The 288,358-nt window shown below is 41.2% G+C and overlaps 10 protein-coding genes and 4 long non-coding RNA genes across 27 annotated transcripts; 6 read left to right on the top strand and 8 right to left on the bottom strand.

The window, feature by feature from the left end:
* Positions 1–53,554: 53,554 nt before the first annotated feature.
* pid1 (phosphotyrosine interaction domain containing 1) lies at positions 53,555–85,998 on the bottom strand. 3 transcript variants are annotated; one of them, XM_025898148.1, is made up of 4 exons: positions 85,826–85,998; positions 81,297–81,360; positions 71,856–72,002; positions 53,555–56,110 (listed from the first exon to the last, which is right to left on the bottom strand). In XM_025898148.1, exons 2-4 carry the CDS (start codon positions 81,345–81,347, stop codon positions 55,610–55,612), a joined length of 699 nt encoding a protein of 232 aa, XP_025753933.1. In that variant the 5' UTR covers positions 81,348–81,360; positions 85,826–85,998; the 3' UTR covers positions 53,555–55,609. The 3 variants fall into 3 exon arrangements, with proteins under 3 accessions (XP_025753933.1, XP_003441670.1, XP_005474532.1); XM_003441622.5 differs by lacking the exon at positions 85,826–85,998 and adding an exon at positions 81,550–81,701; XM_005474475.4 differs by lacking the exon at positions 81,297–81,360 and having other exon boundaries at positions 85,826–85,997.
* A 3,517-nt stretch (positions 85,999–89,515) lies between these two features.
* dner (delta/notch-like EGF repeat containing) lies at positions 89,516–157,422 on the bottom strand. The gene is made up of 13 exons (XM_005474472.4): positions 156,808–157,422; positions 121,302–121,646; positions 121,105–121,202; positions 114,703–114,866; positions 111,652–111,800; positions 110,714–110,867; positions 108,325–108,438; positions 99,483–99,716; positions 95,173–95,295; positions 94,965–95,078; positions 94,664–94,795; positions 91,534–91,780; positions 89,516–90,829 (listed from the first exon to the last, which is right to left on the bottom strand). Exons 1-13 carry the CDS (start codon positions 157,150–157,152, stop codon positions 90,718–90,720), a joined length of 2,331 nt encoding a protein of 776 aa, XP_005474529.1. The 5' UTR covers positions 157,153–157,422; the 3' UTR covers positions 89,516–90,717.
* On the bottom strand, positions 107,672–108,316 carry LOC112842131 (uncharacterized). Its single transcript, XR_003213792.1, has 2 exons — positions 107,934–108,316; positions 107,672–107,841 (listed from the first exon to the last, which is right to left on the bottom strand). It is a non-coding gene; the product is annotated as an uncharacterized LOC112842131 (long non-coding RNA).
* Positions 157,423–160,682: 3,260 nt separating the features above from the next.
* Positions 160,683–186,915, bottom strand: trip12 (thyroid hormone receptor interactor 12). Of its 6 annotated transcripts, none has more exons than XM_005474463.4 (42): positions 186,767–186,915; positions 183,525–183,671; positions 182,983–183,108; positions 182,003–182,787; positions 178,458–178,563; positions 176,257–176,393; positions 175,748–175,831; positions 175,568–175,663; positions 175,324–175,475; positions 175,075–175,110; positions 174,854–174,949; positions 174,667–174,759; positions 174,409–174,570; positions 174,193–174,261; positions 173,903–174,068; positions 173,256–173,373; positions 172,792–172,948; positions 172,400–172,553; positions 171,450–171,678; positions 171,176–171,294; positions 170,534–170,741; positions 170,103–170,203; positions 168,007–168,181; positions 167,744–167,885; positions 167,352–167,543; positions 167,000–167,151; positions 166,744–166,901; positions 166,513–166,586; positions 166,205–166,404; positions 165,736–165,863; positions 165,329–165,480; positions 165,010–165,152; positions 164,744–164,900; positions 164,526–164,624; positions 164,325–164,439; positions 163,871–164,025; positions 163,597–163,761; positions 163,278–163,442; positions 163,085–163,198; positions 162,753–162,847; positions 162,359–162,462; positions 162,038–162,234 (listed from the first exon to the last, which is right to left on the bottom strand). In XM_005474463.4, the coding sequence occupies exons 2-42, from the start codon at positions 183,620–183,622 to the stop codon at positions 162,038–162,040; spliced, it is 6,174 nt and encodes a 2,057-aa protein (XP_005474520.1). In that variant the 5' UTR covers positions 183,623–183,671; positions 186,767–186,915. The 6 variants fall into 6 exon arrangements, with proteins under 6 accessions (XP_025753930.1, XP_005474520.1, XP_005474521.1 ...); XM_005474464.4 differs by having other exon boundaries at positions 186,746–186,872; XM_005474465.4 differs by lacking the exon at positions 186,767–186,915 and adding an exon at positions 185,724–185,857.
* Positions 185,901–189,168, top strand: fbxo36a (F-box protein 36a). Of its 2 annotated transcripts, none has more exons than XM_025898149.1 (4): positions 185,901–186,028; positions 187,727–187,835; positions 187,995–188,167; positions 188,304–189,168. In XM_025898149.1, exons 1-4 carry the CDS (start codon positions 186,008–186,010, stop codon positions 188,448–188,450), a joined length of 450 nt encoding a protein of 149 aa, XP_025753934.1. In that variant the 5' UTR covers positions 185,901–186,007; the 3' UTR covers positions 188,451–189,168. The 2 variants fall into 2 exon arrangements, with proteins under 2 accessions (XP_025753934.1, XP_003441672.1); XM_003441624.5 differs by lacking the exon at positions 185,901–186,028 and adding an exon at positions 187,235–187,392.
* Positions 189,169–189,869: 701 nt separating this feature from the next.
* zbtb38 (zinc finger and BTB domain containing 38) lies at positions 189,870–200,290 on the top strand. 2 transcript variants are annotated; one of them, XM_025898146.1, is made up of 2 exons: positions 189,870–190,008; positions 196,283–200,290. In XM_025898146.1, exon 2 carries the CDS (start codon positions 196,283–196,285, stop codon positions 199,937–199,939), a length of 3,657 nt encoding a protein of 1,218 aa, XP_025753931.1. In that variant the 5' UTR covers positions 189,870–190,008; the 3' UTR covers positions 199,940–200,290. The 2 variants fall into 2 exon arrangements, with proteins under 2 accessions (XP_025753931.1, XP_005474528.1); XM_005474471.4 differs by lacking the exon at positions 189,870–190,008 and adding an exon at positions 190,022–193,590.
* A 122-nt stretch (positions 200,291–200,412) lies between these two features.
* Positions 200,413–205,655, bottom strand: LOC112842130 (uncharacterized). 2 transcript variants are annotated; one of them, XR_003213791.1, is made up of 3 exons: positions 203,767–205,655; positions 201,966–202,033; positions 200,413–201,523 (listed from the first exon to the last, which is right to left on the bottom strand). It is a non-coding gene; the product is annotated as an uncharacterized LOC112842130 (long non-coding RNA). The 2 variants fall into 2 exon arrangements; XR_003213790.1 differs by having other exon boundaries at positions 200,413–201,518.
* Positions 202,313–234,717, top strand: rasa2 (RAS p21 protein activator 2). Of its 2 annotated transcripts, XM_003441730.5 has the most exons (24): positions 202,318–202,890; positions 205,802–205,925; positions 212,914–213,017; positions 213,119–213,213; positions 215,081–215,157; positions 216,980–217,063; positions 219,050–219,122; positions 219,222–219,292; positions 219,871–219,972; positions 223,896–224,049; positions 224,160–224,308; positions 224,608–224,722; positions 225,321–225,395; positions 225,562–225,685; positions 226,069–226,175; positions 226,282–226,365; positions 226,505–226,582; positions 226,666–226,739; positions 227,031–227,137; positions 227,833–227,915; positions 228,228–228,436; positions 228,968–229,071; positions 230,394–230,571; positions 231,211–234,717. In XM_003441730.5, the coding sequence occupies exons 1-24, from the start codon at positions 202,833–202,835 to the stop codon at positions 231,239–231,241; spliced, it is 2,460 nt and encodes an 819-aa protein (XP_003441778.2). In that variant the 5' UTR covers positions 202,318–202,832; the 3' UTR covers positions 231,242–234,717. The 2 variants fall into 2 exon arrangements, with proteins under 2 accessions (XP_025753932.1, XP_003441778.2); XM_025898147.1 differs by lacking the exons at positions 230,394–230,571; positions 231,211–234,717 and adding an exon at positions 229,294–230,386 and having other exon boundaries at positions 202,313–202,890.
* Positions 234,718–236,286: 1,569 nt separating this feature from the next.
* Positions 236,287–253,011, bottom strand: LOC100701807 (transmembrane protein 255B). 2 transcript variants are annotated; one of them, XM_019345374.2, is made up of 11 exons: positions 252,401–253,011; positions 249,692–249,861; positions 248,441–248,680; positions 247,472–247,611; positions 247,021–247,083; positions 244,758–244,847; positions 244,135–244,215; positions 243,904–243,989; positions 243,047–243,206; positions 239,552–239,662; positions 236,287–236,718 (listed from the first exon to the last, which is right to left on the bottom strand). In XM_019345374.2, exons 3-11 carry the CDS (start codon positions 248,502–248,504, stop codon positions 236,617–236,619), a joined length of 897 nt encoding a protein of 298 aa, XP_019200919.1. In that variant the 5' UTR covers positions 248,505–248,680; positions 249,692–249,861; positions 252,401–253,011; the 3' UTR covers positions 236,287–236,616. The 2 variants fall into 2 exon arrangements, with proteins under 2 accessions (XP_019200919.1, XP_025753916.1); XM_025898131.1 differs by having other exon boundaries at positions 248,441–248,512.
* rnf7 (ring finger protein 7) lies at positions 253,001–254,084 on the top strand. The gene is made up of 3 exons (XM_003441625.5): positions 253,001–253,222; positions 253,324–253,371; positions 253,768–254,084. The coding sequence occupies exons 1-3, from the start codon at positions 253,057–253,059 to the stop codon at positions 253,884–253,886; spliced, it is 333 nt and encodes a 110-aa protein (XP_003441673.1). The 5' UTR covers positions 253,001–253,056; the 3' UTR covers positions 253,887–254,084.
* A 918-nt stretch (positions 254,085–255,002) lies between these two features.
* On the top strand, positions 255,003–263,971 carry grk7b (G protein-coupled receptor kinase 7b). Of its 2 annotated transcripts, none has more exons than XM_003441732.4 (4): positions 255,003–256,033; positions 256,499–256,936; positions 259,416–259,687; positions 261,213–263,971. In XM_003441732.4, exons 1-4 carry the CDS (start codon positions 255,434–255,436, stop codon positions 261,538–261,540), a joined length of 1,638 nt encoding a protein of 545 aa, XP_003441780.1. In that variant the 5' UTR covers positions 255,003–255,433; the 3' UTR covers positions 261,541–263,971. The 2 variants fall into 2 exon arrangements, with proteins under 2 accessions (XP_003441780.1, XP_005474515.1); XM_005474458.3 differs by having other exon boundaries at positions 259,416–259,568; positions 261,213–261,490.
* LOC109204925 (uncharacterized) lies at positions 262,776–264,234 on the bottom strand. The gene is made up of 2 exons (XR_002064430.2): positions 263,981–264,234; positions 262,776–263,784 (listed from the first exon to the last, which is right to left on the bottom strand). It is a non-coding gene; the product is annotated as an uncharacterized LOC109204925 (long non-coding RNA).
* A 3,945-nt stretch (positions 264,235–268,179) lies between these two features.
* Positions 268,180–283,341, top strand: LOC109204988 (conserved oligomeric Golgi complex subunit 3-like). Its single transcript, XM_019367274.2, has 8 exons — positions 268,180–268,259; positions 280,419–280,480; positions 280,778–280,866; positions 280,992–281,126; positions 281,565–281,640; positions 281,751–281,878; positions 282,362–282,460; positions 282,627–283,341. Exons 1-8 carry the CDS (start codon positions 268,180–268,182, stop codon positions 282,654–282,656), a joined length of 699 nt encoding a protein of 232 aa, XP_019222819.1. The 3' UTR covers positions 282,657–283,341.
* A 531-nt stretch (positions 283,342–283,872) lies between these two features.
* Positions 283,873–285,917, bottom strand: LOC109205032 (uncharacterized). The gene is made up of 3 exons (XR_002064498.2): positions 285,798–285,917; positions 285,140–285,249; positions 283,873–284,010 (listed from the first exon to the last, which is right to left on the bottom strand). It is a non-coding gene; the product is annotated as an uncharacterized LOC109205032 (long non-coding RNA).
* Positions 285,918–288,358: the final 2,441 nt, after the last annotated feature.

Below are 288,358 nucleotides of genomic sequence, written 5' to 3'. Positions count from 1 at the left end.
TACTGTATTGAAGATGGATTTGAAAAATAAGTGCTTGAAGTTAAAGTTTTAAAAACAAGTTTAGCGCCATCTTTCTGTCAGTGCGGACCGCTACGTCATGTTGGTTGGTAAGTTGCAGCTAATAGACCCACATTAGCTTATGTTAGCTAACGAGTGACAGAATCGATAACTCGGAGGAAAATAACGATACTAAAACTAAAAATCACTTTAAGGTGATCACATCTGGCCCTGGCTGCAACAATGAGTAAGAAACTGAGGATATACTGTCCACTTTCACTGTCTGTCTCTTTAGCAGTAATAAGCTGTTCGCTGTTTAGCTAGCTGCTCTCAAACAGCCGTTAGCTGTATAAGAAAGAGGGGAAACTTTAATAAAACTATAACTTCATATTCAGCCATGCTTTTCAAAATTTACTGCAAATTTTAATGCTCATTACATTAAATAATATAGCATTTTGAAATTGGATGATTCTTTTTGATACACCCTGTATTCTACTGAGAATAAAATGAGGATGCCAATGCCTGGTTTGCTACTGAATCCTTTGATACTATTTAGCAAAAATTGAAAACAGGGAAACAACGTAACTTTGTAAGTTTGTTAGTACTTTTTTTCATAAATTATGAAAAAATAAACTGTAACTTAATCCAGTATTGACACTTTAATACTTTCATATCTGGGCTGTTAATATGAAGACATGACCGCTAACATGCTGACTTTACAATAACACATCACATGTCATTTGACAACAGAAGTAGGTGCTTTTAAAATGGGTTATGCTTTCGGCCAGGACTGGATTCCATTGTCCATCCCTCAGTTAGGTTGTGGTGCAGCGGATTATCACCGTTGCCAGACCAAAACTAGTATACAGCACACAAGCACAACAGAAGTGGAGACTTCAAATAGGAATCTTTGACTGGCTAGCCGTTTTCCTCAAAATTTATGCTAGGCTAAACTCCAACGTGCCTGTTTAGTTTATGCTAAGCTAAACAGGCTGAATATACAGAAATGAAAAATTAGAACAAGAATTTTTCTTTTCTTTTTTTTTTTGACACAGCATCCACTGAAATGAAATCCAGATTAATCCTCACAGACAGCTCATTCTGAGGTTTGCCACGAGACAATCTGTCTCAGCTGCTCCTCAAAGGAAAACCACAAACTTAATTTCATTTCATCAGTCTACATCAGCAACAGCATTCAATAACCGTGTGAGTGGCATGTCTGATTAGTGAAAATGCAACAAGTGGAGCCAATGCTGTGAAGCACTTGTTCCTAGCTCCTCTGACTGGTGCCAGAGGCAAGGCAATCTCCTCCATCGCAGGGAAAGATTGAGCCATGGCTTTCAGAGATTGAGAACACACTACAGAGGGAATCATGTATTCATGAAATTTTATATATCGGTGTCGTTGTGTCATTTCTGCCTTTTAACTGGTGGCCAGTCGAAAAAGTTTTTTTTTTTTGTCCTCCACCCCTCAATCACACAGCGTTTCCTCTCTCCAAATGCAATTTAGACGGAGCTGTGGTTGGAGGGCATTAGAAATGAACTCCTCAGAGGCCTTGCTTAGGAAATGAAATTGCCTCGACTATGGCCTTTTGTCACGTAGCGCCACAGTGCATATTAATGATAGGTGGCAAGTGGTGTGGCACCGTGCTACAGAATTCACACGGCAACAAAAGTCTAATCAGCCTTTCCACACATCCACTGTCATTGTTTGTTGTGTTCTCCATCTCTTCCCTGACTGTTTTCTTATTAGCTCTTTATTGACGTTTACTGTAAGGGTCTACAAGAGCCAGCAGATATTTTAGTTTTTCAAGAGAACCCTATTTGCATTTTTTAAAATAAGTACATTTTTCAGGAAAAAATGTTAACTTCAACTTCAATCCCGGCCCTTATACAAAACCAGTGGATATTCGAGGATCTGCTTGTGTCTGTAACCCTTTTGTATATTCCCCACTCTGTCATATCCAAGTCAACAGTATCCTTGGCCTCCATTGGTATTTGCTCCTAAAAGTTTAAGATTAGCCTATTTCTGTGTCCCAGCTTCACTAATAGTTGGTTCCCACGTCATCGCTACCAGTGACAGAACTTTATTGGCATTATACGCCTTCTCTTTCTGGTCTTTTTTTATGCCCTGCGTACACGTTTAGTCATTACCTCCTTAATGACTTTTTAACTTAGGCTTGCTGAGAAAATAATGACCAAAAAGCTACAAGCTATTTACAAAATTGAATGAAAAATCAGTGCCATATATCACTGGTGGCAAACTGTAATTCATAAACAACAAAAGTGGGGAGACAAAAAAAACCTAAATCCTCCACTTGCTTCGGAGGATGTGGTTGTTAATTCACTACCAACATGGTTTGAATCAGTCAGGTTTCCAGCAACAATCAACGCAAGTAACAGCGCTGGGGTTTTTGCTCATATTGCACCACGTCACGACTGAGCACACCAGCAACTAAAGTAATTTGTCAGCAGTGGATGTACACTGCGGGAAGCTAATGCAAACCAAGCTAGCTGATGTGTAACATTAAATAACATACATGAGTTCACAAATAGTGAAAGAAAATTATCTTTGTAGATTCCAAACAAAATGATTTCTGCAGACTTTCCAGGAGGGGAGTGCCTCTCTGAATGTGTCAGTATTATGTATGCTGGCGCAGGAAACATCATTAATATACATCTAATTACTTCCATTTAATGAATGATATGTAGGTCACCGTTTAAAATGAAATGTCATAAAATCGCAAATCGCACTGATTGATTTCCGAGTCAGGAGTGAAAAACTCCAAAATGTTCCATTTACCATGTGACTTAATAGAAAACAGTAACAAACAGCGAATCCACATATTTACACGTTGCACGTTTTTCATTAAACTGACTGGATTTCTGTCAATTGTTTGTTTATTAGTTAACTGTTCGTTTCCACTCACCTGCCACTTCATTAGGTACACCTGTTCAACTGCTTGTATTTCAGAAACTGCTGGGATTTCTTCTCACAGTCATCACCAGTGTTTACAGAGAATACTCCAAAAAGGAAATTATATAGAGAGAGCGGCAGTTCTCTGGGTGAAAACACCTTTTTGTGGTAATAGGAGAATGTTCAGATTGCCTTGAACTGATAGGAAGGCAACAGACACTTAAATAACCCCTCATTACAAACAAGACATGTAGAAGTGCATCTATGAATGCTTAACAGGTTGAACCTTTAAAGAGAAGGGCTACAGCAGTAGAAGACCAAACTGGGTGTCACTCCCATCAGGAAACTACTGCTAGTGTTGACGTGGGCTCACTAAAACTGGACAACAGAAGACTGGGAAAATGTTGCCTGGTCTGACGAATCTCAATATCTTCTGCAACATTGGGATGGTAGGGTCAGAATTGGTGTAAACAACATAAAAGCATGGATCCATCCTGCCTTGTATCAATGCTTCAGGCTTCAGGTGGTGGTGTAATGGTGTGGGGGATATTTTATTGGCACAACGTTTCCCTCTTTAGTGCCCAAAGTAGGAATGTTTCCAGCACTTCTTAATTCTTCATCTATGCCATGAAGAATTAAGGCAGTTCTGAATTCAAAAGGGTGTTCAACGAAGAGCTACATATTATTAAGGTGTACCCAGTAAAGTCCTTCATAAATATATATGTTTAGCCACCCTGTGTCATACACGTGACTCACTCTCATCACCTCATATACCAAACATCTTGAGTCTACGTTAAGCACAGTTTCCTGTCGTTTTGTCTGATATGTCAGTATTACTCCTGTCACGTATCACTAGCTGCTGTTTGAACTCCTACATAACCTCAGAGTCCCCCCGCAGGCTGCAGGGGCAAGTTCACTCATCACCCCAACTTCTTTAAATGCATCATATTTGTGGGGAATGATGAGCTCGGAGCCTTGATGCCAAACTTAACTGTATTCTGCTGTTGTAGCAAATCAGTCATTTAAAACATGAGTTGTCTGACTGAACTTGATTTCAGTCCACAGAACAAAGCCAAGCTATAGTGAGGTTTTTCCACCAGTTTTCATCAAATGACACAACACAATATAAGGCTCTTAAATGTCAATACTGATACTGGATTCAACAAAAGAAAGAAAAATATGTCTTTCAAAAGCTCAGTCAAAGGGTCTAAAATATCATTTGTTCAAGTTTTTTATTATAGAACTAATCATTAATGAAAGAATAAGAAAATAATGTAACTCAGGTGAAACAAATCTTCACTGTGAGCCAGGTTCCTGTCTACAGGTTGCATGGATGGAAGGACAGATGAATTTTTATTATCTCACAGTGCAGTCTGTCTCTATTTCCCTCTGCTACATTACACAGAGACAAAACTGAGAAGAAGAAGAAAAAACACAGCGACGGGAGAAAAATAAAAGATAAATGACTGTGACCCTCAGTGTGAAATATGAAAAGTATATCATTTCTGCCTCTTTCACCTGCTCTGTGCAGGGAAATGCTGCAGAGAATGGAAACTCATCCACAAACTACACTTCCCTCATTCGAGTCCTCTCGAGTCTCGTGAAAGAAATGAGAAGAATACTATATAAGTACATCTCCTTTAACACTTTTAGGGATTTTTTTTCTTAGATTAAATTTATGATCACACAGATCCCCATGAGAACCATGGAAAAACCGAGAGCACACATTCACACTAATGCTGCATTCTGATCCATATTCTTTCAAGAGTCAACTTTTCTTAAACTAAATACGCTTCCTTCTTTTAGTTTCTTCTAGCCTCCTCTTCTGTTTTGCTGTCAGGTTTGGTGAGTCCTTATATCCTGTGCCTAATTCTTACCTCTATGTCTCACTACCCCACATCCCTGAAATCAAGGCAGTTTTATATTTCTTTTGTCTTTTTGCTTTTAGATCCATTTCCTGGAAAACAAAAATACCTTGATCGCAAAACGGATCCATTACGCTCGACAACCACAGATTATGAGTTGGAGGATATCATAACAATTATTATGGTGGACTGAGGTCTCTGTGGAATATGTGGAAGGTTTTCTGACCAACACTCACAGATTTGCCTCCCTACGCTGTTTAGTTATTTCCCGGCTTCAGGATTGTGTTAATGCCACACCACCTCCTTTCACCTGCCCAGGTCCCATCTCCCCCGTCACCTGCTGCTTAACTCTCCTCTGTCTGAGGCACCATTCCCACCACTCCATACCACAGCAGTCATTTTCTTCTTTCTTGCCTTTCAGCTTCATCATTGCTGTATTGTCCAATGTTGCCAGATCCAAAGCTCAAGTACCAGAGTCCTCTTGTGTTTCGTGGCTGCTTTGACAGCTACTACATTTAGGTAAAAGTGTCCCTTTGGACTTTATTTTCCAGTGCTACTATTTGTTTTACTGTTTATCTACGATGCTGAAAGAAAGGTGAGTGTTCCTTGGTAGATGCTATAGTGGTGTTAACATACTGATGCTGAAAAATGAAAATCCCTCTGTCAAATACAAACACATGCAGACAGGAGTGGATGATGTGTGCATTATTTGCTTGTGTAATGTGTCCCAGAGTGTTAACACTGCCAGGTTGTGAGATGCAGAGGAAGAAGACAATCATGTGACAAAACAATAGCTGGAGATTCACATTTAGCAGCAGTCTTAGTCTTTAGCTGAGGACACATGGTGGGTTTCGTGTTGGAGCAACAGCTCGTCACAATGCTGTGTCCAGTTTCCTTTGCTTTCCTGGGATCACAGTGTTGTGCACTTTGACTTTTAGGCCCTGAACTTTGACAGTTCCATAAACACAAAATGACAAATCATTTTCTGGATGCCAGAAGCTGAGTGTGCAGCAGCAAGGAATGAATGGAACAAGAATGCTGGAGAGTCAGTGCCAGTGGTTGTTATTGAAGATCATTAGTGTCCTTTTCAGGTTGTGTGTGTGTGTTGGAAAGATCAAACATAAAGAAACTAATTTTAAATGTATTTATTGGAATAAATACATTTATATTAATAAAAAAATCATCTTTTTTTACACTAAATAAACTGTCAAATCATAAACAAAGTGATCAGCACATACAGTTATTATAAATAAAATTACATATTAGTTCTATCACTGCCTACTTGAAGTTTAGGAGCGCCTTAAAGATTGAGATGGCTGATTAGATTAACACTTAACCAAAGGCAAACGTCGCAGGTGTAAAGCTGTGTCAGTAAGAATTAGATATGATTTTCTACAGCGGTGGTCTCTGAGGTTTAAGGAAGGAAAGGAAAAAGGGACCTAAAGGTGATCACTTGAGTGCTTTTGAGAGTCCAGTGGTGACACAGAATAAAGTGAGAGTAGCTGAGAGCCGTGACATGAGTCACCTCAACCAACTACAATATGGTTTCAGTGCCGGGGCCATGACCTTTCCTAATGCAATGTATGAAAGTAGCCGTCATGAGTTGGCAGACTAAGATTAAAAATCCAATTTTGTACAGTTGAAAATGTGTAAGGCAGAGAGGTAACGACGGTGTGTGAGGGAGGGAGGGAGGGAGGGAGAGAGGGAGACAGTAGTAGAATAAGAGAATAAAAGAATAACGTGTTTAATTTATCACCAAGTGAGAAAAAAGCCCATTCATCTATAATCCATTAATCTGGAACACTTGTGAGAGCCCGATTCGAGTCTCTTTCTCACTGACTTATGACAAACTGAGCAAATCACTGGGAGCAGAAAAGAGAAGCACCGAACAGGCGGCTCAGCCCACACTGTAAAAAGTACGGCCCTGCTCTCTGCTCACACATGCAGAGGTGCATTTGCTCTTGGAAAATGCAAAATGGCACTTCTTTTCCAGGATCGAGTGGACGACACCAAGCAGCTCTGATTTGCAGTGTTAAAAAAATTAAGTCTCAGTAGGAAGAATGTAAGTTTTTCTTGTACAATTTCTCAAACAGCCATATGAGTTTGGAGGGTGCTAACTGTGATAAATTAGAAAACACTTTGAAGGAAATTACAAAAAAACAAACAATGGTGACAAACAGCTACACAGTTACTGAAAATACTCAGTGCAAATCTATTTTATTCATGCAAAGGATGCTGAGAAGCTTGTTGAATATTGTCACACTTCTACAGTACAGTGGGAATTTTGTATCAGCTTTTAGGCACAGTCTTTCCTACATGGGTTATACCCCATAGTATGTGAGAATAGCGAGAACGTTTTTAAAGTGAGCTTTAAATTTCCATCACTTTTATCAGTGCTGGCTGCTCAGTGTAATAGAAAACAATAGAAAGATTCAGGGAGAAGGTAATCGGCTGCAGCATGATGAGCCAAGGGATCCAGGGGCTCCTTGACTAGCTAAGATAAGGCCGACTCATCCCACAACACCCACTGCCAGAGTTCAGGCTCATGGATTTTTCCACACTGAAGGGCACTGCCAACTCACCGAGTTATCAAAAATTCCTTTCAGTAGAAAACTATGCACACACCCCTAAACACAGAAAGAAAAACAGAAGGAGGACAATAAGAAGACTTTACGTGAGACCAAACCACCGCAAGTCTTAAATGACTGATTTTTCTTCAGTCACTTAGAGTAAAGAACACTAAAAACACGTTGCTAACACATTCATATTTAATGTCTCTCTTGAGTTGTGGGTTCACTTAATGGCCTGATCATTTGATATCGTCTCTCACTACCAGCTATCAGAGCCAGACATGGCTAAGCTGCAAATTTAAATTAGGTCTCTTTGGTTTATATAAGAGTTTCATGTGTTTTTGTACTGCCTTTGCCATAGTTTGGGGTAAACAATATGTAGGCATGGATCCATCGTGCAGAGACTGGTGGCTATGGTGGACCCCTTTGTATTAACCGAGCATCATTTAAGCACCAAAGTCTACCTGAGTATTGTTGCTGTCCCTGTTCATCCCGTTATGACCACAGCGTACTGGTCTCTGATGGCTGCTTCCAGTAAGATAATGTGCCATGTCACAAACTTCAATTCATCTAAAGCTGGTTTCTTGAATAAGACAATGAGTTCACTGTGCTCAAGTACATTTGGGAATGGGAAATTCAGGAATGCTTCCAGCACCTTGTTACAATGTTACAAAATATTAAGGCACTTCTGAGTGTGAGACTGGGTCCAACCAGGCAGAATTGACTGGCTCTGAGGATTTTAATTCAGTGACCTGTGAAATTTTCGAATGATCGTAACAACACAATCCCTCCCACCTTCCTGGCATCATTTAGGGGATGTGTGACTTTCTGAAAACAACAACTCAGCATTTCCACGTCCATATGTCCAGCTCTATATAGAGAGCAGCTGCTCATACAGAACAGGCCAACAGCAAATGGAATCAATTAAAGGAATTATGTGGCAAGCTGAAAATGTTTTAAACAGCGAAGAAGAAAATCTCTTCAGAGTGACAGCAACAAACTGCCAACCCGATCTCTCTCTCTCTCTAACAGGATTACGACAGACAGCTCTCCTCCTCCACCTGATCTCTGCTCCTGTTTCTTTATGCATCTCTCTGCTGCTTCCTCTGACACTTTCAGACTTCATTTCTCCTTCTTATTCACCGCTTTTATCGCCTTCTCCCCCCAACATCCTCTTTCCTTTTCCCCTCCCCTCTACCCCAGCTCCCTCAATTTCTGCTACTTTCTATTCCTCCATCCTTTTCTCCCCCTTTCTCTGACACACTTTCAAACTTGTCAACATGCTTTCTGTCACCTCCTTAGACCTGATATAAAGTCAGAGGGGAACAAAGGGACGGAGCGATGACCCACGTGAATCACCACTGCTTATGCACGAGCACAAACAGCAGCTATATACTGACTACATTTCTAAGATGTACTGTGTTGTCGGACCTCTTCAAAATCTGCATTGCCAGTAATTCTGAAAATACAGATTTGTCCTTGACTTACACAACATAAGCATACAGTGCATCATTATAACATGAGAAAGTCCTCTGAATACTGCCCACAGCTTTTATGCACTTTTAGCTTTCCAGTCACTACTGGTACATCCTTTGAACTTCAAAGGAGTCATATGAATTTGCAATGATAATGCAGTTGTATCAAAATTATTAGTAATCCTTGATATCAGGCAAATGGACAAAAGCAGGCTTCCTATGTGACTGAACTGATTTCTCAGTGTCAAATGATAACTGTTCCTAAGGCTTCAGTTCCACAGGCCTAGAGCCCATTTTCATATTCATGTTCATATAAACAATTTTTATACAATTATACAAGCTTTATACAAGCTTTTATGCTCACTATGAACAGTTTTACTGTTACAAGAGGCTTTAAGTATGTGTCATTGTCTTAGACTATCATCCTGGCATGAAAGCTTCCCCATTAAACAGCTGTCTGTAACTGCTCGCATTACCATGAGCTCTAAAAATATCCAAAATCAGTCTCTGTCCAGGTGTGAAATCCTAATGCAAATGAAGGGAGCATTTTATCCTTGATCTGCAGCAAATACAAAAGCATTATGGGCTAGTAATGAGCTTGTTAGCATGCCAAGCTAAATAGCTAAAACTATCTTACACATACAATTTAATCATTACACTCCAGTATGCCCACCAAAAGTTGCCACCCTTCAAAGAAAGAACCCTGGTCTGTAGATCCCTGGGTGCACTGCCTTGTGACGAAATTCAAACCCTGATGCTACTGTAGCACATGATTGCCAAAATTAAAAATAATCTAGCACATAACATCAGGGTGCAAGATGCTAGCAGGCAGGGCATACATGGAACACCGTAACTAAGTGGCCGGCATAGTATACAGAAATATCTGTGCCGAATACGGCCTGGAAGTCCCGAAGTCAAAATGGAAGATGCCCCCAAGGGTGGTGGAGAGTGACCGAGCTAAGATCCTGTGGGACTTGCAGATACAGACGGGCGAAATGATGGTGGCTAACCAACTGGACATAGTGGTGGTAGACAAACAGAAGATGACGGCCGTAGTGATCGATGTAGCGGTTCCGAATGACAGCAATATCAGGAAGAAGGAACACAAGAAGCTTGAGAAGTACCAAGGGCTCAGAGAAGAGCTGGAGGATGAAGATAACAGTGGTCCCAGTGGTAATCGGAGCACTAGGTGCGATGACTCCCAAGCTAGGCGAGTGGCTCCAGCAGATCCTGGGAACAACATCGGGCATCTCTGTCCAGAAGAGCGCAGTCCTGGGAACAGCTAAGATACTGTGCAGGACCCTCAAGCTACCAGACCTCTGGTAGAGGACCCGAGCTTGAAGGATTGACCGCCCACAGGGGCGAGAGTGGAATTTTATATATATTTCCTGCTATGATTCACAATAAAAGTGTGAATGACAGGGCCTATTGTTAATATGCCATTACCACTAAAGGATATTTTAAATAATTTCCTAATGAAATATTCATACATCATTTAATGAAGACCTGATATAACTAAATGTGCCCTGCCACAGGAGGTCTGACAGGATGTATCTCACACATCCAGCTTCCATGTCGTACTGTGTAGATCTAAACACAATTAGCACTCATCTCTCATTAACATGCCCAGGCTGGTATTTTGTTTATTCCTGCCTGTTCAGTCAGCTACACCCTGGAGAATGTCAGCTGTCTAACTAATGCTCATACTGGAAGATCCTCAATCCTGCCTTGACAGCATCCTGCACAGTCCCCTCTGTACACTGACCCTCCAGGAGGTTGAAATATTCACACACTGAAAATCCACAGCAGCTACAAACATGGATGGCTTTGTGACGAACCATTTCACCTTTGAATGCACCCTGTTCTTTTCCTCATACTGTCCCAGGATACTGCATTCACCTTCAGATGATCCACTGGGTTAAGTTCCAAATCCAAAGGAAAAATAACTGCAGTGAGGTTAAGAGCAACTTCAAGTCGGAGGAAAGTTTTCAAGTTTTAGGTTTTCGTGGGTTTTATCATCCATTTCGACAGATTCTCTCATCAGGGACTCTTCGTGATCGTCTTTTTCTCTAGCTAATCCCGTGCACCTGTGCTATATTTAATTTTTACACCAAGAAATGTTCTTTCAGGGAAATCAAAAAGGCACTCAATAACTGGATATAACAAGGAGATGCTGGAATCAATCGAAAACGTTATTTAAAGAAAACAGAAAAATTGATTCGCTGTCAGATATTGTTCTGAAACATATGTGGAGTGTGTGGGTGTTCATCTCGTGGTGGCAAAAGTCCCTTCAGGCATAAATTTTTTAGTATTTGGTATGTTGTTTATCTCAGCTGCTTTGGCATTTTTCTATCACTGAACACAAACAGATAATAACAGATGGAAGGGGCACAGTAAAGTTGCAGAGTAAAGTCGATTTACTCACAATTAGCCCGAGGGAATCAGATGATGAAATTAAGGTGCCCTCCTGAATCAGAGTAAGGTTGTTGTGTTTGGTAATTTAATGAACTCCTTTAGATGTCACCCCCCCCCCAACGCTGCGTATAAATAATTCTTCATTGAATTAATCAATGGCGGCCTGCAAGGAATCATCAGAGAATTTTCGCGTAGAGCTTAATGCTGTCTGATAAGCTAGTGGCTGGAATAAGGTTGGATCCAGGAAAGGTGATCCAAATGTTTCTGGAGGGTAAAGCTTAAGTTCACTTCAAACAATGACACTTTGAAAAGGAAAGCATGAAAGAAGAAATCGCACCCCTTCCAAAAAATGACCTTAGGATACTCAGAAGTCCTCCCAAGTTTGTCCTGACCAATAAAACTGCTCACATTGTTTCATTCGCAGCGTGAGGACAGGCAGGAAATGATCAGAGCTGTGGCTTTTCTTCTCGTTCCGTCCATAAATAAACACTTCTGAACCGAGACTCATTCGAGTTCACCGACAGTGATACTTTCTGCCAGGACTTTGAATAATTTATTAGCCTGCATTCCTCTCCTGACCAGACGTGTTTGTGAGGGAGAGAAAGGAACGGATACATGTAACCAGAAGGAGGAATCAAACGAGAGCATCAGCGAGTGATACAAAAACAGTGAGACAAAGTGGGACAGAGATAAAGAGTCCTCTGTTGTTGTGCTCGGTTTTCATTATCCTTCATTGTCGAGAACAATATGAGAGTGCTGCAGCGGGGAGCAGAAATTGGCCGGAGAGGGTGGACTGGTGATGCGTTTGCCATTGTTTCCTAACTATTATTAACTCATTGTTTCACAGATCTGCAAGGGACATTATATTACCCTGCACAGTAGCACAATGTTGGTCTACTCAGTAATTTCCCAACCCTATAATTGGGTGTTCATTAAGCTACTTGCACATTAGTCCTTCCTGAGAAGACTACAAAAACAATTCATCTCCGAAAGGAAGAAAAGGGAGAGCAATCAGATAGCGAAGCAGGGATCTGTGAAACACTGGGAACAATTAAATAGATTACACATTTTCCTCCATTGCTGTTCCAGATCAATCAAATGTGCTGTGGTTGGATCATTTATTAGTCATCAGTATATAATATCAGCCACCCTGTTAACTGCTCTGTTTCTGTCTGGCCATATGTGACGCAGCGCGCAAAAAGCTGGCCAGAGATGCAGACTGAGAATTTCTGCTGGACACAGAAAGATGCAATCAAGAAGCGGAAAAACTTTTCAGTGTTTCCAGTATTTGTTATCCCAACTTCCCTGTCTGCAAACAGCTCAAAACTATCATGTTTTTCTTCATCAGTTTCAGATGCCAAAACTGCAAATAAACAAGGCAACAGTTTGCTCCAAATCCTCGTCCAGAAAACCTCTCGGCTATGACGGGAAACGCCAGCACTCAACAGCTGCTCGGGCCGGTCAGCCATTGAAATTTGCTCCCCCAGTGATGCTGCGACTTCTCGTCTTTAGCATGTGGACATGGATTGTGATCACTTGATGGTTTCATTTTCATCAGAGGTTTAGTCATTTATGACATCCCACAACTTGATCCATTTGCAGATTTACTAAACTACAATCAGTCAAATAAAAAACACAACAAATTAAATTTGCTATTTGCACAAGTTTTGAAATTTGAAAAATAGTAAATAGAAAAAAATGAATTGAATTAACTAACTGAATTATTGCAACTATAAGACTAGTCTTGCAGTATCTGCTGCACGAGAGTGCTGGAGCGGTTAGTGCAGATCCATTTGCATATTCATAGACCCACGCATACTAGCAAAAACAAAGATGGAGAATTCAGTCCAACCATCTAAATCACTTAGCTATCTTAGGGTTGCAGCTGGGCTCGAGCCAATCCCAGCTGTCATAGGGTGAAAGGTGGAGCACAATCTGGATAGGTTGCCAGTATTAGAATTATGAGTCATGGAGAGAGATTTCATGGAAATGAAAAAGCCTTCGAAATATTTGCTTTTGATGATCACTGATGAGTTTTTCTTGGGGTTCAGTCAGTGAGTAAAGGTCTTTTTTTCTCCCCCCTCAAATCAGATCAGTTTTGCCTTTCAGTGGAAATAAGCAGTCCACTCTCTCTTCAGCTTTTTGGCAGCCAGAGATGAAGAAACAGACAGATACAGTGTGACAGCGCAAACTGTAGATTTATAGACATGCCGTGACAGTGACAGCTTCACCGACAGACACATTAACTCGCTCGAGCCCCGAGGGAAAGCTCCTCATGTCGTCTGAAAAACATCCCGCATTCAACACCACACGGTAGCACTTTAATAATACAGCAACACGTACTCAGCTGAAATCATTGCAATGGCAACTTTATAGATTTGAGATCAATAAAAATTTCTATAATTCATGTGCGATCTTTGTGAAAGCCTGTGTCCTAAAAGAAAGAATTGCAAAGCAAATGGAGGAGTAACTTTTCAGACTAATATTATGTGGGTAGATTTTATTTAATTTTTTTACATGAGTGTGTTTATGTGTGACTGTGCACATTTAAGAGTCAGCCTGAGCTTTGATATTCCTCTGCCGTGTCAGATTTCAAGTGCGTCTGTGTTTGTGTGCTCACTCAAGTTTTGCTATAGCAGCACTGAGGCAGCAAATTAAGCAGCTCCCGCTTGGGTAAAGATCACAGGGACAATATTGGCAATCTGAAGTGAACAAGTGGCACCTTTGGCCTTTCGAAGTCACAATTAAAGAAAACTCTTTCCCACTTTATTTTGCCGTGGCCTTGATGTGTTATGGGGAGCAGAGGCCGTTGATTAAAGGTCACAATTATTTCCTTCTTTTTCCTTGGAATTTCTTTTCCTTTCCTTCCATATTTATATTATGTGCAAAACTCTTCAGCGACCCCTCATTTCTATTTTGCTTCCAAGAAGCCGGCAATACAGTAATTCTCCAGGCTTTCTGGAGGTCTTTCACCTTTTTCTTTGGACAATGGCTGCTTTTCATAGATTTTCAGTCCAGTTCTAGTACCTCCATTTTTGAAGTTATCTCCTCCTACTTGGGGACCTATCTTGACATAAATACCATATTTTTCGGATTATAAACTGCACTGTCGATGTATGGGTCTGTTTTCATACATAAGGCACACCAGATTATAAGGCGTATTAAGAAACAAAACAGTCAGAAAAGTCAAACTTTACTCGACTCATTCTTCTTGCTTCCTCCACTTCTGTACCATTGACTCATTAATGTTGAATTATCTCGCAGCTGCTCTATTTCCACGTTATTGCAGTATATTAATGACTAACCTCGTATTGTGGATGGATTATCTCAGTCATTCTCCTGGCTGAAGTTTGGTCTGTTTACAGCATCTTGCAATGCGATTGTATTTGTCCCTAACCATCAGGAGCTCTCGTGTTAACTTTTATCGAGTGAAAAAAAGTTAGCATTCATCCTCCAGCTTCACTGTGTTTATGTTATCATAACATAGCTGTGTCGCTAGCGATCACGTAGCACATCATTATATACCAGCTAGCCCAACTTCAGTAACTCTACAAAAGTCACAGCTGTTTAGTTTTCTGCCTTCATTTATGTTGGAAATGACAGCATAGCTGTGTTTTAATTTTTTCAGAAATCTCTCAATCAGAACATGCTATATCATGTTTAGGTGGAAACTAGCGAGCTAACATCCTGCTAACTTCTAACTCTGTTAAATTTAATAAATTCTGTTTTCATGGATGCCTGGATGTTAAACTTAATTGTTACACCTGGTAAAGCAGCAACGCTGATCATCTTATTAAAGATAAAAGAATTTAGGCAGTTTTTAACTCTCAGTGATGCCGCAGTGTTCGTTTGACTTTGGGACCTGAAGCAGAGTTTGGACCCGGATTACTCCATGAGGCTCCTGACTACAGTAGCCGTAATGCTCCGACAATCCATCAATCAGTGCGGCTTCGTAGCTTACCAAAGTCATACTAAAACATTTTTTGACAGATTTTTTAATGCCGTGTATCACATAAAATCAGTTCGAGGTCAGTAAGCACAACCAGAATTCATACATAAGGTGCACTGTTGATTTTAGAGAGAATTAAAGGATTTTAAGTGCGCCTTATAGTCCAAAAAATACGGTAGTCCCTAAGGCACTATGCGTGCCAACATCTATTTGGCAAATAAAATACTTTATACAAATCACACAATCATATATTTGTACATCGGACAGTTCAATTTATCACCAAAAGGTGACTTACCAAACAAAGGAGTTTGCTAGTGGATGGAATTACGAACACAGATATGAACACCAATACAAATTATGAACATCGGATTTTCAGCCACCAAACAATAATATCTGGAAAGTATCTGATTGACAACAGCTTCATTTTCAGCACAACAATGCACAGCACAACTCTGCCAATGCAGTAAAAATATACATAAATAGAAAACCACAAAGTGGAACACTATCATGGATTAGTATAATAGTACTAATGCTGTCATGGATTGGCCTCCCCAGAGCCCAGACCTCAACATTATTGAAGTGTGGGATCATGTTGACAGAAAACACAACAAAAGGCAGAAACATCCAAAGAAGAGATTTGAATGTCCTTCAAGAAGCCTGGAGAACTATTCCTGAAGACTACTTAAAGAAATTACATGAAAGCTTGACTAAGAGAGCTTAGACTGTGTTGAAGAACAAAGATTGTCATACCAAATATTGACTTTCAAGCTCAATAGAATTGTACAAACTCTGTTTATGCCTTACATATTTCAATAAATCACTCCACCAGTTTCTTTTTTCCATAGAAATGTATAAAGAGATGAAGTCGCGGCTCAAGACTTTTGCACATTACTATAATTCATCCCTTCCATGCATTGTTTCCCCAACAAGAACAGTAAAAATATTCAGATTTTTAAAATACTGCAAAATGTTGTAACCTTTAAAGTCATTGTCTTGTTTTGAAATAGACTTGTTCTTTGAAGCTACATTCACTGGATCATATACACTGATGCCAGAGATGAAAGAGAGCAGCTTCTTTGAATAAAAAAAAGCCCCCCAGAAGATCATCTTTTTTTCCACAACTCATAAAATATTTTCGTAAGTAAAAAAGGAAATAGAAGAGACCGTATCTGCAGTGCTACCTTTGAAGCTGCAGGAAGCCAGCTAAACCGCCTTACACTAATCCAGGTAGATCCTTCATAATTCCTCTTTGTGCTAAACAGTTACCGCAGTCATCAGCCATACAAACACTCAATCCAGCCTCCTTACAGGTCACACGTGTATGCTGTGAAGGTCCCTGAAAAGAGCATAATCCATCCTGTGTTCAAAAGACTGCAGTACTTACTGTTTGTCTGGTATATGATTCTTACATTTATTAAACATGAAATCTTTGCAGTTTCTAACACTATTTGAATTACAGTGTGGTTCATAATGTGAGCTCAATATTTCTTTATTACCACAAACTAATTTTCTTCTGAGACTAAATGCGGAAAAGTTTCAAAAACTGCTTCTAATTTTCTATTATATATGTTGCTTGAAATTGGGGCACATTTATTATGTAATCAAATTTTTGACACTCATAGCCTGCAGGGAGCTGCGAAGGGCACCACAACAACATGTCATGTGACAAACACCAAATGTGAAAGATGGAAAAAAAAAGAAAACATTCCCCAAAGTCTGCACTTGGCCTCAATCTGTTTGTTTCCCTGTGTAAATCCAAGCAGACTCTAACACTGCAAACAGTGCGATGTCTGCGCTGTGTAGATGTACAGCCTGACACTTAGGCTCAAACACAGAAAGTAAAAGCTAATGACCAACAATCTGCACTGTAACCAGTATCCCAGTGAAAACTTTAGGCTTGTGACCGCACTGAGAAAAGGTCTGCTGTGTAAAAAATTAATATAAGCATGTAATTGTGAGCTAAAGAGACAGGTATTTCAGTCTTTAATGTGCCGAACGTCTTCTTTAAAAAATGCATATACTTCCTGTGCAGTCAGTAGAAGCACTAATCCATCTTTTGATTTCTGCCACACAAGTTGCAACATGCCCACATTTATCACGGAGACGTGAGGTGAGAAGGAGAGTGAATCTTCAGCATGAGTGACTGCTCGCCTGCACAGCAAGCTCAGAGTCAGCATTTACTTAACATGGCACTCTGCTCTGCATAACAGCGTCTCTACTGTTAACACTGGGGGGCGGTCACATTGGGTGCAATCGCCTGGACAGGCTCCAGAAGCAGGAACGCGCTTTTATCATTTGTTTCAGACACACAATCTAGCTTCAAAAGTGCATCACAAAACAAATGACAGACTACACTGTTGTGTAGGAATCAAAGGTTGCTTGTGGGGATGTCACCAGACAGATTCGACACCAAAATACTGGGTACTTGTTTTTCTTTGGTCCATAGCATAGCTAATGATGTGGCAATTCTTCAGACAAAAAACAACAAGAAGAGCAAAAAGGTTGAGAAGAAGAAGATGAGGAAGAGGAAAAGCCACAAGATGAAGAACAAGAACATGAAAAAGAGCAAGAAAAAAACGATCAGAACAACAAGAACAATAATCAGAGGAAAAACTACAGGTGGAAGATGCGATTAGTGCAGGTGCTGTGAAAACGCTGCTTTGACTCACTGAGGCTGTGTCTGCTATGGAAATATCCTGCATATCGAATCAATTTGGGTATCAAGAATCACGTAACTCCACTGGTACCAACTACTACATTTCTGGTATTGTGACACCCCCACCCAGGAAAGGACAGGGATTCAGTACACGTCACCGAATAACCTTGTCACAAAGCCTTAAGACTAAAAAGTGTGTAACTGTCAAAAACATGTAAGGCCTGCACTGTAACAGTGACTTTAGTACTTTATGTAAAACTGACAGCTAATGGCAAAACACACAGCAGAGCCGAATAAATTTAAATATGAATACGAATGCCATGAGGGTTGGGTTTCTCCCCTACACCACCGGGCGCTGTTCTCTAACATTAAAAAGCCCGAAATACAAATAACTGCTGAGTCAGTGAGATACACAGTAGCAGGTTAAGTGTGCAGTGTTAAACCTCTGTTATGTTTCGCATGCTGCACACTGAGCAATGCATGTGACCATCAATGACCATGAGGTTCAGTGTAACATATGTCAGTCTACACAGGGATGTGAATAAAAACCAAGCTGAATGTAACCATGTTTGCCTGAACGTTTCCAATTTAACCGGTGAGGCACGGGGAGTCACTACTGCAAGGAAAAAACAAATGATTGCTGCATTGTTCACAAAGCTCTTTGATATACACACAAACAAAATACACACAAAAATACAAACAGGCACATACACCCACAGCACAGCCGCACAAATGCTGGAATCCTCAGTGGAGGAACATCAAACAACAACAGGTACTGTTAGAATATGGCCAAATGCACTCACCACACTCATGAGGGTCGATCAGATCTCCTTTGTACAGAGAGGTTAGACTGCTCTCTCTCTCTTCCTTTGTGTTACATTTTTTTTTAAAAAAGGTCCCCACGCTCATGATGTGTGTATCGCTACAACCTCTTGTTGAGGCTCAGGTAGAGGGTATTTCGTTAGTGTAGTATGTTTGTGTGTATGTGAGCTCAAGTGTGTCTTAGTGTGCCTAATCCCTGCTGAGTAGAGTGGGTGCTAGGCAGCAAATGCTCGCTGGAGAGTTGGAAGCACAAACCAGGGGTTCAAATGAGATTTGCATGTGTCGATGGGCTGTTTTCTTATGGTTTTGTTGAGGGTCTTTGTAAACTGCACAGTCTGGCACTGTGAAACTGTTAAGTTACAGTGATACAGATTAAGCCACAGTGGTAGTCTACAGCCCCAGATTCCCTAAAGTTTCATCACCACGTCATCTGCATGCAAGTGCTCACTTATTAATAATCATACTATTACGCTTTTTCAAGCAGCAACTGCATGCCCACTCATGTCCACATGTATTGATCACTTCACTCTCTCCTGTGACTGAACAGTGTGGGAGGCGAGGGCTGATGATTATTTCACGTTAAATTAGATGAACAGTTACAGAATCACAGCATGCAAGGCTGAGCAAACTGCAGTGCTGCAAACGGCCACTTGAGGCTGGGTCCAAAAGTCATTCTCTATTAGACTCATATTGTAAACGTCTGATTTTGTTTATTGATATAAGCCTATATAATTACTTGTAGTGTCCAGTAGAGGGCTCTGGCGTCAACAAGCCGCACTTCCAGCTCAGACCGGAAAATCGAGGACTTGTAGCGCACGTGTGCCAGAATGCAGCTCTTAATGAAGAGTAAAGAGGTGTGATACCGGACTCTGACTGAATTAACACATTGCAGCCCTTGGAAGGTGGCACGAGGTACATGTTTTAATTGCTAAGTTGATATTTCGTTGATTTATATTTGTGTTTATATTAATAATAAGCATCTAGGAAGATGTATTTTGTGTTTTCTGTTTAGTTTTTATGGTGCACCTCAGCACTGTGAGACTCTGAATGGAAGTAAAAACACTGCACCCGTCGAGACTCTCTCTATTCCTTCCTTGGTCTGGGGGACTGCTACACATACGTTAAAAAGCCCAAAATGACACCATTTGCAGCATGACTAATTCTTTAATAATTCAAACTGTATTAGACCTAAAAGTGGTGTATGTGAAGTCAGTTTGCATCACAGGTGGGTTTTGAATAGGCTGTTAGCTGTTTGCTAACCTTCAGCTAAACTAAGTCAACTTTGCCTGTGGCTTTGGTTCCCTTTGCAGACTCTGTAATGCAAATAACATGTCTTGCTGTGTGATTAATGTAAGTGGATGTTCCAGTTTTCATGGTTAATATTCTAGTATCTAGTCTATTACAGTCACATTGGCTGCATCCATCTTTTATATACAGTCGATCATAGCCGGCAGAAAGTTCTGAAATAAAGCTTGAAAGTCTGCCCTTACCTTGTAATTATTTAGCTTCTCCTAATGTGCTGGGGCTGAGCACATAATCGTGCCGCAGTGTTTGAGGACACAAATGTATTTGTGCAACATTTGTGTGTGATGCACAACTGTTGTTGTTTCTCTAGAAACATATTTTATATCTTCACTTTAATTTAAACATCTGAATTGTTCCAAAGCTTCAGATTTGGAAAAATACTGCTGCATGCTTTTAGTCAGCCTTCATTCAGTGACACAGAAAGTTTTGGCAAAGTGTTGTGTTACTTAACACGTGGCCGGGTAAATGAGTCAGCCACCATGAGATCAGACGCATTATGAAAGTAAGCCAGTGGTAATGGATCTCTTAGACTACCCTGACTAATGTCCGACTTTACCTGCTACAGTGCTTTTACAATGGCTTCATTATTACAAGATATAAACAAGTGTTTACATTATGTTCCTTGTTCAGCTCTTTAGGTCAAAACATTCCTAATGAACTCACTGAGATACTCCAGGACATGAACACAAACACACACACACACACACACATGCACCATGAAGGTTTAAGTAGATTAGTGGGTTGCACGATGAGCCCTTAACAGGACTAGTCCTAGACAGAGAGGCCAGCTACACAGAAGAGCAAGCCCCGACTCTGAAGCGATGCCAAATAGTACTAATGCTGTTAGGGATGGCAATAACCTAAAGGGGGCAGAGACAACCTTGTGAACAGACGGTTAGCTTGCTGAAAAAAACAGATTTGCTCTCTGAGCTCTCACAAAATCAGCCTGTGTCTTTTAAAATGGGCATTTATTCATTGGTTTAGAAAAAGAAAGCATGCACATTAACAATCCTTAATGTTAACATAAACATAACATAAAACCTGATTAGTTTTCTTTTCCTTAATTTGAAGCTTTTGTTTAAATTTTCTATGTAGTTGCAAGTTATCTGAGTGATGCTGTGATGTTTACCATTTTCATTTCCCAAGAAAATGAAGCCCAGAACTTCCAGCCCAGTGAGGTCTGTTAGCTAATGGTGCATTCGCACAAACAGCCAAAGGACTGTGAGAGCAGCTACAGTGAGTGAAGGTTAAACACAAAGACAAAAATACCCAGGGGCTACCCACCACTACCATATGCTTGGCCCAAGAGCAGCTGGGTTTCTTGAGTATCACACAAATTCAGCTGCTGCCCTAGAGCGTGCCTTAATTTGCTAGATTTTACCAATGTATTTAAAAGCACTTTTTTTTTGTATTTCCAAGTTTTAAACATTTTATTCAAGAGGTGCAAAATAATTGATTGCACAAAGGAGAGTCAGCAGCTGCTACAACGCATGCTTATTACAGGCTCAATCAGCCTGAATTTGTTCTGCAACTGCAAGATGACCAAAAGTTCAAAATCAGAATTTAAATAGTTATTCATTCTGCATGCCCCGCTCTGAGTCTAGTCTTCATTATCAGTTAAGTATGCACATATTAATCCCTCATAAAGATATATTCAAAGACACTCTCTCCCCCTCTCACACACACACACACACACACACACACACAGCACCACTAGATAATAGCCAGTGGCTAGGGACAAGATAAATTAAGTTCCTCTTGCTTCTTTAACAGCGAGCAAAGGGACAAGAATAAATTTAGGAGGGGAATTCTGTAAACACTCTGTCTGTGTATTGGAGAAAACCACAGATAAGCTGCCAGTTGTTTTTGATGTCAACACGCTTACAAGAAAAAAAAAGAAAAACTCTCCTGTCATGGTTGAGTCGAATGTTGTTCTGTGGCTTCTTTGCCACAGAGGATACACAACATGGTTTCCGTGGCTCAGTTCAGAGGCTAAATTCCCCTGCACTCGCTAAAATACACACAGATGTGCAGAAATTAATTGGGCGTAAGTAACCCTTGTTGACCCTTCACTTTGGTCGTGTTTGACCACTGGGACTGCGCTGTCCACCTTTCGAAAAAAGCAACCCCTTTCCTGACTCAAAATGTGGCCGAAAAACTATGAAAAGGATGAAATTATGAAGGCTTTTCATGCCCCTGTATTCAGTGATTAAAATTCAGTTACCATATTGTAGTTACTGGGGTTTGTTGACACGCTGCAGCATATTCATCGTTCATTTGTGCACCACTTCTCTTCAGCAGCTTCAAAATGATATTTTACAACCACAGTCGGTCCAAAATCGGGCTTCAGAGTTCGCCACGCTTCTGAAAGGTAAACTTATCTCTGGGCCACTCTTATCTGACAATCCAAATGGGAGCATGTGTCAACAAAAGGACATGTTGTTCTGCCATTTCTCTGTTATTCAGCCTTTATCTAACCAGACGGGTCCATTAAGATTGTTTTGATATGTGATTGATCCGTTCACAACACAGATTCAAGTTTGGCTTTTCTTTCCTGTGAAATAAATGGGATTTGGGAAGAAGGAACCAGACCCCATCATCCGCTTCATCTGCAGCAGCCATCGCCCACAGTCTTTTTCTGCTAAGAAAACCTATCAGACATCTGTCTTCGGCCGCCTGGAGGGCCGGCACACGGAGACGGCAAGAAAGTTAGAGGAGTGATAATGAAGAAACAAGGAGTGGAGCTAAGAGAGAGTGAGAGAGACAATTGAATATCTGGGGAAGAGGTTGAAAGGGAGAAGGGACTGTAGTGTTTGGGGCTTTCCATTGCATTTCCCATCTGCTAATCAGCATTTTAACTCTGATTTTTTACTTTATGAAGCCTAATAACGACCCATAAAATGCACCTCTCTGTCACTTCCTTTGCAGTAAATGTTTGGAAAACTGATAGCTGAAAGCTTGGTCGTATAGTGCTGTGGAAAAAGCCTTAATTTTTCACTTGGGAAAGTAGGTGCAGAAATTCACTGAAACGTGTGCAAACATACATGGGAATACAGTATATATGAGGCAAGTGTGTTGAAGCAGAGTGTGTTTCTAATGAGCCTTAAAATCTATATTTGGTGTGACCACCTGTATTCTTAAACACAGCCTAAATTCTCTTCTTGTCATTTCTTTAAGTACTCTTCAGAAATAGTTGTCCAGGCTTCCTGAAGGACATTCAGAGCTCTTCTATGGATGTTGGCTGACTTTTGTTCTGTTCTCAGTCAAGACGATCCACACTGCTTCAGTGATGTTGAGGTCTGGGCTCTGAAGAGGTCAGTCCATGACTGATAATGTTCCACTTTGTGTGTGTTTAACTATCCACGTAAATATTTGTGGATAGCTCCAGTAGATTTTCTTTGTGTTCAGGCTGTGATCAGCTGACCTGTGCTGCTGCTCTGATATGAACTGCTTTTTGTGGATTTAGCGAGCGGAACTCAGAAATATAAAAACAAATGTTTCACGAGCGAGTACAAAAAGTCAAATTGTGAGTGAATCAGCATTTTCGTTACCTGTGATCTAACACTCTGGTCCAATACAAAAGCCTAAACTGCCTATTACAGGATTTTCATGCAACCACCGAATAACACAAAATTAGTACTCACAAGCTGGGCCCACGTCCTTATTTTAAGTTTCACAGCATTTTAGTAGGTAAACGAGATTGAACAGCTTGTAGAACTGGGGGAACCTATATAGATGAGAACTGGAAGGAGTGTGTTTGGAGGCGTGGTCCCGCTCCTGAAATTCCAATACTTAATCTCCAATACAAAATTCAGCAATTTATCATGTATAGATGCAATATGTCTGTAAACTATGATGGATGTTACGTGCAAGATTTAAATGTCGAGTTCACCAAATTTCACTTACCGAGCAGTGTGTCCTTACCTTACTAATCTCTCACCTTCATCTCGTCTCCTCTCTTCTGCAATATTTTGAGGCATAGAAAAACAGTTTGAGACTTTGATGAAATTTGTTGAGTCTTTTTTAAAAATTTGCATTTGAAATGATCTGCCACATAAAAAAAAGACGAGGAAAAAGAAGAAAACACATCCTTCATTTGTCTTCGCTTCAGTTCCCTCCAGAACTTTATTTATATCTGTACCCTGAACACATCACAGTGAAGAGAGGAAAGTGGGATGTGTTGAGGATGGAAGCAGACTGTTGGATGGCATTATGTTGTGTCTGCAGAACAAATACAGTATCTCCATGCTGTCATTGGATGCAGTGCAATGCAAAAGAATTAACTTATGTTAATGCTACATAAGGGAGTTTATTCATTGCTATAGGTTAACTCTCATTTACTGTCTTGATTTGTCGTTATTGAGACATTAAAAACAGGAATTTAGACAAATGTATGATTTTTCATAAGGAAAATATCTGCTGCTATACTTTTAAACCTTTTCAAGGTTTCAAGGTTCTTTTCAAGAAACAGGTGAACTACAACTAACCTGGAAAACTGCAGTATACAGTGTGCACTTTTTACTCCTTCATTCATGGGGGTTGTGTTCGGTCTGTTTTCTTCCCTCAACTGGAAACCAGAAAATCTGAGCCCGAGCTCCAATGACCTCTGGCCTGCAGCATGTTTCTTGTCACCGCCTTTGATACTCACAGCACTTTTTTCTAATTTACAAAATGTTTTGGCTCTCAGAGTGCTCGTCAGCTCGTCAGTGTGCACTTTCTGCTGTCGCATGCTGTCACTCAGCTCTCGCACTATGAAAAGCTATCGCTGCCAAGTGGCCAATTTGGTTCCACAACTGCCTCTGCCCCCAAACGACACTGAGCATTATCATTTAGGAAATGAAAGAGGTGTGTTACAGGTGAAGCTAATTGGATAGATAAATGGTCTGTTGGCTGGTGAACGGTACCTCTGAGGGTAAACGGGGGAAAAAATTGCCTTTAGGCTTAATTGTTTGGATGCAGTGAACCAGGAAGGAGTCACTTATCAGATCACAAACTTCCAGGCAAACTTGGTGATTTATAAAGTGAAACAAGCACATAGGTGAGCAGATGACTGTAATTTTTTTGTAGATGTATTTAGGCAGTTAGGGAGCCACTATGAATCCACCCAGCCAAGCAAAAAGCACCACAGCAAGAGGCTGAAAGTGAGGTTGAAGAAATAGATAAAAATACAAAGTTGACATCTCAAACATTCAGATCTCTAAAAAACCTTGAGAAAAGTAACTGAAGCTTTTGTGAAAAAGGAAAACCGCATAAGTTGAATTGTTTGCCATTTAACCCAAAAACTGAGAGCTGCTTGCCTTTGGCCTGAAATTCCTGAGCGAATGCAACCCCTTACCTCTTACAGCCTATTGTTCCCTTTTCCTTCTTTGCTAACCCACTCAAAGTTTAGAATTCAGAAAATCTATGTGTCTAAAGTATTGGATGTTGCACAAAATACTACTACAGGGTAACTCTTTGCTATTTACATTTTTGGTCAAAAGTCTTGAGACACCTCTTCTTTTCTTTACACCTTTTTTCCAATAACCTCCTGAGACCCAGTAATTCATTTTTGTGCACTGTAGTACACATTTAGTTTTTGCTTGTATCACTCACACTCTACATGCCACTCTGCTGAGTTCTGATGTTTCTTAGAGAGGACAACAGTACCTTTAAAATGATGTCACATGTGTGGGGGTGTGGCCTTCCCAACTCTCTTTTTCCTACCTTTCAAAATGGCTGTCATGCCCACAAGCACATTTTATGGAAGAAAGAAATGCAAGCATGATATCTACATTTAAAATATTTTTTAAACTCAGATTTGGATTAATTTTCAAAAATAAACATCTAGTAAGTAATTTGAGGTGGTTTTCAGATCTAAGCTTATTTAGGTTCACAGAGGAAATGACTAATTTATTGATGTGTACTCTAGTGCACGTCAGGACTTTGTACTTAAATTTGCTTCACTTTTTTCTAGTAGACAACTCTTTGACAGAGGCAGAAAGAATTCTTAACACAATCATTGAGGGAGATTCAGACATAGATCTTTCAGAAGATGAGAGTCATATGAGCCAGATAGGAAAGGGTGAGAACCCAGGAGGAGCCCGACAAAGATTATCAAGATGCAGGGGCAGATGTAATGGAGAACGACACAGGGTCAGCTGAAATCTGCCGTCATCCTATCTAGTCCAAAACCAGCATGTAGGACAATCAGGAATTTTTGATTTTGACAGAAAAAAGTATGGGTAACATGCAGAAATGTTTCCAGTAAATCGATTTAACTTATACTTCACTTACAACACATTTACACTATGATTATATCGGATATTGGAGTATCTAAATTTTATTTTGCTAAATAATTTTCCATTATCTTAGGTTTATGCCTTTGTTGGAAGAATGCAGAATTGGAGATGATGGTACCGTAATGACACTTAATGATTGGAGCCCACAGCAGTATTTCCAGCAGTACATTGACAAAAAACTCAATCTGCCCAGGCCAACAAAGGTCTTTATGATGAACGTTCCATTCACTGGCCGTCCCAATTCACAAGTCCCAAGACCTGCAGTGGTTGCAGAATATAATATCGACATGGGAGGGGTTGACCTATCTGATCGCATGCTCAGCTTCTACAGAATATCTAGTCGGACCAAAAAGTGGACTGTTCGCACCACACTTTATTTCATTGATTTGGCCATCACCAACTCCTGGCTTCAGTACCAACATAATAGCGAGGACATGCAACGACCTCAAAAGAACTCCCAGTACCTGGAGTTCAAGTGCCTCTTGGCTGATGAAATGATAAACAAGGGACAAACATGTGAACAAGACCTGAATAATACCAGTGATGTAGAGTTTTCTCTAGAAATCAAGAAAAGGATTGAATTTTGTTAGTTTCACATTCGCGATCAATGAACTCCCCTTGTGCACTGTAGTGCACATGTTGTAAAATTTAAGTAAAATTAGTTAAAAACAAAATTGTTTTTGCAATGTGTTTTTTACCAACCCAACACTCGATTTATATGGAAAAAATCAAAATCAAAATACTTTTTTTCCCCTGGGTCTCAGGAGGATATTCCAGACTTTGGGAACTGGCTGAAAGTCTTTAGGACATTGGCTGCTTTTTCACTCATTTTCAGTCCAGTTTTTGCACCTGACATTTTCAAAGCTATGTTAATATGTGTTAAGTCACTTAACACTGACCTATAAAATATTCAAGCATAAAAAGGTACCAAAGTCAAGGGATGAATACGTAACAAACAACTTAGCAACAAACCAATTTAACCCGAACTCTTTCATGGCATGCAATTTTAATTTCTCTTTGCTATTTGGCTTCATAGTGTTCAATAGAACACTATAAAGTCACAATTGAGTAATGATGTGCAAACTCTTTATTTGGTGTCTGAACACAGCCGCATTTTTCCCAAGTACAAAAACAAAATGAGAAACAGCAGTTGTGACCCTTTGAGCAAAATTTAGTGTTGCAGTCTAGACAACCCAAACTGTGATGTCCCCATATGTGGACGCCGGGTCCTAGGAGGTTGAATTGTATCTTTAGACACTATGAAAAATGAAGAGAACAAACTTTGTTAGAAATAAAATAGTATTTTTGCACAGGACCAAGGAGATGCATCTGACCCTTCAGTTGATCCAGCTACTGTTCACTGAAGCTTCATCAGACATGATCTCAGTGGGAGGGTGGCTGTCAAGACGCCATTCTTACGGAAGGGAAACAAGAAGAAAGGACAAATGTAAAATTTTTGGTTCAAATTGTAGTCAACATGTATGGACAAGGTCAGGAGGGAGATACAATAGTGAGTATCTGATGTGCAAATCATAGGAGAGGTTCTGTCATGGTTTGGGGCTGAATTTCAGTCAGTGGTGTTAGAGATCTTGTAAAAATTGATGGATCCAGTTAGATTTTGATCTACCATGCAAAACCATGTGGAAAGCAATCTGACTGACAACAGCTTCATTTTTTACTATGGCAACAATTTCAAACACAGCCAACACAGTAAAAGCATACCTGGATAGAAAAACACACAATGTAACACTATCAGTTATGGACTGGCCTCCCCAGAGCCCAGACCTCAACATTATTGCAGCAGTGTGGCATCATGTTGACAGAGAACAGAAAAAAAGGCAGAAACATCCAAAGAAGAGCTTTGAATGTCCTTCAAGAAGCCTGGAGAACTAAAATGAAAAGAAACCTTCCCTAGAAGACTTCATACTGTGTTAAAGAACAAAGGTGATCATACCAAATATTGACTTTCAAGCTCGTTAGATTTGAACAAACTCAGGGTGCGTTGAGCAGGTGACCACATGCTGTATGGCTGAGAGCGGCCGACCCAGGCTCGAGTTCGACCCGTGGCCCTTTGCGGCATATTTTCCTCTCTCTCTCTCTCACTCTGCTTTCCTGTCATCTCTTCACTGTCTCTGTCAATAAAGCCGATAAAAGCACAAAAATAAATAAAAAGAATTCCACAAACTCTTTGTACCTTATATATGTCATGGCCCATGTGGGCAGCTGGGTGTGGCCTGTGTGGATCCTTGTTTCCTGTGTCCACCTCTGCGCAGGCCTGGCCATCCTCTCACCTGGGCAGCTCACCTGGAATTTATTCATGTCAATCAATGGAGGGTATTTTTGGCCACCCTCACTGTCATCTCACTGCCAGTTTCCTCTACACACCCGAGTCGGTAACAGGCTCAAAGTCCTTGCTCGCATTCTAAATTCTTGTCTACTTACCTAGTCTTCCATGTCCTCTAGCTCCGTTGACTCACCACAACAGCACATCGACAACTGACTCACCTCTTAGACACTGGGCACCATTTCCACAGGATCTCTGCCACTCTCCAGGACACTTATCACTCAACTGCTTGCCCTCCTGTCACTAGTGCACTCGTGAATTCTTTAAAACACAGGTCAGCCCATCTCAGTAATCCCCTGCCAGCTACCTGGACCTTTGGCTCCCCCTCCAAGCATAGCCTTCACTCAGCAAATGTGACCCCCGCGACCATCACGCTACCAATCTCCCCTTCACGTTAAGGTTCACGCCAAGTGTTGTATGTTTAGCCATGCCAAGTTTCTAACTTTGTCCCCCACAGTATATTGTATTTCCATGTATGTTTGCACACATTTCAATAAATCGTTGCACCTATTTCTCATTTTCCCAGCAAAATATAAAGAAATTAGGAGTGGATCAAGACTTCTGCACCATACTGTAATATTTTTTAACTATCTAAAGATCAACCTGCTCCAGTGTGGGTTTTAATATACAGAACATTACTTTTTACTTGTGTCTTAACAACATAACAGTAGTCAAAGCCTTGTACTTGTTAATCTGAAAAAAAGACACTCAGACATCAGAGTTTATAGTTTAAGTCTGGATAACTGTCTTTACCAAGAAAACAAAGGTAATATCATATGATTTTTATGCACAGTAAGTCTGATCGAACAGCCACAATTTCCGCTGGATTTTAAGAGGCACTAGGCAAGCGGCATGATTGATTGCTGTTATTTCAAATGAATCATGTGAAGTGCAAAATCACTCTCGATTGAAGGAAAATTGTGGAAAATTGAAGTAGAACTTATACTCTGATTCTGGCAAAACAAGGCTCATAGGGGTTTGAGCACACTGAGAAAGACAGGGTGAAAGAAAGAAAGAAAGAAAAGAAGAAATACCCACGTGAAGAAAGAGAAAAAGTGCAACGGAGAAAGAAAGCAAAGATTTTACAGAAAGTGGGAGGGTGAAAGAGACTGAGAGGTAAACAGCAACGGAAAATCTTTGAAAGGAATTGGAAAGAGAGAGTGAATAACAAAGAGAGAAAGGTCATGGCAATAATTGGGACCATTCATCATGGGACAGTTTTAGGAGTAGGTGTTGTGTGCCATCCATCCATCCATGGAGCCACCGGCTCTCTGAGTGGCTGTTGATAAGACTGTCTGGAGGGAGGCCAGTCACCAAACAGCTTCTGTCCATTTCTGCTGCATAAAACTTCAAAACCACATTCTCACAGTATGCACGTCTTATTAACATTATGAAAAGTATGAAAATCACATTATGAAAGCTGGTGGTCTGCAGTTTGAGTTCAGCAGATAGAAATGTTTCAATCGGGGTGCGATCCAGTCATTTTTTAAAAAGGAAAAATTAATTAAGCATCGACTTTTATTGTTGACCTTTATCAGCAGGAAGGCTGTAAAGAAGAAAGGAAAAAGATGAAAAACAAACAGGTTTTGTGAACTAACATTAAATCATACGTGTGATCTCTCTTTCCTTTTCTTGTACAACTTCAAGGCACCAGGAGTTTTGCTTTGAAGATGGAAAGAGTGAAGAGGAAACAGAACAGGGAAAAAACGCACAAGGTGACAGAAAAAATACCAAAAAGTAATTTCTGTAGGCAGCACATGATGGTCTGTTTTAATCTCTGTTTTAATCTGCTCTTCCAATTTCACTTGTTAAACATTGGAAGGAGTGTGGCTGTGCTTGCCTTTCTGTAAACGTCACAGAAGGCCAATAAGTCATAAATTTATGGCTTAAATCATAAAACAAGGTTATTTTTAAAGTGCATTGTCATATCATCTTAGTAAAGACTTACTTATTGCTACACATAACAAGATTTCCCGATCCTGATCATTTCAAGACATTTCTGCATATAATTGCCTTTTGCCAGTTATTGCAAATGCTTGACTGCAATTGTTTGCAAGGGTAGCCCAACCAGTTATTGGATTTAGGGGCTAATTACTTTTTCACATGAGGCCACGAACACTGGCACAGTAAATACTTTTCCAAACCTCTGTGGATACAGAAGGCATTATTAGCGGGGTAGCATTTAAGTAGCCTGACAATTTCCCTCAGAGTGAGAGAACAGCAACAGGTGATTTACTGCAAGCTGCTAGGATAAAAAAGGTCATGTAAAAGCTGCTGATGATATCACAATAGGTGTTACAACCCACTGTACACTTAACAAAAACATACTTAGGGTGTTGTATTAGGTAAAATATGCAAATGTTGAAAGTATCTTGCAGAAATGTACTGAAATTATAACATAGCGTAGCATTACTATTACTATTTCTGTATTAAGTAAACAGAACAGTACAGACACACAAATCCTCACTCATACACTAACAGTCGGTGCCAGTTCAGCATACGGTGGTGTTTGACCTTGGCGATGGCCCTGAGTGAGTTCGTGCATGTCTATTTGAGGTCTCCAGCATGCAATGATGTGCAACAGCCCTGAGGAAACTGAGGTAGTTAACATGGTAATGGGATCATGGTGGATATCGTATTAGAAAAGTATATATAGTCGATCTTCAAAGACAAACATAGCCAGTGGACCTACATCTCCTTCAAAAAAACCACATGAGAAATATTTAGGAGGATTTTACACAACAATATATATCGATTTATTTTTTTCCAGTATTCTGTAAAAAATGTGAGCTGTCCTTGGACCTCGTGGGGGTCCTCTTAACCTTGCTGTCAGCGCTCCCTGTGGGTCTTCAGTTCGCAGGCTTTTTCACAGCAAGCCCTCACTGGTCTCAGCGTAGAGCCCAACCAATAAAGTTTTATATCATCAGCTTAGACAAACCACTGATGTGCACGGCAGGGCAGGCGGGACAGGTCCTGCTGTTTTTGTCCTTTTAGCGTCTTTTTATACTCGAACGTGGAGTGGCATCGCTGCAAGTGACAAACAGATGCGCTCACTCAGATTATTGCTTTTTAAAGTTTGCACAGACAGAAATGCAGTCTTATTTTCAAGAACTTAAAGGAAATAACTCAAACTAATCAAACTTTTAAAGCAAAGCTGAGATGATGCTTATGAATCAAACCAGAAAGACTCAACGACACAGTGTGCTCGGTGTTTAAACTCAGTTTTACTAAGAGCCATACGAGGAAATGGAAACTACATTATATATATATATATATATATATATATTTATATATATATATATATATATATATATCTGTATAAGCTATTTAGTGCACAGTTTGGTCCACATAAACCTTTTTAGCTGTCAGTGAAAAACCCGCTCAGTCTTTATGTCAAGGGAAATATTAAATTTTGATTATCCGGTTGTTAAGTGATAACATATTGTGGTACAGGCAGGCCCAATCACAGTGAGCCAAGGCTTAATCTGACATCATCTGGCAGGATGGGACATCTCTTAAAACCAAATAATCCTGAGGTAAAAGTCATTAATTTTTATTCTTCTTCTTGGACATGTTTCAACAGGTCTTATCTGCTCTGTTTCACAGGCTTAAACATGACAACTCACTCGATTTATAGGAAGCTTGATTAAAAGAAAAGATCTTTGATCATGTAGTTCACTCGTACCTTACAGGCTACATAAAAAAGCCTAATACAGAATCAGTAAAATTGCCATTAGAGATCCATCACTTTGAGATTCGCCACAGAGAAACAGTTTGCCGGGGTTGCTAACCTCTTTTTCACTTTATCAGCTTTTCAAATATGGATCCAAACATCAAACTGCCAATTTTGTTTTCTGAAAAATAAATCACTGCAAACAGATACACAGGCCTCCCTTTCAGTTCGGTAAAGACATGGGTTCCCCCAGGCTCCTCTATGAGGAGATCATCTGCCTTCAACATCAGTTTTCCTTTCTTGTTACATTGCTAGCTTGCAGGTGCTAAGTATGTGTGCTCCTCTGTTTAGCTTGCAGATCGCAGCTACAGCTGGGCAGCCAAAGTTTATTAAGAACCTAAAGGTGGCAGACTTTAGGCCTTTCGGGTGCTCTCCAATTTTTCATGTAGCAAACTCCACCCCTTTGGCATGGATTAACATTTTAGCTGGATGAACTTAATGAGTTGACATTATCAGATTTTTCAGTTCTTTAGAACAGTTGTTTGGATTTGTTGTCACAGAAATGTATCCTTAGTAATGACGAAAAAACATATTTTATTTTATTCACTGTAAATAAGAATAAGTAACAGATTTTATGATCACTGCCCAAACACGCTGCTCTGATTTTGTAAGAGAAACCTGCTGAGATGTGTATATTCATAAGAGCCTTTTATCTGGAGAGATTAATGAATGATCATCTGCAGCAAACCCTTTAGAGGGATTTGCTCAAGCTTAGTACACATAGTGGGAGATGATGTGGCATTTCTTGCTATAAACAATTTTGAACTAAACCAAAAAATGACACCACATGGCCTGCGATATGACACAGATAGAAGGAATGTCCAATGCGCTTATACTTTATATGAAATGCAGCGCATCTGTATCACTGCAGAAGCAGTTTACGTGCAATCAACTGTCTGGCTGACAACCTGCCCCTCAGCTCAGTTTAGTGACAAAAACAAGTGTTGACAATATGTTGCTAAAATTATAATCATTCTAACTTGTTTAAAATGAAAGACAGATTTCTCTATGCAGATTATTTGCCACCAGCAACCACTACAACAAACATTATAGAGAAATCTGACAAATACATTCTTTACTGTTCATGCGCTAAACATACGATAGCAATTAACAAGGTGTTCTGATTGTATTTATGTTCAATGCCTTCATGTGTAACAGATCTGAAGAAAAAGCATAAGGGTCTGCACAGTGCAAACCATGTTTCATTAGAAATACTTTTTCAACTGCTCACTAAGGCAAATACCTAATCTGCCAGTCACATGCCAGCAACTCAGTGCATTTAGCATGTAGGCACGCAAAAGATGACCTGCTAAAGTTCAAACGGAGCATCAGAGGAGGGAAGAAAGGTGGTTTAAGTGAGCGTGGCACGGTTGTTGGCACCAGATTGGCTGGTCTGAGTATTTCAGCAGCTGCTGATCTACTGGGATTTTCCCTCACAACCGTTTCTAGGCTTCCTGAATGAAAATGATTTGCTGATATGGAAGGTCTGAGACTGCTTTAAGCTGAGAAGAAGGCATCAGTAACTCATCTGCAATGTTAGTTCAATAAAATATTCATAATGTTTTTCTTGTGTGTATCATTTCTGCTTGTGTCACATCAAGAGTAAAGTTACTAAAAACTTCATGTATGATACAGTTTGGCATGGGAAGGTGCACACACAACTTTATTCTGGTTCTCCCTCAGTTACCAAGTCAATGTATTAAAAAAGCCCAATTTGGCTAGAACAATATTATGTACATTTTTAAGTAACAATACATATCTAATATGAAATCACTCTTTAAAAAGTAACTTTACCAGATTTGTTGAAGGAGAAAAAAACATCTCAAGAGGAGATTAGAAAGTTTTCCACCTCCTTAAAAGTTAAGTTAAAGCTCTGTTATACTTAAAGGAAGTTTGACCTTATTTAACTCCCTTAATTCAAGCTTTTCTGCACATTCTCGCCTCATGGTTTAGAGTTTTTGCTGAATCCTCACCGGCGGTGTGACTCTGCAGACTTTTCTTATGCATGTGGAGTTTGACAAAATGCAGAAAGACTGAGTACCTGGGGCTGTGAACTCACAAACAGTAATCAGTTGTGATTGTTGGTAGCGAGTCAACAGGAGGGGTTGGTGGTGGCGATGGAGGGGTGATGAGGGTGACGGAGCAAGCTTGTTAAAAAGTGAATAATCTGCCCTCGAGAACTGCTTCATTCAGAATTGGACTTCATTAACTCTTCACTTGCCTTCTCCTTGTGGTTTTTTTGTGGTTTTTCTCCTTCTGGCCCTGCACCTCGCTGTGCCCACTGAACTCTCACCCTCTCCCGAACCCTTGTGGATGGCTTCCCTGTTGGAAGGCTAACCAGAGCACTCAGCTGGAAAATTAATGGCTTTTCATGTGGTGTATTCACCATGGTCGGCATCCTTATGCTTGGACCATATCACCATGTATAATGTTTATATTTTACGACTTTATGAGGGAAAAAATCATTGTTCATGAGACATTTATCTGGAATGACTTTGCCTGCATTTCTTTTTCTTCTCTATATACCCCAGGCACGAAATCAACCAGCTTTATCTTCACATGAAAATATCCTTATTAATTATGTTCTGCGAATACTTACTCATGCTCTTACCTAAAGTAGCTTCATGCTCTTTTGATCTTTCAGCATATCGCCACCTTTTCGCTAAGCCTACCAATCTCGTGATTATAAGCCTGTGGCTATGCATGACTTCTCTCTGGTATATTATAGAGAATGAGTGAGTGACCCCTAACACCAAGACACCGAAGAATGGAGGCAAATCAGACAATTCAGAGTCTGACTTTCTCAAGATAGCACATCTTCGCTCAAGTATGCATTTGAATTTGTGCAAGTGAAGGACAGAGATGAAGAGCAGAAGGGGTTTTATTGTTTTTTTGGTTGTTTTTTTTTAGCTCAAGAACTCAGACATGCCTCACATCCCCATCCATTCTTCTGTTTCTTACTCTTATCAGGGCTGCATAGGGCACAGACTATAAGCCTGGCTTCTGGTGCAGTAGCTTTAGTAAGAAGTCAATGCACCAAACCACTAAGTATTAGAAACAAACAGAGGGCTGTTTCTTCATCCATGAATAAAAGTGCATGTGAGGACGGCGACAGCCTGAGGAACCATTAAATAAAATACTCGCCTCCCTATTTCCATTTGCAGTGGTGCATTTAAGTGCAATCATCGGTGCATTCCTTTGCATGCATAAACTGATTTTAAACTTCCGTTATGTTAACAAGTGTTATTTCTGATTTCTTCCACATAAATTCACCTTTATCCAGATACCTAATCCGTTCAGCAGCTGCCTCACGCTCTGAAGTGTTTCACTGATCTCTAGATCGCAGGTACTTTTTACTAATCTGATCAAATGACACCATGTGGTTATCATTAATTCATTAAAGTTATGAAAGTTCAGATCAACACTAAGGTTACATTCTTACTTCAGGTCCAGGTTTATAGGTAATGTACACTGTTATTTGGGGCTCAAAGGTCATATGCACATGCACGAAGAAGTCTAAATGTAAAAGAGATCAAATCAAATGTACATCAAAATGATTAAAAAATATCACAGATCACAAAAGACATCAGTATTAATGATCATACATGGGCAATGTTGTAAATGCATGTGCATCTTAGTGTGTCCGCTTCCCATTGCTTTGAACTCATTCAGTAAGATTAGGACCCTAAGATTCAAATCACTTTGTGATTCACTCCAGGTAAAGTGAAAAGCATAGTTCAGTGATCTTTTATCCAGTAAGGATCTGCAGGAGAGACGTGCAGGATAAGGACACGTGCGGATTAAACAACAAGAAGAACCCAAAAATTGTGATTGATGATGAAACACAGGTGAAGACAATCAACACAAGTGAGACTAATAAGGGTGGGTTGGACAGTCAAAAAGGAGTGAAATGAAAGAAAACTAACCTTCAAAGTAAACTATGAAGTAATCAAAAGACAAATGATTAAAGCTGAAAAAAAAAATAACCCTAAACGTTATGACAGACTCATACATGCCTTAAGAACAGACTGCATTTATGTTTTTAAAGATCATTACATTACATTATTGTGTAATGACAATAAATCTTTTGATATATTAATAATTAATTTTTTGTGTGAATTTCTTTGATGTGAGTGATCAAAATGAGCAAAGGGAAAAAATAATTTCAAAAGATGAGCATGTAATGAAAAATATATTTGCATTTCAGCCCTCTTGTATCAAAAAAACTCATCAAACAGTGAACATTCACATGTGATGTTTCAGTGCGTTAGAGCTGAATTTGGAAGACGAGGAAGAAGAAGAGGTCGACCGTAAAAGCTCTGAGAGAGAGAGAAACAGCACAGCCAGCACGGTCATTCCCACGTGTGGAACAAAATAGATTCATATTAGCAGACAATGCCAACTGAATGTCACACTGACACAGAGGTCGAGTTGTAGACTTAGACTGTTTCCCTCTCTGTTTCACTTTAGATGACCATCATAAAGCCATTAGTTACACTAGAACATTATGAGTAGTCAGACAATGACTAGAATATTTCCGAGGGAGATCAGAGATGTAGATAAGCATACAGAGGCTTACATGTGAATCAAAATTAAAGAGTAGCTTTGTAGAAATCACTTGGCAGACTGTACATAGACAAAAATGATGTCTGATTTGCACTGAAGAGTGCAAGTTCACAAAGGGACCCACAGAAATCTTTCTGCTCGTGTTTATGCTGGTCAACAAGCATTTTGTTACTGGGATTCTTTCACCTGTACTATACTACTAACTTCAAATCTAAAAAAACCCAAACATTTTCATCTATGCCCATTTTTAAATATGATGTCTCAAGTATTGGACAACTAGGATGTCTGGATAGGAACAGCAATGCTTTTCAACATTTAAGAAATAAGTTTGGTCTCCAGAAAAGTGAAGCCAAAATAAAGGAAGGCGTTTTTGTTGCCGTGAACTGATGCTTGACCATGAGTTCAACAGGAAACTGAAGCCGACCGAATCAGCAGCAATGGGAACCATTCATGCAGGTTGTCCAGAATATTCTTGGCAATCACAAAGGTTGTGGGTAACCTGCTGGAAGCATATCAGCTAATGAGTGCCAGAATTTTACTGAAGATGCACTTTTTGCATTCTTATATTGATTTTTTTTCTGGGTGAGGAATTTAGGAAACGTTTCATCAAGATATAAATATGTTGCAAATGAAAAAAAATTCATTTGAGCATTATGGGTGTTTACCTTTGGTTCTTGCAAAAAGAGATGGATGTGTGGAACAATTGCAAAAGCAAATGCCTTGACGATTTTTGAGCACACTGACCTTGTTTTATTTTTAGCTAAATTAACAGAAATATACTTTAACATGTTTCTGGTATCACCTTATGGTTTGCTAAAAGAATAAACACATTAAAACAATTTCGGTGGGAACCAGTTGAAATTCCAGACATTGTGTTGATAGAATGATATTCTACAGTGTCAAAACATCGCTGATGTTTACCTCGAAATCCTGATGTGCAAGTTTAAATCTGTTTGCATCCGTGTAGAAAACTAGATAAATGGCTGGTCTGAAGTTCCCAGGGGAAAACAAAAAATATTTTTCTTGACCACTCATATTACTATTACATGTAGGAATCAATGACAGCAGAAAACATTATAGTCATATTGAATCAGGGTATTGAGAAGCCTAAACAGTTTGAGCAATTCTGTTTGATTAGATCTGTGTCCTATGTTAAGCTATGTTAAGCTATGTTAAGCTGCGGCTAAAAGAAAAAAGAGTATTAATATGAATGAATTCAGATGCATGGACTCATCTTTATTAGGCTGGTTATGCTGAAGGGCTACTAATTTACATTGTACAGTGGTTACAGATACAGTAACTGGCTTGCAATATCCACTGATTTGATACTTTGCTAAAGATATGCTAACTAGCTGAGCAGTTTAGCCTGAATTTGACATTGTTTGCTAACCTAAGCAAATAGTTAGCTTTCTTCAATAGATGCATGGCTTGCACCACTTAGTGAAAAATCAACATGTTACATATATGTTTCTTTTCTGCTTCTCTCCATAACATTCACCCCTGATATATGTGTGCCTGAATGACAAAAAGACGAGTAAAAGTGTTTTATATACGGTATTTATTCAAAACTGGTGAAGGTAAAAACATACTTCACTTGGAAACCGATGGACTGTGAGCATCCCCTGATGACTTTGAAGATCGCTGGCCTGATTTAAACCCGTGTTGTTAGTATATCCACCTGTGTGCAGCATAGTTTTAAGCCGTAATTTACCCTGCTAATGAAAAGGATTGGTTTGCTACGGCTCGTTAGGTTTACACTGTCCTTTTTGACAAAGCAAATGCAGAGCCTGCGCACAAGAAGAAACTCATTTCACACCGTGTTTCCATTTTCACGCATGAACATAGACCAGCGGGTCAGTAGTGACACTGCTTCCTTTGGACCTCACAGCTCACTGAGAGTAATCTTCATTCTGTAAACAGACCGTTTGTACTGTACGGTATTGTGGACTGAATCATTCTGACAGCAAAACATCAGATAAACTTTTTTTCTGTGCAGGCTGTTGTCCTTCAGTCACTAAGAATACCAATATCAGAGAGTTTCTTCGACACAGGCAGCTAAACAATTGCATCTCCATCTTTCTGTAAAACAGTACCGTCACCATTCAAACACTAAAAAAATCCCGCTTTGGGGTCTGAACCACCTGGCCTTGTTGTTTGTTATCCCAAGGCTCGTAGTGAACGTTGAGGATCACCAAGGAAATGTCAGAGCACTAACAGAGAATTGTGATGTATTCAGAGAAAGGTCAGGAGTAGGGTTGGAAGGAAACCGGGATTATCAAACAAGCACAGAGACTGAAGGATGGAGATTGCCTGTCAACCAAAGCAAATTGAAGTGGGAAAATCACAGATTTTCTAGTTAAAGGTTATGTGACTATATTTACAGCCTGTCCATATTTCAACCTGTGAAACCACACATCCGTTGTACAAACAACACATATTGGCATGTGTACATTTGGACTGACATGGTTAGACCCTAAATATTCTTTCATTTTGATTATTTGCTAAGATTGATTGTTTTTATGACAAATTAAAGGAATAGTCAAGAAAAATTGATCCGTTTTAAGTACTTGTACGACTAAGGTTGCAGAGGGTGCTGGAGGCTGTTTCAGCTGACATCAGTGGGGTACACCCAGGACAGGTTGCCAGTCTATCACAGCCCAACAAAGAGAGACAGATAACTATTCACATCAAGTCTTTGAACCGAGGAAACCGAGCACCACACAGACTCTGCACAGAAGGAGCCCAGGCGGGATTGGACAACAAACCTTTTTGCTCAAACTGTTGAGGCCTCTCATTACCCTGAGATGTGATGCTTGTATACCCTCAGTTATTCACAAAAGATATATTATTATTCATAGAAAAAGTCCAATCATATCAAGTGCTGAAGTCTATATATTTCCTGTTATTGTCTGCTCGCCTAAAGCAGCTTCCGTGCTTATTTTTTCATGAACCGAGCCAGCTGTGACACCAGGAGACAAGCCCAAAGACAACATCTCATTAAACAGTCATTTGTATGTAACCTTAAGAGGACATGTCACATCTTTTAAAGGACACTCACTTTCAGGTCATGAGTCTAATACGTCAATACAAATATGTGTTGGTCCGTGGAACGTGAGTAGAAAGTGTGAAATTGTGTGTTTTGGGATCTGTGTTAGTGTTTATACATGCAGTTAACACAGAGTGCTGACCTAGTTTGAGGTATGTGGTGGTCTCAAAGCGGGTCAAGGAACAGCATCTAGCATTACCGCCTTAACCAGCATCACCATGTTGTTGTGGCTAAGGCACTCATTTAAGTGAAATTTAGTGTGGGGGACTGGCAAAATGACGTAGTGGCTGGAAATGAATGATCTGCAATTTTATTGTTTGGGGAGAAACTGGCAAATTTCTATAATGCAATGAGTATCTATTGATTCCAATATTATTCCCAGTTTTAGAAAATCTGATTCTTTGCAGCTTAACTCAGCAGTCATCAGTCCTGGATCTGGAGCCCTGTGAAGCGATGTGACACATTGACAGGCAGGTCTAGATAATGTAGAGGGAGGCCGTCTAGAAACTCCAGAACACAAGAGAAGGGACAATAGAAATGCACACATGCACACACACACACTTTATGTATATATGAAAAAAAGGAATAAAGACAACTGTTAAGATGTTTGTTCACAACAGAAAAAGAAGCTCCCCTCACCCCCTCAGTGACATGGGGTTAAAACCTCTTGAACATTTGAGAGCGACCTGTTAAAGTTCTTTAAAAAAAAAAAAAAAAAATCAGGGGCATTTGGGAATTTAAATTCTCAGGCAAATAATCTTTGTTTCTGTTAAGTGCAGCAGAGATGGGCAGTAATGTGTTACAAGTAATGCGTTACTGAAATCTGATTACTTTTTTCAAGTAACAAGTAATGTAAGGGATTACTATTGCAACAAAAGTAATTAGATTGCTGTTACTTTCCTGTAAGCACTGTCATGACAATGACCTAAGTGCGTGTGACGTTCGTGGTAACAGACGTGTGCAGATCATCAATGGATAATATATAGAGTGCAGGAGAGAGTACGACCATGCAGCGTTTAAAGCGTGGAAGTACTGACCTTACTTTGAGTTTGATTCCGTAAACAGTGACAAAAACATTAGCATTGGCTGCTCACTGCGTGGGAAGAAAACTTCTTTTTACAGCAAAAAAAACGCCCCCTAAACTTCTGAGCAAGTACTGAGCACGCTGCCACAGGTGTGTGAAATTCACAGAGATCCCCCCACTGACATCACCGCTGAGGTACCGGGCAAACCTCCAGTGGCAGCACTCCTGCTAAACAGGGGAAAACAGATTTAAGAGCGACAGGACTTAGTGCCGCTGAGTCTTTGATTTTATTTATTTTCTGCTGTGTTTTACTTGCATCGATTTGAAAGAGTGAGTGTAAACACAAAAAATATTCTATATGCTGGAATATGCAGAAAATTGGTTTAAATGTTAAACAAATTTCTTCAAGTCAAAGACTGTTGCATATAATTTAATTTTTGCTTGATGCAATGTGCATAAAGTTAAAAGATTAACAAAACAAGCTTTGAGACTTTGAGACATTTTATTACATTTTATATGATAGATTATGCAGAAAAGTAGAATTGGGCTAAAAGCTCTATTGCTTTATTACCTATTCAGGTTGTGTATCATGTTTTTTGAAAAAGTAACTAAGTAACTAATTACTTTTCAAAATAAGTAATCAGTTAAATAACTGGATTACTTTTTTGGAGAAGTAATCAGTAATTAGTTACTAATTACTTTTTTCAAGTAACTTGATCGACACTGCTGTGCAGTGATGTAATGCAGATTTTAGCCCTGTGACTGTGGAGGAACCCTCCTAAGCAAACATTGCTGAGCATGTTTTTAATCTTAGTGTCAGAGCAAGTCTATACCAGAGAGTCTGAAGGTGATGAGCACCACAGTCTGGGGCTTTATGGCTGTAAGGCTTATCGATCTGCTCAAGTAGGCAAAGGTGGACCAGAGAAATGTGGGAAGATGTATGCTCAGAAGAAGAGACGTTGTTACATGGTGGGTCTCACGAACAGAAGGTCAACTGAATGTGAGTTGGTGTAGAAGTCAATACCCAGAAAAAGACGTGTGATTCATTATATGTTGCTTCAGGAAGAAAAAATAAGTGCCAGTATAGCCTTAACCTGATCGATGAGAGGTTAAAACTCATCCATGCAATTTTAAGGCTATACAATCATAATAGATATTTTTCTATTCTATTGAACACATCTATCCAGAGGTGATGTTTAATAGGATGACTGTTTCTATGCAGGAAATTGGTACATAGCTGAAAGTCTCACATTTTCAAAATCTCCAGTTCAGTTGGTTGAAAGGACTTTTGCGGCACTGTCTCATCAGCAGAGGTGCGGAGTAACAAAGTACAAACACTTAGTTACTGTAGTTAAGTAGAATTTTCTGGTATCTCTACTTTACTTGAGTATTTCTTTTTATTTCTGTAGTTCACAGGAAGAGAAAAGAAAGAGAGCCATCTTCACTCAGAGATGGAGAAAGATGTTGGAAGACAGGTAAGATTTAAGGATAAGGAGTGCTCAGTGACGCTTGATAAACTGCAAGTTTAAATTTTACATATTGGATTTGTATGAGATGTGTTTTGATAAATTATGTATTTTCATTTTGTGAAATGTCCTGCAAAAATACTAAGATACACAAACTTGTGTTATTCAAATGTTGCATGAAAATACTAGGTAGTTTTGTCCAGGATAAACAGGTTAGTTTGCATTAATGGGGTGAATTCATAGTAAAGCGTTGTGTCGGACTAGTGCACAGCAGCTGCAGTGTTCATGGTCAGATTTAGGTTGCATCAAGTGTAGCAGAGATGAATTTGCATTTAAGATGATGATGCTTAGATTCATTCACTGAATTCCAACTTACTGTCTAGTGTAAAGACAGTTTAAACAGCATAGTGTCAGTGTAGGGGATGGACATTAGTCAGGACAGCTGTGAAACATCTGCTGACATCTTATTGAATTCAGGTCATTAAATCTACAAAGAGCAACCTAAATCAGCTGATCACATCATGTACAGTAAGAAAATCTACTGAAGCTCACATTAGAAATGATCTTGAGTTGTGATTCTCATGATCATTTCTAATGTGTGTGTTTTCAAACACGGGAAAGGTTATTTACTGATAGTGTACATCTATTGTTCTGTTTAAAGCAATCCAAACCTACGGATACTGTGAGCCAGATGGATTGCAGTAACGTGAGCCTGCAACCAACACCCTTACCTCTTTAAACTGTATTTATTATAACATTATTTAGTATAGTTCCAACAGCACCCCCCCCCCCCCCCCCCCCTCCCCCACTCACACACACACACACTCAATGTGCAATATCACTGATCACACTGCACCTCTCAATGCACCTGCTAGTTAGATGGCATGTATGTGCATGTATATAGATGTAAGCGTGTATGTGGAAATATGTGTGTGTATTTATGTACGGATGCAAATATGTATATATACATATATGTATGTATGTGCGTGTATGTTTGCAGGTGTATGTATAACTTGTACATATCTTTCTTGTGTAAATGTAAATTTGTCTGTTTTGTGTAAATACTTACGCTATTGTGTACTCCACACATGGAGAGATGCCAAACTGCCTTTTACTGTTCTTGTAACAGTGACAATAAAAAGCTATTCTATTCTATTCTATTCACCTCCTGGGGTTTTTTTAGGCTTTTCAAACTGAAGCTTTTCAGTTTACACACAGCATCTGTCTGCGAGTAGATCCTGTGTGTGTTTTTTCTTCTTCTTTTTACCTTGTTTTTTTTAGTCATTTAAATGTGGATCTTCAAAATGTCGCCTTTTAAACAAGATCACCTGTGAAGAACTTTTGCCACCTGGGGATCTGATGCAAAATTAAAGTTAATATTTTTAGGCTACATAATAGCTCACTAATACAGTGCCAAACAGCTTAATTTCTCTATTTCTAAAGATAATTGATTGACTGGCAATAACAAAAAACAGAATTCAGCATTGTACTTCAATGCACTTATACAAGATTTAAACAACTTCACATTTAAATAAAAGGTTTAAATGGAGTTTAGTACTAAATAAAAATTTGCATGCCTCAGATTGAAACCTTATGGTGCATCATCTACAGCAAAGAGCAGGGACCAGACTGTGAATGACCAGAGGGAGGATCCCAAGGTTTAAAATTCAGGCTGCGTCTTATTTCAGCAGCACAGCCCGAGCCTCTCCACTCATCTAGATAGGCTGACCTGCGACCTTTTCAGTCCCCGTGCAGTAAGGAGAGGAGGTGGGGTGATTATCTTCAATGAAGTGTGCTGACAAGATGATGAGCAACATTATTACATCTGACATTGCTCGGATGCTCGGCAGCATGTTCTGACAGCAGACGTCCTGCACCTCATTAACAGAGGCGTTGGTACACGGTTTGTTGTCCTCAAGCATATTCGGGACACCCTCTGAGGAGCCAACATTCCCACAGAGGATCTTGTGTGGGCACGATCGCATGTTCACAATTTGAAGATGAAGTAAAGCTCTGAAGATAGTCCAACAAATAACAGCTATAGTGAATGAGAACGGTAAAAGCTGCTCATCGGTGTTGTGGTTGCCATCAGCTCTGAATCTGTGCAGCACCTTGTATTCTCACTGCTCCTGAGACCTCTGAGCTGACATCCTAATTGAAAATGACAAGTTAGTCACTCAGATAATTAGATTTCAGCCGCAACACTGACAATGAGAAACATGAAGGAGAACCCTCTAGTATTGGTAATCAGTTATTTTCTCAAGTGTCCAATTACAGAATCATAACTTCACCAAAAACTAATGTCTATGAAGATAACCAGTGTTTCCTGACAATAAAAGCAACTCCTAAGGGAAAACATCATCAAGTCCTTTAGTGATTATAATCAGTCTCATTCGTCTTCTTCTTTCAGGTGCTCTTTTTGTGTGTCACTCCAGTGGATCATCATACCTCTGCATGTCCTCCTGCACTACATCCATGAATCTTCTCTTTGGTTTTCCTCCTTTCCTCCTGCCTGACAACTTCGTCTTTGCCCAGTATATCCAAAACTTCCACTGTACATGTCCAAATCATCTCAGTCTTCCATCTGAAACTGATCAACCTGAGCTGTCCCTCTAATGAATTCATTTCTAATCCTGTCCATTGTGGTCACTCCCAATGACTAATAATGACATCTGCAACTCTGCCACCTCCTTTTGTGTCATTGCCACTGTCCCCTAATCATACATCGTAGCAGGTCTCACTACCATGTAAACCTTTCCATTCAAGCTTGCTGCTATCCTTCTGTCACTCATCTCCACCCACTTGCTTGGGACGTTTGACCCTCTGTTCTTATCTGCCTAAACACTGATCTCAGTACAAATCAGTGTCATCATCCGCAAACATCATTGTCCACATAGACTCCTGCCTGGCTTCATTTGTCAGCCTGTTTATCACCATCGTAAACAAGAAGGGGCTCAGAGCTCATCCCTGATGTAATCCCCCTCCCACCTTGAATCCATCTATCACTTCTGTCGCTGTCCTCATTCGTGTCCTGCACCATCTTCACTGACACTCCTGACTTCTTCATGCACTATCACAGTTCCATGGCATGCTATCATATACTTTCTCTCAATCCATGAAGACACAGTGCAACTGCTTCTGATCTTCTCTATTCTTCTCCATCAACACTGTCAATGCAAACATCACATCTCTAGTACTCTTTTTCAGCATGAAGCCACACTGATGCTCACTGATCATCACCTAGCTTCTTTTTTTTCTGTAGATCTATGTTATGGCTCATGGGCTTTATGCCTGTGACCATCACCTTTCCACTCTTCATCCTCTTCATAGCTGCCCTCTCTTCCTCCTGAATAATCCCTTTACTTCCTAATTCACTAACTGTCTCACTGGGAAATAATAATAATGATGATAATAATAATAAAAATAATGATGATTTTGCTTTTTAGCTGCTTTTAAGCTTTTCAGCTTTCTGGTATGGTGCATGTCTTGCAGGGGCACACATATAGAACAGAACAGTTTCTTTGTTTTTTACTGCCATTGACCACTTTAGATGCCTGCTGTGAAAAATGGCTATTCTTGGCTAGTCCTTTTTGTCCTCCGTGGAAATATTTGCATTCTTTATGTTTTCTTGTTTGTATTCTTTCCTTTAATTTGTCAACTGTCACAATGCTCTGCTACAGGAAAACATATTCTCAGGGGGTTAGATGAAATAGTCTAGTGGCAGAGCTAATGATATGATCTTGTTAGTAGCTGAGAATAGACATAGACGCAGCATTATCTTACATTAAGTGGTTATAAATAAATGTGATTGGTAGGGGAAGAAAGCTGCTGGGAGCTTACTTCCTGGAAACTGAGGTTACAATTCACAGATGAGAACTGGAGATTGAAAAATGTTCCCTGGTTTGATGAGTCTTGATTTCTACATTCAGATGGTAGGATCAGAACTTGGAGTGAACAACTTGGATACATCGTGTCTTTTATCAACGGTTCATGTTGGTGGTGATGGTAGTGTAATGGCGCGGGGATGCTTTCTTGGCACACTTTCGGACCCTTAGTATCAACTCGTTTAAACACCACAGCCAGAGTATTGTTGCTGGCCATGTCCATCCCTTTGTGATCTGTGTCCATCTACTGATGGCTGCTTCATCTCAAACTGGTTTCTTGAACGTGACACTGAGTTCACCGTACTCAAATGAATTTAGCTCGACCGTCACCAGATCTCAATCCAACAGAGCACCTTTGGGATGTGGTGCAACGGAAAATTCACACCATGGATGTGCAGCCGACAAATCTGTGTGTGTTTGACACTGTCATGTCAATATGGACTGAAAGGAGGAATGTTTCCAGCACCTTGTTGAATCTATGCCTTGAAGAATTAAGGCAGTTCTGAAGGCAGAAAAAGAGGGTCCAACCCAGTACTAATGGGGTGTACCTAATGTAGTGGTAGGTGTGTGTACTTTAATGCAGTCATCAGTTATTTCTAATAAGATATGTCTAGTCTTGTGAACTCAATGCAGACAAGCATAGTCAGATTTAACGGATAAAAAGATGCAAAATAAAACTTCTTTGACATTTTTTGCATTTTTTACCAGCACATATCAAAGAGCTTTTAATTTATGACACAGGAGCAGCCCACCCTAATAAAAAATACAGTGCCTAATAAAGTGGCCTGTGAGTGTATTTTTTTTTTTTAAAAAAAAGGCTTATATCACACAAAAGGAGTACCATTTAAAAAAAAAAGTTCTATGCAAAGTTTGCTGTCTTCTGCTATTTTGGTCCCAATCTGTGTCACATTCATCATATTCCAAGGTTAACTCTTTTAATCCAGTTAACTTTAATCCAGATGAAAATATTTTGTTAGCATCCAACAGCTAAAAGAAACTGAAACATTCTGTGTAATAACAGCTTTGACATACGAAATGTAATCACAGCAATTTCAAACAGTTGGCAGCTGAGGCAGAACCAGACTGGCAGGAATTTGTAAACCCATTTTCCCTCTGTACCGATAAAGAGAACCTGACAGTTTGCAAAGAGTATTTTGTTTGCTTCTATCAGATTTCCATGATTTCTGTTGCACATATGGTGAGGTTATATTTTCATTTTCAGTTATTGTGATAGTAGCCAACTCTAAGACATCAGCTAGGACATACAAGCATATAATACAAGAGAAAATCCGTGTTCCTCATTGTGACATTAGTTATTTTCTTTAATTTGTTAATTGCCTGAGCAATGCAAAGCATTTTAAAGATGTTCTTCAGGAAGAGAAAATCTCTTTTTGGGGGGATTTTCTTTGCCTTTTCCCTCGGCTCATTTGGGTGAAGGTTGGCATCAAAGTTAGAATCTTCTTGATTATTTGCTTTATAAATAATAACGATACATAAAGGATATCATAAAGCTTTGTTATCTGAGGACAGCTCTCCTCTAAGCTTGCCTGTCTTTGTCACACACTGTTTAGAAGTCTTGGCTTAAGGGGACAAATCCTTTCCACACAAACACAACATCAGATGAAATGATAAGGCGGCGCTGTGAGATCTATCCTGTGTTCTGAAAATGATCTCTAAGGTCCATCTTCTCTCTTCACAACACCCTGCAGGTCTTCTGGCTTCAGGATTAGCCGAGACACACATTTAGGTGCTGTTAAGGGGTTGGCGGAGGCTGGTTTTGAATCCTAAGGCACAATGCTAGGACAGAAATTCTCTGCAAGTGAGTGGTTGTTGGTCAGATGTGGTTGTTTGCTGAATTCTGGACTGAATACGGGATCATCTGTGGCCACATGACCTGCCACCATGATATGTCTTCAATGCTCAGTGATCTCGTCTTGACGCTCATCTCAAAGGTTCTGACGTGCGGGGAGGGCAGCAAAGGTGAAAGGCTATTCAAGCAGAAGACATCGTGACATTTTCAATAAAGAGACCCTGCAGTGACTGAGAAGAGGGAGAATAGCTCACATATCCTTTTGGCACCTCTAACATTTAGATTAATTTGAGGAGGCTGCTGTTGAAATGGACGGTGTTTGTCTTGCTTCGGTCATTTCCAGATATTTGCTAATGCCATTTTTAATGCTACGGTTCACACCATTTCCCGTCTTACGGCCTCAGCAAGTTACAGTTATGTTGGGAAATGTTTGGACATTGTTGTACTCGATAAAAAGGTTAGGGTTACACATTATAAATCATTTTATTTCAATAGTGTGAGTGTGTGTTATCTTTTATGTCTGGAACATGTGAACATCACCAAATAACACCTTTCTTTGCCAGGTCTCCAGTGCAGCTGTTCTCAGGTATTCCTTCCTCCAGTTAGTTTTTTCCTGTATGCTCCTTTGGGTTGGAGAGAGAGAGCCTTTTGCTGAATATTCCACCTCTACCTTCAAAGAGTCCTGCACTGCTTTCAAGGTGTCCTGCAGTTCTTTGTCCAGCTGTACTGAAGAGCACTCCCATTAAACTTTCCTGCATTTGGCTGAATCTCAGCATAAAGTTGAGCCCTCAGAATTCGTCCTGCTGCTTCTGGCTCCAACATGTCTTGCAAATTATGTTATGTGCTTCAGAGCTTTTTCCTTACTTCAAGTAATACTCAAACAGATTTATGTTTGTGTCATTCATCTGGAGGGGGGGGGGGGTTGTGACCGCTTCAATTTTTTATAGACTCGGAGAGTTGGCAGGATGTTCTGAAGAGGTCCTTGAGATCTTTCATGTTGTTGTGCATTTTGTTTTTTTGTTTAGAATGTACCAAACTGTTGATTTAGACCAATATTGCAATATAGTTTTAAGAGAATTTGTTTGGTTTTTGGAGCCTGACCCACAGTTAGAGCACTTTTGTTAGCATGTTGTGGGTTCAGAGCAAGAGCTTCCAAATTCAAATGCCAGGAATATCTGCCTAAGCAAATAAAATTTGCTTTGTTATAAGCAAATAACAAAGAACTGGCCCACACATTTTCATAAAATAGCTGTTGAGTCATCGATCCAATCACCTTTCACTCTGTTTAAAAATAAAAGAGCGAGAGGTGTGGAAGGACTTTGTGGTGTACCTTTAGTGCTCCTGCTTCAAACAAGCTGCAAGTCTGTGACTTGCTTTCAAAGGCTGAGCTATGATGACACCAAGTGGACAAAGTTGTTAACACCAGCTGGATACAGTATTTGTGGTTTGGTATAGGCTCAGTTAACATAGCTGCAAAGAGGGAAGTTTTTCTCTTCCTTTTAAAGCATTGATATATTTGCGTCATTGGCCTCACTTACAAGACTGATGCATATGTTGTTTATTTGGCAAGCTGTTTGGTTCAGACAGAGTTGGATTGCCCAAACTCCTCCCACAACATCTGGGTGCAACATGCCTAACCAGATGAGCCATCTCGACTCCTGTCACCTATTCATCGTTTTTCTTCCCCCCCCTTCCCCCTACTGTCCTCACGCATTCTTTTCCACTTTCTACGCTCTCATCTGTGTCTTACCCCTTCTTTCCTTTTACTACCTCTGGCTTAGAGCAGTCCAAATCTGTTTTTGTCTGAAGTCATTTAAAAAAAAGAAATCATAAAGCAGAAGCATGTTTTCTGAACATGGGCTAAATTACATATTTATATAAAAACTAGTGTTGAAACTGTTTGGGGAATGAAAAGAAAGAAAAGAGTGTGAGATAACTTCACTCAGAGATGGACAACGATAAGAGAAAGACAGGAGAAGATAATTAGACGAGAGGTTGTTTTCAAAGGTAAGGGCTGCTCATGGCATTTGATAAACTGGAACTTTATATTATATGTGTTATTCAAAGGTTGCATGAAAACACCCGGCAGTTTAGCGCTTGATTAACAGGTTAGCTTGCAGTAATGTGGTTAATTTAAGTAAAGAACAGTGTTTTGGACTGCTGCAGAGCAGCTGTGGCGTTCATGGTCAGTTATGATGTTTAGATCTATTCAACCTTTATACCAAAGGTATAACCGTCCAGTGTAGAGACAGTATAAACAGTATACTGTCAGTGAAGGGAATAGAATTTAGCCATAGTATTTTTAACACAAGTATTTCTACTTCTACTTAAGTAAAGAATGTCTGTACTTTTGTCATCTGTGCTGGTAGACCAACCTTTGGTCTCTGCTTTAAACGACAGTATAGCAGAGACCAACCTTTGGTCTCTGCTTTAAACGACAGTATAGCTTTCTCTTATTTCCAACTGTGTGTGCTGAGCTACATTAAGGCTGCTTACACTGCCAATCTTACTCCAAAAATCAAGCAAGCACAACACCTACCATTAAATCACAGCCACATCTTGCCAGACTCGTGGTTGCTGTCCAATCACAGTGCTCTGCTGTGTCAGAGGTCTGAACGCTGGAATATCTTACATGTTACCTAAAACAGGCCGCTTGTCCTGTTCAGAAAACTATAAATCTCGGGCAAATGCCTTTGCAAGCGTACTTCTATGAAACCTCTATATAACAGTAGGTATGTAACGGCCTACAATAATAAGAAAAACAGTACACGGTGGGATTTTACAGACAGAGCCACTGACATTCCTTCGGGATCTGTTTTAGCTTATTGTTCTTTCAGAGCTTTATCCCTTGTTCCTGAGAAACCAGCTACTCCAGGATCTTAGTCCAGACATTTCCCCGAGGGATTCAGGGCAGCGTCTTATTTGTATGTGACTTAAGTGTATTACAGCAGCAATAGCAATAGCAATGTGTGCTAAATCCTCTGGGTTTAGGTTAAGAGAGAGTTTGGAGTCTTAGCTTGCGACAGGCAGGCAAAGGCACCCCCTCTTCATTCCAGTCCACATTTCATTATGACAGGAATCTTAAATCACATGAAGACTTCAGGGACTATCCAACAGGAGGGATGAGTGGTGGTGGTGGGGGGATCTGGATATGATCAGAGGAAATGCTTTGTATGTCTGAAAGAAATAATTCACGCTCAGGTCTGGAGGATACATTACTCAGTACTTTCGTTTTTTTGTTTTTTTTAAACTAGTCTTGCGATTTGTAGCATTGTCATGGTTTCTTTTCCAGATCTAATATTTTCCTGATAATTTCCCAGTACTTTGCACTGAAGTTTCCTGGAACAGCTATGTGTTTTTTAAATTTATTGGCGCTACAGTAAAACAGAGACACACCAATTCAGTTAAGACCACTATAGTCCAAAAGAAGATCCTCATTTCCATGCACTAATTAGTTTTTTCTGGGACTTCCATGACCTTCCACGTGGGAGAGCACCTGCAGGACAGCATGCAAGGGAGCAGCACGGCTTGAGACGGGTTGCAAAGCAGCCTGCAGATGTGTGGCAATTGTAGAAACTAAAGCAAAGCATGAAGGTGGTAGTGGTGCATGATTAGGAAAACACAGCTTTAGTTCTGCTCGTGTGAAAATTGAACCTATACATGTCAGCGTTTTTCTTTTGGCTCCTACATGAAATGTATTCCTACTCTCACCACAGATGTTTTTTAAATTCTAAAAAGGTTTTAAAATTCTTTCACCGTATTTAACCACTCAAGGTTTTGCATCTCATGCAATGAAAAGTGTGCCTTATAAAATGGAGCCAGAGGCCGAAAGAATGTGCACAGTTCCACTTCACACACACGTTACACACATATGTTTACTGTACTGCACCACACAATCTCTCTCTCTCTCTCTAAGAGGCCCAGGCCCCCTGCTTGGGCGGCAGCAGCCGAGAGAATAAGCAAAGTAAGGCGGAGATAGAGGAATCTGATCAGAAGCCAGATTGGCTCCCTTCCCCAGCCGGACCTCAAGCGTGTAGGACCTTGGCGGGTGGATAGACAGGCGGTTCTGGGACTCGGAGAAGGAAGAGCGGCCAGCTGGAGTGGTAACAGTGTGGTATTGTGAGCTGACTGACTGACTGACGCCTGAGAGGAGCAGAAAAGCAAGCTGCCGGGGTGGCCTCTTTCTGAGCCTCGCAGGGCCCCAGCGCACTGATGCACTGCTCGAAGTGGGCCAGTCAGACACAAGAGCACAGTCAAGAGCAATTGGGTGGGTGTGTGCTCAGCACAGATCGAAGACAAAGAAGCATCCAAACAGGGACGCTTGTGTACAGTGAGCTGGAAGAGAAGAGGGGCAGAAGGCTTTGTTGACACTGTTCTAAAACTTCCATTAAAGCGATGATTATCAGCATTGTGGGCAAATTATTGCGCGATTGCAGCTGATGCTGCAAAACTCAGTTTATTACCAGAGGAAAACACCAACAAAACCATAGCTTAGATTTGGAGATAAAGACTGTGCATTTATTTCCCCTTAAAACGCACCACTGTTTTGTTTTTAAATGACGCAGTGATTTTCATGGCAAGAACAATCAGTTTCTCTGTAACCAAATTGAAAGAAACGATTATCATCACGGGGAGTTTATCAGAACAGCAAAAGGCCTCTTTGAACAAAAAACGTTCAGAGCAGAAGCAATCGCTCTGCCTGCCAGAGGGAGGCAGTGTTCACATTGCGGGTGCTTTAACATTCTTCACAGCATCCATTTTCCATCCAATTCTTTGCAGCTTTTAAGCTGCAAAATGATCGCCTGCCATGGAAGCTGAGAGCAAGCAGTTATCTTGTTATTGATGTGGGCACTTTGTAGAGAAAAGGGGGCTGCCACATTCTGGCAGAGAAGACAGCAAGACAACACAATAAAAGGGAAGATCTGAGGAAGTCTGAGGAATGTGAAGAATGGGGAGAGTAAAAAAACCTCCTCAGAGGATGGACAAGGCTGTGGCTGTGTCACACTTAAACCTGAAACACGCCATAAAGCTATGTTTAGGAGTATGTTTAGAGCATTGTGGGAGATGCTGGAATTACTCAGCACATTATACACCACAAAAGAGATTTTTATACCTTTTAGGTTTCAGGAAAAATCCCAATCAAGCGTGGAAACATTGCACATATGGAGGGTAAGCAGACACTTGAGGTTATGGTGTACATCTGTCCTGGCACCTCGTCAGAACATCATCTGGTTACCCATTCTGTTTGCTCTGAAACTGAGCATGCCTTGTATTTATCCTCCCACATGCGGCCTCAGCGGGGAATCCATCAGGTTAAAATACAGCAGAGTCTGGAGAACAAAAAAATGTCTTTTAGCTGAGATCTCGGGCGACCGTGGGGAACACAGGAGACAGAAGTGAAAACTGAGAGAAAACAGACCACACTGTCGTACGCTCGGTCTTGGTAAATACTTTATATGCAATTGTTTTTGATTTTTGCAAACACTGTATAGAAAACACTTATGGTAACATTTTTTTAAACATTTAAAGCGCGTCTGAGTTTCCAGACAGACATGGCACAGTATAATCTACAGCTTTATAAACGCTCTCCCCTGTTCTCGTCCTCTGGCCTGTCCATACTCAGCACTCCCCCAAACACATAAAATCTCTTCCTCACACACACACACACACACACACACACACTCACACTCACAGCCATCACTATCAGGCTCTCCACTTATTATTCACAGTAAGCTTTATAATACTGTTTCTGTATTGTATGATGGTTCTCAACATTTTTTCCTTATTACTTAAAATAGCTATCGACATTTATACTGTAATATTTGGGAAGTGATACATTTGTATTTACATAAGCTTATCAGGCAAGAATCAAATACAACATGTGTGTAACATTTGTATAGCAAGTTTGAATATTCTGCTGGAGTCGCTGACTGAAGACCATTTCCAACCGATGGTTTCCAGTCTGTTCAGGACAGTTCAGTTAGAAAAGAAGAAAGAGTTTGGGTTTTTTTTTTTTCCTCCACAACGGCGCCTCAGTCACTCGGAGATGACACAGAGCAGCGGAGACAGCTGGTCACTGGCCGACTGCCTGCGGGGCCAGAGCAGCACACCCCTTAGAACTGTCTGAGAGCACGAGGAGATTACGGGAGACTGGACGTGACTGGAGATGCTGTGAGGTGCTCACAGTATGTCGGACTCATACATTCAGCAGAGGCCAGGAGGTGTAAGTTGTTATATCTCGAATGGCTGTGATTTAGGGGGTCTTACAACCTCAGTGTGACTGGCACATTCAATCACTCGCTCTTATCTTTTCGATTGGTACAAGACGGAGTTGAGTAAACTTGGCAAATGGTCGTAGTACCACGTCTGATTTTAAAAGCAGATGCTCTCTTCACTTCCAGCTAATCGTGCAATACGAATTGTACTTCATCGTCTCTTACCTTTTCTTTTTCACGCACACACACAGATGCAAGCACTCGCATGTACACCCCATATACACAAAGTACAGAATTGAGAATTACACCGACAAAGAGTAGGATAAAACCTTGTGAGCAGACACGCGGCCACGCATACACACTGGGACCTGGGTAAGAGATCAAACTTATGTGAGAGGAAAGTGAGGCACATAATGTGACAGGCAAAAGAGAGCCTGAAATTTGGTATACTTAAAACAGAAGTCGGATGTGGATGATTAAGGTGTCTCGGATGGGGCCGGGCTTTCACCCCAGTGAGAACTTCTAAAAGATATTTAGCACCTACGTTCTCCCAGGTGCCGTACGTGTACTCTGAATCTTTTTTAAGAGACAGAGGCAGTAGCTCTATCGTCTAAATGAATCAACAGCTATGCTCGGTGAATAATATTCAGGGTTCGGACTAAGGTACGATAACAAAGATATGAGCAGTGCTTAAAGGCCTAGCTTTACGTTCACGTTCTCGTTTGCTGTTGCCAAGGCTGAAGGCATTACGCTCCACATAATCAAACATTTCAAGAATGTATGTGCTCCAACAGTCTCATATAAACTCTGTGTTGGGACCAGACATCTTTGTGCTGAGTCCCTACATGGCAAGAGTGGCAGTAGATTATTCTGACCTGGTGCTAGGAGAACATGGACTTAACTTTGTTTTCTTTGTTTCCTTGATCTAAAGGTTAAGGAACGATAGGTACTGACAGGGGTTGCAAACGTAAACGTTGAGAGATTCTACTGAGAACGCCTACAAAGGTGCCTTTTTGCTGAGTATTTACTCAAAATGGGGCAGCACTTTGCTGTTCCTCTATGTAAATATTGTTTCGTAACTTCCTTTACGATAGTTAAAAGCTACTTCACTGTCTTGGGTGCATTGGTTCATATGGTCAGTTCATTTTATTTCATATAGATAACAGAAAAATAGTAAGGGAGAATGAGAGAGAGCAGGTAATCTGTCCATCCTTCCAGTCACCCTTCACTTTGTTAGGATGGGGATCTTGTGTTTATTGTATTGTGTTTTAGTTCAACCGTCGTCTGGAGTAGAGTCTTCGGGGGTGGACGAGTCCTCCGCAAAGTCGTCCGTTGACCCGCTCTTGTGGATGCGGCCGTCGCTGCGCATGCTGTGGAAAGTCTTGCGGAAAGCCTCCATCATCGAGTGCGCCAGCTTCTTGGCCTCCAGCTTGCTCTCGCACTCCACAGCGTGGCAGTCCATCTGGAAGGACAGGTCGTCGTTGATCTCCCGGTAGATCCAGGCAAATATGTTGGGTTTGATGCTGTGGTCAGCTGTGCAGTAGGCGATGCGCGCCACCTGGTAGGTGTCCATGGTTACTGATGCCTCTCCGCGCTCGTCCATGTGGTGAAGACGCACCTGAAAGGGCCGGATCTCCAGCAGAGAGCTGCTAGCCGGACAAGTGCCCTGCTGCTGAGCCAGGGCCCGACGCTCCACCAGACCAACCACCGCCGACTCTGTGCAGCCAGACAGGAACTGCGTCCCAGAGATTGTCACCTTGCCCAGATAGGTCACCTGCAGCAAACAAGATACATAAATCTACAGTGAGACTCTTTTTTCAATTTACAATGCAATGCTTAACAAATCTAAATATAAAATTGGTTACTAATGAACCGCTGTGCTTTAATCTTTAGTTAAACATAAAAGGTGTAAACTAAGTAACAGTGGGATAAGGTTGGATCCTTGAGGTACACCACAAATAAGTGGGCATAGGATAATGTTTTTTCATGTTATAATTACATCATATTTCAGTATCTATAAAAGAGCATCCACCCATTCAACTCATGTAAACATCTGCAAGTCACTGCTGAGTCACTCTGTAACTGAATGTGATCTGAATGATCACAGCAAAACGAGCCTTCATCGTCGTCAAAATAATCACTGTGAAAAGCTCCAGTTCGTTTTGATTTGTTAGTCACCTCACACAATTTCAATACTATCATTGCTGAAAGGGAGCTAACGTAGAAGAAAATATGCCTTTACATTTTAAGGATTGATTTGCTTCAAAACCAGGGTGCTTCATGTCTTTCTGTGCCGAGAATGACGCTCTTTACGATCAGATCAAAGTTATACGATTTTTTTATGGCAAAAAACACTACGTTTAACTGTGGCTGCAACATGTGTTATGGAATACCATAGTAATGACACTGCATACCGGGAGAGTGATAGACTGAGGAGATGGAGAGAGATAAGGTGGGAGAGTTAAGAAGCGAACAAAGCTGGAGTTTTTTGAGGGGAGTGTGACCAGTTCAAGAGCAGCGCAGAAATAATGGCTGACTTGTGCACTTCTCTACATGCTGTTCTTTATGGCTTTACAAAAATACACAGAGGAGATGCCTGCTATGAGTCAAACACTCAAAGAGTTTTCCCCCCTGCCTGTTTATTCGGGGGCAGGGGAATACTCTGAACCCTTCAAGAGTTCGCTGAGGCTGGCTTACATGCAGTGCATATTTAAAATATAGCTCCAGATAGCATGAGAGCAACAATAAAAGCAAATTCTAAAGGAAAGGAAAGTGTATCAATCATATCAACATTTATGAATTTATGAATTGTAATGTGTGTTGAATGTGAAAATGTCTGGCACAATGCACAACACTCGAATGTCAAACCAGACTGTGATCTTGATAACACTATTCCCAGAGAAATTCCAGTCAAATATCCATCCTCACATCTACTCTGATAACAAAAAAGTCATCCAACAGATATCCATGCCAGACGGACAAAAAACACAGAAAATGACACAAAGCAGAGGCCCAGGCCATGGTTTATTTAATCATATAATTTAACTGCTTCCATTTTATTTAGTCTGGACCAGTGGACTCTACCTGCACTGGTTCACTGCTACATTTTTGACTGAATGGGACTCTTCAGCGTAAGCGTTGAGGACAGACAGGCCAAGCTTAGGACAATTACCATAAAGCTGGAAAACTGAAAAGCTGGACCTGGACCAAAAAGCTTGGGGGACACAATTATGAAATTCATGTATTATTAATTGAGCCCAAACGATCCGGGAGTTTTCGACTGATAACGATATCTTGTCATCAAAAAGTCAGATATGGATATATATTCGACGCAAAACACATTTTATGTGCCGTTGTTTATTTTTTTAGCGTCTGTTCAACTCCACTCAGATCAGCTGGTTGTGTTTGTTGCATTCCAAACACGTGTTGCCAACGAGGAAGTTGCAGAGTGCCCTCTGGTGGACCAACTATGCAACTTCGACAATGATAACATGGTTGAAGGGTGTTTCTCCCATCTCCTCTTTACTTTTTAATTTTATATTTACTGGATTTTACAAAGGCCAATGCCACGAGACCCTTTTGTTTTCTTTAATTCATGTATAAACAGAAATGTAGTAATTAAAACAGGGAGTTGTAGTTGATGTGTTTACAGTAGCCTTAGATCCGTACTGAAAATGCTTAAGAAATTTGTTAGACCACCACCAAATCTACATTTTTGTCAAGGCTGCCTTAAATTAACAGTATTTGTAAATACCAAAATTTTTTGAATGTTTTTTTAATCATTTAAACACGAGTATGTGCAAGCTCTTTAACCCAATGGATGTTTTTAACATAATAAAATATAATTGTTGTTTGTTCAACATTCAGACTCATTTCCTGACTTTGAATCACTGCCATATGAAACATTCCTGACCAGAAAAATTAAGTTTCAGTGGTTGAATGTTGTGCTTGATGTGAAATTTAAATTATTATTTGCTTTAGTAGTCCAAAAAATGTGTACATATAGACGTAGGAGTACAGTAGTACCATTCTTTTAATCTTGTAAATAGTTTAAAACGGTAAAGTAAAGGTGTATGAGTGTACAGAAAAGGCATCTCAGATTTTTTTAAAGACAAAATTCAACATGACGCTGCAAACTGGACCGACAGTGTTTAGAATATTTTGCCAGCATAAGGTGGACTGATGAATAAATAAACATAAAAGTAGGTCAAAGAAGCCTCTGGAAAGCTTGTTTAAAAGTAGCATCTGTATTTGTTCCATATGTATAAACAAACCCCAGCCTCCCTCTATGGTGTATGAGCCCCCATAATATCATGATACCATGATTACAGTACAACAAAATGTGGATTCCCAATTTAAAACACGGGAAAAGATCCAGGCAGCGAACGCAGCTGCCACCTCATGCCTGGTTTTCATTAGTGGTGGGCACGGGGTGAGACATGCAGGCTTCACACTGGATCCATCATTCAGCTGAGCACCACAGGTCTGCAGGAGCAGCCTGGAGGCTGGGTGGTTTTGATAGCCAACCACCCCAACACCCTCTCGCAGCCAAACGGCGGTCACTCAGTCAGCCAACAGATCCAAAGACTACGCCAAGATACATCAACCATCCACAATGTGCCTTTTGTACGTCAAATAGAAATAAAGAGTCATTATGGTTACTTTTCACTGCGTCTCCCATTTTGATATTGAGTTACTTGTTTAATCTATCGTTGTTTTTACTGATTGCTTGCTTCCTAGTTAAATGAAGGCTGGCTGCTTCGCCAGGTTGTATTCAAGGCCAAAAAAAAGACAGTTAAATGTTTTCTCTTACATCCACATGTCTGCTCCGCTAGCTCTGTTCTGCTGCTGTGTTTGAAAATCAGGATATAATCTAGTTGATCTGCCTTGTTCAAAAAGAGCCGCAGCAGCCTGCTATTCAAACCAAATAAATCCATTCTCGGGATGCTTTCAGAGGGGACCAGCCAGAAGACTGAGACAGAGGTTAACAGAGAGAGGTCAAGAGGATACAAACATGTTTGATTTTCAAAGCAAAACTTTGCTATTTAATTTTGGCAAGTCCGAGCCAGTCCTGGTAAATTTCTTAACTTTGTAGGAAAGCAGAGACTAATACTAGTGCTATACAGGTTCATGCATGTGTGTGCAGCGCACACAGAAAGATAAGTGAGGAATGTGTGAAGTGAGGAGGTCAGCAGACTGAGCAAACATTAGTTTATTTCTTTAAAGTCTAAACCAAACATGCAGCTGAAGAGGAAACTGTTAGATTGCTCAAGAAGAAAGATGAGAGACAGCTAGAAATAGAGAAAAATATTGCTCAATGAGGCAGTGTTCATGTGAAGAAAAAGAGGAAAATAGACGAGTAAAACTCTGGAAATGCATGATTTTCTGGTTTGCGGTGCATGAATCACCCATTTCATCTGCACTGGTATTTTTTTTCCTGAGACAACACAGGGCCCATTTACACCTGGTTTTAAAAATGTGCTCTCCAGGTGAATTTGGCATCAGTGTATAGAAAGATGAATGTGCATCTACTGTATGAACTCCAGACAAACTAAATGTGAGACTAAATCTGGGGATTATTATTAGGCTTGGCTGCTGATTAAAGGCAACACAGATCCAGCTTTTATATTATTAGGTTATATTTTAATATGTGAACAAAGAACTGTACCATCGTTTCTTCAGTGTCAAAGCTACCCAGCGATACGTGTGAGTGCATCCAGTGGTACACAGGAAACATGAACTGTTAATAATACATTTAGGGAACTTAATTTTCCAAAATGCATATCTGGTATAAAATAACATCCACACTGTTGCTAGGATATAACTATGAAAGCGACCAATCGAAAGAGGACCAGTTCCTCTTCTGGTTTCTTCCCCATTAAAGTGTAGATTTTAACTTTGAAAGCAGAGTTATTCCGCAAGTGTCAGCAATCACTGCAGGTGAAATGATTTCAGGTCAAGTGTCTTCAGGAGAGAAAATGGAAATAAAAACAGCACAGACATATGCACTTACTGACATGCACACTTTTTTGTGTGCACCTTGCTAGTACCTGGTTGGACCAATTTTGCCTTCAGAGCTGCCTCAATTCTTCGTGGCGCAGATTCAAAACGTGGGTAGAAAAATTTCTCCGAGATTTTGGACCATATTGATATGATACAAAATCACACAATTGCTGCAGATTTCATGATGTAAACCTCTCATTGGACCACGTCCCAAAAGTGCTCTGCTCAGATCTGGTGTCCGTGGAGGCCAAGTGAGTACAGTGAACTCACAGTCATGTTCAAGAAACCTGTTTTAGATGATTTAGATGAACTTTGTGGCGTTTTACCCCGCTGGAAGCAAAACATGGGCACACTGTGGTTTAAAAGATGCACATTTAGCACTAAGTGGGGCACAAAGTGTGTCAAGATCATCACACCACCATCCTGAAACCCAGAGAACAGTAGTGCACTGGATGTTTTCTGTTTTTCAGACCATTCTCTGTAAACCCTATAGATTGCTGTGTGGGAAAATCCCAGTAGATGAGCAGTTTGCAAAATACTCCGACCAGTCCAGGGCATCAACAACCGTGCTTTTATCCTCATTCTGATGCTCAGTTTGAGCTTCAATGTCGTCTTGACCATACCTACATGTGCACTGTGATAGTGCCATGTGATTCGATGATTAGACGACAACCAACTGATGATGTATATCTCTAAAAAATGTTTGATGAGTGTATACAGCATCTTATAAACGATGTGATAGTGTGAGTTCTGTTCATTTTGTGGTAATGATTCACTCAGAGTCCAATGTATCCAAATGTCATGAAACTGGGTCAATTTAATTGCTCTTTAGGATACAACCAGAGAGCTGTTGAGAGCTCTGCCTACTATATTTTTTAATATAAACTAGAAAAACAAAACAACATGGATATGAGGAATCAAGATTTTTGATAGAGAAGCTGTTGCAGTTCCTTCTCGAATCTCTTCCTCTTTTTTAGAAATATTGTTAAAGTATTAAACCAAACACCCTGATGCTTAAAAAAACATTTGCTTTGCTCTTTAAATGAGTTTTTAAAAAAATTAAAGAGAAAAGGGCAGAAAAAGATGTGATTGATCACATTAAAATTGAAAGCATGCATTCTTTCCCAACATCTGACACCAGCTAAATGACTGACGCTTTAAAGCAGCAGTGTTTAGATGGCTCTGCACACAATCTGTGTCTGGAATCCAGCTGAAGAGGCGCGAGAAGTTAGTGGTTGACTTTTTACAGCCATAGTGTGTGTGTGTGTGTGTGCGTGCGTGCGTGCGTGCGTGCGAGTGAGTACATTGGGACAGTTTCACAACGACCAGACGGACCCAGATCATAATCAGTTCTGCAGACAGGAGAGATGTGATTCAGGTTGGACTCGGTCTCAGAACAGGTTATAAGAACCTTCTAGATCTCCAAGCCAAAGCGTGGATGCTCGCCACAGGGCTCTGTCAGTGTTTGTGCAGTGAATGAAGCAAACCATTCAGGCTGTAGCTATCTCCACATCAGGTTCTTGATAAAACTGATACATCAATCCATAAATCCCAGACAGCAACACGTGTGTTGTGCTCCACTCTGGCAGTCTGGCTATGTCCTGGCAACCTTGTTTCAACTTTCCATGAGTTTCTCCTTCACTCCTCCACTCATTGTATCTTTTCCCCTGCACTCTGTCCTCTCTCTTTCACCTGTTTCTTCAGTGAACTCCTTTACCCGCTTCACCTCCCCTCTACTATTCTGCACTTCTTCAAGGCCTCGCCGTTATTTCTATCCTGCCAGAGTGGAAATGCTGATTGCATGTGAAGCAGTATGGAGACAGAAATGAGGATCAGTTACAGGAACAAAGGCCTTGGGGGCTACAAAAAGGATGTTGTAAAGATAAATAAAGCAAATGTGGACAGAAAAAACAGACAGAGTGAGGGGAAAGGCGAGGTTTAGAAAACAAGCTTATGTGAAACTGAAATTTAAACTATCTGCTGGAATTCTGGTGTAGACAAAAGCATACCTGCTTTGTCAACGAGACACAAAAACAAAGAGAAGCAGTGGGAATGTTTGAGATTGTGACAGAGAGGGGAGGGAGCGTGGTTAAACATTTGCATGTGTGCTGACATGTGGCTGCTATTACCAACTCTGGTTTAACCCATTGTCCTTTTCTATTCTCTCACTCTCCATTTCTCTTACTGTACACTGCGAGAAGCTCAAATGCCTTCTGCCACCTGCAAGACTGCAAGAGCCTGAGTCGTTGCTTTGCACAGTTTCATACCATTTATGTTAGCGCAGAGGGTTCGAGTTCCTGTTGCGGTATTCTCCTGAACCATAGGTGGCGCCACTGAGACAGAAATCTCCACATCAGTGCAAAAGCAAAAACAAAAAATCGCAGTTTTTTCCCCCCAGAAAGTCTCCCTCTGCAAATAGCTGAATCTCAGTGCTTCTGTTGTTATCATTCAAGGTGCAACGTGCAAGGTTATAAAAATCAAAATCGAGATGTGCACAGCAACAACTTGCACCAGCAGATATGATGTCACTTTGTTGTCCAGCTTTGTTCGAAGAACGGTGAGGATAATGGCAGCACTGATGGGCCTCGTGATCATCTGAGGCAGCTGGAGTGTTTGTTGGCTAGTTTCTGGTAGCACTGCTAGCTTGGCTGCTTCTAGTGTAAAAAAAACTCGAAGGTAGAATCCACATTAGGTCAGAGAGTTAAATCAGACTGACACCACTCAGACGTCTGTACTTTATGCTTGAAGCTCGTGCCGCCAGATGGATAACTTTGAATGACTCAAACACTGAAAACAGGGGAACAGCTAGCTTTGCTCAAATGCAGACATGGGGGTGTCCAAATTCATGGGCTGCATCCTCCTGAGGACCCGGCCTTCGTGGTCTACTTGGGCCGGGTCCTCCGAAGGCCGGGTAGGCCAGAAGTGAGCAGCTGTGAAATTGGACAGTCTAGCCTTCAGATTTACCTCACCAGCTGTCTCGGTGGAGTTTAATGCTCCTTGCTATGTAAAATATAACAGGACACTGGCGTAAATTCTCGATCACCTCACAACCGATTTACTCACATACAAATAAAACAATGAAAAACGCCAAACAATAACATTTTTAAGTCATCTAAGTGACTTATATATGTTTAACCTGAGTAGCGAAAGACCGCGGGGGGTTTGAAAACGATATGCCTGGAGTTTGCTGTTCTCGCCCCGGCTAGCTATCGAGCTGGTGGGTAACAGACGTCTCCAAAAACGTCAGAACAGTTTTGCAAATATGTGATATCTTGATAAACTGAGCAGATATTTGAAGTTTACACAGCTATATTCTCACCTGAAAATATCTTAAAAGTTTATTTTGCGGCCCGGAAAGAGTAATAAGAGTAATAAGTAGCTGCCGCCATTGTTGGAAACTGGAAATGGTTGGGCCATGCTATGAATTCTGGGATATGGTGGGCCACGAAGGATACACCCAACCCATCCTTCAAATCTAGGGAAAAGGAGCACATTTGTCGGCAGCCTCAGGAGGATGCAGCCTATGAATTTGGACAACCCCATTTAGCTTGTAAGCTAGGTATTAAACTGACAAAAGAAAAAGAGCTAAAATGCTACAGCAAAACAATTCTAGTAAGAAAAATAAAGTCAGTCCTAACTAATACTGCATTTCATTTGCCTTGGAAGTCAGAGCTAGCACGCTGAGCACATTCCAGTAAAGTCAGACTTGTTTTGATCGATAGCAAATTTGACCCATTCATGGATCTCTACCAAACTAGCACAACAGCTGTTTTTTCGGTTTTCAGTTGAGCTGATTCGAGATAACAATCGACCGATGTTATCTCAGAATGGTGACGAATGAGATGACCCCTCGTCTTCAGAGTATTTGAATTTATTTAATATCAAAATTTGGTACTCCTGTATTCATAAAGCATCATCACACAAAACAATTTGCAGTGGTTATTTGCTGTATTGATACAGTATATTGTTACAATTTTTGCTGTTATACTACTGCTTATGTCCACTATTGCCAGCCTGGACTGTTACACAGAAGTTGATGGGGCTTTGCTAGCTGGATGTCTGACTTGAGGGAACATTCCAGTTGAAAAATTCCGACAGGAAACTCGGAAGTTCTGACTTGAAATGGAAGACATCATAATAAGCCAATCGCTGTTCTTTCCAGAACTTTCAAAAAAACTTCTGAAACTCTGCTTCTAGTTTTGACTTCTTCTCCTCCCATACCAGCGCCGACGTGGAGGTTTTGTCCAAGTGGTGCCACCCATCACTCACTCACGCCCTCAGAGTTCACAGGAGAGATGTCCTCCACAGTCACCAGATATCAGTCCCACGGAGCACCTTTGGGATGTGGTGGAACGGGTGATTCTCATCAATGGAGCGAAATTTCTGAGGACTGGTTGAGGTAGACTTAATAAATCGGCCAATGAGCATAAAAACTGTACGTGATACCCTATTGTGTTTACAACACTACAAAGGACTCAGCATCTCTTACTAATTAAAATCATAGAGCACTGCGGAGAACATCATGCAAACACGTTAAATCGTGTAGCACGGCACCGCAAACTGTTTCTGACATTTCCCATTTTGAACGAATCAGTGGATGCAAGCACAACAATGCAATGAAAGCCACAACTGTGGTAGGGTAAAGAACAAACAGACATGCAAAGACAGAAAAGAGAAGTTTATTAATAACAGCTGAGTGAATGCAAAAAAGGGTAGAAGAAAGCAGGGGACACGCAGAGGGGGACTGAAAAAACATCCGCAGCCCAGCAAGTGAGCCGGTGGGAAGAGACGGGAACATCCTGGCCAATTCACATGCAACACACACTGTCTGTGCCTGTCTATCTCAGTGTGAGTCATTATTCGTGTGTAAGCACACACGCATGTCTGTGTGGATGAAAGGTGTAGAGCTAGTGCCGCTGGAGCCACAGCTGGTTCAGCCATCACTAAAGAAAGGATCTAAAGGGATGAAAAGAAAAGAGTGGGTGGTATGAGAGAAAGATGAGGGAGGACTCGATAAAGAGATACCTGTCCCTATAGACGGTCCATTTGGGACCATGGAGGAAGAAAGAGGAAGGAGCTGAGAGGACAAGGAAGCGGGTCTGAGACCAGAACACAGACGCAGTTATTGAGAGTAGCTGTTTGGTCTTGATGGATCAGCTTTGGGAACAGACTGTGATGTGAAGGCAGGTCAGGAGCACTTCTGGAGCTTGTCATTTCTGCATTTAAGCCACCTTCTCAGAAACCAGTCCAAGGGCAAACAGGTGGTGCAGACTAAACACACAGTCCCCCCACCAACCCACCTGGTTGTAGTTTGCTCCATCCAAATGTTACAATCTTTTCCAAATGGTAAAAGATAAAATATCGGCATGAAAACGCAATTGTTTTTGTTCACGCCACAATCACCGGCTATCTGGAAACATTTCAGATTTGTTTCTGGCAGTGGTGTTTGAATGTTGGCTGCCAAGAGTTAGCAAAATACCTGCTATTATCTGTGGATGAAACAAAACTAGCAGGTAATTTGAAAAAGAACTGCAGAAAAAACAACACTTGTGAAGGACTGTGACAGGGAAAATGTCCCGAACCAACATAAAGTGTAAGTATATTTTAATCTTTACTTGAGAGATGGAATGCCATTGTTCCCAAAAGCATTCCTTCTTTCAAAGGTTCAGGTTTGTCCTTTCATGTCTTTTCATCAGCAGTCATACATTGATTTGCATTTACGGGAAATAATATCAGTTACACACTGTTGTCAAATATTCAGTACTGTACTGGCCCAAAATATTTACATCAGTATGATAAAGACATTAACTGACACCAAAGTCATACTGTATATCCTTTAGCTTTGCACAACTATGCAACTGTTGAAGGTGTCTCCCTCTGTAAAGCCTCTGTGTCTCCAACAAGACTGGGAATCCACTGCTTGGGAATTCAGCATTCCTGAAGTGGTTGTTAAAATTCCTCTAAACGTATTGAATCAGCACAGTACAGCTGGCTGTGTGAGTCACGGCACGCAAAGATGGAGCAGCTTTTTTTTCATCCTGATTCAAAGCGCTGTGTGTTTTTGCTTGTTTGTGTTGGGAGATGATGTGGTATGTATGTATCAGCCAAAAAAAAGGAAAAAAAAGAAATTACTCTGACTGGTTCAGTGCCAAGACAGAAGCCCTCTGGTGTAAATGAAAGGAGCTTTTTCATTCACTCTCACTTACATACAGCCTACTGCAGCACAAGACTCTTGATAGTCCAAAGATGGAGCAAGATGGAACTTTTCTAAGCTGAGGTATGCATATACTTCTCACCATTCAACTATGTACAACTACACTGACAATGGTACTCGCAAGAAATTCATTACCTGACACATGAATAGAGCGTCTCCTCCTCAAATAATGAATGATGACGATGAAGCTTTAACACTGGTATTGGATCAGTACTCAGTAGCTGCATGCATTGAAAACCAAGGGTGTAGTATTGTATCCAAATGACAAAAGTTCCCTCCCTGCTTTCATTAAATGACTATCGAGTGGGTGACACACAGAAACAAATAAATAAAGCATGACCAGAGACAGTATTTGGTCGCGATGCTAGCAGACGTAACACGCCTGAATAACTTAAATCCTCCGTCCCAATAAGCATAATAGTTGTTTATTAAAAATAAAGAAATATACAGGGTGTATCAAAAAGCACAATCTGATTTCAAAGCACTTTCACTGGTAACGATTGAAACATGTACAGTTAAAAAGAGGCGATTCATGAGTTTAATGTATTTGCTAGTAGGTAGCATAACAACAGCTGTAACTCCAGACGTGCATGATTAGTTATGACTGTAGTTATAACTGTGGACATGTACCATGCGTCATGACAATTTTAACTTTAACTTCCTGGATCTGGCTGTGACGTCTGTGATGCAGGTAACTGATCCATTATTGGCTGGGGTTGAAATGAGACAAACGGGCAGGTGTTCCAGTGGGTTATTGTCCAAATCACTACTGGATTTTTTTCCCTTTCTCACAGACAAGAACCTTCCACAGATGGCATCTTCTGAGCAGGCATGCTCAGAAGATATTGATTGACGTTGATGTCATACCTTCATGTGTGAACAAACACTCCAAACCAGTATCACGGCAAAACGTGCAACAGATATGCCGTTCCACAAAGTCCATTCCACGGTTTGCCTTTCCAAAACGTGAAGTGGGCACGCATGCAGAAATTGCAGTACCAGCAGGGGGAGATAATATATTCTACTCTGCGTTTCCACCTCGGAGACTGAACCAGACTTTAATGCACTGGTTAGCCCAAATACAGACTAGCTTTCTCTCACTGAACAACAATAAAGAACTTAAAAGTAATTAAACTAGTAGCAAAACAGCACTTTCTCTAAATTTAAAGGTCTTTGAAACTTGGCAAACACATACACACACATTTAGTTAATAGTTGTTTTAGGCAATGTTGATTAAATGGTGATAAAATGTTGGCAACTTCTCATTTCGTTGCCAAATTATACCATCTACTCTCACCAGTAGCAGTTTATAAAGACATGGACTTGAGTGAATTCAGCTTATTCTCTACAACAGTTCCAGTTTCTCGGTGGTCAGAGTAAAGCCCAATTTTAAACAGAAGAATGAATACTGCTCTCATCAACATCTGGTGTCCTTACAGTGAGGTCTGAAAACCAATCGCTGAATTTTCAAACGAGGACGAAACAACCCGGGAATGTTTGCACATCGGCGATTCTGATGCTTCGAGCTACGAACACACACATAAATGCCAGAAACGCTGATACAAATCCGCTTGCACATTCCACAGCGCAGGCAGCTGGAAGCACCAGTCGTCTCAACTGCGTGGTAAAAATGATTTAAATGTCATCACTGCATGTTCTGTTCTGGGAGGAGGAGTGACAGCATATCCAGCGCACAATCTGACATCAGAATATCAAGTACGGAGACAGACAAAAAGGCTCTCTGCCTAACAGATTAGATAAAGGCATGGTAGGACCAGCCTGCCCTGCACGGGCTGCTGACGTGAATGACGTCAGTGACAGAGGGAAATTATGACTAGCAGAAGCAGCAAAGCCGGGGATCTTTGCTGATAACATAGCATAGTGATGTCAATGTGTCTGGTGTAATACAGAACAGTGTTACGGTGTTACAGCGAGCCTGAATGCCCCGTGCCTTTTGGTGCACTACAGAAGCAAATCCAAAACTACTCATTTCTGCACTTTTTCCCCAACAAATGAAATATAATATGGTAAGTTGCAAACCTTAGATATATTGTTAGCAGGATTTTGTTGCCTTTGGACAGACAGGCTAACATAAGCTGAATGAATTTGCTGGTTGATATAGTGTTATATTTCCCAGAGGTTCCCAGATTCATTTTTTTCCTGCTCTGCTCTTCTTGTCTTCAGGACAAATATAATTTAAAGCAGTGAATGATGGGTAATTAGCCTTCATCTGACATTCATGTTAACACTTGTACAGACTGCACAGTGTCTGTCTCACTGCTGGGCTGTTAAATACGTCAGGTGGGTCTGAATTGGACACTTGTGCGCTCGTGCCGCATAGCCACATCCAAAATCCCACTTTTTATAAAAGCCAGTTTGACTCCTCGGGGTCCCGGCCAGGCAACTCTCAAAAGCCACTTTCTACTCTTAGGAGAAGAGAACAAATTAAGTTCAAACATAACAAAATTATATTGTTTTTTTAAGCCGACTCCAGAGTAATTTCACAATTGCCATGAAGTGTGGTGATGAAGCTGGCATGGCTGCAAAGTACATTGCACATGTTGTCAGTGGATGTGAAGTGGAGCGCTTTGACAGCGGCGGGGAAAGCGGGGCAATGAGAGGTGGCCTTTCATGCTCGCTAGCTGCTAGCTTTGGCAGAGGAACAGCAGTCCTCAGCCAGCCTTCCTGCCTGTCTGCCTGTAAATAGTGTGCACGACCGGAGAATGTGAGAGGAGAGAGTGAAGGAGAAATAAGAAGTGAACGGAAGGCAACGTAAAACACTCCGTGGGGATAATAAATGCTATAATATTCTGCAGGAGGGATGGCAAGGAATCCAAAAAGCAGAGGTGGGCAGACAGATATGCAGACAGGCAGGTAGTGACTCAGACAGGAAGTTACGGAAGCCAACAGATGCAGGCAGCGAGGCAGACTCACATCCGAAGAAGTCTCAGATAGACAGATGAAGGAAATTATTTGTGTGTGTGTGTGTGCTGGTAATTACAAACAATAAGTGAGTGGAAATTAACTGTAACACGCGAAACACCAGTATCCTGATGACTCAGTAACTTGTGACACTGCATTTGTCACAACAACCCTGTGCATGTCTTCTTCATTACATCCATGAATCTTTTCTGAGGTCTTCCTCTTTTCCTCCTGCCTTTATCCAACATATCCACTGTCCTTCCTCTGCACATGTCCCAGCAATCTCAGCCGTGGTTCTCGATCTGTCCCTCTGATGTACTCTTTGTACACTTTGTAATCCCATCCATCGCGTTCACTCCCAATGAAGATCTGCATCTTCAATTCTGCCATCTCCAGCTCTGCCTCCTGCCTTTTGTGAAGCACCACCGCTGTTGCAAAGATGGTGCCACACTCAAAACCTCCTTATGATTGGTTTGGTCTCTAGCAATTTGCCATGTTCACCTGTAGTTTGCACTGAAGTTGCCAATTTGTTTGCAAACACTTGCTAACTAGCCACTAAGCAGTAACTTGAAACTTGAAAAGTTGAATGCAATCTAGACCAACATGTTCAAAAGGAGTTTGCAGACACAACAGCATGTTTTTAATTCAAAATGCAGCTAATTGCAGCAAGCTGTAGGCAAACAAAGTAATTGCAACAAGGGTTTTGGTCCAGCCCCTTCTTTTTGCTGCCAATTTCATCTAGCAACAGCTAGCAACCTCCAGCAACCACTTGGCAACCAGCTGGATAATATACTTTTACCTAGCAACCGGTGGTTACCAGGGAACCACTGTCTAGTCATGCATGACTGGGGCTTTAGCAAAGCACTTCACAGGGATACTCACTTTTGCCAAGTGACCGGCACCTTACACTACACACACATCTGCATTTCATAGGGATAGTCACCACATCAGCTACCCACTGCACTCACGGTGTCACAGCTTTGCAAATCTACCATGAAGATAAATGACAGGTGATTTTGCTACCGCAAACCTCAGACTTTCCCAACACAGCCTCTGCACTTTGTGTTATAATTGATCCTTGATTAATGACAAAGACTTTCCTTTAGAAACAGCTGGATGAAACTGTTTGTTTACTACACTTGTGGCCACTATCCTGGCTTTTAAGTGGCCACAAATATTAAAGTTAAGGAAACACAGCGAGAGGTAAAACACATTTCACTGGACCTCATCGTGAAAAACAACTCTGTCTATATTATTTTATTCTCATTATCATTTACTGGATAAAAGTTACGTAAATTCCACAGCATTAGGTTTTATTTTATTAACTTTCTAGCATATGATATTGTGTCACATAAGAGGCCTTCTCCCACCTGTACCTGAATATGAGCCAGTGGAAACGCTGCTGGTTAACTTGTGTCTCATGTGTCTCTTCTAGCTAGACCAAACTGCTCTGCTCTGCCAGCAAAGGTCCTCTTACTGACTTTCACTTCAACTTCTGGAGCTTTTAGGAAGTGCCAAAGAGGACTCAGCACTTTTGGCCCTCGTAGCTGCTTTTGGGATGTTTTTCCCCCCGCAGACGTATATGCATTTAGTACGAGTGCATCTGCATGAGTCTGCGTGTGTTCATGTTCGCTGTTCTGTACGCTGATCCAACAAATACAAATATCAACAAGAGCTGGGACTGTGTGTTCCACACCGGTGTTTTTTGGCAGGATTGTTCTTTAATGTCAGCTGCCAGATACGAAAGGTTTATTTTAGTTTAGCGAAGTTAGAAAAGCCTCCGTTTCCAACATGCTTGTTAATGACACAGCATTAGAGACCAAAAAACAACATCAGACATGCAAAATAAAACCCTAATGCCCCCCCCACCACCACTTGAAGTTGCCTTCCGCGATGATTTCAGTTTATTTGTTAGGCTTACAGTGCTGTGGCACAAGGGAGGCAAATACACAAAGACACAGTTAGTGGGTTAGAAGTGTTGTGTGTAATAACAGACACTGGCTGCTATTTTAATCTGTAGCCCTGTTTGCTTTCTGTTTTCAGGACAGAGAAAAGAGAATATGGGCTGTGAGTTGGATCACAGTTAGAAACCCTACATCTAACACTTAGTAGAGCCAGGGAGGGGGGGAACAAACACATTCATGCCAGGACGCACGTATGTGTGTGCCCACACAGACATTCAATATTTCTCAAGTATGTGGCTCAGACAGGAAAGTTAAAACTTTAAAAACTCTGTGCTGGGAAATCCACGGTGCAAGTTAATTAAACTTGTGACCAAAAAGAAAAGGAAAAACATTTGGATTAAGGCTCTAATAATGCTATTACAGATATAGTGTTCAGGACTGGATTTGAGGATTATTAGGTTCATGTGACCCCCTACCTTGTATCCAGCGTGGGTCCTGCTCTTTGCATGCGGTGTGGTAGAGCAGAGCTCAATGGCCTCAGGCTCGTGGAAGATCACCGTGGGCAGCGGCTCCTTTCTCAGAGTCAGCACATTCAGCTTGGTCTTCAGCATGGTCTGAAAGTGCTGATGGAGAAAGACAGATATATACACACTGTGCTTTAGGCAAATATGCAATCTGTACCAAACAGCAAAAAGCTAATTATGGCTGTGGTTCAGCATTAAGTTTCCTTGTCAACACTGCTGTATGAAGAAAAAACAACCCCCAGAAACTTCAGCATTTTGTGTGCAGAGGTGTACCTCATGTCCTGCAAAGGAAAGTATGGAACAGGCTCAAGGGGTCAAAGGACTTTCAAGGCTTTTATATTTACACAGGAGCCCACTCCAACTGATAGAAAACACATCTCGTGGTGAAAAGGGAAGATGAAGGCTCGAAGTGAGATGGCTGTGAGAGATTTACTCTGCACCGAGAGGAATGTGAGGAGCAGACGAAGGAAGCCCTGCCCTCTCTGTCCCCGTCAAAACAAGAGGGGCCGCCTGCTCTCCTACTACAGTGCATGGCAAGTGTTTCCTGAAGCCGAGCAGAACCACACGGTCCGTCTGGCCATGTGCAGCGTGCCTGATAGAATTTCTGGTATTTTTAGACACCATGAAAACAAAACTGAGCAGCTAATTAAATCACGATTTTCTGAACTAAGGGGAAAACGGCACACCTGCTGGGCAACGGTCTCTGCAGCCTGACCTCAATTATTTTTCTGGCTCCATCAATCGGTGACTTAAGGCCTGAAAATATACTTTCTTGCCAAATCCATATTAACAGGCTTCATATAAATCGATCTTGTCAGGGACTAACAAGGTAGCTTTTTGCAATAAACAGTTATACACAACTTAAACGAAACCGCTAGCTACAACACGAAGCTGGGCGCTTAGCATGTTCATCCACTGCATTGTAACATTTTACCTTCACGATCTGTAAAGAAAACAGCTAAAGCATTGGTAAAATGAGTAAAACCTCTTTAATCTTTAATGCTAATTTTGTTGAATCTCATTGAATTGGGAGAATTAGTGGAAAAGTTCACTTTTTCGAGACACGACTTTGCTATTACTTCGGTCGTTGGAGGATGATATCGAAAATGTCATTAAGTGTTTTCCTGCGTATGGGTGTTGAGGTTGAAATTGTGATATCCCTGCTAAGGACTGCTAACTACACGCGAGAAGGGCTCATTAGCTAATTAGCTAATAGGGCTAATTAGCTTAGATTAGCTAGTTAGTTTGTTTCATAATTAAAATTTACTTCTGTTCTAAGTTTCCATAACTTGCCATCGACCGCTGTAGAGAAGGACCAATTGGTGCACTGCCATACTCTACGCTTGCTAACAGTTTTGAACAAACTAAGTGGCTTCTTAGTGGATCCTATTAGAAAAACTATCCATTACTTTGCAAAAACTATGTATATAGAAGATTGACTGTGATTCCAGACACAGATCCTGCATTTCCTACACTAGAAATCCCAACCACCATGGCAGCAGTTGATGAAAATCACAATCAACAGGTCGGACACTGGAATTCAGTATGTGGGGACCCTGAATGTCTGCACTTGATTTACAGCAATACGTCCATGAATAAAACATTTCTCAGAATCGTGACTGTTTGGTCACAGTCGAGCGGTGCTTCAGAATTTCATTTAACCGACCTCTCAAATCCTCTACGTTACACAATACATCGACAATCGATGCTATTGTGAGCGCACCACCAAAAACAAACTGGAGTTTCTTGTTAAGTACAGATCACTTTAACAAATGCTCTCCAATACTTTGTCTTGCATTCAGTGGCGCTGAAAGCTGTTTTCCATGTTGGACTGTGTGAAAGCCATTTTCTCCTGCAACAGATGGTCAACATTTTCAAGCGATGAAAACAGCTGATGCTGCCAATACGATCTATCATCAATCTTCACTGTTGCCTTTATAAGGCCAAGTAGAGCATCCTGAATCAACGTTTGAATTTAAACACTGCTTCGCTATCTGATTGTTAGTGTTTTATTAACACTTTCCCGCCTGAGTGGGTCTTCTGCTGCCATCGTTTTAAGGGTTTCAAAATATATCACTGTCTGTGACTTGTTATAGCGTTCTGTTATGAAAAGCCTAATCCTGTGCTGACGCCCTACAGTGTAACCCCCAACCTCTAACTCACCGTAGTGGACCTTCATGCTGAGAAAAGGAATAATAAAGAGAAGGAAGCGGCAGGCGGGACGGGGGTAAGGAGAAAGATAAGGTGTGGAGATGAAGGAGAAGAAGAATGGTGGAGTTGTGAAAGTAAAGCCACATGTGTGTAAACGCTCGCTGACCTCCGCGTCAGCACTTTACAGCTTCCTGACGGTGACTTGCATTCCTGTGGTTGGCCTCCGTACGGAGTGAGACAAGGGGGTGCCATGACTCCTACACCCCCCACCAAGTGCACAAGGCTTAAGCAGGTATATAAAAGAAGCAAAAAAAAAACAAAAAACTTTGCTTTATACATGTAAGTACATGTTTTATACTTATAAGTTCACAGCGAGGTGCTTCGTACTACTGGAGGAAATGGGAAAGCTTTTTTTCCTCCATTACTTTTCCACATGCGGCGGGCTGCTTGTGGAGCAATGCTGGAATTCTATTCACAATATTTTCACAGTATCTTAATGTTTTTGTTATTTCTCAAGTCCCAACTGTCTCCTCATCAAGTTATTGATTCTATTTCTGACTTTAACTTGGAGCCACAAAAGTGTTCGGCCTCCAGCGCCAGACGAGTGTGGGCACGGTCAGTTGTGACTTGGGATAAGGCGAGGATCCTGTAAACACTTGAGCAATCACCAAAGTGCCTGACCTCCATACTTAGTGTTTAAATGTTTGGCTTCAGCGAAAGCCTCCGCATGCTGAATATCGATCTGGTTTTTTTCCACCCTAAATGAATTTTAGCAGGCTCCTAATATGCTCGCAATGCTCTGCCATCAGGATAGTTCTAATTCAAGCATTTAGTGATAATCAGTATATTGCTGCAAGTCGCCAAAGACCCCAAAAGAATCTAACAGTTGGACAGTTACGATACCCTGTGCCATCACTCAAGACACTTGGATAAATGTCCGGCTTGAGTCTGCCTTGTTTCTGACATTCACTCCAAAGGTTTGTTCTGGAGTACACAGGGGCCATAACTTCTAAAACTTCAAAAATACTAGTTAATGCAACTGACAGCAACTTTACCGCTTCTTATTTCGCCGTTTTGGGAGAAGAAACACATTTGTACTTGTCACTGTACTAAGATGTACCATATGATGAAGATGGCGTGACAGCCCGGTATGAAACTTGTTAGCCGGGTGCATCCCCGGAGCACCAGATTTAAAGCATTAATGTAAAATGAAAGCGTGCACATAAATTTATAAAGGATTTGGAAGAAATCCCTAAAGCACAAGATTTATCATATGATGGATAACTTCAGGTTTTCAGTTGGCATTTCTAGTTCATGACTTATTAAACTCTTGTTCTAATCATTAATCTTGTGAAATTATTTGGTCTTTTGCACGCGAGTTGTGATATTTGCCTTCATGGCTGGAAATGTTCACGTTTAGCGTTATTACTTTAATGCTAAAAGCTACAATAAGTAGTTGATGGCGAGCAATGCATCTGCTCATTTACACTCACAATAAGAGAGTGTTAGTTTTTATACTATCAGAGTGTGAGCAACATACTCACCAGGCACTTTGTTAGATACACCTGTTCAACTAATATCTAATTTCCATGTGGCGGCAACTCAATGTGTTTAGGCCCGTAGACATAATCAAGATGACCTGCTAAAGTTCAAAATGAGCATCAGAATGTGAAAGAAAGGTGATTTAAGTGACTTGAACGTGGCGTGGTTGTTGGTACCAAACTGGCTGATGATCTACTGAGATTTCCCCACACAAGCATCTTTAGGGTTGACGGAGAATAGTCCAGAAAAGCGAAAACATCGGAAGAGCAGCAGGTCTCTGGGTGAAAATGCCTCGTTGATGCCAGAGGTCAGAGCAGAATGGCCAATTAGTAACTCTAATAACAACTCACTACAGTAAAGATGTGCAGAAAAGTATCCCTGAAGACACAGCACATCCAACTTTGACGCAGATGAGCTATAGCAGCAGAGGACCATACTGGGTGCCACTGCTGTCGGGTAAGAACAGGAAACTGACGCGACAATCTTGGTGAGTCAGTGTGAACTGCCTACAATTCACATAGGCTCAACTATGAGAACTGAGAAGATTGGAAAACTGTTGTCTAGTCTGATGAGTCTCGATTTATGCTGTGACATTCGGATGGTAGGGTCAGAATTTGGCATAAACATAATGAAAGCATGGGCGAATCCTGCCCTGTGTGGGGGATATTTTCTTGGCACACTGTGGGCCCCTTAGTGCCAGCTGAGCACTATTTCACACTGTACTCAGATGGCCTCCACATTCACCAGTCTCCATCCAATAGAGCACCTTTGGGATGTGTGAGCAGGAGATTCACATCATGGATGTGTCGCCAACAAAACTGCACAACTGTGTGATGCTCTGATGTCAATATGGACCAAAATCTCTAAGGAATGTCTCCAGCACCTTTTTGAAACAATGGCACTAAGCATGAAGGCAGTACTGAAGGTAAAAGTGGGTGCTAGCTGGTACTAGAGTTGACTGGCTCTGAGGATCTTGCCCTCCTTTCTTTCAGTGATCTAAACAGATTGTGGAATAGTCGAATGGTCAAAACAACAGAATCCATCCCATCAAATTAGATTACATGTGACTTTCTGAAAACAACAATTTAACATTCGTACAGTTCACCTAGAAATTGTTCTGAAGGCAAAAGGAGGTCCAACCCAGTACTAGCAAGGTGTACCTAATAAAGTGTCTTGTGAGAATGTATTCATGGTCATTTACAGACTGTTTACATAATTATTAATATGTCAGTTTGTGAGTTTTTGCAGTATTTTCCCCTATTACAAAATCACGCTGTTCTGCTGTGGACCTCTCCTGTGAATAGTTTTGAATGACACTAAAATTAATCTTGAATATTAAGATCTGGATCTTAGTCAAACTGACCCAGTGCAGCCAAGAAATTCTGAATGACTGCTCTCCAACAACGACTCTGATTACTGCTGGAAATCACAAGTGCTATCAAGACGAGTGCACATGCTAATTTCTTAAAGAGCCTCTAATATTAAATGATTTGGAAATGTGCATTTAAAATATGCAAATTCAAGACATCACTTGAACAATCACAACCACAAGACATTAAGTCCCAGGGAGTTTTGGGGAGTGCAGTTAGCCTCCTACAGTGATGAGTTTAACAGATCACAGATGGTAAGTTCAACTTTTGGTTCTCTGAGGGAGCATTCTTAGAGAAAAGAGGCTCTCAGGTCAATATCATGGTGAGTCACTGCATAACAGGGTGAAAACAGGCACTCGGGCACACCCACTGAGACGCATAAAGTCAGGGTTATGGGGATGGGATTATGACAAAAGTTTACAAAACAGCTGGAAATAATGTTAAGCCCTGCAGACAGATGTCCTTGTCCAAAAAGGACAGATAACCCCCCCCCAGATACACAAATGGCTACTGGCTCATCCCAAGAAATCAACCGAGACTGGTTAGTTATGTTAAGTATGGTTAGAAGTCTTGTAACACAAGACCTCAAGATAATATGAGTCAACAACATCAGTCTGTGTCATACGCATCGGCATCCACAAACACAGACACACATGTGGAGAGCCTGAAGAAAAAAAGGAGCGCAGACAGCAGTGCGCCAGCTGCTCAACATGTGTGTGGCGCTGATAAAGAACAAGAGAGGCGGCCATCATTGTTTGTTAAACTGTTCTGTCGCACAACTTTTATTTTTAAAGCGAATACACAGCTCCGCATGTGATCATTAAGCCTGACACGATCCAGAATTAGAAACACTTCTGGCCATGAACCAATTAGGAAAGCACCATCAAACTGTAGGAAACTGGAAAGATAAGCAGCGGTCGCACTGATGTCTGGTCCTCGTATACTAGGTGACAAAGCTTGTTGTACAAATAGATAGTATTTAGTATAACCTAAAAAAAGGTTACAAGTATGTTATATGCAGGGCACGAGCTTTTTTCCACCACAAAATCTTTGAAAATCCCATTTATGATGTTTATTTATTTCTTATCTTTGATAATTTACATCTACGATTGCTTGCTGTCACATCATTTTTGACCAGTGCACAGTATGAAACACTGGCAGGAACATGTATTTTGTCTGCCAGTTATTGTTGCCTAAGTCGACCTTAATTTATTCCTAACCGTAAGGGATTTTTTCAAACTGTACCTGTTGTACTTGTAAACAGACAAAAACATCACTGTTGCTTTTTAAGGAGGCTAAAGTTAAGTTTGTGGCCTCCAGGAGCACAGCGCAGTATTTTAAGGGAGAACCTGTATTAACTGTGCATCTTTCCTACAGTCCTAATGTAACTGTGAGGTAACTATTAATAATCCAAACATTCAAAATTATAGCACACAATTTATGAAATTTAAAAAATTACGACATAGGAAAGGCATGCTAGGTAATGCTAGCTAGGCACTTAGCATTAACAGCTAAGCTGTTAGCTATGCTTCTTACTGGTCTGGTGAATGCTCAAATATACAAAATAAAATATAATGCATTAATATTTATTAAATCATCCAATATGAATGAAATCCATATGTATCCAGCGTGTAAGAACTAAAACCTTCACCTTGAACAGATGTTAAGGACCTTTTCTGACAACATTTACTGTGTCATATCCTCAGTTTCACTGCAATGAGTGATCTCAAACTGGAATTGGGAAATTTAAACCATCTCAGACTGAATACACTCACCTGTAACCCCTAACCCCACAATAATACAAGCTAGATTTCTTGTTTTCCACCTTTACAAGCAAAAGACTTGTTGCATTTGTGGCAATGAGCACTGTCAGCACAGACTCACCACACTTCGGAGCATTTAATTCTCGATACCAGCTTCACAAAGCCCAGAGAGAACTTTATTTTGGATAAGGAATAGCAAAAAATGATCAACTCTGGTCAGATAAAATGTGGAAAATGACCTTAAGTACCAATAATAAATCGTATTTCTTAATTTTACCAATTTTACTGGGTTTCAGTTCCTAGCCCTACTTTACATATAGCGACCGGGCGCCAGGTGAGGCAAAAACAGCCTGTTCTCAAGACTAACAGGTGCTTTGAATCATTTATGACACAAAGTTTGAAAGAAAACATCCAAACAGAGATTCACAACACCTCTACAACTTTTCCAGCAGGAACTATCCTCTATGCTATCCCTGATTTGGCTCTTGGCACTTTCTTGTCTCTCTCTCATTCTTTCTTTTCATCACAGAAGACATAGAAAGACCTTCACCTACACAGTAACAGTAACACAGTAACTTCAACTACCACAGTAACATGAAACCCCCAAAAAACTATATTCCATACAGAAATATTTTGTCAGTTTGAGACAAAAAACTATATAAATGTCTTTCTCTTGTGAGCAGACTGGAAATGAGCTAAAGTTGCACATTAAATGAATTTGCTCCCAAAACAGTCTCAGCCAATTAAGTGAGTCTTTCACAAACACTTAAACCTTGCGGCTTATACCTTATGCAACTCTTGAGTTGGAAACCACCTCCATCCTGCCCTTGTTTGTCCCTCAGACACCTTTTATACACACAAACACATCCTTCCCAGTAAACCTATTAAAGGACGATGCTGTGGTCTACAGGTAGGCCAGCATGTGGCGGTTACTTCCTAAAGCCAAACGTAGGATGCGTCTCTCCAGTTCCTGCATGGTAAGAATTCAAAAAGTGTCTCTCTGTGTGTTTACAGCCTCCTCCTCTGATCCTGGGGCAGTTTATGAGAGGAAATTTGCCCGAATGAGCTCAACCTCGAGTAGACTGTGGGAGGTCTGCACATGGACGAAAACCTGTTTTTCTCAATCGCGATTGGAGCGCCGAGGCGTGTAGGAGGGAGAAAGTCAATGATCAGAAGGTTGTGATTGGTCTGTTACTTCTGTAGGAGGAAGTGGGCATTATAGCACTCTAACCTCAAGGCCTGAAGGAGACTCTCTGGCTGGCAGTAAAAACATCAACGACTGTTTGACATAAACAGCGAACCCACTGCGACGTCTTAAAGAGTCTACGCAGAGCCAGAGGACATAAACGGGACGTGCTAATGATGAAAAACACTCCTCGCTGCCAAGAATACGGCCGATTATATCTGCATGGTGCGTTGTTCGGCTACAGGTCAACCATCACGGGCACTAACTGCCTTTTGATAAGTCACAATAGCCGTTAGAGAGCTGTATATTACATGTATGCACTACATCTTTGGTTCATGCAAGCTAAAACTAATAGGCAGACTCAGACACTGCTGACCCAATGCTTTTTTTTATTTATTTAAAGCAATACGTAGGGTTGCACTTGATTATCATCAGTTCACTTTCTCATTATTTGTTTTAATAAAATTCTAAAACATAGCAACAGATACATGTAACAGTAATTTAGCAGATCATTAACAATGAGATTTTTTCAAAAATACTTGCTTACTTGACGATTTTAAGGACATCAAGAAATTCATCCAAAAAATTTTCACCTCTATCGCTGTGTGTTTATATAAAATACATATTTATTGTCTGGGTTTAACATAATTTCAAGGCATAATAATCCTATGGAGATCTACTTCCAGGTAGAAACGAGACATAAAAAGTAAAAGAAAGGCCAGAAATGACAACTTGGCAGGGGAGCACTTCTACAGTAGCCAGGGGGTAGAGAGGGAGCCGGGGAGAGAAAAGCAATAGCTCACATTCACACCCACAGCCAAGTGAGAATCACCAGAACACCCCAACAGAGGTTTTATTCCACTGTGATAAATCCACAACACAGGCACACTGTAACAGCATAGCCTTCTGACTCCCTCCACCGTAACCTGCCATGCACCCCCCTGGAAATGTAGCTACACACCGCCATCGACACAGCCCGCACAGGCATAAATTCCCGCAATGGCCACTTGTATAAACTACAACTTAGGCTCTACCTAAATTCATTGCCAAAGTATAAATTACCGTTAATATGTCTGTCTTTGGACTGTGGGACGAAGCCAAATTACACAGAGAGAACCCACACAGGCTCAGGGAGAACATACACAGAACTCTACGCAGAAAATACTGCAGACCACCAGAGCTACCCCTCAGCCTCCCAGCAGAGACACCCATGGTATAAATTTCAAAATCCTTTGTCGCCTTGCTCTCGAGTTCTCGTATTCACAAGATTTTCAGAAAACTTACTCTGATACTAAAGTAGATTTTTAGCAGATACACCTGTGGTATTAATTTGAAGCTCCTACGTCACCTCATTCTTGAGCTATTGCATTCATAAACTTACGTGTCCACGTCGTCCGCCCTCCTGCCCAGCAGAGTGATGACAATACCCCATCGGTCTTTTATGGCTGAGGAGTAAAAACAAAACTGCTAAACTGACTCCTAAAGATAACGGATAAACACTTTATTTACATTTTTTTTTTAATTAATTAAAAGGTGAAACCTATAAGCTAACAGTATGGCTAGCTAGCTTACAGTATTGATTAATAGAGAAAATGGCTAGGTAAAATTTAGCTAATCTCTATGAGGCTTCTCACATGATGTCAGGTCTGTATGCCTGTGTAACTGGGTGCTTTAGCAATAATTTTCCCTGGTTCTGCCATCAACCTCCAGCAACCAGTCGCAACCGGCCACAGACTGGTCTCTAGGCCTGTGTGACTAGGTTGATTGGGCCCTACACTGTCACCATGACGGTCACATATCTAAAATGGTAGACAAGTTAATGTCAGGTGGTTAAAGTGATCCTGTATGTGTAAAACCTCAATAAACAGCTAAACGTGGCTAATAAAGCTAATGACGTTTGTTAACGGGAGCAACGGCAAAATATAGCAGGTGAATGAAATGGTAAGCTAGCATTTATGGTTGTTTTAAACAGTTAGCCAAACATGGCTAACAACTGCTAAGCTAAAAGTAAATTACTCTTAAAAACAGCCCAGATTCCATTAAAACAACTTCAAATTAATATATTTGAACCTTATTTTGTCCTGATTAAGATGTTCACGTGAGAGGTCTAAAAACAGGCACGCCAACTGAAAAACGTTGGGAACTACTGATCTAGTCTGTTAGCATTCAAACAGACAAAAATATAAGTAAAACTAAAGAAACATTAAACACACAAATGCACTTTGACCAGTACAAAGTAGTCAACTCTATTGGATTTAAAAAATTGTATAAAATTATAATGCTCAATCGGCGATACCTCAGCTTCCGTGTTATCAAGGTAAATAAAGAATGTTTAAAAAAATCACAAATAGGCGAAATGTGCACACTGAGGAAATGTCTGCTGGATAACAAAATAGTTTCGGGGATTATGGGGAATTTTTGGGCAGTCTCCTTGTGCCACCAACTATAACTTAACTGTGGCTACAAAGCAACCTCAGACAAAGAGACAGACATGCAGAGGATGACTCTGACTCGTTTTGACCTCAGTCTGCTGCACTGTCAGGTCAACATCTTTGCATCTGCTCAGCCCTGTTTGTCAGAGTCGCACACGCTGAAGTTTGAAAGCGTCAAAAGTTGAAACCGTGGCTAAAGAAAGAGCTGCTGACAGCGGAAAACAGCGTGTCTGGAAGGCTTAGGGATTTTCACAAAGGAAGCATGCTGCTGTGCATGTGTACAGGCTTGTAACCTGCCTCCTAAGCTGCATGTGAGCGTACATCCACACGCATAGCTGTTCCCAGCCCACTGCATATTGTGCAATCTGTCGGTGAACCAACATGGCCTCTGGCTGGGGAGGAAGGGCCCGTCGAAAATGACCGAAGGATGTGGTCAGCGAGGGGTAGAAAGGGCAAACAGAGAGAAAAACAGGGAGGCATGATGCAGCATCAGCACACAGCGTGGCAACACGACCCCGTGTCTCTTCAACCTCACGCATAAACGCATCTCTTTTTCTCCCTTTTCCTCTTCTCGACTGGGCGCAAGACGAAAAAAAAAATGCAGCAAGACATCAGACGTTGCTATGGCAACAGAGGACGGCACAAGTGCAAATAATATGGACAGATGTGAATAACAAAAACAACAAAACAGGACGTAATAAGCGACGGTAAATCAGCTAAGAGAGACGTTAAACTCTACAAACCCCACCATGCCCGACTCAAAGCGGTGAAGGATACCAGCCTACAGGATGGTGTTGCTATGGTAACAAAGCAGGCAATGGGTGGGTATTTGCTATCGTTCAATAACCACTTTTTGGTGTATGGGTCATTCATTATTTTTTTATACTCTTTTTTTAAATTAATATACACAGCAAGGTTTCTGCTATTTAGCATAAGGAGAGAACAGCCTGGCTGCTGTGCTCAACATTCTCCTCATAAAGTCGTCAACTGAAACGTGGAGTGTTTGATAGTTTTCAGACATGCCTTACTCTTTTATCAGCATCCAGCCACAGCTGGTTTCCAGGCGGTAAGCTGATGTGGACTAAGCTCAGGTTATCAAAGTTAAGATTTCCTTAATTACACCTGTTCCCTGAAGCAGTTCAGTATTACATCCCTGGATTCTACATTTCCCAGAAAACAAGGCTCAGTTAGCTGGCATGAGGCCTCTGTACTTGCCTACAGCACAGCCACTTTCACATTAAGAGGCTCCAAGTTGGATTTATCTGATTTTCCATTTCCCATTTGTAATTACAGTTCCTACATAGGAACTACATAACCCTGGGGGCCTGGCTCAGTAACATCAGCTCAAAAACTGTGCAGTGGGAGCTTCATGGCATGGGTTTCAATGGCCAAGCAGTTTCTGTAGGTGTAACCTGTTGGTGAAACAGTACTTTTGACCATATAGTAGACATGGAGAGCTCTAAAAGTTTTCCAGTTGTCACAATCCAAACAGTTCTGTTAAAAGATGACGATGTGGATTCACTACATCTTGATCTTTTTGTTTGTCTTTTCATGCGAGCAAACTCCACAAAAGAGAGGCGCACGTCAACGCATGTGAATGTAACTCAAGCAACACTTTGAGGAATGTTTCCACTTCTGCGATGAAATGATTCCGTTTTTTTCAGTCAGTTTTATTTATCTACCATCAACTCACACCAAAAGTCACCTAAACACGCTTTAAATTATGATGTAACAGCCCGACAGTGTTAGCCCTAGAACACTTTATAACGCTATCACTAACATCGGGTATATTTTACCTGATATAATATAACCGATAAAACACACTTCCCAACACAACAACAATACACTGCAAATTGAAGCGCTCTTCTTTTTATTTCCCCCTATACAACATCTCATAAAATGACTGGGGTTCTTGTGTGCTTCACCAATCCCCCCCACCCCCATGAGCAAGCACTTGGAGACAGTGGGAGAAAAGAACTCCCTTTTAACAGGAAGAAACCTCCAGCAGAACCAGGCTCAGGGAGGAGTGGCCATCTGCTGGGGGTGAGGGGAAAGAGGAGTGAGCAGAGAGAGGAAGACTGGACAAAAGACACACTACAGGAGAGCGAACTAGAGTTTAATGATCGCTAATGATTAAATGCAGAGTGGTGTATAAACAAACATGGACTGAAAAGAGACAAGAGAAGAAGAAATGCATAACTACGGGAGGATTCATGGTCAAAAGGGAGAGCTTTAAGCCTAAAGTTAAAAGTAACGAGGGTGTCTGTCCCATGAATCCAAACTGAGGAGGGGCCCACTCTAGTCTATAAACCAGGAGTAGGCCAGCAGTTTGAGAAATTAATGAACAAAATAACTTGACCTAACAGGATTACAACCTGCTGGTTGTAATCCGGGCTGTTGATGTGGCCGTTTTTTTGTTTTTTTCCCTCTTTTCAGTGCGTTTGGCAGGACCCTGAATGATGATTCACTCGCTGCAACACTACCAAAACGTACTGGAGCAACCAGCCATGGAAAGTATGAGATTGACTTTACGACACTTGTTGAGCATGACCACATCTGAGTTTATCCGAAAGCCACAGCGCAGTGTGCTCAGCGAGCCCGGATCAATAGCAGTTTATAAACCGCGTCCTGCTGCAGCCTGGTTGGACCACCTAGAGGGCAGATGTGTGTTAAGGGGATAATTTACAGCGCCCACATCTGACTCCCTACAAACACCGGAACTCTCGGTTTTAATAATTCGTGATTCCATCTTCTTGACGCCTGGGCAGGAGAGGGGATTGTGCAAGTTCACTTGGCAGGCAGTCCACAGGCCCACATCTGGAGAACATTACGTCTGCAGGAGACGTGAAACCAGGGTCGGTGCACGGCTTACCCGTGGATATCACACTACGTGTCATTAACCACGTCGCTTTTTTTTTTACACCCTAACAGATCACGGGATGCTTTCAGACAGAGGGTAAGCATCCTGATGTGGCAGCATGAGGGGCAAAAAGTGACAACAGCAGGAGGATGAGGAGGCCTGCGCTCAGTGAAGGTGGATTTCGGATGGCCTCTGGGCCAACGTGTGGATATTTCAAACACAGCTGCAAAGTGCGTGTCTGTGACTTTATACGGAGGGGGTAGAAAAAGGCTCTCCAGCGGTGGGTTTGCACAGGAATGCAGTGGAGACACAAATTGTTGCGCGCTGCTCCCCCCCTCTTCCCAGCCACCCCACTGGCTTGCGTAACGTGAAACGTAGCAGCAAAAGGTAACCACACAGAGACAGGAGCAGAAAAAATGCTCGCTTTAACGCTCGTCTCTGTCATTTTCTGAAGTCTGCTGGCTCCCCGGTGAAGCGTCACGGCGCACAGGGAACATCTGTAACGGAGCGTTTCTGCCTGGGCTGCAGACACACACGCACACGGCACCAGCACGGCGTAGCTGCTGCGAACCGTTTATTTCTGCCACCCCACCGACCATAACCCCCTCACATCCTTACCTGCAGTCGCTCCGACGCGGGTTGCCACATGTTCGCAGAATCAGAGGTTCTCCGTCCCTTACTACAGCTTGTTCTCCTCCCGTAGTCCGGCTCACATCTGTTCGCCTTCACTGCTCGCCTCTCCGTCCTCCTTCTCTCTGGACTGGTCGATAATGAAGAATAGGTTGCTCCGCCTGGCTGTAGTTAACGCAGTGGCCACCAGGTGGAGGTACCTGCTATCCACGATGGGGCGCTTCGTGCTGCTTTCAGGTGCGGTGGGAAATCGAGGATCGATACGGTTATGTTGATGCTTTAAATCTGCAGCCTGATGCTTAGGAGGACTTTATGTTGGTTTCATCTGAGAGTATAAATGCTGCTTTAGCTTGTTGTTTGTTTCTTTCTTTCTTTCTTTTATAGACATTTTAACACTTCTCACTTTGTAGTTTCCTTTGAAAAATCCATCACCTTAAATATTAATATTGCACATATCATATGTAATATTACCAGGATTATACAGTATTCATCCCTGAACTCTCCTCTTCCATTTGGAGTATCTTCCAGTTTATTAATCTGGTTTCATGCAAGGTTATTGTAGTTAACTAAAATGAAACTATAAACTAAAACTAGATCAACTAAAATAAATAAAATAAAAATAACATAAAAACTAGACTTTTGTGAAGAAAAGATGACTGAATAGATTTTGTGAACTTGGAAAACTAAAATAAAAATATAGAAGAAACGCCCTTTAGCACCTGTTAGTCTATTTACATTTACATAACATTTATTACAGCTTACCTGACGAGGCATTGATGGATGTGTTTATTGAGACAAGACTGTGACTTAACTGCTTTCAAAAAGATGTATGTTTTATTGTAATACTTGTATTATCCTAAATCTCGCTTCTGAAAATAAAAATTCAATCAAAACTAAACATTTTTAGGCAACAAAAGCTAAACTGACTAAACTGACTCTGGAACTATAGTCACTCTGGTTTCCTGATCTCCAGGTCCATTTTCTTTGGTTCATTGTCCAACATCAAGGTTCTTCTTGGAGATCCCGTCACTGCAGGCCTCAGTGAAGTAAATTCTATACTCCCAAATTCCTACATACATCCGTTTCCACATACATCCTTTTTCCAAGGCCCTATTTTTTTCCACCCAGCTCTGTGAAGCAACACGAACATCAAAAGGCGCCCATAATGAAATTTAGCCTCATTACAAAAATGAATTAAAGGCCCCCGAAGATTAGTCATCTGGACCGAAACAGCCAGAAGTGGAAGAATGCAGTTAAATCAAAAGAAACGTTATGTAAACCCAACAAAAACGGCATTATTTCAGCGGCTAGCGGCAATGAAAACGTGGTTAGTTTAAGTCTTCCGGTCTCATAAATCCCAAGTTGAACAAAGGCAGCTAAGGACAAAGAATGTTATGCTGCCCACACATTTTGATCTCCTTAAGCTCCTAAAAAACAAAGGCTGACTGTATCGGCTCGGAATGACCTTGTTACTCTGCGAGCTCAGTCTGGAAGAGATATTCACGAAAAACATCATCTGTTATTTTCTCGAAAATTGATCAATTCATTTTACTGCTGCCAAAAGTTGGACAATTTTTAATCTGCTGTCGTGTTAAAATGAAACCTTGAAAACAGTAGAAAGATTTTAGCAGTAGACGACGCCATGTGAAACAGCCTGACCCTCCAAACCGCTCAAAGGGCAGAGGTCAACCTCACAAAGTCTCGGAAACAGACTGCAGGAAAAGACAAGAGCCAGCAATCGCATCTGGTCCTCCTGCGATGTGTGTGTGTATGTGGGTCGACACACACAATCTACGTAGGTGTGAGGAACGACATGACTCCGCAGTCGCAGTCTGTATTTAGAGCTGTTTACATGGGGAAACATCTGGATAAAGCCTGAGGTCACTGAGGGTGTTCGCATTACCAACACTCCATAAAAGGCCTGTCGCACGGCTGACGGTTCAGTCTGGTGGGTATGACCTTGGGAACAGAAAAACAGACGCTGTAAATAGCTAGAATCCATGTTTTCAGAAAACATTTTAATCGTTGTAGCTCCATGTGTCCGCCCGTCATAGCTGGATTATTAGCAGAACAGCAGCAGCATCGCTCGCTCAGTAATCACTCTTCAAAATTCTGATGCTGCCACCTCTTTTTATGTTGTGTTTGGGCAAACTGATGAGCTGGAGGTGCTCTGTTAAAAAACATAAAAGAAGTCCTTTTTGTATGTATAGAACACTATTTGGTAGAAAACCATGTTCGTGTTTCTCAGTATTGTTTTGGTATGAGTTCTAAAGCGCCTCAGGTATAGCACTGGTACTAGTAGCACAACACTTTTTCAATCTGATAATAAGTCTTTACACTGCCTGTAGAAAAGGGCACAGTACCATTACTGCTGCTACAGCTGTGACAAATGAGCTCATAGGTTCATAGGTGCTCTGGACAGAAGACAGCATTACACTGCCTCGTCGGTGGATCTGTTTAAGGCGTTTTGATTCACTTGATCATGACTTGCAGGTGAGCAAACTTATTATCGCTGGCTTTGATCCTAAGGCTGACTGGTTTCAAAATCAAACTCAGGCTGTTTGTGTAGCGGGCCAAAAATCTCTCTCCCTTAATGAGAGGTTCCCTTTTCGAAACCTATGGTACTGTGCAAAAATCTTGAGCCAGTGCTTATTTCTTCATATTTTGCTTCCAAGGATCCAGACTTTCTATTAATGTTTCAAAGTGGTCTTGAACAAGAGTTCTCCAGGCTTTCTGAAGGTCTTTGAGGTTGGATGTTTTTTTAAAACAATTTTAACTGTTTGTTTGGTGTACTTGATCTAAACTGTGACCTATTATTTAAAAAAGGCACCTAGGTCAAGTGATCAACCAGCATTGTGTTTACACATAACAAAAAACCTTGTTACTAGTACCCTGTTTCTTACCCCATCATTTAACTGAATCTATTTTTAAAAATGCCAGAAATATTACAGTTTGACATTCGTTAAATTGTATTTTTGCACCAACGAGGTGGTTCCTGATGAGTTATGAGGTAAAAACTTGGTATATCTCAGCATGGTGTGCAGTGTATGCACAAAAAGAGTGAAGGACAAAAGTAGAAGCGGCAGGCCTAAAATTTTTACATTTGATGGAATTACGAATGCAGACAAGTGCCATCCGATTTTGAGCCACCATGCAATGCCATCTGGGAAGCATTTGATTGGCAACATCTTCATTTTTCAGTATGACAGTGATTGTAAAACACACTGCAAATGCAGTAAAAGCATATCTGGGTAGAAAAACCACACAGCAGAACCCTATCAGTCATGGACTGGCCTCCCCTCAATTCACCTCAACATTACTGACGCAGTGTGAGATCCTGTTGACTGAGAACAGAACAAAAGACAGTCGACATCCAAAGAAGAGCTTTGAATGTCCGTCAAGAAGCCTGGAGATCTATTCCTGAAGACTGCTTACTGAGAAAGTTCAGGCTTGCACGTTTTAATAAATCACTGCACATAATCCCATTATTTTGTTATATTTCTTTCATTTTCAGTATTGCTTGAGTTTTGATGGCCAGGCCTCCTTTAGAGAGAAGAGACTTGACCTCAGTGGGACTTCCTGGTTAAATAAAGGTCAATAAATCAAAAGCTTTCAAACAAGCATCCTGCCCCAATATGACGCAAGTGGTACAGTACACATGAGACACACATAAAGAAGTCACTTATGTTCACTTGAATCTTTATTGTTTACATAATTCAACAGAGATAATAGTTTATCATGTTGCTGCGGTTTAAAACGAGAGAAAAAAATGGTAGGATTAGCTGAGCCTATTGGTAAAACATTGCTTGACCTCGAGCGGAACAACAGAGCTGCACAGACAGAAAGTTTTCCACTGGCAGAACACAGAAGCACATATATTCTGGACTAGATAACATCTCCTCCAAACTAAAGCCAACAAGAGGCCACTCTAGCAAAGAAACACATCCAGAAACTAATCGATGCTGCCAACACTAGAGGTGAATTTGTACACTGGGAGGAACAGGTACACTGAGTAGAACCAACTATTTTTCTGTGCAGTGAGAAGTATACCTACCTATTATCCTAAATATCACTTAAAAACATACAGTAGGATGGTAGGGTCACAGTACTCCAGCAAACCGACTTTCTTTACTATTCAAACACCACTTAGAAACTTGCATGTAAAGAACGGGACAATATAATATAAAGGGGGGAAAAGGCTGTGACTAGTATTTTATACATTTACGTATTTTATCTACTAACCACAAAATTCCCTAAAGAAAACATTTGGCACAATCTTGACAGAGAGAAATACAAGTGCAATGGGAAGAAAAGAACAACCAACAACTGAGTACAAAGGTTGTAAAATATTTGCAGAGAGAACATCAAATCTAACCATGCACAAAGTAAGGCAACCTACTGCAGATTCTTTCATGTTTTTAATATAGAAAAAGATACAGTGACAAGTGCACCTATTTCTACAACACCTGTAAGGACTGTTGTCAGCGCTGTCTGCGAAGTTTACACTTAGGAATGTGGGCTCCCGGGATGCTGGCCCCACCTGCAGACAGACAGTCTGGTGCAGACTAAAGTCATCACTCTATTGTACAGCAGAGATTACTGGTAGTGTTGCCTGTCATCATTAATAACTTAAGTGATGCAAAGAATGCTCTTACGCTACAATAAAGCCTTATCGTGAACTTGGACAGGAAAATAGATGTATCAAATTCCAGATTTGCTCTTTTTAATCTACAGTCTATGTTTTGCATTATTTTCTTTTTTCCACTTTACATTCAGTTTTCTTTTGCTCTTATTTTAGATTTGTACTGGCATTATGTATATGTGCGTGCGTGTGTGTGTGTGTGTGTGTACAGCTTGTAATGGTGAAACGCAGTCGTGTTTTACAAATCCTTTGTCTTGATGAGGGTAACCAGTGGCTTGTCATCAGGACTGTAGTCTTCATAGGCGATGGGGGTGGCGTCATACATCGCAGGTCTGGACTTCTTCCCAAATCTAATTTAAAAAAGCCGAATGTTTATCAAATATTGCAGCGTAAGAAGGTTTTGAGAGAATGAGAAGTGCTTTTAAAGCTGGAGGAGGCAATAACCCAGAAAAAGTAACAAAAAAAAGTACAAAACATCCTGACTACCCACCCTACTTTAAAGAGTTAGTTAATTATTGTTCAAGAAAGACAAACAAAAGACAGATAATACTGAAAAATGTTTTTTAAAAAGCACAAGTGGAAGAATCCAAGATGTTCTAGCTTTAATAAAAAATCCCAAAAGTCAACTCGGTGCTGTCTTCAGTTAGACTCTGCCTGCCTGTTAAATGTCACTGTGTCTTAAACTGAACATGCACAGTGTGCAGAGCAGAATTCCAGATTAAGTGCTGTCACAGAGTTGCTGGTGACCGGTAAAATGGCTTTGACAGATCACTCCTGACCTTGGCAGCAGCAATTGAGAAAAACTGTTATGGCTGAAGGTTACCTTGCCCGTTTCTTCTGGATTTTGAGATATACAAACACAGAGGCAACGCATCAAAAAGTTGTGTTGCCACCAATTAAAAAGAATATTTCTGAGTTAAGTTGGTAAATTTTGGATTTCTAAAAAAAGGGGGCAGCGTGGGTGGATGGTAAAACTGACATCCAAGAAATGCAAAATGCAAAGCACTCATAAAAACAGCTCATTAATCACTGACACACAAGTCCTGTCACTGACCTGGCATGGCGGATGGAGGCGATGGCGTTGCTGAACTCGCTGTCAATGCTGCGGCAGTTGTAAAACTCCTGGTAGGCGTGGCGGGAGGAACCCTGATACTCGATGCGGCTGATGCGGCAGATGCCCACAATGAGGATGATGAGCATGAGCACGAAGGCCACGCACAGAGCTCCAATTATGATATAGAGGGAGTGGCGGGGCATGTTGGTCAAGGTGTCCTCAGTGTGTGCAGGCTTCCACTGCAGGTCTAACACACCCACACACACACACACACACACACACACACACACACACACACACACACACACACAGAGGGATAGATCTTTGTGTTTTATTATTCATGCATAAGATTCAACCTCTCAAACAATTTTTTCTATTCAGAATTGCAGGTAAAGCTGTAATAGTGCGTCTTAATCTCAGAATAATGTGATTTACTATTTCTTTCAGGGTTGTTATAAACATGAAAGTTGTAAGTTGAAAGATAACAGCAACAATTATATATTTTAGCATTAAAAACTTGGTTTAACGATTACAGAAACACACAAAAAAAATGGCAAAAAAATATATATAAATCTGTTTCTGTAAATTTGTGTGTGTATAAGTTAATAAAGATCAGTTCCAAATTTAATTTTTTTAACTGTTTAACCTTCACTGAATCAGAAAAATACGACTCTTGAGATAAAATCTCTTTTGCAAGCGTGTCTTAACAACCATGTTCTGCTCATGTGCGATTCACCTACCAGGAAAAACACTGAAATATCAAAAGGTTTTTTGATATGATTGCTCGCATAGATATGTACCTGCATGAGCAGGGAAATGCTTTTTCATTTGTAGTAAACATGGGGAGGAAATGTGGGAGGAAATGGAGCTCAAACCAGTGAAGAAAACATGTTTCTGCTCGTCAGAGGTGAGTGAGTGGAGTCATATGAGGTCCCTATAGAGAGGTCGGGTTTAGCATACTGTCACTGCAGACTCTGCACATTACCACTGCTGGAGTCTCAAGTTTGTCAGCCCTGAGGGGGACCCTCACTTGCCTGGAGCCCCAAGAGTTGGCTGTCTTGCCTGACAGAGTAAGCCTCTTCTGGAGCTCAACACTGAATGAAGCCCAGCTGTGAAGTTACAGCAGTGCAAACTGTGCATCGTGTTGTCGGTAGAATTTGTGTGTAGTCAGAAGTTTGTGTTGCATCCAAATCTGCTGGCAGCCTTCTTTTTAATTCTGCCAAACATGTTTCATGTAAACTGTCTGCAATGATTTCTATGTTTCTATGAACTTCATGTCTTCAATTATATTAATATTTATTAGCAAAAATGTGTCTGTTATAACAACTCATATTTCAGTGATGAAATGATGATAACCATGTGAAGTTTGCCTTTTCTTCCACGTTTCTGTAAAATGTTTCGCTCTACGTCAGAGACGTGCTAAAGTGTGCTGACCTGCATTGTGTTTTTGGCTGCATTTTAAGGCCAAAACGCTGATTAATCATTTGAAATCAAAGTTTAGGCGCTCCCATCCAGTTTGCAAATATGCTCTGCTATAAATCCTGCACTGAAATATGAGGATTGTTTTTTTTTATTAAACCTAAAAATGAGCATGTAGTCACTGACAGAAGCGCGTCAACATACAGCCTTATAAATTAGATTTTGATATATTTATTTCAGAAATGATTCCTAACAAACACTGAGAATATAAAAACACAATCAAAGCAGCAAAGTCCATATCATGAAGTGTTTGCTGCATCAGACAATAACACAGGTCCGCAACCAAAAAACTGCAGAGGACTTTTTGACTGTTTCTTATTTTTCCTCACTGAAACTGGGAAAAATATTTTTAAAATTCCATCACGTCAGGTTTTCTTCAAAGCTCATGTTTTTGGTTTAATTAAGTGTACAATTTGCCTTTTTATACAGAAATCTGGTATCCTATACTTGAGTCAAAAAAACATATCCAATAATGATTTCTTACATTAATTTAATCTTTCTTACAGTGAGACTCAAGAGAAATACAAATAGAAAATGCGAGGAATTGAGGGGGGTCAGTAGGAGGGGGAAGGTAAGGTGGGTGTGAGGAGCTCAGATGATCATGTCCCAACAGCTTTAATTTGTTCATCGTGAAAAGTAAGGAATCTCAGAAAAATGATGCATAGTTAATTGTAATAAAACATGGATTTTTTTCATCGCTGTTTCTGTTCCAGGGGTCAGAGATGTTCTACAGGACAAGAGTATCTTCAACAAGTTTGGAGGTTCTGCAGGAGCTCCAAGCTTGAATTCAAAAGAGCCTACTTCTTCTTGTGATGATAAATTCTTCTGTGTGAATGTTGCTGGTGAGAGTGAACAGCAGGGAGAAGCAGAGCTGTGTGACTGCAGCCTTTCTGCTCAGAGGTCTCCTCGTGAGTGTCGTACAAACACAGATGCTGCCTGTGAGCTTCCTGTTTGTGGTTGGAGGAGGAAGGTCACTTCTTTATCACGTCATCAGGGAAAACGTTGAAGCATTTGGCTCAGTATCAAGCGGTATATCTGCTTCTACACAGGTTAAAGAGCGGACACATACTGATTTAAGAGTTTGCTGCATTGGTCCAGGGGTGTCAAACATGTGGTCTGTGTCCATGCACTCTGGCACAATAGATGGCTTTGCAAGGCAGATTGTATCTATGGTTTTTCAGCAGAATTTTCTGCTATTCTGACAGAGGTGATGCCAGCATTACCACAGAGATGTGAAAATATACGGACACCGAAGAGTATCATTAGTTTCTCAAATCTTTACAATGGTTTTTTGTTTCTTTTTTGAAGTTTTAAAAAAGATTAAAATCTCTTGTTTCATTCTCAGCCTGCCCACGTCCTGCATTTAGGTGTCAAAATCACATCACAGACGATGGTGCCCACTGAAAAGTCAATGGGTCAAAGGGTTAGTCATCAGGAACCAGGAACTAAATTCAGATTTCAACCTCACAGTGACACAAGAGGGAAAAGTCAGAGGAACACTAAAGACAGTAAGACTCCGCCTCTGGAACTTGTGTGTGTGTGTGTGTGTGTGTGTGTGTGTGTGTGTGTGTGTGCGCACTAGATGCGGCCCGATCATCTTTTATTATTTAGAATAATATCTGATGAGATATTTTCTGACAGGGTGACTTACGGATCTCGCAGCTAGGTCCCACCCACCCAGGTGGACAGTGACAGGTGAAGCCATTTGATTGGTCGATGCAGGTGCCTCCGTGGTGACAAGGGTTGCTCTCGCACTCATTGATGTCGACCTCGCATTTTTCCCCTGAGCAGACAGGTAAGGTGGCATTAAATGACTTTTACAGCAATAACGTCAACAGCTCAAAGTGAGGCTGATGGATCACAGCCTGACTTCATTTTCCACGCAGCTACATTCATCTTCATCACCAGCCATAATCACAGAAACACGCAGCTGCTCGTCAGGCTGTGCTCACCCAGGTATCCAGGCGGGCAGGAACAGGAAGCATTAAGTCCCGCACTTTCACAGCGGCCTCCGTTCTGGCAGCGCATCTTCAGACATGGGTCCTTGTAGATTTCACAGTGCCTGCCTGCATGCACACACACAAAAAGAGCTTTAAATAATTCACCGGGCAGCACTTTTAGCACTCTAAAACATATTCGGATACACTCACACACACATACCTTCAAACTGGGGTGTGCAGACACACTCATAGGCATTGATGAGATCCCTACAGGTGGCGTAGTTTTGGCAAGGGGCAGACAGACACTCATTGTACTCCTCCTCACAGTACAAGCCATGGTAGCCTTAACAGGACACAGATTCATACAGTTCAGACTAAAATCACAGTCTTTATGATTTGAATGATTATGTCATAACAAAAGGTTTTGTTGAAAGGTGAGTGTTTATGTGAGACAAAAAGACAGAAAGTGTGTCTCCTTCTGCAGTGAAACACAGGAATGGTAAAACATGATCATTATTGCAGGAGGTGGAAGCAGGAGACTCGATGAAGATCATTATAACCAGAGCTGGCTGTAAAGCAGTAAGTTAAGTAATTACATTATAGTTACTACATTACTACAGTTACATCGAAAAGGTTCTTCAAATATATACAAATTGATTTTCCTGATTTTCATCGGATCACAGTGAACATGCATGAAAATATTTTTTTTTAGTTTTCAGGCTTTAAGACCACACATGTACATTTGGGTAGCTTCGTGCTGTTCTTTCTAAAGGCCTTCAAATATGGTATTGTGGGTCACACTACAAAATTTTCCAAGCTCTCAAAGTTTTATTTTGAACTTGAGCAACACTTTACAAATTGCATAGTAGCAGATGTTTGGATTAGAAATATTGAATGACATCTTAAGTAGATCACGGCTATTTCAATTCCACAGGAAACTGATCGCAAAAGGCTCGAATCCCCCACACTTCACAAAAATATGGAAATTAATAGTGGTAGAAAGCTCAAATTAGCCCATTTTTTCACTCTCCTGGAATTTTTTCCATCATAGATGTTTCGTGTGCCTAAAACTTAAAAAAAAAAAAATTGGCTGACGTATTGGATTTAAAATCACTGAATATTGGCTTATTGGCCTTATAAATCCCACATCAGTCGGGCTCTATTGTAACAAATTAATTTCTTCAGGGAGTAATTATGTCAAGTGATGCATTACATTTCATTATAGTAGCACGTAATATGTAACACGTGATTTCCTTTCAGTAACGACCCCAGCACTAGTTAAAGCTGAGCAGAGGGTCCTTGTAATAGCGCCTCAAAAACAGTTCACACAGCGACAGCCAATCAAACGACCCGTAACATTCATCTTGTGGCACTATGAAGCAATTTCCTCACGCGCCCTTCCTCGGTCACTGTTCTTGCTCTCAGTGCTCTGGGCAGATTAAAAGATTTTAATCTGTGACCTTTTAAGTCGCACTTGACACCAGCATTGAAACCTACTGCCATCAATAGAAGCTCAACATTTTACGTGTTTACCTGACTGAACCTCTTACTACAGCACATACAGTAACAACTGGACCACCGTATGTGCCTCTGTATTTCTTTACAGAGATTTATAAATTAGCCAACAGGGGTATGAGTGCATATTAAACGTAGTATTTTGCCTCCGAGCTGATCGGCCATAAGGTCAAATGACATGCAGTGCACCGTGTTTTCCATAGGATGGCAGCTGTGTACTGAGACCAGCATTAACATGGTCAGCGCATCAGAGCATCAGTGCCTCTTCAGCTGTGTGTTTTGCGCTTTCCATATAGGACAGCATGCCGTTATTGATCGTGTGTAACTTGCACTTCGATTTTGTGGCTACAACAGATGCAGATCGAGTGTTTTCATTATCTCGTCTCCAACTTTGACTGCATCTCTCGGCTGGGTCCAAGTACTGAGTGAAGCATCAACAAGCCCTCCTCGGGCTACAGCTAACGTGTGTTTGGGGAAAAGAGAGAAGAGCAATTAATGAGGAGCCCAGTTAGAACCTCCAGGGCCCTCTCTGTGAAATGTCAGTGAAATGTCAAGTGCCTTTCCAAGACTCTGCCTGCTTTCTGTGGGCTGGCAGCCTCTCATGTGAGCAGGATTACAGGAAACAGGAGGACAGATCCTTCAACATATTAGCTCCCCAGAAGCTTTCTTTCAAACAGCCAGCAGGCATTTACACAACCCCACACATCCGCACACCGACACCATGGAGATGGTCACACTTCTGCATTTGTGGGCTCACACACAAAGACACGCACACTGAAATTAAAACTTTAATGCAGACACATAAACATGCCACAAGCAACTGACATTCTGATGAGGGGGAGAAAAGATCGTTTTTGTCCAAAAGCATTGTGTGTGTGTGTGTGTGTGTGTGTGTGTGTGTGATGCTTGGGATGCTAATTACAAATTACCAATTTCACCAGTCCCATTATAGAGGGAGCAGAGGCATTTGATTGGATGGCAGCATCTGTTCAGCTACAAAACACAAACACAGACGACAGACTGGGAGCCACACACACACACACACACACACACACGCGCACACACACACACACGCAGCTTCTCCATGGCAACCAGACAACAGAGGATAAGAGGGAAATGAGGTGCGGTAAATGTTACAGGATGAAGATGAGAAAGGACAAAAGGACAAGCAGAAGAAAAGAACACGTGAAAATAACGCAACGTTATAAAAAATAGAAAAATATGCAGGTAGTGTCGCAATAATTGAAAAGAAGCGGGCGCCCGCTCTGCCTCAGAACACAATAAGAGCCGTTTGAATAAAAAGGAAAAAGATGAAATAAGAAGGCAGTATTATAAATCCAAGTCTTGCTGCTCAAATACGACACTGCTTTGTTTCAGGAGTTTAAAAAAAGACACCAAAATATACATTTTAAAACTCTTTGTACTGAAACGTCAGGCACAACGAAAAATGGCATTAACATAAGAAAACAAACATAACCTTAGCCCCTAACGCCTAATGTATCATATTTGATGCACGCATACAGTTTCTGTGAGTTTTCCAGACTTCTACATTATCAGTGTGATTTATATGTATTTATTAAAATAAATTAATTCCACAATACATTTTTAAGCAATAAATATGCTGCAAAAATGAATGTGGCAAATATAATAGGAATTAAAAGTCATATATTCAAATTCATGTTAAATTAATGAAAAAAAATGTCAAGTTTCATTGTCACAAAATACAATTTTCTGGCGATTATTTCAGTGTTCAGGCTTTAAAGGGTCAAAGTGGACCATTTGTTCTTCCTTATTTTGTTACAGCAATGGATTCTAATACTAAATAGGGCTAAAATCTCAAATATTGAGGTCAGCGTATGTACAGGCAGAAATCTCCAGACTACCTAAACTCTTCTTTTCAACCGTTTTATTTTTCTACTCTTGAATCAGTGTGAATCAAACAGAGGTGATATAGTTAAAATGGTCGTCTCAGATACAGAAGCCCCACCTACCTGCTGTTTAAACCTTTTATTTGTGAGGGGCAGCCAATCAGAATAAAGTAAACTTAAAGGAAGAAGAGCTAAAACAGCGTGTTTCAGACAGAGTGACGTGCTGCTCCTAGTCACAGTGTAGGTCAGTGAATCACATATACGGAGCAGGAAATCAGCAAATAGATCCACTTTAAGCTCTAATTGCTTTCTGCCATTCTTCCAAAGAGACAGGAAGTAGATTAGCCGTGTGAAAGGAGCGTGACTGGGAGCATAAAATATGACACTGAGATGGTTACTCCTCTGTACATTTGACTGACAGTGTGTATAAACAGTGAGAAGCAGGGGCAAAGTGTCAAATTATGTTGATGGGCCATTGGGAAAGTCATCATTTTCTCCATCCTAGCAAGGTAATTGCAAGACAATAGATAATGACAAGTCATCACTCCACTCAATTGATTTAATCACTGAGGCCTCAGCACCAGCAGCGCCGTGCTGTCGTCTAAAAAAACACTCATCGTTGGGCCAGATGACATTTAAACGCACCTGAGTCTAAGCCAGGACTACAAGTCACCATCCTTTTACTTATTACAAAGTTTAATAAGTAAACTGGTGGTAAATCCAGATACAGAGCGGAGATTGATCAAAGTAAGGATTCAAGAGGTTTCATAAAGGCTGTTAAAATGTGAATTTCTCAGTGACATCAGTCAAAATCTCATCGGTCCAGGAACTCGATGGACATATAGTTTTATTTAAAAATACAAAATCCAGCGTCACTCTACTCCCCACTCTCCACTCTCAGAGGTTTCAGGCTTTTAAGTAAACAGAGTTTCAACTTTTCAACTTGCATGAATCAGCCTATTATATTTCTGGTGCAGTTTAATTCAGCCTTTGTAGCTGATTTGATTTAATTTTTAATCAGATCATTTAAAAGAATTACCTCCACTCCTCACATAACGAGTAAAACTATCTGAGGATTCGTAGATGTCATTTCCAAACTCTTTTAGTTTAAGTAGACCGAGCCCTTTTACGTTAACTATAAGCTCACCTGGCACGCAAAGACACCTGTAGCTGTTTCCCACGCTGCGGCAGACCCCATGAGCGCAGGGGTTCAGGGCACAGAAGTCCACCAGCTGGGCGCAGGTGGGCCCTGTGAAGCCTGCTGTGCAGCTACATCCAAACCCCAGGGGGCCGGGGCCCTGGGCGTAGCATGTCCCGTTATTGTGACAGGGGCTGGAGGCACACGGGTCCACCTTCTGCTCACATGTAGCACCCTGGTAACCTGTTAGAGGGCAGAGAGGAAGCAAATATCCTTAATTTGCTGGAAGGAGAGGCTTAAAGCATACAGCTGAGCTTTTACTGGTAAATTGTTAGTTTTGAAAGGAAAGCTTTGGGATTCAGATGAACCTGCTTTCAGAAGGGAGTGACACAGCAGGGGTTGTGTTTATGCAAAGCAGGTGGTGCAATCCAATATGTGGCATCTACTTTGGCATAAAATTGCACCCACTCAACTGCCCACTGAAGCCGCTTCTTAATGCAAATGGAACCTTGCAGAAAAATGTTAATGGGATAAAAGAAAGTCCTCTAGAGTTAAAGGGGATCATAAGTTTTGTTTTTATTTTCTTTGAGTGAACTTTATTGCATTTATAACCACTAACTAAAGGGATGTGCTTCAATTATTCATGCTGCATGCGGTGTATTAAATATGATGACAAAGCACCAGCAACCAAAAATATGTACAGAGCAGGACAATAGGATGAAGTCAAATGCTTTCCCTAAAGCAATAAATAAATAAATAAAGACATTTATCATGCAAGAAAACCACAGTAAGTAATGCAGGAGTGCATTAAACAGCCCTGGTTATATTATACTCCTGTAATGTTTTAGACTTAAAAGCATTTTTCTGACGCAGTTATTTCCACTTCTTAAATTGTGCATTTAGTACGTATGGTTATATAATTTAAGTGCACACACAGTTTAAGATTACATGCTATTATTTACTCAAAAGAAAAGTTTAGTATGTAAGGAAACACACTGGATTACTTTTTTGACAATGGAGGGAGTGAAGCTAAAGTCAGTAAACAGTCAATTTACCTTTAAAACTACACACGGAGGAAACAAAAAGCCAGGTCCTGTTTATTTACTTCACTCATAAATTAAGAACACATTAAACATTAGATATGTAGAAAAACTAGTTTGAATTCTATATGTGCTTTTAATGTTTTAAAGTCTAATTCTTTTGTAACGCAACTCTGTCAGTGTAAAACTATGTTTTTAATATTTCAGTAAAAAAGATCAAACTTTTTTTAATGGCAGTGTGTCGCAGTGGTTGGAGGGATTTACGCTAGCCGTTTTCCAGTGCTAGCTTTCTGCTAAGCTAAGCTAACACTCTTCAAACAGAACAAACAAAGGGCAGTATTTGTATGATATGTGGTAAGTCTAATAGAGAAAATGCTAAGGAGAAAGTTAAATTAATTCAGACTTTATATACTCTCTATATACTCACTGGCCACTTTGTTAGGTACGCTTTGCTAGTACCTGACAAGAGCCCATTGTGCCTTCAGTGTATTTTATATTGACATGACAGCATCACACACTTGATGCTGATTTTTCGGTTGCATATCCATGATGCTAATCTCCCATTCCACCACACCCCATGGGTGCTCTATTGGATTGAGATCTGGTGACTGTAGAGACCATCTAAGTACAGTAAACTCATTGTCATGTTCAAGAAACCAGACTGAGATTATTTGAGCTATTTGACATGGTGAGTTATGGTGAGCTGGAAGCAGCCATCAGTAGATGGGTATACTGTCGTTATAAAGGAATGGACATGGTCAGCAACAAAACTCAGGTAGGCTGTGATATTTAAACCATGGTCAGTCGGAACGAAGGGGTCCAAACTGTGCCAAGAAAGTATCCAGCACACTATTACACCTGAACCTTTGATACAAGGCAGGATCTATGCGTTCATGTTGTGTATGCTAAATTCTGACCCTGCACTTTGAGGGTTAAAGCAGAAATTAAGACTCATTACGCCAACATTTTTCCAATGTTCTCAGCCTGTGTGAATTGTAGCCTCGGTTTCCTGTTGTTAGCTGTTAGCTGGTGTGGTCTTCTGTTGGTGCAGGCCAACCGCCTCAAGGTTTGACATGATGCACATTCAAAGACGCTCTTCTGCATACGCTGGTTGTAATGATTGGTTTTTTGAGTTAATGTTGCCTTCCTATCAACTTATAGCAGTATGGGTATTCTCCTGGCCTCTGACATTTTCTCACAGAGAGCCGCTGCTAAATAGATATTTTCTCTTTTATATCTCTTATTTTCTCTCATTGTAAATTACAAATGGTTGCGTGTAAAAATCCCAGTAGATCAGCAGTTTGAACTCCAGCAGGTCGTCTCGACCATGTCTAAATGCCCAAACACATTGAGCTGGTGCAATGTGATTTTATGATTAGATATTTGCATTAATGACCACCTGAAAATGTGCACCTAATAAAGTGACCAGTGAGTGTAAATTAGAATGCAATAATTCAACTGTATCTACTCAATGTGACTGAAGAAAGAAACAGCACTTGTATGCACTGATCAATAAAAAAAACCAAACAGTTTTGATGCTGCAGAATCAGTCCTCAAAGAAGCAATTCAGCATATTCAGAAAAATGTTAAATTACACCTTGAAGCCTGATTAATGGCTTGTTTTCTATAATATCCTCAGAAAGAAAGAGAGAGCAAATGGTTTGACTCAAAATGTTCTTTTATCAGTTCCTCTTCCTTAGTCAGGTCACCAAAAAACAGAGTGACAGCACCTTAACACACACCGAAATATTGTGTTGACAGGGACATCTATAATGCTACACCAGCATCTCTGGAGGGGGCTGTTTCCGTCATGCTCCTCCATGTTTGTGCGGGGGCTCTGTCCTGTGCACATCCATGATCTCATTTGCTGATGTGCCTCGCGTGTTTCTTCTTCACCTCCTCTCATTATCTTGTGAGCCTCTGCCTCTTTCACCTATCTTCCGATTCTAAAAATAACCTCCTCCCATCACCCCTTCTCCTCCTCCTCCTCCTCTGTGTTCACCTCCCATGAGAACCACCATTGTGCTGCAGAGAGCAGAAAGACACTGTCTCCACGCACATACCTTTTCTCTATATGTCTTGGTCCTCTGATTCACAGCGTAGTAACTCCCTGTGCTGACTGCACCAGAGTGCACACTCAATTGAACTAATGAAGAGATCTCTCTGAAGCATCCATTGATCTGCAAGACTTTATTTCACCGTGTGAGCAGGACATTTATCATTCAGCAGAGAGGACAGGAGCAATCGGGAGCAGGCAGGAGAAAATATCACCACAGCTCTTCTTCCCTTTGCTGCCTCCTTCTCTTTCTGCTTCATCCCTTCCTTTCTTTGGTCCTCTGACTTCTTCCAAGCCCCCTCATCTCATCTTCCTTTCCCCGTTTCTCTCATACAGTTCCAAAAGCGCTGCTGATACCGAACACACACATAAATTTAATTTCCTGATTTGCATTTGTTCCGCTGTGGTTTAATCCCCCGCTTTCCTTCGTATTTAACATATTAGCTCCGTTTAAGAACTTGAGCTTCATTTCTCTCTTTGTCTGGTTCAGCCTTTATTTTTTCGGTAACACATACATTTATCTAAAGAGGCACAACTACACTGTGACATAGGTCCCAGCTGACAGAGAGGAGTCTGTTCGTTCCTGCTGCCAGCATTCAAACTGCCAGGAGTTAACGGTATAAATTTAGCTAGCCTGCTCACTCCTCCACCCTTCTACTTTTGGCTGGAGGCAGCCACAGTGCTGGCGTTCACACTTCACACTTTTCTGTCGGTGTGTGTAAGTGAGAAGAAGTTAATATGACGGTGGTTGTCTCTGTTGAGGATTCAGAGAGCAAAACATGGCCTACTTACACATATCCGTGAAATTCAGATTAAACCTGAGACCTACAGGTTTGACTTTTCCAGCACTTTGGATCAAAGTTAAATTTCCTGCATTCTTCTCAAAGTCTGTCTTAAAACAAGGCTACGTCCAAACAATTAGGTTTTCATTTCAAAACATTTTAAAAATCCAGATAATAAATCTCCAACTGTTACTAACATGCATAAAAAACAACTTAAGACATTCCCTGTAAATTAGGCATGATTGCTGTCACGATCCACAGTCTACAGTTTGTTATCCACCAGTCAGGATTGAAGATTTGTTTTTTCCTTACACTCATGTGACAGGGACATAATGAAGCAGGTAGGTAAGGACACTTAGTAAGACCCAGTCAGGCTGCAAACCTGGACACCTGGTTCATCATTTCTCTGCTTCTGACCACACAAATTTAAACACACTAAAATATAACAATAAAATAGGGACGGTAGATTTTTTTGAAAGTCTCTGTTATCAGGAGAAATTATGGTTCAGCAGCGGCAGCGTGTTGGCAGTCTGTCGGCAGATACAGACCGTCTACCTGCAGAGAGTGTGTGTTGTCAGATGGGGGCAGCGTCAAAATTATGTGGTACATATATGGTCTGTTTTTTGTTCCAGCCCAGGCTCCAAACTAAACTAACTTGGTATCTAATGAAGTTCACGGCTGTTTAGTGCAAATTTCCCCTTTTTTGTTTCTTTGGCTTCTAGATTAATCTCTCTAAGGCGGCTCCAGAAGCAGACATCCTAATAGTCACTGATGGATTTTGTTGTTAACAGGTCTTTACTCGTTGGGTTTTAAGTACACTCACTCCCCTCTTTTTACTCTCCGTGTGTTTATACACAACTCTGCACTTAATCATTGGTTATTACTAATCTCTTGCTCTCAGTCGCGCCACATGGCTGCCGCTCCCTGAACCTGGTCCTGATGAAGGCTTCTTCCTGTTAGAGGGGAGTTTTTCGTCCCCACTTTTGTCAAATGCTTGTTGATTGTTGGGGGGTTTTCTGTATTATTGTAGAGTCTTTACCTGACAATATAAGGTACCTTGAGGCCAGGGGCAGATCTTATTGTGGCATGGAAATCAAAGCCATTTCTTTACACATATGCTTTGATCTTAAGAAAACATTCATAAAAGCAGCAGATTATGAAATCCTTTCCTCACTGGAGACCTTGCTCCTTAGGCAGCTGTAGACTGATAATGTGTTTGAGGCCACCTTCAGACTGTATATGTACATATGGTTAAAATACATCAAATGCAGCATGTATGCATATGTTTCATATAAACATAGTCTGAAACTTTCTTATTGATTTTAACCCAAATAATTAAACATTTCAGTTACATGAATAATGTGATTTTTGATTTTATGTACTGTCCTAGCCTGTATAATAAATAAGCGCGTAGCCCGATAAGTTTAAAATCCAGAAAGCTACACAACGTGTGTTACAACTCGTGTTAGAAACACAAGTCTAACTTAAGTTTCACACTCTTTTTATTAGAAATAATTAAAATGTTACATGCTTAAATTTACACAAAATGTCAGAAACCTGAACTATCATGAAAACATTTGTAAACATCATTTTCCATGAGTTATTGGGTTATTACACACACGTTCATTCATTTCCAGACTGTAACAATCAACCGCCTGTGTTGATCTGAAATGCCCATGGTGTTGATTTAAAATGTACTCTGGCACAATCAAGGGTCAGTTACTACTTAAAACAAAAAATAAATCTATTTCAACCTGTGGGCGATGTTTTCATGTATTCAGTGTTAATTGCAGCGAGGCTCAAACTCTTAATGCTGGGTTATTTTTAATAAACAATATTGTCATATGCAAAACTATGGTGGCACTAAGGGTGGCAACAGATTATTTTAGGGTGGGACATGCCACCCCATGCCATCACAGTAGATCCGCCCCTGCTTGCGGCAAGTATTATTGTGATTTGGTGCTATACTTAAAACTGAAAATTGCAAGTGAACCCCTATGACTTCTACATCAGAGAATGTGCTGCAGCTGGAACTAAGTACATACTTTGTGTTATTGTGAGTCGAAAACCAGGTATAGATTGGAAAAATTGAGCAATATTGATAACATGATGCTGATTGCAGTATAAACTGTGGGTTAAAACCAAAAGAAACCAGTGGATAGAGATCTCAAACACCAGTCTGGCTGTTTCTTGGCTCAAATTCTCTCTGAAAATGTGTTTTTGTCAAATGCTGCCGGTAGGAAAAACAAACAGGGATGAGAATATCTTGTTTCCCTGTGAGGCGAATCGAGCAAATCAAAATGCAGCTCATGTTGTCGTAGTTGCCCTATTGATCCCAAAGCTGATGCATCTCTGATGACAGCTGCTGGAGTTGTCATGCCTCCCATCCTTTTACTTACTGCTTGTGTCTGTGCAGACACTAAAAGAAAACTTATATGGGAAGAGATCCTATCTGTGCTCTAAGCAGCATTTAAAAACATGAACACCCATCCTCTGCATGTGCTAATTTGGCTGTTTAATTTTGCTTGTATTTCTTTGCCAGCGGAGAAAAATAATAAATACAGAGTGTCTCGTTTATCATGGATTGCAGAGCGTTTCTGCTCCACTGGCTCCCAAAAAGAGAGAGAGAAGAAAAGCTGGAAAGCCAGTGTTGTCGGCCCATTAAATGGTTGTTATCAGCTGTTATCACTCCCATTGATATTACCAGTAGGCAAACTTTTCCCCCAGCTAGAAGGCTCAGTAGGCTGTTGTCAATTCATTTAACTGTGCAGCGTTACTGCAAAGACATAGGTGGAGTGTTTCCAGTTTGAAAGAGCAACTAAAATCTGTGTAAGAATGGTGGAGTTGGCAGGAATCAGATAACTTTCACCAAGGAAATGTAGGTTTGTATGGACTCTTTGCATGTAGTGCCATTCTGGCCTGCTCTGTTTTTCATCTTAGGGCTGCCTGCTAGTAGGTGCAAGAAGGCGCCAGCTGGCTATGTCATGGGAAGCCACTAACAGCTGTTTGTTGGGTTCATAACCATTTGAAACAGGTGGAATGCATGCTTTTTTCCACCTCCATGAGTTGTGAATAAAAGCCTTTGATGATTTCTTACTCAGAGGTTTTACACATGAAAATGTCAAACTCACTCACATCGTGGTCCACATACAGCCCACTTTGATCTTAAGTGAGCCAGACCAGTGAATCCCCCCGGTCTATCGGTATGAAGAAGTTTAACTGCACGCTTAATCCCTGAGATATGTTGGTATTAGAAAATGACGTGCAATTTTAGCAGTATAGTTTCTGCATAACAAAGAAATGCTGTGATAGTAAATGAATGAAGTCTTTCCCAATGTCTCTTTGGGCATTAACTGTAAAAAATAAATGTGTAAAATTTTGGAACAAGTTCTGGTAACTCATTGCCCAGAATGTCATTTAACTATAAAACATATCGTTTTTGGTAATTTACCGAAATTTTTATTTCAAATACCCATAAAACAGGAAGGTAATAATATTGAATAAAATGTAATAAATATAGTTAAATATTAAAAATTCATGCCGTCTTTCACTTGTTGCAAAGCTGTTGAGTGGGCTGGATTATAGTCTCTGCTGGGCCGATTTTGGCCCCTGGGCCTTATGTTTGACATCGCTGTTTAACACTGTTATTAAGGATCTCCTTCCTTAAGCCTTGAGGCAACTGTTGTTGTAATTTGTTGCTGTATAAATACAATTGAATTGAATTCTTTGAATTGAAGTCAAACGTAACAGTTTCTGACATACAGATAATAAGACATCGTGGGGTCATCTTTGAGCCCTGCAAGCACTTCTCAATTTGACCCCCACCTGCTACCTTATGAAAAGCAGAATATTTGTTCATGCAGTGTGTGAGCGGGTGTTGTAGTTCTGAATGATTACTGAGATATTGATTAACCCCTTGTTAGACATCATGGCCTGTAAGGAAACACCCTTTTCTATGGATTTGTCATTTTGAGTTTGTGTGGGTGGAACATTTTTTTTCCAGGCTGTTACTGATTTTCTCGGCTATGATTTTTGCGTTTGTTCCAACAACCAGGTGCTGCTGCAGTGTGAAATGTATCACCTTTCTTGAACTGAGATTTGTGTGTAAAATGTGCACTGTTTTTCCTTTGTCGCTATTTTGAATTAGTTTCTAAGGCCTGACTTTTCATATTGGAATTCAGATGATAGCATCAGTTACACAACATGCATGTATTCAATTAAACAAACTTGTCTATAAGTCAAAATTCAGACGCAGCATCAAGTTTTTTCAAACCTCTCCCTTCACAAAATCTCAGCACAGTGACTGTTTTGGCACAGTTCTTGACTGAGCTTTCACCAATATTGCTTTAATCTTAAGAAAACATTCATAAAAGCTGTGGATTATGAATTCCTTTCCTCACTGGAGACCTTGCTCCTTAGGCAGCTGTAGACTGATAATGTGTGCGAGGCCTCCTCCAGACTGAGAATGAACTGACTGCTGGGATTTATCCCTGGAACAACAAAACAATTTTCACTCAAGGCTCTCTTTATTCACATGTTGATGTCCACGGTCGGCTAATATTTTCACGGTCTGTGTACATACCGAAAACCGCAGTGTTGAGAAATGCTGTTTTGACAACTGCTTTGTGGCCACAGGTTTTAGGTCACTCGGGCTATGAAGACTAATTAAAATGGAGAAGGAGGGCTCAAATTAAGCATGTCAGTGGCACAGATACTCTCACACATGCACACGTGCACACACACAGCGTCTATGATAACAGCTAAAAGCTGCACACACTACTGCGGCAAACGTATTTCTACAGATTTCTCTTTGTTTTTCCTTGTTTTTCACAACTGCACACAAACACCATAAGCTGCGAGGTTTCTTGGCAATCTCAAGCACACAGACCACACATTTCTGGCAGCTTCACTCATTCCTTCTGATTCACTTACAGCGCACGATTGGTTCTAGCATGCGATAACGGGCTTCCTACCTTCGGGACAGTAACACCTGGGCCCGGCCAGGCTGCTGAAACAAGTGGCTCCATTCTTGCAGGGCTGGGAGACGCAGTGGTCGACCAACAACTGGCAGCGCTCTCCTTCATAACCTGAGAGACACAAGGTTTATGATCACACTGCTTTTGCTGGAGTTAACATACTGTGCATTGTTATCATACAAGGATGTGATATATTAATATTTATACATCTGCAGAAAACTAAAGTGATGGAATACATGCAAAAGCTAGAAATGATTTGCTTTCAACATTGGATTGCTAATTAAGTACTGTGTTATTACATTTGTGTTATTACTCTTGACCTGTTAGCTGTTTTATTCCAATACATGAAATCTCTGTTTGCCTGCAAATTGCTCCCACACAATCAGTTCAGCAGCCAAAAATGGCACACAGGTACATCTTACACCCCTGAGAGTCTTTATCTACATTATGTTACCCGCCTAGCAACCACCTAACAACAGGCTGTAATGCCATCTAAAACATTTAATATCCATAGTATGATTTTCACTTTAGGGCAATAACTAAATAATGAATATCCACGTAACTTGAGGGATGCATGATAAATTAAGATGTCATCATGTTGCCTAGCAACATGACTACCAGTCGGCTAAGTTGACACATTTGTAGCCCTTGTGCACTTACAGCACCTTATTAAAAAAGCGTGATATTAATTTTACTGTAATGACACCTAATGTAAACGCGATTTAGGCATGTTATATTATGATGTTATCATGTTGTCTAGCAACCACGTAACAACACCTAACTACAGCATGATCGTAGTAATATTTAATATTATTAAGAGCGGCTGCTCACAGTTGCATCTAATCTGGTTTCTAATTAAAAAATAATGTCAGCAAGACCAGCTGAGCCACCTAGTAAAGACGTTGGTGTTTGCTGTCTGTTTCCGCTTTTTAAATTTTCTTCCAAACAGACGCTCACAGAGGGCTCGTTAGCACAACATGCTAATGAGAAATGACTGGCAATCAGTAGTCACCTGTGACATTTACCTTCCTACCACAGGGTCTTTTTTCCAGTTCCCGTCTCAAAATAAATCTGACAAGATCAAAAGTTCAGGCTACTCTCTGCTGCTCTTTTTATTCAGACATTTTCTTAATGAAAGAGGCTCTCACCTCCCAGCCAAGACAACACAGTCAGGTTCCAAAATATGTAAATACAAAAGCATACTGGGACCAATACTTTTTACATTTCTACTTTTTATACATTACTAGAAAACATTGCATACATTTTCATTGCTATGCAGATGACACCCAGCTATATTCATCCATCAAGCCAGATGTCCTAAATGTATAAAGGCCTGGATGAAATTTTCTGTTTCTAAATTCAAATAAAACTGAGGTTATTGTACTCGGCCCAAAAACTCTTAGAAACATGGTGTCTAGCTGATACTTACTTTGGATTGCATTACCTTGGCCTCCAGTAACACTGTGAGGAATGTATGTCATTTAATTAGCATTTTAAAGAAATATGTGGGTCTGCTTTTCTTTTTCCATCTCTAAAATTAGAAACATCCTGTCTCCAGGTGCTGCTGAAAAGCTACTTCATGCATTTATCACTCACTGGCTGGACAACTGTAATTCATTACAGCCTTCAGTTAATCCAAAATGCTGCAGCGAGAGTCCTGACAGGGTCTAAAAAGAGAGAGCACAGGTCTCCATGCTGGCTTCTCTGCTAAATCCAGAATTGAATTTAAAATCCTTCTCCTCACATACAAGATCTTGAATAATCTGGCCCTATTATATCTTCATAGTACCATATTGTCCAAATGCGCTCTCAGACTGCAGACTTACTTGTGTAGAGTTTCTATAAGTAGAATGGGAGACAGATATTTTGTAGCACCAGTTCCCACTTTGGATTCGGGAGACAGACACCCTCTCTTATGCTTAAAACCTTCCTGTTTGATAAAGCTTATAGTTAGCGCTGGATCAGGTGACCCTGAACCCTCTTAGTATGCTGCTATAGGCTCAGACTGATGCAGGACTTCATGTGATGCACTGAGCACTTCTTCTCGATTTACCACCTTTATATACCATTTGAAAAGATCATTAATTTTTACCTTCTAATGCTGTGAGCATGTTTTAACCCAAAACACAATCTTTTCTTAACCTTACAAAGTCAGTTTTGGTGAAAAAAGTGAATGAAAACAAAACAACTCAGTGAGTGAAAATCACGAGCACAAGCATCCGCCTCCAAGCTGGTAAAAGTGTGATGTAATCCACTGCCACCCCTCCTAACTCAGGCTTTTTCACTCTTCTTAAAAGGACTCTGTAACTAATAATACCACAGCAGGCACTACAGGAGCAGCAACATCTGACGCTCTGGAACGAGAACAAGTTCAACACACACACACCTGGTTGACAGGTGCACGTGAAGTTGCGTCCTTCACCCCCCTGCCTGATGTCAGTGCAGGTGCCGTTGTTGCGACAAGGTCGGTGGTGGCAGGCGTCATATTCCTCACAAAAAATCCCGGTGTAGCCGTCTTCGCACTCGCAGAAGAAGGTGCTCTGCAAAACGCGACAGCACACAGATTTCACGTGTCAAATCAGGGAGCCCTAACGGCGAAACGGCGGGAAGGAGAGAAACTTGTGAAACAGTAATAATGAGATCGCAGATTGCGAAATAATTCAGCGACACAACAATGCAATTATGAGCAGCGGTGACACAGTTTGGTTTTCTCAGCTAACGAGGGAAAACAGAAGAAACGGCACAAAAACAGGCACGGTGAGATGACCTCTGCAACACCTCCCTCTCTACACTTTCATTCACGCTTAAGAGGCACAACCAACCGCTACATCTTTTTTTTGGTTCGGTACGTGAAAGTTGGGCCTCAGTGGATCCATTTTTAACTATGAGCAACAGACAATTAAAACAGGCCAGCATAAATTAAAAATAGCACCGCAGTGTTTGTTCTTCCAGCTATTAAATTTGTGATCAGTGATCAAAACAGAGCAACTCTGATGATGATGATGGGAATTCTGCTTTTTTTGAAGTTGCATGTTTTAGATTAGAAAGCTATAAAGAGATGAGTGTACCCATTCAGCGGAGCTACCTTTATTTATTACCCTAATATATGCTAGTTTGTCCCATTAATTTTGAACCTATAGGAGGGCTGTGCATAAAAATGGCTTTAATTTGCAAAACCCTTTGAATTAAAGCAAGGACTCTTCATTTTAGTCACATACTGACTGCTGAAAGTAGCTTCTTGTATCAGCGAGCACTGAAACGTGTTCTCGGGTCAAGAAAAGAAACGTTTCTATGTTTTCAGCTTTTATTTCCCGGAGTTCTCACCTCAGAGGGTTGGGTGATGCATTTGCCTTTTCCGGAGCACTGAGGGTCACTGAAGCTGCTGCCGGGCTCCACACAGCTGCTGGCCTTCACCGTCAGGTTGAGACGGAGCGTGACCTCCGGGGCCGTGGGAGCGCCAACGCGAATCACACCTGCCACAAGAGAGTGTGTAATCTGCTCATTTATACAACAAGTACAGTAATATGTGAAATGTACAGACGCAGTCTCTTTGGATGGATAATTTGACTCAGTGGTGGAGTTTTTAACCATACAGCAGTCTGAAGATGTACTTTCTTTTCTATTTTCAGACACGGCTCAGCATTTATAAATATCTCAACACCTTTTGGAGAGTTTTTAAAAGGATTCCTGGTCCCCAGAGGATGAATTCTTGGCAAGCCTTTCTCTTTTCTCGCCTAGCGCTCAGCTGTACTTTTAGCCTTTTAGCATGTTGAGTGAATCATCAAGCATCGGCCTGCAGCAGCCACACACAGCTTTCATTTAACAATGCTTTAGGAAAAGTACACACCGCTGCCCCAAAACTGCATAAAACTTAAGTGGTAATAAAAGAACTGATGGAGGCAGTTCATTACAGTGACCAAAATAGAGACTGTGCCTCTCTGTCTTTGTCTCTCCCCATCTCTGCATCTATAAATGTAGAACATCTCCTATTATAGGTTCAATCAAAGCTGACAGCTTCGCGGGCACTCGGATAAAAATAGCTTCGTAGTGGATATCACCTGCCATTCTTTTGGAGCAACACCACCGGTGACAACAGCGATGATGCAAGCTCCTCGGCCAATCGGAGCCCTGATAGAACGACGCGTGTTCCTCCGTCATCCCCGACCGAATCGTCGTCAGCACAATGACACTGAAAGTCGGACCTGCACAGTCATTGCGCTTTTAAACTGCAAGGAAAGCACGTGGCCACAAGCATCATGGCGTTTCCATACCATGTGTAGATGGGTGCCTGTGTCTTTCCTCCTTTCCCCTGCATGTTGCTGGGAAACATGCAGCACGCTTAAAATCATGCGTAGATGTGAGTTTGGTTTTGTTGCAAGCATTTTTATTCAATAAAAGCGATACCGCCTGCGTCTTCATCCTTCTCCCACAAATTGTCCTTCATTCACGCCTCCTTCACGCCCCTTTATCCTTTCCTCTAATCCCTTTCTTTGTTGTCTCCTTTCCTCCCTTGCTCCCTCCTTATCTAACTCTTCTTTCTCCCTCTTCCATCCTTCCTCATCCTCTCTTCTCTCTGATTTAACTCCCCAGTGTCATTGCCGCCACCCCACCCCCGTGTCCTTCTCTTTCTCCCTCCCTCCGTCTCTCTCTGGTGAAGCTGCCACCGAGTTACCAGACGTGTCAAGGTCAGCAGCCGGGAAGAGTAGCGAAACAGCATCAGGTATGTAGAGCACACACAGGGGTCAGCCAGCCCTTCAGTCAAAGGAGCGAGGCTCCAATTAACCCCCGGCGGCACCCGCTGCAGCTCACACCATCGTTTTTTGGCACCACTCTGTGAATACTCAAAAACTGTCCGTGTGAAGCTCGGTATTAAAACACAGATGGAATATCAGCATAAATGTCTGTTCGGTATGCAAATAAAACATTCTGACTCACATATGCAAATGTTATGTTATTTTCCCCCGATGACACTGAAGAATAAACGCCGCAATTACAACTTATTTAAATTCATTAATCCTCTGATGTTTTTGGCTCGGCTGTAAATGATCTATTTGGAGCTTCTTGACAATGTTTCAAATTCAGCTTTTCTGTGGTTGTTGGATGAACTGCCATACACATTAAATGATAGAAAAAAACACTATTCTCTGTTAATATGTATCTAGTTTTAATAAAATTATGGCTGGTTTGGAGTCATCGAGGGAGTATCTATTTATATTTCTCACAATCTTTTTTATAGATCATCCTCAAACTTCACAACCATACACCAAGCCTTGGGGGACATGAGTACCTAGGTGGGCTAAGCATTTGACCTTGACCTTCATTCTTAGGCAGCAAGGTCAAAGTTGACCTTGAAAACAAAATTCCAGAAACCATATCAAGTAATGTATCCTATGACAGGGCACGGAGACCGCTGTACAACACGCTTAAATCTTAAAATCTTTACAGCCTATAGAAGCTAAAGGTTTCAACTAATTCTGCTCCAATCATATCGGCAAAGTTAATAAAATAGGCAATTTTAGTATGTAGTGCTTCAAGGTTATGGGTCAAGGGTCAGAGTCACACGAATTAGGAAAAAACTTTAGTTTCTATTGGATCATCTCCAAACTTTGAACCAATATATTAGTCACTAGGGGGCCATTGAGCTCTTTAACTTTATATTTTGACATTAATTAAATCACTACACTAGATTTTATATTACCAATGCTGACATCACAGATTTGATATAGGCCCTGTCCTTCAGGGGGAGTTGAGCTCTTGTTTGTTATGTTTCTGTCCTGGTTAATCCACCAATAAGCACAAGCTCTTTAATCTATAATATCTATAATCTTTGTGGTTATAAATGTTCAAATTAAATGTTTTTATCAAAAAAAGCAGAAAAATAGTACAAGTGCGTTATTATTTTTGATTAAGATGCCAAACTGCATCCATTTACTTGCGTTCCTGAACATTTATTTTTAGTGGTCGAGTGTTACGCCTAATTCATTTGCAGTGTTTCTGCTCAAATTTGGATATGAAAACATGAATTCAGTTTAATATTTGCTTAAAAAATAACATAATTTTCAGTTTTTAAAAAGTGTTTTCTTGATTTTATGGCAGCTGGTCGAATAAATTTGTTAAGCGCTGTATGCCCATATTTTCTATACAATTTCTATACAATCTATGAGCCAAACATCCTGATTTACCAGCTTTTGTAAAGACAAATCCAGATTCTTGGCTTCTGTGTCCAGAAATACAGCTCAAGCCTAAATGCTAACACAGAGCTAAATGCTAACATGCTGATGTTTGGCACATGTCCACTACTGTAGTTTCCTGTGTTTGCATACTAATATTTGCCAAAAGGCATTATTAAAAAGTACCAGGACACTGGAGGCTTACTCAGGAAGTAGTTCTGTCCCAGGGGAAGCAAGTGGTCTGGCACCACCAGTCCATCCGGGGCCTGCAGGAACCACATGGTGGTGCCGTTCAAAATGGACGAACGGAGGAAACCCTCTTCGTTCACTCGCCACAGCACGGGAGCTCCACTGGCATTCACCACGACCCTGTTTGGAGCAGAGACAGGAAGGGAGTCAAGTATGAGGAGGCTGCTTTCCCAGCTCGTGACGAACGCTTACAGCCTTCAGTGTGTAAATCATAGATTGCACAAGAAAATTCAAGACTCAGTGCTCAAACACAATCCACGTAGTGCACGCTTTTGCTACTGTATACCTAGTGAGGGCTTAATCCATCTTGCCAGCCATGAACCTTTTTAAAATGTCAGCATGTCAGCTTGAAATATTAGACACATGAATGAATCCTCTATGTGAAGCTGCCTGCTTCTGCTAATGGTTGTTTTATTCAAAAGAAGAAGTTTGGTGAAATATCATCCCGTGTGCACACGTCATGGTCGACAGCAGCTCAACAGTCAGTCAGCTTTTGTACCGAAGGACATTTTGTGCGGCGTACCCAGGACCGATGATTAAAGTACTGTCCTCCTGCTGGTGAGTCCAAGCTGGGCTTATAGTCAGGTCTGTGAGTAATGACTGCCAGAGAGGTTGATGCTTCTTGTGGAAACACTGTGAATCTTGTGAATAGAGTTGTGAAATACAGCCAGTGTTGCTGGCATCCATCATTCACACTGAGCCATTAAATAGACCCCTGGGGACACGGAGGTCTCTGCAGACCACATAATTCAAACATGAGTCACATAAAAATACCAGTGACACCAAAATCATCGCTTTTGTCTCTTATTTAGACAAACTTGTTATTGAGCAATTCCAAATTAATGTCTATGCAGAGGCCAAGATCAGCAACCCAAATGATACTGATGAGACAAAGTATTTACAGAGCTCAGTCCATATCTCACTGCTACCAAAGCCACAGCCAACACGGACCATGAGGGTAAATCCCGTATCTGGAGGCCTACTGTTCTGGGGATCATGCTGCCAGTAGGATGATCTAATCCCTCTGGGCAGAGCGAGAAGAACAATGCGCGGCATGTTTTCTGCCAGAGACGCCGAGCTCCACCAGCTGCTTGCTGAAGAGACAGTAAAGAGCAGAGCCAAGCCGAGCTGAGCCGAGCTGGATCGCCACGCAGAGCAGAGTGAAATCTGTCACTGGGGGTTGTGAGAGGGAGCAGCTTCAATGAGCCTCCTCTTGTTTAAATGCAATTGAGAAGCCCTCTAACCCCACTCCCACACCTAATCCATCCAATATTAACAAAAACAAAAATCAATCTGATTATGCTCTCAGCTCCCGCCGTCACGTATCTGTTCTAATGAACGCTTGTTGCTTATAAGAGCAGTAATTATTATTATTACCTCTATGTGCTTTTCATACACTCAGCCACAGATGAAACAGATTTACAGAGAAATTAGGATAAAAAAATGACAGATACGGGATGTGCCTGGCTTGACAAATAAGCGCACACGAGTGTTTGTAACAAGCTGTTTGATTCATTATTAAAATATAAAATATCAGAGTCAACTTTGCCGGCATGAAAAAATATAAAATGGTAATAAATTATTCAGAATTAAAGGCTGATATATTTGCAGTGCTGTGTAAACGTACTGAGCCAACCAGTCATGGGAAATAGGTGCAGGGACTTATTATAACATGTGTAAGTGTACTTGGCAATACAGTATATGAGGCATAAACAGAGTTTATACAATTCTAATAAGCTCAATATTTAATAACCAGTCTGAACTCTCTTAGTCCAACTTCCTTATAATGTCTTTAAGTAGTCTTCAGGAATAGTTCTCCAGGCTTCTTGAAGGACATTCAAAGCTCTTCTTTGGATGTTTCTGCCTTTTGTTCTGTTCTCTGTCATGATGATCCCACACTGCTTCACTAATGTTGTGGTCCGGGCTCTGGGGAGGCCAATCCATGACACGCAGTGTTTCATTCAGTGTTTTTCTATCCAGGTATGCTTTGGCAGCATGTTTGGGAACACTGTTATGAAGAAAAAGCAAGTTGTTGCAAGTGATGCTACTTTTCTGTGTTCATTCTGTATTTCCATCATTTTGACAAGATCCACAACACCACAGGCTGAAACGCAGCCCCAAACCATGACAGATGGTTGCAGACACTCACTGCTGTACCTGTCTCCTGATCTCCTCCATACATACTTATGATTGCTCATTTGGATCCGTCGCTCCATCAGACTTCTTGTCACTGATTTTCAGTCCAGTTCTTGTGTAATTTGGCATACATCAGTCTTTTCTCCATGTTTCCCTTCCTTAAGAATAACTTCTTGACAGCCAACTTTCCACTGAGACCATTTCTGATGAGGCTTCAGTGAACAGTAGATGATCAACTGAAGGCTCAGATGCATCTCTCGGGTCTTGTTGGACTCTTTGCTGAATCTTTTCCTGTGTCTTAAGGACATGACTTTCAGATTCTACTGTATCTGCTGTAGATACTTCTTCTTTTGTCTTCCACTCTCCAGTTTCCTCAGATTTCTTAAGGATACACCCCATACTATGCCAGGTATCCAGCTAACAACTCTCACCTTATCGGTGCAAATATTTTATCTTACTATGATGTATTTGGCATTTTTTTGCTACGTTTTGTGACAGGCTGCGAGTAACAAAGCACTTAAAGACACAATTATAAACTGGTTCTTTGTAGACACAACACTGGTTCATACCTCGAATTAGATGCCTTTTTGGGCTTGAATGATTCATAAGTGAGTTTTAAGTGGCTTAACACTCCTCTGAAAATGGTCAGGTACATGAAGTGGACTGAAATCTAGTAAAAAAGCAGCCAATGCTACGGTGGCCCTGAGAGGACAAATGGACTGCAACTTAAGAAAACACCAGCAATAAGAAAAACGCTGCAAAAGCACACAAAACACAACGGAAATAGGAAAAAACGAAAACAGAACTAGGTAAAAAAAAAAAAAGGGGGGGAAGTGTTTCTGGGGAGACAATAACCCGACGGACCAGTTGCAGGAACCCAAAACATGGTATGTGTGTTTTATCATGATTCATATAATACTGATGACTAATAGTTAGGCTAACACACGTACCTCTCATCTTTTCTTTCCTCACAAAACCGATAGATCCTCCACTTCTTTTAAGTGTCTCCCAGCGCAATTCTTAGCACATTTTGGTTCCTGCAACTGGTCCGTCGGGTTATTGTCTCCCCAGAAACACTTGTGCTTTTGGAAATCTGTTTTTTTCCTATTTCCGTTTTCTTTTTTCCATTTCCGTTGTCGTTTTTCCTATTTCCGTTGTGTTTTGTGTGCTTTTGCAGCATTTTTCTCATTGCTGGTGTTTTCTTAAGTTGCTGTCCGTTTGGTCTCTCAGGGCCACCGTACAATGCCCAAAGAAAGACCTTCAGAAAACCTGGAAAACTATTTTTAAACATCACTAAAGACTAAGACTTTTACACAGCACTAAATTTATTATTTAAAAGAGGACAGAACTGCTTAAGTGAGCCAATTTTGTTTTTAAAAAGAAGTCTGCCAGGCACACTTTGTGGTCCATAAGGATATATTGTAGGGTTGAGCTGAGGAGCGAGGGCAGGTTGGATGAATCAATACGATGGCTGTCCCACAGCGCTGCGGCAAAGAGGCGGGCTGAGCCTGGAGGTGAAGCTACAAGCAGTGACTGCAGTAATAAGATGGTGGACGGGCTGCTTGTAGCTGAAATGAGTTTTCCTTCGCTTCAGCTTGAGGCGCAACATGAGGAGCCGAGATATCCGGGGATCTTCAAATGAAAATGTGCCGTGTGATATCTGACAGCTAGTCCTGCATTTGAATGTTCTACACTCATGCGTGTCGGGAGTGTGTAAGGCTGTGTTCGACTTCATGTTGGCATTTGGCTGATTTTTCGTGGCCAGTGAATAATTGTGACTTAGAGTGATTATTATTATTTCAAAGCACTTATATTAAAAGAGTTCATAGTCTTGCGAGTGATACTCAGGTTCAGCGTACGCACGTCTGTTTAGAGACATGACAACTACTCTCTCCGGCCTCTCTGGGATGTGCAGCTTCATCATCATACTATCAGCATCTCTAAATCGATGCCACTTTTGGATTGCTGCTTCATTCCTAAGTGCGGTGCGTCGGGTTTGTAAGAGTGCCCTTCACTGCCTGCATCTGGGCGTGCGTTCAGGTGTCATGTGCAATTATACAGTATGAAAACAAAGCAGCAGCAGTTGATTAACTCGCAGCTCTCGGTCTGCGGTCGTGATGAGGGGCCCGAGTCGTGCCTGCAATATGTAACGAGGTTCTACATCAAGGACGCCCAGCATTCACCTTGACCAATCCTTCAGCATAATTCACTGACCCTTATTTACTGAGCAAGAGGAAGAAAGTTTGCGAGCAAACAAGCTCCGAAAAGACAGAACGCACTTTCAGTCACGTAACGCCAGAGTCTTACGTGCAAGAGCCGAGTCATGAGGGGATTCAAGTGGGAGGCAATTAGCTTAAAAATCTTTGAGCTGTGTTCTGTTTCCAAGGAAAGTTTCTGCATGCAAGTATGCAGATGAAAGGCTGCACAAAGCAGAATCTATTTTAATGTATCTTGATGATAATTATGCGCCCGATATACTGGACAGCGTGCTTTGTTGTTCCTCTTGCTGATTAGGAGCCAAAGAGCCGAGCTAATTTTGCTGAGATGTTTTTTTAGGCTCGATTCTGGTGTTTGTGTGCTCACATAACACAGAGGTGAAAAGCAATCACTGGCCACTTGTAGGTGAAAGTTTTCCCCACAACACCGTCTCCTGAGGGCATTTCCACATCACTGAGCTAATGCCACAAGTTCATGTCATGTTGTTCACACGGTAATTACAAAAAGCTGAGATGGGAAATTTTCCTGGTTGTAAATGAAAGAGTTGTAAGTATCAGAAAAATAAATAAAAATTGCTACTGCTACAACTAGACTGCTAAGCAAGCACTCCAAATTATGAGGGCAGGAAAATAGCTGATTTAGGATACATACATGGTGTGAATACAGCTCAAACCCCTTTATCAGGAGTTTCTTTTCCATTATAGCACCACTACAAAAATACTTTGATCACCTGTCCAGGGTCTACACGGCCTGTGATAGCTGGGATATGCTGAAGCCCTCCCCCACGATGGACGGATCGAAGAAGACTAATAATTCCAAAGCACTGCAGACAAACAGGTGTTTCCATCAGAGTGTGTCCGAGACATTGATTTGTCAATATTATTGGCTGACAGTGGCCTATCACAGATAGAGCGCTGATATGAAACAGACTTTCTTCACAGCATAAAAAGCAAAAGACTATCCTCAGGGAACTCTGAAATTATGTCATCACATGGTTTGTCGAGCAGAGCATCTCCAGCTCCAGTGTTCGCAACACTCTCGTACTCTCATGTGTGTATCACATGCAGTGTAGTGCATGCCACAGCTGAGCAGACAGAAGCACTGTCTTCACGATTAGTTGAAAACTAGTGTATTTAAAGTCAGCGCTATTTCGTCTGTGTAGGTTCTCAGTCGTCCACGTTATGGGAGTCTTGGAAAGAAAGCGACTGGACTTCTTTAAGTTTCGTGAAGATGTTTCTCATCTTATCCGAGAAGTTTCGTCACCTCTAAAACTAAAAGGTGGAGAGTCCCAGATGTTTAAACCCTAGTGGTAGTCCCTTAAGAGGGTCTTAAACCACTATTATCCATTCATCACATGAACCAAGGTGTGAAAAAAGCCATGTGTCATTACCACTAGTAGTAAAATTTATATAGGCAAATTAATATTTCATTAAAATGTCATCAGAAGGTTCAATAAACTCTCCATTTTCAAAAAAATCTGAATTTTCTGGCAATTATTTTACAGCTCAGACTTTAAAGGGCTAACCTCAAAGCCCTTTAAAGTCTGGTTTACCGAAATGGCAGAGTGAAAAGAAATCGTAGTTCCTGTGTTAATATTAGTTTGGAGTAATTTAGCAGCAATGACACATGACTGAAACACAATACTGGTGTCAAACTGTCTTTTTCCTATCTATTTTATTTCAGTTGGATGACTGTGTGTGCGTTTATTGAATTTATAGAAGCTTCCATGTACACGAACATGTTCCGGGTTCGTATTCCCAAGCAGATTTATTTGGTCTCTGAATCTCTATTGGGAAAATTTAATTAAGCTGTCATTCTGTCTGCTGAGCAAACGGCATCTCTCGAGTAGTTAAAAGAAACCAGACAGATACAGCGGAAACAGAGCGAGATGAATAAATAAGGCCCCACAGGTAGAGCTTGCCCTGCGGGCTGTGGTTCTGGTTAATCAGAGCTTGCTCTAAGGGGACGGCAGTGAGTTATAAAAGGTACTTGATGGCACTCTTACTTTACAGCCGTCTCTTCAGGTACCTCCAGGGACAGAGTCAGAGTTCCTGATGTCAGCTCACAAAGCTCAGGACTCACACAGTGCAGACCCTCGGTCACCTGAAACACACACGCATCACCACACAGCATGAAATCTTTGTACTTTTTTTTAAATTTAAGCTCTACAGCAGCTTAAATTTACTGTAGAGGTTATCTCACCCTGTCTGCTTCCCACGGCACTACCAGCAACCTCTGCCCAGGTTTGGGTTGCCATGGCTGCAGGGTGGGAGGAGGCGGCGGTGTGGTGGTGGGGACGGTGGTTGGTTGCGGCGGCTGAGTGGCAGCTGTGGTCGTGGAGGCAACCGGGGTGGCCAGCTCAGGAGCGGATGGGGTGGCGGGGTCCCAGTCTGCGGCCGGCAGGTCCAGCAGGATCTGATCGCACCTCTCCCCCTCGTAGCCTTCGGCGCACTCGCAGGCGTAGGCCTGCTCCCCCTCCTCGCTGCCGTTGCGCTGGCTGCAGTTTCCATGGAGACAGGGGCTGCTGGCACAGGGGTCTGTGAAAAACTGAGATAATGGAGAAAATAAATAACAGGCAAAACATCAAGAGGAAGAAACAGAACGAGAAACACCCCGATGCTTCTCACTGCTGTCCTTTCGCAACTGCCCGAGCACCTTTCGGTTTTTTCTTTTTTTGCCTCCACATCATTTTTTACATCCAAATCACAAAATGTCAACAGAGTAGTCAGCTTCTGTTTTAATGGGCTCTCGGAGCGGGCCCTTGAACGATGTGGAGGACAAGACATTTTATAAGTAGTCCAAGCTCGCACTCATCATTTCCCTTTCCCTCGGTGCTCAGCGTCTTCTTTTATTGCTCTCTGACTCAGCTTCCCTGTTTATATCCTCATCTCTGCTCTTACCTTTTATTAAATTTTGGACTCTTTGTTTCCAGTAAATTGTCGAGGGACTGCATTTCTTCCATCCCTTCTTATGTATATATAATTTTATTTTTCCACTCTCACAGCACGGACCCACTTACACTTTGTCCCAAAATACGGTTTCCCCCACATCATGCAGCAAAGAGAAAAATGCACCCTGACAGCCTCCTTCATGCTGGTTTCCCCCATCAATAATTGATCATATTTGGAGAAAACACTGAGGCGTGGATGTTGAAGGTGAAAAGGGACAAAGCCGCGTTTATGAAGCTCACTGTCTCACACTGTGTTTGGCTTTCAGAGCCTTCTCTAATCCCGCTGCCTCTTTTTCTTTTTTAAAGCAATTTCACTGCAACATCCTCAGGTATCTGTGACTCCAGCTGTCTAATATGAATGAGTGTAGATGCAGTTTTATTAAAGGCAGCTGAAAACAAAAAATCAGGGTGAACAGAGGCAGGAGAATGATGCTCACACCAAAAAAACCAAAAACCCTCAGTGCATAAAGATGCAAGCATGTGAGCGTTAAGTATGTGTGAGAAGCAGCAGAACAACAAGGCATCATTAACAGTCCACTCTCTCCACAAGCAAGTCACAGCTCATTAGTGCTAATCTCTCTCAGGTTTTTACAAGCAATGCTTCTATCAAACTTTCCCTGCTCCGAAGCTCAGAGAGTCCCAGCAGTCCCAGCGAGCCGCTCAGCAGTGGTTGCACAGTCTGCTGCTCTTATCTGCACTCAGACGGCACTGGGGATTGAGTTTATCAACCTTTAGAGAACAGCAATGCTGCCTTATTGCAGGAAGCATTAGAGTCCGGCTCATGACCTTTTTCGTGTGTCACTCCTGATTTTTTTCCCCTCCCATCCTAAATGTCTCCATCCAGGCTGCACGAAATGTGTTCAAGCACAGCACAACAGGACTAGACCCAATGAGGTAAAATCTGCATGACAAAAAAAAAATCCCTGTCGCTTATTGTGAAGACTTTCCAAGGCTGAAAGTAGAGGTGATATAATCCTGCGCTGCCTCATCTTCTAGTATTCTAGTAGCATGAAGCACCTCGAGCTAAAGCCTCAGTATAGAGATAGTTATAGCAATGCTTCTCTGACAGGGTTGATCAAAGTGAACATTATTATCGTTCTAAAGTTAAGTTTGTAGTTGAACTTTCTTTAAAAAACTGGCAGGTTTAGATGTTTGCCTACACTTGTAGGATTTATTCTTTGGTCATTTTTTTCTGAAAATTTCTGATGCTGAGTAGATCATCTGGAAACCAAAAGTTCCAAAACTGTTCATTCACTTAAAAAAAGACAATATACTTGATTGGATGTTCTAGGATTCAGTACCTCATAGAATCAATAGGTTGCAGTTATCATTTTCTGTACTGTATCAGTCTGTCACACCATTGTAGAGGGATTTTGGTCCATTTTTCTTTACAACATTGCTTCAGTTCATTAAGTTTTTCTTGACATTTTTTCACAGCATTTCGATTGAGGTCTGGACTTTGGACCATTACGACACCTTGATTCTTTTCTTATTCTGCCATTTTGTTGTAGATTTGCTGCAGTGCTTGGGATCATTGTCCTATTGCATGACCCGATTTAAGCCAAGCTTTAGCCGGCAGACAGATGGCCTTGCATTTGACTCTGGAATATTTTGGTATACAGAAGAGTTCATAGCAGTCTCATTTGCTGCAAGGATCTCAAAACAAGACCCAATCACCACGCCTCCACCGCCGTGCTGAACAGTTGGTATGATGGTCTTTGCGCTGACTTCACCAGATGTGTCCCCGTGCATTATAACCAGACATCTCCAGTTTTATGTCATCCATCCAAAAGATAGTCTTCTTTCCAAATAAGTTATACTGATTAAGTCTTTTTATAATTGTACTGTCAGAACTTTAACATTTAATTAGCTAATTGTGGCCTGTAGAGTCTGACATGTAGTTCTTGGGTTTTTTGCAGTCTCTGAGCATTGCACAGTCTGTTGTTAGGGTGAATTTACCCAGATGTCCACTCCTGGGACATCTATGGCTTCCACATTGACAAATGATGTTTCTCATGGTAGAATGATGGACTTATAACCCTTCCCAAACCGTGAAAGGGAGGTAACAGTTGCTGCTTTGAGCATGTTGCTGATGCTTTTCCTTCTTAGCATTGTGTTTACACACACCTGAACGCTCCAGACCTGCACACCGCCAAAACATCTGCTTTCATGGAGGTGCTCACACTCGCTGATGATCATTTACTCAAGTGCATTTGATCAGCAGCACCTGGCTGCTGCTTACACTCTTAATTCCTATGGAAGCTGTACAGGTGTAGAGCTGCAGTTGATTAATTCAATAAAAATGTCCTTAGTCTGTTTTTGTAACGTGTAAGTTAGCCTTGGAATAGATTCACAAGAATTTCAAACAGACCACCTATCTGCCTGATCAGATCTTTTACCAGGACAGGGGAGGTGTGTGCAGTAACTCTTATCACTTCAGTATGTAGATGCTGGTGATCTTGTGGGCACAGTTCTGCCCAGTATCACTCTTATCAGCTGCATTAACTGAAAACAGGTTTGCAGAATTATATCAGATTAATCATGATGTCCTGACATGCTTGGTGTATTAGCTATTCGTGTTTTCCGTGTCTTCCTGCATCATTTTTCTGATTGTTCTGCTGCACCAGACCGCTCATATGCCTGGGGTCTGGCTAACCATGTGAATCAATTTCGTCTAAGCAGCTGATAATAACCCACATTAGCTCCTTTATCTATATCCCCACATGCTCCAACACACAGTACAAAGAGATCCTCCGAGGCCAAATTAATTGCTTCTCAAGGTGCTGTGATCTATTTGCTAATTTGAGATAGCCGCCCTGAGGAGAAAAGATCAATACAGCTGGGTGGAGGGAAACAACCACAATACTTAAGCACTGGCAGCCACAGTTTAACCTGGTGGAGGTGCTGGATGAGTCTGTTTTTAAAGACATGCCACACACACACACATGACGACACACTACATTGCCAAAAGTTTTCACTCAGTCATCCAAATCATTGAGTTCAGGTGTTTCAATCACGTCGATGGCCACAGGAGTATAAAATAAGACGTCAGATGCGGTGGTATAAAGCACACCACCATTGGACTCTAGAGCTGTGGAGATGTGATGAATCACGCCTCTCCGTCTGGCAGTCTGACGGACGAGCCTGGGTATGGTGGTTGCCAGGAGAACAGTACTTGTCTGACTGCACTGTGCCAACTATAAGGTTTGGTGAAGGGGGGATTATGGTGAGGGGTTGTTTTTCTGGAGTTTGGCTCGGCCTCTTAGTTCCAGTAAAAGAAACTCTTAATGTTTCAGCATAAAAAGACATTTTGGACAATTTCAGCTCCCGATTTCGTGGGAACACTTTGGGGATGGTCCCTTCCTGTTCCAGTATGGCTGCACACCAGTGCACAAAGCAAAGTCCATAAAAACGTGGATGAGCGAGTTTGGTGTGGAAGAACTTGCACAGAGTCCTGACCTCAACCTGAACACCTTTGGGATGAATTAGAGCGGAGACTGTGAGCCACATTAGTGTCTGACCTCACAAATGTGCTTCTGGAAGAATGGTCAAAAATTCCCATAAACACACCGAACCTCATGGAAAGCCTTCCAAGAAGAAGCTGTTATATCTGTATTAAGAATGCGATGTCACTCAAGTTCATATGTGTGAACGCAGACGAGTGAATACTTTTGGCAATGTAGTGAATGTTGTTCCAACCGTGGTGGAGCGACACATTTACATGTACATACATATATTATATATTTCTGAACATTATTGTTTAATTGGAGATTCAAAGAGGTGAAAGAAAGTAAAAGCATGAGGAAAGTGAGCAAAAGTTTTATTTAAAAGTAAGCATGTCACTGCTGTGATGCATCAGTAATTGCAGAAGTTGAATACACACAAGTAGTTAACTAAACCTGGGAAGTATGCACGGTCTGCCTGCTTGCTTTACAGTGGCAGTTTAACTTAACATCCTCTGATAATTAACAGAGGTGTGACGATGGAGTGTTACATTGCTAACGGCTTCTTCTGACACCCTGACAAGGAAAGCAAACGTTGATGCTGCGATGACTTGACGAGCTGCGTCAGTGAGCTGTAGCTGGAGCAGTTAGGAAGACGTGAAACTGCATGTTTGTTAAAGCCGATGTCTATATTCATTGTGCTCGTTATTGGCTTTGTGTGGGCTGTGAAACATCCTCAGGAAGTAATATTTGGTAACTCAGCCTCTCAGTGTAAAGAATGTGGAAGTCAGCATAGTGTATATTGAGGATATTGATACTACTTGCCATGAAAAATGAACTGTAAAGGCTGTGAAATGGGTTCTCCAACGTTTTGGGTCTTTTAAGAAGCTCAGATTGAACGGCAGAAGTGCACTTGAGCAAGAAGTTGCACAATATGAAGCTACCTTCTGACCTCAGAGAGTATGAAAAGACTCAACACAGATTAATAAATGTTCCAAAGCTTTTGTTATTTCGCTCTAACCAGGGGGCCGAGCTGAGTCGCTGAGTTGTTTTGCAGCTTGCTGTGCTTGAGGGCAATGGGTGTTATTTGAAAAGGTGATGCAATAAGGAAGAATTGAGCATAATAATTCAACAGCTACTCTACTACAAGTGATGCTGCAAAGTGGTTTTGGACAAAAAGTGCAAAGCTTTCAGGATTTCAACAAATTATTTTGTGCAATAACCGAGTAGTACGTAATCCTTCAAGTGTAGCAACATAAAGGCTGAACTGAACATTGTGCCACAAACTGGTTTCTTGAACGTGACCGTGACTGCAGTGTACTCAAATGGCCTCCACAGTCACCATCTTTAGGATGTGGTGGAAGGTGAAGCAGGTGTGGTGGAAGGTGAAGCATGGACCAAAATCTCGGAGCGATGTTTCCAGCACCTTTTTGAATCTATGGCACAAAAGAATGAAGGCAGCTCTGAAGATAAAAGGGGGATCCAACCTGGTACTAGCAAGGTGTACCTAATAAAGTGTCTGGCGAGTTTATAATGTGAAGCAGAATATTAGCAGACTATTAATCTCATTCAGGCTTGAGGGGAATATTTGTGCTTCCTCGTGGTTTTAATCACTCTTTCAAAAGTTCAAAAATGTAATTCAACTAAACAGAGTTCAACAAGTTAATGTGAGCCTCCAACCGTAATGCCAACAACTGACTGAGTGCTCCATTTCACCGTTATTATCGGCCACTTGTTGTTTAAGTGCGACTCATTCGAGTGGCTGGTGATGACAATACTGCAGGGGTTCACTTTAATGGCCGCGTTGTTCCGCGAATCTCACCAAAAAGGACGACTGAAACACGTACGTGAAGAATGTACACAAAAAGGAAATAAGTTTCATTTATGTAGAATTCTCTGTACTTTAAGATAGTAACACAGAAGCGCCTCAGTGCTGCGCCATACTGCAAATGTCGATCAAATGTATTGATCTGATATCAGGTAAATACAGACATTTATTATAGTGCATGTTTGAAGTGTATCTTTTAATTTCCAGAGAGTAGATAGATTTTTGTGTGTTTGTTTTTTGGCAGTACTGTAAGTGTGCTTCATCGGTTCTTCGCACACACACATGGACTCAGTGTTTGCCCAGAGTGTCCCATCATGCTGCAGAGAGATGATCCATCTTATAATCCACTTAGTTCCTCACCTGGACTGTTTATCACCATTTTACCTCCCTCAGTCAGGGTGTCAGCAGCCTCCCCTGGCCTCCGTAGAGGGAGAATAGATCCAGTTTCTCTTCAGCTCTCTCTCTCATGAAAACATTTGTTCACAAATAGCAGAATCAGGATCTCGTTGGATACATTTGTTCTCGCTGCAATGATCTGAAGGAATATCAGCAGAGATGACGTGATGATGTGTCTGCACGATTCTTCTCATTTAATGTTTTACTAATGAGCGATAAAGTTAAAAATTGATGCGCCTGAACTAGATCCATCTTCTTTCCGAGACCGGGCGCGTTATTTGTTGAGCATTTGCTGTTTGCTGAATTTAAGGCTACAGAGAGAAAACTAGAGCGTCTCTGGCTCTCGCTCGCTCTCTCTGCATTGTGTAGTCTCAGAGGAGCAGTACAAATATCAGGGAATATGAGGCTGAGGAGAAAATACAACCCTGCAACATTCAGGCCGTGTACTTAGTACCAGGAATGCAAACAGAGCTTTTGCAGCACTACATGCTGCAGACGGACAGCTGTGAAACACACGGCATCACCGCAGTTTGGGGAATTAAAACCAGAGCTTTGTGACTGTAACAGCCAACAAACAGTCTGTAATTATATAATCAATCACACAGCAATTAGCTGGATGAACCAAATTAAACTTTCATGTAGCCAGCAGTCATTTTTATATGAAATGCACGGTGCATAATGAGCACCCGCAAGTCAGCTAAAACAAAATATTTAATTCATGATAGTGACAAAATAATACTTGGAAATCATCCCTCAATGGGCCCATTTCTCCCTGCGGTACTTTCTGAAGTCTTCTCTTCTGAGGTTTGGGCCCAAAGTGATTTTGCATGAATGCAGTACACACGGCACAAAAAAGGCCGAAATCCATGAAGCCGATACACGCTGAATCGGCCTAATCAAGCGAAAAATTCACTTCACACGACTCTTCTGGCTTGGACTCTTTGGATCCGCTGTCCAGACAAAAAGCCTCGGGAAAATGTCTTCTTCAGTGAACTCCTGCTTTATGAGCCAAGTGACTGAGGGAATACAGCTGAGAAGCAAAAACAGACCAAATGAGGCATAAAATATAATAAGCAAACCGAGAAACGAGGAAGCAGCAAAGCAGGAAAGCTGTTCAGACAAATATGTTATGAAGACACAGGACTTCTTGAGCCCATACTGAATACCTCTCAGGATAATGGCTTGGACACAAGAAGGAGCTTTGTTTTTGTCTTGTAATAAAAGATAGACAAGAAAGAATGAACGTGCGAATCAGAATATACGAAAAGGAAGCATGTGGGGTCTTGCAGACAATTCAAATGTTTAAGCTCGGTTTGAGTCTTTTTAGTTATTTCTCTCATGACGCAGAACTGCGTTAAAATCTCCTGTCCTTGGCAGAAAAGTGGTGATTTTTTTTAACAGGCCACGTTAGCAAGAGGATCAACATCTCTGGAAGAGAGTCTAATCACTCCCCCGTTTTGTAACACAATAAACTGATGGAAATGCTGCCGAGAAACTGTCAAAAAAGTGAAAGACTCGATGAGTCACAGCTACACTGTATATTTTAGGATCTGGGCCTTTTGCTGGTGTTAATTTCTAATCCTGTGAATAACATGTTTGCCTTGTTTTTAAGTCTATATTTGGTAAAAACTTGAAAAGAAATATACAAATGGTGCTGTGATATTTGCTAAATAAACTCTGCTGGTGATATGAAGGTAATGTGAGGCTAGATATCCATGAAACAAGCACACTGTGGTAAAATGCTAATATGACTGAAATCCTCTGCTTTACTTTAAAAGCTAAAGAGGAAGATAAAATGTTCTAGTTTTATGAAAATCTAGTCTCACTGTGTGAAATCACAAAGCAAAATATCTCTGATAAAGAGACTGAATGATGAAGATGAAAAGGGTTAAACTAGACACGTGTTTTGTAGAGTTGGTGAAGACAGAATCCAGCTTAAGTTTAAGATTAAGAGTTTGACTCAGGTGCCTGTAATTGTAATTCCTGCTTAATTTTAACAATGCAAACTGATGCCTCAGTCACGCATGCCTAGAAACTGGTTGCCAAGGACTTGACAACATCTTGCAGCTAAGAAAAATTTGTATTCCCTGACTGGTTGGCTGGTGATTGTTGGACATAACTGCATGAAATCAACTGCAAACAACTGGGTGCTGCACCAAAATCCCCGCTGTGATTGCTTTGCTTACTAGTGCATTGCCAGAGCTGGCTGTAGTTTGCATGACAGACACAGACTTTTTTTTTTCGGGTACTCGTCAGCGATTTTCCCAACAGTCATGAAACTTGAAAAGATTTGATAACGTTTGCTATCAAAGTAAAGGTTTTGCCTTACCAACATGTTTCAGAAGCACAACTTTAACTTTGAAGGTGAACATTCTCTGTTTCCTGTTTGCATCACACTTTTCAGTTTCACTCCCACATGGGGAGCAGTTGTATGCAGACAAGTTGGGGTCTTCCATGCAAACTATGGGAAATCGTGAAAACTATTACCAAACTACTCTGCGTTTATTAAGGCTGTTGTGTTTTTAACATGTTTTTATGCTTTGTATATTGTTCTATTTAATCTGAACAAGCCCCTAAAAAAGTCAGTGATCGCTGTCGGCCTCTCTGGGCTTTTATTGCCACTATTTGGCAGCACGTTTTAAAGCTCAGTTTTTAAAACCTTACAATGTAACCACAGCCCAGCCCATGCATCAGTATATTAATGACTAACCTCGTGGATGGATTATCTCAGTTGTTCTCCTGACTGAAGTTTGGTCCGTTTACAGCACCCTGCCATGCGATTACATTTGTCCCTAACCATTGGGAAACCGTACTTTAACTTTTATCGAGTGGGAAAAAGTTAGCGTTCATCCTCCAGCCTCACTTTGCTAATGTGTTTATATTATGCTAACCACAGCTGTGTAGCTAGCCACCATGAAACACTATGATACACCAGCTAGCCCAACTTCAGTAACCCTACAAACGTTACTACTGTTTAGTTTTCTGTCTTCATTTATGTCTGCTATTATAACTGATAGCAGAGCTGTACATTTTGAATTTTCAGAAATCCCTCAGTCAGAACATGCAATATCATCTTTAGATGGAAACTAGTGAGCTAACTCCCTGCTAACTTTTAACTCCGTTAAACTTCACAAATTATGTTTTCATGGATTCCTGGATGTTAAACTTAATTGTTACACCTGGTAGAGCAGCCACACTGATCAGTTTATTAAAGATGAAAGAACTTAGACAGTTTGTAACTCGCAGTGATGCCGCAGTGTTTGTTTGAGTTTGGGAACTGAAGCAGAGTTTGGACCCGTAAACGGCTAATGACGTCAGACTGAGAGACCGGATTGTAAGGAGATTTTCAGTGCAGTACCTTACACCTCTGCACGACCAGGTTCACTTATCAATACCAAGCAACCTCCAGCAACCACTCACCCTCAAAGAGAGTGTACTTTTTTCCCTACCAACCTAAGGCTGCGTCCACACTAATGCATTTTCGTTTGAAAACGCATCATTTTCTCTCCGTTTTGGCCTTCCATCCATACTGAGATGGTGGTTTCGCTCATGGAAAACGCATCGTTTTGAAAACGCTCTCGAAAACGCATACATATGAAAACGGTGCTTTTGCGTCGCAGTGTGGACAGCGAAAACGGAGACTTTCTAGAGATAGCGATGGTCACTTCTGTAAGAACTGTGGCAAAAATGGGGCTGTGGAGGTATGGTACAGACGACATAAAAGCTGTAACTTTCCATTCCGACTTTATTCATCTCCAAACTACAACTGGACACATTGCGACAAAAACCAGCAGAACCCCTCCTCCTGACCTAGGTGTGAGTGGAGCCCTCTGGTGGGCCACCACATGACCACATTTTGGCGACCGTCTTTCAGCATTAGTTAAAACAGTGCTATTATTAAAAAAAGATAAAAAGTTCAGAAGCATCTACCATGGCAGAAGAGATCTGCACATTACATAGTTCGTGTTAAATGATGTAATGTGTCAGTTTTCTCCGAGGATTCAGTTCTTCAGTTTTACACTGTCACAAATTCAAATATGAGAGTAAATCATTCCCTTTAAGACTACCTCACTGCTTTACATAACAATGTTCACCTCACATCATGCCATGCTGGCATGCCAAACACATTGGATTCTTCCTGCAGTTCATAAACTGATCAGGTCAGGTGAAACCCCAGCTATCTCCTCTTCAGTGTCAGTGTTAGTCTTTAATAAGTGTGTCTTTGTATATAAGTCATGTTATTCACTGACAAGCTGTCAAGTGTCCGGCGCTGCGCTGTCTGACTAGACTAAGAGGATACCGAAAAGTTGACGAGTGAGATTATTTTTCGGAAGAAATGACAAATTTATTCGCCACTTTTCCAAATGAAAAAGTAATCACTCCGCCACCCTCGTCCCGCCCTGTCAACAATATCAACTTAACAATATTCAAAGACGCTGTAATGCGCTGTTTTGAGCTTCTGCCTTAGGAGTGATTTCCTGTCAGTATTCCAGGCAGACTTTATTGCTGTTATGATTTATTACACCCATCAGTCAGAAAACCACCCAGCATGAAACCCCCTCATGATCCAGCCTCATCACTTCTGCTGTCAGCACAGACACTTTTCAGATTCACACCTGGAGACTTTTTCCCCCTTCCTGCGACAGTCTTGAACAGAGGAGGGGGCGAGGGTGACTGGTCGGATGTATCCATACTAGAAAAAGAAGACCTGCAGTGCCAACGAAAAGATATCAGTGACCTAATTCTGGAACTTTGTGTTTGCTTAAGATGCAAAGCAGCATAAGAAACCAACAACAACATGAATCAAATTATCGTCTGGGAAGAGAACGAGAGCTTAGCTGCAAATGAAGGCTGCTCATCTGCTTCCAAACACAGCCTAATCAATACCCATATGTGCTTCTTGCAGTCCGTGTGAGCTTCAGAGCTCCAGCAGTAAAAACCTTCAGCTCCAGCACCTTCCTCTCTTTGGTCAGAAAGAGTATTCATCTTCATTTGCATGCACTTCCAAGAGGGTGTTGTGTTTGCCTGCTTGTTCTGACAAGCTTTTATCTCATGAGCCATTTTGGCTATGAAGTTAAACTGAAATTAAAAGTGTCAGCTGTCAGCTCTGCTATCTGTGGGATGATTGACGAGCCTCAGACAGAGCTAAAGCAGGAACAGGTGGTGATCTCACTGACACCATGGGCAGCTTCAGCTTTTACTGTATGAGAGAACTTAAAGGTACAGTAATATAAGGGCTACACATATGTAAGAGGTATGTTATCTATTTTTTCCACAATTCAGCACAACTAGTAGTTACTAATGTTGCAGATTACGTACAGTCCTGTGAAAAACAGGATTCGATAGCTTGTAGAACCACTTTTAGCAGCAAAAACTTGAAATGATTGTTTTCTGTTTCACTCTAATATCAATGCCTCTGTCTGTCCTGTGCAACATTGCTTCAGTGCATTGAGGTTTGCAGGTATTTGTTTATGCAGAGCTCTCTCAGGGTCCTGCCAAAGCACTTTAGTTGAGTTGAGGTCTAAACATTGACCGGGCCATAGCAGCACCTTGATTCTTGCTGCTGTGCTGGGGATCGTTGTCCTGTTGCATGACTGAGTTTGGACCAAGCTTTAGCTGCCAGACAGATGGCCTGAGATTTGATTCCAGAATACTTTAGTACACAGAGGCGTTTACGGTCAACTCAGTGACTCCAAGGTGCCCAAACAAGCCCATCCCTGTACCCCTCCACCACCATGCTGGACAGCTGGTATGTTCTCCAAATGTAGTGTTGTGCGTTAAGCCCAAACATCTCCACTTTAGTATCATCCGTCTAAAGGTTAGTGATCCAGAAGTCTTTTGGTGCTTTGTTCAAGTAAAACTTTGTGAACTTAAGCTGTGCAATCAAGTGTCCCAATTTCTGAGGCCTTTCTTCTTGTGTGTTAACACTCATCTGAATTCTCAGAACCTGCAAACTACCAAAACCTCTGTTTTTACAGAGGTGCACACAATTATTGGTGATCAGGTGCTTAGCATCACCCAGCTGCTACTTGCTCTCTTAATTACTATGAAAGCAGTAAGGATGTAGTTCATTTTTAGGGAAAGTGGTTATTAGAATGGCTGTCATAACAATTCAGTAAGATGATGATATGTCAGAGTTGTTTACAACTTGTGTCACTGTCCTCGGGTGTTTCAAAACCATTAATTTATGGTTCATTTTGAGTTGGATAACTGTACAACACAAACTCTACAAAATTCACTCTCTGTAGCTCTGCTTTTGTCTCCAGTCAGACCCTGTAACCCTGAATCATTCACTCCCACTGTTAATGTCTTCACCCCGACCTCAAAGTCAGGGGTGCATCCAGCGGGAGGGCACTGGGTGGCAAAAGCCCCTCCCAAAATGTGATTTCCCTAACACATATGTTGCTAACCCGTTAAGTAAAAATTCCTCAAGTAAATCATTTCAGTCATACAATGCAATACAAAGCGCCTTGAGGCAACTTTTGTTGTGATTTGGCGCTATATAAATAAAATTCAATTCAATTCAATTGAACAATGCAAAAAAAAATTTGAATTTTTACTTTGTTATATTTATTTATGTGTTTCTTTGTTTATTTATTTGTTTACCAGTAGCTTCCTTACTGGACTCTCACTTTGCAGCGGAAACAGCACCTGTCTCCATAATTTTCCCTCAAGGAAGTCTGAAATTTGAACTCAACGATAAAGAGAAATGTGAAATAAACTGTTTCTGTGCAGCAGAAACGGTCGTAGTGGTTTCAGTTTAAAGTTGTAGATTTTATAATCACAGGAGGCACTGTTCATATGAGAATATTGATTACAGGCAGGAGATAAATGGACTGGTTCTTATATAGCGCTTTTCTACTCATCTGAGCACTCAAAGCGCTTTACACAACTTGTGCATTCACCCATTCACACCCATTCGCACAAGCACATCTTTCTAAGCGCTTTCTAGCTAACATTCACACACATTCATACTCCGATGGATGCATCGGAGAGCAATTTGGGGTTAGTATCTTGCCCAAGGATATTTGGTATGTAGACTAGGGGAAGCCAGGAATCGAACCACCAACCTTCCGATCAGTGGATGATCTGCTCTACCACCTGAGCTACAGCCACCCATAAAGGGGGATTTGGCAGGTGGGAGGACAATAAGATCAGGTGTAATGCTGAAGTGTGAGGAAAAGAGTTATTTAGAAATTTTGAATAACACAAAATTAATATACACATAACATGTTTCACACAAATATAATCCAGTGACCAGTTAAATATGGATCCAATACCTAGATACCACAGCCACAGCTGTATCGATATCGCCTCCATAAACGCATCAAAGGGATGAGAAGGAAAAAAGGAAGGAAAGGAAGAAAACGGGAGGTAAACTGGATGTTACCGGACTGCGAGATGGCATTATTTTCCTATTAGGTATGAATCAAAAACCTAATATGCCGTCACTGGAAGCAACGCCAGGATCAACAGTAATATATCAGATTTAACTGCTGATTAATCGAAGGGCAGGAACGTCTTTCCGGCCCACATTAACCCCTGATTATAGCTGCTGTACACTTAGGTCATCGGCCCCGTGTGATGACGAGATCGAAATCCATTAGGGGACACAACCATGTTACAAACAAACATCCTGTACAGCCTCGGAAAAAAAAACAATATTACTATTCACAGTAAAGCCTGGGGGAGTGTAGCACAAGAAAGATAAATTACACTCATTCACTCACTCTTAACAGCTGTCTGTTGATACCACTAAAGCCCTTCAGTGCTCAAAATAGACATTACTCCATCTATGGGAGGCATTCAAGGGCCTGAAACTGATTTTTTTAATATTCTAGCTATATCTGTGTATATCAGGCTGAGCCATGTGATGCATCTTAATTAGCACGCTTATTGATGAAGTGCCATCTCTAACAGGAGGAGAGAAACATGCATGGACGCAATGGATGTTCACTGAGTAAAAAAAAAAAAAAAACTGGCACCCTGGATTGTGCAGTCCTCGCACAATAGGCTCACAGTTTCTGAAATCATATCTGCCATAAAAACCACGTGCAACTATCTGCACTTTATATTTACCTAAGCTGATGCACCGTCCAGAGACGCAGGACACTGCCCACGTTGTGTTTTAGTGAGCGGGCTTTTTAATGTTGTCTATTTCTGCACATCAAAGCGTCTTCCATCCCTCCCCTCTCCGTCAAACTTCCCCCATCACTTCCTGGCCGCCGTGGCTTCAAAGAGCAATCCCTCTTTCAAAATCTGAATCTATGAGGCCTACACAAACATGGCCGAGCACCTTGATAAATTTCAATCTCGCCTTGATGCATAACTAGATGTAAATGCCGAGGAAAGATGAGAAGGAGGAAATGCTAATGAGGTGAAACTGCCATTAATGCCCATAAATTTCCATTTCCGTCACACTTTGTCTCTCTTCTATCTCTACACATCTTTGCTTGTCATACTTTTCTGGAGTTTTTTTTCCCCCTCTGTGAAATGTGTCACTCAAAAAGCAGCCCACAGCAGGATGACACTTACTTTGCTCCACCAGGCTCCCTATGCAAATGACATTAAATAACCTGCCATGATTGCCCGACATCATCCCTCAAAAGACAATTACCACTCAACTTTCCCAAATGCCAAAACAGACAGAGTGATAGAGGGGGATTGATGCAAGAAAATGAGACCGAGAAGAGGAGGAGGAGGAGAGGAGTAAGGAGAATACTAAGTGGAAAGAGAATGATTTAAGAGAGGAGGTGCTGCATGGCTCTATTTATACCTATCCAAGTAGAGCCAGGGCTGCAGGGGATTCAAACGTTTCTCCTTGAGGACACAGTTGTCTGTCTTCTTATGCTACCAGACAGGAACTAAAATGGATCAGGAGCTCCCAGGCTCATTGTGAAATGATCCGAAACATCTCTTGCTGCAGATGCACTGACGCCCTTTTTTTTGTTTGGTGTTACGTCTCCCATATGCAGCTTTTTCACATTACAGCGACAGTCTGTCTGCTTGATAAATAAGTTCTCCTGTGAGGACACTTCGCAACGCAACAGTTGTAGTGGATGAGCTGAGACTTTAATATGAGCCCCGTGTCAGTGTTGACGGCACTGTTTTAAGCCACAACCAGAGCAGACAGTCTAGAAATAGTTCCTCTGTGAAAGACAGAATAAAAATGTTTTCACGTGGAGATTTCGTCTAAAAGCGAAAGCTAAATCAGTCTTGCTGTGATTTTTTTTAGGCATCTGGAAGCACATGCAGCTGTGTGTTCATACAAACCTAGCGGCGACCGAGGATCGAGGACACGGGGTTGGGTCATGCTCAAACAGAACTAAATCGAGTGCAGGGCAGGATGTCGGCAAAGAGAGAAAAGCCGAGCATCGCTGAGAGAGAGAGAGCTGAGACGTGATAATCATTTAATCTGACACTGTCTCCAGCGTTTGTTCAAATAAGAAAGAAGAGTGAGAAAGGAGGCAGAAGTCTGAGGCTTGGCCTGAATGTTGGGTTATCGTTTTCAGAAAGGTTAAAGAATAGGCGGTTGTGACGCTCCTCCCGATGTCTGATCCAACGCCGGCCCTTTTACCCCATCCGCCTTTTCCAAACTTATTATGCACTCCACCTGATGTTACCATGCAGTCCTTGCATTAACACTGCTTAGTTTTAATCAGTCTTGGTGGTCTCCACCAAAGACGTTATGTATTCGGCGGTGTTTGAATGCATGTGTGTCATTCTGTCTGTAAACATGATAGCTCAGATCATTTTGAAGGAATTCAACCTTATAGGGATCAATTTACGTATTTATTGGTCAGAAATGAACAAAAACCTTATAACTTAGGAACTATATGAGCTGTGTATAGTCGAAATATACAAAGTACTGTGTAAAGATGAAAAATATCAGGTTGCATGTGACCTTTGACCTCTCCTTTATAACAATACATAAAGTCTGAATAAATATAAAATCTTCACCTTTGATCAAAAACTTTATTCACTTGAATAAAGTAAACATTTAAACAAATTTACTAAACATTAGAATGAATGCTTTAATATGTCAAGTATATTCAGATGCATATGTTTTTACTGCCTTAAAGTGAATAGCGCCCACACAGAGACCTACTTTGGTGGATGTTTGCACTCTCAGCGCTTCTCTCAGGTCGATGAGGTCGGTGATTCTTAATTGGCCGTTGGTGTGAATGCGAATGGTTGTCTGTCTTTCTGTTCTAGCCCTGTGACAGACTGGTAGCCTGACCAGGGTGTATCCTTCCTCCCTGAATTAGATAAGCGAAGAAGATGAATGAATGGATGAAGATTCATCCATTTGAATAGGGTTTCTGGACCTTATTTTACAGAGTTCCGTTTTTTTGATTTGGGGAAAATATCTCAGGCGGACCTCCTGCTTGTCGCATGCTTGGCGTCAGAGGCAGCTTAATCCAGTGTCAGAATGTCAGAAGATGCAGGGTTTTTGAAGCTGTGCAGTCATCCATAAAGTAGTTCCTAAGAAGCCTACTGGGACATTAGGATTTATAGTAGACTCCAAGCAAAATAAAAGCACACATCTAATGAAGAATAGAAAATGTGATCATGCTGGAAAAGCAGTTACTCTGTTACTACAACTATAATTATAACAGAATGAAACAAGTGTGCATATTTATGTGATTTCCTGACTTTTACTCCGTAGTATGCATCACATGGTTTATAAAAGGACTGCATTTATATAGTACTTTTTTAGCAATACTTTACACCCACGTTAACTCATTTATGTCCACAGTCATAAAGTCCTTTTTATAGTAAACACACAGCACTTTTCTGCACACACGTAGCAGCAGACAGCCCATTCTACCTCCCCAGCCGCAGCAGCGTCTATCATTAGACCGACTGGACTGACAGAAGCTCGCGTATTTTCACGTCTTTCACTGAGTTAACTGAGCGGTGAATCGAGTTTCATTTGTAAAAATCAGTCAAATAATCGCAGCGGCTCAGAGCGTAGCTCACACTGTGGTGCGACGGAAGAAAGATGGCACTTTGCAAAGTACATTATCTATGTTCAGTGTGACTGATCACAGTGATTGCACGTGTTGCGTCATTTTTTGTTAATTTTTCAAGCTTAGCTCTTTGATTGAACACACTGATAGACGCGGCAGAGCGGCTATACGCGTCACCCGGTTCATTACACTTTAAGACATTATGCATAATGTTTGCTTTATGGCACTGGGCCCATCATTTTCCTTCCTTCCAACGTTCATCAAAAACAACAACAGACACACTTCCAGTTACATTTAGTATTCTGGCACTTGTTTACACTTCTGTATCTGACAGCAGCTCCGCAGCTCAGACATAAAGGCAGTCGTGCTGCCCCTCCAGCCCTCACAAAGATCTTGCACAATCATGTCCTGTAATTTGCGGCCCTTGTGAATCATGCAGGCTTTTGATCGAAATGCTACATTATCTGATGGAGGAAGACAAAACTTGTAACGTCACATAAATGTCTTGTTCTCCAAGTAAGAATGGCATGAAGCCAAATCTGTGCATGCTGTTGGCAAGTTTTATTGTGAGACAAAACTGCATTCAGGCTGATGGTTCACCCACCGACGTGTTTGCTCAGTATGAAAATCGACAAGCTGTCAAAGCTGCGGGCAGCTGTGGCCTGAGAGCAGATGGACATGTGTGTACATCACCAGTATTTTACCAATAACAGCGGTGGATTAGAAGCTGATACTCCCTGTTTTCTATCTCTGCAAGTTTCACCAAATCAGATACGGACTCTGCTGCACAACATGGAAAACTGTTGGATTTGAACAGAAGCCCACCTTCTGGCTTTTTAAGCTGCATATCTGTATGACACACTGTTTCATCACTACCTTCTGCGTAAAAAGAAAAAAATTACCACCCGCTGTGACGCTCCCACTGAGCGGGAACGTTGCTTATTAACACTTTACAGCAAATTAGTCTAAACTGGTTTGGATGTAGTAGATTGCGCCTGGAGTCAAAAGGGTGAGTGATAATCTAGCTATCGACGTAAAACTCTTTGTCTCTGCCTTTTTTCAGGCCGCAGCTGTTTGAGATGGATACCGTTCTGCGCGGTGATCTACGAGCTCGCTGTTCACTGTGACCTACATACACAGAGGGCTCCTTGCAGAACAAGATACCCACTCTGTGAAAAAAGAGAAGAAAAAGAAAGGTGACGTCTACCGCTGACATGATTAAGCGGGCGGTGGCATGAAAGCAAAGCAGATTCTGGAGCTAAATCAAAAGGTACGAGATGTCGTGCAAGCTTTTGAAAGCTGAGCAAATGATTTTTCAGGTCACATCTTATTGTTTTTAAATAGGTATGTAGCAGATGTTAAAATAGCCCAAATCCCTCGTGGCTTCGCGTGAAGCTAAAAATGGGTCTGGCGCTGGTCTTGCTGCCACTGGGAATTAGTCCCTGAAACACTGGAAGTGGAACATCCTGCTCTCATTGTCATGAAAATATGAGACGTAAATGATCAGCGCTCCTTTCACCTGCCTCTCAGGAAGTCGGTGTAACTGCGGGGAAGCTGTTGCGCACAGGAAATACTTCTGTAGGAAATTGGATGTTACAGAAGAGCACAAGAGGAAGCATGCGTGCCGTGTGCAGATTGCTCTGCGCTCTCTTGGTGTGGCACAAATCATTTGTTACGTTCCCCCTTTCATGAATAACGAAGACCGAGCACCGGCTCTGACATTTTCTGCACGATGTTACGTCCTCTCCACCTGTTGATCTTTTTGGCTCCCCCTCGTTGCTCTGTTGCCATAGAAACCCTCGGAGAGGAACAAGGGCACAGAAAATGAAAACTGGGCCTCGTAGTAGGAGGCAACACCGGACATGTATCAGCGCTCTCCTCCCACTGGCTTTGTCAAACGCTTTTAGAAGCCACGATAATGAGATTCTGTTGAAGCAGCTCCGGACCATCTGAACACACACCTACAAAGCACGCTTGAATCATGACAGGGGGAGAGAGGAGGATGATCTGAAGTGACAGTACCAAATATGATTCAGGGGATTTTGGTCTTCAGCCGGCTTTGGCTGACGTTACAAAGGAAATGAGGAAGCCCGACTGTTCAGTTTGTACAAATAAGAACAGCGTTAAATATTTAAAAAACATAGGAAGAGAGTGGAATTGTTCCTCAAAGAAAAAATCTACTGTTTCATATAGTGTTTTTTAACTAGTGCAAGTCCATGCCACAGTGTTGTTTGGTATGTTTGTGCAGCTGATATAATTAGAAGTAAAAAAAAAAAGATTTAGCAATTCTGATTCCATTATTGATATCATTGGGTTCTCATTGGCTCTGCTTTGAGAGCAGCCACCATCATTAAGAATTAAGTCCTTACTCAAAAAAGTAATTATTACCCCGAAATTTTTCTTAAAAGTAATGCAGTAAGTTACTTAGAAAAAAGCAATTTATAATACTACTCGTTACATTACTTTTGCGTTGATCCATGAAATATATAAACCTTTAGGCTACAGGCCCACACATCGATACAAGTCACTATACTAAGTATGAGCCAACTCTTAGTATCTCCTATCTCTTAGATGCTAACCAGCCCAAAGACACTTTAAAATGGTCACCACAGTGACTCTGCTTTAGAAACATGAACACAGCTCATGAGTTTTTACCTGCTGACTTTCAGGGTCTGGCTGCTGGGCTGGGGTCAGCATTTACACATCCTGGGCTCTTGGCTAGCTTAGTATTAGCACGCTATTTAGCTAGCTTAGCCTTAGCATGCTTTCTGTGCAAGTGCTTGAAAAGACCAGAAGTTGTGTTAGCAGCAAAATGCAGTTGTTTCTGACCTGGTTGCAGTTTCTACTTTACCATTGTCCTCTTATGTGCAATAAAAGTAAAAGTAGTGTCCAGAACTACGCTGTAGACTGTGCCACTGTTTTCCTCCTCCAGCACACAAAGTGAAATCAGTTGATTGTAGGAGTGCAAACGGAATTGACAAATTCTGTCAAGCTGTCACGGCCGGAATGGCCGGTCTGTTTGCGGAGCGGACTCAAAAGCAGACACGGGAAAGAGAAAACTAAGGTATAACAAAAATCGAGCCGTTTATTTGGCTGATAGGGGGAAAAGAAGGGAAAAAAACAAAACAAAGGCAAGATGAACTGGGACGAAACTAAACTAGAAACTAAACTAGGAACAAGACAAAAAACAAGACTTGAGGCAGAGAAAACAGAAAGCAATACAAACAGATGACCTGACACTGAACAGAGGGCCACAGAGGATTTAAATACACAGAAGGGTAATGAGGGAAGTGGAAACACCTGGGGAAACACAGCTGACACAAATTAACACGTCACCACAGGGAAAGCAAAAGTAAACACACTGAACATGGAAACAAGACTTTCGATATAAAACAGGAAACATGTTGAGACATGAACTGGGACACGCAAGCTTGACGCAAGAGACAGCGCGAGTGAGCGAGAGAGGAGGAGGGACACAAGGGTAGCCCACATAGGCAAGGAGATAACACGTGATAAACAGCAAAAGACTCACAAACAAAGAGACATGGACGATAACATAAACTAGACTAAACTTCAACTAAGACGAACTAATAATAACCCCAGAACAACACTATCTCATATCTCATAAGTAATCAAAAATACAAAATGCTGAGAATGCCAGACAGGAATGTGAAGTCATTTTTTCATAAGAAGTAGCTGAATAATGTTGAAGGATCAGTTCAGGACATTTTGTGAAGTTCTCACACGTAGCAGACACCAGGGATTCATCTGCTCCAGACGTGTTGTCATTGCAGTATTCAGTCTTATGATGCTGGTAGGCAAGAGGCACAACACAAGGCCCATGTGCTCTCTGTGATGTTTAGCGGATAATCATCTGCACCGTATTCTCACATGGGTGCATTCAGACGTCACACAGGATCTCATCACACGGGGGAAGCTGGCAGGTTAAAGACCGTTTAATGTCACAGCGGAAATGTTTGCAGCTGAACGTCTTTAAACTGTCACAGGAGTCTCATCTTATTTACTTTATGATGGATTGTGCATTTAAAAACTACGTGAGGATACACGCGCTTCTTTTGGCTTCAATAACTGTTGAAAACAAACAAGTAACAAGTTGTTCTGCTTTTTTCACTATTTCTTGAAATGTTGCAAGCATACACACAGAAGGCCAGCCTGATAGGTGTGCGTAAGCGCCCCGCTGATGAACAGCGATTGACTGCTGATCAGTGACGTTTGATGTGAGCGGAGCAGATGTTAGAGGCGGATGAATCAGCAGGAGACGAAGCTCCAGACTGGATCAATTCCTCCCGGCAGAGAGCTTCATCCACCAACACCCTCCTCCTCCACCCCCTACAGCTCACTGGTTACCCAACACTCGATATGAGGCTTCAAATAAACACTCAATTTATTTAGTCAGAAACGGAAAAAACACTCAGGCTCTTTAAACCATATTGTTTCTTGGTACAGAAAGAGGAACACGATACAAAACCATGATTTTTACCAATTTATGCAAAATAAATTATGTAAAAATTTAACATTTTAATCTAAAATGTTACATTTAATGAAATCTGACCAAATGAAATGTACTCTGCTGGTATACATTCATTTTTTACAAGTCAAATTTTCCTTAATGATTAATTATTTGATTTTAAAAAAATGATAGATTGTAGTTGCACTTTACTCAAAATTATGGCTTCATGTTTACTGAAAGTGAAAAATCTTTTTTGTGTGTATGTAAGCACTGATTAGACAGCAACAATCAAATTACAGCTGCAAGCAGCGTTGAGAGGGCCCTCGCATCCCAGCGCATTGAGCCACGCCCAACACCTACGCCCAGCAGGTGGCGATAGAGATTACAATCTGACGTAATGTCACACTGATGCATATCATGTGTCAAACCACCAGTTAAAATCTCATCTAGATCAATGAGGATTATAACCAACGGTGAAAGTTGAGATTACATGGCAAATGATTGAAATTCGCAGTGGTGCCACAGCCACACCCTATGACGTAAACTCAAAAGCTCCGCGATTCAATATGGCCCAGGTGTGTAGTTGAGACTTACTAAATATGAATTTGATCCAATAAAATTCCTAGGAAGAGTTCGCAAAAATGCAACACCTGGAAATGGCAAAATCGGCACCAAAATGTCACCTTCAGTTCAAAATCGCAGACTTCCTTTTGGGTTTGGGTCTATGGACCCCAAGACTTTTTTGTTCATTTTGCACTTTTTCATTCAAATGTCATTCATGTATCTCAAACAATGTGTTTGTAGGAATTCATTTAACAATGCATAGGTGGCGCTCTAGAGCCATTTTGCCCTGCCAATGTGTGAAAGCATTGTAGTTTCACTGGTCCGGGCTCACTTGCTATCAAAGTCGTCAGTATGTGGCCCACAATGTGAAATGAGTATAGCATCCCTGATTTAGGCACATTTGATCTGTTAGGTTGTGGTTTTGCAGAATCGAGGTTAGAATCAGAGGTGCTGGTCAAAGTTGGAAATAGAAAATTAACAGCGTCATAAATTATAGCTTTCACAGTAACTGTTAAAATAATCAACACTTCTGGCAAACAGATTGCACAAAGTAGCTGAACACAGTAACTCTGTTATGATGTTTCTGTTATGTTTCACAGGTTTTATATAATAATATCTGAAACACCTCCAAGATGAACAGCAGCATAAATAACAGCTTAGTCCTAAGATGTATGGTATATAGACCAAGACTAAGACAATACCAAGACCAGAGGGTATCGAGACCAAGACAAGACCAAGATCAAGACCAACACAGACCGAGTCAAGACCAAGACAAAGTCGAGACGAGACCGAGACAAAAAAGTCTTTAAACTGCAGCCAGATGCTGCTTCATTTACGGGTGTCAGCCATATTTATGTGTTTTTGCGATGCACTCACACAGCCCTCCTCACCGCTGTCTACTGTCTCACTCACTTACTGAGAGGACAGACGCACGCTCCACTTGACTGTCGCGTCTCTCACCCTCTCTGTTTTTCACATAATGATATTATCCTATATCCTCCCATGTGATTGGCCACAATATGGAGGGATTGGAGCATAGCTGAGCCACTGTGTGAGAGCTGAGCAGCGAAAGGAAATTAAGTGAGGAGCCGGCTCTCGCTCTATGGGAGTCGACTCTTCTGATTCACCACAAAGCACTCTCTAAGCACGGCTCTTAGAGCTGATGCTTTTGCGCATGACACATTATTGAACGTTACGTTGTGTGTCATGGATACTGTTGACTCCAAATCTCCCGACCACTATGTCGATCTGAGACAGCAAGACCGAGACAGCGAGACCAAGACAAGACCAAGACCACGTAAAAGTGGTCTCGAGACCGGTCTTGGTCGAGACGTCCAACTCTAATGGTATAGCTATAGTAATTTAGAAAGTCATGTGACCTACTGTTAGAAAGTGGCTTAAACTAAAATGAGACTTTTGATACAGTCCAACCAATACTTCATTCATGACAGCCAATTTAGCATCACATAAATTATTTTTACTATTAGTAGTAGTATTAGTAATAACAATAATATGATACTATTATTACTATAATACTATTATCAGTTGGTTGCAATGATTTCAGTCTGTTTGAACACTGATTTGGATGCATGTGCTCGAGTCAGAGCTCTCCCTTCCACTACAAAAACAAGTGGAACTTCTGTATTGTTATCTGTGTACTTTCTGATGAATACATTTCTACCACAATCCCCAACAGACAGCCAAATTTTCCACAGCGTCTCTCCTATCAACTGAAAGACAGGCCCAGCTGTTAATACGAGCTAATCTCTGTGTCTAACGCCTCAGGCTGGTGACTGCGCCTCGCTCGTCTCTCTGTCGGAGGTGCTCGACTGGTCCTGAAGGGATTTTTTTTTGGATTAAGCTGGCATTTATTGTCTGCAGCTGAGAGAAGACGTTCATAACACACACCAGTACACAGACACTTGCCACAGCGTGGTGGCGTGTCTCCCAGCTGGCCTCATTAAATAACATATTGTCATGTAAACCTGACTGACAAGTTCTGTTTGAGAAAGAGATGGCAGGAGTCAGTTCTGCATCTGTCACTGAGTCACCATGTTTTGGAAGATAGAGGGCAACAGAGCAGAGGATGATTCGCGCGCTCGCTCTGCTGCCGGTCTCTCTTCGAAGGCATTTGTATGGATCAGAACTCAGGACACGTCTCTGCAAGCCCAAACCTATAAACTACCCTAAACCATGGAGGACAAGCAGTTTTCAACTGCATCTTGCTCCTGTATTTTCACTGTAAGCGTTAACTGTTTACATATGGTTATTAACACTATCATTAAAATGTGGCCAAAGTGAGACTGAAAAACAGTCAGCGTGAAAAGGAAAATAACAAAGACGTCACAGGCAGCTGCTGCAGAAGTAAACAGGCAGCAGTCACAGTTTCATTTATAAGCTATAAATAGAGTCCAACCCAGCAAATTTATGAACAAATAACAACAAGTTAGATTAAAAAAAGATACATTTTTAATACTGGGTCTGTGTTGATGTCTGAGCCAGGAGTGCAGGGATTGAATGAACAGTGGCAGTAACACATCTAAGAAAAGTTGGGACGGGGGCAGCAGAAAACTGGAAAAGCAAGTGATACTAAAAAGAAACAGCTGGAGGAAGATTTTGAAGCTCATTAGGTTTTTTGGCATCAGGTCAGTAACATGATTGACTACAAAAATAGCATTCAGAGAGGCAGAGCTTATCAGAAGTAAAGACTGACAGAGGTTCACCAACCTGTGCATACAAATTGTGGACCAATTTCAGAATAATGTTTGATTACATTAAGCAGCAAAGACTTTGAATAGCTCATCATCTATAGAGCATAATATCATCAAAAGGGTCTAAAAATCTGGAGAAATCTCTGTGCGCAATGATGAAAATCTGAGTCTGTCACAGAAATCTGTTGGTTGTTTTTCAAATATCAAAGTAATGCAGAAAGATGCTGGTTAGCATGGCTATCATTTGTTTTACTTTTTTTTTGCATCTTCCATTCATAGAGAGGACAAGAAGGAGAGATGGGCTACAGACTGGTGATTCTGTATATGGAGTTTGTATCTCCTAGTGACCACTCAAAGTAAAGTTATGGCTTTGTCTGCATGTATTTAGCTGCTAGAGGTTTTCTTTGCTGCTAGAAAGATTTCATACAGAGCTCTGCTGTCTTGTGCTTTCTCCTTGGTGGGTGGGGGCGATGTACTGGGCTCTGTGTGTTTCTGAGATGGCCATATAAGGAAAACCCCTCCTGCTTACATCATCCAGAATCAAGAAGGAAAAAAATACATCAGAAATCATTTATACACTTTAAAGCTGGAGTAGCTAGTAGCTTGCAAATGAAAAACGCCACTCTCATGAAACACATACTCAAACCTTCCACACCCCTGACACAGACACTGATTATGTTGACAGGAGCAACAACAAGACTAATCATTACAAGCGACAGTGAAATGATGGTGTCACAGTGAGGGTTATAATCGAGGGGAATTAGTGCTGAGTAAGAGCTGCACAGCCATTTTTATATTATACAGTGACTAGCGATGAAACTGGCTGCTGCTCCATTAAATATATAAATAGAAAAGAGGGCAGACGAAACACAATAGAAAAAAATGCCTCCATGAAACCACAGGGAGAATTGTAATGACTTTTCTATCCAGGACAGGAGGTGGAAGTTTTGCTGCCAGGCAAAAGAAGAATTAAAGAGCAAATGACACAGACACAAAAGTCCCATTCACGATGAGCGCGCCGGGGGGGCGGCTGCAGATACTCGAGTGGCCAGGGCTGTATGGAAAAGAACAAGAAAGGAAAAGAAATGATTGAGGTTGAACAGCGGTATTATATTTTGCTCATTGCTAGCTGACCAGTGCGGTGGATGACTTGCTTTAATAATGAATTCTGTGCTGTTCTGTAACCACAGATGTTATGAATAACATCTTTTCTAACACTTTTAAAAATTTTTAGGGGGGTATGTAAGATTTCTCTACTGCTTAGTGGTGGTTTATTGAGCTAAATGCTAACATCAGTATATTGATATGTAGTCAATGACAGTGCTATTTATTTAATGTTGTTTCTGATCACATAGCTTATGATATTTACCCTGTTTAGCATCCACACAAGAAGCACCTAACAGCAACATGGCAACCAGAGAAAAGTCAGTGACATTCGATAACTTCAAGCGATGATCGGAGAAATAACCGCTTGAGATGTGGAGTTAACTTCAGGGCAAGCAGTTAAAGTGACTACCAGTGAGACTGAAGGATACTATTGATTGACATGTGGTGCATGGCCACAACCAGCTAAGAGGTCGCTGAGGTCTGGACCTCGGTAACCATTTTTCAAAGCAAGAGAATAAAAATTGGCCCAACTCAATGCCTGATGCTTTGGATCTCTTTTAATTTAAAAGACTCTACAGGAATGTCATGTTCTGTTGGGTTGTTTTGAGTTTTGGGGGGAGATTTCTAGGTTTATAGTTGGGTTTTTTCTTTAATGTAATTATACCAAGGATTCTTAAGGTTGGGTTTATCGTTTCTAGTTTCTGTTTAATCTCTAGAGTCTGTACTTAGATTTTTTATTCTTTGCTACTTCAATTAAGTTTCAATTTTATATATAGTGGAATTCACATAAACTGTCACATTTAAGCCACTTTTTATTTGAAGGTAAAGAGCCCACAATATTATATATAGATACCCCAATATTCACACCAACCGCTATGGGCAAGCATTGGGTGAAACTTTAAGAAACTTCCAAAAGAGCCAGATTCAGGTAGCAGCAGCCAACCACCACAACCAATAAGTGGGTGAGGTGAAAGAGAAGAGAGCACAAAAGGTAAACAAGAATATTGGAATATTATACTTTTTAATTCTTCTGTTTTAGTTTAGCCTGGCCTCCCCAGTCTCTTCTTAGATCTTGCCATCAAGACTTTGTCTCTGCTGCATGATTCCCCATTTGGTCCTCTGTCTCTTGTGCTTTGTTGTCAGTTTTACTTCTCTTGTCATTGTCTTAATTAGTTTCAGCTGAGCCCTGTTAACCCGGCGTTTCCACTGTCCTTGATTACCTTCCTTTATCTACTTAAACCCTCAGTTTTCATCTATTCTTTGTTAAGTCATCCTTTGTTGCTGTTGCCCTCCTTCATGTGCTTGTTCTGTTGTTTTATTTTTTGCTGCTTTTCAGATTACCTCAGTAAAAGTTTATTTTCTGTTTAAGAAATTGGTCTCAAAAGTCACCATGAGCCTGCAGTCCGTACTTTATGACAGTGATTTCTGCCTAGTTAAGACTCCACTCTGCTGGACCTCTGAGTGGGCTGTGATTGGGGGTCTTGGTTGATCACTCATGAGGAATGATAACTAGTTGGTTTGACTATAATAAAACATTTTTGGTCATCATTCATTATTAAACTGCCAGGTTACAGTCCCGATATGACAAAGTAGCAAATACATTCAAGGGTCACCTAGGCAACCAGAACCTTGACTGTCCAGCAATGTGCAACGCCCCCTTTAAATTAATGTGTTACCATGCTAGTAAACCTATCGTAGAGGTATTTAATCATGATGACCCAAAACCTTACAGGCCTGCACGTTTAAATTGATGAAATGCTAAAGTGATTTTATCCAATAGAGGAGATATTTCACTCTGAACCATGTAACTGAACCTGATGGTGGCATTAAAGGAAAAGTCAGAGGGTCAATGGAGCCTGTAGGATTAATCTTCAGGGCACTGTGAATCTTTGTGCAAATTTTAACTGCAATACTTCAAACAACCTGGAAACTCACTAGTTATTGTTTTGTTTTTTTACTCAACCTCTGGATACAGCTGCCAGTATTTTGGAGCTTCAAGTGTAGATAATGAATATCCAGACAGTGATCTAATATCTGTACAAGACCTTCTGCTCAGTGCACCATTCATTGATTACAGTAGATTGAGGTTGTATTTTAAAATAGCTGATAAAACCATCACCAGAGGACAGGCAACAGATCTGAGACTGTGTGCATTCTGAGCACCGACCAAACAACAGACATACAGATATCTGTTGAGAGAGCAGTGGACTTTTTGACTCAGGAGACTGAAGTCACCACCTAGAACAACACTACTACTTTCAGTCTGTCTAAAAAAACACATTCGAAACAACCAAATGTGATTGAAATCACGGCAGCATGTGCACTTGCTTTTGAGCAGCTCATATCCACCGCATTTGTATTAGGCTTCACTAATCCTTCACACCAGCGTCTCCTCGTACACTTTCCCCAGATCAAAAGAGCAGGTGATGTGTGATATGGAAATGACCAGAGTCTTTGGCCTCAAGCCTTCCTGTTCAAAGGCGGCACATGTATGCCTCGGGACATCTACATGATAATAGCTCAAAGAAGGCTCTTTTTGCTGAAGGGTAGATACCAAATCAAAGGTATCAGTGGGGGCATAAGCAGCCTGCTAGCATCCCTTCATTCATCTCTACCTAATTAAACAAGCAGCCATGTTTCTCTTTGCTAACAGTTTATCTGCTTATTAGAATCAGAACCTATTTTGTCTTTGTCACACAAAGATTTTGACACATTTCCATTGCACTGCCCGCTGCTTTATTCAAGTTTAGCCTTCACTAAGGTGTAATGAGCACTGAAGCTTCTAGTTTTTGCGAGTGAAGGTTTTAGTAACAGCAACTTCAGCATCCATCTATTCAACACCTTTTGAGAATATTAGAAGAATCTCTCTTCCAATGAAAGAAAGAAAAACTATTTAATCAGCCTTAAAATTTGTCTTTATTCAAAATTAGAAAAGTGAGGCAAAGAAGCTGGACATAAAACAGAATAAGTTTTAAAAGTAACCATGGACTCCTTTAATGGGAATTTCGACTTTCAACATTGTGGCATCGGCGTGACCTGAGATCTTCACATAACGACTGGTCGGTAAAGCAAAGATTAAAGCCTTGCATCTTGTTCTGCTGCTCCTTGTGCCTGGTCTGAACCTCCATTTAAGTGGTACATGGTGTAATATCCAGTTAGAAATTCGCTGATATTACCCGCCAAGAAATCTTATTTAGTCAAGCAATTAGAATCTGCAGTCAGCTAACACTAAAGTAGGTTTTTCTGACCATTTCAGTCCCAGTTATGATCATCAGTCAGGGCAGTTCATAGAGACTGTGATGTGATGCACAGGAATGTCAGTTTGCAGTCTTGTATGATTCAGAATCACCAGCTTTGCCATGTGGAAAATCTTCTAAACAAACAACGATTCACTGACAACCACATTCTTTACAAAATAAAGAGGATAAGCAAACCTACTGATGCACAGTATACAGCATATATAAATAGAAATGTATTCTTTATGCTTGCTGTCTTCCCGCTGGCTAACAAGCCAGGGATATCAAAGAGACCAAGGGCTGGTGATGAGCTCTGAGCTCCGCTTAATTGGATGTAGCTCAGGCTGTATCTGTAGCAGCAGAGTGAATGGTCCTGGGAGACAAGAGCTGACCGCCACACGTCCACACACCCACGCACAGACTCCCCTCTCTTCCAATTAAAAAGAGCTTCAGGACTTGGTTTTGTTTACTTTCGCAGAGTCCTGTCTGGAGAACGATCTTTTCATTGAAGGGTTGGCACATGCAGCTGGAAAAGAAAATACACTGTCTGTCATTAGAAAATTAATTTTGCTTCCTGCTCGAAACTTTTTGAAAAAACTGCTGATGACTCTTGCTGCGTTTGTGTTTTAAAGTCTAATAAACGTCTTCAGCCTGCTTCTGGATCTTAGAAAGATGTGAAAAAAAAACCCAAAACAAAAGGAGACACAAATTATACTGTAAGTAATTTTAAATAGTACAGTTTAAGTGGTGCTTAAATTCAGGTACTTTACGGGAAAAGAGGCACAAATTATACTGTGAGTAATTTTTTGTAGTGGTTAAGTAAATTGGCTAAGCGACTAAGTGTGTATGTAAATTTTAAATAGTGTGTAATGTCAGGTATTTTACGGAAAGGAGATACAAATAATATTGTAAGTAATGTTAAGTGGTGTGTGATTCCTGTATTGAAGGAAAAACAAGCCACATTTCCAGGTCCTGTAACTGCTTTCTACTTTCAGCAGCGTGGGTTTTATTACGTAGTGGGTTAACCTCGCCTTTTTACATTATTAGTATGTGTTGGTGTTGCACAATTCAATTGTCTTCTTATACCGTCTATAAAAATGTGAAAAGGACGGTTCTCCCTTTCCTACCAACCACAAACACTGCAGGGCACCAAGTCTAACACTGTACGATTCTACATATATTTAGGTGATATTTTTCCTTCTATGAATATGGAAATGTATTTATTTTGCCTGCGCCCTCACTGTGTGGATCAGAATCATCTATATTTGGCCAAGTTTGTGCACAAAAACTAGGAATGTGACCGCAGTTCACTATACAAACAACGATACAAACTATAAATGCAAAACTGAGTAGTGTAATTGCATATGTGCATTTGACCTGAATGATATAACAGCGGGTTATTTCACATTGTTCGTCAGAGTGACAGCTGATTATTGCATTTTTATTGCACTGGCAGTAACAAAATGAGTTGTCAAGTTGGGAAACTTTGCCTTTACTTACCTGTCTTCCTCTTCCCCACTGTGCAGGTGTCAGCTCTGCTCCGTGTGTCTGTTCCTTTATGACACACGGAGCAGAGCAGCAGAGAAGTGCTTTATTTGACTTGTGATATGTCTTCTAGCACGGAAAGACGCTATATGTAACAATCCCATTAGTAAAATTGTTACTTGTTATGTTCATACGCTGGTTTTCGAACATTATGGAAAAGCTCTTGACCTAATGACAGAGACAGACTCAGGTGTAGCCAACATGACGTCACCTACCGACATGTGAGGGCTCGAAATGAGCATTTCCAGCCTTGTCATCTTTGTGAGAAGAGAAACTGCGGGCTCATTGGTCGATCATAAGTCACAAGCCAATAAGTATCGCTCCTTTCTGAAATATACAACCTGGATCATATATTTAATTGAACCAAAATGAGTGACTGAGCCCATAAACTCAGCAAGAAAGTATTTCTAGATATCATATTAGAAAGGTGTTTTCCCATAAACATCTATAGGACCCCAGATCCTACCATAGGTATGGTTGCTGACAACATTATGATCTGTAGTGACAGTAGGGAGCAGGTGGAAGACAGCCTGGAGAGGTGGAGGTATGCTCTGGAGAGAGTAGTAGAAACTAGATAGAATAAAGACAGGAGGCAGAGTTGAAGGTGTTAAGATTTTCACTGGGACTGACCAGGATGGACAAGATTAGAAGGTACATGGATGTAGTGAGCCAGCATAAAGAATAGGTGCAGCTTAGGTTCTCACTCATGTTTCGAGTCTTGCATGCTAAGCTAAGCTAACCTTCCACTGGTTAGATCTGCCCACGAAGCCACAGATGTTAGAAAAGGGAGCAAGGTGCAAGAAGCCTGAAGACTTAAACTATGCTTACGTAACAGCAGAACAGAGAAAGCATGAGTAGGTAATGAGAGAGAATAATGATTGGCAAATCTTCCAGCTGAGATCTAAAAAGATCATCATCAAAAGACTTGAAACGTCGCTAGTTCTTCGCAGCTCTGACATGCTCATATGAGCTTATTAAGTTGGGGCAGACCTGCCTGCTGTAGAGGCTAATAACTCATGTGCCATATATCACCTCTCTGAATAGCAGCAAATAAAAATGAATTCTGTGTTTATAATGCCAGGGCTGTAGTTTAGTCTGCAAATTCTGCTGTGATCCACTGCTTTAATATGCAGTAGCTGACTGGCTTAGTAACCCATGCAGCAAGCGCTCCATGAATTTGCTTCATGACGGATGGCTGTTTGGTGCTGTAACAGCCCTACTGTGTTGTAGAGCAAGCTAGCAAATCCATCAGGGTGCACAACAGGCCCTTCAGTAATGAATAAGTGAGCGGCTGAGCGGCTAATAACTCGCAGAAAGGCCAGTGGCAGTAAATTCCATCAGGACAGCTTACAGGCCGCTATCCAGGAAAAAAAAAAGCTACAGGCAAATATTAAACCCAGAGAGTTAAACACGTAGAGGGTTTATTTTCCCCATGTTGCCCACTGCTGTGGTTTGCATTAGTCTGCTTTGATTAGAGCAGTATATAACACACTGCCAGGGAGGTACGTAACAAAGCAGGATTAGCCTCAGAATTTAAAATATGTCACAAAATATCCCGAGGCACAACAAAGATTTAAAAGTAAGCACAGTGTGCAAGTTTTGTTTCACAGATTCAGCTTTGTGAGCGGCGTCACAGGCTGGAGGTAGAATTTAGATTAAAAGAGGAGGAATAGCTTCGTCATAGCTTTCTGTCACTGTTTCTCTTTTCTTCATTCTCATTCCTTAAGCTAGGAGTAGGCAGATCGATCCAAATATTGATAGGAACGATACCAATGCTGGTACAGATATCAGATCGATACTAGCGTGACAGGAACGATATTTTACTGTGTTTCGCTCGCCTAGGTTCAGTGCATTGCACCCGTTCATCAGAAAGTAGACAAACACTGGAGGGACACTTTGCCCCGCCCCCTCCTCCATGCTCTGCTGTGCACAGCAGCAACGTGTTGCAGTGAATGAGGAAGTATAGCATTGTGTAGAAGTTCTTTACAGCTGTGAATTAAAATACTGCAAACAGTGATGTGTATACTGTGGCAACACCATCGACTTGTAGTCGATGTGCTACTGGTCATTAAAATATGTTCAGATTTGGCAGATTGATGATCATTCATCATCTCGTAAATCATGACACACCGCTGTTCCCTACTTAAGCTGCCTTTAAAAGTTAAAAGCATCAGTCTCTGCATTGGTGTTGGCAATATTGGCCCTTTATATTGGGTATTGGGTCGATACCAAAATTTGCAGTATGGCACAGCACTACCATAGGCCACTACCTCTTCCCTCCATATGACTTGTCCTCCTCCTGCTTTGTCCTGTCTCTTTTCTTCAGCCTCTCCTCCCCCTCTCTCACTCGACCATCTGCGTTGTGACGCATGCACAGGACGTGAGATGCAAACCAGCTTCGTGCTCAGCCAGTCAGGTCATTTACTAAATCTCAATTGACTGCTGCTCCAGTTTCCATGGAGAAGAAACAAGCAAGAGGGGAGCGAGGCAAAAATCAATGATTCCCCACTGGGCCTGGCTCGGGTCTTGTGCCGGGCCTGAGCTGTGGAGCATAAGAGGATGTTGTTGTCCTGTTATGTTGCAGCACAACAAAACACTGCGCAGAGTGCTCGGGCAGTCGTGTGTTCTCCTCTTTGCTCTTTACAGTGCGTGTAATGTCCAGCCTCAGCTCGGGTGGTGTGATGACACCGGCCTCTGCGGTTCGTGTGGGCCGGAGTAGCAGTTAAGCAGGCTGCAGGGGTAAAAATAAAAAATGCTTTCTATTCTGAGAGTTAAAACCAGGACAGCCAAGGAGACAGTGATCGTGTCCCTCGCTAAACACTCCACTAAAAGATTTAGATCCTGCTAGCGCCCGTCTTCTGTCATACATACATGGATACATATGCTTGTAAGGAAGCACTCAGTATGCAAAGGTGCAAACACTCGGGGGAGGATATGGCTGCCACCTGTTGGTGATTCTGCTGAGGTTCACCCAGTCACCTTGCTGTTTCCCCTCCGTGATGCTGCGGCAGACTCATTTATCCTCTCTGCCGCTGGCGGATGCTCTCTTTCACCCCAGCATGACTCAGAAGCCTGGCTGCCTATTGAGCCTAATGCTGCAGATGCTCAGCCACAGTCCGCTCATTTTAAGCTTCGAAATGAAGCTCATGTAATCCAGCAGCAGACCTGATTTTTGCAGGAGTACAAAGGTGGAGCTGAAGTGTAGGTCAACGTCAGGGAAAAGGAAAATAGTGGAACATTTCTGTCCTGTTCATGTAAATTCAATTCAGCTTTATTTATACAGCCCCCAAACACAACAACAGTCGCCTCAAGACACTTTATCTTGTAAGGTAAAGACCCTACAATAATACAGAAAAACTATGGCCACTATGAGCAAACATTTGGTGACAGCAGGAAGGAAAAACTCCCATTTAACAGGAAGAAACCTTCAGCAGACCGGGCTCAGGCAGGAGCTGCCATCTGCTACTGTTAAAGTCTGCTAGCGAACAGCTTGTCACTCATCAAAACTGTCTTCCAGTGGAGTAAAACAACTCTTTAAATACGCGCCATGTTAACAAAACCTCACTCCTGACACTTTCTCCAGTGGGCTCTCAGTTTACCTTTGATAAAAGCTCTGTGCTGGTTTAAAAGACAGACGCGAGCATCTTCAGGAATATGTGGGGGAAAAAAGCAGCACTTCTCTTATTCATCACCATCCAGATGTCCAGATGCAGTTAATGAATTCAGTGTGGCTCTGCATCCCTGGTGTTAATAAATTCACCCATACTTGAGTTTACACCCCAGTGAACATGCTCACTAGTGTGCAGCAGATAAATTCAATGTTAACTGTAACTTTGCAGTTTACATAAATAACATCAAAATAATGTTTTATAACATATAATAAACTACTTATATACGCTTTATATATGGTACAGATAAAATACAGACATTTATAGTTTTCGCTCGCATCGCGCTGCTGCCGCTCTTCCTTCCTGTTGCCACAGCAACGCAGCACTCGTCTCCATGTCTCGGCGATAGCACATGCTTTGATTAAATCACCATTGGCAAACGGCGGGGAGCACTACAACGCAGTATACCCTCAGCCTAATCTAGTGTAAAGGCGCACGCAGAAACAACATGGACACATGATGCAGGTTTGTCATCGACGTCATCTTTGCTGAAGCCTCGATTATGATCCTAAAATAGCAGTGAAAGTTCACACAATCAAAAACAATTATGGGTCTCTGTGATAATAACATAAGTGCACACTAAACCAAACTAAACTACATTTTCCCAACGTGCTTTTACAGAAAGTGACACCTGGTGCCAGTTTTCTCCACATGACCAACAAAATTGCCAAACAAACTTGCACCGGCTACTCCTTGCCCTCCACTTCCTGCTCACTCAGTATGTGAAATCTTCTCCAGCAAAAGCATCGCTTACAGGGACTGCTCACAGTCCATGGTGTGATGACACAGGTAGAAGAAGGTTAAAAAATTAAATACCTCACAGTTGCGTCCAGTGAAGCCCTGGTTACACGTACACGCGTACTCCCAGATGTCCTCTGGCCTGCCAGCCGAGGGGAGGAGGGCCAAGCAGAATCCCCCGTTGAGGCAGGGTCTGCCTTCGCAGGGGTCCGGACGAGGTGTCGCCTGGGTCGGGGTGGGCTCGGCCGGCGCCGGGGTGTCCGGGGCCAGCTGGAACGGAGAGGGGACGGCCCCGATGCTGCTGCTGTTGCTGCCGCTGGTCAGGAGCAGGACGGTGAGAAGCAGGGGGGACGTGAAGCTCCCTGCGTTCTTTGTGGGACGGCAGCAGAGAACTGCCGGCACACTGAACACACTCATCCTCATCCTGATCCTCTTAGTCTGGTTTTCTTTTCTTTTCTTTGTTTGTGGGGGGGTGGGGGTGCGGGGGAAAAGGTTGTGTGTTTCTTTTGCGTCTTTGCTCAGAGCTGCTGCTCCTGTTGACCGGGCTCAGCAGCAACTGAGAGGTGTATGAGAAATGTGTGTGTGTGAAAGGAGGAGAGAGCGAGAGAGAGGGGCGGAGGAGGCGGCAGGCTGGTTGGATGCTGAGGCTCAGCTGTGCGCGGGTAGAATGACTGAGAGGAGACTGGCTGATGGAGAGAAGGTAGGGATGCGAGAGGAGAAGGGGAGGGCTCTCTGCTTTTTTCTGCCTCCGAGTCACAGTGACGATGATTGCTGACGACACTCTCTCTCACACACACAAACACACACACACTCCATCCTCCGCTACCCCCTCCTCCTCCTCCTCACCACCACCAACTTCATGCACACTCCCTCTCCTGGCTTGCCTTCACTGTGCAGAGAAACAGTGAAGAGGAGCACTGCACCTTCCTCATTTAGAGTCTCATCATCCATATCCTCTTCTTGGAGTTTGGCCTCCAAGGAGGCAGGGAGAAGGCCATTATTCAGGGAACGCAGAGAAGGAGCAGGAGGGGTTGGTGAGAAAATTCTCATCAGCTTTGCCAAAAGATTGGCTGCTTTCTAGTGATAACAGGCGGCATTACCATAAGGGAGATAATGCACTCTGGGCTTGAATACTGCAAAATCATGCTGATCAAGTTTGGCTGGCATGCTCCGAAAACTTAATCCATAAAGTTCTGTAACAAGAAAGTGTGCATAGATAAAACCGAAAGTAAGGGTTCTTTAGGCCTCCCAAATCACAACAGCACAGACATGTTTAGAGCTGTTTTAAAATGAATTCAAATCCCCTGCTTTTTAGCTTTAAGAGCATCGGTGAATTATGCCAAGAAATGTGTTTAAAATGTTGCCATCACTTCTCTTTTGGGGTAGATTTTCCTTTGAGCAGACATGGTTTTTAATATGATGCAGTTCTTTGTTGTTCAAAATCCTGCAGTAGGCGATCACAGGTGATCACGTTAATGTAGCAGTCAAAGCCAACATGTTGACTACAAGATGTAGGACAACCTGACAGCTGTGGACATAACGAAAAGATTACCCACGTGACCCCACCTGAGCGAGCTATGGTTAGGGTCAGGACATAGACTGTAAATAAAAAACGGACAGCACCTCAATGACATCGCCGGTTTGATTAAAGTCCAGCTGTTTCCATCTCTTTGAAGACAGACATGAGCGGGTCTCACTGAGAGCATTCGTTTCACTTTAAATTAAATTATAAATTGCAAAATCTGAAGCACCTGCTTTAAAAATAAGACTTCAAATGTAAACTCGAAAAAGAAAAGTTTACTGAGGTCATAAATCATGTGGAAGCGAGGCGGTTTTGAATTCAATTCAGTTTCCCGAATACCTCTCAATTTGCTCAGGTCTAGTCAAGGTTTACAGGACATGGGGAGCTGCAGCTGAAATAAGAGACCGCAGTCTTCAGAGACAATAGCCGACTGCGACCACAAGATGGCAATAATCTAAAGGATGGACGCAAATTAGCGAGAAGCTTCATGACAGCACTTGTCTGTTCTTTTTAACATTATGAAGGAATGTAACTGGTACATAAGTATTCACAGCCTTGAATATGATGTTACAAGCTTGGCACAACCATTTTTGGGGAGTTTCTGCCTCCCATTTTTCTTTGTAGAACCTCTCGAGCTCCATCGGGTTGGACGGAGAGTGTTGGTGCACAGCCATTTTCAGATCTCTACAGAGATGTTCAAGTCTGGGCTCTGACTGAGTTATATTGACTGCGTGCTTAGAGTCAGTGTGCTGCTAGAAGATGAGCGTTTGCCCCAGTCTAGAGGTCGAGAGCGCTCTGGAGCAAGTTATCATCAAGGATGTCTCTGTATAATATTGCATTCATCCTTCCCTCGACCCAGTCTAGTCTCTCAGTTTCTCTGCCACCACCACGCTTCACTGTAGGGATGGTAATGGTCAGGTGACGATTGGTGCCTGGTTTCCTCCAGACCTGACGCTTGGCATTCAGGCTAAAGAGTTTTTGTTTCTCATGGTCTGAGAGTCCTTCGGGTACCTTTGGGTAAACTCCCCGCATGTCACGTGGCTTTTACCAAGTGGCGGCTTCTGTTAGAAGAGTCCCGGTGGTTCCAAACTTCCATTTGTGGATGATGCAGGCCACCGTACTTATCGGCACCTTCAGTGGTGCAAAAAGATCTATGCCTTGGTACAATCCTGTCTCTGAGGTCTACAGACAATTCATTGGTCCTTGTGTCCTAGTTTGTGCTCTTATGGACCGTCTGCTGATCAGTGGAAACTGGATACTACCGAGATCCATTTTGAGTGTCATGACAAAGGCTGTGAATACTTATGTACATGTTATATTTTTTATAAATTTGCAAGAATGTTAAGCAAACTTCTTTCTGCTTTGTTATTACGGGCTCCAGTGTCAAAGTTTGAGGTGAAAAACAAGTTTAATCCATTTTGGAATAAGGCTGTAACATGACAGAATATGGAACAAATGACGCATTGATGCACTGTACATCCAAAATTTTAGTATGAGGAACAAGAGACTGCCTTTGCCATGTACTCAAACTTTAGACCTTAAACTATACTGGCAACTCAAGTCAGGGTATTTGTCTCTGTCAAAGCCTAAGTGTCAGGGTGACCTTTGAATTTGAGCAGGTCTCTTTTTATTTATTACAAATATAAATATTTTTTAGTCAGCAAAACTAATAACATGGAAAGTGTAATTCAGGAGAAATATTAAAGCACACATCTGTTTCCTATGCCGTGAAATCAAAAGTTGTAACAGTCCTTGACCTTGTCCATAATGTAAGATTGATGCCCTCAGTTATTTAAAACAGCTGCAGGTTGTTGCAGCATGCTCATTGTGATCAATACAAAACCTTTAGGCTGTCTATGTCATCCTGGCCTCAACCTTCCCCATTTCCATAATGAATGTCCACTGGTGCCACTTGGTGCAGTGTGAGGTGAACATTTTCACCTCACACGGCTCTGAACACTGGCATTGCTGCAGACAGAACTCATGAAGCGAGGTTGACGTTTACACATCAGTCCACGGAGATGCTCGTCAGATGAAACCAACATGTTTTGTTTTTACATTTTTAATCAATGAAACCATTTTCTACAAACAGTGGTCCAAAATGGAAAACGGCTTTGTGTTCCAAACACACATCTTATGTAACGTTAAATCTAAAGCTAAGCTCTTTTGTTTCCAAGTCTGGGGAAAACAGTGGTGGGCAAAGATTTGTTGTCAAACCGTGCCGATACCAACAGGCGACCTGTAAATGGTTACTGTCTCCACAGCAAATCATTTCCACCAGGAAACCGTGGAGTCCCGTGATCCAGAATGACAGGTGTTGAAAAACATTTCGAGCTTTGGGGAACCTCTGAAAACTGTTCAAGAACCATGAAATAACCCAGCTGGCTCCAACATGCCAAAGCAATGGCAAAGAGCATTAGTCAAACGGTAATATGAGTCAAACAGTTACTTTATTTATGTTCAGGTAAAAACATGAACCTGATGCAGTAAATTATTGCAGATCTTAGAAACCAGCACATGAACGTTGGGGCCAGGAGAGCATACAGTGGCGCCCTCCCCTGGCAACAGACTGCAGGTGCACACCACAGTTTGTTCCAAGCCAGCAGTGCAAAGGAAAAAAAAAAAAAAAAAAAAAAAATCAACTACAGCAAGAAATAAAGACAATATAGAAAATTAAAAAAAAACAAACAAAAAAAAAAAAGAGGTAAAGCAGACATTCCCACTTCAAACGGGGTGTGAAACTGCATATATATTTTATTCCAGAAAATGAACTTGAAATGCTAATCTGGCCATGAAACGATAAAAATGACACCAGCCAAACTTTGTGCCCAGCTACATTATGTGTTGAGGGTTGCTCAGAGCTTGGTCTACCAAGATAACCCTACGCGTCCGGTAGGATCCAACAGAAAGACGCCAACTCTATTAAAATAAGAGCAAAAAAAATTTACCTGGTCAACACATTAGTTACAACTCTTCATTTGAGCTGAAGCTCTCGGAAATGAGGCCAGAACACAATCTCAGAAGGAGCAGAGGGAGAGAGAGCGAGAGAGAGAGGAAAAAAAAAAATGATAATATGAGCTCATCACTACCCGCATTCAACCAACTGCAACTTTCATGTCCACGACTTGAAGCGAAGACACACTGGGGGGGAGGGGGAAGCCGAACCAAATAAAAATAATAATAACAATAATGCAACACACGAACTGGGGCGAATATAATACAGAACAGAATGCGAACAGTCGAACTGAGGGGGAGACGTGAAAACAAAGAACTATTCTATCAAATGTGTAGAATGAGCAAAGTCTGCAAATTTGTCTGTACAAATGATCTTTGGAGCTAAAGTAAACCTAGCTTGCTCAATGGAACCCGCCCTCCCCGCTCCCCTTCCTCCCCCGTCACCCAGTGATGCTGTCCACCACTCTGGAGAGGAGACATCCCTTTTTTTTCCTTTTTGTCTTGTTTAAATATCACATAGCAATTTAAAATGTCACCCAGATGTTTTCATCTTTTTTAACATTACTCAACTACTGATATAAGATTTTACTCTCTTTATATTTTAAGTTCTGCGTCATGGAACACCCTTCCATTTTCTTTTTTTTTCCTCCTTTTTTGAGAGACAGGGGCAGCAAATATATATTTAGAGTCTTAATTTTTCTGCAAGCTGCTTTCTCTAACAAGAAGGCTGTACATGTAGCCTTAATGTGTGTGATTACAAAAAAACTAAGAAGGAAGTCATGATTTCATCGGTTGCTGTAGAAGGCATTTGAATGTTGAGATGTGGCGAGATCAGGAAAGGTGGAAAGACTGCTGGCCCTCGCGAGCCGCAATCAACAGTTTCTCTCGCATGATCTCTATGCTGGAGTAGTCAGGCAGCTTCAGGTAGTTGACGCAGGTCATGACTGAGGGGAGGAAGTCGTCTGGATTCTCCGTCGACTCAAACGTCTTCCTCACAATCGTCAGAGGTGGGTTCAGGCTCCGGAAACCTGGTGTGCAAGGGCAACAGCGCGGTGAGCGCGGGACGGACTTGCAGTACAAACACATTCGAGTTTATTTGATTAAGAGTTACATGTCAGGCTCATTAAATGGTGTGTTTATGATGCGCCTCACCTCCGACGGGCAGCCTTGGGCTTCCTGTGACAAACTGCAGAAAGAGTCTCTGCTGCTCGGCATCGAAGCTGCTCAACACCTCAAACAGGAACCGAACTGCACGGCTGCAAAAACGGGATGAAATGATCGAGAAAAGTTACTGTGTAGTACTCTAAAATGATCAAAAATATTCCTCTGCTTTGCAATGATGGTAAAACTGGTGCAACCAGCTGACTGCACTGTGGGCTCTGTTAACTAGAAACGAGAGTCACGATATTTTCAGGAAGAGCCAGGAATGTGGAATTGATCATGCTTTGCCACCATCAGCCAACTGCCAGTCATATTCTTAGCATAAATACTGAAGAATGCTGAGATTTACAACGATCTAAAACTTAAGAGCCAGAGACGGTCTCACCTGTCATGTGTGTATCCGTGATCCGGTCGACAACACTCCATCAGCGTCTTGACATCCCACGTCTCTGATTTACTGCCACACAGCAACTGGTCAAGCTAAATGTTAAAGTGACAACGGAAGGAGAAAATCCAAACTATGAGCACAGGATTTACTTTACCAAAAGTGTAAACAACTCATGTCTATATTTGACCAATTTTCGTCTACCCTGCATTCCTAAAACACACCGAGTGCTGCTGTAAGCAATGCTGACACACTGTTTAAACTGCTGAATTTCATGATTACAGATAGATTTAAAATGGCTACTGGGCAGTAAAGAAAACAAAGTTTCTTACCTCCTCTGGGTAGAAATACTGCAGGTGATGTAAGGGGAAGACCGACTCAAACCCTTCCCTAAATGACTCAAATTGTCTGGACACTCCTTCATTTAGAGTCCAGTACACCACCAACTACAGGGACAAAGCAAAACATTAAGAACAGTGGGGAAGAGGGGGATTGATAAAAGCGTGGGTTGTTAGAAAAAAATACCCTGAGGTACTCCTCCAGGTTGTAGATTGTGACTGGGACGTCTTTGCCGCCCTTTTTCAGCTCAATATTTGGGAATCCTGGAAGGGTGAAGTCCAAACCCAGGTCCTCCACTGAGCAGCCATTCATGTTCAGGCTCTCGAGAGCCTGCTGTAGCGTCTCCCTCGTCTGATGGAAACAAAAGAGGACAAACAGGTTAGCAGAGAAAAGTGAGGGAGAACTGCACTACCAACAGCAGTAGCTCAATGTAAGTTTAGAGGCATCGTTTCACAGAACAATACTCTGGACTAATTTCATTAAACACAAGCTCTCTGTGCTCTACCTGTGATCGGTCTTGCTCTAGCCTCTTCTTTTGACGGATAATATCCTCCAAGTGCTGGATTGACTTGGCAACACCGGGATCAATGTTCACCAGGTCGTGGGAGCTTATAGACATCTCATGCCGTAGCATCCACTTATAAAATGGCAGCCCCAAGGGCAGATCCAGCTAAAGACGAGGAGGACAGGATCAGGTCAGAAAGTTTGTTTTAACACGTAAATGTTTACAGCCTCCGCATGCTAAACGGTGTGTAAGAGATGAAAATGGAGGCCGTTACCAGTCGGAAGTCCATTATGGCTTTAGCCATTAGCTTTCCTAAGAAACGGAACTTCATTTTGATTTTGGCTATGTGCGCTGGTTTGGTCGTCCTGCCGAAGGGAACAGCAAACAGTCCTCTGGAGCTGAACATGTACTTGGTTCCCTCTTGATTTCCTGCAAAACAAGAAGGCGGTCACTGAAAGTTAATACAAGATACTGTAACATTAAATATGAATAAAAATGCATTTTTCACATCCAGTCATATCTTCTTGGGAAAACAAGGACCAATTAAAATCAGTGGCCCCTAAATGACGACATCCTTCAAAATCCAAACTTAAGCACTTTCATTAACGCCTGACTAATGAGATGAAGACTACCTCGATAATGAGTTTCGTATTAACAGACTCGCGTCATTTAACAACACTTCTCATTTCCTGCGTGTCTGTTCACGGTTGCAGGATATAAGCTGGTACCTTTAGGATTGGCCAGAGTAACCTCTTCGCCTCTCCAAAGACCAAGATCGGCCCGCTGAAGCTCCTGAGACACCAGAGCGTAGAACTCCTGAGTGGGACCGAGACCTGTGCCCACCTGAAAAGGAGAGGAGGAAAGTTTGGACTTTGTTTTCCCTATTTTCTTTCAGAGTTTGAGTATTCAGATAAGAGAAACTTAAATACCTCATTCTCATACTGAATCTCAAGCATTGCCCTGGAGCTGCCGAGATCCTGCATCACAGACTCTGCCTGTTTTAGGAGCTCGTCGCGGTTTATCGTCCTCTGAAAACCCAGCATGACAGAGGGAATCACATGATCACATTTAGCAGGTCAGATGATACAAGATGTGGATTCCAAGATAGAAAAAGTACAACACAATGCTTCGACGTAACACACTGCACCTTTTTCCTGTCGAGACGTGGTGCAACTCTGCTGTCCTGAGAATCTGACTGGTTGATCTCAGGGTTTGTGTCCAGCAAGCGCTGCATTGCTCTGTCACGGTCAAAGGCGGTTACATAGAATAACATCTGCCGAGTGTCAAAGGGGAAGAAGAAGGGGCTGCAGAGGAAAAGAGAGAAATGTGTATTACTAGAGCAAGGCAACACAACCCCAACAAATGTAATCTTGCTTTACCAAACAGATCACAGACTATTCTTGTGAAACTTACCAGGACTTTCCAAGCTCAATGAGCCACGTGGGGATGTTCCCGGTCATGATGACCAGGGGGTCTTGCAGCTGACGATTGGCTTTGGCTGTCAGTTTACTGTTAATGAACTCATTGGTAGAGATAATTTCCTTACACGCAGCGTTCTGTACAACAAAATAACATATTAAAGTCAATGTTACTGGAGTATTTTATGTCACATCACAATGAAGTAAAGGCCTGTGAAAACATTTTCTTAGGGACGATATTTGGTCAAAACTATCAGAAACAAAAACACACACTAACTTCCTTCCTGTCATAACCCTGTCCAAAGGAGACTTACATCATACAGGTAGAACCAGTATCTACTGATGGAGTGCAGGACCCTCAGCAGCAGGATGACCTCTAAAGAAGGGTCATCAAAAGTTATGGTCTCTGGTGGCTCCGAAGTGAGGTATGTCTCTAAGGGATTGATGACGCTGGGACATACACCATCTGGGAGCAATGGGAATAGCTTTAATCAAACACATTTAGATTCAGTAAAAACTGAACAATGAGGCCACCGATCCGCTCACTGGCTTTTTGATTTCACAGTTAAACTTTGCAAAGGTGACATCTGACGTCAGATGTACAAGTGTGTGGCCTGTTTGACATTTCAGTGTCAGTGACATCAAGTATTTCACAGTCAGCAGGTGAGGTTTTAATCTGAAATAAACAAAGCCTTACTCCAGAGATATCCAAAATTCTCACCATGCCACAGCTCATCCTGCTTCTTGGCGTTGCGGGGTGAGGTTTTGGTGGGAGCAGTCTGGGCTCGGCCTCTCTTGCCACCCACAGCATCTTTGCTTCCGTCCTCGTCCTCCCTCACAGGCTTATACCTGTTTACAGGATAAGAGAAAATGGTCTCCATGCTTTAAGAAAAACAAAACATGTGCAGTCCCAGTTTTACTTCTAAAAGGCCACATATTGAATAATAGAGAAGAAAACATCTTTGAAAAGGGGGGCATCCTGGTGTGTTGCAAGTCTCTAGGATCTTCAATGGTTTTAAGTGGCTGTTTCATGCCTTTTCCCTGTTACTCTGACCCAGAGCAACTAAAGCAGTATACTCCAATATTTAAAACAACAAACCCTTTAAGAGACTTTGAATCTTGATCGTCATGAGATTCTGCATGTGCAGTTTTGTAGTTATTTAGTTGGTATAAAAAGTGGTTATTTATACCATATTGTGTGCGTTTTGGTCCAGATGCCAGCTCGGCCAAGTGGGTTTGCCTCATCATCCGTTGACTCCCGTTCTTCTTCTGCCTGCAGACTGTACTGCCGCACAGCCTGGTACACCGTCATGTTGTACGGTAGCAGGTGGTCACCGATGTAGAACTGCAGTCTGTGACGTACGCTGCCTGAATTCAAAAACTGAGCCGCCTGAGTAATCAAGAAATCACATAGGAGGGATTAAAAAGATGCATATCTACAGAGGATTATATAGAAGCACACACACAGCCATTATTTGGCATGAATGGAATCGCATACCAGTGATTCATCTATTTCATCATCTGAGCCATCATCATCACTGTCTTCATCTTCTTCCCTGATTCGGCCGTATCCTGTGGAGACAAGATTTTAAATTAAAAATGCAACTTAACAGCGATTTCTGATAAATGGCTAACAGCTGAAAAACGTTTGGTCTCTTGGAAAATGCAAACTGCCCTGAAGTGGGGTTGAAGCACAAGTTGACATAAACATTCTGCAAATGTCTCTCACCTCTGACGACAAGATAGCGCTCAATGGCTTGCACCAGAGCCAGAGGGTCGATCTTTACAGGTCCCCCTTTCCACTGTTTAACATTAGTGCAATCTGGGTGTCTCTGCAGCTGACACTTAAGCTGATGTGTGTTGAAGAACTTGAGTGCCTGAGATCCCCTGAGGAGAGAGTGGGAGATTCATATCAATTAAAAAGAGTAAACCACACTAAAATGTGCACAAACAGCTGGAAACAAAATGTATGTAAAGCCACAGACCTGCTGCCATTGCCGTTGCCACTGGGGAAATCGTGCACCTTGACAGGAAATTGCTCCATTTGGCTCAGACAGCTGTTCATCTTGTGCACCATGGCCAGGTAAGGTGCATTCTCAGCTAGATCCAGGCGACCTATGGGCTCCATTCCTGGAGGCTGAGACAAAATGAGGGAATTTAAAAAAAAAAAAAAAAAAAAAAATGTTAGAAACAAACCCAGCAAACATGCTTCCACCATCTTCCTGCAAAACACATTTATTAGAGGAAACCGTTGTTTGTAAAAACGGATCACTGCAGAACTTCCAGGCTTGAGCAGAATAAGATAATTTAACAGTAATATATGTTTTAGTCTCTCACCGGACAGCCACCGAACACATGGAGGAACCTTTTGAGCCGCACATCACGACTCAGCAATTCTCTGTCTGTGTTGGCGGTCAGGTAGACCAACAGCTGCTTCACCAGCCCACTGTGCTGGATCTCAAAAGACGACACATCAGATTCTGACACAATACTGGAGATCTCCACTAAGCACTCCATTCCACCGTCCACCTGTGAAATGCATCAGATGATAAAATATTTCAGTTATGGGGTGTAACTACTGATAGTTACTTTGTACTCAACAAGTACAACTACCATCTTCTTCTTGGAATACATCTTATAACTTTAAAACCTCAAACAAACAAACAAAACCTGTACAAGGTGTTGCTAGCTGTTCAATAACTTCTTTTTCCAGGTAGCTCGTGTTTTACCTGGAGGTTGAGTTGCTCGGTGGCTGTGCAAAGTCTCTGGAGGACATTCAGTGCAGGGTTGCTGCCATCCACATTTTCAGAGTTGAAGTAGCGCTCCACAAACTTAGTCGCTTGGTCTTTGATCCAGGCCTTTATTTTGTCTCTACAAATGACAAAATAAATAATTCACTTGTTAAGGACGATGGTTTAGCCCACGACGGCAGATTTGGATAACACGGGAGTAAAGACAATGCTAAGCTGTCTTTGTTAACTCACAACCGTACCGGTTATTTGAAATTGAGTCCTTGGGAGGGGCCCTTGCGAGGCCACTCACTCCTGCTGTGCGCGAGGGCTCAGAGTTGGCATTGTTGGTCTGAGCACCCAGCTTGCCCCATGTCTTGGGATTGAGACTGGCCAAGAAGGATGATTTGGGTGACTGAGTACTGGTAGGGCTCTTAGCTGAAAGGAAGAACAGGAGAATTATCAACTAATAACATAAATAAGTATTTGATTATTATAGATTTAGATCATTTTGGGTTCTTTTTTTTGTTTGTAAAAAAACAAAAACAAAAAAACCCAAAGAAATTATGACTAAAGAGTTCAGTGTGCCACAAGTTACTGTACACCAACCGATTTTGATCAACACTGCAAATATTAGCTGGCAGGTATTACTTTAACACAGGGATGTCAAACGTACAGCCCTACAATTATATCTGGCCCGCTAGATAATTTCATGTGTCAGTTATTAATGGTCCGTTGGTACGTAGGAGCCGAAACTTCAGCCCTGCTGAGAACCCATGCAGGAAGGGGGTGGGACTTTATTTTGATGGGCACACCATCCAGCCAATCAAATGCAAAGACAGACTGGGATCATCCCATTGTGTGAAAGGAGGAAGGGAGGCAGATGTTCCAAGGCAGCAAGTGTAGTGGTACGGACCAGGTACACAGGGAGACAGGGGAGCCTGATTTAAATGCAAGCGTATCAGGAAATGAAGAAACGAGAACAGGCTGCATGACATTAGTAGCTGGATAAAGTGATACCCGTTTTTATTTTTCTGCCATTTTCCATTGTGAAGGACAAAAGGTTTCAACTTGTCCAGGCCTTAAATTTTCTCATTTGTTTTCTCCCCAGCAGGAGAAAAATCCATAAAAATAAGGCCTTTTTTGAAAACATGGAATGAAAAAAAAAAAAAAAAAAAAAAAAAAAAAAAAAAAATTGCTTCCTTAAAAAGTATTACATTTAGAGTTCAGTGTTGAATATTACATAAAATAAATTATATAAAGTGTCTTTGAATGGAAGAGATGCAGAAATGTCTGCATGTGGCACAGAGCCATGGCTCAGTGTCTAAATGAGTCTCACAGGCAAGGAAGTCATTTATAATTCTTAACTTCCTTGATCTGCTGCTCACCACAAGCAAGCACAAGCAGAAGTTCTAGACTTAACTGTATTTTCAAAAGTTTTACAGCTTTTCCTACTGATAAAAACCTCCCTCATGGCTATTCATACTATACAAAGTAATTAAGCAATAAACAATTAACCTGTTGAACCCCAATGCCCCCAGAGGCGAAAGGGAGAACATCTGGTTTTACTCCCAGATCTGTTATTTAATACAGACATGTGTGGTAGCCACAGAAATGTCAGACTCTCAGATAAAAGCCCACAAAACAGATTCAAAACCACCAAACAGCTAAAACACCAAATGATCAAAGAGCAGGTAAACTGATTCCGCAAAAAGATGCAAACACAAAGTGGGGCTCGTTCATCCGACGGCACGTACACGGATGTGCCCCCAGGAGCTGAAAACCGACATTTCACAGATTCTGAAACCGCAAGTTTCGCACCCTCTGACAAAAATTCACTGAACCAGCAGCAAAAGAAGACGTTTGAAAAACACTGTCATGAATTTTACCTTACCCTTGTATTAACGGGGGGGGGGGGGGGGGGGGGGACAAACAAAAAAACAACAACAACAAACAACCAACCAAAAAAAATCCACACCACAGTTCCTGCACAGCTCTCTTGCTCTCAGTGCGCTTCTAGATCAGCTTCCCATCAAAAATCGATGATATTTTTCTGCCTATTTGCATGCTTATTAAGCACCATTCTGCTTTGTGTACAGTGTTGTCAGCACCTAACATCAAAGGTGAGCTGCATGTGGCCTGCAAATGTTTGACACCCCTGCTATAACATATGCATCAAAGCAGTAACAAATGTGCAAAAAACACATTCAAATAATATTGTCAATCAGTTGTTAATCTGTATAATATAATTCGTCTCATACTGATCTGAGTTCAAAAGTATGGTTCAGAACTTTATCAACAAAATTATTATGTAACATATTTGTGTGTCGCAAAGTGTGTCTGGGACAGTAACACTCACCCTGATTGTCTACTTTATCATCATCTCTTGGTGGCGAGTACTTGGGCCTTCTAGGTCCTCTTTTAGGTAGTCGTTTCCTTTTTAAGACATCACTTAACCGCCTATGTGCAGGGGAAAGATATTTATTTCATGCTCTGGTGGTTATTTATAAAGATATTTGCTCTTCCATTAACTACAGACATACATACCCTATAATGCTTTGATAAATTGTAGCATGTATTAATTGCAGACAATATACATTATCTGTACTAGTTTACATTTTTAAGTAGTTGAACAACTATTTGACGACAATATTTGCTCTTAATGACTTAGTGTTTATGGGCTTTTCTTCCAAATACACACCACACTGGATGTTTGGCTTTGCTAAAAAAGTGTTTTTATATCGTTTCCTTAGATAGCCAAACCAAAGCCACATATGGCCTCAGACTCACCCTTGAGGGCTGAGGTCCAGTGAGTCGTCCATGCTGTGCTGGAAGCTGGGTGAGCCCAGGTCAGGAGTTGTATTATTAGCAGATGTGGTGGATGCAGTGCTGATGGTGGTAGTGCAGAGACTGGCGGTGCCACTGGGGCAAGCCTTTGGAGGACTAGTGACTAAAAAGCTCTCAGACTCTGCCAGATTCTTCACTTGGTGCATGACACCTTGAAGACAAAAAGAAAGTATTGTAACAAAGCCTTAAAAGAAGCACAATACAGAGCTCCATGACAGCATAGGGCTCTGGCTGAGGACTGTGACTCAATTCACATTTCAGGCAATTCAAGGAGTAATGCATCAGGAAAAAAAAATGCAAAGGAAACCATTAGCATCAATGCACCATTGCCACACTTGCAATATAGTAAGGTTTTAGGTAAAGTCAGTAAAATGTGACAGTTAAGGCTATCTTGTTAAAAAAAATCTTTGCATTTAAAGCTTTAACAATTTGCATTCACAAACATTCATTTAGCTATGACATTATACAAAAAACTAACACAAAGTGACAGCTTCAGAGCATACTTCTTTTACAAAACGCTTAAACTATCTTAATGCTGTGATGAACAGATAAGAAACCACAGTTCTCCATGGGATCATACACTACCTTCTCTTCTGAAATAAACACTGAAAACATCTGGGAGCTTCTGCATGAGGATCTCAGCCATCTGCAGTGAACCCACTACAATCTTCAAGTCCTGGCTAGATAGCATGGAGGCAATGTGACTGTAGAAATAAACACAAGATAAAGGTCAATTTAATTTAAACTCCCAACACTGGGAGTCTTTAAAATTCTTCCTTTCCAACATCTTTAACCTACTGTAAGACCACAACCAGATTTAATGTCAGTGCTAACAGGAGCCAGTAGCCTGGACTCTTACCTGGACACAGCATGGTTCCTCAGCACATCCTTCAGCAGCTCTGCATCAGCAAAGTAGATGATCCTGAGGATGGCTCTAAGGCACTTGTGTCTGACAGCTGGGCCAGCTGATGAGCTGTACACCTCATACAAGACCCCGAACAGAGTTTTGATAAAGCACTTTGCCAGCTCAGGGTCCTCCTTCATCAACTGGGCTCGTGCATCTTCTCGACGGACCTCTTGGTGGCTGCCTAATGATAGACATGGAACGGGTCAGATTAATGACATTAACCACATGCACTCAGTAGCTGCATAGTAATCTAATGATAAAATCAAATATTTCAGGGGTCTGTAGTAGAGAATAGTAGTTGTTTAGTATATACCTCACTGTTTGGTGTCACAGTTTAGTTCTCTTTTTGCTGTGTCTAATTAGGAAGCTGTAAAGCTCCCCCACACACTATCCTTAAACTATAATAACAGCAGTAGCTACAAAATTTAAGTTTAGCTAATGTGTCCGACCATACTAGCACTGGCTGACCTATTGTCATTGCCAATTTTTTTGAGTAACTGTTTAGCGTACAGTGTGTACTGAAGCAAACAAATGAAATTTCAATGAAGCTTACCAAACAATCTGGGGAAAATGCATGTGCTGCTGCACCACTAAAACATTGCATTTAACAATGAAGGACTTGTTTCGGGGGATTTTTTTGCTTTGTTTTTTGGGGCCGTTAACCTGTCACTGTTAGAAATATAGCTGTGTGACTCCAAGCTGATTATAGCTACCACCCTCACAAGAAAAAAAATACATAAATCTTCATTTATTAGGCACTGAGAGCTTATTTAGATTTCCAAAGGACCTTTTCTTTTACAAGCCTGAAATGAGTCAACCCAAGGAGTTTGTTCCCATTCCATTCTCTGCTAAAATACACTCATCTTCACACATATCTTTGTCACATATCATAAGTATAATACCTGTGTTGGGGTTAGCAAGAGGGTTAGGCTTCCTCTGGATACCACGTGCTGTTCCTGTGTCTTCATTGATCTGCTGCATAGAGTTGAAGTCAATTGTGTATACGCGGCCGAGGGTTGACAAGCTGATCTCATCTTCCCCGTTCTGGTGGGCTGTCTGCAGAGCAAGACAACCACACCCAATATCAGTGAGAGATATACAGATCTATACCCACATATTATCCTAACACACTAAATATTCTGACATAATGTTTAAAAAGTCTATCCATTATTTATTCTTTAGTCATCCTTTATTGTAGCATCCTACTAAATCATTATAATATATGAAAAAACAAATAAAATTTCAACAATGACTAAACTGATATGACATAAAGTAATAACAGAGTAATGTCTACCTCAATAATGCGGCTGTCAATGCGGTTGTAAGGATGCCACAGTCCCCGGTCATCCCTCCACTGCCAGATTGCTCCCTCTGTTGTCTGGACACTGCCCTTCTTAAGCATTACATCAACTGCAAAGATGCCTTCTCTGGGCAAGCAGGGCATCAGCTCACTGAAAGGGAAAATACAGAGGTTACCCAATGCTACAAAACTGTTGTAGACAAAAATGCCACCAAGTAATGAGCTGTTCTTTTAAAGACAACCCTCAAATAACATGCGAAAGACATGCGCATTTAGTAACACACACACACACACACACACACACACTTATCATTAACTGATAACGTGGGAAAACACACTGAGGCCCATAGTTTTGATAAACTATGTGCAGCAGACAAAGTAAAAACATTGCAGCAGGTGTCTGTATGTCTGCTAGACTTTAATTGTTGCCACACTGCCCAGTGTGACCTTAACAATACCATATGAGTGAGGTCAGCTCGTAGAGCTCCTGGGGGCTCCGGGGTACCAGTTCAATCTGTTCCTGGCAGCTGCCATTTGACGCTCCACACAAAAGGAAACGCAGAGTTTCTGCTATGTCTAATTAGGAGAAGAAGAAAAAAAGATAAAAACAAACATTTTCTTTGTTAAGTGTTGTGTTTCAAGATTATGACACCATTATAACACTACTGATAAAAATAAATCAATGGGTTGTGCATTGAATAAAATTTCAACACATGGCAATTCTTTGCAAATCATTTACAAAGAGCCATAGCACTGCAAACATTCACAATAATAGCATTAAGTACATGTTTAGTGTCACATCTGTTTGGTTTGCTGGCAAATAAAGACTGCAAGTTCACAAGATGAGAAACAGCAATTGAAAAGCTTTATCATGTAGGTTGATGTAGCCATTAGCAGGACCACTATTGACAGGTAGTCATAATTTGGATTTCAGTAATTTGGTGGGGGTAAATAAGTTACCAGACTGTATCTAGTAACTAGCAACTTTTAAATCTATTGAGAATATCCTATCCCGTAAAGTAAATACACTGTAAAACAAAAAAGGGAAAAGCCAATACTGTCAGAGGGCCTACTAATGTGCGACCTATGTGCAAATGTTACTCACTCTGTTTCATAAGCTGGACTGCCAGGCATGGACAGTTGGAGCACATAAGTGAAAACATGCGCACGACCATGATGAACATCCCCGAGCTGAGCACAGGAGGAGTCACTACCAACAGCTGCTGGATGTTTGTCAACAGGTCCCTTGATGCCACCTCCTGCAACAGGTTCTGTTGATTTGAACGAAGATGCATAAATGCACATTAAGTGGGCATGTGGACTACAAATCTCTAAATGGCAAGAAACAACTGAAACAGCAAACATGGTCTTCCAAAGACAAACTGAGGTACAGACCTCTTCATGCTGAAAGTTGTCCACCAGTCTGGCGAAACAGAGACAAGTACTTTCAACTGACTTCTTATCCTAAAAAAGGCAAGGGAATAACGGTGGATAAGTAACAGATTTACCACATTAAACTAAATAAATGACCTCACTGCTTGACCCAAATCACAGACGTAATGTACTGTTGTTGCTAATGTCAAATCAGTATCCTTTATATGAAAACTGTACCTGATGAGTAAGTCTCTGAGTCAACAGTGGCAGAGAGTCAGCAACAAAGTGGAACTCATCTGGAGTAATGCTCTGGCAGCAGTTGGCTGCAATAGCCAAGGCATTCCTCTGAGCATTAATGCTAAAGAACTCCAGGTACAGGAGGCAGTCAGCGAGCCCACCCTATAAGGGATGACGGGTGAAGATCATTACGACTAAATGCGGCTAGCAGAGAAAAGACAAATTATTGCCACAACAAAAAGACAGCGTAACACTTACAGCCTGCAAAATGGCTTTGCTGTGTCGCCTTGACAACATCTCCAAGGCAGTCAGGGCCTGCTCTGCTACGTCAATGAACTGAATCACCTGAAGCTGCAGACAAGAAAGTCGAACAAGCCATTAGCATATGTGAAGGTCGCCGTTATGAATTAACAAGTGATTACTGACAGAAAGTGCCAAGCTTTACCTTCTCCAGGAAGACAGGAATGGCATCGACCACCACAGCAGAAGATCGAGGGAGTGCCTCCATCATGTAAGTGAGTGCACGCGAGGCATGGTTCATCTGTGTGCACAGAGCAATGATGTGAATATAATCAGTTGCATGACCCCCCCATGAACCCACCCAGCCAAACAAAAAAAATAAATAAACCAACGACGTTTACAATAACAGAAGCCAGTCATACTCACAATATCAAAGTTATGCTCCATTTGTAACAGTGTAATCTGTGAAAGAGTAAGCAGTTACATGGAATTAAACAGCATACATGTGAAAAACAAAAAGAAACTCATTTTCTGTCAAACAAATATTTACATTACACATAACTGTGGGAGGAATTTTTCCCTGTAAAATAATGAATAGGTGAGACACTGCTTCAAAACCAGGAAAGAGGGCTGTGCAGTACAGGAAGGTAAACAGCCAAAGAAAATAAGACTTACCAAAGCAGGCACCACACTTTTCACAGGAAATCCACCAAGTGTTTCCTCATTGCCCATCACCAGCAACTGGCACATTTCTATTGCGGCTTGGAGCTGCTGAGACTCGTCACCTGTGGCCTGGAGGCCTTGCAGTAGCTGTTGAGCCTTGGAACCTGAAAACAAGGGAGGGATTTTTTTTTTTTTAATTAAAAATATTTAGAGTGTAACAAGAACGCTGATGTCAATGTCAGAAGACATTACTCACTGGCTCCACTGCCTATGGTCCTGTGAAAGAGTTGAGACATGCGGGGTCCCAGGGGCCCAAAAAGATGTGGAGGGAGACCTCTGGCCTCCAGTAGAGCTAAAGGACATACAAACCTTTATGTATTAAAAGGTCAAATAATTTTTTGTAATACGAGAAATCTCTAAAGTGGTTTTAACATACCTTGAAGCCTTCCCATTTCAGAATCATCAGACTCACTCTCACCAGAGGTGGTCATGCCCACTGCTCCAGCAACCGAGCTTGACGCTGGAAATAAACCGTAAAATTCATATTTTTATTTTTTTTTTAAAGTGAAAACAATCTATCAAATGGCCATAATTGTGGTAACTTTTTCATCTTCACATAAATGAATGGAAATCTGGATCATCTTCCTAATAAAGTTAGGAAGCTTAATTGAATAATGAAGTGAATAATTAACTGACATTTTCAAACTGCAATGCGAATTATTATAAAAACATGAGTATACATTTGTGTTGTTAGTTTAGTCCGACTTTTCTAGTCTATAATTATGAGAAAGATCGGAGCAGCAATCTTAGTAGTTCACCTTTTACTTTAGAAAAACCTCTTAGTACATGCTCATCTACACCGTTTAAGACCACAATCACACATCATTCCAACATTTTAGTTATTTTTGGTTGCAATAAATAATCTTAATTTGTTAGCGAAAGTACCTGAAGCCCCTTGTGATGCATCATCAGTGCGAGCGGCTGATGAGTTGGCCCCATCTTGGTTGTTGTCGGAGTCGGCCATTTTCTCCTGTCGGCGAGCGTCGGCTGCCCCGCGCTTGCCCAGGCCTGAGCCCCGCCGACTGTTACATGCGTACAAAGAGACTCTGATTATTATACTTTTATAGTGTCAAACTGCAATGCATTCTGTATCAGACGAATACATAGCAGTGGTTCCCTTGGTTAGCGATTCTACTATTGTAAATTTGGATCATGCAAAAGCAGGAGAATATAAACTGAAACAGAGGCTTCCATGCATAGTTATTGCCCTTTTATCAAATACACGTTAGAAGTTTTCAGGTTAAACTGATGGGCATATTGCCAACCATGTACATTGTGCAGGGTTGTTGTGCCACCTCATGTTGTAAAGGGTGGTAAAAATCAATTGAGGTCACTCGGTCTGACCTATAAACACAATGAAATACCAGTTTGTACCTTCTGTGATGGAGACATTTTTCCCCAAAATGCCAATTTGCAGACCTATTTAGTATTTAAAGTCACTCAGCTGATACAAGCTGCTAACCTGTTCAGCTTAAATGAATTGTAAACAAACACAATGATAGCATTTGCACAAAATTGTTTCAGCCTTGATGTTTTTTTTTTTGTTTGTTTTTTTAACTGAAATCGTAACAACAGACTTTGAGTAGTTTTTTTCTGTTTTGATGAGAAGTGGCTTCACATCCAGTTCAGTCTGGGTGGAGCTCTGCTACTGACAGACACTGGAGCTGATGAGGCGTGTGCCTTAAAATAAAATATCATTAGACCAAGCAGATTTTAAAATGGCAACATTGGTGTAACATCATGAAATAAAGCAAGTGATCTTTAAGTTTTTATCTTTTGTTATTTAAAAGTTTTGATATGCAAACTGCTAAAAGGTTTAAACTCAACCCTTTGGCCATCCATCTGAGTAAAGCAGTCACACTAGCAACAAGGCATCAGTTAGGTCAGAGTAGACTACAACTAAGAGTTTAATACACATAAGCTAAGGTGTTTGGGTGAGTTGAGTCCAATGAATGAAAAAAATAGTTTATCAACTATTTACCATGATTATTCATTACCGTAATATGGTAAACATTCCAACCTTAAAGAGGACATGAAACACCACACATATAAAGGCTAATTTACATCATGGAGCCCTGCTCTCATAAACTGAAATAGATATAACGTAGACCTAGATATAACATAACATAGATACACTGTCTGTGAAGCTGGATTTCTTACCATAGAACTGATTGCGGCATGTAGGGGCTGTACAAGTGATTTTTTAAATTTATTTTTAGTTTTAGTGTCCTTATTTTCACTAAGATTCTGTCTCTAGTTAGCTAACATAAACTAATGGAAGTCTATTAGCCGCAAACCAGCCAACCAACCACATGACCTAACGTTCTGTCCTGACAGAAGATGGCACTACACATGTTCTCAAATCTTTAAATACTTATTTCTTAAATCCAGCTTCACAGACAGCATTACATTTGTCCATTTTTGAGAGCAAGGCTCCAGGAAGTAAATTAGCTTTTATATTTTTAGAGTTTAATGTCCTATTGGGGTAATAGAAAAGAAACCGAGGCGGTAGGAGAAATGGCATAAACTAGCAGATGTGTGTTTTTTTTGTTTTTTTATGTAAAGCCTATTCTGAAATGCCAACTACTGTTGGCTGTTGGCACCTTAGCCTCTGTGAGAGTTCTGCAGGTGCAGACAGAGGCACAAAGAGGTCCAAGCAGCAGCACAATCCTTGGTCTGCTTTGGGCGATCTACAGGGAGAACTTTGGAGGACCAAAGGTACCAACCAACACTTGACCATAAGAGGACCAGGTGAGGGACCCTCAGAGACAAAGGTACAGAAAGGCCACCACTAATGATCTGTCTACAGATAACCTTTGTAGACCAATTTCTAGACAGATATTCCTGACCAAAAGGCTCTTTTCATCATTCTGGCTTAAGAGAAAAGACTGACAGCACAGCACTAGGTTTCATTATTAAAGTTAGACTGCAATCATTTTAGTTGCTGAATAAATCATGAATATGCATTTCTTAACTTTAGTATAGCTTCAATGATGTCCACATTCCTCAAAAATAAATATCCAAAAGCAACATGCATTTTTGTTTTTTAAATTACAATCTAAAACCAAATTGTCACTGTAGTGTACCTGGTGCTGGCACAGGAGCCCGTGGTCTTCTGGCGTGTGCTCCGCCGAAAGTTGGGGAGCTCTGCTGGAGGAGACTCGCTGCGCTTCTTAGTGGATTTTCTCAAACCTAAAATAGAAAACAGTGATTATAACTTTTGGACTGGGCCCCAACTGTGGCATCAAATTTTTTTCAATTAAAAACATCTTCTACAGAAGGTGAATCAAAATCAGAATTTTTCATTAATTATTCAATAGTAAAACATGTAGGAAGTTTTGGCTGTGGAAAAAAACAAAAAACATGCCACTATATTATGTTTATGGTTAAAGATATGTGAAAACACAGTCAACACATAAAAGCAAAGACTGATGCTATAGTAAAGGCTCACTGGTGTTGCCTGTGTAGAGCCCTGCACCACAGACCAGTGAGTATTAATAGCAACAACTATGGCGCTATGACAAGACAACCTTCATGATAGGTCTGTGACTCATAATTCAGTAGCATAAAAATAAACATTAACAGAGTTAAAACCAAATGAATTAAAAATTAAAAAATGACTTCTTGACTTCATTTGACCTCATCTTCATGTCCCACTTGCTACTGATTTACAACATGTCAAACAAAAAGGTCCATCACACATATTACAGCAATAGTCTTCCAAAGATTTCAGAGGGCAGGGGGAGTAAGTCACTAAAAGCACATACTTGTCCTATGACACAGGCTGCTGTAACGTGACTAATTTACTGTGATCAAAATGTTCTTTCGCACTGAAAAGCACACAAAAACATGCTGCAGCACTGTACATGCTTACTCACCATTACAGCATAAAGTAACAGAATCTGCGTGTTAAAAGGCAGAGGCGGACAGATATGGATATGGCAGGAGAGATGAAGTGCTTTCCTTTTGACAGAACCAGCTCATGAGTCCTTCCCTGCCCTCAAACATAACTCTGGTCAGCTGGTGGGCCAACACACCAAAGCCTACGAAGGAGGGGTCTCTATTTGGGCCATGGCCCATGGAACAGAGCCGACTTCAGTTACTATCCTTTCACCCACCTAGAACAGACTGACCCCACACTGACCCCTCTGACTTCACATTCACTTCACCATACATACCAGATTTTCACTTATACATTTGTGCAAATGGTCTACATAGGCTATCAGACAAGCTGGATACTAGAGTCCTCCTAGAAGCAACTCTTGCAACTCTGTGGCCATTTTGGCAACACCTCGAGGCAGTTAAATGAAGTCCTTATGTAAATGAATGGAGAGAAAGGCTCAGTATAAATTTTGATGGTCACTGGGACACAAAAACTCACCAAATATAATTACCAGTTAAATCTCATTTAAGTACTACTTTTACTACATAAACACAACATGGCTGTCACAATACTGGAATTTCAAACTTTATGTTAATACCCAGGAAGATACGGAAAGCCATTTTTGGTGCCATGGGGGCGGGGGCTGCAACTGTATCTAAGTACTAGTAGTCATAGCTACTAGTTGATGCTACGTTCACTTTATCAAGGAAGTTAGATGCCTTTGTATTGCTAACAAGGTCAAGCTATACCACACCAGCAGCAATAATATGTAAAGCCCGTTTTTCTTTAGCTTCAAACTACCCCTGCAGCACTTACAGGTAGTTTTGTCAGTGCTGTATGTGACTTATTAATCGAGTCACAAATACACAACAGTTCAGGACGGAGTACATGTTTTACAGTTTTACTACACTGCTGCCATCTTGAATTGTTAAGTCAGGATTGATGGGCCTGTTCCAAGTTTCAGAAATATAAATCCAAATTGAGGCTGTATTCCAGCTGAAAATTCAAATTTGGAATACGGGATTTTAGACTTCCCACTTGAAATAAAACGCAGCAAGAAGGGCATCTGTTGTGCCCTTCTTTATCTGGCCTTGTGACCCTCTCACTCTTTGTGTCTACCTAACGTTAATGTATGTGCCAACTTTAGCTCCAATATTCATGATAACCGTTTTTAATACTGTTGTTGAAACTACTGACCTCTTGAATTTCCTCTTGAAGTGTTGTTCTGTGTTGTGAATGTCAATTGAGGAGAAAAAAACTTCATGCTAATTCATGTTATGGATATGATAAGCCACAAAAAGTTTAAAAAAAATAAATAAATAATAATAATAATAATAATAATAATAATAATACACTCACCTATCTCTCTCTCTTCTATGATAACTAAAGACATGTTTGCCATAATATAGCTGAAACTGTTGTGAACTTGTGCAGCACATATGCAAAGGTGGAGCAATGCGTTTCCCATTTCAGATACTTGCTCTTTTGGGGGAGGGGCAAGAGAACCGCCATCTCTGCAGTTACAAAATTCCTACATAGCCTTCTTAAAAGAATTAACATTAAATTACATTAATTTTTAATTCGTTTAAAAGAAAAAAGAATATAGAATAGATTTCTGTCTGGTTTTACTTTCTAACAGATATTCTGACATTTAGAAACGATATTTAAATGCCTTGCCTATCAGAAAAAACTACAGATTTCCTTACAACACAACAACAGTAATTGGCTCAAAATGTGTAGCAGGTGTTGCAGTTGCCCAGGCTCTGCTCAGTTTCTACTACCACTAAACAGAAAAACAATAACTGCTTAAGTTTCAACACAATTAAAAGCAAATATGCAATACTAGCCTAACGACCTGGTGACTAGTATAATCCTACAAAAGCAGAAAACATTCAGTATGCTACCAACCAGCTTTAGTGTACTGTGCTAAAACTCAAAACATCTGCATTCATAGTAATGTACAGAGCAGTAACTGACTATACTAAAGTCACGGACTACCACGATATAGACCATGTTACAAAAAGTCTCGTTTACTGCTGATTGAGCCTGCCATACCTGTCAAATCACTGACAACTGAATGACCAGCAGTATTTACACATCTCCAGTTTCAGGCTACTGGTACTTATGCCTGAAATATGAACCAGCTCTGTGCAGCCCACACTCAACATGTGTACATGAGACATCCTAGTCAAGACACACAAACTTTTTTGTACACACTGTGTTACAGTGTCACCAACTCTACTTATAAATCATAAATATATGAATTACACTAATGTCTGCATATGGGCCTTTTTGAATGTTTTCTTTGCACATTTAGTCAATTTTATCTGAAGTTAAAATCATGTGTATGCTTTACCTGTTATGCTGGAATATGTCTAATACAACAACAAATACACTTATTCCCAGCAGTTCAGAATAAGGTTTTGTATCTCATGATATAACACTTAATCCCTGGCATATAACCTCAATTCAAATATCAAAGACCAATGTGCTAAAAGATAAAAACAAACAAACAAGAAAAAGAAACCCACAAGCCAAATCATAACCCTCTTTATAGTATTAAGTTCAATGGAAAGAAAAATTAAAGGAGAGCTAAATATAAACTTCTCTCCATGATAGTCAACCATTCTGAACAATAAAAAAAACAAAACACAAATATGAAAGAAGAATTCGTTGTAAATAGCATAAATGCTGTCCTCATTGAGCTAATAATGCAGAGAGCAGACATACACAGTAAATGTAACTTACTTGCTAGCTTAGCTTGTAATCCTGATGGCCCAGGTTTGGAGGTCTCAGTTTTGGATGATCCAGGCAAGGACAGTTTGGGTTTTGGCAGATTGACTTTGGGGTTGAAGCGTGCTGCCCACTCAAATTTTGAAGAGCTAGCAGCTTTGGCCTGCTCTTTGTCACGTGTACTACGGCGTGGAGAGGGGCTAGATGCTGAGCGGGAGCGACGTGCCTTGGTCTGGTCTTTTCCTTGTTTGACTCGGGCGCCTTGGGTGGTGGTGCTGTTGGTGCCTGTGGTAGAGGAAGAGGTGGAGGCAGAGGAGGAGGAGGAGTCTGTCACGTTGCTACACCCAGCTTTGGCTGAGGCGGCCGATTTAGACGCCAGCTTGGTGGGTTTTGCAGTTCTGCCCTCGGTACGATTGGGGAGGGACCCAGCGGTGCTACTAAGACCGGGGAGAGAGTCTGCTTTTTTCCGTTTTTGGATTGGCGAGGCCCCAGCGGCCACACTCTTCTTGCTCTGGCCTCGACCTGACGATGCAGGCAATTCTGAAGTAAGTGATCTCTTCTTGGACTTAACTGGGCCTTTCTTGGTCTCTGAGGTATTGTCTCGGGGTGACGGGAGTGATTTCGGCTTCTTGGCAGGGGTTGGGCCAAAGGTACTTATTTGGTCAGGAGCTTCACTTCGCTTCAGCCCTCGGTTGCCTTCACTCTTAGATTGGTGGCCTGGTCGCTCTTGTTCAGATGTTCCTGCAGCCTCTGGGTCGTCTTGCAATACAAATGAAGCCACGGACAGAGTAAGACCGCTTCTGTTAGGGAGGAAAAGAAACAGAAATCCATCTTAGAAAATTTATGAATCCTAAAAAGCAGAGCATTGCAATGCCACATTCACTGCCCTTTTTTTTTTTTTTTTCAGATTTTGATCAAAGTCCAAAAGGACAAAAAATGCATGACCCTATTTACACACACATACACACTAAGCACCAAGTAGAAAACACGGGTACCTTCTTGAGCTGTGCCCTCTGGACTGGCCAGTGGCTGAGCTGGCTGTGGCTTTGGGAGCCTTAGAATTAGGTCTTCTACTTTCAGGTGGGGAATTTGCTTTATGTTTTACCTGCTCTGACTGCAACCTGTAAGGTTGGAAATTAAAGAGCACGTAACAGTGTGGGTGTCTGTGATTAAGTTACTTATAAAGAGACTTGATCAATCTCCAAATCATTTTGCCTGTCTCCATCTGCATATAATCTGGCCATTATCACGTCTGGAGATTCATGAAAAATAAAGCTAAAAGAGGTTTAATCACCGACTATGACAAAAGAACAAAGATAAGCTTTTCCTTTGATTACATAGGACAATTTTACCATTCAGCAAGTTAAAATACCAATTAACTACAAAGACACACAACCCAAATACAAATTCCCCTCTACGAAACATCATTTCATCTATTGCTCTTTAAAGAAAGGTTCAACAACTGCTGCCCACAAACTACGGCTGCCTTTTAAAAATTCTTATTTTAACTGGACAGTAAGGATGCAGGTAGACTCACCTTCCAGCGACTGTGTGGTCTTGTGGCTGGGCCGCAGCAGTGTTCCTCTGTGAACGGCGCAGTGACCCCCCTGGATTGGAATTAGGCCGGTTGGACATTGGCACCTCTCTCCTGAAGGGACATACCCTTTCTAGACACTACCATTCACTGTAATAAAGGGAAAAAAAGAGACCACAAAAGAACATTAACAAAATACAAAGACCACCCTTAAACCTGCACCCTCTCACCACCACCACTACCAAGTTGTCTGTGGTTTAAAATAAGCTGCCGTCTATTGAGATTGCATATCACTGAACTACAGGTTCACCCCTTTGACCCCTTTGAGATGATCAGTGGCAAAACTTTCTCAAGATTGTACATGAAGATGCAACATCTGGGTGGGGGCTGGCAGCAACACCACATGCCAGTAACTACATCCCCTCATAGCTGAAAATCAAAAACAGGGAACTAAAAACTTTTAAAGACTTAATGCTAACTATATTACTATGACCCAATATGATCTGTTAAAAATAAATAAATCATAGCACAGAGCACAGTTCGTGTTCCTAATCTCTCAATAACAGTCACAACAAAATGTATACTTCTCTGAATAACATTCAGTAAAATACAGCAATGCCATTAACATTAAACCTTACTGCAAATATCAAATTTTACTGAAATGTTTGAGTTTTTCCCCCCACACAGTGCACCATGAATATAAAGCTATCACCAAACACCCTACTTACGCACAGTATAATACATTTTTACACATTGGTACCTTTAAATCTTTGGCAGAACGCACTACTGGAACTTTTTCACATAATTAAAATCATCAAAAGGATCATTTTACAATTTTCTTACAACAGCAAAAGATTCCTTTGTGTATTATTAACCAAGGTCACAGCCTAATTAAAATAAACACACAATGCGGTAGACTACAAATTAATTCTTTTTTGGTTTCAGTTTAAGTCCTAAACTAACTGCCAACAGCAATTATGCTTCAAAATGACTACAACATTGTATAAAATTTACATATCTGATCCAGTGTGCTTAGTGTTAGGGGTACAGTACAATCTTAACGGTTTAATTGATCAGAATAGTACAGAAGTTTTCTTTTTAACATTAGAAGTGAATGTATATATCTAACTCACAGGAGTCAATAAAGTGACAGTACTAATAAGACAATTGATTAACTTGATCTAAACACATACAGGAAGAGGATTTCATTATTTGCTAGACAAAAACCATTGAATCCCTAAATAAATATTTTTTAATTTATTTTCAAGAGTATCTGACTATTTAAGTCACAGTTTAAACTATGATATCACGGATACTGATGATAAAAATACGCCACACTTGCCAAGCTCACTGGGCCATGTTAGGCCTGCACTGACAGTGCATCCTAGTCTTTGTTATTCGTCCATTCTGACAACTGGTGTTCCCCACTCGAGTATAATGTATTAGTTAAGCTCATCAAATGATTTACAGCCTCACATAGACCATCGACCCAGTTTATCTTACCACGTAACTAAAACAAGAACTGAAGTGTCCGATTTTTTATACCCATGATTTACAGAGGCCTATATTTCTGACGTAGTTGTCTACCACCACCGACTAACGCTAGCATGTTTAGCCACTTAATATCCTAGCAAGCCCCATACATTTTAACAATACCTCCATCGTATCGATTTATTTATACATAAAAGCTTCACACATCCAAAAGCGAAGCTTGTGGCGTTTACATCGTGAATCTAAAAAAGAGAAGACGCTAGAAGACTTGCTAACTGCAGACCAGCAGTTAGTTAAAGTTACGCTGGCTAACGTAGCAAAGGTTACACTGAAATGCGTAGTTGGCGTGCCGGTGTGTCAACCTATTCAGCTAGTACCCTAGCCAAACAAATTGTCACATTTGAGAAGCTAGCTTGTTTGTGTTACGAAACGACATAATGCTTACTAAATGGCAAAGACGCCCCTCCAACTGGCGAATAACGATCGGGTTCATCCGAGACTAGCTTCACGTCGAAAAAAGGCAACATCGACAAAACCCGTCTTTCGACAGCGGTTTAATGTAATAAAGCTAGCAGGCTACAAGTAAACTAAAGCAAGCTAAGTTGGCAGTCGGATTGCCAGGACACACAGCTCTGTGTGTGTACGCGGTCGGGGCTGACAATCAAGTTTAGAGAAAAGAGAAATACGTTTGTGTTTCGTAAGCAAGCTCACCGTCTACGATTGATGGGGGTAAATAAATCCAAAATACACAACTGTCACCTAGACAGGTAACGACGTCGATACAGTTCTACACTCTCCTTGCAACTGTCAGCGCGAATTGTTATGTACAGATAGACTAACTAATGTTGGTAAGCTATAAGGATGGCTAACAATATTTTCTGAGCTGACTTAAGGCCAGTGCCTCCCTCTCACTACTACAGCGCTGGCTAGCCTGTTAGCTACTGTTAGCCAGGAAGACAAGTTGACCACTAACAAACAGCGTGCCAGCACAGCGCATGGTTCTTGTTAAGACTTGGGTAAATGGGACACATAACGCCAAACATCTCATTCAACTACCGTTAAAGTATCTTGCTCAGAATTCAAAGCGTCACGGCTAGGTTATCATTAGCAAGCTAATACTAGCCTAGCCACAGCGAGGGTTTCTTCAATGACCGTTCTCTCGCAAACAGTAAGCTGACAAAAAAAAAAAAATAAACAGCCGGCTATTGGCTTTAAAAGACCTCGCTGTTTTCAATTAAGCTGGGCGCCGAGGTGACACCACATTACTAACCCCGTCGAGACCGAATTAGCAGCTACAGGACTGTCACGCAGCTTACGATGTTTAATCAAACAAGAGCGTTATAGCTGTTACCAGCTAACCTTGGCATGCCAGCTAATTAACATTAGCGAGCCCTGTTGTCGCTGGCTAACATTTTGCCAGCTCGACAGGATGGTTAAAAGGATTTGTGTTGAAAACAGCGTTTTTAGCAACACCGCACCAATTCAGTGTTTATGATACAGTTTTGATCAAAATTTCCCCAACATTAACAAGTTGTCTAGCTAGCAGTTAGCAAGTAAACGCTAACTAGCAAAAAGAAATGGCCCCTGATACCTTTTAGACACACAAAAAAACAGGAAAGCAGGAACGGGATTCGAGTTATTTTCGCAACACCCATTCCTCCGATGTATTTCGAGGTTGAATACTGTCAAAATCCCAAAAGACTACAGGTTTAAATGTCAGTGAAAATGTCTACCTTTTGGTATAATGTTGTTACCTATTTGTTCCAGTGTTGTAGTTGTAACAGACAGTGCACCAGCTCCTCTTTTCTCTCTACCACTGCTAGTTTCACATCAGCTGAGGGGCCTACAACCGCAATATACCTCCGCGTGATTCATCCGCTCCGGGACTAGTTTGCTCCTTATTTTCTGTGTCTGCTTGCTTTAAGTCAACAAAGCGAGCGCGAGCACTGGATCGGCTGCTCTTTCGAAACAAAGCTACGGGTTTCTAATGAAGACAACTGAACTATTTTTGTAGACATCCAGAGACAGTCGCTGAATCACTGAAGTCATTGGTAACATTAGCTTGTCACAAATATTAAGTATCAATCCGCTGGGTCGTGACCCTCCTCCTCCCCCCTTCAACAGACATATATGAAACAAGCATATCTGTAAAATTATATGTCCCGCATAACTTTTTATTATTACCTAACATCAATGATAAAGCAATCGGTCCGTTTCATGAGTCGTTGTGCAAAGACAGTTTTAGTTGCTTTTCAGTTGTCATGGCAACAGATTTGCGTCCAAAATGGCGTCTTTGCTTGGGGAGAGACTGTTTGAAATTAGTGGTCAGGGTCCGCCACCTCCAAAGGATTTTTTTCAACTTGTCATTACCAAAAACGAGGTTACGTATTAGGACGTCTTTCTTTATATAACAGACTTTCGAGGAGTAACTGTATAAAGCGTGCTAATAAAAAAATCACTCTACTTGAGGCTAGCTTAATTTTCTTAGCTTTAAATATGGCTTTGCTACTATTTTCTATTTTGCATGCTTAACCAATAGCAAGCTATTTGTTAAATAGCAAGCTATTTGTTAAGCAAGATTTGTTAGTAAGATGTTTTAATAAAATCATTCGCCCTGTTCCAGTAGCATATCGGCATCTTGTAGCCACTACTTCAAGAGTGTCTCCTGGATTAAAGTCTTGAAGTCCCATCTTTGTTTTTCCCTCTAAATTTAGGTAATACTAACCTCATGGAGGATTTCTTTGCGACTTGAATGCAGAGGTCTTCCCCCAAAGCAGCAGAGGACATCTCATCAGGACTTCCAAAATGATACAACTCTACAGTGTAAGTTTTCCTCATCGAAATCATCACTCCCCTTCCATGAAGTTCTTGATACTAGTCTTTTCTAACCTATTTCTGAATCTTGTTTGGGTTTATAATTTGACATCGAAACTTTTCAAGGATCTAACTGCAGGGCTGTGTTTGTCGACTTATCATCTGCAGATGAAGTCGGTGCTGTTTTTGGGCAAAGGATCCTGGATTACACAACAGCACTCTGTCAAGGAAAGTTTGATTACCTGGAGCGTTTACCTGATGACATCATGCTCCGAATCATGTACTGCCTTGAGCTGAAAGATGTGGCACTGCTGGCACAGACGTCACGCAGATTCAAAACGGTGAGGACAATGGTAAAGTACTGGATTTGTTCGATGATACAGAAATAATGCTTTAGTGTCTATTGTGTTTTCCTTGTGTTCAAATTCATTTGTGTTCACGTGTATGTTGTGCTGTGCTCTAACCGGATTGTACCAGCTCTTCAGCTCTGAGAAGTTTTGGGAGCAGACTGTGAGGACCTGCACTGGGTTTAACAGGGACGTTGAGGACATAGCCAATGCCATGGGCTGGAAGAGCACCTTTCTAACCTTTTTCCACAACAGTGATGATAAAAAACAGCAGTAAAACATATATTTAAAAACAAACACTTTTATTATTGTTCCAAAACAAGTAAAATCACACTGGCTCATTAGCAAACTAAAAAAGACTTCAGTAATGAATGAGGGCTTTTGTGTGTGTGTGTGTGTGTGTGTCTGTGAAAAATGTGAATATTCTCCAAAGCAAATCAGTACTTTTGCATTACAAAGGAAAGTCTTGCTTACAAGTTTTGTTTTGTTTCAAAGAGTGTGCGTTGTGTAAGATTCCTTGTAAATGACATTAAATTGGCACTTTGTGTCTGGATGACAACCTGGGGAAATTAAAACGTAAACAGACTTACAGAAAAATACGTAAGCAACTGAAGTCCTGCTGACATCATGTCATACTTCCTGTTTACATTTGCTGGTGAACTGCTGGCTGCGCCCTCTGCTGAAAGCCCTCAACCAGCCTCCGCTGTCTTTGCATACACAAGGCAGCCTGGCTTTATGTGGGATCACTGAAGCAGCCAGCAGAGGGAGCAATGTCACAATGAAAACGTCAAAATGAGTCAGATGACAGGAGGAGGAGGAGGGGGGAAATCAAGTATGTAAAGGTAACGTGTGCAAAACAAGTGCTGTAGTTCTGGTTACCATATCAAGGCCTAAAAGACTCCAACTTACTTATTCTGGATTAAAAGCTTGTGCATATGCGTGTGTAAGGGCATCTGACACAGCGGTCCTACCTACCTCTCCTGAAACCTGTACCAGCAAGCTACAGTAACATATGACAAAGGTACGCATTGTTTTTCTCTGTTTACAGGTACTTTTAGAATCAGAGCTGGCATGTTATAGTGAATGTTAAAAGAATAACATAATACAGTCCTATTGTCATGTAAGAATGCCAAAAAAAAGAAACAAAACCTAAGTAAGCCTTGTGTTATAACAAAAAGAAGAACACGTGTTAAACTGCAGGTAGTTTTCCATAAATGACCGCGCCTCCCTGCAATATCAAATATTTCTGTGGCCAAATGATAGCTGTGTGCCGGAGTGATCTGACATGACAGCATACAGCCCTGAATGGTGGGTACCATGGCCTATTATTAGCCCCTGACACCGCCTTCTCAGCTGAGTCTGGTCTAGGAAAAATATTCATTACGTAACAATAAAGAATCTGTCTCCCAGACCCACTTCCCGAATACCACAGCAACAGCTAGGCCTCACTCTGAGGCACAGAGACATCAGCCACATCCATTTGATTACTGGCGTGGTGTAGGGCTGTGTGGGTTTTTTCATGCTTATCCATTTACTGCACACATTCACAACACCACCCCTCCTTCTCAGTTCCTCTTTGTGGGTCAGTGATGCAGCGGGAGTGACGCAGCAGTAGCAGCAGCCTCCAGAAGGCAACTTTGCACAGCAGGAACCGGGAACCTCTGCCAGAGCCATAGTCCACAGACGGCAGTGACGAAGGGAAAGTGGTAATGGCCTGATGCGGGCTAGAGGAAGAATGGGAGCCGGGTAGTTGCTCTCCTCCTTCTAAACAAACACCAGAGAGGCTTCCACAGCGAAGGGACAGGCCCGGCAAGACCTTCCACACAAACGTTTTGGTAGGCATCTCAAAGTACGAGTGCTTGTTGCGGCAGCAACATGAGTTGTCCAAGGGATGAATGTCTTTGTATGCTAAAGAGTGTGAATGCTTTGAGAATGAGAATGAGGCCTACTCAGCCTTCTGCTGCAGTCTTTTCCTCTCAGCCTTTTCCCCGAAGAGCGTCCCTGCAGGCCGCAGCTGAGCTCACTGAGCATCAGAGGCGAAGAGGCCTGTTAACTTTGTTTTTAAACACATCCTAGCTGTAATGTCAGGGTTATGTTTACAAAATACCAATATGAGCACAGAACTTCCAGTTAGGACAGTTATTTTCTTATCATTTGCAGGCCTCTTTAAGCTTTAGCTTGAGGCCTAACCTCGTAAATCCCAAAGCAATTGTGCCAAGCAATAAAAAAAAGTCAGCCTAGATACCCTTATTAGGTGAACAGCACACTATGTTCATACAGATGAGTTATTATTTAGGTTAAAACAATAAGAAGACCACAAAATGGGCTAAATCTCATAAATAAGAAATGATTCGTTTTTCCAGCATCAGAATCTGCTGTCAGGTTTTACGCAGGAGAAAACCTGAAATTAGATACAAACTACTAAAATATACTGAAACCAGGGTTTTAATTTGACTTCTAATATCTCTTTGTTGTGAATTCGAGAATCACACAGGCACTAACTAAAACAACAGGTGGCTGCTATGATTGGACAGAGCTGTCATACCAGGAAGGAAAATATAAATACATATATGTATATATGTGTTGAAAGTTCAAGGCAATCGTGATCAAGAATGATCTGTTTGGTGTACCGCCCACTTTGTGGCATGCAAATCTCGATAAGCTTTAAAAAAAAAAAAGCTTATAAACTTGTCTGACCAGTAAAAAATGATGCTGTTCTTCCTCTTTTCAACCTCTTGCAGTCTATAAATATTAATTAAATGCAGCTTATTGAAAAAGAGCTCTTAATGGTTTCTGCACACAATGGAATCACACGTGTCTATTGAAAAAGGTGGTAGCAGCCAATAACCTAAATGGTCTACATGGATTAGATTTAATGTTTTATAAAGCAATAAATAGCTAGCCATTCTAGTCTCCATCTCTTTATCATCAAGTTATTTCTTACTCTCAGTATGGGGACTTATTGATACACTACAGTGATGCAACAAATGCCTTCATGGCAGCGATCATTACTGCAGTTTTAGCATGTTATGGGCTGGATTAAACGCTCCTAGCTGTCTTAGTCCAGAGGAAGGTTTAAGTAGTGGTGAGAGTCTAAAAACAAATGTATTAAACTGCTTTCCCTCCTAGAAATGATGCCAAATGAAAGTGAAATCATTTTCCCTGCATTTTCATTACACTCTGGTGCTTTCCACGAGCAGCCTTTGCAAACCATTAACTTTATTTCATTTTCACTTTTTGTACACGTGTTTTTGTGACCACCTTATTCTGTTTAAATGTTACTTTGACATGTAGTAGTTTTACTGTACAGTGTAAGGCACAGACAGTCAAAGCAAAACAAGGTTACTGTGCAGACTTATTTAAATGCAGATTTAAATGCATCCATGCAATTAACTTTCTTCCAACCAAAGCAGGGTTTTCTCATTCACATGCGTGAGAGCGAGTAGATAAGAACTTCTCATATACGGGCGGATATTTTGACGCTGCATGATGAAGGTCAAACGAACTTGCAGGCTGACTCTGCTGAGAGTCAGACCAGAGAATACAAAGTAAACTTTAGAGTAACACACGCTGTAATTATGGCGTTTTCACCACAAAGCATTGTTCAAAAGCCTTAAAGGATCAGTCTGATCCAAGCATGAACTAAAAAGTGGCCAACCAATACCACTGTCATGTAGGGTTTTTTTTCCATTTGGTGTCAGGCAGTTCGTGTCTTTATATAAATAAACTTTACTTTCTTTGCTTTACAAAGCTTAAAAGAAAACATCAGATTCCGCTGTCACTCTCAAACTGACTGCTTTTCTCATTTTTTGCTCTGAATCAAACAACTAATCCAAGTTTCAATCTTTGCTGCTACAGTAAAAATATGTTTGATCTGTCTTTTTTTGTTCCTTCGCACTGTAAGTTCACACAAGCAGATATGTAGATGATGATATTTGAAAAGAAAACTGAACAGCGATGAGCAGAAGGCTGCGTGCCACGCCACCCAGAAATGGTGGCTATTGTGTGCATTCATCAAACCAAATTAATGTCATACAGCAAACACAAAAAAGGGGGCAGCAGTCACAGCAGTTAAGATTTTAAAGTTAGGTCTTTTAAGTGTGGAAAGCACAAACACTTAATGAAGAAAACATTCCCTGCTTCAGGGCGATGAGTAAGTGCATGCATGGTGATACAGCACCTGCCTCATTTCTGTCTTTTGAACTAAATAGTGCCATAAAAATGAAAGCTTTGATGCTTGCTGTTTGTTAAAGTGGATCTCAGTCAGGATGAGGAGGGCACAGTCATATGACTCCACTCTCAGCCGCGTAAATAAAACAGTGCTTCCGTCCTTAGAGGCTAGTGAGAAGCTCACAGAGCCATGTCGTGTTTAGCTTCCTCCCCTCCCCCTCCTCGTCTGCATTGCTGACGCATCTGCTGCCGGTGCATCAATCAGCAGCTTCTATGTAGGTATAAGCAGAGTCTCCGCTGAAAGCGGGACTCTCTTAGCTTTGCATCCGGTTTGCATGCTCGATGCAACTGTGAGAAAATGCATTGATGAACATCTGTCCGCTGACTAACAAAGCTACACAAATAGGACAGTGCCATCTTCTCTTAGCTTGTGCATTACCTAACCACAGTGACTGCGTAAGCACAGACGAAAGCCTTTGGTGTAATGTATTGCTGCACTGGCAAAGACAGGCAGATAGTGTAGCGTCATGCATTTAAGGTGCATGCTCTTTCTACGTGGCTAGAGATGATTTTGTGTCATGCATTTTTGGTCAACATCGAGCTGCATCGAGATCCCGCTGGTGCGGTGCTGGGGAGATTTAATAGATTGTCTGCTGTACAGCAGAGGAACCCTTCACTCTATGCTGCTAATAGCAATGCAGCTGAGCGTTTTCTCTGGCTGTGCATTCGAGTACAGAGCTGGTGTGTGATGTAGCACCCTGCATCTCTCCGCTCTCCCTACAACCCTCTGCCATGCTTAATAAAAGTTGCCGCTTCCTGCTCAGTGGCTCCAGAACGAAAGCTTCAGTTGCCCAGCCAGCACAAAAGCAGACCCATACTCCGATTTAGCTACACGCTGCTTAAACCGTGAGTTATTCCTATAGCTTGTAGCAGGACAGAAGAGGGACAGCCAGAGGAGGGCAGGGCAGATCTAGCCCAGGACTTGGGCTGCATGGATAGAGGCGAAGGACGTTGGAGCCGGAGTCATCTTCATACAGAGAGGGAGGGAGAGGAAGAAAGACGTCAGAAAAAGCTCTGCTTCTGACAACACCACTGTTCAGCGACCATCATAGAAAAAAAACTACTTTCGCCTTGGTCTCACGAAACTGTTTTTCATGTATAGTTTGGTATACACGGGGCTGTAGAAAAGGGATACTGCATGACACTGCTTCCTGTTCGCCCTGCATCACTTTCTCTGATTTACTAAGGTATGTTTTGCATGATTTTTTAACCATTTCTTTTTCTTTTTTTGTTTGGGGTTTTTATTTTTTATTTGCGGAAGTTCGCTTCGCACAGATGAGTGAAGTGTCTTTTGCTTTGATATTTCGCTCTTTGATTGACAATGCTGTCTGTATGCTGTACTGTCATTTCTTGGTTTGTGGTTTAGTGTGTGGGGACTTTTTCATTACAGATGTAACAAAAATAATTTCACTTTGTCTTTGAAGGTAAACTAAAGTTGGGGTGTGGCAAATTCATAAGCCCTGATGAGAAATTCTAATTTCCGCTCAGCATGTGGTGGGAATAAATCGGAGAAAACTGATACAAAATGTGAAAAAAATGAATGCGGTGAAGTAAACTAACGATGCAAAGGAAAGGATGAAACGCTTCTGATGAAGCACAAAGTACAAAATTAAAACAAATGCGTGGCACATCACTTGCGCTAGGTGAGAAAGTCCATTTTTTTTGCTGCAGACAAAGACACACAGACCAATACACATACACAAAGTACATTCAAGCCGAGACAAAGGCAAACCTCGATTGCTCTGCAGACTGCTGCGCGGTGCAGGTTCTCAGAGAGGGCAGCTTGTTTGTGGGAGAGAGAGGGGACCGAATACTCGGACGGCTAATACAGTCACTTGCCATCCAGCTGAATCCCAATAAGAGCTGCGCCATAGCATGTTGCCATGACAACAGAGGCCTGTCTGAGAAAGACGGCAGCAGGGTGGCTGTGTTTCATCAGTCTGGGATGCTTTAAAGACTGGCGGCCATATTTGTTGCACGAGAATTTAAAAACAAAACAAAACGAAAACACAAAATACCTTCGGTGATAAATCACCTGCAGTCCCGGGAGTAAAGAATACCGGTCGTTCACAACAGCGGGCTGCCAAATGGTGCGCACCACTGGCAGACATTAACAAAACGTGACACAATATCAGATATCAAACTGAACTGTGAATATAAACCAGAGATGACCGATAAAGATGACTGGCGTGTAAATAAAAACATAATAAACTCCTAAAAAAAGTCTCTAATGCTAATTTGTACAATCATCACTGCATGACTTTCAATGCAGCCACAAAGATGAAAATAGCAACAATGTAAAGTGGTGACCTCTGAGCTTGACTTCCAAAAGAACTGATGCAGGCGTGATGATTCATCACTTGCGAGTGTAAGCTGAGTGTGTTTTAGCAGATACAGTCAGCACACTGTGTAACACATGCTAAATGCCTCAGTAAAGACTCATCCCTAACTGACTCTATATGAGTAGGCCACAGTTAACCCGTCATCCTCTTTCAAAGTCAGAATTAACTTCATCTTGGGTTTGCAGATTGCAGATAGCGTTAAGTCATTATCAGAATCAAATTAATCCATAAACGCTGGATTGCCAGCATTCAAAAATACCAGTCTGTACAATCAAGGCCGCCATTAGCTCCAGTATGCGGAAACTGAAAGGCATTTCCTCAAGAGTAACTACCGCATTACTATTATCAATGCATTATCAATTTTATATACTAATACATGCAATAAATAAGCTTTCATAGCATTGTTTATGTTAGTTGCCCTTAAACAAGGTATTGATGAATAGTTAGGAATTAAAAGCAACCTTTGGTGCCTGCACGACAAACTGAAAAACAAAATGGGAGCATATGACTCATAACTCTATGGGTAACATTCATATATTAACTTTAAAAACAAAGCAAAGCAAACCAAAAACAACAGGCAGTCGTGATGACTGTACAACCAGTCTTTGTGTTGTGCACCGCTGTAGCATCACACTGACTGGATTACCATTCAATTTATTCATCGTTAATTACAACTAAAAACAAAAAGGGCCGACTGTGAGAATGCCAGGTGCACCAGCTGTCAACCATTAGGTCGCTATAGATTCAGGATTTTTTTTTTAACTGCAGCCATCCCAGTAAATTTTTAAGCCAGTGTCTTTGGTTTTAGCTCATATTTAAACACAGCCTTTGAATAAAAATGCTCGCTCACAGTACTTCTATGCGGCTGCGTGACACACTCCCACCAGAGCACTTTCTAGTACAAAGTATAAGCCACAAAGCAGCTACTCTGCAGCCTTTGCTGTAGTAGCTTACAGTTGTCACATTTTCACTTAAAGCTCAAATTTTCATAGAACCATTCCTTAAAGTAATTACCCACACCCTCCCTATTGCAGCTCTGTCTGATGATTCACAGCCTGAAATATCAAAGTGTATTAACAGTTACGTGTGCCCGACGTAAAAAGGGAGATTAACTTTTAAAAACGTGAGATTAAAGAGCTCTTCTACAGACGAGAAGCACATCTGGGATTAAGCAGAAGTGATTTCAGAGAGCAACACAGTCTTAAGACAGTTCAGCCACAGTTTATAGGTTTGATATTTCAATGAATTAACAGTTTGCATTAAAGTCATTGTGTAAGCCATTTTTTAATTGTTAAAAAATATAATTTTATGCAAAAATGCAAGTGAACTTATAGTTTCTTAAGTCAGAAGTGTTCACCAGCTTGTTGACATTAGCGCTCATGTGCCAGGACATTACTGCCATCTAGTGTTAAATCACACAAAGAGCTTGATAGCTTCAAATATTACATGTACACACTTCACTCCTGAGTCTTCTTTTGGAATTCAGATTCTCTGTTTCGCAAAACTCTAATGTGATTATTTCTCGTCCTATGTTTAGATGACTGTGGTGTCTCCATGCCCTCACAACCTGATGGATAACGCTCACCCTCAAACTGTGCTTAGCAAGCTTAATGAACAGCGTTTACAGGGCCTCTTCTGTGATGTTACCATTGTGGTGGAGGATGTAAAGTTTCGGGCCCACAAGAACATACTGGCAGCCTGCAGTGGGTACTTCAGGAACGCTCTGACGACTTCTGAGCCATGGAACTCCAGCCAAGTGCTGGAGCTGATGGACCTTAAGTCTGAAGTGTTTGCCTGTATCCTCAACTTCATGTACTGCTCAAAGGTGACATCATCTGATGCAGAGGACACGAGGGGTGTAGTAGCAGCTGGAAAAAGACTCGGAATTCCTTTTTTGGAGAAGCTCGCAGAACAAGAGAGACAGGATGAATGTGTTAAACCGGCAGATTCTTGCACAGCCCCGGTGTCTGAAAAAATAAAGAAGGCACCTCTTGGGCTCGAGGAGGTAGACAGCACCAGAGGACCACGCATCACCAATGCCTTCTCAATCACTGAAGTGTGTCCTGGAAACAATCCTTTCACCCCTCTGGATCAAGCAAACGGAGAGAGGCAGTCACCCGACTTGGGTCAGCTCCCATCAAGTTGTTCTACAACATCCTGCTTCAGCGGGAACAATGAGACTACCCACGCCCTCTCTGAGCACTCATATGCAGTATGCAAATCCACTGAAGGCAAAGATAGCAGTCAGTGTGATAGCAAGAAGGTCTGTAAGCCAGCTGTACCGCAGCCAAAGCAACTCATTTACAGGAATATAGGACCGCTTAAAAAGCGGCACAAGCTGAGAAGCATTTTGGGTAAAAGCATGCTTCCGACACCAGCCGAACCAGAAACCGACAAACCAAATACAGTGACCCCCACATTTACTGACGGTGCTACTGCAACACCTGCCACAGTTATGACCCCGCCTCCGCTTTTTTCTGAGGCAGAAAAAAGCATAGACACAGGGCCACCTATGGCCACAGACAATGCTCCAATGGAGCTGGGTCCGCCAACCCTTTCCCCTCAAACAGAGGACAGTATATCAATCTATGGCTGTGAGCACTGTCCGGAGATATTCACAAATAAAGCTCTTCTCACCATTCACTCAGAGGTACATAAAAAGCGTTTTGTTAGTCATTTGTTTTGCACGTTTTGCCACAGGAAGTTTATACACCTCAAACGTCTGCGCAACCATGAGCAGGTCTGTCCTAAGGCTTTGAGAGGCCCACCTAAACTAGATTCCAGGGATAGCTCAACCAAAGAGGTGGATCACCATTCCGATGACGGATCAGAAATGGAAACCAACACATCCCAGCCTCCTCCCACCGACCTGCCAAGCCCTTACACCCCAGAGCCCCTTCAAGTGGACCAATCAGAGCCTCCACACGATGAGAAGCCAATGAAGATATATGGTGGTCAGAGGAGATATAACTGTAGTGTGTGTAAACGAGTCTACGTCACCCTATCCAGTCTAAAGCGGCATGAGAATGTACATTCCTGGCAGAGGGCCTACCCCTGTCACTACTGTAACAAAGTATTTGCCCTGGCAGAGTATCGCACTAAGCACGAAATCTGGCACACAGGTGAACGCCGCTACCAGTGCATTTTCTGCCTGGAGACATTCATGACATACTATATCTTGAAGAACCATCAGAAGTCCTTTCATGGCATTGATCCCACTCTGTCTGTTAAGAAAAAGTCTGCAAACGGCGGGCTAAAATCCAACATTTATCCTCTCAAACTCTACAGGCTTCTACCCATGAAGTTTAGAAAAAGACAATACAAGACGTACAGTCACACATATTCAGAGAGAGCTGAAGGAGGTGATCAGCCTGCAACAGACAGTAACTCTGTTATCCCTCAAATTGAAGAAAATGGTCTCAACAGCCACCCTGACACTGCTTCATTCCCTCTGACGTTCATGGCAACGACAAAGATGATTTCACCTGTCATGCCTCGCATCAGCTTTGACAAGCCATGTGACCAAGATGGCGACCAAAATCTAAACAGTGAGCTGGAAATTCAAGGGGCCACAAGAAAAGAGGCAGAAAACAGAGGTCCACCCTTCTTTAGCTATGATGGTTCCTTTTCTGTGCAACCCCATGCAGAATCTCCTGCAGGTTACAAAGATAATCCATCTCCGTTAATTAACTCAGAGCACATGAGTCATAATATGCCCTTCTTAAAGTCCTTGAGCACTGTTAAAAAGCTAGGTGAGCTGTCAGCTTCTGCCAAAAGAGTTGAAGACATGACCAAGGAGATCCTTCAATCGCACACAGAGAATTTGTTGTGTGATAAAACATTGGGGGCAAAAACAGAAACATACATCGCCAAACCCGCATGCCCAGGTCCATCTTTTGACAGCGATGCCATGCCGCTGTGTCAGATAACAGTCAAAATTGGCAACGAAGCCATTATCCGACGCCAAATCAAAGGATCGAAACTATTCCCCAGAAAAAAAAGGAGAATTCGAGAACTGAGTGTGGAGCAGAACCCAAGCCAGTGCCCTCTAACAAGGGAAGACTCAGAGAGTCCCAGGCTTCGCTTCAGACAAGAAGTCGCTGCCACCAGAGAGCCAGAGACATGCGATGACCCGTCTGATTGCGAGGCAGCAGATAAGCTTTGGCGCCCCTACTATTCCTATAAAGCTAAAAAGAAAAGGAAGAAGCTCAGATATAAGCACAGAAAAGCCATGTTTCACCATTTTTCTGAAACATCCGTAGACAGAACTGCTGCTAGCGAGGCCCACCTGGAAAGAAGCAGTTGGCTGAGAGAAGAGAGCGTGTCAGTGAGCAGCACGAGGGTGAAGCACAGCGTTGGCAAGAACTGCAGCCCGAGGGCCACGTACAACTGTGAGATCTGTGACAGCTCTTTTATCACGGAGACCGGTCTGAGGGCTCATGTCATTGGCTCTCACCCCTGTTTCTGTCGGACCTGTGGTAAACAAGGCCCCCCCGGTGAGGCGCCCGCCGGCCGTGATTACATCTGCAGCAGCTGTATGGAAAATGGCTCCTGCTTCGATAACACACCCCAGAGCCCCAACCGAGAGAAAAGGTACCGCTGCTCCTTCTGTCCCCAGCGCTTTCTCTACCTCGCCACGAAGAGAAGCCACGAGAAAAAACACAAGGAAGCGAACGAGGAGGGCTACACTTTTGACGACTTCGCACCGTGTTCGAAATACTCTGCTCACCAGAGCGAAGCCAACAGACAGGCAACCATCAAAACAGAGGACAGTGACAATCACGGGGGGACGAACATAAAACATGAAAGAGTGGAAGGGGAACATTTTTCCGTTGATGAGAATCAGCCTAAAACCGAGGAGAAAACTGACTTTACGACTCTCTACCAAGATGTGTCATATTCCAGCATTAAAAGTCCGTTATCACCTTGCACTGATCCACTGTTTTCCCTTGCAGCCTCAAAGGTGAAACACAAAATACCAAAAAAGAGGTTAAACACACAGCATTCAAGTCACCTGGTTTCAAAAAGGCAAGCGTGCGACAGAGACAGTGACAGCAACACGGACGCTGTGATGGGACCAAGAACGAACAGTCACAGTGAACTCTTTAGAAGAAATGACTCTGATTCTAGAGGTGCCCACATTTCCATGCACAAGCCAGAGAAATGGGCGTGCAAAGAGGAGCCGTTTTTTTAAAGGTCCATGAGGACTGCAACCAGCTACAGGGAAGATTAAGGAGAAAAGAAAAAAAAAAGCAATTTGGTTAGGGAACATAGGATTTGCAATGTTGTATTTGCAGCTTAGAGTGTTTGAAGGGACAGCAAACAGTAAACATGATGATCTAATTATCCATGTAATCTCTTCCCTCCTAAACCAGACTCAGTAAGCTTTTGTTCAAGTTTTTTTGTTTTTTGCATAATATAGGACCTCTTGACACAGACTGTATTTTGTCCATTGTCTATGCATGTAAGGTAGACTCAGTGACATGACAGAAAGCTCATGGAAAAAAAATAAATAAATACAACTACTGGTGATAGTTCTTCAAAACGACGTGCAATATCAAAGCAGAGAGACAAAGTGTTGGAAAATATGTAAAATCAGTCTAGTCTTCACTTTTCCTGGAGAAAACCAGATGAATTTTCTGACTGTCACCTTTCTGAATCTCCCTGTCAGCTAGCTGGGCATGGCGAGTTGCACTTTATAGGTAGACTATGCTAATTTGTTCATTTAATACTTTGGATAAGTCGATTTCAATTTGAAGCACCACTGATGTAATTTCAATTTTTGAATTAACTCATTGCACCACTGAGATTAAACTTAATACTTTTGTGTGTTTAATATGTATAAAACATGTAAAATTATTTAAATAAATACTGTTGGATATTCTAAACCGTTACATCCTGTCCTGCTTTGGCCAAATTATGGTAAAGGCTTCGCCATTGTTTCATAGTATAATCTACGCCTAAATGCTAAAACTTGGTGAAACTAATTATGACTGAGGAGCTAGAGAAACATAGTGTTTAAGTGGGGTGGGTGTTTTTAGGCAGAAGGATTTAAGCAGGCTTATTGGTGCAAAGCCTCCTTCCATCAAGCCACGAGGTGGTTGTGCACTCCTCACGGGTCCTCAGGGACCTGCACAGCATCTGAAAAGTTAATTCCCTTTTTTCTTCCACACAAACTGCATCTGTTTTTAAGAGTTTGGGCTCAAGACACAATTTCCAGATGTGTAAAAGAAATTCCTTTCTTCGTTTTCAGGTATAAGGCACTGTTGAACACACCAATAATAACATTGAGGCAGCCTGTCCTGCCATAAACTTTAATGAGGGAAAATCAGCAAATCATGTGATGGCAGCGATGTGACTCCAGATCAGATCAGATTTTTCTTTTCGTTTTTTAATCTGCAAGTATTGCTGCATACGGCATTGGCAATAGACCGAATTTTACTCATGCAGGGTCAAATTATAACATCATATTATCTAAGAGCATAACTAAATATTGTGGAGTTATGTGTCCTGACTAGGGATTACAAATGTAAGTAAGAAGTATTTACATTTATAAATTGAGATGCAAGAAAGACAGAAAGTATGTGAGCTACCTTCAGCTGCTCCCTTGTTCACAAGGGGTCGCTACAGCTGGTAGCTCAGCATGTTTGATTTGGCAATTTGTTTTACTTTTTTTCTTCTTACACCGGATGCCCTTCCTGGCAGAACCCCACAGGGACTTGTGCCTCCCCTCGGGACAGAACCAGGGATCTGCCTAGCAAATGTGTAAACCACTATACTATGAAAGGAAGGAAAGAAAGAATATAGCTAGGAATAGCTCCAGTGTTCAGGTGAAAAGGGCTCACAATATTGTGCAAAAGCTACATTGATTACTGTGGTCATTAAAATAAATATGAGCTAAATCTAGTATACACTGAATATGATCATTAGTAATCTGATATAGATTTCTGATTGTGTATCATACATCACAAAAGCATTTTTTATCTTATTTGGAGACAGAAAATTCACATACATGGCCACTCCTGAATTATTATATTAAAAAATACACAAAGTATTTTACTTTATGAATCTTAATCTCCTGTGCAGCTGGGAAACTACTGCCACACCCCTCTGAGTTGAACTCCATGTGCAAAATTAACAAAGGAAAACACTTAGGCTCAGATGTTATAATAACTGTATATGTGTAGTGAATAAGCATGTGCTGTTTAGAAACCGCATACCTGACAGTTTTTCAGGCTCCATGCTACTACCATCTGACGATGACACCCAACCAAAAAAACTACACCACCTTGAAAGGGGAAAGAAAAAACAACAAAAAACAAAAACAGATGCATGTGAAATGCTCACTGAACTGTGTATCTTGCAGTATCTTGTAATCCACACAGAAGATAATAAAAACAGGGTGATGTATAATATTACGTATTTTTCATTTACCTGTTTTGCTGAAAATAAATAAATGCAAACCAGGTATGACACACCCACAAACTCGAATAAATATTTGCTCAGTAACACACTCATAAAGCAGCTGTGACGTTCGCGGACATTTTTATGTTTTGGTGCAATCATTTAGTGTGCAGCTTTCCTCGGGTTAATGCTTTCAAAATAAAGTGTTTTAGTGAATGTGTCCCCCCGAGAAATAAGTTTTTATCCAGGACAGAGGTAGCCAGCTCATTCATACCCGGTGACACCTTTATCTATCTGACAAAAGCGTGCATAAAGCGTACAGGGTTAACTTAAAGCGCTGGTGTCCGAGATTAGCCAAGCTAAGCTAAGCTAGCGCCACAAGTCAAACTATTACCGTGTTATCCGAAAGCGTTATGGTTGCATAATGAATGACACCATACACTCACAGAGAGAGAGAGGGACATTAAATTCCTTTTAAAACTCCTACTAATCACACTGCAGCGCCAGCCAAAGGGAGCTCGACTTTAGAGGAAGCTCCAAACATTTCAAGGCTGGAGCGTGTGCGGGACTTGACGTGACGCTATAGTGGGACTGGCTTTTTCTCCACTCTGCCTGCATTCATAAACGGATATGATAAACCAGCTCTGAATGCACCGGAGCAGCGACAAAAGTCAGCTCTGACCATGGCGGAAGACGACGACGCTAAGATACGGATTTTACAGAGCCTGCGGGGTAAAATATGTAAGTGAACCGACGTTTTGAGAGTCTCGAAGAGTGTGAGGGGGGGAAGGAGGTCGAGAGCTGCGAGACGGAGACCGGGAGGGGTGCGGTGTGCTATCAACAGTCGACAGAGTGAAGGCAGAGACAGGCGGCTCATCTGGTCCGTCTGCTGGCTGGTGCCTAACGTCAAGATAGCCTAGCATGCTAGTAGAGGCTACTAGCTTGTTGTGACTGCATTCATTCATCGCGCAGAGCCTCGCCGCCACCATTTAATACCCCTGAGCCTATTTTGAAACGGTGGCTCTTATTTTTATTCGTATTATTTTTTGGTAGCTTGAAGCAAAGTTAAATCAGCGTCGGGTTAGCTACTACCACCAGCCGCTTCAGTCAGTCGTCACCAAGCTAGGAGCCCATTCAGCTATTCTCACTGCAGGCATCTGCCAGTCAGGCAACTCTAATGCTAAATATTAGACGGCAACAACATTATTTCCAGCTACAGCACAGTCTTTAAACGTAACGCACATCGGATTGAAAGGCGGCAAAGCAGTGGCTGCTCAACCCTTTAAAGTTTCACGTTAGTTGCTCATTTTTAGCCGGACACCAACCGTAACTTAACTGGGAACCACTAACTTATTTTTGCTAATAAATCCAATATTGTTTATTGGCGTTAAAATAAAAATAAACCGGTTTCTTGAAGCCTTTTCTGCTGTTTGAAATGCTTGTGGAGGCTGTCGTCTTAAAGAAGATTATCGTGTCATCAAGTGCCACTAAATTACTGATTGAAAAATAGATGCTTGGTTCTTTAAAAAAAAAAAAAATCGTAGTTACTTAAATGTCACAATCATCGCGTTTTTGTCAAACGTCCAAATTGGAAATCCCGACTTTTAAGTAAAATACCTCAGCAGAGCCTCGGTGTCCTCTCCTCGCGGGGCAGCTCCTGTGTGGGGGTATCTCCCTGATGGATTTATCGCTCTGTTTTTTATCAAAATAAATAAATATGTCTACGGCTTCTCTCTACGAGCGTTTTAACCCCCTTTCTGATGTTTTAAACGTTACGCAAGTAGATTCCTTCATTGCAAGTTTTTGCTTATAGATAACAGGGTACTGCATATGGCGCAGTAGATTTGCTTATTTTCAGTGTTAATACCCATTCATTAGCCCTCATCCGCTTCCCCATCATCCTCTCTCTGTCTTCACGTTTCGGTTTGTGTGTGGCACTGTTTCTATTAATCACATGAAATCTAACTGACTGGTTAAAATGAATGTATTTGTATTTAATGAGAGCAATATTTATTACTGCTGTATTACTGAAATTATGTCGTGCGTTCATTCTTTTTAATAGCCACTCAGATGCATTTTCAGTTTCCAAATTGATAGTAGGCACTCATGAGTAATGGGTGAAATGGTGTGTATTTACTGTAAGACGAGTATAGGCCAGCTACCATGTAATGCTTGTACTGCTAGGAACACAATAGGAAGACAAATGTCAGTTTCACTACTATGAATTAATGAAAAAACAGTAAGCAGAACAAAATAGAGGAACTATCATGGCATGTAACTCACTTTGCAGTCTTGCGAAACTCCATTCTTCCTCGTTCACACTTTGTCCTTTTTCCTTTAGCCTACTTCAGTGGAGGTGGCATTGTGTGAAGATGTGTTTATTGTGACAGCTTTTTGTTAATTTCCAGTGTACTTTTATCTGTGTCCTTGTTTGTTTGATTCTCATATTAAAGGTCCAAGGGCTTACTCACCCTTTAGGTCGTGGTTTCTTTTCACAGGGAGACACGCATCTGTTGTAGTGAAAATGTTATGAAAGGGCAAAGATAGATGGTCAAGTGATGCCTTATGTGTTTGTCTTTTTTTTTTTGCATATGTGCTTCTGTGTCCTACTTGCACCAGGACATCCTGGTCCAAGTTTACTGACAGCTTGACCGTTTTCACTGGCCATTCCCAAGATTAGACCCAAACTGCTATTAATAGCTTGTTAAAAAGCTGATCTCACTGGCGGCTTTTCTTAATTAGGTCCCTACCTGGGCTTAGGGTACCGGTCAGCAGCTAGAGGGCTAATTTAGACCATCATGACCCCTCTAATCCAATAAATAGCCTAAATATGTTACATTGTGAAGTTATTTATAGTGCTGTATTTTTGGTAACAATTAGCTGTACTGAAAATCAGCTTTACCCTATGTGGCGCAGCTTTTGTGAATTGTTGAGATATGTTGTACTAAAACTCCATGATATGTAATCTGAGCCTGCCTGCAATGATATGGAAGTAGTGTGTTACAAAGGTGTTTGTCATTTGTGAATCAGCGCTGTGCTGTCACCATTGGTTCTGCTGAGGAAGTCGATGTTTCATGTTTTTAACCACATTTGAGCGTCAAGTCTACTTCAGCTACATCCGCTCTGCAGCCTAGCCTGGCAACTGGCAGGAGTCTGTGTCCCCCGAATGAACACGGGATGATAAACATCAAAGCAGATTTTAAACGTGTGCTGAAAACAACTGCAATCATAAATCTTCTGTTAATTTAAGATTCCTGTGTGCTAAGTCGCGCAAATCAAATCACTTTAATGTAAACATAACTATTTTTTTGCTTGTTTATTAGAAGTAGCTGCAAAATTAAAAGCTTATTATTAATTGTCAGACTGAAGATGTATTATTTAGAGGTCCAAACCTTAAGCTTAATTATATTCTCACATACATGGACCTATCACTAAAATTCTGATATACAATTGTAAACCAAAAGAGCTACAGAGGTGAAGAAATATTACTGATATTGCTACTTGAGTTGAAGGCAGGTTTTTTTAATTAATTGATTTATTTACATATATATATATATATATATATATATATATATATATATATATATATATATATATATATATATTTTTTTTATAATGCTAGGATGCTAATGATGTTCTCTGTTTGCTGCAGGTGAAGCTAAAAACCTGGGTTCTGTCTCGGGTCCAAACCGACAAAGGGATCTCTGTACTTTTTGCACCATAAGTCTGGATCAAGAGGAGGTGTTCCGCACTAAGGTGTTTGACAAGAGCGTCTGGTAAGCAGGATAATCTTGTACTAATATGCTGATTACAGCTGCAAATCCCAATGCAATTTTGTCTTCTCTTTTCCAGATAGGGTTGCAGTTTGGCACCTGTTACTGTGCCATCATGTTGTGATTAGGTTAAACATTACTTGTATTAGTTTCATAAATATTAATTACACATGTAGACTTCAGTTAAATGCAACTACATAATCATTATGGCTGCGTGAACGCCGAGATGGGAGACGGCTAAACATTAAGTTGACTAGATCTAGCTAAAGGAACTTGCGAGACTTTTTTTCTGATAGACTGTGCAGATTTTTTTCTTTGCACTGATGTGGAGTACAGATTAGCTTTTTTTTCTAGTCCACGGGGTCATTAAATCATTATAGATATTTAATAGACTTTTATTAATATAAACGTAGAATTGAAAGGGGTCACAGTAGCTGGATCACAGATTGTGTGGAAAGGCCAATAAATATATGTGAAATGGTAGATGTAAAAGGTGTGACAAATCTATTCTTACTCACACACATTGATAGACTTGTCACCTAAAAAAAAAAGTTACGTTTCCTGATCATTGCAACACTTCAAAATGGCAACTTTTTCTTGAGAAAACAATGCCTTTCTTTTGCAAGTAACGCTGGCTATTCAAGAAATCCAAACATTATCTGTTTCGGGTTTACTATTTTACTTCTGGTGCTTCTGCCTCACTGTAATCATTTTAACGTAGAAAAAAAATCTTTCCTTTGGTTCATTATGTGCAGTATAAAATTCCTTTCCATCAAATAAAAAAAGCTCTTCTCCAGCCACTGTGTATCATTAGATACTGAATATGTACTGGTTGACTTTTCATCTTTTTCAGTCTGGTAAATGTCTTTGTTTTAAGTCAGTGATATTTGTCCTTAAAATGATTATCAAGATAATATCGAGACTTATGTTTTGGAGCCAATTTTAATTATTCAGCTATGCTCTCTTGAATTTATTGGTGCGTGCAAGCCACGTGTACAAATACTAGGCATTTATTTGTGGGGTAAAAGTTTTGACTGCTTAACTTGCATGTCAAGAGGCATTAAGAACATTACATTTGGCTGCTGTTACCTATGTTTTCATATTTTAGTTTTTTGTTTTTAATAATTTCATTCTCCTTGTGATCAAATTTTATATGGACAGTCATACTGAACTCGACAGTTTTCTATCTGTTATATGCCTTTCATGGATGAAATGCAGTCTTTCGAATACTTAGAAGCTGTTGAAACATGACTCAGAGCTGTGTGTGTGTTCGGTTCCCTTTAAGCTGGGAAATGTTGTGTGATTCTGAGTGAAATGAGACATTATGCCATAGTTACATGTTCACAGCCAGTTCAGAGAAAGGTGTGGATATTATGAAACCTTTAAGGGGTTTTTTCTATATTGCTGCACATTTAACTTTAAACATAGTCCTGCCCTCTTTAGGTATTTCATAACTGTTCTTTTTTTTTTCCTCTTTCTCCTGGTTTTTTAGTGCAGTTCAACAACAGTTTTAGAGGCTTCTTCCTCTCTGTCACTCTTAGCTGCACGAGTCCACTATTTATCGCATCTTGATCTATAAGGGTATGCGCTCTGTTTGACTCATGCGTGGTGTATGTGTGATCCAGTCTTCAGGTTTTAATAACTATGATTGCTCCCATTTGTGGTCAAGTGGCTTTCTCACTTTACTTGGAAACTAGGATGACAGCAGAGACAAGTGGGTGTATGGGTGGGTTACGGTAAATAGTTCTCTGATGTTAAAGAAGATATGTGGGTGTAAATTGGATTGGCTGGCTAAGCCCAAGGTGGAAGTGTTGAGAAAGATTACATCATTCAAGATGCATTAATGGACTGTGTGGCATTTGCATGTTCTCCCTGTGTGTGTGTGGCTTTTCTTGGTGCGCTGGCTTCCTCCCACAGTCCAAAGAGATGTTTTGGGTTAATTGGTAATTTTGAAAGTGGCTAAAGTGACTGAGAATGTAAGCCCATGCTAGCCCTATGAAAGACTGGCACCGTATCCATTGTGTTTTCTGCCTTTAAGTCCCATGACATCTGGTACGGACTTGCACCGGAGTTGAGTAGTATATGAGAAAAAAATTAGGAGTGGGGGGGGTCTGTGTGTGTGAAAAGATTCCTACTTTAATCTCTCCGATGCCTCTATAAAGAGCTACACATTAATAAATATTGATACATATGTGATTGTTTACAAGTCTTATTTTCAGTTCCCTTTTTTTTTTTTTTTTTTTTAGAGCTATTTATTTACATTGTGTTTATAATTGGCCTATCTATACATAAAGCAAGTGTATATCTACTGAATACACTAAATGCCGGCTGTCAATTAATGCGCTATTGCATTTGTTTTGTTTTTTCTCAAAGCATTGTCAGCTTCAATCTCAGTAAATCTAGAGAAGAAGGGAAGGACTGCATTTTTACTTGAACATGTGGACGGTTTATCTAGCCAAGTACTGTTCAGTCTGTTTAGGGACAGGTGGGCGGGCAGCACATATTAAGGTAGCGTTTAACCTACAGTCTGCTAGCTGTTTGGCTCAAAGTCTTGGTCATGAGGCAACTGAGTGGCAGAGATAATTTGACCTTCCCTCTTTCCCCCAGTTTCTAAGGGGCAGTCAATCCTGTGGTGAAGAAAGGCATTTGACTGTAAGACTGAATGTGTTGTCTGTGTGATATCCCAGCAGTGTGCTACAAGGCTCTACAGGGTGTACTTGGCATTTTGTAATGGGATGAATATTGCAGAATACAGTATTGTGCAGAGGTCCGGAGCCACCCTTCATTTCTTTATATTTTGCTAGGAAAATAGGAAATGGGTGCAGCGTTTTTACTGAAATGTGCAAACATGCATTGAAATACAGTAAGAAAGTCGATCTTAAGTATGACCGCCTTTATTTTTCAAGACAGTCTGAACTCTCTTAGGCAACTTTCTAGTAATTTAAGTAGTCTTCAGGAATAGTTCTCCAGGCTTCCTGAAGGACATTCAGAGCTCTTCTTTGGATGATGGCTGACTTGCTCTGTTCTGTCACGATGATCCCACATTGCTCTGGGGAGGCCAATCCATGACTATAGTGTCCCACTGTGTGTTTTTTCTATCCAGGTACGCTATTACTGCATTGCCAGTGCGTTTGGGATCATTGTCTTGATGAAAAATAAAACTGCTGTCAATCAGATGCTTTCTAGATGGTATTGCATGGTGGTTTACATTTGATGGTACTTTTCATAATTAAGTTCATAATTCCATCACTTTTGACACAGTCCCTTCCTAATTCTTAAAGACATGAATTTCAGATACTGTTTGTCTGATCTAGATGTTGTTTTTTTGTTTTTGTTTTGTTTAAGGCGTGCCACTTCTTCTTTTGTCTTCCACTTGTTGAGATTCCTCAAATTTTTTTTAAGGACACTGTACACCATAACAAGATGTGCTAAATTTCCAGCTAATAGCTCTGTGGGAATCACCTTGTTGATGCAAAAATACTTTTTAAGTGTGTTAAACTGTGTTGTCTTTGGTATTTTTCTGTAGATGCAACTAAAGAAATGAGAACAAATGATTTGTTTTGTGACAGACCTTCAGTAACAGAGTACCTAAAGATACAATTTAAAACTGGTTTGTTCAAGTTGTCTGTTATGTGTAGACACAACACTAGTTCATTCCTTGAATTAGGTGCCTTTTTATGCTTCATAGGTCGTGAGTAGGTTATGATTCATAGGTCAGTGTTAAGTAGCTTTACAAACATAAAAACATTCCTCTGAAAGTCATCAGGAAGGAGGACTAGACTGAAAATTTGTGAAAAAGCAGCTAATGTCCAAAGAAAAGCTCTGAAAGATCGTCAGAGAGCCTGGAAAATTAATTCTCAAGACCATTAAAAAAACCAAAATATTTGACAAAGTCTGCCAGCTTGGAAACAAAAATTAAAAAGAAATGAGGGCTGGCTCAAGACGTTTGCACAGTACCGCATATCTCTGGTTGCAGCATTGGGCATACATGCAGAATTGTATCTAAAATAATCAGTTGACAATGTAACGCATTGTTCTGTGATCTCAGCTCTTTGCATTTTTGCATTTTAGCTCTTTGCATTTTACTCTTATAGCTTATTTGTGTCACAGTTTTTGCATTATTTTTTAAAATTTAATTTATGGAAGACAATGGGATATAATGCAAGAGGAAAAAAATTAATAGATTTAGATTTTTCTTAATATAGTTACACTGCATGTTCAGGAAATCAGAAGAAAGCTGGTAAAAGTGACAGATTTAAACCTACAAGATATCAAGAACATTCCCCTCAGCCACGATGAGTCATAAGGGCACCCTGTGTCGTCCACCTTCTGCTCAACCAGTTCATTTCCCAGTATTTCAACAAATCCTGACAGTGTTTATGACAGTCATGTGATATTATTATTATTACGCTTATGTCCTAACACAATACCATGTTAGATGTACTCAATAATTGCCCATTATTAAAATTACTACTTAACTTAGAAAAATAACCCCAGCCATGTGTCAACGGCATACACATGCACACTTGCTAGATAAATTAATAAAGATAGTAAATCCAGTATTTTCTTATTACTTATTATATATACTGTTTTATTCTTGGAGGAATAAACTTAATAATGAACACATCTACATGCATATTTATTGCATTGTTGGTGAGCAACATATAATATTTATAACTGGGAATGCACCAATTTGCCATTTTTATTTTATTTTTCAGTCCATGATTGTATGAAGTATGGATCCAATACAGTATAAAATCAATAAAGGTGTAATTTTTAGACTGTACGTGACAAATGGATGCATGCATTTATTATTATGATGAATTGGAACAGAGAAAACCTCAAGTAAAAACTGGTTTTTACATTATTAACCAACCTATTGGTGCCCATTTAATAAAAACTCAGCATAAAGGTCTCTACCGCTTTTTTTTCTGTCATTCATGGTGACAGTAATTTTTTCTCATCTCATCCACTGTTCTATTTTAGCGTTCCCCTCCCCACAACCACCGAGCAGATGAGAGAGATATAAAATGATGCTAATGCAATGATAATGTGCAATAAAAGCTTTAAAACCAACTTAACAAACAGGAAATAGAAGAAAGGGAAAGTTGTCAACTGTAGTTGACTGCTGTTTGTCAATAAATCATAAGTAAAACATAAGCTACTACAGCAGTTAGCAAATTTGAAATTGTTCCAAACTGCTGACTCGTTATTCTTATGTCCATTCATGCCGCTAACTCTTTGTCAATCAAAGTATAGCCTCTGGGTTTACTAATGCATTGCCACTGATGTGTGACGTAGTAAACATTAACAATACCCAGAACTCAATAGATCAGCCTGTTGTCACATATACCAGTGCAGCTGTGCAAGTCAGCTCTGGTCCTATAGCAACTGTCAGGTTTTGAAACTTTGTTCTTGTTTTAATGTGTAACATTTCTGCATTCACAGTGATATTAAAGTTTATCTTTAGTTGTTTTCAGTTGACCCCCATAATGGCAAGAATTGCATAAGTGAGAGATTTTTAGACTGAAAAATGAAACGCAAACATTTTCAGCCATAGAAAAAAGAAAATGCATCCTCTTTAAATTCTTAGATTTTGCACATCAGGGCATAATAAAAATAATCTGGTGCTTGGCAGGTCTTCAAATTGGGTAAATGCAACTTAAAGTCAACTAGAAAACATGACATGTTACACAAACAAAAACCTAAGCTAAAATGCAGAAACAGTGTGTGTGGGGGAAAAACACTAAGTACACTCCATGATTCAGTAGCTTCTAGAACAACTTCTAGCAGCAGTAAGTTGAAGTCATCGTTTTCTGTATGACTTTATCTGTCTTACAGAAAACGATCGCACCCTCTCTTTACAGTGTTGCTTCAGTTCATTGAGGTTTGTGGGCATTCGTTTATGCACAGCTCTCTCTGTTTCATCCGGGTTGAGGTCTGGACTCTGACTGGGCCCTTGCAACACCTCGATTCTTTTCTTTTTCAGCATTTCTGCTGTGCATCTGCTGCTGTGCTTGGGATCATTGTCCTGTTGCACGACCCAGTTTCAGGACATTGTTTCATCTGGGATTAATCAAGAAGTCTGAATCAGAATGAACCAAGCTTTCGCTGTCTGGTGGTCTCACATTTGACTCTGGAATACTTTAGTATACAGAGGAGTTCATGGTTGACCCCGTGACCTGTAGCTGTAAAACAAGCTGCAATCATTAGCCCTCCACCACCATGCTTAACAGTTGGTGTGATGTGTTAATGCTGATATGCTGTGTTTTCACCATACATGCCAGTGTAGTTTTGCAAACCTTGCCACCATCTTCTTTTTAGAAAGAGGAGTCTTTCTCCTGAAAATCTTTCCAAATACTTGTTCATTCTTTTTCCAAATTGTACTGTCACAAACTTTAACATTTGTCCTGCTGCCAAAGAACTGTAGAGTCTGACATGTAGCTCTTTGGTTTTTTGCAGTCTCTGAGCATTACACAGTCTGTTCTTAAGGTGAATTTGCCCAGATGTCCACTCCTAGGAAGACTGGCAACTGCTTTTTATGGTTTCCACATTGAGAAATTATCTTTTAAATGGCAGAATGATGGACTTGTAACTCTTCCCAGAATGTGGAAGAGAAGTAACAGTTGCTGCTTTGAGACAGTTGCTGATGTCTCTCCCTCTTGGCATTGTGTATACACACACCAGAATGTTCCAGAACTTCTGCTTTCATAGAGGTGCTCACACTTGCTGATGATCATTTAATCAAGTGCATTTGATTAACTGATCATCAGGCTGCTACTTGCATAGAAACAGTATTTGCTTTTATTTATTTGTTACAAAATACTACTGCGTTTTGTAATTTCTGTCAAATAAATATTGAAATGGTGCATTGCAGGTCAGTTTACCTCACAGTAGACCTTTGACCACCAACTATACTCATTCTCGCTTGTTCCCTTTTCTACCAAAAGAGATAACTTTGTTAGCTAATTTAGACCTCTCCCTTTTACAGCCCTTTCTACGGAGAGGACTTCTACTTTGAGATCCCACGCCCATTTCAGTGTTTATCCTTCTATGTTTATGCCAAGAGTGTTTTCCAAAGGGACCTACCTGTTGGTAAGTAACATTTAAGAGGGCAAGCAAGTATATTTTCTCATCTCTATGAATGTGTTGATTTTTAATGTGTGTGTGTGGGTTTGTGTTGCTTTCTCTTTTAGGCAAGGTGTCCATCCGGAAGGATGACCTATGTAAATACAGTGGGAAGGAGCACTGGTTTGGCCTTCAAACAGTAGATCCTAATTCAGAAGTCCAGGTAATTTCTAGGAAAGCTGATGACTCACAAATGTCATGTAAAAATTTGACCCTGCTGTACATCGCGTCCTTTTTTACTGCAGGGTTACTCGTGTTGCATAAAGTTCCACTCGCTTGGTCATCAGCACAGCACAGTTAATGATGATAGTCTTTTACAGCTCACAGTACCCCAACCTAGCGAGCAGGAAATCTGCTCGCACGTAGTCAGAAATTTGCATGCAGATAAGATCATTTCCATGTCAAAATAAGGCTTAATAACCTTACAAACTCAACTCTTCTCACTCACAGTCCTACGGATGTCACCATCCCCTGCTCAAAAAACACACTGTCCCAGTCTTTTTGCATGGAAAAAGAAAAGCAATACGCAAGTGTCAAGTTTATTAGTGGCAGACTCTTAATGTCATAGGCCGATGGCGGCTGAAAATATGCAATGTTTGTGGCACAGAAGTAAAGACATTTGTCTAACTGCACATTTAACCTGTTTAATAGACAGCAAGTAGCTTTTTAACCAACACCACCAGAAAAATATAATTGCTTCTATAACTGATACCATTTTTGTTCCCACTTTTTCTTGTTATAAAAGTAATTGTTCTAGCCATCTTCATGATTTAGACCAAAAGTCTTAAAATTTGTATTTGAAATTTAAGCACAATTTGAAAAGAGTCATTTCAAGTCTTTTCTCCTGCACATGTATCTGATGTATAATTAAGAATGCATGCACACGAGGAGAAAGTTGCTTCTAAAAATGATCCTGGACTAAAATACTTTATCGACTTATCAGGTGGTTTTTGGTCCGTCATCTTCTTCTTCTTTTTTTTTGTTTTCCAGCATTTTATTTTTATCATTTTTTTCAGGAGTGCAGTTCTCGTTTCTGTCACATATAGGGCATATATATGGGCTGCTCTGTTTCGACTGTACATCACTATCTTTGATCAGATCGTTTTTGTGGCGTGCTTGTATTGGGTGAAGCTATAGCACACTGCCACTTCTGTGCTGCTGCAGCTAACATGTTGACTCTAGCTGCCATTAGCCCACGCCAAGACTATTCTGGGTATGTGCCGCTACACTGATTCACTCACAAGTAGACACTTTCAACAGCAAAGTTACATCAGTGAGCAATGGAGGTGTTGTTTCAGTACCTCTCTGGTTTGATTTGCAGCCAAACAGGGGTCTGTGTGAACACCTTGCAAGCAGTGTTAATTTTAGGTAACCTGCTCAGTTAATAGGGGTCATGGCTGGAATGTGAGCCTTAATTTGGTGAGGATGCCGGCTCATTTGGATGTATATTGGCTTAAAGGCCTGTGCTGCATGAGAAAGGAGTACTTGCCATCTCAGCCAAGTGCTGAATTGCAGAGACGGAGTGCAAGTGTGGGGGCGTTTTGTTTAGCTCACCCTCTGTTGCTCTCTCTCTCACTCTGTATCTCTCTCTCTCGTTCTCTCTGACACTTCCGAAGGCAAGACCGGCAGCCTTCACCACATCCGACCCCCCCTAAAGATCTTTTTGAGTGATTCTGGGAAAAAAAAAAAAAAAAAAAAGTTTTTTTAAATTCACAGCTGTTGTGGCTCTTGTCACTCTCCTGGTTCTCCCGTTAACCTAAATCAAGATAGAGTATGAGGCGGAGCAGGACTGCAGGTCTTGGAGAATAAGCAGAACCCATTTTGAAATATGACAGCGAGAGAAATGTGCAACTTGGTAACAAACAAACATGGTGTGCAAAAGTATTGCATATCACCAGTACTGCAAGCCACATTTTTATCTTGTTTACAGCCTACATAACTTTTGACTTGTGCCTTCACTAAAGACTGTAGTCTCATGGCCTGAGTAATGTGTAACTTCTTAGAACGTCTCCTCTCCTCATGGTCAACAGGGCAAGGTTCACCTGGAGATGCGATTGAGTGAAGTGATCACAGAGAACGGATCAACAGGCCAACACATATCAGTCCGGTGAGTTCTACGAGTCACTTGTTTCCTGTCAAGTGTGCTGTGAGTACAGTTAGTTTGAAACTTTGCAGGGAAATCATGACAGAACTCCGAAGCTTGAGTCAAGTGAGTATTTTCACTGGCTAAAGATCAAACCTTCACATTAAGCACAGCAAAACAAGTCTCCAACATAAAAGGTTACATGTATATATATTCACATGCATGGTAAAAGTTTGAGTAATGGTGCACAGCATACAATCCTAAACTGACTGTCCACACTTCTCATTCTGAGCAACAATTTGCTTGAGAAAGTAATATGTTTAAAGTTGTTAAAAAAAAAGAAAAAAAAAGAAGTCATCATTGATAAAAGTTTCAGTATCGCTTGCTAATCTTGGGCCTCGGTAGCTTGTTTTTTGTGTGGTTTTTAAGTGTGTCACAATATTCCTTTATCATTCACCTTTACTTCCGAGCTGTACATTTCACATCACACAGTTTTCACAAGCACAAACCGATATAAGGGCAGATAATGACGTGGGAGGATGTTGAGAGAGAGAGAGAGGGGGGAAAAAAAAAAGAAAGCGCCCATTGACAGATTAGGCTGAGCATGTAAATTTACACACACGTATGTGCATGTGTATGTCAGACCTCTTGCTGTTTACGTATGTTGTTTTGCACCCCCACCATTCATGCTTGGAGAGCAGGGTAATGAGAAGGAAGTGATGGCATCTGAGCAGGAAGCGTGCGCTTCTCACTCTGCAACCGCTGTGGTTTTCTGCTGCTGTCATTCAGTGTTTGAATCGGATTGTTTGTTTAAACCGTCGGCCTGCTCACTGTGCGTAATTGCTCTTGTTTTTCTCCATTGGGTCAGCCAGACAAGTTCACGAAGGGCGTGAGGCTCATCGTCCCGTTGCAGGAAGATAATCGGAGCAAAGTTGCGTCGAGTTAAAAATGATGCAAGAGCGAGGCTTTAGGGAATATTGTTATGACAACCTTGAAGATGATACACAAACATCTTTACATTCAGCTGCTTGGCTTCTCCCTCCGGCCCCGCTTAGCATAGCAGGCTGAATTCATTCTTATTCTCTGCTGACTTGTGCTTAGCAGCCACATCCTGTTTAGACTGCTCACAGTGCCTGTTGTCACCTGAAACACCTGTTTTGTTTTTTCAAAAAGATCCTTGTGTGACGCCAGTCAAACGTGAGGTCAGAGTTTCTAATGATATACTGTAATCTAGTTTAATAATCCAGTGCTACTTTGTATTTAAATGTAGTTCATGCTCCATGTTGTTTTTGTTTTTTCCAATACTATATAAACCTTAATATAATACAATATAATATTGGTTTGTAGTGTATGTTTGTCAGTTGAGCCTGATTCCTCTTTTGGTGCAAAGTCATTGACATCTAACATAACTAAGCAGGTTTGTGAACGATAAATGGAGTGATGCAATGACATTTTTAATGATTATGTCTTTAAGCTTAATGTGCAAAAGCATTTACGGTTTCTGTTTTGGACAGAGGGTGTTTTTCTTATTGTTCCGGTAGTGCAAACCCTACAGGGTTTAACACCAAAAGCATTTTCACTGAGGCGTCTGTTGAACCAACAAGAAATTATTTACCATTCACGCACCCACGGCACGGCGTTGAAAGCTAATCTCTCCCAAGGTCTGGGTCACTTTAGGGCCTGTCAAAGTGTTACTGTGTGAAGTATTGACGGTTTTGCTCCAAGGTGAGCAGCTCCTCAGTGTTTAGAAAGGTGGAATCACAAGCTGTGACAAGAATGCTATAACAGTGTAATATAGTTGCATTTATTTTATTTTCTCTTTCTCTTTTATTGTGTTTTTATTCAGGATAATTGAGTGCAAGGAGCTGCCTTTGATCAGTGGACAGAACTGTGACCCCTATGCCACCGTGTCACTTGTCGGACCTGCCAGGTAACTGAATTTCGCGCAGATAACAAAATAAGTTCTTAGTGTGTTACAGAATATAGAAGTAGCTTGTTTGTTCCTTTTTTTAGCTTTGTGTAATCACATAAGTAACGACTTTACCAATTTCCTGAAATAAACAGTGCACAGGTTTTCTACACTGCCTTTAAAACTATTGAGGAATATGTGCAGAAATATTGTGCAGTGTGACCTGAAGCACAAGGTCCCTACATATAATCTCATCTAAACCAAGGTTGTTATGCTTAAAGCTAATTGTGGAAAAAGTTTGAAGTAGTTTTCTTTTTAACTAACTGGAAGAACGTTGTGAACTTGCACAGCTAACTAAAATAAAGTAAAAACAGACAACAAATGTCGTTAGTTTTAGTCTTTCTCAGCCTGCCTGAAGAGGCTTTGTCACACATATTTGAGATGTGGGAGTTATTATGGGGGTTTTTTTGTTTTGTTTTTTTAGTTTCAGTTCATTTCCAGAGTGGATTTCTTTTCAGCTTAGTTTTTATTGTTTGAATTTTGTTTTTGAATTTTTAATTGGTTTCACTGTATTAGTCTGTTTTTTTGTTGTTGTTGTTGTTGTTGTTGTTTTTTGGGGGTTTTTTTTTTTTTTTAAACTATCATTGTATGGAGGAAATATTTCAGAGGCAAGATTTAGGAAAATCGGTACAGGTATTAGAACTAAAAAAACAAAAAACAAAAAAAAAACTACATCCATCAAAGCCTCCTCAGGCAAATTGTAATTTTGTATTTATTTTTTGAGCCAAACTAAAAACTACTAAGACTAAGGATCTTTCATCTGCTAATCGTAAAGTATAAAGTGCTTAAGTAGAATAGAAAAGCACTTTAAAGGAACCAATCCATTTACTGTTCCATTATAAAGACTAGCACATGCTACAGTATTGTATGGTGTATTTGTGCTGTTGGCAAACTGGTAAATTTAATCTCATTGAGATTTTTTTTTCCAGTAGATGGTAAATATACTGGTTCTTATGTAGTGCTTTTGTACTACCTGAGCACTCCAGCCTCTTTAAACACCTCTCCTCATTCACCCATTCATACAAACACCTTTTTCTAAGTAAGTGCTTTCTGTCTAACATTCACACACGTTCGTGCTCCCGTGGATGCATCAGAGAGCAACTTGGGGTTAGCATCTCGCCCAAGGATGTTTGGCATGCTGACTGGAGCAGACAGGAATCAAACCACCAAGATCGCAATTAATAGATGAGCTTTTCTGAGCTACAGCCTCCCGTAGTGGTGGTAGATGTTGTTTTACATGCTGGAAATGGGGCGTTTTAGCTAGATGCTTTCAAGGCTGTTAGTAGGCATGTATAATTCAACTTTTGTGAATATAAAGTTGTTTTATGGAGTTGTTTTTGTCATGAATTCAAGTAACAGGATGCATGTTATAGATGTTAAAAGCAGGTCTTTTTAGTTGCTAGGCATGATGACATGATTTCTGATATAGTTAGGAACCTCGGGCAGCGTGAGCTGTACCTGCGTGCCAGGTTTAGTTGCTCAACACCTGATCGTGTAGGAGGAGCTCGCAGACAAAGAGCAAACACGCAGACAGAGATTTTGTGCTATTGTAAGATTGGAAAGACTGAAACTAATTAAAACTATCTGGAACAAACCACACCTCTCTGGAAATGAATACAATATCAAAAACAAAGACTCAGAACTAGACTGGTTTAAACAAATGTATTATTTTTTTTATTTTTTTTAATGAACGTCATGAGTGAGCTGACTAAACTTTCCAAGAATATAAAGACTATGAGCTCAACTATGAGCATCCACTTACAGCTTGCCACCATCGTGAACCTTGTTACAGATGGCAAGATTACATTTTAGTCATCTTAAGTCACTCCCTGGCAGTGCAATAGGAGTCACATGCTTCTCTTCCCCTTTTCTTCTCAATGTATCCATACCTGAATCCTTAAATTATCTGAGAAAACGGCATTCAGTTTCTGTAATGTCTCCCCTCAGGTCTGATCAGAAGAAAACAAAGGTAAAGAAGAAAACCAGCAACCCTCATTTTGAAGAGACCTTCTTCTTTGAGGTAAATCTTGTAACACATGTTACCACATCATAGGTTTCAAATGGTCTGTTGGTTACAGCAGATAATTGTATATATTAACCATGACATGTTCATATGCAGGTCACACGGTCCTACTCTAGAAGGACTCAATTCAACGTGGAGGAGGAGGACATCGAAAAACTTGAGATCAAGTGCGTTTTGAAGTTTTTTTCCCTCTTTTGTGCACGCTTTACGCTTTCTCGCTGTCTAACAGACACATACACGTACACGCTTCCCCTTTATAGTCTTGACAAAAGAAGAATAATTTCTTAACGACTTCAGGTAAAAAAAACAAAAAAAACAAAGCAAAACAGAAACTATTTTAATTTGGTGTGTTCTGACTACTGATGGAGAGCCTTTGATTTCTGGTTAAGGATATGTGGGGCTTCCATCACAGTGGATTCATAGCTCACTGGGTAAGACTAGTCAGAGTTGACGGTAAACACTCGTGCATGGTGTTGAGGTTTGGATTTGAGGTGGTGTCATTGCACACATTGTATTGGTTTTTATGCACCAAGCAGGTAAGCACCGCTTAGTAGTGATTTTTCTTTTTTTCTTTTAAGCCCTTTTTGCCATATTTGAAGTGGGTGGTTGTTTTGTGCTGAACACACAGACACAAAGAGCAACATTTATTTTGCCTTACTACTTGTACATGTAGTTTGTAGTAACAGTTGTATATTCGCAGATGAAAAACATTCTTTCAGTCCACATCCTTTCCCTTTTTTTGCAGAGTTGATTTGTGGAACAATGAGAATCTGGCTCAGGATGTTTTTCTGGGGGAAACACGGGTCCCTGTCAAGATCCTACAAAGCGACCACATTCACAAAGCCTGGTAAGGAGCAGACGCAAGTATCTCACTATCCTTTAGGAGTTTATGCATACTTATTGAGCACTAGGTGACAAATTTAGATTTTCTGTCCCCTTGTTTTGAAAAATGGGTTTAAAGTGGAATCATCCCTCCTTCAGGCACATGCCTGTAATAAAGACAGCAGTTTCGTCCCATTTTAAATGGCAATACTGAGATAAAACTGAAATATTCATGAGCTTTGGTTTACACCCCTATTACCTCCTGTTTACATAACTCCTAAAAGATTTTCCAAAATAGATTCAGAAGGGTCAGTTTTACCTACATGTGCTGGACTAAATCCAGCACAGTCTGGTGCGTCTGTGCCTTTAAAAATTTACTAGATGGGGAAAAAAAACAAAAAAAAACATGATCATCAATCTGTCATGGCCTGATTACCTTCCTCTTTACCAAACCGGGGTTTTTGTTTTTTTTTTAATCTTTTTTTATTTAAACACTGGAAGGTGGAGCCGCTGCCTTTGGTATTTCACTGTTCAGGAACCCAGTCTTGCATGTCTGTTTGCACTGTTGCATTTTCTTGCTTTTACAAGGTGATCTTAAAACTCTTCCTAGATTTCTCAGAGTTCAGCAGTTTTTCCACTGTGTGGGTGTTTTCCTTGCTTTGCGTCAGAGTAGGAGATGTGGGATTACGCCAGATAGCAGTTTGTTAGTACATGAGGGCTTTGAGTCGAGTGCGTGGGTGGCTTATGCATGGTGGCAGTACCTCATGTCCTGTGTTTATGCTGGAAGTCGTCCATGTTGCATTCATAAAAAGTGTTGGGTACAGGTGATCTGTTAAAGTGTCTCTGTCTGTGTGCAGTGATTACAGATCAAGGGGATTACGTGCAAACCTGCAGTGACTGCAGGCCAAGTCGACATGTGTAATGTTGTTTTACCCCACCTGTTGGCTTATGGAGAGATGTGCAGGCACTATGGGAGGAATATTTATTGATCACGAGGCTGACTAATATGTTCTGAATCGGGGGTGGGGGAACTCCAAGCCTCAAGGGCCGGTGTCCTGCAGGTTTTAGATATCGCCCTGGGTCAACACACCTGAATCAAATGAATGAACCTGAATTAGTTCATTACCAGGCCTGTGGAGAACTTCAAGACATGTTGAGGAAGTAATTTAAAAGCTGTTTTGGATCAAGGCCTCCTCTAAAACCTGCAGGACACCAGCCTTTGAGGCCTGGAGTTCCCCCACCCCTGGTCTAAATGGATATTATAAAAAGACTTTTCCTCCAAGTCCAGATTTTTGGTCATTTTGATCTTTTCTTTCTTAATTTAAATTTCCAAAACTGTCGATTAGCGGTTGAACAGCCTCACAAATTTAGATTTTCTTTCCCCTTGTTTTAAAAAGGGGTTCAAAGTTCAATCATCCCTCGTTTAGGCACATACCTGTAATAAAGACAGAAGCATTTTCTTAACATTTTAAATGCCAATGTCGAGATAAAGCTGAAATATTTGTGAGCTTTGGTTTACACCCCTATATGCTGTTAAACAAGCCTAATGATTGAATTCCTCTTATTTTACGTGAAAGCTGTCACACCAGCAGGAAAGAATTGGCAGCGTAGCAAAGACGGCTATTTAGTTGATATACTGAGATAAACAGATGGGTATATCTGTACTGAGCAGCATTTAGAAACCTCTTTTCATCCTTGGTTTTTCTCAGTTGTTGCTGTAAAATATCCTCCAGTTATCGTCTTGCTTTGCAATCTATTTATCATTTATTTATCATGGTTTTGTCTTCCATTTCAAGATTTCATGCTCATTGCTTTAAACCTTTGCAAAGTGGGCTTAAATCCTTTGTGATGCTGCATGTTTACTGCACTATACCTATGCACTATATACTTACTCTATTGTATGTTTATAGTATATATATATATATATATATATATATATATATATATATCTCTCTTTAGAAAGTATATATGTTTTCTAAAGATGCACCCATTGAACTTTTTTGGCTGCTTCAAATCAAACCAGCACAAACAAACTAATCAGCTTTTATTTACTGATTTTTTTTTTTTCTTAAATAGTAAAATAAATTGTTAAACCTTTACAGTTTCTGCAGTAAGTTACAGGATCTTCTGAGTATAAAGTTTTCTGCTACTGCAAAGAGGTGTAAATAATTAAGTGAAAATAAGTTGCTGTACCTGACATGTATAATCTTCCCAGACAAAAGCCGGTCTAGTTGATTTATAGAACAAAATAAATGTCAGGTACTTCCATAATTTTCCAATATATTTATAACTTCACTAGATAACCGGAGATCAACTCTGTTCTCTTTTTCTCCCGTCTCCATAATTCTCCTTGTCTCCTTGCCGGCTCTTGGCTGGCTCTGACCTCTGGATAGGTTCAACCACTTTTTTTTTTTTTGTTACCTTCGTAAACATGTCCTTGTTCATTTAAGTCAGGTTGATTTAAGTGTCTGATTAGGTTTGTTGTTAGGAGCCTTTTCGTGGTGGTCCCCCCGCAGCTTATTTTGGACAACTTTGTGGCCGAACTCACAGCTGGGACCGTCCGTGCTAACACCATGTAAGCTTGCGGCTGTGAATGTGCCACTGTGCACATGTTATGTATTTATGAGATATACTGGCTTGTAATCAGATGTATGTGAGGCTGTCAGAGGGTTACCAGTGCGAGCCGGTGACTCTCGACTGGGAATCGACTGATTGCAGTTCCTGGTTGATTCAACGTTACGTGGTTTTTTTGTTTTGTTTTGTTTTTTTTTTGTTTGTTTGTTTGTTTGTTTGTTTGTTTGTTTGGTTTTAATATTTTCCCACTTTGAGGATTTTATGCATCTCTGTTGTTAATTCATCTGCTCTTTAAAGTGGCTGTTACTGATTTAAGAAAATGGGACAGTGTGTTAGTTGTTAATTATTAATTATTAGTGGTCATAAACTGCTTCTTTGTCTGGACAACCCCCACTATAAACAAGCACTCCCACCTCCACCACACCACACCCTATCCATGCCACCCACACACCCACCAATATCAGTCATGATCTATGTAACCCTCATCACTTTCTCAACCCTGTCCTCTAATGTGTGACTTTCTATTGTGCCCCTCCTCCTGTATATCCCTCGTGTTGTATATACTCCTCTTGTCTGCTGTCCTGCTAGTTATATTTTCATACCATGCTCAGATGGTGTGGAGCTCCCACAATTTTGTTGTACATGTAAAATGACAATAAAATGCTATTTTGTTAACTATCTGGCATCTCTACCAGAAGTTTGTGCATTCAAACAAAGAGAGCTAAGAAGTCTTAAGTTAACTGGATGAATACACATCAGATGCACACTGCTGCATGCTCAAATAAGCAACTCCTGATCTTTATCGGCATTAAAGATAATAACGTGTCAGATGTTGTGTTCAAAATTTGTTTCCATTTTCCTCTATTGGCTGTGAAGGGGTGAAAAAAATTATTGCAGGTTTATCTCTGTGTTTGACTTTACTGTACTCAAACCTTTTCAAACAACTGTATTCTGCGTGGGTATATATGCACAACTCATCATATATTTAGGTAAGACATGGGATAAAAGCACATTTTGACAAATAAAGATGCTTTCTTCTGTCCTGCAAAGTGTTTTTGGAAGCTTCTGTGTTCTTTTTGCTTCTTTTTTCTGGTACAGTTGGTCTGTGATGTGTTAAACAGTTGGTATCAAACAAGCAGATCAGCTTTTTTTTAACTTTTTTTTAAATTATGTGTAATCTTACTTGGGTTGTGTTGTAGAGTTAATATTTTATGGAAAGTGTCCAGGCTGTCTGTGACTGACACACACATGTACTCAGTTATCTGGTTTCGTGCTGTCTCGGTTATGTGATAAGTCGCAGGTTCCATGTGTTCAGAGGATGACTCATTAGTCACAGCACAGTAATGTGTTGTTTCTCTTATTGTGACCCATAAGGTATCTCCTTCAGCCAAAAGGGAACGGCAACAAATCCAAGTCTGATGATTTAGGATCCTTGCGTTTGAAGCTGACCTACATAGAAGACACAGTGCTGCCATCTGCCTGCTACACGCCACTCTGCACCCTGCTGCTCAAATCCCCAGATGTGAAGGTGAGACAGAAGCTTTAAGTCGAAGCAAATCCTGATGAGAAAATTCCACATTGAGACGATGCAGAGATCTGATATTGTTGTTTTTTTCACTTTTTTTTTTCCTTCTTCAGCCCATCTCAGCATCAGCAGCACACATCCTGGGGGACATTTGCAGAGAGCGATACGAGGTCGTTCTGCCGATGGTCCGACTGCTGCTCCACAACAATCGCTTCGTGCCTTTTGTCTCTGCTGTGGCAGCACTGGAGCTGGACAACACTCAGTGAGTACCTTTTTACACCAAGCCAAATAGATATACCGGACAGAAACATGCAAACAGATGTTACTGCACTGCAGTCGCGCTGCATTGTTACTTGTGTTTTACCTAATAAACAGTTCAACTTTCTGGCTATGACTAATGCAGTAAAACAGGAAGAAGCTCTAAAATTCAATAGAGCTTCAAGAGTGAATGTGGTTTTAATCACTCGTCTTGACTCAGACGTTTGATTCTGAAACTTCATAAAAATTCTAGTCATAAAATAAAGTCTAATTGGTGTCTGTGGAATATCTGTGTCCATGCAGGGAGGCTAACACTATATTCCGTGGCAACTCGCTGGCAACGCGCTGCATCGATGACATGATGAAGATTGTGGGAAAGAATTACCTATCTGTTACCTTGAAGCCTGTAATAGATGAGGTATGAGTAAAAAGGAGACACACACACACACACGCCCACACACACATCCTGTGTCGATGCCAGAATGGTCATGAATCACTGGGGTTAGAATGGAAAAATCCACTTAAACATCTGCCCTTCAGCCTCAGTCTGCAGATGTGCAGATGTAATTGGAGGGTTTGGATAGGCGCAGGGTATTTTCCTTTAAACTGTTTTAAAACTGTAATTTTTTTAATCCTGTCTGGCTTGTTGACACTGGTCTAGATGTACAGGTTGAAGGCCACTGTAATTACCACAGTTTCTTGCAACTGTATCTACAGAGCGTGCCTTATTGTGCACTTAGTCTTTTCTTTTATCTGTGACTTACAATTGCTAGTTAGTTTGAGTTCCACGTAAAACAAAAGACACAGCTGGGGTTGAAAATGCCTTCAGTCCCTCCTGTCACTCACCGTGTCTAGCTGGTGTCCCTCCAATTTCAAGAAAATGTGAATACATTTGCAGCTCCACATAGCAGGAAATCTCAGTTCTTCTTCACTTGTAATTTAAAGATTTGATTTGAACTAATTGTTCTTTGTTTGCTTGCTTGATTTTTGTTTTTTTCCCCTCATATCTTTAACAGATTTGTGAATCCAACAAAACCTGTGAGATAGACCCTATTAAACTAAAGGAAGGTGACAATGTAGAGGTCAACAAGGTGAGTGCACCCATCTCACTAGATTTATCCGTTTTGTAATAGGATTAATTGAAGCTTTGCTCGTCGTAAAACTGCGAAAAAAAGTGTTTTGCCACTTTTTAGCTTCTGTTTAGAACATTTTAAAGTGATGCTAAGTTGTTGTGTGTTTTTTACTTTACCTGTGCAGGAAAACCTGCAGGGTTACGTCCAGAAAGTCTTCTCCTCCATCACCCAGTCAAGTTCTAACTGCCCGCCACTAATGTGTGACGTCTTCAGGTCTCTGAGGCATTTGGCCTGCAAACGCTTTCCAGGTAAAACGTAGATCCAGCGTTAAAAAGAAAACCTGCTGTGGCAAAAGGTTATATCCACACCCACAGCAGGTGTGACGGAAATGTCATTTTACTCTAAAACTGTGCTGTAAAATTATGCAGGGCTTTTAGCAGATTACTATGTTGCTGCTGGCTAAATGCCTTAGTAGTCCACAGCAGTATATTAAACCAAATTATATTTGGGATATTTATATATACACTCACCAGCCTTTTCATTGCTTACACCTTGATTTTACTGGGTTGGACCTTTGCTTTTGACAGTTTTGAGCTTTTCTCATATAAAATATCTCTATTTTATAAGCCATTTTTTTGCCGATTGAATTGAATTTGCTGGTTTCTCAGGTGTTTCTTTCTCCTCTTCACAGGTGACCCACATGTTCAGTACTCAGCCGTCAGCAGCTTTGTGTTTCTGCGCTTTTTTGCTGTTGCTGTTCTCTCTCCTCACTCCTTTCAACTGCGTTCCCATCATCCTGTAAGTACACGTCACCCGCTCTCAGCGCTAATGACCAGTGAGTGTATGCACTGGAGTTCTCAGTCGGTTAAACCTTGGTGCCGTTGTGCATTTTCTGTAACTGCAGGATCCTGAGATTTCCCGGACACTCACACTCATCTCAAAAACCATTCAGACTCTCGGCAGCTGGGGTAGCTTATCAAAAAAGCTGGTAAGATTTGTATTGCTGAAATTCTAGTGCGAGCTACATGTTGTCCACTTTATAGTAATTGACAAACAGAGGCATTTTCCAAATGCATTTTTTTTTCCTGTTTTGCTAATTAAACCCACTTTGTTTTTTCTCTTTTTAGTCCAGTTTTAAAGAAACCTATATGTATGACTTCTTCAAATCATTCCAGGAAGAGAAGTGTATCGAAAAAGTTAAAAAGGTATTTTTTTTCCCCCCCTCACATACTCAAAGGTCCATAAATGGATTCATCATTTCTAATGGCTGTTATCGTTTTGTTTCCAGTTTCTGGATGAAATCTCCTCCAACGTCAGTAAGGAGTCCAGTGGGCTGGAAGACGCTGTCGTTCTCAAGGAGGGGTGAGTGTTCAGTTCAAGTCTGGGCAGAACTGAGAACTCTCACTTGGTAATAAAGAAGCCTTGGGGGTAGCTTTGGCATGGATTGCCAAGATCAGTTCTGCACTAGGCATAAAACAACGAGTGAATTTTATGACACAATAACCGTTGAGGGCGTTCACTATGTCCTGTTAGAAGAATCTAATTACATCATTTGAGCATAAAGATTACTCTCAAGTAATAAATTGTACTTATGGTTTTTTTTGCCTCAAGTAAATGAGCTCAGTTTTGAACCCTCAGCCTGTCCTTTTATAGGGAAGTACAGAAACGTGCTCAGGGGAGAAAACCCCCTGGAATGAAAACTTTTAAGAAGAGATGGCTCAGACTGACCAACAGGGAGCTCTCCTACCACAAACATAAAGGTGAGACCAGTTCACTGTAATCTCATACTCGAATCTGATGAAAACTAATGAGATAAACATGTATGCACAGGTTACACGCAATGCTGAGTTCCCGATACTAGCACTAGATGGCGCTAAAGTAATTGCTTATACATATAAAATTAAGATATTAAATGGACTGGTTCTTTTATATAGTGCATTTCTACTGAGTATTCAAAGCACTTTATACTTGCCTCATTCACCCATTCATACAAGCACTTTTTTCTGTTTATGCCTTTTAAAGTACTGGACAATAAGCATATACAAAGCATTTTTTAAGTATGACCTGATTTGTTTTTGTAGTTTCCTGTGTTGATTACTTGTGTGTTGACTTTGCATCAGCTGATTAATGAAATGCATCTTTTGAGGGCTTTGCAGAGTAAATACTGCCTTTCTGTGATACTTAGGAAAGTTTCGAGCGCTCAGTAAATTATCAGAAAGGGAGGGTGTGATAATAAATAAGATTGATCATCAATCATTGGAGCCAGTTGATAGGAATATAAAACTGTCTTCAAGGAATTTCCCAAAAAACATGTTCAGAAACGGCAGCTTTTACTTTCAAGGGAGAAGTTTAAACGTTTTATTTTCTTCTACGCATTATTTAACCTAAACAGTAATGTTGTTGAGACTGGAGGCTGTTTGTGTGTAAACCTAACAGAATGACTTGTTCTCCCCAGGGAAAGATGCCGACCGCACCATTAATGTCAAAAATATCCGGGCGGTGGAGAAAGTGGATGAAAGTGCCTTTAACCGCAAAAATGTAAGCCAGTTCCCCCTCTCACATGGCCCCGTCATCACTTCTCATGTATTACCCATTTAAAATGGAAACGTCAGTGCCAGTGTCACTTCCTCCTGTGATTATTAATAGTGAAAACGGCGCATTGTTGGTCTCATGGGCACGTTAACTTTCAGATGAAGTACAAAAATGACAGTATTGTTGTTGCTGGCATCGCACGCCTCAGTCCTTTCTGTCTTAGTGTAGAGGGGCGCTTTGTTTGTTGCACTCAGAATGACCTTTATGGGAAAGAAACGGTCACATCATAGTTAAACTACTTTGTTTCTCTTGCGTCAGATGTTTCAGGTGGTCCACTCTGAGAAGCCTCTTTATGTCCAGGCTGGAAACTGCGTGGAAGCCAGCGAGTGGCTGGAGGTCCTGAGCCAGGTCAGTCGTTGCAACGAGGGACGCCTGGCCACTTTCCACCCGTCAAACTACACCAGCGGGGCCTGGCAGTGCTGCCAAAGCCTGAGTAGCAACGCTCCAGGCTGCAAGCCCTGCACAACGTGAGTTTTTCCTCCACATCAACACCACAGCGAGGGGCGGGGGAATGGTTCAGTATCCTCGCTGCCATCTGTGGGGCGTGTGTTGCAGATCACAATAAACGCTTAATAAAACTGCCTGCTGGTCTTATGTTTGACTGACAAACCTTAACCCTTTAATCATTATGATGAGGGCATTTCAAATGGAAAATTGAAAACTTCTAAAGCAGGATTTTTCAGGTGTGCCAATAAGGACTAGGCTTTTTAGGGACTAAACTGAGCTTTAATTGAGAAGTGTTTGATTTCATTTATCAGCTACTGACTTTGAGGACCGTCGTTTAGCTGCTCGGTGCTTCTTCACCGCCTCTGTAGATGTTTAGCAAGTTTACAAAGATGAGTCAGATAGTGCACTTTCATGCTAACGTCTGTAGTGTAAGTGATGTGTGTGAGTGTGGAGAGATGCATGTATTTAAGTTTGTTTCTTAGTTTGAGTTTTGTTTTTTGCTGCTTTTTCCTGCAAAGATTTCTCTACACTTTTGTTCTCTCCTGTTTCAGCACCATGCTGGCCAACCTGCAGCTGGATATAGACTGTGACCGAGAAGCAGAGAGGATTTTCTCACTCCTCTCAGCAAACGATACAAAGCTCCAGAGCATGGAGGGTCAGTATCAGTATCGTTTTCAGAAATGCTTCATTAGAGAGAGCAGGGTACAGTTCATATAAATGCAGCTGACTCATGATGTGACGTTCAGTTTAGGGTGTTTAATCGTATAAGACTACCAGCCTTATGTATACATTATACCCGGTGTTGTGCAGAGTGAGGTCAGATCAGCTGGTGTTTGTCTCTCAGACATTTGCGAGCCTTTTTTTTAACCACCAGCAGCTGTTCTTTGTGGGATCAGCCATCAAAGCAATCAACGTATGAAGATGTCAGGTTTTAAATTCATTCATTCTCCACACAATGGTGTGTTTCACACGAACGACTGAGGGCAACACGTTTAATTTCCAGTGTGGTGGGACAACTCATTTTTCAGCCTTCATTTGGTGGTTTAAAGGTGAAGTTGGTCCAATAGAGCACCGACCTCTTAAATCAAAACCACAGACAGTATAAATGGTCACATAGCTACTGTGACATCATCTGTTGGGCTCGACATGAGCGTTTAGTAACCATCCCACAGATAATCCTCCTCAAACACACTATCGCCGAACTTTACAACATAGATTTAATTTATTATTAAGTGTGACCCAAAATGAGTGACTGAGCCTATAAAGTCGGGAAACTGTTTGGATATCTCAATAAACATTTTCCCACAGACTTGTATAGTAACGGAAGTCCTTTTGCAGACACAGCTATCGCCATCTGGTGGCCCAATTTAAGGCACTTTTACTCCGACTTCATTTGTCTGACCTCAAAGCTTCACTACGGTGGCTCTGAGAGGACAAACGGATTGCAAGATAAGAAAGCAGCAGCAAAATCTCACAAAACACAACAAAGTGTTTCTGGGGAGACGATAACAGAACAGATGAGCTGTGGAAGTGACAGAAACCAAAACATGCACAGGACTGCACTGAGACGCGCTTAAAGGAGGAAAACACTTGTTTTGTTTTGTAATTTTATTATTATTATTATTTTTCTTGTGTTTCATGTGCTTTTGCAGGAGTTTTTCTATGTTCTGGTGTTTTCTTGCAGTGCATTTGACCTCTCAGGGCCACCGTTTGCATCCACGTTTCATACAAACTATTAAACACGCGTCCTTTGTTTGTGTCACATGGTTTTCCCCATTGGGCTGAACACCTCGGACACCCAGTCTGCCATCTCAGTTTTTGTACTTTCACTCTGGTGTCTGTGTAAAAGAGCGAGGGTAAACTGTTTTACACACACTGCTAATGAAGCTGTTACTTCACTATATCGTCATGTAGATAAAAACCAGCTCACTTCCGAGCACTTGAAGTTGCACTTTGTAATGTTTGTCCTCTCCACAGATGCCTGTGCCAGTTTGGCAGTGTATCAGGGCCCTCAGCGAGAGCCGGAGGAATACTCAAAGTTCACCATTCAGGAACCCAAAGAGACCTTTCACACACTGAAACAGCTCCGAAACATCATGGAGGAGCTGCAGCGGCAGCACAATATCAGGAATGACGTACGGCAGTACGGCAGCCTGTAAGTCTCCATGTTACATTTTTATGATACACCACTTTTACGCAGTATGAGTATATAATGCAGTGATGGTAAATGATGTGGACATCTTATTATTAATACTAAAACACATTCGGCAGTGTGGATGCTGAAAGAGGAAGTGCAGAACATGATGTCAAAGAAAACTGGGCTAATTTTCAAAATAAGACGCTAAAGTTGTGATCTGAAGGTGCACAGGGCAACATCTAATATCCCCATGTTGTTGTTGTCCCTGGATCATCATCATCATCATTAATGTTGGTCCAGGTTTTAATACTGCAGGGACCATTAATACTGTTGTGATGTCATAGTTTTTCAACATGGAAACACCATCACGTCACACAGCAAACCCTAACCTTAATCCTAACTCTGACTATGGCCCCTCTATCCCTAACCTATGATGATAATGATGATCCAGGACGAACACCTGGATCTCAGCTACACCTGAGGAGCAGTACAAAAGTTTTGGACACTAAAAGTAAAGCTGGGAAGCTTGCAGAAATAACAAAAGAAAGTTTGACTTAAAGGGACTAACGCCCTAATTTTAATGTTTTATTACAGCGGTGGCCCAGGACTCTCAGAAAGATCACTTACTCATTATCTTTGTCTTCCTTCCCGTTTCAGTGACAACCCCATAGTGGGAAAAACCTCTTAACCTGGCTGGGGCGGTGTGGTCTAAAAGCAGCCACGCCTGCATCACAACAAAGCGCCTACGTTGTCCATTAGAAGCCCCGGGAGCTGTGCCAGTGAGAAAAGGTGCGACCAGGTGAATGATACGCCACCTGACCTCCACATGTCATGAGTCCACTACAGCAGTGACAGCCCGAGAAGGGGAGCCAGAACAAGCTTGTGAGCTTGACCAGGATCGCACCTTCATCCTCAAAAGGAATGAACCCTTAGGTGTTTTCTTTTGTTTTGTTTTTTTTTTTCTTTCTTTTTTTGGAAGTATGTTGCCTCATCTCCTCCCCGTCCTCTGCAGTGAAGGTCACAGATTCTATCCGTGTCTTAACTTATGTCCCCCTTTTTACGTACAGCTGTGTGAAATGGGCATCATTAGATGGTGTGTGAATAGGCTGCTAATTTTTTCTTTTATTCACCGAGTTTTATATGAACAGCTGTAATGATGCTCTCCTCTCATCTGTGAACATCTGTCTTTACAGTTGATTCCTAATCACCAATCTGGAGGCCCCTCCCCCCCGTAAACTTCAGTCTTTTCTCCTCCTCCTGAACAAATGTAAATGTATATTTTCAAAGAACATTTAAACCGGTCTGCCTTACTTTGACGGATGTTTCTTTCACATCAAATGCTGAGGGAATAATGCAGAAGCACTTTACATATTTGGAGCACTCCAAATAGAAAATGATTGGATACTTGGTATCAGCTTTCCCCATTTTGATCAGTTACATGATCCTTTGTTTCATTCCTGTACAATAACATTTATAGCCTGTAGATTTTAAGATATTTTTCTTGACCAAAGACGATTTCATAGGTTTGAACATGAACTTGAAGAAATTAATGTATTTTGAATACAAATGGTTTAAAAATGGAGATAAATGAGATGAATATATATATATATATATATAAATATAAATATATATATGTTTGGTTTATGTGTACGTTTTTGCTAACATATCCTTTACTTTTTAGTGACTTAAGGCAAGCAGTTTGCATGCGTTCAGTTTTGAATCCTGGTAGCACGACTGTAGTGAAGAGTTGTATTTCCCTGTGATTGTGAATCGTATCGGTACGGTGTGCGTCAGATCTGTGCTGTCGTGTTGAGAGCCTTGAAACCTAACTAACAGTGGCTTATGTAAGAAACGATGTTCGACCTGCAGAGAGGAACCGATTGGAATAACAAAATCGCCCCTGTCATTCACGCTTTAGTCCAGACAATCTCAGCCAGTGCGCACATTATGTCCTCCTCTACTATCGCGGCTCCAGCTGTTCTGTTTCATCGTCTTTAGGGAATTTGCTTGAAATGTGGCACAGCTGTTGGCCACAGCGCTCTGCTGCAACGACCGGTAGAGAAACGTCTGTGTAGTAAAGGGAAAAGATTATGTTATTACAAACTATCAGATTCTTAAAGTTACTCATTTTCCAGCATGCATGTCCTGCAGAAGTAGGGTTACATCAGATGAACAAAGCAATAGCAAATAATCAAGATTGATTGCGTAAAATAGAGATTATCAAATTTACTTTGTGGGTCTTACTCCATTTTAATTTAATTCAGTTTATTGTTTGTAACTGACACAAACCAGCTCTTCAATTTTATTTTTTTTAAGCGGTAACCAGCAAATTTTCCCCCAAGTTAGGCTGATTTTGATTATCAGTCGGTGGATTGTTTTTTTTTTTTGTTTGTTTGTTTGTTCATTTTTTTCCCTCTGAAAGAAGCAGTGAACAATCACTTTGATTCAGTCTTGATTTTTGACTTCTTTTTTGTTCCTTCCTGTGGTTTTGAGTCTGCTTCCCATTTGAACAATGAAGTACTGAATAGAGACAAAAGAGACTTGAAATTACTTAAAGTGGACCTGTTATGCTTCTAAATTCTCTCATATACTTACAGGTTTAATGGTGGGTGCAGAGTTAAAAGTTCATACTGCTCTACATTCACTGTTTCAGAGTTTGTTTTGTTGTGTTTTTTCTACTCATGCATCGTAATGATGTCAGAGAGTGGATATCCCCCTATATGGTCATCTCAGCTCCACCCACCTGCTAGGGCATCCAATCAGAAGGAAGGATTTCACAAAGCCTTAAAGAGTCGAGAGCTCAAACAGGTTATTTTAGGTAGACGATCCAATGAGAAGAAATACAAACATGGAGCAGTGACAGAGCATAACGGGTCCCCTTTGAACATCTAAAGTCTAAACATTGAATGCTGATATTACAGGGTTAACTGTGTCTTTTCTTTTATTTGTCTGTGATTGTTTCATGAGTTGTGTCTTTGGTCCATTATCTATTTCTAACTTGCATGTCTTGTACATTTAACAATATATTTTTCTAGGAAAATGTTTTGTACCTTTTTTTTTTTTTTTTTTTTAAAACTGATTTTAATGTATTACTCAGCTGGTACTTTTGTTCTCAGTCTGTCGACCTCGTCCAGGCTGGATGCTTTCTGTTTTTTTTGTTTTGTTTTTGTGTGTGTGTGTTTTCTATCCCCGTGCGCACTCCCTATTGGCTCCTTGCGGCCATAACTGCCTCAAAACTCCCTCTCGTTAAAGCTGATTAACACAGTGTTACTGCGGTGAATGTTGCGTGTTCACGTGCACCCCGGTAGTGAACAACCTGCCTGATCGGAGCCAAAATAGTGTAAAGTGATTTCACGCTGATTTGGTTGATGGACTTTGTTTATGATTTGAGTGACGCTGAATAAAAACAAATCTCTGGTACAAACTTCGACATCTGGATCTGAATCGGAAAGCTAGCGTAGAATCAAACGTTGTTGTATCGCATAAGCTTGCATGCTAACTCCATTGCTAGTTTTAATAAGGCCAGTAAACTAGAGGGTGGTGTATGTGTGCTTATTTTCATAAAACGTGAACGGGGAGGGGTTGTTTTAATCTATCTGATTTTAATAAGGGAAGTTTCTTCATTTGTTTGTTGTCATAAACGGTCTCTATGTGGAAACGTGACTTTCCTGTTGGACTACAGCCAGCTTCATTTCATAAGATTACCAAACAGGAAGGGAAATGTTCATATGTGCTTTGATCTATCAGGTGAACAGAGGGGAAATTAAGGTATTAGCCAACATGCAGATCTGATATGGGTTTCCAAGCTCTTAAGAAGGACCAAAATCTGATATCACTGCAGTTTGTTTTTGCAGGTGTATCTGAAACAATCATTTTTTTTTTCTCCTGCCAATCAGATTGTTCTGTGTCAAAGCAGAGTGTGAGTGCAGATGACTGTCTGAAGGCTTTGTAGGATTTTTCTTTTTTTTTTTCTTTTTTTTTTTTTAAGCTAAAATCTCTTCTTGCCTCTTCTTGTCCAGTAAACGGTGAGCGGTTGGATGTTATCGTCACATCTCCAGCTCGTTTCTTCTGAATGTCTGTTATTTTTATACACATTAAACATTTTATTTTTCCATAAATGGTCTATTCTGTGTCTCTTCATAATAAAAACACTTTGCCAATGCCTCTTCTGTTTCTGAGGTGTCTGTTTTCCTACTGCTCTGATGTGACCCGCGTACAGTGTCCTCCATGATTGAGACAAAGAAACAAGTTGTGTAATTTTGCATATAACTTGCTAAAGGTTTGCAATTGGATTCAGGTTTATAGCAAATTGAAGGCCAGCCAATGGCACCAATGTTTTCAACGTGAAGGAACCACCAATGGACTATGGCCTCGTGAGGCCGGGCGTTGTTGGGCACGAAGAGTGACCCAGGGCTCACTGTGCCAACTTAAAGTCTGACCGTCGAGATTATTATCTCCATAATAACAGCAGTCAGGATACTGTTGGCTAGCAAGGAGGGATTGCATAGATGGGCTGCACCAATAAGTCTCATCCCTACTTTAAAATATGTTGGACCCTCTTGCCACCCTCATGAAATCCTCCTGTTTTTCCCTGCACAAAGGAGCGTTTACCTGTCCTGCTGTTGGGTTGATACCCGTCTAAAGCCCTATGCCACAGCTTGTGCCCTGGTATCTCCTCCACACTCTTGAGTCTTTGAGGAAGACGCAGCAAAAACCTTCTTCTTAGACTGCCTGTGCAACCTGAATAGGCTGCAGGTATCATCTCATGCCCTCTAACTGTAGAAAGTTAGTTTTTAGAGCAAAGCTAAGCTGGCTTTGTGGCAAACTGATGAGCGAGCTTGACGTTTTTATCACAACAGTTCAGTTTAAAGAGAAATGTCATAATTTTGGGGACACAAACCTTTGCAAAAGATTGAAACTGCTCTCTAATTTGTGCAGTTAGAAATGTAGATAGCTTAGCTTAGCATAAAAAATGGAAACTAGCTTGGCTGCCTAGAAACACTTTAAAAGTGTTGGTAGCAGGACTTTTATTACTTTGTTTACCATACAAGTAAGGTACCCTTTAACTGCCTGCAAGATCCTGATAAGCTGGTGTGATTTTGCTAAGGTTGCTAAGGGTAAGAGCTAATAACAAGTAAAAAATAATAAACATCAAACATGAAAGACATGTTTTCGCTCCTCTGGTGGGGAGGGGGCAAGTTTTGAATGTCTCTGGGTGGAAAAATATTTGGGTTTAGAGGATTGAATTTATACCACAGCGTGAGATGTCCTCACCTTACAAAGAGCTCCATCTGTGAAGGTAGACACACACTCAGACAGGAGTTTAAGGTTGAATACACAGATCATACAGGATGCTGCTTTGTGGTCCCTGAAGTGCGTGTGCAGTCTTTCTGTGTGTTGCACTTCTTACGAGTGCATCTCCTGCTCCAGCTACACCACAGAGAGGGTGAAAACGCCCAAATAACGTCTCCCTAACTCTCAGATCCCCTTTTTTTTACTTCAGAGCTGCTGTAATTCCTCAGAGATTTGAACAGTGTTATAAAGGCAGTTAACACAAATATCAGACCACTGAGTGTAATAGTGAAGCTGCTATTGGCTATAAAAACCTCACAGACAGTTAAAAATTAATATATGATTATTACAATCTGTCACAAACACTCTCACTTTGTCCTCCTGTTAAACCGAGCTGCGGTGAGTAAAACTGTCTGTTGTAATTTAAATAAACCACACTGATCTGTTTCAATCTGTTTATTCATCATCGAGTAATATCAGCAATATATCTTCTATGAGACATCATTTAGTTTTAACTCTGCCTGGTTTCAGGGAAAAAAAGAAGCATTTTACTCACAAAGTCCACAATGAAAAGATTTATAGAACAAAGCACTGCATTTGCAAACATTTTACACTCAAGGTAAGCTGTTAGGTAAGCTGTTTTCTTCTTTGCATATAATGTAAAGTAGCTGCAGGCGCTTTCCATTAAACTTCTGCATGTCCGCTTTAAGCTGCATCTGCTGTTTAAAATGCACCCAACAATAACAAGTCATCTTCCCGTGAGTCTGCTGCTCACACAGACATGCCGTGGGCTCTGCAAGGCGGCACGCCGGCCAGTGGGGCGAAGGGAGGCGGGTTGGCCTTCTCAGCTGAAAAGCAAAACGGCGATCCTCCCTGGGAGAGCAGGACAAGGGAAAAAAGACATTAACCGCAGACTTCACGGCTTCTGAGTGAAAACTCACTTTTCAAATAAATTAGTAGTTTTATAACCTGTAATGGTATAAAAAAGAAAACAGCTGAAGCATTGTAGAGCCCACCCCGTCCCTTTTGATGCATTAGAGTTTAAAAACCCCGACTCGAGGCTCACTTTTTCACGGGCCTTCACAGACAGCTCGCTGTTTAAGTCGAACTGCTGTTCAAGATCAAACCTGCAGAAGCCTTGTTAATTGTTCTGATGGAACATTCAGCATTATTGGTTGTAAACACGTGGGTTTATTTTATTAAGATGCAGCCAATAAATAGCTCCGATGTGGGTGGTCAACAGAGCTACGGTTCGTGGAAACACTAGGTTTCTGGATTAGAAAGGGCCCGTGAAGATTTAAAACAGAGCTTTGGCTTCCCCTGATTGTTTTCCACCTAAACACTTGTGTGTGGCCTTCTCAAAAAAAAAAAAAAAATCATGAATTTCCTCATTTATTTTAAACTTATAATCTCCTTCATAGTAGCTAACTAACACTTCTCCAAGCACAATTAACAGACCGAAACTCCACGGGGTACTAAAAAAACCTGAAAGCAATGCTGTGTTTTAAATGTGAACAAACAAGATTTGCATTTGGATTTGGATCAATCAGAACCAGAAATCATGCAAATCAAAGTACACTTCTTTTTGAAATGTGCTGCTGGAAACGATGTGACATTACTGTGGTCGTCACAAAACACTTGCAGGTTCACCTCTGAGTGTGTTCCTATCAGAACCAGCTGCCCTCGTGTCTTTTCTGCGCCTGCCTCTTATTCTAAATGTAAAATTTCTGAAACCTTGTTGTCTGTGTGACGTCATTATTATGGCTAAAATCACATTTTTACTAGATGCTATTATTACATCATCTTAGTCATGATCTTTGAGCTCTTTCAGGGTACACTACATTCAAAACAAGCTTGTGTCTGTAGTGAAAATCACAGCATGACCTTTAAAAAACATTCATACTGAACAGGAATTTATTGCTGTATCCACAATGAATGAATGCCAACATGCAAAGAAAAAAAATATGTAAGCAAGTCCAAGAAACACTACTTCCTGCACTGGGCCTCAGTGAAGGATGCAGATCTGTGAATGACTGTAAGAATAATTTTTCAGGTTTAAAAGCGGTCTCTGATATCTCAGCAGCCGATCCTTAAAGTCTTCAACTTGTTTTTGTGACACATCTGTCAGATGTTTGGTTGGATTGAGATGTAAAGAATTTCCTCTGAACTTTTTTCTTTTTCCTCAAAGCAAGCAACACCATTGCTATGATAGGTACGGTCTGCAGAAGTGTTTAGGTGAGTGGTCAGCACCAAGGAATGCTTCTACAAACATTTGTGAAAGGATGCATCGCTCTCAGGAGATTAGTGAATTCCAACAAAGTACCATGACATCATCCCACCTATGCAACAAGTCCAGTCCTGGTATTTCCTCAATTAGTGGTATTATAACAAAGTGGAAGTGACTGGAAGTCACAGCCATGAAGTGTTAGACCATGTAAAATCACAGAGCGTGGTCAAGCAGATGCGGAGGAGCATAGTGCACAGAGCTTGACACCTTTCTGCAAACCTCCAAACTTCACGTGTGTTCATATTAGCACAGGAACAATGTGTAGAGAGCTTCATGGAATGGTTTCCATGTCCGAGCAGCTGCATCCAAGCCTCACATCACCAATCACAATACAAAGCAAAAGATGCAGAAGTGTAAAGAAGCTACCATTGGACTCTAGAGGAGTGGAGATGTGTTCTCTGGAGTGACGATTCGTGCTTCTCTGCCTGGCAATCTGATGGATGAGCCTGGGTTTGGCAGTTGCCATGAGAATGGTCCAAGACATTTTGGAGAATTTCATTCTCCCAAGTTTGTGAGAAAAGTTTGGGGATGGTCCCTTCCTGTTCCAATCTGACTGCACACCAGTGCACAAAGCAAGGTCCATAAAGACGTGGATAAACGAGTTTGGTGTGGAAGAACTTTACTGGCCTGCACAGAGTCCTGACCTCAACCCAGTAGAGCACCTTTGGGATGAATTAGAGGGGAGACTGTGAGCCAACATCAGTGTCTGACCTTAAATGGTCAAAAACTCCCACAAACACACTCAGAAACCTTGTGGAAAGTCTTCCCAGAAGAGTTGAAGCTGTTATAGACATCACTTGAGTTCATATGCGTTTAAAGGCAGATAAGCAAATACTTTTGGAAATATAGTGTAACATCCGGCAGAATCTGTTTGCCCAGATCATCACACTTCCTCTGATGCCCTCGTTGGTTCACCGGCTGTCCTTCTGGATCCACTTTTGCTCATCATATCCACAATACTCCACAAGGCCTGCCATTTTTTACGTCCTCTGACTCCCCCTGGAAAAGTCTCTTAGATCTGTACATTTTCCCAATTTTTCCAGCTTCTATCACCTCACCTTCTAAAACTTTTTCCTTTGCTGACTGATGTATATCCCACCCCCTAACAGGTACTATCATGACAAGAAAATCACTTCACCTATTTTAGTTTAGTATTGTGGCTGATAAGTGATATCATTGTCTCCAAAGTCCATCATAAAGAAACACTGAAAAATTCTGCATGAAATCATTTTGTCTGAAACTTTGAAACCACAATTAGCTCTAAAGGAATTTTTAATATAGGGAGGAAACAAAGAGGTTTGCTGACCAGTCTAGAAGTTTACACAAGAAACAGTTTAGACTTCACACAGCCACTATATATTTGTAATTGTATCTGTGTGTGTCTGAGTGTGTGTGTGTGAGAGACGGTGTTGACCTCACATTGACTGGGTGGAGCTGGTGTGCTGTGTGTATATTGGCGTCCATCAGCAGAGGAGCTGTTGGGGAAGATGCTGTTTTCTCAGAGGGATCAGCCACAGGGCTGCTGCTCCACTGAGGCAAAGAAAGAGAAACACACACACACGATATTATTTAAGTGCAAAGAAGGGGAAAAAATCAGATTGATATTAAATAAGTTCAAATATACTGGGAATAGTACGAACATGTACACCATCCTGAGATAACTTACAGTAAATCGACTAAACTGATAAACCATCCAACACTGGACACACTTATCTTGACTGTGGCAAAGGTGTGGTCCCTGGCTCAGCTGCAGGGGAGGGGTGGTACAGTGAGCTCAAGGAGCAGTGCCAGGGAGGTTGGAGCGACAGGTTGACATGATCTAGCTAATCAGGTTTCTCCCTTTTTATAATGAGGTTGGAGACCAGAGACGGGATAGTGCGAGACAGCTGGAACGCTAGCGGACGCTTGTGCCGAACCAGGGAAATAGTGTTTTTGTGCAAAATCAATAAAAACCATTAAGCAACATGGGAACAGTGTGTCTGGTCTCTACAAAATCTCTATCTCTACAAAAAAGTGGTGGCTGTCTGGTGACTCTATTGAATTTTTTTCACATTCTGTGTCTGATTGCAACTTTTGACTGGAAGGTGATTGCACTGGTCGCCTGGTGGGATGCAACGTTTCTGCAGACAGTTGCAGTCTGACTTGCACCGACTACAATCACCCTCAGATTGCTAAAGGTTTGCAAATAACTGCTGTGTAATTTATAAATGCAGACAGATTGCATCAGTCTCTTCTGATCAGTGTAAATGAGTCTTTGTCAGTGAGCACAACTCAAGGTTGCTCAGCTCAGCTGCCGTATTCTGGTTTCAGGGAAGCAGGACAGCAGCGGATATGTGATTTTTCATGATTTATCTGAGGGAACTGTTCAGTTATTGGAAACAGGGAAAAGTCTTTTGAACTCTGCGTCTGTGACAGTTTGAGTGGAAGCAGCAGGAGGAAAAGTGAAGGTATGTTTCTGATAAACGTTACTGATGGACTGAGGTTTAGCGGATCAGAGACAGCTCTGTTAGCCTCTGCTGATAGAACCGCCTGCCAAACAGTCTCAGGAACATTGTTGTTGCATCACTCTCCTTGTATTTAACTTTTATGAGAGACCATTCAAGACATGCATGAGAGGTAAGGGAGAGTTTATTATGCAGATAAATCAGTGCTCTTGTACACCAGAGTGTCAATGCAACACGTGGTCTGACTAAGATTTTCTGGCTGCACAGCAATCAGGTGTCCCCTTCATGTGGGACTCAGCACTTTTATTTCTTGCCTCTCATCCCGCACGCCCCAAATTTTGATTGGTTCTAGTTTTCAACCGTTAGCACTGCAATTCAGACACTTTTCCTAAAGTTTTGCTTTCATCCAGTTGTTACAACAATAAGTAAAGCTGTCATCTGGGGTCAGCCTGATCTCACTGCCCACACAACAGGGAAGAGCATGAGTCACCACAAAGCTGGCAGGCTCCAGTGGAAACTTCAACAAAGAAGAAGAAATGCAGCTACAATAAGATTAGGAAACTACTTATGAATGAGTAAGGCCAGTGTGAGAGTTTTTCTCTTTTAAACAGGAGAGAATGATTGTGAAGCGAGCAGCACATGTGAGTATTACAATGTGCTGCTCGTGGTTCAAAATGTGATGAAGTCTGCATGATTTGTGTGATTTTCTTTTTTTTATATTAGAAATATCATAATATCAAACCACCTTTCATCATTAGTAACATACTTTTTGACACTTATTTATTTTATTGGGATCTTTTTATCCATGTACAGAAAGTGAGGTAGGGAGGTCAGGAGTGGGAAGGCTGTATTCTGTGGTTGGATGTAATCACTTCTTACAGTCAAGACACGCAAAGAGATGAGAGACAGACTTTATGGCTGTTTGGCTTGGCTTTAAGATGTTGCACTTCATGCAGCCAAACTTATTTTTCCATTTTCACAGTGTTGAGTTTAATCTGACTCAGTGGCGAATGACCAGCATCTGGGGAATTTGTAAAAGTGAGACGATCTTATTTTATATTTGGGAAGGAATCGTTTTTGGCCTTTTGAACTACTGCACTAGGCTATTGCATACTGTGCAGCAGGAACGTGAGAGCAGATGGTGCCATGATCCACTCTCGCTATCCAGTGTTTTCCTTCTCCTGCTATCCTTTTTCCTTTCTGTTTTGCTCTCTCTGCACTGGTGAGGGGTAAAGACGAAACATTAATCTCTCCCCTACAGTATACATGCCCCGGCTCCGCAGTCATTCTAAACCCACTGCCTGTTATCGTGCTATTTATGCTAAAGTCTTGCAACTGTTGCTGGCTGTTTTATGTTTCCAAACGGAAAATTTAAAAATTAAACATTTTTAAAAATTTGAGCAGAGCAACTGAAGCGACAGGACAACATTGGCTGAGATATGACAGAGTAATAAATACATTAGAGGGTTACCTTAGCCTGAAATATCTGCTAGCAATCAACCGCCATCTTCAAAGGCGGACATAATGGGCAAATTTCTCCCTGTGTGGACACAACTTAACTTGATTTAGACACCCCTCCCCACACCTTGCAGGCAACACTTTTTTAGACGTTTTATTTGAATCAAGGTCTCCTCAATGAATGTAGGTGTCATTATCTGTACACCTGCAGTTGAAACCACAATCTGTGAGAAAACAGCTGCCAATTCTGATGAAACAACAGCATAAACTTGCATTAAAACTAAAATAAAAGACAGCATAAAATAAATAGTAGAAGCAGGAAGTCATCAGTGTATAACAACAGGTTCAGGTTAGATGGCATAAATTTTGTCATTATCTCTTCTGCTGCAGCTCCTCTGTTTTCTACAGCAGTGATCCCCAACCCCAGACCGGTACCGGTCCGTGAGTTGTTTGGTACTGGGCCGTAAAAGCTGAGGCTCGGGTGTGAAATTTATGGTTTTCAGCGTTTTTATCCGTTTTCATCGTTATTTATTTATTTTTTTTATCATTAACTCGGTTTCCCTGGGTCTTTTCCCATGTGTGATGAGTAAATCTTTTTTTTTTTTTTTTGGTACCGGTACTGTTTTTTGTTTTTTGTTTGTATTTATCCATGACACCTTAAAGGCCGGTCCGTGAAAATATTGTCAGACATAAACCGGTCCGTGATGCAAAAAAGGTGAGTTTGATGTCTGATGTCAGTTTGCTACCTGCTCTACAGGTCAAAAATCAACTAGTTCAGCTTTAAAATCCACCACATTTTGTGTTGTTGCACTTTTTTGTTCAAGGTAGTTTGTGTAACTACATGCACACGGATCACAGTCTACTACAATTAATTGTGGTGTGCCACAAGGTTCTGTCCCGGGACCTCTGCTCTTTATTTTTTTTCTCCTTCCTCTCTGCAGTATTTTCAGGAAATATAACATTTAGGTTCACTGCTATGTAGATGACACACAGGTTGCCGTGAATGTCTTACCAACTCTCTAATGTTGCCCAGCACTGCTGTGGTGAGTATTCCTGTGAAGAAGGCCACGAGGTTGAGGCTGGCAAGGGTCCAAATTAAAATGTACACTGTAAAGACTTCCTCACAGCTTTCTACTCCAACAAATTCATAGTAGTTGCTGAGGTAGCCTCCACTGCATAACAAAGCCACAGAGCAGGTTAGTTCCAATGATTTGTAAGACAAAACACATAAAAGTCAAACAGATGATCAGGATATTTTCGACTGAAGTTCAGACTTTCAGCTTTAACTGAAGGGGTTAAAGCCTTATGGTGTTGCTGAGCTGCTCGATCCATTGATTCATTGTAACAATGATTTGGTCACTCCCATCTCTCTGTCTTGTGGGTTTATTTAGTTTTTTAGCCTAATAATGACCTTACTCATCTCTGCTGACAACTCATTGGATGTCGAGCGCTCCACTGAACAGCAACCAAATGCAATTTCAAGAATTTGAATCAACTTCAGATGTTTGCTGATTTTGTCATGGTGTAATAAGAAAACAGGCTTCAGCTGACCATAAACCTGCTCGTCAGAAAACTATGTGATTACTTTTGGGCCTTTCACAATGGGGACTATACAAAAACGACTATAATGCATAAAGAGTTAATGCAGTACTTTGGTTAAACCCCTTGAATTAAAGCTGCAACTTTACACTTTAATCGTTTGATTTAAAGTCCACTGTGATGGTGAACAGAGAAACTGCAAAAAAAGGGGGTTTTGCCCCAAAACGTATGGATGTATATAAACGTGTCTATCATTTTGTTCAATCTGTGATCACATATGACAAAAATTACTGTATACTAATATGGCACGACAATGATTAAATGTCTCACTTGGCGCAGTCATACAGGTCGCAGCAGTAACAGGTTCCACTTCTTACCATCATGGTACAAGACTCCTTTAGACTCCGACACGACACCTGAGCAACGAAACACAAGCTCACAAACATACAGACAACACAACTGGAGGTTTATCCTGCACATTCAAATCTATCTGGACTGGCTGTGATTATGTCTCTGAATTAGTCACAGGATAATGTTTTCCTTCAGTGTGTCTCTACTCACAGAAGTGTAGAAATTCTCATAGATGTAGCAGTTGCCGCTGCTGTAATACTGGCATCTCCCTGCTTTCAGTGGCCGCATGTCCTGACAAAAGTTAACATGATAAACAATCCACAACATTTCACCCAGAACCATTCAAATCGATCTTTATTCAGTGCAAACAGTGGTAAGTGTGGAGTCGAATAAAACGGTCTTTTCCAAAATTAACTCAGTCCAGTTTGAAACTGTAACACGAGGTTCAGTTCAGAGTCATCGTGGATGGATTCGGTTCATTATGGTTAGTGAAACGTTTGACATATTTTACGGAAAGGAACAAATCACATGGTCAGGAAGGGAAAATAAAGTTGTAGACTTATTCCCAGCACTGTCTTTGGTGTAGTGCGTGAGATTAATTTTGGGACCAACGCTGAGTAGAAATATCCACCTCATGGGCCAGATTTACAAAAAGGGGGCAAAGTAGCGTGTGAATGCGAAAATGTGAAAATTGTCTGTGCTGTCACCAGAGTGATGCCGGCAAACACGGCAGTCCAAACGGCTGGTCAGCACGGTCCTTTATTATCGCTTCGCAGTCTTCAGTTAACTGCGCAGCCATCTGCTGAGGTTACAAGCAAGTGTAGGTATCTCACCATATTTAAGGCAACGCAGACGCCGTCGATCACCAAGCACACAGAAGAGACGACGATCCCGAAACCGAGAAAGGCGATGGCAGCGGTCAGCTGGAGGAGAAGCAAAGGTGAAAACACAAATGAGAGAGCTTCCATGTAAGATTTGTGCCAGATGAAAGGCTGGAGGGAAGCCTGACAGGAATGTAGAGAAAAGCGGAGGAAAAGTTTCTTTTCTTTCTCTCCAACAGATAAACGTTTTTTCATGTGGATCATGTATCAGAGTGCAGCACTGGCTGCTTACATTCGTAGGTGTGAAGCTATTAGGTTTCCTCACAAAGCACTTAAAACCGTGTTTTTTGTACAACAAACTTTGAGAGGCGAAAAATATGATGAAAGACATTTTTTTAAAGGTGGAACCTGTTAATTATATAAACAGTACTGTGCAAATGTCTTGAGCTAAACTTCATTCCTTTATATTTTGCCAGGAAAATGGGAAATAGGTGCATCGATTTACCGAAACATTTGGAAACAGACGTGGAAATACAGCATATAAGGCAAAAACAGCATGTGGACAATTCTAATGAGCTTTTGAAGTCAGTCTTTGGTATGACCACCTTTATTCTCAACACAGTCTGAACTCTCTCAGGCAGCTTTCTTTAAGTAGTCTTCGGGAATAATTCTCCAGGCTTGTTGAAGGACATTCAAAGCTCTTCTGGATGTTGGCTGCCTTTTGTTCTGTTCTCTGTCGAGATGATCCCACTCTGCTTCAGTGATGTTGAGCTGTGGGTTCTGTGGAGGCCAATCCATGACTGATGGTGTTCCACTGTGTGCTTTTTCTATCCAAGTATGATTTTACTATTTTCTCCTCCATGTTTAACAGAGGGCTGTAGACACTCACTTTTGTACCTCCTCTGACTTTTTCTTGAAGATGATTTGGACCAGAAATTTCAAACTTCCACTGAGATCATTACTGCCAAGGCTTCAGTGAACAGTGGACGGATCACCTTAAGGTCTCTCAGGTCATGTGTCAGCTCTTTGCTGGATTTTTTTTTCCCTATTTCTTAAAGAACACGATTTTCAGATACTGTCAATAGTTTTTTTTAGACCTGGCACTTCTTTTTTAGTCCTCCACTTGTCTATTTTATGCCTGTCAAACTGTGTTTATCTTTGGCATTTTTCACCGATTCAATTCAAAATAGGATCAAATGGTGTGTTTCCGTGGCGGTCCGCTGGTAATAACAAAAAAAAACATGACAAAGAAATGTGTGGTGGCTCAAGACTTTTGCACGGTACAGTACATTTAACAGTATATAGCACTTTCACGTATACTGAAAAGCAAACAGAGCGTGTAACTCTGCAGTATAGCCCTCCTTTATTCCAACTATTCATCATACTCTAAACTCACTACACCATGAAAAATTTTGGTGTAATGAGTTTCCTGTCCTATCTGACCTGTTAAGGTCTCATCAGTAAACTTATCTCACCAGCTAAGATGATATAATCAAAATCCAAACTGGACCAAATCCAAGCAGAGTGAATGTCGTCAATGCCTTTTTTTCTTTGTTGACAGGATAAGCTGCTGGTTTTCACATAACCTAGAAGTGTTTTGAAAGCTTCCTTTGATATATCGTAAGGTGTGGGTGACGAATCCTTAAACTGAAAGAATCCAGAAAGACATCTATTGTCTGTTTCACAGTATTTCACATTATTTCTCCTCATTTCACTAGTAAAGTCCAGGTTATGTTACGATATTCACATTATTTTGCCTTTTTTTAAACCAATTTTTGTGTTACACTCAGTTTTTTTAATGGTGTTTTTCACAGTTTAGCATTTTTTATATTAGAATTTCTACCAGAGAAACACACACGAGTTCAAATAACTGCAGACAAAACCAGAATAAAGCAGTAAAACTCCAGCACACAGACTAGATTCTAACAGCTGATACTAAAACCTAGAAAACTGGGTTTATTTTATACAAAAACGATTAGCTCACTCTACAGCCAGCACCCGCTGTAAGACATTTTATTGGGAACATGTTTTAGATAATTAGATAAAGGCAGATCGGTGTGCGCCGCTTTCCTAAAAAAAATACCTTATTTTCTTTTTACATACTGAAAACAGCCCGATGTCAGGTGCTTTTATTAAAACAACATCTCTTATAATTGGTTACATTGTTACTGTAAAATAATGTGCTGTCACTAGTGAGACGTCTTCAGAGCTTTTTGTTTTAATGTATGTGTTGCATTTATTTCTATTAAAGAGACGCAGGGAGAGCTGAACATACCAGCTGCCTGCGGTTTTCTTCCAGCCAGAGTCCCAGAAGTCCCAGGAAGGATCCAAGGGTGAGCTGAAGAAATCATCCAAATGACCAAATTTAAAAGCACACGGTTTGTTATAAACCAAACAGATGCTAAGAGTTTAAAATGATGCACACCTCTCATCAATGATTCATCTGAAATTGGCACAGTTTAGAAGAAATCTGAAAGCACTCAAGCTTCAAAATCAGAAGAAAACCTGAAAACCTGACAAGTGCCTGTCAATACAGCCGTCCATAATTAATTTCACACTCAGATGAAGGTTACCAAATCTGGAAGCTACTGCAGCTTCAGCTTTATGATGGAACTCACATGAGATGCTTTCCTGTTCCTCCTGATAACTTTTTAAATTTTTTTAGTTGTATCAACCTGATGTCTCACTAAATAAAATCAAATATGATCTTTTTAAAAACAGCTTACAATAACTCCAGATGCGTAGCCAGTCACGTTCAGGCTCTCTGTTCGGGTCGTTGTGTAGACCCCCAGCACCACCAGCAGCAGGGACAGACTGAGCATGCCCAGCACCAGCCGCAGAGCTCTCCTGACCCTCACCATGATGTCTGCCACCCAGCAAACAAAGAAATAAACACATTTTCAGTCATATTAAAACGTTACAGTGCCGGTTCAAATCCCAACAGCTGCCCAACTTAGTTTATTTTGTTTATCTGGATTTCATTTATTTGACTTTTATTGTGAAAACTATTACCCAACCACAGGCACCCATCTTGTTTAGTTCACATGCCATGAAATATTTACAGCTCAATAAAATGAGGCATGGAAATGGACTTGAATCCATCGTTTCTGAACACGGACAAAGAAACCATGAAAGCTTTATGCAAACAAACCAAATATCACCAGCAGCCAAGCAAGCAAACATCTGTGCACTTTAAAACACAGTTTAGAGAACAATACCAGGGTTACACTGAAGCACAACATTAGAACGTGTAACAATGCAAAGTTCAGCATCTTTTAGCTCTCATAAGGAAGCAGGAAAGATAAACTTGAGTGAAGTTTACTGACAAAAGTTAAGGCTCACACAAACACACAGCATGTGTCATGTAGCTTCATGTCTCTTTTCTTGTTTATGTGACATTAAAAGCACAGGAGCAGTGAGACTCATCTCCTCCCGTGACCTTCAGCCTTTATGGACATGATTACAACACCATTATGACCATCACTTTTACTGACAGACTTTATCACTGAGCTTCTGTGAAAACCCCAAACTGTGCTGCAACAAATAACACTTCACCTGCCTTATCAAAAACTTGATCAGAGTAAAAGCAACAATACAATAAAGTTAACTGGATCCAAAGGGATTTGTATTATTATGATCAGTCATGTTTAATACTCCTGTCCCATCCAGCTGTGATGCCACCACCGCTCTCTTACCTGTTGCTCGGCTCTGTGGGCTCCGCTTGTCCCGACCCGGTGCTGTTCCCTGGATCCTGACCATAAATCCTCCTTTGAAACACAGATTTCCCTTCTGATGAATGCGAACAGCCTTTCAGTTGAACAGGTCGTTTGAGCTGCACAAGCATCAGCTGCATGAATGTAGCAGCTCCACTTCAGTGAGAGAGGAGAGCTCCTGCCTCTGATGCGTTCAAGCACGGTCGGAACCGTGAACTTCAGCTGGAAAATCACTTGACAGTTAAATCAGGTAATAACACTGGGACCCTTTACAACCCCGAGTTGTACAGCAATTAAAAGCACGTGGCTGCCCGAGGGCTGGTGCATGTCTAATGGATTAATGTCACATATTTTCTTTGCACGCGTGGGCGTGGTTTTATTAACTATCTGTACATTTTGCACTATACAAAACTTTGAGGTGTGGAGGCATTTTGTCATTTTTATAGATCAGAGCAATTTTTTGTGTTGTTGTATTAAAAAGTCGCACATTATTAGTCCTTTAAAATCTAGATCATCTGTTTTTAAATAGCAAGCTAAAGCCATGCGCTGGCTTGGTACTGAATGGATGATCGAGCATGCATCAGGATTTAAAGTGAAGAGCAGTTCAGAGTAAGTTTGATATCGATGTGGTTCAGTCTTGTTCTCACGTTGACAGCGGCGTGCTCACTATTGCGCAGGGTACCTGCACAGAAAGACTGCTGGTCTTTTAAAAGATGTGGGGGACTTATGGCCTTTTTTAATAATATCAATCATACAGCCATTTAAATACAACCACAGAGTGTGGAACCAGTGTTTAAAATTCATGGTTTAAATACGAGGGAATTAATTCGTATTTCTAAATTTATTGATCTCTGTATCTGAAAAAACAAAAAACAAAAAGTTCTACTTAAAATCAGAAGTTACCCATTTTGAGTCATAGCCTTAAGCTCGATTTAATGGAGGAAAGATTACTGAAGGATGTTTCAATGGACAACAATTTGTCTTTTAATTAGGCCAATAAGTTTTTAATACCAAATTTTAACTGGGGGCTGCTCTTCAAGACAGGACAGTAGATTTGCTGCTGAGCCGGCAGCAATGTTAAAGAGCCTGACCTGTCTGCTGATGTGGTCCTTTCAGGTTCATAATCCTAAACTAACTTTCAATAAAATGATCACAAACAAGGTGACATCTGACTGACAAACAAGGAATCTCTGTATGTGTATGCACTAATTGTGACTGCAAGTTTTTACTCACTCTGATGAGCAGCAGTCTCATACTTGGGGTCCTATTGGACCTCACAGATATCACACTCTTCCTTGACCTCATAATGATGTCTTCAGTTCAGATACTTCTGTGTGGAGTTTGCATACTTCCCTCTGTGTCTCCACAGGTTCTCCCCGGGTACCCCGACTTCCTGCCACAGTCTAAAGACATGCATGTTAGGTTAATTGCTGATTATAAGTTGGTCATACTTGTAACTGTGAGCATCACGATTGCCTCTCCTTGTTAGCTCATAATAGCTCATAATAGACTGCTGAGTTGTCCAGAATGTACCCCGCCTCTCGCCTAGTGACAGCTGGGATAGGCTCCAGTCCCCCACCGACCTGAGTTTGATCAGCAGTTGTTAAACAAATCCCAACAGTTAGCTGGATATAGGAAACAAAAGTATTTTATGGAGATGTCACATGAGGTGACATAAGGAGGTAAAAGTAGTATCTTAAGTGATTTAAAGACCTTTTAGTGCTGACATTAGACAAAGCTCCAGCTTCCCCTCAAATTCTTCAAACATTTAATCATTCAGGAGCATTTGTCTGCTTGCTTTTAAATTTTGAGTTGAGAAGAGGATGGGAAAGGAACTATATGATTTCACTGCTTCTCTTCATTTGCGTGTTTGCACTGGAGTATTAGAGGTTGTATAGTCATATGTTAAACATAGCCTATCTTTGTTTGGTAAACGTTATCTGCATTTAGTTGTTGGAGGCTTGTGAAAGGTGTCTGCAGCCATAAAACATGCATTCAGAACACAGAAAAATCTTTCTGACAGAGTTATATACACCAGTCATTTATAGCATTATAACAGCCTGCCTAATATTGTGGCGGCCCCCATTTTGCTGCCAAAACAGCACTGAGCCATTGAGGCATGGACTCCACTGAAGGCGTGCTGTGGTATCTGGCACCAAGATGTTAACAACAGATCCTTTAAGTTCTGTAAGTCATGAAGCGGGGCCTCCACGGATCAGACTTGTTTTTCCAGCACATCCCACAGTTCCTCGATTGGATTGAGGCACTGGGGGATTTGGAGGCCAAGTCAACACCTCAAACTCATTGTTGTGCTGCTAGAGGCCACAGCTATCAGGGAGTACCGTTTCCATGAATCAGTGTACGCAGTCTGCAGCAATGGTTGGCAGGACCTGAGGTTTCCTAGCAAAACTGTGCTTGAAGCATCACACTGGCTCTTGCCTTCTTCCCATAGCGCATCCTGGTTCCAGGTGATCTCCAGGTGAGCAACACACGCACCAGCCATCCACGTGAAGTAAAAGAAAACGTGATTCATCAGACCAGACCACCTTCTTCCACTCCTCCTTGGTCCAGTTCTGATGCTCACAGGCTCATTGTTCATGCTTTCATCTGTAGACAGGAGTCAATATGGGCATCCTGACCGGTCTGCAGCTACACAGCCCACTACACAACAAACTGTGTATTCTGACTGTGTTCCACCAAAACCAGCATTAACTTTTTCAGCAGTTTAGCAGTAGGTTATCTGTTGGTTCGGACGACCCTGTCGCTGGTTCACCACTGTTCTTTCCTTGGACCACTTTTGATAGATACTTAGCACTGCAGACCGGGAACACCCAACAAGAGCTGCAGTTTTGGGGATGCTCTCACGCAGTCGTCTAGCTCCCACAATTTGGCCCTTGTCAAACTCGCTCAAATCCTTACACTCGCCCATTTTTCCTGCTTCCAACACATCAACTTTGAAGACAAAGTGTTCACCTACTCCCTGATACATCCCAACCACTGGCAGGTGCCGTGTTGAAGAGATGATTAGTGTAATTCATGACAGTGGTCATAATGACCTGATCGGTGTGTATTTAATCTCTTGGTGAAAAACTGACAGTTTCTGCACACCTTGCTGCACAAAATGATGTTGAAATTGTTGCTCTGTGACCTAAGTAAACACTTTACTGATCAGTATATGGGTCTAAATGGAAGGTTCAAAGCTCACTGAATATTTACCCTACAGATTGTTATAGTTTCTTCTTGGTTATTGCAGAGATCAATAAAAAAAACGATAAAACAATGACAAACACAGTTTAGCAAAATAGCAAACAGCTTTTTGCTTATCCCTTATTTCCCTTTTCCCTTTTATGCCAGTCTGAGTTGACTGAAACTCAGGATGATTCAGTGTTTTGGAATTGCTGGCAGAACTCTTTGACTCCATTGTTTATTAAATCTCTATCTAAGTAAGCTCCAACAAATACATATAAACAGATTTTTGAGAGAAAGAGTACATTAAGAGTTTATTTAAGCAATTTTCTGTTTTTAGTAAACATTTGCCAAACAGTGTCAAGGCAATACATTTGTAAAATATTACTAACAAGATGATTTATGTTCAGTGATGTGCAAAAGTGGTTTTCAGTGATTTTCAAAATGGTCTTGAGCAATAGCTTTCCAGGCTTTCTGTGGGTCTGTCAACATTTCATGGTACACTGGCTGCTTTTTCATTTATTTTTAGTCCAATCCTGGTACCTGAACATTTTTAAACACATTTCTTTAGTTAAATCTATAAACAATGAAATCCAGCCGAGACCCGACAGCTGGCCCATCAGCTGATTATCTCACCAAAATAGGTGTAATTATGAACTCAGAAAAGTACCATCATGTTTTGATCCACCATTCAGTACCACACGGAAAATATCTAATTGACAAAATAATTAAACAGTAAAAACATATTGGACTCACTCATTGCAAGCCCATCAATCATGGATGGGCCTCCCCGGAGCCCGAACCTCAACATTATTGAGGCAATGTGGGATCATTTTAACTGAGAACAGGACACACAGACAGCCAACATCCAAAGAAGAGCTTTGAATGTCCTTCAAGAAGCCCGCAGAACTATTCCTGAAGACTGCTTAAAGAAATTAAAAGAAAGTTTGCCTAAGACAGTTCAGACTGTGCTGAGAAATAAAAGTTGACTTTTAAACACGCTAGAACTGTACTAATTCTGTTTTTGGTCTTATATTTTCAAATGTAGTTTCTTAGAGAAATATAAAAAATGGGGGAGCCTCAAGACTTTTACACAGTACTTTAAATATACTTCTTAAGATTTAATTATGTGATGTTACCATAAAGTATTGAGGACATTCAGTATTTCAGAGATTAAACTTTTTCCTGAATGTAACATAGGTGTAAAGAAGCAAAATGAGAAAGTGAAGCAGAGACTAGTCGGTGTGCGGTTCCTTTGGGACGTGGATAATTCCTGGTAAACAGCGCCCTCTTCTGTTTCTATGGAGACAAGACATATGCTAAACCTACTAGCACTGGCGCTAGCATCACCCAGCTGTTTCATCCATTTTGTTTAGCCTAGCTAAGCTGCGTGTATTTACAGTGCGGCAGAGATGGATGACGGCGACGAGCCGGGTTTAGTCCTCTCTCACAATACTTCGTCGGGCTCCAAGTCGGGTGGGGACAAGATGTTTTCTCTGAAGAAGTGGAATGCTGTAGCTATGTGGAGCTGGGACGTTGAGTGTGACACTTGTGCCATTTGCCGAGTACAAGTAATGGGTGAGTCCGAGGAGCTAACGGAGCTAACTTGGCTAATTGTACCTTTAAAACCCGAACGGCCCGGCGTGTGGAGGTACTCTAACATTGTTCTTCATTTTCAGATGCGTGTCTACGATGCCAGGCGGAAAATAAACAGGAGGACTGTGTTGGTAAGACCCTGCCAGCACTGACATATTTATTAGCAGCACAGACACTCGGCAGGTTAATCCAAAAAAAGAAAAGAAAAACAAGCTAACAGTAGCTAGTTGGAGCTGTTAGTCAAACTCGCTGAGTCAGGCAAAATACAAGATAATAACCTTTTACTTTCTTCTTTCTTTTAAAATATAAAGCAGAGATTTTATATGACCATTTATTAGCATTTTGATATAAATATAAGGTGTCAAAGGGCACCTAATCTAATCCTTGGGGGTGCTTTTTTGCATTGCAGTGACATTTGCATGGTAAATGCCTTTTAATGAATAGGACTGTCGTGTTTTGTTTTGTTTTGAGCTTATTGTAAATGGTTTCTCAATATGTGCCACTCGTGCTCTGCCTTTGTGTTTCAGTTGTGTGGGGAGAGTGCAACCACTCCTTCCATAACTGCTGCATGTCCCTGTGGGTGAAGCAGAACAACCGCTGCCCCCTCTGCCAGCAGGACTGGGTGGTTCAGAGAATCGGCAAATAAGCTGCACATCCAGGTGGATTACACCTGCGTGCACCCCAAAGCGGTGACAGACTTGGCAGTGATCAGTGCAGAGCCTTGTGCGGAGCCGCTGACACCGCAGCTGCCCTCCTGCTTATTGATTGCATGTTTTCAGTAGTCCGGTACCAGAGGAAGGACAAAATGAAAGCTGCACAGACTGGTTACTCATGGAGTCCTGAAGAAGATGGATGAAATATGTTGAATTGTTTGGTCACTTGTTAGCTTTACATTGGTGTCTGTGGTGGTGTTTGGCACACCTTGAATATGTGACCTTTTTCTCTTCTTTTTTTTTTTTTTTTTTTTTTTTTTAATAAAGACTTGTGAAGATCTGTAATATGTGTTTTTTTTTCAGTAAGAAGTTTGAATAAACTGTGTATGATATGATGTGACTCACTGAACACTTTATTAGGTTTAGATGCTTGTTATCATCATATCTAGGCACGTAGGTGTAGTCTGTGATCTACAGAAATTCAAACGGCATCAGAATGAGGAAGAAAGGTGAAGTGATTTTGAATGTCTCATTATTGGTGGCAAACAAAGTAATCTGAGTATTTCACAAAATGCTAATATTCTGGGAAGATTTCTTGATGTCAGAGGAGTTTGGTCAGACTGCAGAGTATGCAGAAGAGCATCTCTGCAGGTGCTGAACCTTGAAGCAGATGGGCTACAGCGGCAGAAGACCACCACCTTCTGTCAGCTAAGAACAGGAAGCTGAGGCTCCAGTTCAAACTGGGTGATGACAAAATGTTGGAAAAAAAGTCCCCTGTTCAGATGAGTCTCAATTTCTGCTACAACATTCAGATGGTAGGGTCAGAATTTGGGATAAAAAATAAACTGTATACATCCAGTTTTTCATGCTATTCTGTCCATAAAGTAAAGGAGGAAACAGAAAATCCAGTCATTTATAATCTGAGGTTTTAAAAAAATATATATTCAGAATTAGTCCACATGTTGGTTGTTTTAAAACAAGCAAAGATATTAAAGTGAGTCAAGGTGGCGTTTAAGTCTTCAGTCGCTTTGTAAGCTGTTGCGAAAAATCAATTCCTGAGCTGCTACTGAGCCAATCAGGACTCATTTAGTGGAGACTATAATAAAGTTATAATAAACACAAGTGTGCATACCAAATTGCATGCACATATAGCCTTGTCAGTGGCATTGTTCTCTCATGAGGAGTTCATCAGCCCTACAATAACTTGTTAGGGTCCTTATCAGCCACCCCATCGTGTCATACTGGCAGGCCAATTACTGCACACAGTCACTTTGTAACTCCTAAAAATAGACCAGGATAAAGCCTCTTAAGTTCAAACCACATAAGTTGCTTTCCCCGTGTGCCACCTACGAATAAACCCTTAGCCACCAACAAATCCCTAAGGACGGTGGTGCTTTTAAGGACTCAAACATGCGTGGCCCAAGAAGTGAGGGATGCTCAGGATGCAGGTGCTCAGTTGAGCGTAGAACTTGCAGATGGGTTAACGTCAGTGTTTTAAGTTCATCCGCTGCCCGCTGGTGTGCCACAGGATACATCCAGCATGGGTGACCTGCTAGGATTGGACAACTTGGTGGCCAACACCACCTACCTGAAGGCCCAGCAGATCGATCGCAAGGAGCTGAGAAAACGGAGACTCTCCCTGACGCTGCCCAAGCTGAAGAAGACCTCTGCTCTCCAGGCAGCAGAGGGAGAGAGGTACGAGTCACTCTGCGAGCAACAGCCTATCGGGAGGAAGCTGTTCCAGCAGTTTCTCCTGACCTCTAACGACCAGTACGCGGCTGCTGCTGAGTTTCTGGATGAGCTGAGCAAGTGGAGCTTTGCCGAAGATGAAAAAAGAGAAAAAGCCAAACAGACGATCCTCGCCAAGTTCTGCCAGCCTGGGTCTACGAGATTCCTGTCCTACTTCACCGAAGAGGATGCTGAAACATGCAAGGACTTATCGGACAGTAACTTTGATGAGGTGATTTTGGACCATCTGAGAGAAGCCACTAGGGAGTTCCTGAAGGGAAGACCTTTCTCGGAGTACCTGAAAAGCCAGTTCTTCTACAGGTTTCTGCAGTGGAAGGAGTACGAGAGGCAGACGATCACTGACAAATACTTTTATGAGTTCAGGACTCTGGGAAAAGGTGGCTTTGGTGAGGTGAGTGCCTAAAACATTAACGTCAGAATAAAAGTGTTTGGACAGTCAACGGATTTTCCTGCTACAGCCCAATAGCACGACTGTGTGACTCACATTAGCGAGGCAGGCTACTAACTTAAATAATTCCCCTAAATGACCTGCTACAGAATAATGTTATGTCGTACCATTTATTATTGTGTATTATATTGTATCCTTTGTTTTGTCTTCCTCCCCTCAATCCTAAATGGTGGCCGCCGCTCCCTGAGGCTTGTTCTGGAGGTTTCTTCCTGTTAAAAGGGAGTTTTTCCTTCCCACTGTCTCCAAGTGCTTGCTCATAGGGAATCATCTGATTGTTGGTTTTCTCTATGATATTGTCTCACTCTTACAACATAAAGCACCTTTAGGCTGTTTAGAGCAGAAAGTAGCACAAACATGTTTCATATTGATTTGTCATAAATTTGAAAGCAATGTTGCTGTGTCCGTCAGGTGTGCGCGGTGCAGGTGAAGCACACGGGCCAGATGTACGCCTGCAAGAAGCTGGATAAGAGGCGTTTGAAGAAGAAAGGCGGTGAGAGAATGGCTCTCGTGGAGAAGCAGATCCTGGAAAAGGTCAACAGCCTTTTTATCGTAAACCTGGCTTACGCTTACAACAGCAGACACCACCTGTGCCTGGTAATGGACCTGATGACTGGAGGAGACCTCAGGTTCCACATATACGACTTAGGGAAGAGAGGCATACGGATGGAGCGTGTGGTTTACTACACAGCCCAGATAACCAGTGGCCTCCTGCACTTGCACAACATGGGCATCGTGTACCGTGATATGAAGCCTGAAAATGTGCTGCTGGATGGTAAAGGACAATGCCGCCTGTCAGACCTCGGATTGGCTGTGGAGCTGTCAAAGGGCAAAATGATCTGCCAGAAGGTGAGTGTCTCTAGATTAGCCTTGACTTTCAGTGTCAGATATGTGCAGGATGAGGGGCTCTCTGTGGTTTGTCCAAGAGTAAGAAATTCTCTCCACACCAGAGAATCTCTTGTTTTATTGTCCTGCATGGCCACCCAATGCTTTGTATTGTTTTTCTGCTTCACTCACAGAAATCCTCACTAACATTAACACTGAATTCTCTCACAGTGTGTTCACCTGCCATTCCAAGGAGCTTACCAGGAATAGATATAGTGACTCCCAGTCCTGCTCAGGCCAACAACGAATAAGTGCACAGCCCTGTGTAACCCAAATGAATCTTATTAAAAGGTGCCTGACCTCATCCCCAGTTGGACGCTACGTAGCCTGAGAAATGTAAGGGAGATTGACCAGAGCCTGTTAGCATTCGCTGGCTAATCTTTGCTTTGCCAGATACGGCTTACAGGTGTCTGTCCAGGAACACAGTCAGAGGATTCACAGCAGGCCTCCACTCACTGATCTGAGGTGTACAACTTGTGTTGTACAAAATGTAAAATGAAAAAAAAAAAAGGAAAGTAATAAGTAAGAAATATATGTTGGCAGGTGCAGGTACAGGAGGACTCAAATGCCAGTGTGTAAAAATAGGTTTTAGGTGTAGTTTTAAAGGACTGAGTGGAGGGAGCAGATTTGACTGTGAGGAGAAAGCTGTTCCACAGTTTGGGAGCAACCAAACAACATCATGTTGGGTCTCGTCTGAGTGGGGTCATCTGATCAGCATTCGATCTGCTGACCAGAGAGTTTAACTACTCGTTTAGTTATTTAGTTTCAATATAAGTAAAGAAGTTCAACTTCAATCACATGTCTTGGTTTTTCTACCTGAAAAAGAAACGCTGCTGTAGGAAATGAAAAAAATCTCTCTTTGGGCTTAATTTTGTAAAAAATGTGTAAAATCACATAAAAATTTCTGGTTGTTTAATTTCTCAGACAGTCTTGTAATTATAAAATTCAAAGCTTTAGTTAATTTACAAAAAAAATGCCCTTTTCTTTATTTATTTACTGTGGACTGAGTGTAAAAAAACTAAAATCTGTAAAGCAGATTTTGAAAAAAACAGCTGTCATCTAATTATTTATCGATTATTTAATTACATTTCTGTAGTAAAGATCGCAATTTTATACCCTTCAAATTTTCCAAAGCCATCCAGTGGGCCAGATTGTAGTCTTTGCCTGGCCGATTCTGGCCCTTGGGCCTTACATTTGACACCCCATCATCATTTTCTCTGTATCTTGTTTCGGTGCATTGTAGCATCTTCATTTTTGTCTTGATGTTTTATTGTTTTTTGTTATATTCAATTAAACAGAAGCTGTATATCTTATCCAGCTTCTTCTTGTTGCAGATAACTGAAATAATTATTTAAACTATAAATGATTTGTTGGAGTAGATTATCATGTTGGGTCTCAAAAACGTTCGTTCTCTGCTTTATAATGGTTTCAGAAAAAGGTCTTTTTTACAATTGTGCCTTTTGAATCTCGGTCTTTAGTATTTCTGGCTATCAGAGACTGCTGTCTGTCAGCTCCACATAACCAGCTGTTGAGCAAAATAATAAATACTTAAGTGCCCTAAACCTGCATTCTGTTCAATGGCCAGCAGGGGGCAACTCCTCTGTATGCAAAGGAAGTCAGACCCACAGAAGCCTTTGACAAAATTGTAAAACTCACCTGACGAGACCGTCAGTGATGCAAATATCTCATTAGCCGATCACACGGAACAAACTTAATGCATTTAGACACAGAGAGAGAATCAAGGTGACCTAGTGAAGTTCAAACTGAGCACCAGAATGAGGAAGAAAGGTGATGTAAATAAATTTGAATGTGGTGTGGTTGTTGGTGCCAAACAGGCTGGTCTGAGTGTTTCAAAGCCTGCTGGATCTGCTGGGATTTTCCCCACACAAACATCTGCAGGGTTTGCAGAGCATGGTCTGAAAAAGAGAAAACACCCTGTTCTCAGTTCTCTGGGTGAAAATACCTCGATGATGTCAGAGGGCAGAGGAGAGAGCACACGCGTGCCCCTCCTGTCAGCTGAGACCAGGAAACTGGGGCTACAATTTGCATCAGACGAGAAAAACATTTCCTGGTCTGATGAGTGTGGATTTCTGCTGCGACAGGGTCAGAATTTGGTGTAAAGGACGTGAAGCCTGGATCCATCCTGCTTTGTATCAACAGTTCAGGCTGCTGGCACACTTTGGGCCTCTTGGTGCCGATTGAGCATCATCTTAAATTGCTAAAGAAGCAGCGATGTTTTGTCACCTTTTGTTAATTTCCTACGGTGAATATCCGTTTCCCCCCATTTCTCCCACCCCATACTACATTCACACACATCACCAAATGACTGACAATTCTTCGGAGCTTAATTTAGTTGAATGCCACAAAAAAACAACCCAAAAAACTGTAAACAATGAAAAACTAAAATTTCTTGTTGTGCCCTCTCCCCTCTGTGTGTGGTCAGGCTGGTACGACTGGCTACATGGCCCCTGAGGTTCTGAAGCAGGAGTACTACCGCTACTCTGTGGACTGGTGGTCGCTGGGATGCAGCATTTATGAGATGGTGGCCGCCCGCTTGCCTTTCAGAGACTTCAGGGAGAAGGTGCAGAACGATGAGGTGACTCGCCGCACCCTGGAGGACGAGTGCAAGTTTGAACACAAATCCTTCGATGCTCCCACCAAAGATATTATCAGCCGCTTCCTCAAGAAGAGGGTGGCGCGTCGCTTTGGGTGCCAGTAAGAAAAACACTGAAAGTTTGAATGGTTTAGATGTAATGGAGCGAAATCGCCCGGCAGCAGAAAAAGTGTCACTTCCTTTTTTTTACTTATGAAAACATGTCGTGGCTCTTGGTGTGATTTTTACAAGAAACGGGACCAGGAAGTCTTTAATAAACAGAAAAAAACAAATAAATATTTCAGAATTCTCAAGTTCAGCCACACAAAATAGTTTTTTTCTTCCTTTTTTTTCCCTGTGAAATAGCAGCAAAATTCATTCCCCTGTTTGTAACACACAGTCCTGAGGAGACACAGCTCAGTGTAGGTTCTCAGCTCATGTTAATCTTAAGCGCTTGAAACGAAGGAAGCTGGATTGCTTTTTGCTTTTTGCTTTGTCCCCTCTCATCAAACAGGCTTCCTCAGTTCTAAAAACTGTGCCACATATTTAACCCCTGCTTGTGGATTTTCCTGTGCCGTCTTATCCAACCCCAAATCCAGTCAGTTTATAGAACCGAGGAAGCTTCTTGAATGAGAAGTGAAACATCTCCACGAACCAAAAGGGCCTTCATAACAAGCACTTAAGACAATCCTAGTAGACGTTGCTCGATTTCGACCACAAATCAACATGAACACTGATGAAGCACTACAACCACACCAACACAAGGGGGCGCTAAATTTGTTCAAAAAGTAAATTATTACCTGAGAGAAAACGAGGGCACCGACTTGAATGTGCTTTGATTTTTATTTTGTGACTTTCAAACCTCTCTGAGGAATACTTCAGTTTATTTTTATATTTTTAACTTGTCGTCTTAAATTCTCTCCAAGCATCATAACAAAGGGAGGGTGTATCTTCGAAGCCTTTCAGAGGAACTTTGTGACCATCAGCTCTGCTTTTGGTCCTCTCCAGCAGCTCCATGTGACAAAAAAAATATAGTTTCTGTGATTCTTTACATTCTCCTAGCCTATGAACCAAATTTCATATGTTTATATTTATATATTGGATGTATAAACGTACATGGTCAGTCCTGAGTTTCCCAAGGAGCCAATGAGAAAAGTTTTGCTTTTCCTGCCAACACAGCTGGCTGATCTGCAGCTGGACCCATTTATTTTTCTACTTTTACTATTTTTAAAGCCATTCGGCTGCTCTGAGTTTTATTCGTTAGCTATTTTTAATTCGCTTCATTTGCACAAACATAGTTATAGCTTCACAGCGACTCTGTTTTTTTTAGCCCTGTAATTACATAAATGCAAGAAGAACATGTGTTTATTGTATTGACAGTGAAACAATTATTTAAACCCCTCAATAATGTGTCACCTTCATTATAACCTCTGAGTCAAGATAAGTGCAGAAAGTTTGAAGCTGGATGGAGCGGTGTAGAATAAGGGTGTAAAAATAAAAAACAAACAGAAGGGGAAGCGAGGCAGATGATTCCGAATGCGTGGCAATAACTTCTCTTCGCTTATTTCTGACTTGTTTTGTGTTAATGGATAAGGCATTTCTCTGAATGCCTCAAAGTAACACTTCCTCTCAATCCATCACCTTTAGAGGCGACGACCCACGAAGCCACGAGTTCTTCAACAGCATCACCTTCCACCGACTGGAGGCGGGCCTGCTGGAGGCCCCCTGGGTGCCAAAGCCCGACGTGGTCTACGCCAAAGACGCGGACGAGTTCAAGGACAGCTCTGACATCAAGGACGTCAGGTTTGACACCAAGGATGAGAAGTTCTTCAGGGAGTTCAGCACGGGCGCAGTGTCCGTGCAGTGGCAGAAGGAGATGATTGACAGCGGCGTGTTTGACGAGCTGAACAGCGCCACGGTCATCCAACGCGACCGCGAGACTGCGTGGAAAACCAGGCTGTGCGTCCTTTTGTGAGCACACACACAGGAGGAATTTTGGACACTTGAAAATGCACAGATGTCCTTAAATCGAAGTGCCTTCAATTATGTGCCTCGGAAACCTTTTTACGCGTGGCCTTTTTCCTTAACCTCAGTACATTTCCCCACATAAATAATTTCATTATGCAGCCACAGCCAAACATAATAGGACATTAGTAGCTGCAGTAAAATAAACTCGCAGTATTAATGCCCAGATGGAAAACATGCTGACATTGTACTGCAGCTGCGGCTTTATACTTTGCCCTCTGTTCCCGGTGAGACAGCAGATCCCAGCGCCTTCATAGTTTCCATTACATCACTCGGCAATTTTTGGCAGGCAACTGTTTACGTGTGTTTGTAAACAAGCTCCATAATGGCTAAGTGTCATCACACTAATGCGCCACCTTTCTAATAGTGACCCACGTTTCACACGAGCCCTCTGAAGAGCCCTTCTTCTTTCCCCCTCTGATGAGCTCCTGCTCAGGGTCGCGCTGATGAAGTCTCTCAGCGCACCGCTGAGCGCCGCCAGACGCTCACGGAGCTCGCTCAACCTCCCGCGGCACTCATCATCATCATCCCCATTATCCCGCGCTGCTCTGGTATTTACAAGCACTGGATGACTCGTTCACTAATTTTAACGAGGGACCGAGGGAGACAAATTGTCGTACACGCGCAAAGTTTTTTCCACTTGAGAACATGTTAACATAGATTTTCTGGCACCATCGAGCCAACGCCAAACCCCTTTACAGCCCCCTCAAATCACCCTTTGTTTATGCACAGACCCCTTGTTCTCACTGCACAGCAACAACAACAAAAAGTAGGCTGTTTGAGAAAACCTTTCACACACACGTTGCCTTTAAGGATCCATAGTTTCCCCTGATTCATGACTGAAGACTCAGGTTGCAGTAAATCCACGGACTGTTGCTGCTAATCAATCGTTGCAGACTCTACTGTAGCTTCTGCTTGGAAAACAGCAGATTTCAGGGGGGCAGGTTTGGCCTTTAGGCTACCAGGATCCCCCAGGTGTCTTATTTTTGACTCGTTTTTACTTTTAAACTTTTAAACTGCAACTTAAGAAAAGTGGTAGGCAGATCGATCCAAATATCGATATTCTAGATACCAACGCTGGTATTGGTATCGGACCGATACTGGCGCTATAGAATCGATACTTTAGTTTTTGAAAATGAAAAAATAAATTCAAAAAATGTCTGTGAATGTAATAACCAACAGAAGTTGACCCAAACTGCTTTAAAGACAGGCACAAGACATTCTCCAAAAACACTCAGATTTAAAATACATAAAAAGCTAAAAGTTGTGTTTTGTTGTGTAAAATAATTATTGTGGAAAGTAAAAATCACAGTGATTTAGTGGTCATTAAAATGTGCTCAGAATTTCCAAAATGATGATGATTGTTCTCATAAATCATGGCACGCTGCTCCCCTACAGAAGCTGGCTTTATAGTTTAAAAGTATTGGTATTTGGTATTGCTATATACTTAGTATTGGATCAGTACATACTACTACTGCAGTATCACACACCAGCAAATAGAAAAAACATCACAAAAACTAAACAAAAACAAAAAGTTTCACAAAGCACAATGGAACTGTTTTTGGGGAGACAATAAGTTGACGGACCAGACGCGGATGTGACAAGCTAACAGTAAATAGCTAATACCAAACATGTTTCTACAGTATTACATGAATCATGTGACTAAAACAGACATGCATCACAGCTCATCTGTCACATTATTCTGTCCCCAAAAATATTTCTGTTTTGTTTTTCTATCTGCTGCTGTTTTCTTAAGTTGCAGTGCATTTGACCTTTCAGGGCCACCGTACATTAGTGCCAAACAATGCCAATCACCTTTTATGATGCATTTCTGAACACATAAATGTGCTTTTCTTGCAGTTTAGATGATATGCTCTTATACTTTCAACAACATATTTTGGTTTGCAAGGATTTTATGGATCATCTTTTTTGCTACTGATGTTGGCAAACCTTTTTTTTTAACAAGCTGTGATGAAAGAAAATAAAAGCAAATTTCCAAAAAGCTTGAGTGAAATAAAGTTATTTCCCTGTCCTCCTACCGCTGATGATTTCTGCAAACAAGTGAGTCACCAGAGCGATGACATGTGAAGTTACAGGTCGAAAGCTACACAGTCATTGTGATTATCCTCTTGTTGCTCATCTCACGGTTGCAGATCTCATCTGTCATCATTTATCCAAGCAGCCCGGTGTCGATCTGAAAAACAGAGAGGCGCTTGTGTCTTCAGTTACATCATGTTGCTTCAATATTTGATTCGGATTGCTTCATCTGTCACTGTCAGCGTAACCCTCCAAAACAAAACAAAAAAAACCCTCAGCACGTTTAGGTAATGACGGACACACAAACATGTGTTGCGCTAATTCCTGCGCGGGCAGGGGAGAGGCGACCTTACACGGCGGAGAAGTGGCCCCCCTTCACGCTCCACTGTCACGAGATTAGAGGGTGCTTCAAGATGGAAATCCAAGACGCAACCTGATCATCGTGGCTGTGAAGGCAGAGTGGGGAGTCCACTGTGGACGACGTGACGACAAGGCAAACTCGGCAGAAGGTCGCCAGGAACATGTTTTTACCAGGCGCGTACAAGCTGCTGCCAGGGTTTAGTTCCCCACGGCCCAGCGCTGTAATGCTGCCCTCCAATTCACAAACAGCACAAACAACTCTGCAACACACACACAACATGTACTATAAAACATTTGCACCCAGGCATGCAAATACACACTGGCACACGCACCTCTTGCATCTGTAGCACCGATTGTGCAGAAGAAGATGTGCACAGATCCCACAGAAGACTTTTACACACTCTCTCTCTGATCCACACACACACACACACAATCTTATTACCTCTGTAGAAGCAGGCGTGGGGTTTTAGAGATCAAAGCAGGACAGGGTGTAATTTGGTATCTGCGTTTGTTACATGCCCATGCTCTGGATTCACATCAAAGGCATGTGCCACACTTCAGTTCTGCCCTGGCATCCTCGGGATGGTATCACACCACTGATATCACTGCTTTTTCCCCTTTTTTGGCTCTGCGTGCGTATGTGTGCGTGTTCTTCAAAAAGCGTAAACATGAAAATCACACAGAGCGATGTCTATATACGCACTTCTATGTGTGTGTGCGTGTGAGTGTTTGGGATAGGTGAGAAAATGGTTAAATAGCAGAGACAGAGAGGCCATTGTCTGCTGAAGGAAAGCGAGAGCCAGCCATGAGGGAGAGAATGAAGGAGGAAGAGAGCTGTTGCACGTTGTCTCGTATTCAAAGCTGGTGTGAGGTCTATATTTTTAGGATTAAAGTCTGTTTTTAAATGGTTGAAATCTTTTTTTTCTCCCTTCTAGGCAAATTTCACGCCATTCAGCGTAACAAAAATATAGAAAAATTTGAACCGAGAATTGAGCACCAGATCAGGACCGAGATCCTCATCCCGCTGAGCTGCCAGTGTGAGCCTCACTGCTACAGCCCAGAAAGTGTTTCGCTCTTTTGGTTCACATTCAATTTTCTAAGCTTCATTGCTTGAATTCTTAACATTTCCACAAATAAGTGAATTCGTGCTTGGCGGTCCAACAGAAACAGAGCGTGTGTGTGCATGATGTTCTTCCCCACTGAGGCCCAGTGGGTAGTTTCCATGGTGCCCAGACCTCAGACCCCTTCCAGTGCCAGGGGTTGGACAACGTCATGGACAAGGCACACACACACACACACACACACACACACACACACACACACACACACATTATAAACAGTGTTAGCCTTCATCCTATCTCTGCACCATGTTTGGTCCCTTTACTGCAAGAATCATCTGTTTATGTGATTTAATCTCATGTTCTGACATTTTTTCCACAACAACAAACAAAAAAAGCTGCCAGTGAGACCAAATGATGGCACCAGTTTCCAAACTCACGTCCTGGGAAAGTGTCTTGAACCATGACTGCACAGCTATATCGAAAGCAGCGAAAATTACCCCAAGACATCAACCCTGTCAAGCCCATGTGATTACTCCAAAATCTTGTCAACTAGAGGACAAAACAAATAATTATTCTGACTCATCAAACGCTATTTAAATATTGTCCATAAAAGTTATTTTTGCTTTTCCCCAACACATAGAGCTGGGGTTAAGGTTCTGACCTCAAAGGGTTAACATATCAGTGTCAGGTGATTGGAAAAAAGGCCACTTAAGGCTTAGAAGTGGATAAAAATTACTTACAGGTACACATATGTAGAAGACTTTACTCACTCGTTGATGTGTCTGGATCCTAAGCTTTGGTACAGTATGTAAGTCTTATCTAATGTTATATCGGCAGATAAATGGATGGAAAGATGGACGGATTGAGTCTTTGTTTTATTGCTACAGCACAGAAATCTTCCAGCAATCATCCTTACCGTCTGTCATATCGGCAATACATAGACATTAGAGCAAGCAGTGTTTGTGGTTCAGACCCAGGACACACAGTGGAGATCATCTCTTGATTGGCTTGGTGTGTCCCCTCCAGGAGAACTAGACGATCAAGAGGATATTGGTCCAGAGAGTCTCTGCACTACTACCCCTGTGAGCCCACCCAGGTGGATTCATGGATGGACGGACGGATGGATGGACTGAGTCTTCATGTCACTGCAACAGCACAGAAATTATACAACAACCATCATTTTGCCGTGACAGTGGTGGTGGCATAAAGGCAGGAATAGTTCCAAAGGTGGCTTTGATGGGTTTCTTTAATGGCTGTAGCTCAGGAGGTAGAGCAGGTCATCTATTAATTGCAAGGTTCATAGTTTGATCCCAGACTGCTCCAGTCTGCATGCCAAATATCCCTGGGCAAGATACAGAACCCCCAGTTGCTCTCCGATGTATCCGTCTGAGTATGAATGTTAGACAGAAAGCACTTAAACGTGGAAAAAACTGCTTGTGTGAATGGAGCATGTTGTAAAGAGTGCTTAGGTACAGAAGAAAAGCAATAAGAACCAGTCCATTTACCAATGGCTGCCTATTTGTCAACAAAGTGTTTTTTTTTTTAAATAAATGCCAACAATTCATTTAATTTTATTTATATAATGCCAAATGACAATAACAGCTGCCTCAAGGCACTTTATAACATAAAGAATCTATAATAATACAGAACAAACCTCAACAATCAGACAGTTCCCTACGCGCAAGCACTTGGCAACAGTTGGAAGGAAAAACTCCCTTTTAACAGGAAGGAATCTCTGGCAGAACCAGGCTCAGAGAGGGGCAGCAATCTGCCGCAACTGGCTGGGAGTGATGGGAGGAAGACAGGACAAAACAACATCAGTGACACATCAGGAATCCCCTAGTTTAGGCTACTGAATACATTATGGTGTTCATAAATTGATTAATTGCAGAATTGTTGACAATCAAACGGGGTCCTTCAGTATTTCTGGGTCCTTTCAGAGAGGACCTGCATCCACATCTATTTAACCACTTCATACAGCACTCTTAGCTGTTTCTACCATTCATCCTTTACTTTTAATGTTGGCCTCAGTAGATTTTTAAGCTGTTATCCTGCTTCTTAACTTTCACAGTTCAGCCATTTCCTTGATCAGCAGTCTGCCACATCTCTCCGGTCACCTGTCACTAGGAATAAAGTTCTCTCCCACAAGTAGAAAATCCCAAGGAAACAGCTTAAAGTTCAAAAAGTTATAGCATCCTGAAACCGGAGTTGGCCGGAGCGTTAAGCTTTCTGATGTTCCTTCACCCCTCCAGTGCAGGGTGATTGAAGATCAGCACATCAAACGAAGGGAGAGGGATATAATGATACAGAATACTGTATCAGGGAAACACTTTACAACTCCTCATCTTAAACAGTGAAGGAAAGAAACAGTTGTGGTGCATGTGTTAATGTACTTTAATTGCAGTGCACCGTGCTGCCTCAGGGGTCACCGACTGTGGGGGTACTGCTGGCATCTGTGTTTGTGTGGACAGATATGCTGCTCGTGTGTGAGTGTATGTGCTCAGGAGCAGGTACAAAAGTCATCACGGCGTCGGGTAATGGTGACAGAGAACCAGAAATGTAATCTGTGAGGCGGTGTTAGTTTCTAAGAGTGTATCCAGTTTGATTTAATTTGCTGGTACTTATTGCATTCTTTGTTAGCAGTGTAATATGACTGACAGTTGGCGCGGCAGGCAGTCTGGAGTCAGTCCAAGTCTTTTTCTGCTTTAAGTGTGTGTGTGTGTGTGTTTGTGTGTGTGTGTGTTCCCAGACTCTCTAATCTACCTCTTCCAGTCTGTCAATATCACTTGGCATGTGTGTGTGGCTAAATTCGCTCCTCTGCGGCCGTCCTTGGACATCTGGGGTGTGTTGATGCTGCTAATGGATACTGCGACTGTAACAAAGAAAAGAGGCCAATGTGTGGATTCTGTTGAAATATGAAGTCTGTTTACATAAAGTACAGAGCTGGAAAAAAAAGATAATTAAACTGCTCCCATACTATTATGACCAAACTCTGTGGAATTTCCTCACAGGTACTTCTCACACAGTGACTCTGCACGAGCAGGAATGAAAGAAGATGAGGTACACTCAGATATTTGGCGAAATGTTTAGACTCTTACAGGAATGCACTTTGTGCTTTGACTGTGGGGGAGATGTCGCTGAGCAGGCGAGGTCTGGGGATTGTCCACTTTGAGCTTATCTACATCGAGACCTTGTTCTCTGGCCTCAAGAAGTTAGGCCAGAGAATGAGGCCTAACTTCCTCAGGCCTTCTCATTAGGCAGTTGCTTTAGAAAGTATTCAGACACATTCAATCTTGGTACACAAAAATAGTTCAGTGGTCATTTTATTAGGCTAGTACTTGGTTGGACACCTTTTTGCCTTCAGAGATGCCTTAATTGTTCATGGCACTGATCCAACAAGGTGCTGGAAACATTCCTCAGAGTTTTTGGGCCATGTTGACATGACAGCATCAACCAGTTGCTGCAGATTTGTCGGCTCCACATCCATAATGAGAATTTCCCGTTGTACCACATCTTGAAGGTGCTCTGCTGGAGTGAGATCTGGTGACCGTGGAGGCGTTTTGAGTACACTGAACTCATTGTCAAGTTCAAGAAAGCATTTGAGATGATTTAAGCTTTGTGACACGGTGCATTTTATCCTGCTGGAAGCAGCCATCAGTAGGTGGGTACACTGTGGCGATAAAGGCATGGAAAGGGTCAGCAATATGCTCAGATAGGCTGTGGTGTTTAAATGTTGGTACTAAAGGGCCTGTGCAAAACTGTATCTCAGTTTCCTGCTCTTAGCTGACCAGAGTGGCACAGTTGTGACCACAGCTGTGCCTAATAAACTGGCTGGTATGTTTGTGATAAATGAAAATATGTTTGTGTTCTATTTTATATTTGTGGAAAAATGCATTAACTTTAAAATACATGTGAAGAGTCACATGTATTTTATATGCTCTAATCAATCAATTAACCAAGACTTGCAGGCACTGAATAAGGCCATTGTGCCCACACAGTTTAGTTTATTCCAACCTTGTTTCTTCTAAAGTTTGTTGAGACAGACAGAGCAGTTGTTGACCACACCTTACACTTTTTTTTTTAGCTACAAATAGAAAAGGAGAGATCTGTACAAAAGTACACTGCTGACCCACAAAAGGTGTGTGTGACATTCACTCCAGGCTAAATGCTGCAGGTCGAACAAGCCTTTAGTACAGATTTATTCTGAAGCTGTGTTATGTTAGGGTAGCTAAAATCAGTCAACTCTTGGAAAAATTCCCCTTAAACTGACCAAAGAGCCTGTTTGCATGCAAAAGAACTAGTTGAAAAAAAAAGATAAATCAGGATTCCGGAATGATCAAAATGTGAAAAAATCTGTTACAACTATATTGTAGTGGTGTCTTCCACACAAAGAACTACAGTCCAACAGTACCAGAAAAACTATATATTTTCTATCCTGAAAACTGTGTGTGATTAAAAAAAAAAGAAAAAAAAGATTGATCTCAGTTCCCACATGAACATCCAGTTTTAAACACTCTCTCTGGACACTTGCGTCCTCGGAGGTACTACCACTTGTTTTGACTGATGGGCTAATTTAGGAGGTTCTACTTTTGGCTCTTTCTTGTTTGCCGGCAATCTTTTTGGCATTTAAAAGAAAACTGAGCTCGAGTTGCAGGTTCACTAACGCCGACCACAACTTCTGTTGAGAGTGCTTTCAGTGGTGACCAGTGATGGGACTAACGGCGTTACAAGTAACGGCGTTACTAACGGCGTTACTTTTTTCAGTAACGAGTAATCTAACTAATTACTATTCCTATCGTTACAACGCCGTTACAGTTACTAACAAGGAAACGCGGTCCGTTACTATTTTTCAACAAACAGACGGTTAAAGCTGTGTTCAGCTTACCGCATCTTATATCAGCTGCAGGAAGTAGCTGTAAGTAATCTGGACGCTACAGCTTTAAGCAGCTGCGCGCTCCCGCGGACGGTAATCACGATCACTGTCTAGCACAACACCTGGAGCTAAGGAGGCAAAACAATCGAGTGCTGCTGTTTGACTGAGGAAGAATAAAGTAGTCGTGGTAAGTCAATCACGTGACCACTTAAAGACAAAACAACAAGGTGCCAGTTTATAAATTGTGTTGATAGGCCACGTAAAACCAGAGTCGTGATAAACAAGATATATGCGACGTTTTTTCCTCAATAGTTTCGCCACGTTAGCGCTAGCAAGCACTCTCTGCTTATGAGCAAAAAAACTAAACAAAACAGGGGAAGTTTTAGGAGTGACGTCGAGAGAGAGAGCAGAAAAAGAGAGAGAGCGAGTTTTGAGATGTGAGATTTGTGACGTTTAGCGTGTTTGGAGTGTGTAGTTAATGTGCTGTCTTGTGTAGTTAGTGTGTAGTGTTGTGGATACTTTTGTGTTGTGTGTCAGAACAATGAGGCGACTGCTGTCTCCAGGTAGAAACAGCAGTGATACACCTGCTGCTGTCAGACCTGCAGGTATCAGGCTGTGATGTTCTCCTTTATAGTGGACAGAAATCATTTTTTTGGAGTGGCACAAATAATTTGTGTGGCATCTTATTGAAGAACAGCTGATTGTTCTGTAAATAGTTTGAAATGGTTATTTAAAAAAATAAAGTTAAAAGGTAAATGGATGCAAATAAATTTGTTGTTTGCAAAACTTGTGCATAGGATTTTAAAATTGACAATTAATATTTGCATTTAAAGTTATGAAATATGATTCATTAAAGATGTTTGTGGTTGTTACAGTAAAAATATAACTTTTTCTACTCTGATTTTATGGTTTTTGTCTGATTTTTAGATCAATTCTGGTTATACAGTATGACAAATGAGAACATAACTGTAAATTCAGGCACGCGAGGTTGTGCTAAAAAGAATGATACCAAACAAGGCAAAGTGAATAGTTTTTAAAGGTAAAATGTGGAGGGAAAATCAAGAGTAGTAAAAAAATGGCCAATTATACCCTGGACCCCAGGGGGTTAAACGTTCTTTGTTTTTTTTTAAAGTAACGCAATAGTTACTTTTCCAAGTAATTAATTACTTTTAGAATATTGTAACTCAGTTACTAACTCAGTTACTTTTTTGAAGAAGTAACTAGTAACTATAATTGAATTACTTTTTCAAAGTAACTTGCCCAACACTGGTGGTGACACGCCTCAAATCTAAAAACTCCACACTGTAACCTTATCGTGCTTATTTTTATCTTCAGTGAATGACGTTTTGTACTCGCATGTTTGATGGATTAAAGGGCCGGGCTTTATCTTGTGATGATCAGGAGGTTGCGGTCTGCGAGCTCCCACACACACACACACACACACACACACAAATGCGCACGCACACATAAATATGCCAGCATAAATACACGCACACACTCCCCCCAGATGTTTCCCGACATGGTCTGCTGTGACTCCAGTACATTTGTTTATCCCTGCATGCATAGTTAATGCTACATGCCCTGCACAACAGAGCTTACGCTGCTGTTTGTTTTCCACTGCAGCTCTTTTCCACTCTCAGAGTGACCAACACAATGGCTAGTACACCTAAAATGGTACTGATGGCTGCTTTTCTTCTATTTGGAAGTCAAATGATTTTATCACAAAGGGCTTAAAATGAGACTCAAATAAGTGACATCATCTCAGATGCCTGTGTATTGCCAGAACTTGTCACCGTGCTTATATTTCCATAACTGCATTATCAAAAGTGCCGTGGCTAAAAGGCAAAATAAGTGTTCAGAAATGTTACATCATTTTGAAGCTTTCTGGAAGTCAAAGTTTTACCTGCTGTATGCCAAACTAGACAGATCACACCAGCTGCAACACCAGTGAATTCTCGGGACACAGAAATTATTCATTTTAATGGAAAATTCTGGTTTATTGCAACTTTTTTAATGACTCATGTAAGTCTGCAGTCCGCATACAATACCAGGTCTTACCAGATCTTTCAACGTCTGTGCAACACAGTGAAAAGGAGAGATACCGCATACCGCAAAGAATGACGGCCCTTTGGTGGCCCAGATCTGGTTTGCCAGAGGTAATCCACACATGGGCCAGCACAAGGCCACCAGTGTGTCTGCAACTGGCCTTGTGCTGGCCCATGTGTGGGCCACATGTGTGGGCTTGAGCCTGGTTCTGCCGGAGGTTTCTTCCTGCTAAAAGGGAGTTTTTCCTTCCTACTGTCACAAAGTCCATACCAAGGTTATTATAGTAAACTAAAACTAACCTAAAAACTAGACTTTTGGAGGAGAAAGAAAAACAATTTTGTGAATTTAGAAAACGAAATGAACATTTTTGAGACTTCTACATCAGTGTCCCCCCTCCCCTCTGATCTGTTCCTCTTTCATGTGATTTAACTCCAGGTTCAGTCCTGATACACATGAACTCCGAAAGAATACTCACCTTCAAATTTTCACCTCCGAGAAGCATCTACGCAGTGAGGTCTGCAAGTCACTTCACTGAAATGCAACACTAACATGAGATCTCCCCTTCCCGAGAAATGTATTTTGCTTTTAAACCCACATCACTTACAGCTGCTCTCCTTGCTTAATCACTCCTGCTTGATATTCTGCAGTCACTTCCATCCTCCTGAAGGTGAGACTTTTTTAAACAGCTGCTCTGGGTCGCATGCTTTGTCAGATTGTTAACACATAATAAGCCCACGCACTCTTGTAAACATCAAAGGCGTCCCTCTCTCATATTTTATTTTTTTTTTTCCAGCCGGTGCAATGTCCTTTTCTGTTGTCGCTTTGAACACATATACAATTATTACGGCTGGTGGGAGGAGATACTGCACATGATGCAAATGGGGACGCTCGCACAAACACAAACGGCCGGGGCCCTGGCATGTCTGAAAAGAACACTTTGATGGTGCGGCCCTCATTTGCCGTTTGAGTTGGCATTGACTGAGTTCTCCCGTGGTCCCCTGGCCACGGCACACACACACACACACACACACACACACACACACACACACACACACACACAGAGCCATGAAGGCCTCATGGAGCCTGCAGGGAGTCAAACTGCTTTCACCTGTTGTCTCTGGCAGCCTAAGAGGAGACGATTAGCGCCCAGCACTGACAATATGCTCTTTGTTCCCCTCTTTCGCTCCCTCTCCCTCTCATGCTCGCAGTCCGTTGCTTCTGCTCATTCCTCCCTCTAACCCGGCCTTCTGTCTTCCTGTGTTTCTCGCTCTCAGTATCTCTCTGTCCCTCTTTGTGTCCTTTTAGCTCGCTTGCTATTTCCGTCTCCTTCCCTCATTCTCTCTCGCGCGTCTCTATCCATCTCTAATGCCCTTGTGGCCATGAGAGCAGCGTGTGGAAAACAGTCGAGCACTTTATCACAGATCATCGATGTAATCCCTCGCAAGTATGCTACGCGAGATCGCTGAAGCCGGAATTAACTCATTTGGCTGTGCAGTGATATCACCACATGAAGGTCAAATGTTTTAAACATTAGCGTGGATTAAACCTTAGGAAATACAGCACATGTTCCACCCCGAATGCATTAGCATGTATTAGAGAAGCCTGGCCTGGCATCCACGGGTAAAAGGGTGTAAGCGAGCTGTGCATGTGTCCCACACGCCAGCAAGAGCACACAAGTCACAAACAGCCAAATGTGATATTTCCACGAGCTGGGCACAGATGTGCAGCAGTATAAAGTGGGCTTTATGGCCAGAGGGGAAGATCTCACATCGAGTGACCCGAGCTAGCATTCCTCAGTATGCTGAAAACATAGTGGACAGCAGAGTAGTGGTAGGAGAGGTGCAAAGAGCAAAAGTCTGTCTGCTTGCTCGCTATCAGCTGTGCTAAAATAGGAAAACAACTTTCTCCCCCACTTTAAGCAAATAGAAAACTATACCAAAGTTTAGTAAGAGCAAAAAAATGCAGGAAAAAACCTGGCATGTGCAATTCTTTAATTTGCCAAATATAATATGTAAACATAATGATATCAGATTAAAAAAATGAAAACAACAGAAATTGCTGCAGACACTCTGCGCATGAAGCAGTGAACATGAAATAGCTGTTATAACTAAAGTTATAGAGCACTGCTTTGCAGCTATAATGCAAACTGTGGAGCTGCAAATAGTAGCATGATAAAGAACGGTTTCACAGGAGTCTCTGCAATCTTTACACAACATGCTTCAGTCCATTTAGGTTTGTGGGCGTTCGTTTGTGCACAGCTCTCTTAAGGTCCCAACATGGCATTTAGATCAGGGTGAGGTATGGACTCTGGGCCGATGCAACAAATGATTCTCTTCTTTTCCAGTCATTCGGAGTCATTGTGCTGTTTGGTTCATGGTCGATTCAATGACTGCAAGGTGTCTAAGACAGGTCCAAATCATCACCCCCACACATGGGCTTGTCATGAGCTGTTAGTGCTGGTATCGTGTTTCAACATGTGTTGCTGTGCATTGTGGTCAAAACATCTCCACTTTGGTCTTGTGTTCATATCCAGCTATGTGAGTCTAAGTCAACCTGTCATGTTCTTTTTAGAGAGAAGAGCTTTGTAATGAAAACCTTTCTGAACAAGTCATATTTGTTCAGTTGTTTTCTAATTATTATGTCATGAACTTTATCATTTAACATGCTAACTGAGGCCTGTAGAGTCTGAGATGAAGCTCTTTCGGGTTTTTGCAGTTTCTCTGAGCATTGCAGGGTCTGATCTTGGGGTGAATTTACTGAGATGTCCACTGCTAGCTTTATTCCTAATACAGCATAAAAGAAAGTCAGGTGATACCAGCGGTAGCACGCAGAATCATGGATAATCACGCAAATAATACTAAATTTTACTTAATGAAGAGATAATGTCTTCCATGTGTGGGAGAGCGATCATGTTTAGAGCTGTTAACATGAAATCCAGTCAGAGTTCATAGGTGGTCTGCTGTTTGCATAAGTGTCTTATCAGACGTGCTAAAAAAAAGTGTTTCCGTTCACCTGACACAGTGCAAACAAGTCAAGCGTAGCGTGCACAGTGCAGGCTACATGTAACTGAACAATAAGTTTACTGTGACCAGGGAGGGTAAACACACAGCAGATAGTCTGAGGCGTTATAAAGAGTTTTAAAAAGGAGTTTTCAACAGAAACGCTTAAACTGAACTAGCTGGCCTCTTGTTTCTGTTCCTCCAAACCTGCAGCGTAGAGTCTTGGTTTGTTTTGGCAGATGAGAGCAGCTGGAGTAAAAACACTACCTGTCCATTTGTGGAGGCTTACATGTGATGCAGTGTCCTGGAAAAAGCTGTCTGAGTCTCTGCTTTGCATTTCCTCAGCACTGGTGTATAAATCATACAGTGTAGCACACGGATCCATTAAACGCAGGGAAGACCAAATATGTGTTATTCCCCACCGCTACCTGTAACTGTGATTAAAGCTTTAAATGTACTAACATCTCACCAAGTCTCTGAAATTTGTTTTAAATTTTTCTGGACAGCAGACGGTCACTCTGTGTTTATACAATTAAAAAAAATGAAGAATTACGTTTGAGGATTTGGTTTCCTGTGCAGAACTGAAGTCTCTCTGTACTTTTCAAACAGTACAACTCTTGTGCAAGCTACCTGATGTCTGTAACTGATTGTGTTCATACTGTTTGTACTCTTCACTGCCCTGACAAACTGAACAAATTCTCCCATTGCTCGCTGTGACTTTTAATACAAATAAACTGCCAACTGTCCTTGGACTGGAGGGCATTTGGACTAAACCCAAATGCCCATTTAAAAAGTTTTGAAACTTTTAACTCCAACCTTTTTAAAAAGTTTCAAAACCAGAATAAATAACAACGTTAGATATACAAAAAAAGAAAAGAAATTGCTAAAATCACATAAAAATTGAATATGTTGTTATGCGTTGTATCTCCATTTAGCTTGGGGAGGCTGTGGCTCAGAAGATAGAGTGCTTTATATTTTAAGGTAAATACCCTGCAAGAATACAGAGAAAATCACAACACTTAAACGACCCCCTATGAGGAAGCACTTGGCGAAAGTGGGAAGAAAAAACTCCCTTTTTTCCTTCAAGAAGGAAATCTCCAGCAAAGCATGGCTCAGGGAGAGGCAGCCATCTGCTGTGACCGGTTGGGGCGAGGGGATGATGCAAAGTGGTGATAAATACAAACATTGGAAAGTTGGTGCTTCTGTAGTCTACATGTCCAAGTATCATTAGGAAAGATACTGAACCCTGTGTTACCCCGATGCATCCATCCGTGTGTGTGGTACATAGGTTGCAAGAACTTAGTCAACCAAAAAGATGGTTGTGTGTTGAGGGTTGTAGTAAGAAAGTGCTTTGAGTGCTCAAATGGAGTAGGAAAGTACAATATTAGTACCAGATCCATTCATGTGACCTGCAGTGCACAGTCAGCCACCTACAGCCACCTTCATGAGAGACTTCATCCAGTATTATCCAGGCAGTAGCAGTTCTGGCCTGCCCAGTAATAAACTCAGGTAACTTCATTACTGTTAGCAACACAGCCATTGCTGTGCTGACGGGCCTTGACAGATTGAGTCCCCCCTATGGACTGGGGCCTCTCCGCTCCCTGACATGCTGCAGCTTTATTAGACTCCCCGTGGAACACATTGCCCAGCCTGACCTGGATCGCTCCACTACATGATTGGCTTAAAAGCCCTGGGTTGGGACTCTCTTAGTTCAGGGGAAACAGTTGAGGCATGTGCTGTAAATCAGCAGGCCAGAACAATGACACCTGAGGAAGCTAAACTCTCCTGATGGTGAACCCGCACCATAACTCACACCTGCTTAACCTGGGAAGACACGAGGTGCTGATCCGAGCGGGAGTGAACGCCTGAGCCAAGCTGAGAAGTTTCATTACCTTATATGCACTAACTAACTACGCCTGTTATGGCCTCAGTGTCTCATCGGCAGTGTGAAATATGTTGCATTCAGAATTTATGGCTGATCTGTCAGAGATTCACATGCAATATTCATGTTTTTTTTCTCCTGAACACACAAGGTTCTCCATCCAGCAGCTGTGATAGATGAAGTGTTCTTGTTAATGGGATTTATGAGGAGACGTGAGTGCAATCAATATTTCAGCCCATCGTGTAGCCGGTTGTGGAAAATAGACAGTTTTCTGTGCTGGCTGGAGCTTTGTAAGATCAGGAGCTCAGAAAAGTACATTATTGAATGTTTACAGGCTAAGCTCTGCTTGATGAATGACCTGCACAGTGGCAGCTCTCCTAAATCAAAAGTACACTGGCGTATTTGTACAAAACAAACACGGTGAAGAGGACAGAGTATATATACACATGTACCTGCATGCTTGTAGGAGATGTTTGTTGTTTAACTGGCACAAATGTATCTATAAATTATTTAATCCCTATTTATGATCCTATTTGTTTCAGTTGGATGAAAAAGCTGGAAATAGAACTGATCTGGAACCAGTCTGATATCTCTTAAATCCTAGTATTGTAGCACGGGAAACTGACTGCAGATCTGACATTAATGAGACATAAGTTCTGCCATATTTCACAAGAAGCCACATTTATCACAACCTGACTCCCTGTGCTCATAAAACAGACCGATCGGGTACCTGCTTATCACAACCTTCAGAAAACTCTCATTGGTACCATTTGTTTGGTTAATCACACTTAGCCTGGCATAGTGGTAACCATGGCTGGAGGAGACTCAGCCACCTGGATGTGCATCTTGCCCACCCAATCAAAGAATGTCATATTTAGCGAAGAGGGGCACCCAGGTTAAACAAAAACTAACAAGGGTAACTAAAAACATCAACTAACAGAAACCTAGACTAAGGAAAAGCTCTAGAACCAGGAGCACTGAAGCTATGCAACACAAGGGAAGGTGAACAGACACTGTGACAAAGGCAAAGGGAAGACAGCAACTATATGCACACAAAAGGGTGATTAGGGGAGGAGAGACTGCTGGAGACAGAGAACAAGACACAGGTGAACCAAATCACAGCGACGAGACCAACAACGTAAAAATAAAAGCAAAGCATCGGGACTACAAACTCAGGATACAGGAAGTGATAATTAAATCAGGAAGACAGAGACATGAATGAATTTAATACGAGAGACTTGAAACAGGAGGGAGGAACACAAGGGAGGAATTTAGAACTGAGACCAAGATTAAATACAGCAAGATAATGATATAAGAAATAACATAAACATAACACAACCCTGGATCTAGAAAGTCTCCAAAAACAAAGACAAAGAATTAATTTCTCTACCCGAAGGAAAAATAACAGAAGAAATACTGGAACTATTCCTAACATCTGATTGGATGGACAACCTAGAGATTACCGCCAATATCACCCACTGCCCTTCCCTCTTAGAGAGCTTAACAATGAAGTAAAACTCCTATTCATATTCTCCATAGGGATTTTGATTATGAGTCATAATCAAGTTAAAACCATCGAAAGTGACCTACCACGAGCTACAACCTGGTGAAATGATGGTAGCTGCTCCTGTTGGAACTCCAAGTCAGTATGATATCAACCTTCTATGTTTATACTTTATTATACTATAAATTCTATATGTTGACAATTCACATGACCCATTTACGAATCATAGTTTTTAAGTTATAAGGCTTTTTGTCCATTTTTGACCAATAAATTACAGAGTTCACCTTGTAGACCTCGGTGGATGGTTTAACAGATTTTTAACGACCCACTCTCCACTCTACAAAGTTTCCACAGAATTCATTCAAGACTTTTGAGCTATCTTGTTTACAAGCAGAAGGACACGCACACAAATGCTACCAAAAACATAACCTCCTCAGCGGAGGTCACTACTATCCTCATCATAAACCCTTTTTTCCAGTTTCTTTTATTTTGTTAAACCAATCAAATATTTTTAGGATCAGGACTCATCTTGCAGCTGTTGGCTCGGTTCAAAGCTTAAAACTCTTTTTATACATGTGTTCTGATGTTCAGAACACACGCATATAACGTGTTCTGAACCATCAGTGGATAAAATGAATGGGAAATTCATGGTCACTGCTGAGCTCTGTTGCTGTGTTCAAAGACACTTCCACTGAACGGGATGATGTTTAATGGCTCACAAACTGTCCGACCGCTAATGAAACACTACGCACTCAGACACACGTAAACTCTGTATGGAATAAATCTGGTGTTTATGGTATCAAAGCGGAAACAAAATGCCAAGTTTCTGGTCTTAAAATGGCAACTTTCAGGTGACTAATCCACTTCCTAACCTCTGGATTGTGGCTACTGCTCAAGTCGTCCAAATATTATTTCTACAAGACCACCGAGTATAGCAGGCTAAGTGTAGCCCTACTGGGTTTAAAATATATATTAGCTATGAGGCTAACCTCCCTTCTGAGCCAAGCTAATATGAGCAATCATACAAACTATTTCTGTGCAGTTTGTCAGTAAAGGTGCGTGTTAAGGTACAGTTTCTGTATTTACCTTGAGGACAAAAGAAAGGTTAATGTGTGATAAATTCACTCTCAGAAATTGAGAAAGATGTCAGAAAGATTTCATACTGTGGAAAGTCTTGAAAAACAAATCAAGTATAATAATTTAGTGTAATTCAAAGGTTGTATGAATAGTAAGAACTTTAATGCAGGTTAGTTTGTAGTACTGCAACTACCATGCACCGGTGCAGAGAAGCTGTGACGTTCATGGTCAGTGTTAGCTGGTTGATGTCAGCTACCATTTGAATTTTAGCTAATGATGCTGATTAGAGTCACGCACTGGATGCTAGCTTCATAGTGTCTAAGGGTTGCTGCTTATATCTTGTTACTATTCCTGAGGGATTTTTTCCCCCACGCTGCACCACTACAACCAATCTTAGAGTTCCCCCCATGAATGAAGTTAAAACGTCCATTTTAACCCTGACCATACACCTTTTTTTTAGCATTTATTTATTAGCAACAGCTAATAAATCTTTTTTTCTCTACTGATGTTCTAGCAAACCAATGTACAAGCTGAAGACTTTCATTACAATTATAATTTAAATAAAGATTGTATTCCATTCAAATCTTTTAATACTATTGACTATTGCATTTCCATCTTTGTCTCAAAGAGCCTTTTTTGACTCTCATAGTTTTTAAAATTCATTTCAGAGTCTGTATGTTTTTTTAATTTTACTTCTAATTAAGTAAAGAATTAATACTTCAACTTTACCAAGGTATTTTAAAACGAGTATCAGTACTTCTGCTTAAGTTATGAATGTGTGTACTTAGCATGCTACTTAGTGGTTTAGCATTTTAACATTTACTAAGCAGTGACTTACTGTAAACCTAAAAATAATAAATAAATATAATACAATCCCACAGCCAACACCAACTGCAGTGTGGATTTTACCGTGTGCCTTTTACGTTCTGTAGACACAAATAGATGGGCAACTTTTCCTGATCAAGCACCTGCTGATAATGCGTGAACAGATTGCCCCATTTCACACCGATTTGCCATCAAGGAAATCTCACTGGACCTGAAAAAACGCGAGGTAAGATAATTAAAGGTGGAGGGAACATTGACGTTCAGCTCCATAAAGCCACTCATTACATTTTCATGCTCATTAAGCAACTTGTGCCTATCACATGCACCGGTGGCAACAATTAATGTGGAAATTGTAATCCAACACTATAATGTACATTAACCAGTGGCACACAGGGCAGATTTGCTCCCCCCATCACCCCCCTCATAGCCAGTAATGTATTACATGTGGCCACTAGAGGGCAATCTAATTCTACACCAGCACAGATTTAGCCTCTCTCCTTTTTTTTTTTTTTTTTTGGTTAAGATGCTGCCTTCAAAATCCTGAACCCTAAGGCTGTTCCCAAATTCTTCCGACTTAACAGTCACAACGCCATACTTGAATTCCTGTTGGAGGTAGTGTTTTTTTTTTCTTCACCTTTTTGACTAAATATACCATACACTTTATGTACTTTGATAGCACCCTGCCTGAGGGAAATGCCACTTGATAGTGCTAAAGCCTTTTTCTCTGTGGCCCCCAGGGAACACCAGAGATAAAGGAGCACTACATTGACTCTAAGAAGGATGTGGACCGACACCTGAAGTTCAGCTGTGAGCAGTTTATTCAGCAGCAGACTCAGATCTTTGTGGGGAACCTTGAGGAGTTTCTCACCAAGGTAACTGTTAGAGCGAAGGCAGACTTAGCCTCAGGCAGCGAAGGCTCATCCTGACCTTCATTTTTTTTCAGCTTTTACCTTTTACAAACATCATTTGCTTATTCAGTGATCACTGAAGGTCTCAGTACTTAACTGACAAGCGAAGATAAAATGGCAGGTTTTTTTTTCTTCATCGAGAAAATCTAATTCAGCGTGTGTATATGTATGTGTTCTCGTGCTTTGTGTTCTTTCAATGCAGTAATTCTACCAGGTAATACACTGCCTATGCCTTCTTTCTACCTACCAGACTCGGTTTTGTGCTATTTTTTATGTAAATACCGCTCTGATTGAATTAGTTTAACTGGCAGCAGACCTTCTTGTGCTTGTTTCTTACCATAAATGACACAATTTAAGCCTTTTCAAATTTTCATGTTTTGCCTTGGCTGTGTCTGCTTTCAGGTTGCAGCTCTTAAAACTATGGCTATCCAAGGTGGTCCCACGTACAGTCTGTCTCAGCAACCTTGGGCACAGCCAGGTAAGATTTGTCTCAGGAAATGCCATAAGCATCGTACTGTAATTCATCAAAACCTGTATAGTAAATGCTAGAGGGCATGTCAATGTTTTTTTTTCTTTCTCTCTTTTCAGCAAAGATCAACGATATAGTGATGGCTACCTACCGCGTGATGAAGAGCAAGCTGCCAAGCACTTTACAGAGCATGTCCTTGTACTTGGCCAATAGAGACACAGAGTTCATCCTTTTCAAGCCTGTCCGGGTGGGTGGCAGCAAACCAAGGATATCGCATGTTACTACATGAGTCACTTTCTTTTTAAGCCATTGTTAAAGCTCAAGGAATCCAAGAATCCTTTAATACTGTCGTTACAAAGCAGGGATATTATGCTCCCCAAGGTCCAATCAGCAGTTTTTAATAATATAAATAACACAGTATTTGCATGTATCATTTTTGGAGCGCTATAGAAAACGGTCACGTTTGAAATCTACTCTTGGGATGACTCTTGTTTAAATTTTGGCTTTTAGATTGTGCTTTAGCTATAAATTGTCAGTGAGATTGAACTCTAATAGAGAAATCTTTGTGCTGCCTGTGTACTGTTCGTCAAGGTGCCAGGTGAGGCTGAATGAGAAAGAAACAAAATTCAGCGGTTGACATGGAAACAAGATAGCGAGGGGACATAGGCCAGATGGAAATGTGGTTTTAATTTCCTTCCAGCACTCAGTAATAGGATGGCTTTTTCCACAGAATAACATCCAGCAGGTATTCCAAAGACTGCACGCTTTGCTTCAGGAGGAATACAGTGGAGAAGACCTTCAAATCATTGCATGTCCATCTATGGAGCAGGTACAGCACTGTGGGATTAACACTGCCTAAAGGCACCTGACTTAGTTTTAATAACACTGCTGCAGCATCCAAAACTGCTGAGAGCAACTTGAGTGAAGAAACATTAAATAAGGTATATCAGCTAAGGCACGGTGAGCACTCATCATTTTTCACGGCTCTCTTTCAGATTAACCTGCTGCTGTCTGTGAATAAGTAATGTGGGGTGTAAGGATGCTGATTTAACTGCCTCTGGATAGTGATGGGCTGCTCCAGCGCCGGCCATGACCAGGAGCTTTGAGGTTGAGTGGGCGAGATGACCAGAAGACTGCACCTGAGCTGCATGCTGGACCAGGAGAACTGAACCAACAGCAAAAAAAAGAAAATCAGCACAGGGCCAAAGAATTTCCTATAGAAACTCAAGTAGCTACAAGTATGAAGGGGGTTCAGGTGAAGTCTACACACAAACTGGGAAGTGGAGATTATCCTCTGGGGTACTGAGTTGATCATTTTGTTTGACTAAAATTAAATGTGGTGTTGGGGGTTTTAAGGTTGCTTTGTTGTAGAACAAATCCATTTTGAAAAGGGTGGATTTGAGATTACAGTTGCATCTCTCTGTAACCAAATCGAATTTGCACACTCTGTGATGGTGGGGTGCAGGCAGCAGCGCTTCAGGTGCACAAATGGAGCCACTAAGCAGTCGCTCATCAGCGCAGGTAGCTAACAGCCAGTAAAAGGGGCTCACATTCAGAGCTCCCTTGAGTGGTTTGGAAGGGTAAGAGAAAAATGCTGCAAAATGTTTTATTCATCTATTTTAAACTGTAAGAGTCTTTGTAACACAGTTAAGAGAAATATGATGACCTGTAGTACGTGTGTCTCAGATCCAACAAAGTTTTCCCCTCTAATCCACGGAAAATCCAAGCAGCTGTTTTTCACCTCCTTACAAATTGTTTTCTTATTTCTATTGCAAGTGTGTAAAGACAATGGAATGTTATGTTTATACTTTTTCCTTTTATAACTAAGTTTATTAAAACAAATATACTTCTACTCTGTCATAATAATAGACTGTTGGGAGCTGTGCCCTGTACAAGACTTGTGGGTATGTTTCCTGCAAAGTAACAAAAGTAACAGGACGTTATACATGTAACTTTTGCTTTGCTCTGTCCCATGTAAAATGATGTGTACAGTTATTATATTTATGGACATTCTGATTTCAAAAAAAAAAAAAAAAAGTTGATGATCTTCGGCTCGTTCTATAAAGCTCTTTGTCACTGAATTCAAATTCGGAGCACACTGCAGCTTTAGTCACTTCAAACAAATGAGAAACTGCCATTCAAGGACATCATCGGCTTTAGGGGTCTTCTTGGCAGACCGTTGCTGTTTCACTGGCAGCTGCCGTCTTTCCATCTGAGAGATGAAGCTTTGCTGGGGACCTTCCGTGGACTGACAGGCTTTTGATAGGTGATGAGGGACTGGATGTTCTGGAGCAGGACATTGATCTCTGCACTCTTCTGCTGCAGATACCTCTGAAGCATGTCAGGCTCTGGCAGCATTAGACCTTTGCCTTGATTCAGCTGCGACAGCAGGGCAGTAGAAAGGAGAATCAATGCTTTGGTCTAAAATTAGGTTTGCTCTTCATATCTTGTATTCCTGCAATTCTTATAAAACTATAGTAATAACACAAGCCACAGTAACTTACTTTCAGTTTTGTCCTAACTTTACACTGACTTTATCAGTGTTTTGGATTGAATGCAGTTGTGTTGGGCAGTGGTGCTGTCACTGTGAAACACTACATGATGCTTATTGTCAAGACAGCTCCGGTGTTTTGCTTTTGTTTTGTTTTCCTTAAATTTTTTTGAGTTACTACAGTACGTGCCTCCACATGAAGTCAGATTTACCCTTATAAAGAGAAGCAGCGGCTGAACAATAAACCCCTCAGGGGTCTTACTGTCTCTTCCAGATCGTTTGTCATTTCCTTCTGCTGCCAAGTTTGTCAATAATTGAACAGTGAAACTTGAAATTCTTCAACAGAAACATGCTGAGAACAAAACAGAATTTAATTATAAAGTAAAATGCTCATTTTATACCAATTTCATTTCCACTATGAAGAAAATATGAAAATCATTAAAGAACCAATCGTACCAATTATAGCCATCTCCTTGGTAACCAGTAACCTGTCCTAAGTTGCTTCAGTGTGAGGCTGCTAATTTTTGTCTTTAGAGGATCACACATAGAAGACCATTCAGCTGTCAGAATAGCTGATTTTATATATATTTATATAGTTAAGGCTGGTAATCAAAATGATGTTCGATTGTTTGGTTAATCTCTGATCTTCAATTAGATATACATTAAAGACTATCTCATGAATTTTCTATCTGAAAAAAAATGTTTGGTAAGTGGTGTCACCCCTGATGAGCCAAATTTATGTCCACTCATCAAAGAAAAACTAAATTAAGGGAACACACAGAAAACACATCAGATCTTAATGGGGAGAAAAAAACAATATTGACTGGGTAATGTGTTAGGAACAAAAGGATGCCACATCATCTGATGGGAAAATGATTAATCTACAGAGAGCTGAAATCACACCCAAAAAAATTCAAAGTGAAAAAATGATGCAGTAGTCTAGTCCATGTTACAAAATGGAAGGAACTCAGTAGTTTCTATGGCTCCACATTCATTGTATGTGTATTGTGTGCATACCTGGTGGCGCCGGGACATGCTCCTAATGAGAAAACGGATGGTGTCCTGGGAGATCTCCTCCCAGATCTGGACCAGGGGACCACTGAGCTCCTGGAGAGCCATTCCAGCTGCTGGATGGTAAAACAATGTCACAGAGGTGCTTGTGTTCTTTAGATTTTGCAAGCATGGATGCCAGTCAACAGTATCTATTCCTTTATCCAACAGGAACTTTCTCCATACTCTCTTCACATAAGACTGGGCTTTGTTATGCACTTGGAGAAACCCAGGACATTCTGCACCAGGGTCTAAGCATAAGAGTTATATATGAAGAATTTATACCTAATGGCAATCAGGGCATAGAGGTCTATGCATCCCTCCAGACCACCACACTGGTCATGCTGATCGATATTACAGACAGCATAATGTTCTCCATGGCTTCCTTGGAGCCTTTCACGTCTGTCACATGTTCAGGGTGAACCTGCTCTCATCTGTGAATAGCACAGGGCGCCAGTGGTGAACCTGCCAATTCTGGTATTCTATAGGAAATGCTAATTGGGCTCCACAGTGCTGGGCAGTGAGCACAGGAGCCACAAGAGGAGGTCAGGCCCTCAGGCCACCTTCATGAAGTCTGTTTCTCATTGTTTGGTCAGAGACATTTTGTGCCTCTGACAGTGCTCACTTTGTTCCTCCTTGCACCAAAGACTGCTGATGGGTTAAGGATCTAGAGTAAGTGTCTTGTGGAATCTCCTCCATGGTCTTGGGATCGCTGGAAGTCACAACACAACCTTCTGGCAATGGTTCATTTGATGTGTGGTCTTGGAGGAGTTGGACCTGTGTGTGCTTCCTTTGCAGTGTCCAGGTAATCGCCTCATGCTGCCAATAGGGACACTGACCTTAGCCAAATGCAAAACTAGTGAAAACAGTCAGAAAAGATAAGGAGGGAAAAGGAGGAAAATTGTGGCCCCTCTGGTGCACCTGTTGGTAATTTCATTAACACCAAAGCAGCTGAAACTGATTAACAACCCGCTCTCCTGCTTAACTAACAATACTTGATGATATAGTTTGAGTAAAACATCCTTATTTTTTTTATTTACAGCTCCTCTACTTCTGTATTGAAGGTTAGTGTAGGGCAATGAATATTTGACAGTACTTTCAGTCCAGCATTATCTTGTTTTTACAGCCTATGATTTTTTTGTTTCAGGGAAAGCAGTTTCCTAGCAGTCAAAGCATCATCTGAAAGTCAGTTATGGAGAATGGCATAAAATTCTTTGTGCTCTGTCATATAGTTAAGAGTATACAATAATAGCTGTGACATGGATGAACAATGGGAAGGCAGATTTAATCTGCATGAGACGCCTTTCTGTAGTCGATGGTGTGTGTAACCTGCTTTAGGTGTCTGATGATCTAAACCACTTTCTGATTGTAAACCTGCAGCATGTTGCAAAAAATGCAGCATGCTTAAAAGCATAGAAAGGTAATACAAAAATGTAATGGTGGAAGCCACCAGAGTTGTTAGCAGTACTGACCTTTGATCTATCTGCACCACTGGGTCCCATCAGCCACATTCCTTCAGCAATAACTACTGCAGGCTTCAGGAAATCCGCTGATATCTCACAAGCTGCCTTCTTCACAGAAGCAGTCATTATTTATTCATTCACTCATTTTATTATCATTTGTTTGTTAGAGAGGCAGAGAGAGGAGAGTTTTGGTAAAAATCTAAGCAGAAATGTTTTTATTTTGAAAGCCACGAATCTGGATTGATGTTTTTTGAGCTCTTCTCTTTTAAGACTAATTCCAAATGGTGCTTGATTTAAGATTTTATTTATCCAGGCAGAAAAATCCAAATTATTCCAAAAGATAAACAAATGGAGTTGATTTAATTCTTATGTAACAATCAAAATGATCCAAAGTATTCCTCAAATTTGTTTGGTTGAAGCAGACTCAAACAGAACTTATTGGGATACCTCATGTCTTTTAGTGAATTTGGATGGTTGGGTCACAGAGAATGACTGAGAGGACATGCTCACACCACGAAAGCACTAAAATTTGACTTATTCAGCCTTGATAGCATACCTCTGAACCTGAATCGCGGGCTACTGGCATTGTACATAAACTAAGAGTGTTCCAGTTGAAAGCTGCCAATACTCAATACTTGGAATAAACTCCAGATCTGCTTAATGTATCATATAATAATGAAGAACAGGCTTCACCTGGCTATGAAACTGTTTGTCAATTGTCCAATCATCAGGGAGGCTCTGAAATAGTGCACAGTGTATAAAATGGTTGTCTTTTCTAAATGGCTAATGCATTTACTTTGTTAAACCCGATGGATTAAAGCTGAAAGACTTATCCAACCTAGTTTACTGTGTGAAGCTCAACTGAGGCTCATTGTTAAGTCACAAATCCACTAGGTTCTAAACAAAGTAGTGCTCATATATCAGAATTAGATATTTTATGTTTTAAATTACCTTGGTTGTTTGATTTTCCCCAGTAATTGTAACTCATGGCTGCGCACAGTGACTTGTGTGAGCAAATCACTTATTTCACTTCAGTCAGTTTTTATTTAACATGAGCTGCACACACACACACACACACACACATTCTTACCTCTTTTGGGTCATTGCTGTTGCCTATCAGATCGTTGGTCACCGGGGCTTCAGCGGCTGGCAGCACTCACATCAAATGTTCAACACGGTCTGCGGCAACGCCTCTGATCCACTTGACGTTGGGGGTCTGAAAACATTATTGGAATAGATGCTTTTCATTCTCTTCTCTCTGTCTCTGTCTCTAACAGGTCAGAGCACAGCATCTAATATCCCAGCTAATGAGGTATTCAAAGACAGGGTCAGAGTCGGACACATTTTAAAACAAGCAAAAGCCCTGACAGCAAGCTTTGATACAAAAAAAGAAAAGAAAAGAAAAGAAAGAAATGCACACTAATTGCATGGTCCATAAATGAATTCACATTTATAGCAGGGATGAAACCAGCAGTTTAAAAGTAGTACTTTTTGCATACCTTGTCCAGACTAGTTAGCGGCTCATTCGTTCTCCTTGGCAGGCTGGAGGAGCTGGGGGAGTTTCCGTGCTGAGCAAATCCAACACTTCATTATCTGGGGATATCTCCACCTCAGATTTCGTGTTTTTAGACACTCTGAGGAGAAAAAAACAAAGACACTTCATAATTTATTAAATTCTTTGAGGTCTTTAACTTGTGCTTCATGAATAAATCAAAACTGTGAA

The sequence above is a fragment of the Oreochromis niloticus genome, linkage group LG14, assembly GCF_001858045.2.
Source record: "Oreochromis niloticus isolate F11D_XX linkage group LG14, O_niloticus_UMD_NMBU, whole genome shotgun sequence".
Lineage (NCBI taxonomy): Eukaryota > Metazoa > Chordata > Actinopteri > Cichliformes > Cichlidae > Oreochromis > Oreochromis niloticus.
This window is presented reverse-complemented; position numbering and strand designations above follow the sequence as displayed.

Coding starts and splice junctions, on each gene's coding strand:
- pid1 (XM_025898148.1), bottom strand. CDS start 81,347: ATGGGGTATTGTCATCACTCTGCTGGGCAGGAGGGCGGACGACGTGGA. Junction 72,003..81,296: donor AGGGCGGACGACGTGGACAC/GTAAGTTTATGA, acceptor TTTCTCCATCAG/CACTTTCAGACCATGCTGAA. Junction 56,111..71,855: donor GGACCCACGCTGGATACAAG/GTAGGGGGTCAC, acceptor TGTTTGCTGCAG/GTGACCTATCTGGGCAAGGT.
- rnf7 (XM_003441625.5), top strand. CDS start 253,057: ATGGATGACGGCGACGAGCCGGGTTTAGTCCTCTCTCACAATACTTCG. Junction 253,223..253,323: donor TTGCCGAGTACAAGTAATGG/GTGAGTCCGAGG, acceptor CTTCATTTTCAG/ATGCGTGTCTACGATGCCAG. Junction 253,372..253,767: donor TAAACAGGAGGACTGTGTTG/GTAAGACCCTGC, acceptor TTTGTGTTTCAG/TTGTGTGGGGAGAGTGCAAC.
- rasa2 (XM_003441730.5), top strand. CDS start 202,833: ATGGCGGAAGACGACGACGCTAAGATACGGATTTTACAGAGCCTGCGG. Junction 202,891..205,801: donor GAGCCTGCGGGGTAAAATAT/GTAAGTGAACCG, acceptor TGTTTGCTGCAG/GTGAAGCTAAAAACCTGGGT. Junction 226,583..226,665: donor GTATCGAAAAAGTTAAAAAG/GTATTTTTTTTC, acceptor TTTTGTTTCCAG/TTTCTGGATGAAATCTCCTC.
- LOC100701807 (XM_019345374.2), bottom strand. CDS start 248,504: ATGGTCAGGATCCAGGGAACAGCACCGGGTCGGGACAAGCGGAGCCCA. Junction 243,207..243,903: donor GACCTGTATGACTGCGCCAA/GTGAGACATTTA, acceptor TTTGTTATGCAG/TGGAGGCTACCTCAGCAACT. Junction 236,719..239,551: donor ACCAGCTCCACCCAGTCAAT/GTGAGGTCAACA, acceptor CTGCTCTCCCAG/GGAGGATCGCCGTTTTGCTT.
- trip12 (XM_005474463.4), bottom strand. CDS start 183,622: ATGTCCAACCGGCCTAATTCCAATCCAGGGGGGTCACTGCGCCGTTCA. Junction 172,554..172,791: donor TTGACAGCCGCATTATTGAG/GTAGACATTACT, acceptor CTTGCTCTGCAG/ACAGCCCACCAGAACGGGGA. Junction 163,199..163,277: donor ACCTGGAGGAGTACCTCAGG/GTATTTTTTTCT, acceptor TTGTCCCTGTAG/TTGGTGGTGTACTGGACTCT.
- dner (XM_005474472.4), bottom strand. CDS start 157,152: ATGAGGATGAGTGTGTTCAGTGTGCCGGCAGTTCTCTGCTGCCGTCCC. Junction 114,867..121,104: donor CCTGAAGAGACGGCTGTAAA/GTAAGAGTGCCA, acceptor TGCTCCAAACAG/GGTCGTGGTGAATGCCAGTG. Junction 108,439..110,713: donor CACGTGCACCTGTCAACCAG/GTGTGTGTGTGT, acceptor TGTGTCTCTCAG/GTTATGAAGGAGAGCGCTGC.
- zbtb38 (XM_025898146.1), top strand. CDS start 196,283: ATGACTGTGGTGTCTCCATGCCCTCACAACCTGATGGATAACGCTCAC.
- grk7b (XM_003441732.4), top strand. CDS start 255,434: ATGGGTGACCTGCTAGGATTGGACAACTTGGTGGCCAACACCACCTAC. Junction 256,034..256,498: donor GAAAAGGTGGCTTTGGTGAG/GTGAGTGCCTAA, acceptor TGTGTCCGTCAG/GTGTGCGCGGTGCAGGTGAA. Junction 256,937..259,415: donor GCAAAATGATCTGCCAGAAG/GTGAGTGTCTCT, acceptor GTGTGTGGTCAG/GCTGGTACGACTGGCTACAT.
- fbxo36a (XM_003441624.5), top strand. CDS start 187,297: ATGGCGTCTTTGCTTGGGGAGAGACTGTTTGAAATTAGTGGTCAGGGT. Junction 187,393..187,726: donor TTGTCATTACCAAAAACGAG/GTTACGTATTAG, acceptor CTCTAAATTTAG/GTAATACTAACCTCATGGAG. Junction 187,836..187,994: donor AAATGATACAACTCTACAGT/GTAAGTTTTCCT, acceptor TATCATCTGCAG/ATGAAGTCGGTGCTGTTTTT.
- LOC109204988 (XM_019367274.2), top strand. CDS start 268,180: ATGTCGCTGAGCAGGCGAGGTCTGGGGATTGTCCACTTTGAGCTTATC. Junction 280,867..280,991: donor TACTTGAATTCCTGTTGGAG/GTAGTGTTTTTT, acceptor TGTGGCCCCCAG/GGAACACCAGAGATAAAGGA. Junction 281,641..281,750: donor GCAACCTTGGGCACAGCCAG/GTAAGATTTGTC, acceptor CTCTCTTTTCAG/CAAAGATCAACGATATAGTG.